The sequence below is a fragment of the Prunus persica genome, chromosome G1, assembly GCF_000346465.2.
Source record: "Prunus persica cultivar Lovell chromosome G1, Prunus_persica_NCBIv2, whole genome shotgun sequence".
Taxonomy (NCBI): Eukaryota; Viridiplantae; Streptophyta; class Magnoliopsida; order Rosales; family Rosaceae; genus Prunus; species Prunus persica.
Genome location: NC_034009.1, coordinates 9432654 through 9663400, shown reverse-complemented (window position 1 = coordinate 9663400; position 230747 = coordinate 9432654). Strand labels below are relative to the sequence as shown.

General features: G+C 36.9%; 24 protein-coding genes and 3 long non-coding RNA genes across 33 annotated transcripts; 9 read left to right on the top strand and 18 right to left on the bottom strand.

Moving 5' to 3' along the window:
- On the bottom strand, window positions 1598-2650 carry LOC18792406. Its single transcript, XM_007224736.2, has 4 exons — window positions 2489-2650; window positions 2253-2368; window positions 1923-2148; window positions 1598-1826 (listed from the first exon to the last, which is right to left on the bottom strand). The coding sequence occupies exons 1-4, from the start codon at window positions 2562-2564 to the stop codon at window positions 1708-1710; spliced, it is 537 nt and encodes a 178-aa protein (XP_007224798.2). The 5' UTR covers window positions 2565-2650; the 3' UTR covers window positions 1598-1707.
- Window positions 3473-6444, bottom strand: LOC18792050. Of its 2 annotated transcripts, none has more exons than XM_007225991.2 (7): window positions 6319-6444; window positions 5955-6016; window positions 4326-4388; window positions 4189-4236; window positions 4028-4090; window positions 3831-3898; window positions 3473-3720 (listed from the first exon to the last, which is right to left on the bottom strand). In XM_007225991.2, the coding sequence occupies exons 2-6, from the start codon at window positions 6003-6005 to the stop codon at window positions 3836-3838; spliced, it is 288 nt and encodes a 95-aa protein (XP_007226053.1). In that variant the 5' UTR covers window positions 6006-6016; window positions 6319-6444; the 3' UTR covers window positions 3473-3720; window positions 3831-3835. The 2 variants fall into 2 exon arrangements, with proteins under 2 accessions (XP_007226053.1, XP_020415765.1); XM_020560176.1 differs by lacking the exon at window positions 6319-6444 and adding an exon at window positions 6166-6277.
- On the bottom strand, window positions 7609-12287 carry LOC18788559 (putative beta-D-xylosidase). The gene is made up of 6 exons (XM_007225606.2): window positions 11602-12287; window positions 9833-10114; window positions 9566-9735; window positions 9030-9478; window positions 8524-8937; window positions 7609-8422 (listed from the first exon to the last, which is right to left on the bottom strand). Exons 1-6 carry the CDS (start codon window positions 12010-12012, stop codon window positions 7821-7823), a joined length of 2328 nt encoding a protein of 775 aa, XP_007225668.1. The 5' UTR covers window positions 12013-12287; the 3' UTR covers window positions 7609-7820.
- Window positions 16777-20670, bottom strand: LOC18789170 (acetate/butyrate--CoA ligase AAE7, peroxisomal). The gene is made up of 3 exons (XM_020568141.1): window positions 20368-20670; window positions 18531-19121; window positions 16777-17994 (listed from the first exon to the last, which is right to left on the bottom strand). The coding sequence occupies exons 1-3, from the start codon at window positions 20581-20583 to the stop codon at window positions 17098-17100; spliced, it is 1704 nt and encodes a 567-aa protein (XP_020423730.1). The 5' UTR covers window positions 20584-20670; the 3' UTR covers window positions 16777-17097.
- Window positions 23704-25791, bottom strand: LOC18792045 (chitinase-like protein 2). The gene is made up of 3 exons (XM_007222624.2): window positions 25317-25791; window positions 24708-24867; window positions 23704-24480 (listed from the first exon to the last, which is right to left on the bottom strand). The coding sequence occupies exons 1-3, from the start codon at window positions 25702-25704 to the stop codon at window positions 24054-24056; spliced, it is 975 nt and encodes a 324-aa protein (XP_007222686.1). The 5' UTR covers window positions 25705-25791; the 3' UTR covers window positions 23704-24053.
- On the top strand, window positions 31216-40040 carry LOC18792253 (calmodulin-binding transcription activator 5). Of its 2 annotated transcripts, none has more exons than XM_020554290.1 (14): window positions 31216-31500; window positions 31586-31710; window positions 32454-32579; window positions 33062-33177; window positions 34044-34132; window positions 34270-34315; window positions 34728-34866; window positions 35544-35645; window positions 35742-35800; window positions 35984-36400; window positions 37203-37897; window positions 38289-38835; window positions 39265-39573; window positions 39660-40040. In XM_020554290.1, the coding sequence occupies exons 2-14, from the start codon at window positions 31659-31661 to the stop codon at window positions 39705-39707; spliced, it is 2745 nt and encodes a 914-aa protein (XP_020409879.1). In that variant the 5' UTR covers window positions 31216-31500; window positions 31586-31658; the 3' UTR covers window positions 39708-40040. The 2 variants fall into 2 exon arrangements, with proteins under 2 accessions (XP_020409879.1, XP_020409880.1); XM_020554291.1 differs by having other exon boundaries at window positions 31311-31500; window positions 34734-34866.
- LOC18792254 (GTP-binding protein SAR1A) lies at window positions 40188-42031 on the bottom strand. The gene is made up of 3 exons (XM_007225831.2): window positions 41585-42031; window positions 41352-41483; window positions 40188-40824 (listed from the first exon to the last, which is right to left on the bottom strand). The coding sequence occupies exons 1-3, from the start codon at window positions 41711-41713 to the stop codon at window positions 40504-40506; spliced, it is 582 nt and encodes a 193-aa protein (XP_007225893.1). The 5' UTR covers window positions 41714-42031; the 3' UTR covers window positions 40188-40503.
- Window positions 42869-45758, bottom strand: LOC18793867 (GTP-binding protein SAR1A). The gene is made up of 3 exons (XM_007225832.2): window positions 45367-45758; window positions 45137-45268; window positions 42869-43396 (listed from the first exon to the last, which is right to left on the bottom strand). Exons 1-3 carry the CDS (start codon window positions 45493-45495, stop codon window positions 43076-43078), a joined length of 582 nt encoding a protein of 193 aa, XP_007225894.1. The 5' UTR covers window positions 45496-45758; the 3' UTR covers window positions 42869-43075.
- On the top strand, window positions 46688-47475 carry LOC18793801 (60S ribosomal protein L29-1). Its single transcript, XM_007227468.2, has 3 exons — window positions 46688-46803; window positions 46924-47027; window positions 47137-47475. The coding sequence occupies exons 2-3, from the start codon at window positions 46926-46928 to the stop codon at window positions 47218-47220; spliced, it is 186 nt and encodes a 61-aa protein (XP_007227530.1). The 5' UTR covers window positions 46688-46803; window positions 46924-46925; the 3' UTR covers window positions 47221-47475.
- On the bottom strand, window positions 50679-55479 carry LOC18793393 (dihydrolipoyl dehydrogenase 1, chloroplastic). The gene is made up of 15 exons (XM_007227398.2): window positions 54946-55479; window positions 54179-54325; window positions 53919-54053; window positions 53615-53723; window positions 53375-53499; window positions 52949-53074; window positions 52784-52864; window positions 52365-52427; window positions 52193-52267; window positions 52034-52112; window positions 51821-51921; window positions 51567-51680; window positions 51349-51462; window positions 51176-51247; window positions 50679-51076 (listed from the first exon to the last, which is right to left on the bottom strand). The coding sequence occupies exons 1-15, from the start codon at window positions 55246-55248 to the stop codon at window positions 51029-51031; spliced, it is 1692 nt and encodes a 563-aa protein (XP_007227460.2). The 5' UTR covers window positions 55249-55479; the 3' UTR covers window positions 50679-51028.
- On the top strand, window positions 57102-68118 carry LOC18793866 (serine/threonine-protein phosphatase 4 regulatory subunit 3). Of its 2 annotated transcripts, XM_007226989.2 has the most exons (24): window positions 57102-57445; window positions 59383-59463; window positions 59606-59705; window positions 59818-59902; window positions 59991-60040; window positions 60873-60952; window positions 61123-61182; window positions 61377-61476; window positions 61574-61651; window positions 61797-61864; window positions 61997-62065; window positions 62145-62222; window positions 62302-62397; window positions 62816-62886; window positions 63050-63127; window positions 63238-63331; window positions 63882-63980; window positions 65190-65374; window positions 65465-65579; window positions 66070-66201; window positions 66285-66392; window positions 66463-66572; window positions 66669-66776; window positions 66867-68118. In XM_007226989.2, the coding sequence occupies exons 1-24, from the start codon at window positions 57401-57403 to the stop codon at window positions 67396-67398; spliced, it is 2622 nt and encodes an 873-aa protein (XP_007227051.1). In that variant the 5' UTR covers window positions 57102-57400; the 3' UTR covers window positions 67399-68118. The 2 variants fall into 2 exon arrangements, with proteins under 2 accessions (XP_007227051.1, XP_020422544.1); XM_020566955.1 differs by lacking the exons at window positions 57102-57445; window positions 59383-59463; window positions 59606-59705; ... (2 more) ...; window positions 60873-60952; window positions 61123-61182 and adding an exon at window positions 61203-61241.
- On the top strand, window positions 70418-72693 carry LOC18790194 (outer envelope pore protein 16-2, chloroplastic). Its single transcript, XM_007227466.2, has 7 exons — window positions 70418-70735; window positions 70901-70952; window positions 71231-71305; window positions 71478-71509; window positions 71839-71872; window positions 72067-72134; window positions 72243-72693. The coding sequence occupies exons 1-7, from the start codon at window positions 70595-70597 to the stop codon at window positions 72384-72386; spliced, it is 546 nt and encodes a 181-aa protein (XP_007227528.2). The 5' UTR covers window positions 70418-70594; the 3' UTR covers window positions 72387-72693.
- Window positions 74466-76707, top strand: LOC18789941 (zinc finger CCHC domain-containing protein 10). The gene is made up of 2 exons (XM_020555580.1): window positions 74466-74684; window positions 75500-76707. The coding sequence occupies exon 2, from the start codon at window positions 75614-75616 to the stop codon at window positions 76397-76399; it is 786 nt and encodes a 261-aa protein (XP_020411169.1). The 5' UTR covers window positions 74466-74684; window positions 75500-75613; the 3' UTR covers window positions 76400-76707.
- Window positions 77285-79649, top strand: LOC18788421 (DNA-directed RNA polymerases II, IV and V subunit 9A). 2 transcript variants are annotated; one of them, XM_020564478.1, is made up of 5 exons: window positions 77292-77454; window positions 77582-77657; window positions 78248-78406; window positions 79230-79258; window positions 79383-79649. In XM_020564478.1, exons 1-5 carry the CDS (start codon window positions 77426-77428, stop codon window positions 79432-79434), a joined length of 345 nt encoding a protein of 114 aa, XP_020420067.1. In that variant the 5' UTR covers window positions 77292-77425; the 3' UTR covers window positions 79435-79649. The 2 variants fall into 2 exon arrangements, with proteins under 2 accessions (XP_007223507.1, XP_020420067.1); XM_007223445.2 differs by having other exon boundaries at window positions 77285-77454; window positions 79230-79649.
- LOC18792908 (bromodomain and WD repeat-containing protein 1) lies at window positions 79878-93562 on the bottom strand. Of its 2 annotated transcripts, none has more exons than XM_007221833.2 (24): window positions 93210-93562; window positions 92118-92478; window positions 90713-90867; window positions 90143-90382; window positions 89150-89259; window positions 88999-89076; window positions 88770-88876; window positions 87754-87848; window positions 87548-87663; window positions 87227-87330; window positions 87065-87142; window positions 86828-86906; window positions 86505-86673; window positions 86280-86350; window positions 85621-85701; window positions 85463-85533; window positions 84938-85034; window positions 84716-84775; window positions 84109-84163; window positions 83622-84022; window positions 81648-83531; window positions 80762-81334; window positions 80577-80635; window positions 79878-80414 (listed from the first exon to the last, which is right to left on the bottom strand). In XM_007221833.2, the coding sequence occupies exons 2-24, from the start codon at window positions 92462-92464 to the stop codon at window positions 80198-80200; spliced, it is 5247 nt and encodes a 1748-aa protein (XP_007221895.1). In that variant the 5' UTR covers window positions 92465-92478; window positions 93210-93562; the 3' UTR covers window positions 79878-80197. The 2 variants fall into 2 exon arrangements, with proteins under 2 accessions (XP_007221895.1, XP_020420061.1); XM_020564472.1 differs by lacking the exon at window positions 93210-93562 and adding an exon at window positions 92891-93194.
- LOC18793860 (glucan endo-1,3-beta-glucosidase, basic vacuolar isoform) lies at window positions 99832-101302 on the top strand. The gene is made up of 2 exons (XM_007226499.2): window positions 99832-99995; window positions 100204-101302. Exons 1-2 carry the CDS (start codon window positions 99896-99898, stop codon window positions 101211-101213), a joined length of 1110 nt encoding a protein of 369 aa, XP_007226561.2. The 5' UTR covers window positions 99832-99895; the 3' UTR covers window positions 101214-101302.
- On the bottom strand, window positions 101347-102085 carry LOC109946888. Its single transcript, XM_020556053.1, has one exon. It carries the CDS (start codon window positions 102015-102017, stop codon window positions 101562-101564), a length of 456 nt encoding a protein of 151 aa, XP_020411642.1. The 5' UTR covers window positions 102018-102085; the 3' UTR covers window positions 101347-101561.
- LOC109946493 lies at window positions 109259-111225 on the bottom strand. The gene is made up of 2 exons (XR_002269634.1): window positions 110763-111225; window positions 109259-109991 (listed from the first exon to the last, which is right to left on the bottom strand). It is a non-coding gene; the product is annotated as an uncharacterized LOC109946493 (long non-coding RNA).
- On the bottom strand, window positions 121147-121725 carry LOC18793783 (heterogeneous nuclear ribonucleoprotein A2 homolog 1). Its single transcript, XM_007227460.2, has one exon. The coding sequence runs from the start codon at window positions 121723-121725 to the stop codon at window positions 121147-121149; it is 579 nt and encodes a 192-aa protein (XP_007227522.1).
- Window positions 161358-161942, bottom strand: LOC18790085 (putative mediator of RNA polymerase II transcription subunit 26). The gene has a single exon (XM_007223440.2). The coding sequence runs from the start codon at window positions 161940-161942 to the stop codon at window positions 161358-161360; it is 585 nt and encodes a 194-aa protein (XP_007223502.1).
- Window positions 166108-166572, bottom strand: LOC18789973 (heterogeneous nuclear ribonucleoprotein A2 homolog 1). The gene has a single exon (XM_007223598.2). It carries the CDS (start codon window positions 166570-166572, stop codon window positions 166108-166110), a length of 465 nt encoding a protein of 154 aa, XP_007223660.1.
- LOC18792455 lies at window positions 183970-184515 on the bottom strand. The gene has a single exon (XM_007223478.2). It carries the CDS (start codon window positions 184474-184476, stop codon window positions 184150-184152), a length of 327 nt encoding a protein of 108 aa, XP_007223540.1. The 5' UTR covers window positions 184477-184515; the 3' UTR covers window positions 183970-184149.
- On the top strand, window positions 185068-186369 carry LOC109947804. The gene is made up of 2 exons (XR_002270580.1): window positions 185068-185814; window positions 185934-186369. It is a non-coding gene; the product is annotated as an uncharacterized LOC109947804 (long non-coding RNA).
- LOC18792632 lies at window positions 186771-187855 on the bottom strand. The gene has a single exon (XM_007226044.2). The coding sequence runs from the start codon at window positions 187589-187591 to the stop codon at window positions 186902-186904; it is 690 nt and encodes a 229-aa protein (XP_007226106.1). The 5' UTR covers window positions 187592-187855; the 3' UTR covers window positions 186771-186901.
- LOC109947570 lies at window positions 200596-204672 on the bottom strand. The gene is made up of 2 exons (XM_020558039.1): window positions 204245-204672; window positions 200596-201523 (listed from the first exon to the last, which is right to left on the bottom strand). Exons 1-2 carry the CDS (start codon window positions 204495-204497, stop codon window positions 201267-201269), a joined length of 510 nt encoding a protein of 169 aa, XP_020413628.1. The 5' UTR covers window positions 204498-204672; the 3' UTR covers window positions 200596-201266.
- On the bottom strand, window positions 206373-208000 carry LOC18791392 (disease resistance protein RLM3). Of its 2 annotated transcripts, XR_002269638.1 has the most exons (3): window positions 207653-207998; window positions 207044-207564; window positions 206373-206946 (listed from the first exon to the last, which is right to left on the bottom strand). XR_002269638.1 is itself a non-coding variant. In XM_007225814.2 (2 exons), exons 1-2 carry the CDS (start codon window positions 207648-207650, stop codon window positions 206900-206902), a joined length of 654 nt encoding a protein of 217 aa, XP_007225876.2. In that variant the 5' UTR covers window positions 207651-208000; the 3' UTR covers window positions 206373-206899. The 2 variants fall into 2 exon arrangements, 1 of the variants encoding a protein (XP_007225876.2); XM_007225814.2 differs by having other exon boundaries at window positions 207044-208000.
- On the top strand, window positions 208885-210407 carry LOC109946598. The gene is made up of 2 exons (XR_002269724.1): window positions 208885-209223; window positions 210212-210407. It is a non-coding gene; the product is annotated as an uncharacterized LOC109946598 (long non-coding RNA).

Here is a 230747-nt window from a genome sequence, read left to right as displayed (position 1 = left end):
CGATGTTTACCTAGAGCAGCAAGTTACTGAAAAGCAAAAATAGAGCAGTTCGTTAAGTACATAACTTTAATTTTCTAAATTCTTTAATCAACTGCACAATAATCTACCAAATTCTCATTTACAGCCAAATTGTAAATCACATATTAAATTTTAAAAGGAACAAATAAATGGCAAAACCCAAAATTTCATTTACAGCCACACCGGTCAAAATTCACACAAAAGAAGAATAAATTAAATAGAACCATCAATTACACATAACGAAAATCAACACACGAACTTACCGAGATGGAGGAAGCAGCTGGAGAAGACGAAGTGGGTTTCTGGGTTTTGGCTGAAATCTGCTCCTCAGATGGAGAAGACGAAGTGGGGGGAGCTTCTTCAGGCTGTAGGAAGCTGTGCAGCTATGAATTCACCGAAATAGAGCTGTGGCTGTGCAAAGCTATGGAGGAGGAGATAGACGAAATCGATCTGTGTGCAGCCTAGGTTTTGAACGAGCGGGAGTTTTTATTCTCCTTAGTTTAACTGGTTAACCAAAAGAACCAGTTTTCATTGTTTTTAAAAAAAGGCCACGTGATGGGCTGTACAGGTACACCCGGCGCACCACAGACAAACTCTACTTACTGAGGTACATAAAGGTTTCGGTCAAGTGCACCGCTCTGACTAAGGAATTTTTGCGACCAACCAGTCTTAATATATTTTCGTTTTCTTTTTTAAATCAATGTTTGTGTACAGGTAATTTGTACTTTTCTTTTTTTGTTGGAATTTGAAAGAAAAATATCATTTAATTGGAGCTTAATCAAGAACGATAAACACGAAATTTGGAAGAAAATAGCCAAATATCAAATTTGGTAACTACGTTTGATTCTATAGAATAACTTGTTCGAACTATAAATTTAAGGATAATTTATCACAAGGGTAGTGATTGAGGTGTCTATAGGATAACTTGTTTCAAAAACCGTCTCAAATAAGCTCTTAGAGCATTCACAATGGGCTTCTTAAACCACCTCCTTAAACAAATTTTAGGAAGGAATCATAAAAATACAACTCCAACCATACTCCCTATCCACTTCCTAAAATAGGGAGTCCTTTAGGAGTTCATAAATCTGAGGAGAGAGAGAGGACTCCTAGTGGCTCCCTATAATTTAATGTTGCTTTATTTAATGAGTATTTCAAACCTTTATTTAATGCTAACTATTTTGTATTTTATTTTTTAATAGAGATGGACCAATCAAAAAAAAGTTATAGCATTTATGACTCTTCAAATTAGAGAGTATGGTTGGAGTTGAAATTTTTTAGAGAGCTCCTAAAATAGCTTTCTTGTATTTTTAGCTAAATTTTAAGAGCTAAGAAATAGAGAGCATCATTGTGGATGCTCTTAAACAGCTTTTACGAACGCTATAAATCTAGTACATTGGACTATACAACTCTGCTATTAACACAATGTTTAGCGGAATCTTTTTTTTTTCATTCTCTTTTTTTTATACATTAACAAATCAAAGTGTAATCGTCTATTCATTTTGAGAACACTTTACGCCTGCATCTATATAGTATATGTAAATGTTGTTTAGTCTCAACAAATGGGAGAAAAAGGCAAAAGTGCGCACATTAATTAGTATATACCTTTTATTATAATGCATATGGTATTAGGGTAACATTGACAACACTATTATGTTATGGTGTTAGGGGGAAATTATAGCATTATACATCCTAGAACAGCAATCCATTCCCCATGATCATCACCACAAGCCCAATTAGAATCTGGTAATTTGCAGCCTTGTATGCCTTGCTTCCCTCAGCTTTGATGTGCTCAGGCACATCGAATTTTCCTGCACCATGCAAATCAATGGCAGATTATAAATATGTAACATATCTGACAATAAACCAGAACAAAAAAGTATAATCTCTTGCTGCAAGAAGGCTACCTCTTTCTTCCCCGTAGCCACATCCGGCCTGAATCGTATCTCTAACATCTTGCACCGTGGCCTTGTTGTAGAACAGGAAGTTGCTCAAAATGTTATCAACACAGTCGAGCACAAGGTGTGTTTCTTGCAGACATGGACCGTTGCAGTACTCGTCAGTTTTTGCTGCTGGCACTTTGAGATCTCCACTCTCATTCAATCTGTAAGACTCTTCACAGCTGCTGTAGACCTGAAACAATTTTCCCAAATATGGAGATAACCGAAAACAAATGACGAATTTTCTAGCATTTTTAATGACCAATTTAGTATTATAAATATGTTCTTCTGACTTACATATTTATCATTGAAACACAGCAAGGCTTTGGCAACAATTTGAGCTGGATCCTGCTCTGCAGAGCCTATTTGATCTGGCACATCACCTCTTTCAGGTGTAAAATCATCTGCCATCCCTGTCAGATTTTATGCCAAAAAATAATTTAAGTTATATTTTTCATTTTTGTAGGAAAAGAAAAGAGGCAGGAAATTAATATATGTTTCTCTGTTACATTAACATATATATATATATATACCTATTTTGCAGCAGAAAGCAGAGAGATAGATGAAAGCTGCAGCTAAAACTAAGAGTTGGCTTATTGTTAATGCCATGACAGAAGCTTGCAAACTCCAGCAAACTCTCTTGGATGAGAATTTCGCCACCGTTGGAGCAAAATCGAAATGTCCAGAGCAATATAATGGCAGCTGCTAAACGCCCATTTTAATATATGACCAACCTGGTGCCTACCACGGTACTTTTTCTTGACTAAATTTAAAAAAATATATATATATATACCATCTTTCATTCTCATTTACAGTTTTGACTGATTGAGCATGGCATAAATGTGTGGAAAATGTGATGAAAAAAGTTGGTGAGTTTAAATGGAAAAGGAAAACTGATTGATGAGTTTGGTGTCGATAATGGGAAAAATATTTGGAGGAATGCAGAGGACTGGAAGGGAGAGAGCGGTTGGCGTACAAGTCACCAACTTTCGCTAGCTGAGGACTTTCTCCTGGAGTGTTAGAAATCAAACCTAAAAATGTTCCTTGGCTCTGTACCTTGCCCTACAAGTAAAGATTGCGTTCCATGAGAGATTAATTAGTTTGATGTTTAATTCACGGCCTAAGCAATTCCATAAACAAAGGCATTATATTGGTATTGAGACATATGGCAAATTGGCAATGAGTTACTGCTAGTGTAATGGTATTAGTGGTTAAGCACATAAGGATTAACCAAACCTCAAGGCAAAATGTGGAAAATTGATCTACATTCTACCACTTTCTTTTCTCTTTTCTTTTAGCATGAAGATATAAATTTCTCGTAACTGTGGAATATTGGTCTGGTAGTATTTCTCATCTCAATGTTGTATGATGTTCTAAACTCAAAACCCTATTTCCGATTGATAAAACAAAAACAAAAATTGATTAAACCAGGTTTCATTGTATTTTAGAGACACATCTGCATCTTTTGCACATTGATTAAACTAGTTATGGGGGCAAATATTGTCGTAAACAAAAAGTTTGTAGAAAATGCCCTTGAAGCATTCATGGTTTCCCACCAACATCTGCATAAGTTCATATTTACTTTTGGTTATGGATGTTTGAGAGGAACACTATTCTTATTAAAAGCTAATTGAAAATTATTACACTGATCAGCCAATTCTAATGCTTATATTATAACTTTGCCATGAACATGAATCCTCTGAACACAACAAACTACTTTGAGCCCTCAATGCCTCTGAACACAACAAATGAATCTGTATGCTCCCTGCAACATCATAAACCAAAAGAAAAAAAGAATTAATAACCATTAAAAGGAGATTAATTAATACTATAACCAGTATAACATACTAATGAAGACTGCATTTCGGAACTTACTGGGGCTATATATCATGATCAGATGTACAGGCAGGTCTCCTTGGAGGGAGCTGCTGGTGTGGCGTTCTCTGCAAATCAAAATTACTTTCTTTATTGTTCAATTTTTTTGATAAAAACTAAAAATGTATCGATCTATTGATCCAACGCGCAGTTATAAACCAACTAGCTCATAGTCTAGTAGTTAAAATTTTTTGTACCTGCAGTTTTGGCCGTAAGGTCTCCACGGCTGCTGTTGATTTTGGATTCACCCCTGCACCTTGCTGTTCCACATCCGTGAATTTTTTTTTAAAAAAATTACAAAAGAAGAAAAAAAAAAGGATAAAAGAAGAGTTATTTTCATTTTTGTGGGGATTAATACCTTGCATAGTGCCCAATCTGCTGAATCAAAGAAGGCACGTTCATGATCCTACACACAAGAAATTGAGAGTTTTGTTCTTTACATTTTAATGCAATAACACAGGAAGTGCCTGAACTTTGAAATGTTAATTAATTTACCTTCGAAATTAAAGGCTTCTTCTTTGGCGCAAGTCCTCCATATTTCTGGACAACTGTTGACGCCTGCAATTAAAACGAAAAAGAAAACTGCTATAGTCAATAGAGATTAGCGAGCTTTTATCCAGACACACTTGGTAAATTACAAAAGAACAGTTTAGAGGTTAAATGATCAATCATCCGAATAAAATATTTGAGTGTTATTATTATGGGTCATCGGACTTTTTTTTCTCGGGTGTGTAGATAAATACTCTTAATTATAAATTTTTTTCTTTTTTTTGTTCACCTGAAAAGCCTTTTAGAATATATGTTTAACAGAAAACCCTATGGATCAAGATTCATGGCCTTTGAACAAACAAAAAAGATTCATGGCCCATAAATTATAAATATGGTTTGATGGGCCATATTCTGCGGTTAGCAAATCAACGGGCCTTAGAGGCAGGCCTGAATCAATCAACAATCGAAACGGCCCAACTCTTTGGCTGTGGCTGGTCAACACAAAAAGTCAGCAGGAGCGGCAGCTAGAGCTGTGGTAGTCTACGGTCATGTTCATACTTGTAACTACCGTTGCTGCTGCCGACATTTCGGAAAAAAGTAAGACGTACGTTGGCGGATAGACATATTCTCCTGTCGTGTCACAACACTAGCCGTTACTTGTCAAAACAATCCTTTACTAATATCCTAAATGTGGGTCCCTTTTTATTTTTTCTATCCTATGCATCCACATACACCCAAATCTAAATTGCATCTTCGGTCCCAAAACGGTCTAATTAGAAATTACAGATATTTTGGGATCACAATTGCAACCCTCGTATTTGCTTTTGGCACAACACAAGAGCATCCAATTTTATGCTTAATGGGATTAACCAAAAAATAAAATGGTAAGTGAATTTCTAATAGCCTCGACAATATTCATGCATGGCCCATTAATATTTCTGTTTGTACCGTGCTGTGTTCCATTTAAACAAGTTGAGCTTGCGTTGTGATGTGCCGGCCTATTCCGTTTCACATCTTTACTCAACATCAATGTTTTTCTTTTTCAAATACTATGACTAATAATCTCTATATTCTGTCTAATGATTTATCTTCTCAATAGTAAAAGGGATTTCAAATTCAAATTTGCCATAAAAAGTAAAAAGCAGACACTTAACGTGAGTTTCAACCTTACTCATTCTCCTGTTTTATAACGAGAAAATAGAGGAAGCTGAACTAATTATTTTTTCCTTGACTAAGAAAGATAATTTTTTGGGGGGGTATTAAAGAAAAGAAAAGGAAATGTAGTAAAAACATAATTAATAAAATATCTGCCACCAACTGAATTTAATTAAAAATAAAGTTTGCAACTGCCTGCCAAGTGTATGTATGGCCATTGATTCATGCAGCAAGGACAGCCGGATATGGCCATCGAAGCTCTTCTTAATTATACATTTGAAGTTTGAACCGACACCATGGAAATTGGAAGTAGTCTATGGTTGTTAACAACATGTGTGTGTATATATATATATATATATATATATATATACTCTCTGAATTTATTTGTTTTATTTTATGAGCTTAATTTGTCAAAACTCAATATTTTAACAAAACAATAAATTAAAAAGAATAATTAAGGGAGTGTTAAGAACAGAGCACCTCATGGTCTTGGGCAGAGAAATAGTCTTCTCCTCTGTTGCAATCCGCCATCTTTGGCTCTCCTGCAAGATCATCAATCACACAAGTCAAAATCATGGGACCAAAATTAAGAACTAGCAAAACAAAACAAAAGGGTAAACAAAATTTGACATCATAATGACAATTAAGACATGAAAATTAGAAACAGAAACAGAGGAGCGGGGGGGCTAACAAGAACAATGCAGAAAGATTGCAGAAACCAAAAATGGGGCAGGAGGAGTTTAGAGTGGGTTAATAATGTATATGGTTTGTGAATGGCTTTATATAAAGCCCAAAAAGAGAAAAGAGACTATTGGAGAAGGATAGAAAGGGATCTTGACATTACCTTGTGGAAGAGCAAAGTGAGAGATGCAACAGAAATAAGGACAAGTTGCGATGCGAAAAGGAACCCAATGAGAGAGAGAGAGAGAGAGAGAGAGAGAGAGAATGGGGGTTGAGTGAGCAGGTAAGATAAGAATGTATTTGTATTTATCCCTGTAAGTTGTGTCCTAGTATTTAATTTTGATTTAGAGACGAATTTTTCAAACCAATAAAGTTTATCGAGGAGGGAGATACGAACTGGAGACATTGTTAAACGCTAATGAAAACTTAAAATATATGGTAAGTAGATAAAAATTAGAAACTATATCTCTCCAATAAGGTCATACAAGATAGCGTGGTCGGGGTTGAAGTTCATGGAAGGTGGACAAATTCAAATGGGGTAGGAGAGATTAGGAGACTGGAAATTTTGCATACTAAAAAATCATCATAAAATTTAGAAAATAACCAAAATGAAAAATATAGATATGGATAACTATTGGGCTTGTTGGGATATCACCATCGGTTGGTCCTTTCTAAATTTCTAACACACACACAAACTTTACTTACCGACAACCACTCTTATATTTTATGAGTTTTTGTGCATTTTTTGTTTTAATGCAAATTATTATTCATTATCATAAGTCCATAGCCCCAAAAAATAAGCACCAGTTTCTTCAAGAAATTTCAATATTTTAGATATCGCAAATTGTATTTTAAATTTAATTAATACTGCGGTAGTTCCATCAGATCTTTATTGAATTTGCGTTTATGTCTAAAACTACGTTATTTGGGCATATGTAAATGGTAAATAATTAAACTCTAAGCTCAAATTGCTTTAATCCTTACGCTTGAAGAAATAAGTACAATGTTCACACACAAGAAAGAAAGAATGAGTATAAATCTTTATTTCCAGAATAAAAAAATAAAATAAAATAAAATATCTGAACTTGATAAAACTTGTGGAAGTTATGAACTCATGGGAAAGTCAAAACCCTCATAAGTTTACAGTTTATTTATTTATTGCAATTCATTAGAATTACGGTTTGAAATTGAAGCTAAACCAGTCAACCCAATGCCTTAATTTCTTAAGAAGGAAAAAAAATCATGTTTACCTAATTTTGATTGTAACCGCAACTACCCTGCATTGTTGTTGGTATATATTAAGCAATTGTTTGTATTAAAAACAAAACACTTTGCTTTTTAATTTTAAATGATGTTGAGGGACGGGAATTCGAACTCATGACTTCATATGCAAAAATAACTATAGTCATGTGTAAATTTATAATTAAACTTGCATTTGGCAACAATTAACATATGATTCAAAATGACTACTTTTATTAAACCTTACGGCTCATTAATAAATATTTCTTTCTTGGACCGTCTTTCCTTTATTTGTACAGTGGAAATTTTCTTTTCTATTTCCTATTCTGTAATTTTGAAAAAAGAAAGACTAGGGACTACAATGCTAGCCATATAATATTGGGTGTCACTATCAATTTTCTTTTCTTTTCTTTTTTTTGATTGCCCCTAAACCTTAATTTCTCCCAAATTGGTTTGAAGGGAGACGTGATGGCTGAGGTCACCGATTTGAAGCTTGTGTTCACCCAATGGAATTCTTCGGATCCCAAACCGGTCCACAACGCTGAGGTGCTTGCACACATGAACAGCAATCCTGACCCGTTTCTCCGACCCGGCTGCTATATGGATCTTGTGAAAGCCCATCAGCTGCTTGCTGGAGGCCCATTTTCCATCTGGTGGGCTTGTGAACACCAGAAGAGTGTGGGTCCCATCCATGGACCCAGTGTTTTTAACATCCACGTGTACGTCCAGGGGGGAGAGTGCATTACAGTCCGCGTGGCTCACTCTCACAGCTTTGCTCAGCATGGTTGAGTTTGCGGTGGCTTTTAGGCTGGTGAGAGGCACGGAGACCAATGTGGGCCCATGTGCCAGATTGTGGGCAAAAGTTGTGTAGCTTAGGCCCAGACCAAATGGGAAGACAACTGGGCCTCTGTAGAACCTGTAGGTCCTGCCAGGGTAGCCTCTTGCTGGGTCTGCCCTCATGGCCATATCTGTCATTGGCAAATGGGTTACATAGTTTTGGGGGTACCATGTCATGGGAAGCTTTCCTCCTGTACAAAACATATAATAATTAGTCCGACGACATTAGTTTTCACTTTGTTGAAAAAGATAAAAATATGTGAACAAGAGTTTGTTGTACTGTCGTTCTTACCTGGGTTTGTGGTCCCAAATAGAACATCGGCTATGGCAGTTCCTCCGGCTTGGCCAGGGTACCCAACCCAAATAATAGCGCTAATGCGTGGATCGTTCTTTGCGAACGTGACATCAATTGGGCCACCAGACATCAAGACCAAGATGGTTGGGCCTCTAGAGGCCCTGGCCACTCTGGACACTAGCTCTTGTTGGTGTCCTGGCAAAAGGAGACCGGCTCGGTCTACGAATTCGGCTTCAATGGATTGGTCAAGGCCCATTACCAAGACAGTTGCATCAGCCTGTCTTGCTGCGGCCTCAGCAGCACCAAATAGTTGGTTTCCGTTGCAATGAACATCTGTGCACCCCGCTTGGTGTATGGTCCTTGTGTACCTCCCAATTCCTTGTAGGGGTGTAGTGTAACCACATGCAACACCTGCATACAATTACAAAAATATCCAAATGGTTTAAAATTTAGATCAATGTTAAAGAAAATTAAGCTAGAAAAAAACAAATTACTAGACTTACCAGCGTAATTTCCAATCATGGTGACAGTAACATCAGAATTGGGCCCAATTACTGCTACTGTCCTATGGCGTCTGGTTGAGAGAGGAAGTGAACGCCCACGGTTCTCCAATAGAACAATGCCTTGCCTAGCAGCTTCAAGGGCTAGCTGTTGGTGGGCCGGGGTGCACACGTCTCTTGGGCCTAGGTTTCCGTATTGGTGGGCCGATGGTTCGCCGTCGAACATACCCAACCTCATCTGGACCGTCATCGTGTTTGCTAAGGCCCAGTTAATTTCAAGCTGGCTAACGAGTCCCCTTCTTACGGCGGCCTCAGTATGGATTGCGAGGAACGGCCCACAGTCCAAGTCCAAACCTGCTTTAATTGCGTCAGCGGCTGCTTCTTCTGGTGTCCTGGTGTAATGTTGCTCGTCATATAGAACACCAACTGAATCACAGTCCGAGACAATATACCTATTGGACCCAAAAAGTTAATTAGAAAGAAGCTAAAAAAAAACAAAGAGAAAAGTGTTCCTAGCTGTATGAATCAAAAAGACTCACCCATTAAGTCTCCATTGGCCACGGATTGTGCCCTTGAGGAGATCAGGGTCAGCACAAGTAGGCTTCCCATTCACCTGGTTGTAGGAGCACATAACACTAGCAACATTCCCTTCCACCACACAGGCTTTGAAAGGCACATCATATGTGTCCACCAAGTCCTGCTTGCTAACCTGCACATGTCACACGCAAAATTATCACTCTAAAATATTGACAGTCTGATAACATAATATATGACAAGACGGATTAGAGAGCTAAAGATTATGTTACCCTGGCATTGAAATGGAAGCGATTGACACCGTTCCAGTTGTCGAGATCATAGGCAGTGTAATGTTTGCAGCATGCAGCAACCTTAAGCCTATTGCCAGCTCCATCACCTTGGAGCCCCTTGACGTACCTAGCAGCATACTTAGCAGCCAAGACAGGGTCTTCACCAGGAGTCTCTTGGCCTCTGCCCCATCTTGGGTCACGAAATATGTTCACATTTGGGCTCCAATATGTCAAGCCAGCCATCCCTCCATTGTACATTGCCCTTGCCTCATCAGACACCACCTGCCCAGAAACCAAATATTTTAAAATAAAAAATATTATTCCAATTATCATAAATTAATTTCCCTTCTTTCTTTTTCTTTTTCCCAGTGATCGAGACTGGGACATTATTTTCCTGTAGTTGCCATAAATCGAAAATGGTCCAGTTTTAGTACATGTAATTGTATATAAATCCAAGATAAAGATTCGGCAGGGTCACATGGGACCCAAAGAACCGAAAGTAAATTTTTGCACCAAATTAGGGATTGCAACTTGCCAAGTTGGGCTCATGAGGATGTCAAGATCGTTTTGGGTCGCTTGGCTCATGATCATGATTTTTCTTTACAAGCAATATGATATTTTATAAAATAAAATAAAAACTGTTATAACGGATCAACGTACTCTTAATCACGATACCTATAAGAGATATTTAGTTATATACCTATTTTAAGCACTAAAACTATAAATAAACCATACACCATTTAATTTCTATAAACAAACTAAAAAAAATTCAAAAAATAAAAGCTGACCTTATTGAATTTAATTTTGATTATTAAATAACTTTGATGCCCTATTGAGTGTTTTGGGCTTTTTTATGAGGTTTTGGGGTTGAGTTTGTTTTAAGAAATCAATGGTAGTTTTGTAAATTAAAAGAAGTTAAAAGCCTTTTTGTTATGTTGTAAATAAGCTTTGAGTGTGTTTATAAAGTCCATTTCATATAGTGTTTTTTTCTTCTTCAGAATTTGGGCTCCTATATTGAATATAATAGTGAACCTCCCTATTTATAATTAAAGATTAACTTCGAGATGATCGTCTTATCATTATTTAATCCGAAGCATCTATATACGTCTAATTTTAATAGGTACCCTTTCTATATGTATAGACCAAGAAGGTGGGTGGACCATTTTCAATAATATATTGAAAAGAACTAAATAAACAAGAGCAACAACCACAATAATTAACCTACTGAAAATGTCGTTTATTTTGTTTGTTCATGGCATCATGGGTTTTAAGGACTAAAATCTAGCTTTGCTATTGCTAGCTAGTCAAAGGTCATTATCATTGCGGCCGCTATCCAAATCATGAAGAGATGTTGAATTTAGGTAGCTCACGGAACTTCCAATGCAACCACTATCACCCAAGTATCCATGCAAATTGTACTTCTATCTTTAGTATGACTAATCCAAATTAAGCGATGAAGTTGTTTTCACCAACAGTGTGACATATCATATTATGACACAGTTAATTAAAACTATGAATTAGTAAGTCATGTCAAATTATATATAACATATCAAATCTAATATGTATAATATACCAATACTCGTTTACACCCCATTAATTTAATATTATATATGGATCACGTGGTTGAGATAAAAGAGTTATGGGCTACGGAACCCAAAAATGATGGAAAATATATATTTTTATTTAAAGACTTTATTACCTCCTCTTCTTTTTGTAATTCTAAATTTTATACTAATCAGAAAAGATAAAGGAGCAAGAATAATCCTCACCCGTCCGATTTCCTGCCAGAGAGATTCGTTGAAGGAAGCAGCGGTGGTGATGACTTGAGGGAAGCTGGTGGCCCCAGGGAAAGCCCCACCAAACTTGGTTCCAGGGCCCACATTGGATACACCATGAAGTGCTTCAGACCACCACTCGTAGCCCTGAATGCCAAGCCTGGGCACAGCAATAGCATTGTTCACCAGCAGCCTGATCTTCTCCTGCAATGTCAACCGTCCGATCAAGTCCTGAACCCTAACATGGATTGGCACCGTCACCCTGCAGAACTTCAGGCCTCTGGTTATTGGGTTGTGAGGGTCACAAGCAAAGGGTGGACGAGCATGGACAACTCCAATGGTGCAAAAAGAAAGACACAGAAGAAGAGAAACAAGTGAGAGAAGCTTAGTAATATTGTATGCCATATTAAAATGGAATAATGTGGGGAGTTTTTTTGTTCTTTTTCTTTTGTTTTGCTCTATTGGGTTTTGTGTGTTTAGGCGAAAGCTTGGCGTAGGTATTTATACAGAGAGAATTTAGAAGGTTGCGTTAGAAGGATGGCTATGATGTGGGAAAAATGAGCGGAGAGGTTTTTCATGATTGAGTTATTTCCACGTAGATGATGCGATTATAACTTTGAAGCTAACCAAAACAGAAAAAAGAAAGAAAAAGAGTGTGTGTGTGAGAGAGAGAGAGGTGAGAGAGTGTGTCAGTGCAACACGCAGTTGGCAATGGATGGTCACTTAGGCTAAGGGGCTATAGCTATAGTTAAAAAAGTATATGAGCCATGACCAACCATATAGCAAAATGGGCAATAAAGGACATACATCAGATTAGGTCATAAAAATTAAGAAATATTGGGATCACGGACTGGAGAATCTAATTTCTCTTTTGGTACATTCTCTGTCACATTGGTCTTTAAAATGTTTAAATAAAATCGAAGCATAGTTTGATAAAAAGAAAACAAAAATTTACAGGGATTGTGGAGAGAGAGGGAGAGAGAATGGTTATGCAATTTTTTCAACAGAATATCAGATAACTCTCCCAGAAATTATTGCCAAATGAAAGGACACATGGTGACTAAAATCTTGGGTCAGTTACTTGACTCAGTATATGTATAATTTTTGCAGAAACAAACATGGAATAATTTCAAATATATTTGGGGATAAAATGATCAAAAAGGACATATATTTTGTTTGCGTGGAAACTTTTCTGTGTTAATAATGCAGTGTTTAGTCTGCGTCGTCCTCTCCCACCATTGGAAACTGACTTTGGTTTATAATTATTTCACAAAAAGGGAGGAGGATGCAGAAGTTTTTCATGCTCGTGACTTTTTTACCTGTACGCAGACTACACGAGAGACAATAGAAAGTCAATCTCGTGACTGTGGCTTCAAATTTCTACCAGCGATGAAACAAAAACATTTGTCCTCTTGTATCTTTATTTTGATCATGTGAAGTACATAGTTACTTACTCCACCAAGAGCAAAATTTTACAATGTATATGCGTTTTATAAAAAAGCTCGTAAACATCTCTTCGATATCATTAGGTATTTCGACTAGAAATATCGACAATGTATCAAATACTTGCAATTTTTTTCCGGATAGGTTTTCCAAAACGTATCTGATATATATACATATATATGTTCATGTATATAATATGATGTAATATTAGGATGTGAAAGCTGACAGATAAGCTGAAGATTATTCTGTGGCGTGCTGTGTAGAATGAGAATTATTTATTTATGAGGACCCAAGTATGAGATGAAGGAGAAGGAAATGGAACTAGCTAGCTTCCAGATAGGCCCATATACATAAGAGAGTGAGCTTCATACGCTATTGCCAATCTTTGTGTTACAACCTTATCCTTCAGTTTAGTCAATTGCTTTATTTTCTTAATTAATTTCTTCTTTTTGATCTTTCATTTTCCAAAATTAAAATCCTCCCAATATTGTCAGAGACTTTGTTCAAAATTTTGTTTGATATACTAAATTCACGCTTATATATCCTTCAAGTAGTCCTGGATTCAAATCCTCATAATACCCGAGTGCGTGAGTTTCTCCCTCCTCTTTCTACTGATACGTCCCCCAAGATATGTGAATATTATAAATACATTAATTCATACAATAATCCATCGAATATAACCAGCTAATTCCACATATATTTTTTGCTTCGGGATATTAAATTAGTTGCACATATGCATCATGCATGCGTAAAAGCAATTAATAAAGCCAATGATTTAGTTAAAAAAGAAGAAAAAAATCGTTGTGCATCAGACCCTACCCCACCAAGGGGAAAAAAGAATGTCCAAATAACGAAGGAACAAAACAAGCTTTCAATGCAGGCAGTAGAGAATATGTAACGAAAACGAACATTACAATGTTTTTCAGAGATAAAACTCGATCGATGCATGTATATTCTGTGGGACCTCAACATTTCAACAGAAACATTATGGTGGTGGATTTGATTTGATGTCACACCATGCTTTAATTTGGTTAGAGCTTTTACATATGGTTTTACATTTCATCTTTGTATGTATTTCTTTTAGGGCTTGAAAGCCTCTTAGGCCACGTGAAATGACGCAGTTTAGAGCCAATTGGCTAGTTGGCTTGCTATATATGCAAATGCCTTTGAATTCATCAAAAACCCTTTTTACACTAACCTCTTCTTTTTTGAAGTAGACGTAATAATCTCAACTATAAAGGAGGGGAGATTTTTCATACACATACGCACACAACTAAAATGTCACCGGAATTTGAACATGAGACCTATGAAATGCAAGTCAATGTATTTTTTCTTCTTCATTTGTTTGATGAATTTGGATATTTCTAACAGCTTTGTTCTCAACCAACCAACTGGGGCCTGAGGCTTTTTCCTCATCTTTAATTGTTGCTAGCTTAATTAACACTCTTTGTTTTCCTTATCTAATCGCTGGCTTTGAATGTGGCTTGCATTGCATGCATGATTGGTTGGTTGGCTAAGGATTGGCCATTGGAGGAGACAAAGAATATGACCATAAATGAGAAGTTGAGAAAGAAAATATCATCGGTTAGAGATGTGGCCAAGAAAATTAAAGGGCCTAAGAAAACCTAACTTGATCATGAATCTAAACACATGGACCCACCCAACCCGACTTCTCCTCCCTGTCTATCTCTGGATTTTTGACTACTTCTAGTTTCTAGATGAGAAAGAAAATAGACCCTTCGATGAATAAAAAATAAATAAATAAGTTGAAAGAAATAGTTCATGTTCATGCATGGATGAGACCATCCTTCGTGGATGGATCATGGATGACAAAGCCGAGCTTTATGCTAAAACAGTAGCATGGGTGTGGATAGTGATTACCCATTACATTCTTATCCTTAAAAATTCCCATCAATCAGTGCAAACGCAAAGAGATAGCTCTGCCAACTAGCTCTCCATATGAAGCTCAGAATGAGATGCTTTCTTCTTCCTTCTCCTCCTCCTGCTTATCCTCTTAGTTTTAGTTCCCTACTGGTTTAGAGAATCTCTGTTGTCTTTGTCAAATATTTTTATTTATTTATAATCTTCATAAATGTGTGTTAACTGTAAACTGTTGTGCGCCGCAAGATCCAAGCCTTAGTGGCTCAAAGTTGGTTGGTTTGCTCTTGTTTCTCTGGTAAGTTGTAATGAAAGCGTCTGGCTCTTGCCCACATTATTTCAGGGGAAATCTTGGACTTCACTCCAAGCATTTGATCGATAATTTTAGAAAATGCTAATGGTATAAGCAAGAGCGGAACTAGGAATTTTTCAATGAATGGGCTAGCTAAATTTTTTAGCTTAAACTCTAATGATCTTTTTTTTTTTTTTAATTGACTAATTTTCAATAAATTTTATAAGACAAATACTTATTAAATGTAACTAAAAATAACACATTATCAAAATTAATGTGTTCTGAAAGTGTACCTATTTAAGTTTCTTGTTTCTTGGCATCAACTAAATAAGACAAATACAATATAAATAATTAAGTTTCACATATATATTAGTTGTGAACACAAGAAGAATATAATTAGGTTAATGTTCCATTTTTGAAAGTTTCTTCCCACCTGTGAGTTTTAATTACCTCCTGCCATCTGTAATTATGGGTTGAAGGACTTGTGAGGGTTTTTATTGAGTACAATATTAAGAAGCTTTCCCTTTTTATTTTGGGGGAAAAACGATTATTGACATTGCCAACAAAAGAAAAGAAAAAAAAGAAAAGCAAAAGGCCGCATGCTTCGGGTGGAAAAAAAAAAAAAAAACAAAGCCAAGGCTGCTAAGTAATTGCACGGTTCGGTCAATTTGATTAGAGGGTTGGATCAAAGCAAAAGGCAACAAACTTGGTGGGCCATATAGATATAGGTTTTTTTTTTTTTTTTTTCCTTTAAAGCTTTCCTTCCACTCTTGGTATAAGACCGAACCTTAAAAACAGAACATTTGAATTTGAGACATCTCTTAATAATATATGGAATTTGAATTCTGTTAAAATCAATGACCAAATCAAGAGATGGAACATTTGAACTTGAGACATCTCCTAATAATGCATGAAATTTGAATTCTGTTAAAATAATGACGGTTAACTGTTATACCCCATGATGTGTTTCTTGAAGATGGTTTTCTATCTATTTTTAATTGAGATATTTAGTGATATACCCATTTCTAGCACTAATATTATAAATAAACCCTACACAATTGAATTTCTATAAACAAACCCAAAAAAAACCCAAAAGATGATAGCTGGCCTTATTGAATTTAATATTGATTATTAAATTACTTTGATGCCCTATTGAGTGTTTTGGGTATTTTTATGAGATTTTGGGGTTGGGCTTGTTTTAAGAAATTGATGGTAGTTTTGTAATTTATAAGAAGTTAAAAGCTTTTTTGTTATGTTGTAAATGGGCTTTGGGTGTGTTTCTAAAGTCTATTTCATATAGGGTATTTTTATAATTTGGGCCCCCATATTGGGTATAATAGTGAATTCCCCTTTTTAATTTGGAGTGTCTTTTTAACAGCGACTCAGCAGTTATCTTAATATGCTCAAGATGAAACCTAATCATGGCCCTTAAAAAGGAATTGACCTGCCAAACTTCACATCATATCATTTAGTAATTAAGTTCCACTGTCCACACGTCTGAAAAATGCTTTGTGGTAATGCTTTTGTTTAACAATGTCCTTATCCAACAACGGAAATAGTGGCCCAATTAACAAATAATAAAGTTGCATGATTTATACAATCACAAACGTTTATTTTCTATGAATAAGACATTTGAAAAAAGGGGATTAACCTGGGAGTTTGTCAATATAGACGACTAATAACTGGATAAGCCAGCCACAAATCAAACTTGGAGAGAAATCTCAATCTAATTTCCTAGTTCATAGTCTGTATAAGACAAGTTTCAGTCACATCATTAATGCCAATAAGGACAGAAGAGTCTAACAATCCTAGCTCGGCACTAATTACAGTGCAATCCTTTATTAGCGCTTTTGTACAATGACCAACATCATACAGTTTTATAACTTACTCATCTTGAGAGGTCCCAGCTCTTTGGCCTTGGCCCTCAGCAAGTGCTTCTGTATCTTTCCGGTAGCTGTCTTTGGCAATGGTCCAAATACCACTGATCTGGGAACCCAATAAGCAGGTAGCTTGGACCGGCAGAAGTTAATTATATCTTCTGCCAGACGCTTTTCGTCAGACTTATCGACACCCGGCTTCAATGTCACAAAAGCACAAGGAGTTTCTCCCCACTTCTCATGTGGCCTTGCAACCACTGATACCTCAAATATGGCCGGGTGTTGATATAGAGTATTCTCTACCTCAACACTACTGATGTTCTCACCTCCAGAGATGATAATGTCCTTTGATCTGTCTTTAATTTCTATGTACCCATCTGGATGCTTCACAGCAAGATCCCCAGTATGATACCATCCATTCGCAAAAACTTCCTCATTCACCTTTGGGTTCTTTAAATACCCCTTCATTACAAGGTTTCCCCGCATCATTATCTCTCCCATGGTAGCTCCATCTGCGGGAACAGGTTGCATAGTCTGAGGGTTGAAAACATCCAAGCCCTCCAAACCAATGTACCGAACACCTTGACGTGCATTAAGTCGTGCTTGGGTTACAGGGGAAAGTAAGTCCCACTCAGGCTTCCAAGCACATACTGTGGAGGGGCCATAAGTTTCAGACAGACCATAAGTATGAGTGACTCGGAAGCCCTTTTGGGACATTGCAAGGAGAACAGAGGGTGGAGGGGCAGCACCAGCTGTCATTACGTGTACAACATGAGGGAGCGGCAGGATAGTCTCATCTGGTGGAGCATTGACTATGGTGTTGAGTACCACAGGTGCAGCACAAAAGTGAGTCACACCATACTCGGCTATAGCTGAATAAACTGCCTTTGCTGTAACCTATGAAAATACCAAAAGGAGAGTGTGGACATGAACATCTAAAGCAAGCTACCATAGAAAACTAAATGGAAAAAATGGCAAACATCTGCCCTGTATACTAAAATGATTAACATCCAAATGTGCCCAGCATCCACGTAAACAGAGAAACAGAAGAACTTGAAAAATAAAATTTGAAGCTCAGTCCCAAAGCTTAAAAGGTTTACAACCAAACATGAAACGCTGCCTGAACATTATAGATCGATGGCACATGTAAAAATTTGGCACTAATGTAAGTGCAGCATGTTGCCACAGCGCAGAAAGTCCACTACAAGCTCCAAGGAGCATTTTTATATTGGTTTCTGAACATTCAATCAGGGAATCAGGGTTTACTATCACACTTGGGATAATAGGTTGACTAGACAGACTGATCAAATTGCACCATTCTATCTACATCAAATATAAGCTACAACACTATGACAAAATCACACAAGATCAGAAAGATGAATTCATATGCTGAATTAAACATCAATCATTGAAAATTACAAAATATTATTTACCTGTCGAAGGCATATGTTTGTCCCGCAAAGAGCTGCAACTGACCAAGGGAAACACCAACCATTGCAATGGAACATGGGTAGAGTCCACAGATATACAGCTCCTTCAGTCATCCCCCATACAAGAGGACCACTCAAAGCCATCAGATAAGCCCCACGGTGATGCAAAACCACCCCCTTAGGACTGGCTGTTGTGCCAGAAGTATAACCCAGAGAAATGCTCTGCCACTCATCCTCTGGTGGTTTCCAAGCATACTCAGGGTCACCACTTTCCAAGAATTTCTCATATTCAACGGCGCCTCTTCCCAAAGCACTTTTTAGTGCCCCAGGATCACAATTTTCGTCACCTATAACAATTAAGAGTGGAGGCTTGTAATGGCCTTTGCTTTGCTCTTCCCAAATTTTCAAAGCTTCCTCTGCCAAGGGAAAATATTCTTGATCCACCATGACAACTACAGACGATGAATGACCAAGAAGGAAAGCAATTGTTGGTGCATTTAGACGGACATTGACAGTATTTAACACAGCTCCTGCCATCGGAACTCCAAAATGAGCTTCATAGATGGCTGGGATATTTGGTGCAATTATTGACACCTGTTGTCAATATCAGAGAAGTAATATGTCAGTCAACAAGCTCCAACACAACAAAAGAAGCATATACAAAAGGTGATTATGAGACCCCACACTGGTATCTTAAAATTGATCCGAGATTTTAAAGAGGTGCGCATTATGGGTTCAGAGATTATTATGAATTCTTAAGAACAAGGATCCAGGTATTGCAGTACAATGAATACAAACAACCAGTAGCCAAAACAAAAACAAAAAAACATTTTCCCATGCCAGTAGAAAGGAAATATGGCCATTAAAAGAATGACATTATGAATACTCAAGCATAAACTATCTGTTGATAGCATATAGACAACTAGAAAAGAACTTCAAAAATCCCCCAAAACATGCATGGTGCAGAGACAATAGTTATCAGCAAAGGAAGTGAAAAGAAAAACGGAAGCAAGACAATAAATAAAAAAGGCCATTATCTCAACAAAATTGAGCGTAAAACAGGAATGACCAAATTAAAAAGAACTTTTTTTGGTGAAAATAATACCCATCTGCATTTTGGAGGAAAAAGGAGATGTCACTGAAGCAATTCACCAGTGTCATGCTGCAATTGTTTCATAGCATGGTTCTTTGCATGCATATAGAGTAGAAATAGGTGTTTTTCTACAGGAACACTGGTGAGTTATTGCATCTTCAAAGTGTCTAATTGAAGTTGAAGACAGACAATATTAGCCGAATTCGGGACCTAGATCGAGGTGACATAATTGTAACTAGTTTTTATTTCTTTCCCAACTGTATGTATCTATGTGGAGCGTTTTTTTTTCCCCTTACTTTCTAAGGAAAGCCAATTGCATTTGGAAGGCTCGTTTTTGTTTCAATTAAATTACTTGAAATCCAAAATGCAAAATATTTTCCAAAGTCTGTACAAGTTTCTTCTCTTTAACATTGGGTATTGAATGAGAAGAAGCATAAACCAGTAGAAAACTAAACTAAAAGCAAAGTCCTTTACAAACACGAAGCAGAAAGGGATAAAATCCAAAGCAACCTACAAAGAAATCTAGCATTTAAATGTAATTTCATTTCCATAAATTTCAATTAAACATGCAAAAGAGCTTGCCTTTATTTTCCCTTTTTTTTCCTTCTCTGGTGATACATACATATCCATCTTCACCATTAACAAAACTAAAATAAACATTTGATGACATAAAAATTAATTAAAATAATAAAACAAATTCAGCTAACGTCGTCCATGACAGAAAATTAAGGTAAGCTAATAAAGTACCGTGGTGCCAAGGCCGATGGAGCGCTTGGAAAGAGCGGAGGCCAAACGGCGGCAACGCTGGTAAGTCTGCTGCCACGTGTAGTGAAGAGATCCGTGGACCACCGATTTTCTGGTGGGATGCACCACAGCTGCTCTCTCCAAAAACCACAGCGGCGTTAATGCCGTGTAGTTCGCGTTGTTCTTCGGCAGATCGTCTATGTCTCGCTCCACCACCATCTCTCCTGCACCTCCTCTAATCTCTCTCTCTCTCTCTCTCAGAAATTCAGAGTTATGAGAAAGAAGCTGACAAGAGGTTGAGAGTGAAACTGGGGAGCTATATATATATAGATATACATATTTTACACGACTTTCGTCATTGCTCATCTAATTCCAAGCCTTTCTAAATACACGACACGTGTCAGTTGCTTTCGTTTCCTTTTGGGCAGGCTTAGCTTGGGCCTAGTTGATCCTTTTATCATTTCTTCAAGGACGTATTGAATTTCGTATTTATTTACCAAAAGATAAAATATTAAAGTTTTGTGCTATGCACAAACATTACAGCCACAGATTTTGGGATAAAGTGGTATCTGTAGCATCACCCTTTATTTCTTATTGCAACACTCTTATAACCACGTGTTCAAGGTTTAGACTGCTTTTATTTTTCTTGCTTGTTGCTACTACGAGCATCGTTTTTGCTTTCTTTTTTATTGTTTCGGTTTATTAAGTTCGAAAATATTAATTTGTATGAAAATTTTAACATCTTTATTTATTTTCAATTCCCCAAAGCATTTTATGACTTCCTGCAACCCTTGTTCTACTAATAAGATGTTTAGGATGCTTTGTTTGAACCATGCCATCAAATATATTTAAGGCAATGATATTCCATAAAGGAACTATTAGGGAAGGATCGCCATCCAAGTCCATGAATACTTCAATAGAGATTCTCCACACGTGCTATATAAGATAAAGAAATTGAAAGACAACTCCAAAGAAGCGTGTCTTTATGAAAAAAAAAAAATTGTATTGCAAAATATTAACATATTCATGTAATTGCTTTTTGAAAATATTCAATAAATTAAGCGATGCTCAATGGTTCGGGCTTTAAAGAATCTTTTGGACTCTCAAGGCATCTCGCCCACAATTTGAGATCCTATTTATATTTTTTTAATCTGTAATTTAATTTATGTATTTTTTTAATTAACTTATTTTATTTTAATGTATGGCCCACTCAAGTGGTTTGGCAGCTGTGCGTCCTTGGGGATTGGAGGAGCGAAATGTGGGACCCACTCAAGTTCAAAGGGCTGCATCCGACTCCACACATTTGTGAACAGCTCCGGCAAGTCTCTAGCATTTAGAGTTCAAAATCTTTCCAATTAGAATGCCTTTTGGACTGTATTATATATATGATTGCACTATGGTGATTGACATTGAGGCTATATTTAGTAGTACCCTAAACTTTTACAAACCAAAATACAATGTATCAAATCATCTTATATGGCAATCAAAATATAATCTTAAAGGTGCTGTAAAAATATATATATATATATATATATTTTAAAGATTTATAATTTCAAGGGGATGGCGTGCTGTCTCATTGACTGCGTTGTTTTGTTTCTTCTGTTTGGTTGCTAATGTGGCCCAAGTCTAGTTCTTGGGCTACACGAAGAATTGGACGCAGAAGATTTCACATTGGACATGGCTTTCGAGAAAGCTCTGGTGCCTTGACTAATTTTCAGTGTTATATGCACATCCACCAACAGGGACGGACTAAGGGATCTTATCTCATAGGATCATAGTGTAAAAGTTCAATTTTTTTTTTAAAAGGCTTGGTGGGGGAGAGGGTTAAAGATTTGTGCGGGGTGGAGATTGGGGATTTAGATTTGAGGGTTAGGAAATGGGAGTTTTGGAGTTCTCAACTCGGGAGGGAGGGTCTGTTTCAATTATACAATCTGTTTTTTTTTTTTTAAAAGACCTGGACCAAAACAACGTCGTTTTAGCCAAGTCTTTTATAAAAAAAAATTCACTGGGCTAGTCCAAAACGACGTCGTTTTGGCCAGCCTGTTTTTTTTAAAAAAAATTAAAAGTTGGGCCAAAACGACGGCGTTTTGGCTAGCGCGTTTTAAAAACAAAATCGCTGGGCGTGTCCAAAACGAGGCCGTTTTGGCCAGCATGTTAAAAAATAATAATAATAAATAGAAGCTGGGCCAACACGACGCCGTTTTGGCCAGCTTGTTTAAAAAAAACAAAAAAAGAATCGCTGTTCAGCTTCTTCTTCCTCAAATATGCAACCTCCTCATTCAGCCATTCATGAGGTCACACAGCCATTTAAGGGGAACTTCTACCTTGCTTTTGTAAGATCCCACATCAACCAACGGAGAGGGGGTGATGTGCCTTATATGTATACGCCCGCATCCATCTAGCACGAGGCCTTTTGGGAGCTCACTGGCTTCGGAGTCGTAGGAATTCCGAAGTTAAGCGAGTTGGAGGCCAGAGCAATCCCAGGATGGGTGACCCACTGGGAAGTTGCTCGTGAGCTCCCAGAAACAAAACCGTGCCGGCAGAGAGGGGGCCCAAAGCGGACAATATCGTGCTACGGCGGAGTTGATCCCGGGATGTGACAATTTGGTATCAGAGCCATTCTACCGTGTGGTGCGAGTGTGCCGACGAGGACGTCGGGCCCTTAAGGGGGTTGGATTGTAAGATCCCACATCAACCAACGGAGAGGGGGTGATGTGCCTTATATGTACACGCCCGCATCCATCTAGCACGAGGCCTTTTGGGAGCTCACTGGCTTCGGAGTCGTAGGAATTCCGAAGTTAAGCGAGTTGGAGGCCAGAGCAATCCCAGGATGGGTGACCCACTGGGAAGTTGCTCGTGAGCTCCCAGAAACAAAACCGTGCCGGCAGAGAGGGGGGCCCAAAGTGGACAATATCGTGCTACGGCGGAGTTGATCCCGGGATGTGACAGCTTTCATGGAGTCCATAGGGTCATTTGACCTCATTGACCCCACTGTGGGTCCGTCCCTGTCCACCAAATTGATATAAAAAACATGAAGTTAAAGAATAAAAAAATACTAACTGGTTTAGTCAAGTGAAATATGACATTGATTTGCAAATTAGTTGTTTCAGGTTTGAACTTTATGGGCGCATAACTTTGACCACAAAAAAAAAATGTAGAACAATCTTATTCAATAATTGCAAAAACCCAAGCATGCGTGATGAGAAATATGGAGCGGTAAGAAGAGGCTTTTGTGGCTAATGACCTTTGTGCTTGAATTATAAATACAATATATCGTTTTTATTTATATAAAAAAAAAAATAATAATAAATAAAAAGAAAGAAAAAGAAAAAAGAGGCTGTGACAAAAATGGGATTGACGTGTTTGATATATATACATTACACAACAGTAACATGGTTCATACAAATCAAATTGCATAATTGCGTACAATATTTAGAACTTGTAAACCCATAAATCACAAAATTTACACACAATATGCAGGCTTTTGCTGCAACTTCACACAAAAGATAAAAGAAGTTGAATATAATCTGTCTTCATTTTGCTTCCCCTTCCTTCCTTCCTCTTCAATGCATATATTCTCAAAACAAATTACGTTTCTTCCTTATTAATACATACATATTTTTTTAAGGGTAGACTAATTAGCTCAACAAATTGACAATTTGACAGGCTCTATCGCCACCAAACAAAGTTCAAGAAGATGAAGATGAAGAGGAAGAAGAAGAAGATGAAGGATCAAAAGCTTTCTGCTCAGCACAGCTAAGCACTTCATGAGGGCCTGCCTCTTCTCTGCCAACTCCAATAAGATCAAGATAATACAAGTAATGGGAGACAATGTTGTCCATGGAGTCAACGTCACCTTGACCACAAACTTGGTCCCCATAAAGCAGATTGATGGTGGTGCCAAACCCAGGAGTTCGCTTGGCCAAAGTGTCGTTCTTAGATGGCTTCCATTTCCCAACAAAGACATCATGGGCTGAAGGAAGGTGCTTCTTCACTGGGTTCATCCATCTCCAGATTGCAGCCTGGAAGGCTAGGGTTGCATTTTGTTCTATGTACTCTGGATGGTTCAACAAGTCCACTTTCAGGGCATCCCCTGTTTCTCCATAGTTATAGTTCCTGCAAATCAAAGACACCCAAAATAAGCAGACGTGGGGTTAGGTCAGTTGGGAGGGCATTGAGTCCATCCCTCTGCGCACTCAAATTCAAGTCCCCCTCACTGTAGATTAGATTAATTTAGGCTATCGCTTGTTTAAAAAAAGGAAAAAAAAGAAACCCAAATGAAATTTTGCATAAGAAAAAGAAAAATAGAATTGGAAATGGATTTAAAATGTGTTGTTTTGTACCAGTACAGTGGCAAGGCACCACGGCCATGGTATGAAGCTCCAGGAGCGCAGGGATAAGTGTATTTGTAATAGTCATCACAGTAGAACTGGCTAGGGCTCTCTTCCTTGTTGTAGCATAGACCCCAAGCCAATGGTCCTCCTGTGGCTACCCCATACCCACCTGAAAATTCAAACAAAAACCATCATCCATTGTTTCTTCATGTACAAGACTGCAAACAATCATTTTGAAAACCTAGCTTGAAAAGCAATTTTACTCAAAACCCTTCAAGGAAAAGCATTGTGGATGAAATCATGGAATCCATAAGATCAAACAGAAACAATAAAATGCACAACATTCCTAGATTTGTACGTTCTTTTTCTTTGGAGTCCTGAGGAGCTAATCAAAATCCATTTAAAAACAAGTACTAATTCAGAGCTGGAAAAGATTGTTTGGTACCGAATACCAAATGTTGTTGATATTTTTAGTTCAATATTTGACAATATCAATCAAATATCGACAACATATCTATGAATTGGTACTCGCAACCAGCCAATCACTGTCGTATATCCTAAAAGAAGTCCAACCAAATCAACCCACAAAACGCAAGATAGAAAAAACTTTAGACTTACATGAAGTTTTGCTGCCAACATGGCCAAGAAAAGCAGCAACTTCCTTCATTCCTTGGAGCTTGCCTCCTGTAGTACCAAAGCCATGAGGCTGGTGCTCAGCGGCTGCAGTAATGAAAGAATGGTAGTCCCAGAAGCCCACTGCATGCGCCACGGGCGCGTTACGCTTAGAGAAGAGGGTCTCAAATTGGTAAGATTGAAAATAATCAGAAATGGTCTGGTTACAACAATATACAGACCAGCCCTTACACTCCCACCCCTTGTCACACAGCTTCTTGCCCTTCACTATCTTCACCAATGGCTTCACAGACGACTCTTCTTGACCATCCACAACATGAAGGGCCAGCATTGTAGCTGCCATTGAGAAAAACACCAACCATTTTGCCTCCATTTTTGCTTTGATTTACAGAACAATGGGGAATGCTTTGTGTTTGTGTTGGAATGAATTTTTATATGGATGGTTTAGAAAATTAGAGATCAAAGCTTTGAGGGAGTGAAAGGGAAAGAAAATGAAGGTGCAACAAATGAGGTTAGGAGGGAACTGTCAGAGAAATTGAAGGTGCAACTTATTTAAAACTCAATGTGTAAACCACCCACCACCTTCTTTGCTTCTATTTTATTCCTTCTTTGAGTGCAAGGGAAGCAAAAACTTGACCACAGTTTCAGCTTCATATTCACATACTGGTTTGAGATCATACGGGCTTTGGGTATGAATTTCAAAACTTCGTTGGGTGTCATCAAACTTGGACATTATTTTGGGCCTGGTTTAGCCTGGACCTGAGGAATGGAATTCAGTGTTTGAAAGGGGTCCGCGTTGTTTATTTGTGGCCTAAAAGGATCCAAATAAGGTCAATTGTTTTTCTGTCGAAGGATCCAAATAAGGTCTAGATTCTTTGAAGTTCAAATCAATCTAACTATTATGGTTTTCAGGTTTAATGTTCCATGAATTTTGACCCAATTTGTATTTTTATCTCTCAATTTTTAAAATCATTCATGTGATCTTTCAATTTTGGTTTTGTTATGACAAATGTTCCTATCATTAGTTTTGTTAACTTTTTATATTAAATGTAGAGGCAAAATGGTATTATTATATTATTTTTAATTTCCAACATATATATATTCCAACAAAGCCAACAAAGCTATGGACAACCTCCACCCTACACCGAGCCAACCATCCAAATCATGCCCACCCTCTCTGTGATGGCGAGAATAGGAAGAAGGTTTTTTAGTTTTATTTTAAAGGGTTATCTACTGCAGATGTCCTTGAACTTGGTTCTTAGTTGCAATTGGGTCTGTGAATTTTTTTTGAGGCAATTACATCTATTAACTCGATAAATAGTTCTAATTGGGTCCTACCATCCAACTCTGTCAATTTATCTGTCAAAGTGAGAGGGTAAACATGTCCTTTCGCATTCTTCATACATCATTAACCCCAACTCCACCTTCTTCATCAATCATCAACCCTAACAATCCCACCTCCATCTTCACAAGTTTACAATACAAATCTATATCAAACAGTTTGTGATTGGTAGAAACCACATAAAAGAATTTAACCCCAAAAAGATTTTTAAAAAAATCATGCTATAAATTCAAAGGTATGTGAGATATGTAGAACCCATTTGTGCACTGAAAATTCCTACAAGCCTCACTGTTCTGAAACCCAACCTGACAACACAAACACACCGCCTGAGCTACCACCGCCATGTATATGGAGTAAGGGGATTTGCTAGGAGGCTAGCATTTCTTAAAGCATATTATATAATGCTAGTGGTTAGCATATTGCTTAAAGAATGATATCTAAAGGTTTGCTTAAAGAATGATATTTAAAGGTATCGGTTAGAAATGTCTATGTAAAATAAAATAATTCCATGATTGTGTTGGGTGTAATGAAAATGCATAATAATTGAGAGCCATCAGTCCATCTTGCTACTTGATTTTGATTAATCTTCATGAGATTTTCTTTAGTAATCGGACAAATGAAAACAACCTAATTTTTGGACCTAACCAATGCTATAAGCATTGTCCTATTTTTCAAATAGTTGGTTCATGAATCGTGATGACATGATACATCAACATCTTCTACACAAAATTACACAACAACTGCTGAGCAACTGGTAACAAGGATGATGAGGAAGATGAATAAACTCATGACTAGTAAATTCAGATTCAGCACGCGTGTTGACAAAAGAATGAATCCACGTTTATACGTGTTTTATTTGGATACTTTTTTTTCATTTATTATTATCGAAGGGGCGCAAATTCGAATTTAATATATCTTCTATAATTCTTTACAAAAGCTAAACATCAGGTTAATTCATACAGTTGATTTTTGCGGAATTTCCCCTTTTTCATGTCAAAATGTTGCATCAATTGTGAGGCTTTTTCATTAAATATACATGTACCTGCAGCCATTGCCTCGTGACACATATTTGTGAATGAGGGCTATCTATCTAAACCTATTACGAAGCTTGTCTAATATGCAACACCGGTGGGACAAGCGTGGGAGCTATGAAGGAGACATCAATAAGTTGGGCCCACTGTTCTAACTCTTCTTATGATTATGTGGCGATCGTGAGCTTTGGTTTCAAAGGACAACGAGAAGACTAAGCTATAAAGTGGTCAAAAAAATACACAAGGTATGGCGTCACCGACAATTTAGCACCACACCTCGGTATGTTGAATTAAGATGTCTTGATCAGTTTTTAACGATTGATAAGATGTCATGCTCCATATACATCAACAATAAAAAATTACTTACGTACCCATGAACAAGTCATTGTAGCACATTTCAAAGACAATATATGCATAACAATTAGCAAATATGCCAAAAACAAAGTGAATTTTAAAAAAATACACATTAAACTTCAATGAGAATCTATAACAATAGGAATCGAACTTGAGGACAATGCACATAATGCTCTAGCCAACTAGGCGTAACACATTTTGTCACAACCGGCGGAACCACACTAAAGGGCTAGTGTGGTTTTTGAGGGGGAAAAAAAATCAAACCTATATATTTAACTTGTTTTGAATATTAGCCTAATATATGTTAACTTATTAAAGCCTTAAAAGTTCAATTCTTTATTAATTTAGTTGCAGACAAGCAATGAAAATACACTTTTAATTCTGTTGAACATATTTTCATTTTGATTATATGTGTTTTTTAGTTACATTTAATATGTATTTGATTTATGATAATGCTTTTTGAAAATTAGTCAATGGAGGTATAAACTAACGTGGTTTATATGATTTAATGTTTACTTTTATTTATAGAAAGACTATAGAAATTGTAAGTACCAAAAAAATTGATCATTAGATTTTAGGGATTTTTTAAGAAATGTCACATGACAAGTTTCAATTTGTTACCTTAAAGAAAAATTTAAGAGAAATGTCACCTTAATTTTTCAAAATCCATGATTTGTCATCTAACTTTAACGCCATTCAATTTTCCATTCAATATATATAAATATATAAGCTATGTAAACCCTCTTTTAAGCTCTTTTTGGTGAAGAAAAAGGAGTTAAAACCCCATGAAGCAAGACTTTTACTCCTGAACAACACTCAAACTTTATGGTCTCAATTTTTTTTAAAGGGAAATAATCAAAGGCACTAATTCAAATTTGAGAAGGAAATTGACAACAGGCATCATATCGAAAATGATATACAAAACAAAAATAGGCAAAATGAGTTCACAAAATAGGTTCAAAGCGTGACCAAGTCTACAACTTGTACCAAGGCCACAAAGCTACAGCACTGGACCTCGCAACGTTGCACACGAACCGTTAACACGACACGAATTCGTACGAAATTATCAGTATTTGGGTTGAGCTTAATGGGTTGGGTTGAAAACGAGTGAACCTATTAACCGTCAATTCACGAATATTCACTATCCACCAGTTAAGAAGGGTAATTTTGTATTACAATTCTTTTTTTTTTTAAAACACCCACCTAACTTCACTTTGTTTTTTTTTATTATTCTTCTTCTCTCTCACCGAATCTCTCTGTCTTCACTTTGTTTTTTGTTTTTGTTTATTTATTTATTTTTTTTATCCTCTCTCTATCTTTCCTCTTCTTGTTTTCTTCTTCTTTTCCTGGCACAGTTTTCTTCTTCTTTCCGTGGCACAGTTTCTTCTTCCTCTCTATTTTTTTTCTTCTTCTTCTTACTATTTCCCAAGTTTTCGTCTTCTTTATTTATATTTATTTCCTTCTCTCTTCTCTCCATGTTTCCTCTCACGAGTACATTTCCTTCTCTCTCTTTTTAGAATCCAAATTTCTTTTCTTTGGATGTAAAAGTTGAGAGAACCAGTGAAGAAGTCTTCACTGTCCGTCCATGTGTGTTGGGGTTTTGAGTGGTGGTTGTGGTGTTTATGAGATGGATATTTTGGGGAGAGGACAGAGATAAGGGGTTGATGGCTAAGCTCGGTGTGTTTTTTTTTTCCTGCTTTATTCTTAACAAGTCGTGTCAGATATTCGCGAATTGTAATAGGTTGTGTTTGGGTCTAGTATTTGTCACCCGTTAACTTAATGAGTTGAATTAACAAGTTGACACGAACACGACCCAAAACCCGTTAGCACGACCCGTTTAACAGCACTTCAAAACATAATCCTAATTTGGAGGGTCCCAAGTAGAAAGCAAAGTTGTACCGTAGTTTGGAGGGTCCTTGTGACTCTAGCGTAGAGTCGCCATCAATGCCAAAGTCACTAGAACTGGACAATTCACAAAGATTCCTCAACCAACACAAATTCGAAACCCTAAACTCTAAGTGTTGTTCAGGCGTAAAAGTATTGCTCGTCTTCTCTGAATTTTTTTGTTTGAAAAAGCAGTTTCACAAAGGGTTTACATATTGGAAGACTAAAATACTCTTAAAAATGGATGGAAAATTGAATGGCGTTAAAGTCATATGACAAATCATGGATTTTGAAAAATTAAAGTGACATTTCTATTAAATTTTGCTTTAAGATGATAAATTGAAACTGATGTATAAGTTCAAATGACATTTTTACAAAAATCCCTATATAAAGTTATTAACTTTTGCTAGCTTACCCGTTGAAAAATTCCTTATTCCGTACTTATTTGTCATATTCCGAATTCAGCCAAACCCAACCTTGTGAACTCTAAATCAAATTCACTTAAATAAACTAATAGTTCTTTGTCATCTATTTCTTATGCAAGACTACAATGTGATCTTAGGTTTGGGTTTGGCTGAATCCAGACTTTGACACATTTGCTCAACGCATTGGAGTTATAGAGGTTCGAACCCACCTCTACTCGGAAAACCATGCATGGAATGGAACAATCGCCTAAATCAATATCTATCCAGCCATTGCCTTGTGAGTGTGACACGTATTTGACCTAAACCTAGTACGTGCCCGTCAAATGAGATGAGATGCACCGTCGGTGGGACGAGTGTGGGGACTAATATGATGAAGGAGATAATTCAGTAGTAGTTTTACATAGTTCTAACAATTATTATGATTACAGTGTGATCGTGTGCTTTGGTTTGAAAAGGGTACGGCGCCACCAGCAATTTGGCACCAAAGCTTGGTACGTTGTGTTAAGACATATAACATGGTAGTGTTCCGACACGCATCAGATCATAAAAACAAAAACAAAAAAACAAAAAAGGAGGACTAACTTTAGCAGCACCCACCCCTACGTTAAAAATCAGGAATTTAGCATGTTGAATTTCATATGAATTAACGGTTAGAAATCAGTTGCGTATTTGGGGGACTGTCATAGCACAATTCAAATACCTCGGTGACTTTTTTCTTTCGGATGTCACATTCTAAACTACTTTAATCAACGAAAAATAAACCTAGTTCAGGGAAAAAAAAACCATGCATGGAACAATTGTCTAAATCAGAGGTAAAGATCTGACGCATGTGAATAAATGGACGGCCAATATCCACCTTGGCAGAATTGTTATCCTGCGACGCCCAGCAGAAGAAACCCACCCGCATTGATGAGCAGCTGACCTGTCCTGTACATTTCTCTTTTATTTACCAGTTTCATTTTCTAAATCCGCAAAAGCCGAAAAGACCTGCCTTTTAGAATTGTTTATTAGTCAGCTGCTTTCGTCTGGTGCCTTTAATGTTATTAAAAAACTGGCAATCATAGCAGGCTTCTGGGCTAGAAGAAGACTGTTTAGAGCTCCCGACGTTTCTCCTTCACTTGGATTTTGTTGAGGTAATTTCAGTTTGTTATTGTTTTGATTTTGATCATTTTTGTTTTGATTTTGAGAAATTATTGCTTAATTTTCTGTTGGGTTTAGGTTTTCATGGGTTTAAGCTTTTGAGTGAGAGAGAATTCTTCATTCTGGGGGTTTCTTGGTGGTTTTATTGACCATGGAAAAGCAGCTTGGGGGTTCAGAGATTCATGGATTCCATACAATGCAAGGTACGGACGAAGTCCCTTTTTTTTTTATGTTAAAAGATAAATTGTTATTGGTTTTGTGTATGTATAATTTGGCCTGTAATGGAAAGTTTTTTGGTTTGCTTGTTGAAGAAAGTGAATTTTGGCTTTGGATGATCGTTTTTTTTCAAAACTAATTTACGCGTTCAATGGAAGCAAACAAGAACATCGAGCTTGGATTTTCATTTAGGAAGTGCTTTTATTGAATCCAGAAGCGAATTTGGCATGAGTAAGAGGTATCAAAAGTAGTTTTATGTGCTAATTTTAAGCGAGCAGGAAACGACGCATGTAAAATGCCAAGAAGGACAGAACCTCCTTTCTTGTCTTTATTGATAAGTAGTAGTAACAATTGCAAAGTTGCTGGTTGAGCTTGTAGAATGAAAGCTCAGGATGATTTGTTCCCAAGTCGCCAGCCTTGTGATGCCAAATAATAATGTGAAACTAGATTTTACTATTGCAAAGTTGTGATAGTTTAAAGGCTTAAGAGTGACGTTGCCCTGGGAACAAAGGATAAGACGAGGACAGATAAAATGACATAGATAAGGTATCATGTCGGTACAGTTCAGATGGTTGGATCGGACTTTGTTTTCCTGTGTTAAATTTTGTCTAGTCACTACGTGCCTGTATTGGTTCTTATTGCTATTCTAATTATGACTGTGGATTGTTGATCAGATTGTAAAATTTCACATGGTTATTTTTCTTATTGGGGGTTGTTGTTTCATGCACAGATTTGGATGTTGGGACTATTATGGAGGAAGCCAAATCAAGATGGCTCCGCCCAAATGAAATTCATGCAATACTCTACAATTACAAGTATTTCACCATTTATGTCAAGCCAGTGAACTTGCCCAAAAGTAAATATCTGTTACAGTTAGTTGTAAGAAAATTATATCATGTGGTTGAATTATTTTTCCCCCACCACAACTTCATCCCCATCTGATTTCACCAACTATTCCTATTGTTAACTCATGATGAAACTTACAACTTTATTTGCAGTAGCTTTCTTGTATTTACTTGAAAATGTTTCTACAGATAACTTATGGTATAAGTTTTCTTATAAGTGTGAGTATTAAATGCTGTCCTCGTGAAGCTTGATGAATTGAGAATTCACCATTTATGTGTGTATGATGAGATGAAAACAATTTGCATATGAGGTCAGACATATATTAAACTGTTATTTAGTCAAGACACAATCATTATCATGAAATATACTTCCACTGCCTAAGGCAGTTTTGCACACAGTATACAGCTTCTGCCAGTGTTAACTTTGACAGGAGATATGTAAATACTGAAACTGTTGTGTTGTACATTTTGGTAATTTTTCTAAATGTCACAGGTGGCACTATTGTATTGTTCGACCGTAAGATGCTTAGAAACTTCAGGAAAGATGGTCATAACTGGAAGAAGAAAAAGGATGGGAAGACAGTTAAAGAAGCCCATGAACACTTGAAAGTGAGTGTTCCCTGTTCATTTTTTTTTCCCTTCTCTAAGGTGTTATTTGTGGCATCAACTATATTTCCGTGACTAATTTTTTCTCAGTGAATTTATGGTGTTTTCCCAACACTTCCAGCCTTATCTTCTAAGTTTTGTAATTGTCATGATAACATCAAATGTTTTCTGTGACTATACTAGACTGGAACTTATAATTCTTGGAGAAATAATATGCCCTAACTAAATAAAAGAGATGGCCCCGCATAATGTTTGGGATTCCCCAAGTTATTAATAGAAGACAGGACTCGAAGAATTGAAGAATTTGAATATCAGTATTGTTTTAACTAGCCCACAAAGTTGGGATTGGGATTGATTATTGAAAAGGTTACATTGAAACTTGTCTGATGGAAATCTTCCTTTTCCATGGACATGCAGAAGAGAAATGCTATCCCCACTCGGACCATGAGGTGCTTGATGGTTTAAAAATTGCAAGTAGTTTTATCAACTGCAAAATCTCATTAATCAAAACTTGGTTGAAAGTTCTCCTTTTTTTGGCACCATACTCCAACCTCCTACAAATGGCCTCATGTCTATGGATTTTTTTTCCTTTATTGTAAGTACTGTTTTGTTTTTTTTTTTGTTTTTTGTTTTTTGGGGGGGTTAATTTGCTGCTAAAATGGTCACTGTTTTGATTGAGAGACAAAAGTAACAAAGTGGCAGGGTGTAAGGAAAAGGTGTCTTTGTCCTATATGTACCAAATGATGCTGTCTGTTTCAACATATTCTTTGTACACCTTTCACCATGATTGTTATAGCTTATTTTGTTATGGAATTATTATTTTCAGTTGACTCAGTTCATCAAATTTTGTCATTTTTTTTATGGTGCAGGTTGGTAATGAAGAAAGGATTCATGTATACTATGCACATGGCGAAGATAGCCCAACCTTTGTCCGGAGGTGTTATTGGCTGCTTGATAAGTATGTAATAATTACAGTTTATCTGGATCCATTGATGACCCTATTGTTTTATACCTGTATCTCCTAAAATACAACTCCTGAAAGTGTTGTTGCATAAGAGTAGTCTTACTGAAAGTTTTGTTGTATTCGTGTTGCAGGAGTCTAGAACATATAGTCCTTGTTCATTACCGTGAAACACAAGAGGTGGTTTTTCTATAACTCTTTTAATTAAATGTGCTTCGAGATTAAGCACAATCAGAATGTTGATGCTCCTTTTCATCGCATGAATTATTGAGTTTGCAGTCGTAGAATATTGAAATGCATATTATTTTCTTAATTTTCAGCAATTTTCATTTTAAACTTGTTCAAAAAGCAATTAGGTGTGATGCAAACATTTAATCCTAATTTTATACACTGTACACTCTGTGGCTTCTGTCAAATTGCATGAGGCACTCTTCGATTTCTTATTTTTATGATAAAACAAAGAGCTTGGTAATACCTTCACGCATAAGTGGTAGAACTTGGCAATATCTGGAACCAATTCTTTGTGCCATTTTTTCAATAACCAACTAGATCTTCTAACCTAGTATTGTGCTGTTGTTTGCTTACCATGCAGTTGCAGGGTTCTCCAGTCACACCTGTGAATTCAAATAATTCTAGTTCTGTCTCTGACCCATCTGCTCCTTGGCTTTTATCAGAAGAACTTGATTCAGGGGCTAACACGACATTTTGTGCTGGTGAAAATGAACTTTCAGGTGACTGCATATGAACTTTCTGCAAGATGACTTATATAAATTATATTATATATAGAAACACCCTTGTAGGCCCTACCAAATAAGCGTGTTTGAGGGACACCCTTGTAGGCTCCACCATGCATTGTATTTCAATAATCTGAACCGTCTAGTTTTTAGATATTCCATCAAAGATCATCTTTGCAAAAAATCATTTCAATCCGAAACCATTTGACCACCCAATTAGATGGTTGTTATTATAGTCTTTTCTTGAAGCATCGTGTTCATCTATTTTGGTCCCAATTAGATGCCTTAATGATTTTCAATTTGCAAGATTTTTTTTGCAAGGAAGGTCTATGAATGAAGATTTGAAAAATAGACGGTTTGGATCGTTGAAAAAACAATTGTAGGGGACCCTAAAGGGTGTCCCTCAAATAACATTATTTGAGGGATACCCCAATTATCATGATATATATTTGTTTTGGGAATAGTCTCTGTCATTTCAGCAAACCACAACAGAATTTGGAGCTTAGTTATGTTAGAAGATAAATTACTTATCATGATAAGAATTGTTTTTTCATTCTTCTTGATGTTTTAGTAATTTTTTTTTCCTTGTTTAGTTAAGTTGCTACTTCCTTTTGCTATTTTTAGTGAAAACGGATATACAAGGTTCTTACCCTTGGTTCTTTTATGATCAACAGAGCCTGGTGATGGTTTGACTGTTAAGAATCATGAAAAGAGGCTCCATGATATCAATACACTTGAATGGGAGGAACTTCTGATTACAAATGATTCTAAAGGAGGTAAGTGACCAGATAACAGTTATTGCTAGAGCAGAACCCAAAATGATGAAGTATTAACCATTATTCTCTCTCTGTGGTGGGCTTTTGGGGTGCCAGACATAGTCTCATGCTATGACCAGCAGAATCAAGTCGTAGGAAATGGCTTCATAAGTGGTGTAAGTAGAATCATTCATAATTCTAAATCTATGCTCTCTATCTATTTTAGTCCTTCCACATTGGCAATTTATTCTTTCTTATACTCATTTGGCATTTTATTAGTTCTTATATTTTTCATGTGTTGTATGTCATTGCATATTGTTCTGCTGCAACTCATTTGCATAAATGGTTTGTCTTTGCAGGGAGCCAGCGTTATATCAGCTGAAATGTCTGCTTTTGGTAATTTAACCAATCCAACTTTGAGAAGTGATGACGTTCAATTCAATCTTCCAGACAGTCCGTATGTTCCGACAGTGGAGTATGATGTGAATTCAAATGTCCAGATAAGGGATTCTATTGCCAAGACCACCTGTGATTCCTTGGACGTTTTGGTTAATGATGGATTACATAGTCAGGACAGTTTTGGAAGGTGGATAAACCAGGTCATGGCAGACCCTCCAGGCTCAGTGGAAGACCCAGCACTTGAATCCTCATCTATAGCTGCTCAAAATTCATTTGCTTCTCCTTCAGCTGATCATCTTCAATCTTCTATTCCTCACCAAATATTTAATATAACTGATCTGTCACCTGCATGGGCCTTTTCAAACGAAAAAACAAAGGTTTTCCTCTTTGCTTTACACCCCTTATTATTGTTTACGTTATTCGTTGACTGTTGATGGCTACCTTTTGTTCTTCATGAATAAAGTTGAAATCTTGTTCTTCAAATTCCAATAGGAAATCTTTAACAACTCATATTTAAGTATTTAAGAAGAGATATTCATCCTTTGATTGTGCTGACAATGATAAGTTATTTCATATTAGTTGAAAAAAAAAATATTCAAGCATATCAAATCATGTGATATACCTAACATCACGGTGACATATTGAAATATTAAAATATCAAAGCAAATTTTAACAAAATAAATGATTCTTATGTGGCAGGTAAATTGAATTATTTGGAATCTGATCAATGTACATGTTCATTAGTACAGGAATATTCAGAAGTATGGTGCTTTTAGAACTAAATCCAAATGGGCTACATATTTTATTTAGTGCATCAATAAGAACAAATAAATCCCTTGGGCCTTGGCTCGGGTGACATTGGGATTGGGTGAGCAGGGTAAGGATTATACCGTAGGTTCTAGTCCTTCTGTAAAGAAAAAAAAAGGAAATATTTTAAAGTCAATAGGCAAATACATGAAACTGGATCTTGACTTTTGGTGGAAGATGAACTTCTGTTTCTCATTTTTCGAAGCTGAAAAAAGTGGCCCTCATAACTGTTTCTCAGGCCTCTAGCTTGGCATGACAAATGTTGATCTGTCCTGATTTTGAATGACCCTTCTTTTATATGTTTTAATTAACCTGAATATTCTGGTTGTACTGCTCAACATAAATTTCATCATCTAGCTAATCCTTTTGCAGATTCTAATCACTGGCTTCTTTCACCAAGAGTATTTACATCTTGCAAAGTCCGATCTACTCTGTATTTGTGGCGACGTATGTCTTCGTGCAGAAATTGTTCAGGCTGGGGTGTATCGCTGTTTTGTACCACCACATTTACCCAGAGTAGTAAACCTTTTTATGAGTATTGATGGCCATAAACCCATCAGCCTAGTACTAAACTTCGAATATCGTGCTCCTGTTTTGAGTGATCCAATTATTTCTTCGGAAGAGAACAACTGGGAAGAGTTCCAAGCCCAGATGCGGCTTGCTTATTTGCTTTTCTCTTCATCTAAGAGCCTTAACATTGTATCTAATAAAGTATCACTGAATGCCCTGAAAGAAGCCAAGAAGTTTTCCCACAGAACCTCGCACATATCTAATAGCTGGGCATGTTTGATGAAGGCAGTCGAAGACAAAAAAAGTCCGTTACCACTGGCAAAGGATGGTCTGTTCGAACTCATTTTGAAGAACAGATTAAAGGATTGGCTGTTGGAGAAAGTTGTTGACAGCTCTACAACCAAAGAATATGATGCTTATGGCCAAGGAGTAATCCATTTATGTGCTATTCTAGAATACACATGGGCTGTTCGCTTGTTTTCGTGGTCAGGCTTGTCATTAGACTTTCGTGATAGACGTGGATGGACAGCCCTTCATTGGGCAGCATATTGTGGAAGGTATGACATTATATTCTTTTTAATATTTTTTATGTATAACCTTTCATTCTAATTATTGTGGAAGGTATGGTTTTATCGCTCGCTTATTATTTTAAATTGTATTTTTCTCAAAAATATCTTCTACATCACTACTTAGGTTTGCTGTGTTCTGTTTAACTTTTAATACTTGTATGGTAGAACTTTTCCAACTCTATATCCTCTGCTCATGCAGGATAGCTTGAGCTTTATGTCAACAATTTTTATCTTCTTGCTCGTATTGATTTTGTGAATGTTTGTTTTACATGCATCTGAAATTGATTTACGTGGAGTAAAATTGTTTAAATGCATTCTGTGACGAGATTGGAATTATATCTTCTGAGATTTTCTTAATGCTAAAAGTCTCCATGTGTAGGGAGAAAATGGTTGCAGTTCTTTTATCTGCGGGGGCAAAGCCAAACTTGGTCACTGACCCCAGTTCAGAAAACCCTGGTGGATACACTGCTGCTGATCTTGCAGCCATGAAGGGGTATGATGGCTTAGCAGCTTATCTGTCAGAGAAGGCTTTGGTAGAACAATTCAAGGATATGAGCATAGCTGGAAATGCTAGTGGTTCCCTTCAAACTAGCTCAAACTATGGAGGGAACTCTGAGAACCTCAGTGAGGACGAGATACATCTGAAGGATACTTTGGCAGCTTATCGGACAGCTGCTGATGCTGCGGCACGAATACAGGCTGCCTTCAGGGAGAACTCACTAAAATTAAAGGCAAAAGCAGTTCAGTATTCCACTCCAGAGGCTGAAGCACGTGGTATAATTGCAGCATTGAAAATTCAACATGCCTTTCGCAACTATGATACACGAAAAAAGATCAAAGCTGCTGCCCGCATTCAATATAGGTTTCGTACCTGGAAGATGCGCCAAGAATTCCTTAGTTTGCGCCGTCAAGCTATCAAAATTCAAGTAAAGCCTCTTCCCTTCTTTCTGGCATAGTTGACAAGTGAATACGGCTAGTATGAACCACAGAGTGACATAAACAAATCCTTTTGGAAAATCAAATTTAAATAGGACATTTTTGAGTCAATTCACATAGGGTCAATCAGTTTTACATTTGATTGGTCAAATAGCAACCTTCATTTGTATTAGGTAACTTGGTTTATTAGCCATGACTAGAACGTACTACTGGATTCCCACCCACCCCAAAGGCGCTCCATTCTAATTCTTGGTGTATGATTTTTGTTTGGTCGTGAATTCTTGGTGCATGATATCATTGTGATTGTTAATGAATTATATGTATTTTAAAATTTGGTGATTAATACATGCAGTAACAGTGGTGGATTAACTCTTGAGTGTCCAGGAAAAATTGGTTGATTGCATTTTCATTTTATGCAGGCTGCTTTTCGGGGATTCCAAGTGCGGAGGCAGTACCGTAAAGTTCTTTGGTCAGTTGGAGTGCTTGAGAAAGCTGTTTTGCGGTGGCGTTTGAAAAGAAGAGGGCTTCGTGGGCTTAATGTGGCCCCAGTTGAAGTTGATGTAGATCAGAAGCAGGAAAGTGATACAGAAGAAGACTTCTACCGGGCCAGCCGGAAACAAGCTGAAGAGCGCATTGAGAGATCTGTTGTACGGGTTCAGGCCATGTTCCGCTCAAAGAAAGCACAAGAAGAATATAGTCGGATGAAGTTGACCCACATTGAAGCAAAGGTGAGTGATCTGGTTAGAATTCTTCCATCAATGTTACAGTACAATTCTGCCGATACATTAACCAATCAAATCTTTATCTTCTGCAGCTGGAATTCGAAGAGCTTCTGGATCCTGACTCTAACATGGATAGTTGAAGAAATTCCTGAGGTCTAGACAGGCAAATGAAAAACTCGGGGTGGAGCTCTCTGTAGTTGTGTAGCCTGTATAACTTGTAAATGCCTAGAACAAATAGTTTTGCGATTTTGACCTTTTCAGACCGTTTTAGGATTGTTGGGAGGAGGGTTCTAGTTTCAGTGACCGTATCATAATGGGTCAGTCGTAATGTGCTTATTGGTTTTTAGTGTTCTTGTGGAAGTACCACATCTTGTTCATATCTGTGTGTGTAATCTGTTTCCCCACCATACTATTTGGTCAATGTTCTAATCAATGAAGAACCTTAGCACTACCTTTTGGTAGTTGAAGTTGTAGCCTTGGTGGTTAGGTCCACATTTGATCACTTGCAGGTCATAGATAAACACTGAACGGTGGAAAGTGGGAGACCCTACTTATTGAATGGTAGCTTGTCACTTGTGAGAGTGGTCACCAGTGCTACTTGGCAAGGTAGAAAAACAGGAAGCATGAAGGCAGAGTAGGCATTCTGTAAATATTCATTGGTTCTGCAATCTAATTACCAATACATGGTAAGAAAACTAACACAACTAACCTATCCTGAACATAAAAAAACATTATAGAAGAAATAGTAAGAAAATGCACACTGGGTTTCGAAGCTAAAATTGAAGAGCAAAAACCTGCTATGCATCTAAAGATAACACATCCACTTTACATAAGCATCTATGCTTTGAAATAGACAACATCAAATCTAATGGAGAGTCCAAAAGCGGCAGCAAAACTACCATCTCCTGTGGCACAGCTGCTTCTCCATTGTTCCGCCTAATTGATGTATTGAGAGAGCCACTTGAAGCCTTCGCCGTATCCCATCTTACGGACAATGCTGCACATGAACACCTCAAGGGGGCGAACATTGGAATCGGCCAGATTCACCTTCCCTTTACCTGTGGTGAAGTTTGTCAGGCCCATATGGTGACGCAGCTCGTCCTCTGAGGCAGCATAAGGTATGTCAATCTTGTTTCCCAATATGAGAAATGGGACATTTGCAAGTGACTCGTCGGAGAGAAGAGCATCGAGCTCCTTCTTTGACTCTGCAAATCTCTCCTTGTCATAAGCATCAACCAGGTAGACTACAGCATCCACCTAAACAATCAAATAGGTAGCACATCATGTATGAATATATGCTCATCACATAAAGACAAATCATGGGCTAAGCCCCATTCTGAGAAAATCACCCATTAGAACCCAAAATTAATTTGACAAAAACCATCAATTGGCTTATAGTAATCACAACCAACCAAACTCTTGACTGCAACCCTGCACCTATAACTTCAAGTTCAAGGACTAGGAATAGGAATAAAATAACATGAAATCCACTGCATGTGACTTACCCATGGATGTGAGTGACTACAAAAACAAGGGATGGCTTAAAAATTCATTTAGTCACTACCAAGGGTTCCATTATTTCTTTATTCCAACAGGGTTCTATTCCATTGCATATATACATACACAAACATACCATACACACGCATGTATATGCTAAACTTTTCATTTTTTATCCAACATCTATAACATGCAACCACAATTTCTAAGAACGAATCAAATCAAACCCTAAATTACCATATCAAAAATCAAAGAACTTGAATTGGTATTTTGGGTAAAATCTAAACCTTGGCGTAATAGTCCTTCCAGACTCTGCGAGCGATCTGATGGCCACCCAAATCAAAGGCCTTGAACTTAATCTGCCCTATACTCAGTTCCTCCGAGGTCGGATACTGGGTCGGTTGGTGTTGAACTAATCTCTGCAACCAAAAAAACCCTAACTTGTTCAACCCAAAACGAAACAGCAATCGTCCCAAATAAGAAATTCAAATAAAGACAGAGAACGAGAGAGACCCGGCACCTCATCTTTGAGCATGTGAAGCAAGGTGGTCTTTCCGGCATTATCAAGCCCTAAGAACAAGATCTTCGCCTCTTTCTGCCATAGCCCTAGCGACGCCAGAACCCCATAGAACCAATCCACCAGAAACATATCCGAAGAGAAATTCAAAGCACAGAGATTTTCAAATTCCACTGAAAACAAAATTTAACTCAGATTCTGAAAGAAGAAGGTGAGGGAAAAGTGACGGAATATCCTAATTTTCTGTTTTGGTTGGTATTTTGAAAGATTTTCCGGGAAATTATATATTTTTATGGACGGTCAAAGAGTGCGTAAGCTGGACAGTGTTGACTGCTTTGGTGGGTAAGCGGAGAGGTTTGGTGAGAGAAGGGTGATGACGTGGAGCCGGTGGATACGTATGGTGACCGTAAAATGCCGGTTTGGGGAGTGCGGACCCTACGTGGAGCGATGTGATTGGGTGGTACGCGTCATTGCGTTGTGTTTTGTGTCAAAGCCATCGAGTTGGAAACTGGTAGAGTCAGTGGAGGGAAGGAGCCTCGACAAAAATGCATGCGTGGAGTCATCTCAGGGCATGCTGAGCTGAGGGTGATTATCTAGTACAACGCCAGTGCCAGATCATCACTTTTTTATTTCCCTAAAATTTTAAAGTTGTGTTTGTCAGTCACTTTTTTATAATGACAAAATTTTTGTGTTTAGGATTTACACAAAATATTCATTGGATATTCGAACCTCTTCTTCCATTACAGAGATGAATGTGAAAGTGTGAAAGGGCTCAACCAACAAAGTTATATCCTACTGGCTTAAGAGTTTCTTTTTAATTACCTTTGCTTCTACGAGATTTGAGAGAACCCATACAACACACAACCTCGCGTTCCCCCAACTCAACAGCTCTTCGTGTTAAATCTTACAGATTTGTTAGGAAATAAAAGTTTCAGGGTATTCTTTTCAGAGTCAGTTCCAGAGAGACATACACAAAGAGACATCGATGGTGTTGTGTGTGCTGGAGAAGTGGGTGGTTGACTCCTGCGGGTGTGTTGGGAGGGGTTTGGTGTCGAGGCTGCTAGGAAGAGGGTGGGGGGGTTGCTGGTGTTTTGCTCATTAGAAAGAACATGCCAAAACCAGCACAACCAGAGAAATTATCAGTGCTGCAAAAGTGTAGAGTACAACACATCACTAGAAGGGAAACATAGTTCAAACAATTAAGAAATTCAAAAGAAAAAAGGAATAGGAAACTACTCAACCAAAAACAATGCTTAAAAATAGTAAATAGTTTATCAGAAAAGAATCACACTGAATCTGGTTCAAGAAGCACATATTTAAAATCGAACATTGCAACAAATTGATATATTATGATGATAGTGTTTAATCCTTCAATCTGATAAAAATCAAATAAGAAAATCCTCTTCCATTATAATTGTGGTCAGATACTACAAATTCGCAGGAAAAAAGTACCACACAAATACTACGCCAAAAAGGATCCCCCTACTCTACTCTCTATTTGATATATTGGGAGACCCACTTGAAGCCATCCCCGTACCCCATCTTGCGGACGATACTGCACATGAAAACCTCTAGGGGGCGGACAGTGGTGTCCGTAAGATTCACTTTTCCCTTCCCAGTAGTGAAGTTAGTCAGTCCTAGATGATATCGCAGCTCCTCTTCTGAAGCAGCATAGGGTATGTCAATCTTGTTGCCCAGCACAAGAAATGGAACAGTTGCCAGGCTCTCATCTGAAAGGAGTGCATCCAGCTCCTTCTTTGATTCTGCAAAACGATCCTTGTCGTATGCATCAACCAGGTAAACCACTGCATCCACCTGTTCACAACAGAGAAGAAAAAAAGTTGAATTAAAAACTTGCAGCATTTATTTACTTTGGCACAATCCTAGATAACTCAAATTCACTAACAGGAATGAAGGAATCACAAACTCGAGCAGTAAAGGAATTATAGCACTTTATATATTTGATAAAGTAGAGCTTGGTGCAGGAAAAAAAAAAGAATTTCATATGCAATCATGAAAACCGTGAGAGGGCAGAGATGATATAAAGACTGTACTTGTCATGTGTAAGGGAAACCAAACTGAATGCATGAAGGTAAATACTAAGCATTTACTTTGGGAGGTCCTCAAGTCTAATTCAAACTATAATCACCACACAAATTGGCACCCCTGTGAAGAGAAGCAACCTCAACTAAATCTTCAAATGTCTGGAATAGCTCATAAGTCATAAACCCACTTTCCACTTTTCATAAGTCTCTTACGGTTGTCTTCTCTTTTTCACTCTTCTGACTTCTCCACTAGGAAATATGGAGTAGGTCTACAAAGTTATTTATTAGAAAGGGAAAAAGAACTAGGAAGCATGTGCGTGAATACATGTAAGTTGATGCTGTGATTTTTGAAAAGCTAGGACAGAATGGCAAGAATAAGTTACACTTTTTGCGAATTAAAGGTCTCAAACATATAAAATTGACTTAAAACATTTTCCCATACGTCAGCAATAAACAGGAAAAGAAAAACAGAAAAGCATGGTTTAGGGTGTTGAACCATACTCTATGTTGTTTTCTAAAACTACGAAATAATTAGTGTCAAGTTAATCCACAGAATAAAACGTTGAGACCCAGGTTTTCTTAATGGAAGAATAGGTCATCAACTCTAGCCCAAACCACAGTCATGAATCATGATAGCTTTCATAGGACACCATGTATGGAAAGACACAAGTAAAACACCTCCAGAAAGACTGGAAAAAAAAAAAAAAGGTGCTCTCAGCAAAATCTCCATTGTAAATGTTTGCCTCCCATGAATCGGATAACCAAAAGGGAATTTTAGCTGGGATTATGAAGGCAAAACATGCGAACCAGCAATAGCAAACAAATCAGCCTACTTTCAGCTTTCCCATCTACTGAGATAAACCCAATAGTTGCATTAAAACATGATGTAGACAAGCAACAAAAGCTACAATCATCCAAAAAAATTTGAAAACAAAGAAAGACATCGAAATATATAAATAAATGAAAGTTAGAAACAATCTGTACTGCGTAGGAATCCTTCCCAAATCTGATAAACTGTACCATTGTATGAGATTTTTAACCCAGAAACATAATTTACCACTCAAGTAAAACAAGAGATTATGATTCACGTATTGGTAGCAGCCATCCTACTTTCAGCTTTCCCATCTACTGAGATAAACCCAATAGTTGCATTAAAACATGATGTAGACAAGCAACAAAAGCTACAATCATCCAAAAAAATTTGAAAACAAAGAAAGACATCGAAATATATAAATAAATGAAAGTTAGAAACAATCTGTACTGCGTAGGAATCCTTCCCAAATCTGATAAACTGTACCATTGTATGAGATTTTTAACCCAGAAACATAATTTACCACTCAAGTAAAACAAGAGATTATGATTCACGTATTGGTAGCAGCCATCCTTATAGTGCAAGCACGAAATTCATAGCAAGCAATGTGCAGATCATGTTTCAGCTGAAAACTATAATCAATCAAATCTTAGAACAACTTAGTATTACAAATCTAATACTGGGTGTGAGTCTAAACACCTTAGCATAGTAATCCTTCCAGACTCTGCGAGCGATCTGGTGGCCACCCAAATCAAAAGCCTTGAATTTAATCTTCCCAATGCTCAATTCCTCCGAAGTTGGGTGCTGGGTCGGCTGATGCTGCACTAGTCTCTGCAACAACCCATCACCACATACATACATATTTATCAAAATCAAGAAAAACCCAACAAAAATAAGCCATGATAATGCAAAAAGAGAAAGAGAGAAACCTCATCCTTCAACATGTGGAGGAGCGTGGTCTTGCCGGCGTTGTCGAGGCCCAAAAACAGAATCTTGGCCTCCTTCTGCCACAGGCCCAGAGAGGCAAGGACGCCATAGAACCAGTCGACCAGGAACATGGCTTCTTCTCAAGGACCAGATCGGTGGGTTGGCGAGAGAAATACTAAATACCCACAACAAATCAAGCGCAGAGATCGAAACAGACTAATGAAATAATGACGAAATAAAGAAATTTTATTTAAATGGCTGTAAAGTGTTGTCGTTTGTGTGCCAGTTCAGCGTTACAACTGGAGCCGGTGGATTTCTGGGCTCTGCAAGCAAGTGATGGTGGTGATTTTGATGAATTATGTGAGATTAATTTTCACCATATTGAGGTTGATATAAATACTCACCTAACTCTGATTAAATATGTATGGGAAATATTATGTAATTTGGAAAATAAATTTTATGTGCTTACCTAAATCTGATTGGCTTGCCTTGTTGTTTTGTAATTGCATTTGCCTCTCTGTCGTTTTGACTTTGGACCATTAATTTACTTTTCCTCTTTACAAAATAAGATGAAATACATCCCTTTTTAGCAATATAGAAAGGAAATGATGATACTTTGATAGCGTTTGTGAGAAATATCTCTTATTTATAATTTTTTTATAAAATTTTTTTACTTTAATCTAATCTAAATTACGGGGATGAGATTCAAACTTGAGTGCATAGTGGAGAGCACATCCACTACTTTAATCTAATCTAAACGTATGTCTACCTTTTTCTGTAGTTTATATTATCGTTTTGTTTTTTTTTGTTTTTTAAAATGCATCTACCTTTCATTAGTCGACTGAAATACCAACCCAAAACCACCCCCAAAAAAAATAAATAAATAAATAAATAAATAAAACCCTATGTAGATTACATGTGGTTTCTGGGCTTGAGTGAATAGACGCCATAACTTTATATATTATATAATCCTTTAATCAAACAAAACACTACACAACTTGATTTGATTAATAATTGTTAACAATCCTTTTTTTTTTTTCTCAATTTGATTTTATTCATAATTCTTTAATTTCTCTCCACAACTTCTCCAATTTTTTTTTAGATTTTAGCAAGACCTTGTGTAAAATCTGCAAGTCACAAGGGAAAGAAAAATAGTACCTCAAAAAAAAGAAGGTAAGAGGAATTGGGTTTTCGATGATACCAACAAAGCCCAATCTTATCACGATTGGGCTCTTAAGCGAGCAGCCCAACCAATCACAAGCCGAACTTTTTTTCCAATCGGCAATGGAAGGGTACTTTCGTCATTATAAAAATACAAGAGCCAGAAGCTAGGGTTTTTCCAGTAGCTCACATATAAAGCCCAACTTCTCATTTTGCTGCTTCAAAGAGAACCCTAACACCCAATCGACGTCTCTGATAGATCCCTCGTTCTCTTTCTGGTTCGTGCCGTCTCTCCTTCTCTGAACTAGAAAAGCTCTTACTTCAATCTCTCTATCCTGATTCTCAGCTCCATTTCTGCTACTAATTACTTGTGTTTGTATTTGGGTTTGTGATTGCAGAGATGGCCAAGTCGAAGAACCACACCGCTCACAACCAGTCCCGCAAGGCTCACAGGAACGGCATCAAGAAGCCTCAGAGGCACCGCCACACTTCAACCAAAGGGGTACTGATTTCAACTTCCATCCCTTAATTAATTTTGATTTTGATTTTGATTTTGATTTTGCTTTGTATTTGGGGTTTTTATTTCCCTAACAATTGGATTTTGGGTTTAGATGGACCCCAAGTTCCTGCGGAACCAAAGGTACGCCAGGAAGCACAACAACACCAAGAACGAATCAGCCACCGAGGAAGAATAGAGTGGGAGTGGACCTCAAATCATGGCTCTTTTTGGGGTTTTCCCTGATTAGGGTTATTTTGGTTTTGATGTCATTTTATGCTTAATTTGTCATTAGTAACATAGTAGTTTGATGTTACTTTAGTGGATTTCATTTCAATTTACATGTACGAGCAGCAGTCCTGAAATGCTACTTTTGTTATGGATATAAGTTTTTGACTTAATTCTATTGCTCTTTATGGTTTCTTTCTTTCATTGGAATGGAAGAGTTTTCCTATATTTCTTTCTTTCAATTTCCTGCTGTTGCTTATATAGTTATGTGGTTGATATATGTTTTAGGTTGTCTATGCTCATCCTACTAGCATATTAGGTAAGCCGAAATGTTTATGAATGATGTTAGGATCACTTATCTGGGTTTTTGTGAAGATTGTTGTTCATCCGGGGTTTCGTTGAGTTTAATTTTTGGGATATTGTCTAGTATGCATTGATTTGTTTTCCAGATTAAAATTTGGGTTCACAACTTTAATTTGTAGCCTTGCTAGTTTCCTTAGTCCAATTGGATTCTTTGGACTGTTGTAGATACGTTTTTCTGCAGACTTACTAAGATATAAACTGAGATTGTAGTTGCGGTTAAGATATGATGAATTGTTTTTTGTTTGTTTTTGTTTATGGGGTTGATTTTCGGGTTAGAATAATCATCATGGATGCTTATGGTAGTTTTGGTTGTTAGACTTGAATGGATTGAAATGAATGCAACCAAAGAGTTTGATCAAATATCTGAGGAATGTAGTTTGTATCACCCCCATTCATAATGTTCTTGATTTCATGCCACTCTCATTGCAACGAGGCAGCAGGAGCTTAGATTGCACGCCTATCTCATTTCAATTGGGCAGCAGGAGCTCAGACTGCATGCCAATCTCATTCTAGTGAGTCATCATGCTCCTGAGATGATTTTTTTTTTAAACCGTATTTTTTGTGTCTATATCTCTTTTGTGATGAACGGCTATTCCTTTCATCATGGTGTTATACATAGCTTTTCATGCCGAGTTCAAAATTCTGAACATGGTGTTATACATAGCTTTTCATGCCGAGTTCAAAATTCTGAAGGACGACCCTCCATATTAAAATCTGTTGTTTAACAGCAGAACAACAGAGCTTTTCCCTTTGTTCTAGTTTCAAATGTCCCTCGAGTGGATGCCACTAGTCTCTCTCTCTCAAGAGTGATCCCACTAGTGTCTCCAGTTGGGCCTGTTTCATCTTGAGATGTTGGAGGTAACTAAAATGGTAATTCTCTATGACGAGGAAGGCAGCGCACCGAAAGAATTAAAATTAGGTATTCTCCAAAAATCTTTTCCTTTCAATTGTAGAATAATTTGTAATATGTAATTATATTTTAGGGAGTTTATATTTTTGTAACTTACCAAAGTTTAAATGTTCTCATTACACCATCCATCCTTACAAAAGAAAGAGGAGAAAAGACCTATTACCAGATGCACCATCGACCTTAGACAACAAAACAAAATTTTACCCCGCACTGTCCACTTTGCTCTTTCCTACCACAAATTACTAATTTTCAACTCAAACATTTACATGCAAAGTAACTAACGTCAGCTAAAGCATAGCATTAACACGAAATCTTACCCAACTAGAACAATGCTACTAGTTTGTGTTAACATACCGTTAGTTGAGTCTTGACCTTATACAAATGCATCACTCAATTCTTGATAACATAATAATTAATCATAAGTCAGTATCCTTATTTGTAGACCGTTACTGATATGATAGATGCGCGAAAAAGGATGTCATATATGCCACAGAACAACCTTCAGCTTATGTTAAAATGTTGGAATTTTTAGACCCTTGTTGATGACCTTATACATACGCCAAAAATTGGAAAAATTTAAATACCTTCTCCGAGATATTGTCGAAATTTTTATAATCTTAACAAGAAGTTGACCAAATTCAACATTTGAGTGATTATAAATATCATCTCAATAAATTTGCCAAAAAAATATATATGAAAAAATCGATGTAACTACGATAAAATACCTAACATAGTATTATCTAGTTGATCAAAATCGGATGTTGTGTCTGTGACAATGATGTGAGCATGTGTTAAAAAAGGAGAATGTAAAGACTTTTAGTGGTTTTTTATATATTTTATACAAGCGATCTTGGAGGATGAAGAACTTGAACGCAGTACCTCGGGTGAGGGGTAACTACAATAAATATTTGACTTAATCTATTGCTCTTTATGGTTTCTTAATATTTTTATTTGATTGCAATAGATGAGTTTTCCTATATTATCAGCACAAAGTTAGTTTGCTTGTATAGTTATGTGGTTGATGATATTGTTTAGGCTGTCCGTGCTCATGCTAGCTTCTCTGATATTTCACGAGCATTTTAGGTAAGCATAAATTTTTGTTAAGGTTGCTAGGATCATACATATGGGTTTTTGTGAAGATTGTTGTTCATGGGGTTTCGTTGAGTTCAATTTTTGCAATACTCTCTAGTATTGCTAGCATTGATGGATTTACTGGATTAAATTTTGTATCAAATAATGTCTTTTATCCTGTTGATATTTTTTGTCAATCAAACCATAGAATGATTTCATGGTAATCTCATTTCAATGAGGCAGCAGGTGCTCAGATTGTATGTCAATCTCATTCTAATGAGTCATCATGCTCATAATATGATTTTCACAAAACCGACGGTGCTATTAGTATTATATATAGCCATGTTTCATGCTTGGAGTTTAAAATTCAGACGAGATCTTTTCCCAACCGGAGAAGGGAGGGAGGGAGAGAGTACAATTCTGTGGGTTCTGTTTCATCTTGAGATGTTCGAGGTAACCAAAATGCGCTAGTGGAGGACACGTCACAGACCCAGCCCTATTTAAGTAAAACAATAGTTCAACCAATCCAGCCCCATCTCGGTACGGTTAGCAAAATTTTAGAAGAAAAAAATTAAAATTAGGTACTAGTCTAGACCAAGATTGTTGGGTGCAATACCATCATGGGCTCTTTAGCTGGGTTATGACCCAATCCACCTGTCTCTTAGTCAATAAGGTCTTTTCTCTTTTTGTCAATAACCTAATATTCGGATGATCAGGAAGTAAGGTGTGTTGTGAGAGAACAGGTGTAGGAATCATACCTTGTATTTAACTTTGCGCTGAGCCTGTACCCCAAAGATTCACTCAGCCTATACCCCAATACAAATTTTTTTTTTTCCGGTTCATCTTCTCTTTTTCCTTCTATTTTTGTTGTAATTAGGGATGTTTGAATTTTGGGAGTTCAGAAGAATTTAGTAAGTAGTATCTTTCAATTTAAATCAGATTCACTTATAATGTCACATTTCTTCCCCAAATTAGAAAACGATTGTTAATTTTAATTTTAAATAATTGACAAAATAAATAAAAATAAAATTTTAATTTTAATTTTAAATATATTAAATTTGAATATTAAAAAGGAAATGGTACTATTGAGAATTACAATAGGGTTTCGTATTAAAAGCAAACTTTCTATTATTTATAAAAGCTGCTGTCTAAAACTAAACTTTCTATTATTTATAAAAGCACTGTCTAAAACTACAAAAACAATGCTTCCATGTGAAAACAATTACGAATGCAAGTATTTCTTGAAGCCATTAAAAAAACTTAAAAGCCAAGATACAAAGGCGAAAAATATTTTGGGCCAAGTCGTCCTTAATTCCCTTAAGTTGCTTCTTTTCTCCTGGTGTTGATGATCTCTTTTGTCTTGTGATACAAAACTTCCTTGAACTCCCTATTACAAGCAAATATCTTCAAAATTTATACTCGAGTATTGAGAAGCTTAGACTGCAACTGGTTCACTTACTGGGCTAGAAACATGCTCTTTAACCTGCCCCAACAATTAAAAAAGATATGTGGGTAAACACATATCAGGAAGAAGAAGTGCAGCCACACAGCATGTCGTAAGAAGTTAAAGTCAGCAGCTCACCTTTGCTGACTTGAAAAGTTCATCTAGCACTTCAGACAAAGTTGGATGTGCATGGACTGCGAATTTGATATCCTGCAAGGTTGAATAGACAGTAGAATATAAGTAAACTGAAAGTTGGGAGTGGTAGATTACAAGGGGCGCATCATAATTTGCAGTGTACGGGCTTTATTTACTTGAATACGTGTCCCCAGTGCTATTGCATTTGATGCTTCATGTATGAGGTCTGCAGCATGTAACCCAAATATATGGACTCCAAGTATCTCTCCGTTATCTGGTCTGTATATCAACTGCATTAAAACATAGCAGAAACAGGATCGTCAATATCCACAGTACATGGCAACCATAAAGGAGAATTCATTGACGACACAAGTACTCAGTACATATTTTTCACCTTAGCAAGTCCCTCTCCTTCATTTTCTGCTAGGGCCTTTGTGTTGGCCTTGAAACTTGTCTTGGCAATACTTACTTCGAATCCCTCCTTTTCAGCTTTCTCCCTTGCTTGAGGCTGAAAATTGTAATTGATTAGTTAAACTGCCAATATGATGACACCTAGAAGATCTCTAATTCAAGGTCGAATATGTTAAACACTGATAAATAAAAGCATAGATGATGAATAATGAATATGTCAATTAGCAAATTACTCACCTCTGTCAATCCGACCATACTGATTTCGGGATGAGTGAAACATGCTGCGGGGATGCTTAAATGATTGAGTACATGGTCTCTTCCCGTGACTTGTTCAACCACTGAACAAGGTTTTGAAGATAATCACTTATTTGTGCATGTGAGAGAGAGAGAGAGAGAGAGAGAGAGAGAGAGAGAGAGAGGTTCAAATAAAAACAGGTTGGTTACACTAACCTGAAATTCCTTGGGCACTGGCTGCATGAGCAAGCATCATCTTGCCATTAGCATCACCAATGCAAAATAGGTGAGGAACCTGATGTTCAAAATTCACATCAGAAACAATTTATAATGTTAATGCTAGGGTTCATGCTCGTAAGGAAATTTGCAACGTACCAAGTTGCCATTTGCATCTATTACTCGCATGCGCTCATCAACAGGAATAAAACCACGTTGTGTTACTACATCAATCTGTAGAAAAGCAATGTCAGAAACTATTGCTGTTCGTTTGCTGAATAATTATATATAACATTCTAAAATTAGATGGATATAAAGTGTGAGGTCATACATTCTCCAATCCAAGACCTTGTGTGAATGGGGCCCTTCCAGTTGCAATTAATGCTGCATCTACCTGTTAGAAGAGGATGTACAAAGGTCCAGATAAATGCCTCTGAATAACCTATATGCATATGAACTGGAATAACAATGCCTACAGTAATTATAAGGCAACCAGTCAAGCTACTCAGGAATCAATTGGGAAGTCTAAAACACGCATATGCCTGAGTTCAGAAACAAAATTACAGCAGGTTAATTTATAAATAGCTAATTAAAGCTCCACAGATGAGAACATGTTCCTTGACAAAGGTATTATTCAACTAGCGAAGTATGTGGCTGTTGCTATCAAATTCATATGACAAAATCCATTAATGGCAGGAAAATATATCCTCTGGATACGTTACATAAGTTTAAACAGATCCAATTAATTACCTCAAGAGTATCTTTTGGTTCCTTGGTCTTGGCATCAATTAGTTCAATGGTGACTGGTTTCCCATCCTTTGCTGGTGTGATCTATTAAAAACCAAAGAATGAAAAACGGAAACAGAAACCCTGAAAACACTTGGTATAAAATTCAGAGAATAAACATCAGCTGACCTTCGATGCAAACACTCCAGTTTGATAATCAATCTTTCGTGGATTTATTAGAACCCTCTGAGCTAACTTCCCAATCTCTGGATCAAAACCAGGCATAAGCTGATCTAAAGCTTCAATAAAAGTAACCTGCAAAAGACTTAAGATTAATCTAGACTGCCTCATGAGATAAGAACTCCTAGATCATCCAAAAATAAATAAAAAGGTGTCTTATTGCATTGGTAGACACAAGGAGAAGTTACTGATTGATCCATACAAGGTCTCCATAGTTTAATGCTATAAGGCCTTAAAACTACAATTAATAGAAACTCGTTTTCCTCAAATGGAAGACTAGGCTCATTAGTTTAACATAAAATAATTGTAAAAATTCACCAGATGAAAGGTAATTTATAAAAACAAAAATAAAATAAATAAAAAGAAAGGAACTACCTCACTCCCAAGTGCAGTATACACATCACTGAACTCGAGACCAATGTAACCACTTCCAACAATAGCAATCCACTCTGGAACAAACTCCAATTTGAGGGCATGGTCGCTTGTAATTACAGTCTTCCCTGCAGATCCATCATATTGTCAGTCACCACTAGGTATCCCTTAAGCATGGTACTAAGACCAAAATGCTTTCATCAACTATTCAATAACAACAAGGAGGAAACATATAAATTTTACCATCGACTTCAACACCCTTAGGAACAAAAGGAACAGAACCAGTGGCGATGATTATATTTTTTGCAGTTACTACTTTGTCAGAAGATCCAATTTGCACCTTTTGCGGGCCCTGAATAGTTTCGTATTAAGAGTACCAAAGTTAGGAAAACTTGCCAGCACTTGCGCTGTATGAGATCTCAAACTTAATCATAGCCATGCCCTAACAAGCTCAGCATTGTAACAAAGCAAACTTTATTTCTTAACTGGGCAAGCGAACATTTGATTGTGTTGATACCAAATCAATTTGAAAGAATGCATGACTTACCAGAATTGTACCAACACCTGTCAGTATATCCACTCCAAGAGAATTCATTGAATTGGTCAAACTATTACGAATTTTTGTTGCAAGATTATTCGCATGATCAGCTACTCCCTGTCTGTCATACCCAGCTGCTGAAACCTATCATAAGTCACAATAAAGCAGTACTGTAAGATACATAAGTTTTCACAACTAACCAATAAAATCTTGTCTCTGCACATACATATAAATGTACATACAATTGATATCACTGAATCATGTTTTACCTGCAAACCTAAAGCCTTAAGGTGATGTTCATTCTGAAGCTCACGCATCCGACCACTCACTGCCAAAAGAGCTTTAGACGGAACGCATCCTCTGTTAACACATGTTCCACCCACCACATCTCCTTCTACGATGGCAGTTTTCAGACCCTGCAATTGTTGTGTTAAGAAAAGAAAAATCAATAAATACCAACTCAAGAGCCTTTCTTTTCCAAAAACCCCACACAGGAGAATATGTACTATATATATATATATATACATATATTTTAACAAAAACAACTCACCACGTCTTATGTTGGTAGTTATTTTTCAATTTATATTCTAACTCCAGTATTGTCTGTTACTGTGTGAGGGCAACCATGATAGTTGCTAGGTTTGTTATATAAATTCAGTATTTACTTACATACCAACACACATGCACATAGATATCTAAGTCTTATGTATTAATTTTGAAGTATCAAACTAAAATGGATTGTAAGCTTGTAGCTAATGCATTTCTTGCCATGATATCAGATATGCACAGATACACTTACGCCATGCACATTTTCAGTACCTTTGATCGAGTGAACAACTTACCGCAGCAGAAGACAGAAAGAAATCAGCCATTTCTAGCTAGCTAGTACAGTCTATTTAAGCAAAAAGCAAAGACGATCGAAGCTACTAGAACAGAAGTTAAGCTAGATGAGCAACCAATAAAGTGACAATTGAGCTAAATCCAAAGCTCAGAGCCGCAATTTCTCAGTAAATTATAAAGAAGGGTGTTTCCGTACCTTCTCGACGGCGTGGAGAGCAGCACCATGGCCACCGACGCCGGCGCCAATGATAAGCAAGTCGTAGTCGAACGACTTGGGAGGGCTTCCATTAGCGGATGACGAGGCCGAGACCGAGACGGTTGCAGAGCGCAAAGGAGCAGAGACTCGTACTCGGTGCGAATCGGAGTGGCTGAGAGACGAGAAGCCGAAGGCCTCCCTTCTGAGGCCGCAGAAGCGGAGATTGATAGGCTTTGATTGAACGACGTAGTTTGATCTGGGAATGGTGGGAGAGAGGGTAGGGAGAGAGAGCGAGGCCTGCATTTTGGGAATGTGAGAAAGAGGAGACAGAGATCTGAAGAGAGAGAAATCAAATGAAAGGAAATGAGAGAGAGAGAGAGAGGGAAGTTTGTTGTTATAATTATGGGGGGATGAAGAAAGAGAGACGAGGAGGCAGCCTCGAATTGTCCGTTGAGGAATTAAGAGGTAGTAGGAGCAGGCGGATATATCAAAGTGCGGCTGATGAACAACTCACTGTCTTTCTGGGCTCTACTATCTTTTGTTAATTGTCCTCTCCTCTGCTTGCTAAAATGCGCATTGGGCCTGCATTTCGCAGTCAAAATTAATTAGCAACATAACGGTAACTGGTGTGACGACTACGGGTAAAAATGTGAAAAAATATAAATTCCTTATCAAAATTACTCCTTTTGAGCTAATGTGCCAATGAATTTTATTTCTCAAAAGAACAAAATGATGCAACTTCTCATAATTTATATTGTATGACTTGATTTAAGGAATACTTTCAATTGTAGTCATTTGGTCTGTTTAGATTAGTTATGGGGGAACTGTTTTTACTAAAAGCACATAAAAAGTTTTATTAAACCAAACTAATTGCAATTTACTTCATATTAGTCCAAGTTTACACTATATTAGCATAAAATTAATCAACCCGCTCGAATTGATTTGATTTAACCAGTTTGAACGGGTTGAGCTCTAATGTCTGCAAAATAAATCATGATAATAATTTTTTTAAAATTTAAAAAATAGTAGTATACTTTATCTTCATTTTAATTGGACCATCGATACTTTATCTTCATCGAATTTTCTTATATGTAAAGCATATAATTTGATTGATTCTAAGAATAAGTTACAATAAAGTCACAAAAATTCATTGTTAATTGCCAATTAGCACCTTCCTCTAACACAAGCTGGAGTCTAGAGAGAGCAGCTTCTTCACCTCAACCACAATCACCAACCAACACCATTAAAACCATATTTCATACTCAAACCTGCAATTGACTTATGTTGAATGCAATTCAACCATCAAAATTCAACATAGCAAATTATTCATTGGATGTAATTGAAAATCAGATTCTTTTTTTAATTTACCAAACATGCAGGCGGAAGAAATGTTTTCAAAAAAGTACTTTTTGCTCCAAATAAGTAATGCCAAATATACATTGCAACTCACTAAAATTTAATGCATGTTGTCCCATAGATTTGGTAGCATATAAGAACAAAAATGTTATTTGGATCCTTATTCCTTTGATGAAAATACCAGAAAATACTTGAGAAACAATTTTATTTTTATTATAAAATAATATTATGTGTTTTTTTTTTCGTGGAGTGCATGATTATAAAGAACATTTTATGAGAAAGGCAAACTCTAGGTTCACTCATTTTCCCATCCTAACCGTATAATCTCATCCATCCACTCACCATAAGCCACGTCACATCTCAACCAGATTTTAGTTTTCCAAGTCCTCACAAACACAAATGAACTAGCAAAAGGTGCCAGACTAATCATACATCTGGGTTGCACAAAATTTGGTGCAACCTGCGCGGTTGTTCTTTGGCGACCGGAAGGAGTTGCGAAGTTCCGTTCCGTCACAGCTAGTTACTAGAAGCTACACGTGATATACTCTTGAGCAGCCAATCAGAAGCGAACGTGTGCGTCTTTCAGCTACAGGCAGGTAAGGGACCCGCTTTTCAGGGCAGAGCAACGCATATGATATACCAACTCTCTCGTGATTTGATCGCGAAAAGAAAGCGCGTGGATAGTGCGTGGACTCTATGGTCATTGGCTTCACCGTAATTTCACATGAAAACAAGGGGTATAACGGGCATATGACAATTTCTAACATGCGTAATAGTTTTCCACTTTTCTTCTAATTATCGAAGGTGAAGGTCGGGGCTCAGACACTTGCACAGAAAAGAATAAAAAGCGGAGAGAGAGTGTGAGAGAGAGAGAAAGCGCGAGAAAATTCGTAGGTTCACACTGCTACGTTAATGGCGGTTAGGGTTTTCTACTGATCTCCGGGAACCCTAATCACCTGCCTCTGCCCTCGTCTTCTCTCTTTTGCCCCGCCCTCAAAACCCTAATTGAAATTTTGTCAAATTCCCCTGTTCGATTCAGACTCTTACCCAATTACCCAATTTTAGCTACGAAACTTGAATCGCAGAGTAGGGAGCTCCGATGGGTGCGCCGGAGAAATCACAGGCCAATACCAATTCGATGCAGGTGTGTGTGCTTTTCTACAAAATTAGGAAGCTCAAAACTTTGACCTAGAATCGCAGTGTATACAGTCTTTTTTGTTATTTTCGAATTTTGAAGCTCGGGGTTGATTTTGTTCACTCTCAATTGGATATTTGGTTTTGCTTTCTGTTTAATTTTGTTAGCTAATTTAATTCCATTTGGGCGGAGCTGGCTATATGTGTTTGGGGAATGATAACATTTCAAATTCTATTCCGTTAGGATTTCGATGCAAAACTAAATCTTGCTTGTGTTCTCCGAGGCGTCTTTAAGTTTTAAAAGTAGTGTTCATATCATATCAGCTGGTTGAGCTCTAAGAGGTGTTGCAGTGAAGTGTGTGGCACCGTTTAACAAGAGAGTCAATAGGTACACAGTGTTACTTGTCTTCTGTTCTATTAATAGAAAGGATACTGTTCTTCACTGGAAAGGTGACTATAATTGCCGTTTCCATGTGCTGTTAAGGAACTTTCTAAAAGTATCTTTTCATCTGTTGAGGGAAGTTGTAGTATTGAAGTATTGACAAAGGCACTGCTTTAGGTTGAAGGATGATAGAGTTTATTTTTGTAATTGGGAATTGTTAAAGCTCTTGGTCTCTGTGGTTGATACTACTTCCGTGTAAGTTGAAGGAGGAGGATTATAGTTGATTTGTCATGGGAAAGAGTTCATTGGTAGTTTTTTGTTGGGTAGGCTGAGCGGTATATTTGAATTCTTTCGTTATGCACAGCTTGTTTGAGCTCCATGCAAATATTTATACCTTTTCTCATGCCTAATTTAGTTAGGTTCTGGACCTTGAAATGTGGGCCCCAGCTTAATTTGGTTGTGGTTTTTTGGATATTTCTGTTTTCTCTAACATGGAAACCGAAGAATTTGGAGGATAGCTGTCGTCGTTGTCGTTTTGTTTGTGCTGCAGTATTGGTCTTCCTTAGAAAATTTCCTCATCAGATGACATGTTGATGACGTAGATTGACTTTACAACCTTTCGATGGCATCTATTATTTTCTTTTAAGTTGGTGATCTCTACAATACCAATTTCATTGTACTAGATTACTAGCTTTTGGACCGTTATATTGTCCCATAATAACAAATAGATTTCTGAGCTGAATGATGTTAAATTTAATAATCTTAAGGAACTGCGTTGAACAAGTGACACATTTTGTGACATTACTGAAATTTATTGCCTTAACACTATTTATCATGTTAAGAAAATGGAAAGCAATGCCATTAATTTAAATTTTTCTTAAGGAAACTTTTCCATTACATATTTTAAAGATATTTATTTCTATTTTATCCTCATTTTTTATATTTTGTATGTATTTGTGAGTTCTTAGAATTTTTCATATTCATATAAAACTGTTGTCTTTGGTAATTATCTCTTTATGGTATTATAGTGACTCAATTGATTGTGAATTTACACTTTTACTTGTTTATGTGCTTCGAAGAACCAACACAATATGAACACGGTTGGTTGTAGAATCTCAAAAAGATTATGACGTTACATGGCTAGATGCAACTAATTTATCTAAACTTATATGGTAAATGATTTCATTCAAGTATGCAAAGCAGCAGTTATAACTTAATCAAACCATTACATCTAGTTAAATCAAAATACAAGAAAAGACCCTCCCAGAACAATAAAGAACTTCACTGGGCTAACAATCCTCATTATCCTCATTATCGTTGCTGTCCTTTTTGAAAAACATCACAACCTCCAAGTCAGGTTCAGCCTTTTTGGAGAAGTGTTGGGTGGAGAAAAGATGTTGACATGTCACATGATATATAAATTATCTATGGAGTGCTAGTGCCATGTTGATGTCCGACTTGTATCTGCTCCGGGTAGCATCTAATAGTTTAAATTTGCAGTTGTAATATTGGTATATAGAATGTGGTAGAAGTTTTTGGTCTAATTTTTCTTTTATGTATCTCAGCGTGTTAAGGTCTACCGTCTGAATGAAGATGGAAAATGGGATGATCAGGGAACAGGCCATGTTACGGTTGACTATATGGAGGTTTGTTAATCTCATTGGTTTAACGCTATGCTAATCTGATAGGGACAGAGTAAATTTGTGAGAAATGAGTTGTTTGAGTCAAGTTTCCTTAGAAATGATTTCTTGATATGCATTATGATTGAATGCAACTGTTGTGACACAGAGATCAGAAGAGCTGGGTTTATTTGTTATTGATGAAGAAGATAATGAGACATTACTTCTGCATCGTATCAGTTCGGATGATATCTACAGAAAGCAAGAAGGTATTTTATTTTTTAATGGATAGATAATATAATGTTAATTTGCTATTATATGGTGTCCTCAAGTGGCTAGAATTGATACTGAATTGTGGAGTTTGGAATATTTCTTGTTAAGATACAATTATCTCATGGAGGGATCCAGAATATTCTACGGAATTAGCTCTCAGCTTTCAGGAGTCTACTGGCTGCTCTTACATATGGTAACTACCAAATTTTTTCCCTTGTTCTTCCTTTTAACATGGTCCTTGATCTTCTGATTCTACTAATTATTTTCCGTGCTCTATTCAGGGACCACATATGCAGTGTCCAAAGGAATTTACATTTTAATTCTCTTAACAGTAAGTGTTTGCAAAATGATTCAAAATGTATTCCCTTTTCTTTTTCTGCTTTTGAAATAACTGACCTCTGTAGATATTGAAGCTTGTCAGAGAGAAGTGATCAATATCTACAGAGGTCGGATATTTGTATTTTTAATCTTATTTTTATTGAATACTATTACTACATACTGTGTTTTTCATTTATTTTTTTAACTAAAGTGCATGAGGATATTTTTTCTTGATGAAAGAATTCTCTGTCACGAGTAATTGATTAAAGAATTCTTTTTCCTTGTTTGTGGAAGTGGAACCCTACAGAGTTTTCTGTAATCTCTATATTATAAGACTAACAAGTTGCTCCAGAAAACAAGATATTTAACACAAGAATGCATGATGAAACTGTTAAGGTACCATTCAGCAGGCTTATCCCTGTAAAATGCCCGAATAATGAATTTGGGCATCGCCTTAAGCAATTGAAGTTAGGCAAGTTCTAGCCATTCTGGGTTAAGGCAACACACATTGGTTGATTAATATTTCAACTTTTATGTGCTGAGAATGAATAGTGTTCTAACAATCATAGATTTTGCTGTTGTGCAAAGGAGTGGAATTGTTTCAAGTAATATGAATAGCAATAAAGTTCTGTTAAAATTCAAATGATGACCATGTGTAGCATAGAAAGGTAGAAATATCTTGAAGAAATGGGGAACAAATGTGGAGGAACATTACACTCATTCTTTTCTAAATTCCTTCAGATTTCTTTGTCGTTGATTTTTGGTCACATTGTGTGCGCGCACTCTTTAAATTTATTTGTTTCAAATTCGGAGCATGAATTGTTCATCTTCTGTGATATCTGTAGATGAGACATTTCACAGTGCAAACAGTGAGTTAAGGGAGCTACCTGTGGTTGAGCTATCGACACTTCCTTTAATCCTGAAGGTGGGACAGTTCTTTTGCATCTCATATTATTGGTTTTATCTTTCTTGCTTTCCACATTTTTCACTTTATGTTCAAGCTTTTCTTATCTTTCGTTTTTCCCTTGTGGAATGTCTTATATTTATGCAAGTTACATGCGAAGTGATGACAATGCATGTGCATATGTGATGCAGACTGTAGCTGAGAGTGGCATTGCTGATCAGATGCGATTGACAGAACTGATATTGACTGATGTAAGCTTTGTATAACTTTGTGGATCTCCGAAGAAATGGATAGTGGATTAGTTAGCAAGGTTATTTCATTTCAGTAAACAACCAATTGTTGTAGTAGGTCGAATTTAGTTATTTTAATCATAAAATTTGTCGTATTGTAACCTTCATTTACAGCTTGTTGGTTTTTTCTAATGAGTCTTTTAATCTCAACGCAGCAAGAGTTTTTCCGAAAGCTCATGGGCCTATTTAGAATCTGTGAAGACTTGGAAAATGTTGATGGTCTTCACATGATATACAAAATAGTAAGGGGGATCAGTAAGTATTCCTTTATGGTATTTTACCCTCAAAATATGCCACATAAATGTATGTATTTCCTTTTATTACTGACTGATATGTGTTTTCCTACCTGCAGTTCTGCTGAATAGTCCTCAGATCTTTGAGAAAATATTTGGTGACGATTTAATCATGGATGTCATTGGTTCCCTTGAGTGTGAGTTCTGTTATTGGTTTGTGTTCTTTCATGATAACCTTCTGTATTGGAATTCAATTTAGTTGTCGCCTAGTACTTCGGTTCTCAGTTCATTATGATTCAGTATTATTTTGATATGTTGAAATACTTGAATTTTGGATTGCAGATGACCCTGAAGTACCTCATGTCCAACACCATCGTAACTTTCTAAAAGAGCATGTTGTTTTTAAGGAGGTAATAATTTTCTTTAGGTTGTGTGGTTGGGATTTGGGGGTAAGGACTAGAAATGTTGGAGAGCATCTTAATGCATATGGGAGTTGTTTCTTTTATCTCATGTATCCGTATTTATAAATTTACTTTGCACAGGCCATACCGATTAAAGATCATATGGTTCTGTCAAAGATACACCAGACGTATAAAGTTGGATATTTAAAGGTTCGTCTTTTGTTCCGTTTAACTTTTTCATTTTACCTACTTCTTTGGTAGTAAATCTTACTTTCGACTACTTCTTTAGGATGTTGTTTTGGCTAGAGTACTGGATGAGGCCACGGTTGGAAATCTCAATTCCATAATTCATGCAAACAATGCTATTGTAAGATTTTACTACTCATTCGTTAAACATGTGGAGGGCTGTGTGTTACAATAATCCTAATGTTCCTAATCTGTTGTAGGTTGTTTCTTTGCTAAAGGACGACAGTACCTTTATTCAGGAATTGTTTGCTAGGTTAAGGTCACCATCCACCTCTGCAGAATCTAAAAGGAACTTGGTAATTTTGATTTCCATAAGCGCTCTTCCATTGTTTATCTGAGGCATGATGCAGTGCACTTCCCGAAGGGATAGTTCATGAATATGTAATTGATCATTTAGATTGTGTAATTTATCTTTCTGTTTCATTTGATTTTCTTCTCCCTCCGAGAATTTAATTAGAAATGAAAATAAAGGTTTAGTATATATTAATGTCGCAAATTTAAACACTATCTTGCTAGTAACATGGTTACTTTTTTAATATCATTACCATAAACTTTACTGAATTTTGATATAATCATTAGGATTTTGATGTCGTGAAAGAGACTCTAGCCATAGCAATGATAGTGACCTTAGAATTTGTTAGTGCAGTGTGGATAATTTTCTTGATGTACCTCAATGTTGATCATGGTTATCATTTTTTCCCCTTCATATTGTAGGTATATTTCTTGCATGAGTTTTGTAGTTTAAGCAAAAGCCTGCCAATGGTCCAGCAGCTCCGCCTGTTTAGGTAAACAATTCCTGAAGTTATATTTCTTGAACCTCCATTATGTTTTGCATCTCTCTGTTGCCTTTTTCATATTTTGGCTGCTTATCTTTACGGGGGTCGGCTAATATTCTTTTATCTTATATAATGCCTGTGTTTCTAAGAGTGAAAACCTAAATTCCTGTAGGGATCTCATGAATGAAGGAATCTTTGACATTGTAACCGATGCTTTGCAGAGTCAAGATAAAAAGCTTGTACTAACTGGGTAATCATGAACTTAAAGTATCTGTTCTCTGTAGTCTGGTGCTTGTCATTCTGTTATCTGTTTCTTTCGTTGTGTCATAGTCCTGACAATTGGTGATTAAATGGATGCAGGACAGATATCCTCAATCTTTTCATGAATCAGGATCCAAACCTTCTTCGTTCATATGTTGTTCGTCAGGAAGGAATACCACTTCTAGGACTCTTGGTATGCACTTTTTTAATTTAGTGTTTGTGTATGAAATGACACGTGCACCAGACAATAACCTGTGTTAGTTGAGCTCGAAAGAAATCTTATAGTTGAACTGTGTTAAACCTAGTGAATTATTCAAATTTCAATGGGCCTAAACCCTGTTTTATGGACCTAATTAAGCAAGAACACAGGTTATATTTGTGAAGCGTTGTTTTGAGGATTGTATGCACTGCAAATTTAAAACTGGGATTAGGTTAAGGATTAGGTTTTTTGTTTTTGTTTTTTGGAAATGAAAAGATGAAAAGTAATGGTTTAGCTTTGATACTTAGCTTCTGATGGAATGTTTCCATACGCGTATTCAATGATCATAGCAAGCATATCTAAAAGGATTCTATTTCCCCCCCCTTAATTTGTATAATTTGAGATGTGCTTGCATCTGAGTTTGATAAACTGCATGGGAGCAGGCATAGAATCTTTTTTGAGATCCATATTTGAAATTTATAAATGCCAATGCAAGCGTTTGTGTTACCTCTATGAATATTGATATTTAATGGTCTACTTACAGGTTAAAGGAATGATTACAGATTTTGGGGAAGACATGCACTGTCAGTTTCTTGAAATTCTTCGTAGTCTACTAGATTCATACACATTGTCAGGAGCTCAGGTATTTGCACTAGTAAATTTTTGTTCAATAAATATATTTTTGAATGATTAAGTTTATACATGAGTATGTCAAGAAATTTGTAGTTTTGGCTATTCTTCTATCTTTTGTGTACTACTTGTTCTTAGCCATGAGTTGTGCCCGGAAAATCATCAAGATGCCACTATATTACTGTCACTCTCTAGGAGAACTCACCTGTTGTCTCCCTATGTATTAATAGCTTACAGTGGATTTCATCTTTTGTCTCCTCTCATGTCCTTTCTTATACACTCTTTTTCATTCTTAAATTCCAACTTCTCCATCACAATCAACTAATGCCGTACCAGTAACTTTATCGGCAGGTCCACCTAGGTTAGAGGGGCAGTGTATTTGTATATATGCATGTAAGTGTTCATATATCTTTGTGCGTGTGGTCATATGTGTGCATGTAACATTTGCAGCATAATTTTTTAGTGAACATGTTAGCACTATTTGGAGGATATGAATAATTACCTTTTTTGTTTTAGGAGCTTCTATTTCCTGAATAACATAACTTTCTTGTTGCTATATTCACTAGAACTTGTATAGTCATCTTTACTTACATATTAAATGTATAATATTAGAAACATAATGAGAGGCTTTATGAATTTGGTTATTGAACCATCGAATAGGAGATTACCTTTACTACTATCTAATTCATTCACTATACCTTCAGGTGTCTGGTTAATTGTAGATTTCGTTGATATGATCTACTTTTTATTGTTGTGTTTTCAGCTCACTCGGGTGAGGTCATTGTTTTGTTTTATATACAATGATTTTGCGTCCATTTTCATTTTGGGGAAGTTCTAGTTGTGCATTTTTCATTTTCACTGTATTCAAATCTCTGTTGGCTGTTACTTTTCATGACCAATTTTGCTCTGTTGCATCTCGTAAATCGTTGGATTGCTCTTTTATTTAGAGTTGTTAATTTTTTATTAGCACAAATTCACAATTGTAGAAGCTTCATACATAGAGAAGCTGCATTTGGAGTCTGCAATACGTATGAATTTATTTATGCAGGTGTAACATTTTGAATGTTGAATTGTAGTTTATTATATTTCTGCTGAATTGTTGGAAAGTCATGTCAGTAAAACTTGCATGTAAGGAATAATTTCTTTTTCAAGCCTTGTTTTTATGCTTGTATCTGGATGAGTTGGTTATTGAGTATTTTTAACTCGTTTGCTTTTCCTACAGAGAGATGCAATTATCGAGATTTTCTATGAGAAGCATCTGGGTCAGTTAATTGATGTTATAACAGCGTCATGTCCTTTGGAAGGCAATGCTCAATCAATTGATCAAAATGTCGCGAAGCCTGAAATACTGTCAAACATATGTGAATTGCTCTGCTTTTGTGTTCTTCACCATCCATACAGAATAAAGTAACATCTTGGATTCTTCTTCAATTTTCATAAATGGATTTCTGCTGCTGACCTGTGACATTTTAATGTTTGGGTTTTTGTCATTTGCAGGTGTAACTTTCTTCTTAATAACGTCATAGATAAAGTTTTGTTGGTAACACAAAGAAGGGAAAAGTATCTAGTTGTTGCTGCAGTTCGATTTGTTCGCACTATTCTATCCCGTCATGTGAGTTTGTGTTGATTGTAAAAAAAGTTTCATTCGTCCTTTAGTTCAGTTAGGATTTGAAATAGACCCAAATGGTCTTCAAGGGAAGTTAAGATGAGTGAATTTCCATACAAGACTAAAGGTGAATGCATGGTATGGATTGTTTTGATTTGAGCATAGCAGTTGCATTGAATTTATTTATTTTCCATATGATAGTAGTTGTAATACAAAATGGTTCTTGTTTCTGCGTCATGTTGGCTACAAAGGGCAGTTTAGCTGTTTGAGAGGATCTTATGCAATTGACAATGCTGTGGACAAGTTTATAGACCCAAAAAAAAAAAAAAATGCCGTGTAACAAGTTGTCAACTAATTGTACCGTATAAGAATATTAAGGATTATCTATGTTCCTGTTATACATCTCTCTCTCTCTCTCTCTCCCCCCCTCCCCCATGATACATTATTTTTTGGTGGGCTAGGTTATTCATGTAACTATTGGAATATAAATCTGCAGGATGAGCATCTGATAAATCATATTGTTAAGAACAACCTTCTCAAGCCGATTGTAGGTGCATTTGTTGGTAATGGAAATCGATATAACCTGCTCAACTCTGCTGTTTTAGAACTTTTTGAGTTCATTCGGAAGGTTCCACTCTCTTTTAGACCTTATTATTTGGAGATAAAGCATGTCTTGAAGTTATCGTCTAATCCATGCTTTTGTTTTTGCAGGAAAATCTGAAAGCATTGGTCAAATACTTGGTTGATTCATTCTGGGATCAGTTGGTCAAATTTGAGTTTTTCGCATCCGTTCAAGCACTAAAAGTAAAATATGAGCAGGTACTATGCTCCTCCTAGAGTTCTTCCACTCCTAGATTTAGAGCTTTTTTATTGACAAGTGCTTTTGCAGTGCCTAGAAAGTTTTGGACCAAAAGGAAGCACCAATGTGTCAGACCCTAGAAAACGAACTGATGAGCGTGCTTTGGAGAAAGAAGAAGAAGATTATTTTAATGAAGACAGGTATGTTTTTGTGCTGAACGTCTATTGAGATTGACAGCGCTCTTTGCTGCTAAGTTTTGCTACCAATAGCCACTGAATATGGAACTTGGTAATCAGTGATGAAGAAGATACAGCATCTGCATCCATGCCAAACACCCAAAAAGTACAGGCACAACCTCAGCCTGTATTATCCAATGGTGTTGCTGCAAACCATCCACCATCCAGGTATTGTACTGTTCGTATTTAGTTTATCACAGAGTGCATTTTCAGAATATTTTTGCTATATAACCCATACTTTCATCTTGAATTTTGTAGTCCAAGGTCTGTCGGGCTGGTAGATTATGATGATGATGAGGATGACGAAGACTACAAGCCACCGCCCAGGAAACATCCTGAAACCTCCGATGAAGATGAAGGAACAATGGAGTCCCTTAGGTTGAAGCGGAAATTGGCTTCTAAGGATAGGGAGCCCGAGCTTGCAAAGAGGCAACGGTTAGGTAAAAACTCCAAGCCAAAAGAAAGTGTGTTTGCTGCTTTGTGTACAACTCTAAGCCAGGCAGTGCTACCGAATAAGAAAACTGCAAGCAACATGCATACAACTCACACAGCTGATGGGGTCAGCAACTCAGGTGAAGGGAAAAATCAAGAAAATGAGCATGCTGTTTCTAGGAGCTGTGCTGATAGCAACAATTCAGAGGATGAGGATAATAGAGAGAAGGAGCCTGCCACTTCTAGAGGCTGCTGCGATCGCTTGCATGGCACTTCGGAGAATAGACAGTTGGGTGGAGAGGACTGCCCATTGATACCACCGAAATCCTCACCAGAAATGGCTGTAAATGGATCCTGAGTTGTATTTTAGAACCATAGCCAGTGCAGTTACTACTTTGTGTTCTTGATGCAACTTGTGAATGTGTGCTTGGTGCCAGAAAGAGGTCCTAGGCAACAGATGAACAACATACTTTGAAAGAGAGGAAGTGAACCTGCAGAAGAGGATGAATTTTGGTCTATGGCTGGCTTCCATCGATGGTAGGAGCGAATACTGTATAGTGTGCCATTGCGACGCGGAAAAAAGAAAGTCATACTCTCACAATGTGGGGCCTGTCTTCTCTTCTTCACTTGGCCTTTTTGGGGCTTTGAAGTATTTGCTTTTGTAAAACATTCAATCAGCATTTGATTTTCTATATCCAATTTTATCTTTTTTGCTTTTGGTTTTTGAGGTTCCCCCTTTTGTTCACAAGTTTGTGTTTCTTCATGTTGGCTCTTTTTTGGCTTGTGATAGGTAGGGCACCAATACGTGCCCTGTATGGTGGTGGGTATACCTCTGATGTTAAAAAAGTTTTAGTGGTGGGTGAGTGGTTGTAATAGAGAGAGAGAGAGAGAGAGAGAGAGAGAGAGAGAGAGAGAGAGAGAGAGAGAGAGTGTGTGTGTGTGTGTGTGTGTGTGTAGGGAGTGGGTTTAGAGGCCAATTTTCGTCAAATGTAGTAGTATGAGTGGAAATTTTCAATTTGTAGCTCACTGTAAATTAGTTATTGACTTTATAATTATTCCAGAAAGCTTTTGAAGGTTTTCAGTCTGCCTTATTAGCCTGCAACCCCAAAAACCACAAGTGCACAGTAATTGTAATTTGTAGGCAGCTCCATTCCGCAAGGAAATGTTTAGAAACAATTGAGGCATAGAATGAAAGAAGCTACGAGTAGAGGAAGTTAGGTAAGGGAATTAAGGAATTGGAATTGGAATTAGATTAACTACTCTACTTGGTTCCATTTTTTAATTTTAAAAGTATTTAATTATGAATTTTAACGTAGAATTTAAATACTTTTTGGGTGCTTATGGTAAAATGTTTTAGTAAGTATTTAGACCATCTTTAATTAATATGTCAAATTGTCACAAGGACATGAAATGACAAAAGTTGAAGGTTAAAGTTGCTCTAACCGAGTAGTTAAATCCTACATAGATTTGAAGGTCGGAAGAGATATGTCAAAAATAACATATCAAAAAGCTTGATGTCAAATGTTATTTTAATATTTTTTTAGTCATGGACTCCACTATCATTTACTCTTTTCTAAAACTTGATGCATCATATGGACTTCATTTGCTTTTAAAAATATAATAAAATAATATTATATTTAGCATTTCAGGTGGAGTTAAATTTGTTCCAATGTGTCAAATTGCTACATAAGCCATCAAATTCAACATTTTGCATTTGACATCTCCCTTGGAGATGCTCTAAGGCACCTTTTGGTTCATGGGAAATGAGACTTGAGCATGAGAAATCAATTACTTTCCCATGTTTGGTAAGTCCAGGCATGAGAAATCGTTGCCTGACCCATGAGAAAATAAGAAGGAAAGTGAAGTTATCCTCCCAACTTGGGTTTTGTTTTCCCTCCTCATGGGAAAGTTTGGAGGAAATGAACCAACATTAAATACACATTTTTCATGACCATTTTGTCCCTCATTAACAATTTAGAATTACAATATATCATTAAATGCATTCTTTTTTTATTTAATATGGGTATAATAGAAAATGGGTAATGCCAGAGAGACCATCTTTTTGTACCACAATTGTATACCATCTGATGTAGAAGATGATGTGGCATGCCAAATCATTTAATACAATTACATATATTTTAAATTTTTATTCTCCCCTAATTAATGCACTGATCCCATCAGATTTATTTATTTATTCATTTATAGCCTTTCCTCTTCCTCCTTCTCCGTCTCCCATTTCATACAACAAGGAAAGGTAGTTGGGTTTTGATTCTAAATATTATATTATTTCAGATCTACAAGAACAGTATAGTTAGATTTCTGAGGGAGTCCATGAAGATATAAAGTTTTTATCAGATCAGTTGCTTTTTCCACCACATTATAGCAACTAGGTTTTTTTTTTTTTTGGCTGCGAAATTGACCACTAGTTGCAAGCCGTAAGAGACAAAAGAACAAAAAATGGTAGCCAACATGAGGAAAGGGGTTGATTCTGTGTTCAACACCCATGAAAAATCCGGCAATCATAAAATTGTTTAGGAGAAGACAGTGTAGGGAGAAGGAAGAAGAGAGAGTGAAGATTGAAAGACTCCTATCGGTAATTGTGCTGTAATTAGGGGATAATAAAATATATTTAGCTATATTTAATAACTTTTGTGCTTTAATTAGGGGAGAATAAAAATTTAAAATATATGTAATTATATTAAATGATTTGGCATGCCACATCAGATGATATACAATTGTGGTACAAAAAAGATGGTCTCTCTAGCATTACCCATAGAAAATTTATACAAACTTTATTTTCCATTCATACTCAAAACAAACATGGAAAGGAAATAAAGTGTTATTTCCCGATTACTTTCTTAGCATTACCAAACGTGGGGAAAGAATCTTCAATTTCTCATCCTTTAGGAAATGATATGAGAAATGATTTTCCATCAAATTCATTCCGTGAATCAAACGGGGCCTAAGAAAGTATATTTTCCCACTCATATTTTGTCCACTTGCACTCACTATATTGAAAATTATAAAAGAGTATAAGTGGACAAAATGATGGTGGAAAAATCAGCGCCCATCCCAAAATTAACGAACGAGTCTCAGTTAGAACCTAGATGTGCGTCTTAATCTAATGCAGCTGTTTAATTAACTCAGTTTTTCAACAAACTAATCATGTATTTTCTCCATTGGGGGAGGGTTAAGCGAAGTGAGAAACTGGTTGCAGGGGAAGGGGGACATGTGGCGAAGCAGTTGCAAAGAAGACGCCTCCAAGTTCGCAGAAGAAAGACACGTAGGTGGGTACGTGGCAGGTAGACGTGTCCACTCTAACTTGCTTTGTTCTGTTCTCTTGTTCACAAGTACCATGTACTATCTATCTTCACTCTTGGACCAAAAATCTACCTTCACTGCATCATCAGTTCCATCGTACAGAGATAACCTCATATCCTTAATTCTTTCTTTTGATACATACCTATATATATATATTATATATATTATCTGGGAGGAAGGAGTGTAGAGAGAAAAAAACAAATCATCAAAGAAATAAACAAGTATTGAAGTGAATGATGAACACGAGCAGCAGTAATTTGGAAACAAGGCCTTCCTTGCTTCAGGAGCTGCGTAGCTTCGAGAAAGGTGGCTTCTTCGACTTCGGCCACCCTCTCCTCAACCGCATCGCTGAGAGCTTTCTCAAAGCTGCTGGGGTCCTCTTCTCTCTCTCTCTCTCTCTCTCTCTCTCTCTCTCTCTCCTTGTTGTATGTACATGTGTGTGTATATATATATATCTTCATGTGTATGTACGTACGTAGAATATGTGAGATGAGCATTATGTTAATAAGGCTGGTTCTGTTGGTTGCTGCAATCGACAGATAGGAGCTATTCAGGCTGTGTCACGTGAGGCTTATTTCACAGCCACTGAAGGTGCCTTAATTTGTCCTCTTCCAACTTTTTATATATATATATATATATATGTTGCTTCTTCATTTCCCTATATATTCTCATATATTTCCTTCTACTTTGAGTTTCTTTTCTTGGTATTATTTCTGTTCTCTCTTTTGAATGAGTTGAAGCCTCTGTCTCGAGGGAGGGACAAAACAATTGTTTAAGATTTGATAATCCTCGTGCGCGCGTGTAATTGATGTATATTGTCTCTTTTGGTTTTGGCTTGGGATGTTCACCATTATTCTTATAAGGTGCAGGGCTTGATTCAAGCGGTGGCGGTATCCCGCCGGAAATCTCAGGCAACAAAAAGCATCGCTTCCCTGACCTCAGAGGTATATGTTATGTTAATTTCTTCGTTGTTTTATTGAATCTGGTCATCTCCTCTCACCTTTTCTTATCAAACCATTCATTCTAATTTGTCCTTCCAAATTAGTTGGTGGGGGCTCAGTTATTGCTATGCATTGCACGATCGTCTCAAGTGATTGTTTTATGTGCCCTTTGCAGGTGAAAACAATACAAAATCTCTCGAGGCTATGGTGAGTTTAAAGTTAACATTCAATTCAACCATGTATTTTCACTGTAATTAGGACTTTTGCCCTCTGCAACAGGACAACCATTGATTCAGCTAAGCCGTGGCTCGTATATGCCCACCTAAATTTCGCCTTATGTTCTCTACTTGATCATTTGGAACTCAAATTTATTCTCCTGCATCCAACACCAATCAGTTTAATAAACGATAAGGAGCTCCGGTGTCGATCCTTTTATTAACAAATCACCATGCTCTGCAAAATTCACTTCTCTGGCCTCTGGTCATGACTGATGATGTAGTTAGTAGTTGCTGATTAGTTGTCATACTGTTTTTCAGGTGAAGCATACTGGAAAGGAATCTTTGCAATGGGGTTAGTAGATTTTATATTTGAATTACAAGCATGAAATTGCATCAGATTTACACAGTAGCCAATGCTAATGACTTGAGTGTAATTCGTTTCCCCCGTTGAAATAAAGCTCTAGGTTTCAGTTCCTCCTGCTTATAATCGCGTGTAGCACAGTAGCAACTCGAAAGAAGGGAGCTAACAATTTGTTTTCATATCAGGGCTGGCTGCAGGGGTGTATTCAGGTCTCACATATGGACTGACAGAGGCTCGTGGGGCGCATGATTGGGTAATGGTTATATAATTTTTTTTGGTCTCTAATTCTATGATGAACGCTTCAGCATTAGGCATGCTAAGAATCGCTACTTTTATGGTGCGTGCTTAAAATTTGATGCAGAAAAACAGTGCAGTTGCCGGAGCGATTACGGGGGTGGCTCTGGCACTCACATCGGAGGGGTCGTCCCACGAGCAGATTGTGCAAGGTGCTATAACTGGAGCTGCCATATCCACTGCTGCAAATCTTCTCTCTGGAATATTTTAGGCTGCTGACTGGGGCCTAGTCCCGCAGAGAGCTTTTCTTTGATAATGTGGAGATGTGATTTGCTCCGTCTCTTGTTTAAGAAAACTTCTGGTTAGGATTTTTGCTTTTGGATCGGTTAATCATCACCATCAAGAATTTTCAGGGTCTACTAGACCTTTTTTCCTCGTATGGTTTTTGGTTAAACTTCACTGGTTTAATATCCAGATGGTTTAAATGTTGGGTTATTGAAGTTCTGTTTTTTAGGTTAATCCTACAAGATTTTTAAGTCTTAATTCTAATACAACCTTGAGATGTTAAGATCATTTCACAATATGATAGAATCACTTGGATCACAGAAAATTACATAGATGAGAACTTTCTTACAGGTTCATTTTACAAGGTAAACCCAGAGAACAATGATTTTGGTCTTTCCAAGCAGAACAAATACCTTCGACAGTTTTTAAGGACTTTTAGGAACATAACCAAATTTAAGGACTTCTATAAATAAAAAAAACCAGCTGCGTGCATTCTATGATCTGAAAATATCCCACTTCCCACATTCAAAAACTTAGAACATTTTAGACTAGTATTGGCATTCTTACAATTTGGGTGTGAGCCTTGAAATCCTGGCTTTTGATTGGGGATTGACATTTTGGAGTATTGGGTGTGGATTTGACATTTTGGGGGTCTTGGGGAAATCCTAAAATCCATACTTCAAAATGTTGAATCTACACTTGAAATCTCAAAGATAGTCTCTATTAGAATTCTACCTTTTTATAAGTTAATTTCACTTTTTCATGAATATTATACTTTCAATTTGGGTTTTAGTAAAGGTAGTTTTGGATTGGAATGTAGTTATGTAATTAGATTCTCTTTTAAACTCAATACAAAAAATCAAATCTTGAACTCCAAAACATCAAAATCCACATCTCAAACCTAAACTCTGAAATGTGAATGGTGCTAAAGACCTATAACCTCCGCACATTAAAATATAGTCTTTATACAAATTCATTACTATCAAGTATGACCCAATCTAGCTACCATATTGAAAATTTTCAAAGTGAACATAAGGTTGTGTAAACAATTGACTCATATCATAGCACATGCATATTTATTAGTATATGTACTTTTTTTTTTTGGGGGTATGAAATTTTGGAATTGCAATCATAATTTAGCCAAAAAAACCATTAGCTACAAAGAGCCATAGAAATTAGCCACAAAAAGCCATTACAATAAAGGAATGATCTAATATCAAAATTAAGACAATATGGGGCTCCTCCACTAACGATCACGCATGATCGAAGAAATTCTGGCATATGCATTCCAACTAAGAGTGTAACCTCCGAACAATCAAAAAGAGATAAAGTGTTACCCATCTCTTGTTTTTGTTATTACAATGGTGTTACAGTCAAAACAAAATGTCACTATTGAATAAACCCTTTTATGTTATAACTAGCCACTTCATTGTGCTAAAGCTTGTGCCAATATCTTTATATATCACAGAAAACCTTGGAGGTGAAACATTCAAAATCTCACAAATTGTCTTTAGTTAATGACCATGTTCAAAGCAAATGCTCTTAATTAAATAAAGATAAATTAGTACATTCTATTTAAACTAATTTTAAAAAAAAAACATGTTCTGCAGTTGCTATAAAATTAGGAGGCAACTGCCTCTAAAACTTTAACCTTCTGTTTGGATGAGGAAAAATAATTCAAATTTAGCTAAAAGTCGGGAATTTAAGACGACAAATTGAAATTCCCTTGTTTGGCAACTTAAGCGTGGAATTTATTAAATGACGCGTGGAAAAAATCGTAAAAATTAGATTATCAAATTTCCGAGTTTAATTTCCACCAAAATAGGCGTCATTTTACAATTTCTATAGGTGTGGGAAATTGAGGCATTTCGAATTTTTTTAAATAAAAAAAAAGGTTATAAAACTCAGATTTTGAAGATTAAAAAGAACAAAAAAAAAATCCAATTGACAAACGTTCTAGTTTATCTTGAATATAAACTATTAATTTATGTATTTGTTCTTGTGTTTGAAATTTTTATTTAAATGAGTGCTTGAGTTATTTGAAAGTTTATAGATACCGTTCATATTCTTTTTTTTCGAAGATGAACGAAACCAATCAAATATTGATTCATGCCGTGCCAAATTTTTGCGTGTCAATATAAATTCAAAAAACGACTGCTTTTCTCTGTTGAGTCGCCTAAATCCTTATACTAAAAGAAAGGCAACCAAACCCGTTTTCCCTAAACCGAAATCAACAGCGTTGTTCCTTATTCAAGCTCCCGCAGCGAAATCCAACCGCAAGAAGGTAACCTTTTTTAAAAAAACTTTTGGGTTTTTTTTTCCTTTATATAATTGTTATATGTTGGTTAGGGTTTTTGTACGAAATTTATTGTTGTAAAGGTGCTTCCTTGAATTGCCCTAATCTCTCTCTCTCTGCAACAGTTTCTGCTAGATCGGTAGGGAAGAAGCCTTTATCTTTTCCTTTTACTAGTTTGGGTTCGATTGTGTGTGAATGTAAATCTTGGGTCTTTTTTTATTTTCTGAAAAAATTAGTGTAATGTTGATGTTGCTTGAACGTGTCGGCCTTAGCAGTTTGAGGGGCAAATCATTTAGGTTGCAGTTTCCCTGACTTAAAAAAAGCTGAGGTTGATATTATTGTTCAAGAAATGCGTAATGCATTGGAATGATTAAGTTGAAAAGATGAAACGAAGAAAAGTTTTGATGCTCCTATACTTTTTTTTTCTTCTTTCCAAGATAATGTATAGTATAATGATTCTTATAGAAATTGCCTAACTTTTTAGAGGGAGATCTTGTATAACATTTGTTTATCACAGATAAATTATCGTCTATTAAGTTTTAGTTCTATATTATATTAGATTTTAGTCAATGTTTGTCATTGTTGATCGATTTGGCAGTTTGAAACTTCTTTCTGCTATGCAATGTTGGTCATTGTTGTCGGTTTTAATAGTTTATTTAAATGTTTATCTTTTGGCCCTTCTCCGTTTTCGTTCTTGATATTCACTTAAAAACTACTTGTTTAATTCTGAGATTTTTTGACATGGTTGACCCGCACACTGATATTCGATGAATGTGAATAACCTAATTGATGTTTACATGCAGGGTGTTAGAGCATCTGGGAATTGTGGTATTGATATTTTCTTGGAACTTCAGGCAGTTGGCCTTTGCGGAGTAGGCAATTGTCCATATTCATATTTGAACATTGTGATTTTGAACATGTCGGGTAAAAAAGAAGAGAAAGCTCAGGCTGCTGCTGAAAGGATCAAGGCTGCAGCCTTGAGTGCTGCAAAAGGTCTTAGTCGAGCTCAGGCTGAAAGGGCAGCTGCTTCTGCTGCACGCAACGTTAATGCTTATGGGCAGAAGGAAGAAGGACCCAGCAGATGGCAGGAGAAAAGGGAAGCGAAGAGACAGATGTATTTGATGAGTACTGAAAAGGCAGTAAGATTGGGTGAACGAAAAGACCTTAAGTCGAATGTAATTACCATTAGTGGTGCAGCTTCACAATGCCAGAAGTGTTTCCAGCCCGGGCATTGGACATACGAATGCAAGAATGAACGTGTTTACATCTCGCGACCGTCTAGGACCCAACAACTCAAGAATCCTAAACTGAAGATGAAGGTCTCAGTATCTTACGATTTGGATATTCCAGATATTAAGGAAGAGAAGGGTGAACAGCAGTCAAAGAAAAGCAAGAGGAAGCATCGAGCGGCTTCTGATTCTGGCAGTGATAGTGAGGCTTCAGTTTTTGACACTGATAGTGGGGCATCATCAATTACAGGATCTGATTATTCTTCAGAGGAGAGTAGTTCAGATTACAGTTCATCTTCTGATTCAGAGGAGGAAAGGAGGCACAGAAGGAAGAAAAAGAAGCAAAAGATGGGAAGGCGGCAGAGAAGGAACAGTTCATCATCTGAATCTTCTGAGACAGAGTCAGTTTCCGAATCTGATTCTGATGATAGGAGGAGCCGGAGGAAGAGCAGGACACACAGCAGAAAGTGTTAATTGAGGTGATGGAGCCTAAAGGAGAGCGCTTGTGTATGGTTCAAGATATGTTGCGTTTCAAATTAGTTCAGTTGTGATTTTGGGGCTTCCTAGATGAAGGATTATCCATGTTGCCAATCTGAAGCAAAATAATCTTTGTAGGTGTTTCTTGTGATGTCTTACTTTGTGACCTTTGCTTTATTTGAACTTGCACTGTACTTGGGGTACTGTTTTTATAGATCGTTTTTATTTGGTAAATTTCCATTGTTTTTTTTTTTAAATTTAAAACTTTTAAGTTGGTTATATACAAATGAAGCTGCGATTTTGCATTGATCCGAGGATAGGCCCTCTGCCTTAATTGTTGCAACTCCTTCAGGTATTTGCCGGGCTTAAAACGGGAAGAGATTACAGTTTATTGAACTCCATTGATTTTGTGTTATCAATCATCATGCTTGGGGGCTAAAGCTCTGAAGGGCTTACAGTTCATGAAGACATCAAAGCCAAATTTGATATTTTGTTATAATAGAAAAAAGAAATTAGCTTATTAAGAGATTAATTTATGCAACCAAAGTAATAAAGAATGTAGCAGATATGAGTTTAGTCAAGTTGGCTAGAGCAGATGCGCTCACCACTCTACACCTGAGTTCGAATACCTCTCTCCATAATTTAGATTATATTAAATAAAATACCGTTTATATAAATAAATAAAGTAATACAGAATGTAACCCCACTGAAAATAGAAAAAAGACTATTAAATTGGAGCAAAGTTATCAGAGGAAGAAAACTGGAAAACATAGCTGCTAAAGCTTTGGGCCTCCAACATAACTCCTACAAATACTTTGGGCCTTTAGGCCTCAAAGTTTCCAGTTTACCGAAAATACCCTTAAAATTTCTTTAGAAGAACTCAGTGAATCAGTGTGGTGCCGCCAGAAGAAACATCTGGGAGGAGCTACAAAGAGGGAGAGCTGAGAACCCGCCCTTCGCCAAAAGCAAAGAACCCAAAACACAGAGACCTCTCCAAACCCCAAAACCTCGTGCTTTTTCAAAATGAGTACCATGAAATTTTGCCGCGAATGGTCAGTAAACTCAGCATTTATCGTCTTCCTCATTCACATACACATGCACAACAAACCCTGATTTTTAAAACTTGTTTGAGAATTTTATTTTTGGTCTCTGATTGGGTTTCGATTTCTGTTTTTGTAGCAACAATATCCTGTACCCAAAAGAGGACAAGGACCAGAAGATCCTCCTCTACGCGTGCCGCAACTGCGATCACCAGGTAGCTCATTCTTTCTATGTCTCCTTGGATTTTAATTTTAAATTTTTTTAAACTATGTTTTCAAAGGTCTGCAATTTCAATGCGAAACCCACATGCCTCCATGTAATGTGGGCTCTCAGTAAACTTTGTTCTTCTGCTCAGTACTTACTACTACACTTGCCCAAATGCATCATAATCTCATTTATGTAATTAGGATTAACATCTGAAGATTTTCTCAATGAGGGGATTTAATTTAATTTAATTTTTTGGGGTGTAGTGCATTAAAAATTATATATCTTTTTAGAACTGTCTTATTCTGATAACCACCTTTTTATTGGAGAGTTCCCGTTAGCTCGTACTTCTTTCTTTATGGGTCACGCTAAAAATTTGTACCCGGCAGAAGTATCTGATTATTCAGGCCTTCTCTGTGTGGTCTTTTATGAAGTTACTTTCTAGAGTCTAGCTTGAGTCTTCGGGTTGCTCTGTGCTCTAATCACTTTGCTGTACTGTAGGGTTTTATCACTTCTGGTTAAAGGTCTCTTCGTGGTTCCTCCTTCATTTTATATAATTGTTTACTTATTAGATGTTTTGTTTTTTGGTTTTGTTTGCAGGAGGTTGCTGACAACAACTGTGTCTACAGAAATGAGATACACCATGCTGTTGGGGAACGCACTCAAATATTGCAAGATGTAGCTGCAGATCCAACTCTCCCTCGAACCAAAGCAGTGCGCTGTTCAGAGTGCAAGCATGGAGAAGCTGTCTTCTTTCAGGTTAATAACCAATCCTCTATATGTTGCATTGAATTTTATTGCTAGTTTTGCCTTTTCATTTAACTTTTTCGATTACATAGGTGCACACATATATAGAGAGAGAGTAAGCGAGAGAGAGGTGTCTAACAAAGTGACTTTAAAATTTTAACGTCACATAACATATTTTTACCCTTTGCTAGTTTGATGAAATGCCAACTGTTAATAATTAAGTCTCTATCATTTAACGGTTGGATTTTCATGACAACTTGGAATCTAGTATCTATCTCATTGAATACTTACCATCAGGGAACCAAAAAAAGAGAAAAAAAAAAACGTCGGGATACTATCATAGCTTCGCTACTTTACTAATGCATCAGCGAAAAGATTTTCATGTATTCATTGCTTTCTACTTTAGTAATTAAAAGTTATTATGACCTTTTAGACTTCAATCATTGCTTGCCTTTCGTCTCAGCTATCGATTTTCATGTATTCATTGCTTTTCACTAGTATTGATCTCTAGTTTTGTGTTATCCTAGAGATTGGTGGGCCACGTGTATTGCAACATCTGTGTTCGTCTTTCAGTCAAAAATCCACCACCATGGCATAGGGCAGCTTTTCTTTTGTCTTCTTTATTTTATTTGGGGCATATGGAGTCTATACATCTGTATTATACAGAGATACCATTTTGAAAAATCAGATTGAAGTCACTGCACTCCGTAGTTGTTTGTTTACTCTATTTAATTGCACTCCTTGAACGGCCGAACCAAAAACTCCTAGTAATCTCTGAACAACTTTGTCTGGTTTACAGTGCTTCTAATGCTATAAGTTTATTATGCATGTGCAGGCAACTGCTAGAGGAGAGGAAGGTATGACATTGTTCTTTGTTTGCTGCAACCCCAGCTGTGGCCATAGGTGGAGAGACTAATATTTACGCCCTCTCTTTGTGTGTTCGGATTTCATCCTATCAAAAAGATGTATTGTTCCCCCAAAATATGACATTGTTCTTTGTTTGCTGCAACCCCAGCTGTGGCCATAGGTGGAGAGACTAATATTTACGCGTTCCTTTTGTGTGCTCGGATTTCATCCTATCAAAAAGATGTATTGTTCCCAAAAAATGTAACTTTAGGAAGGAGACACTGACATGGAGGTTCTAAAGACTTGTTAATTGTAAAATGTTTAGTATTAAAAAAACACAGGCAGTCCAGCATGCACTTGCATTTGCTTGGACTATCGCTCAATATATCAGTTGCCCTTTTTTTCTTTTTGATTGGGAGTGGATTAAACAATTACTTTCTTCATAATTGGACATTTAGTCCGTGAAAATAGTCTCTAGAGTGGTTTTCTTTGAAGCACCGCCTGCCCCATTGCTCAATTCTAATCTCTATTTGTATTGTGGGCGAGGGGTTAGGTAGGAAGCTATAAGGCAACCAAGAATAAGGAAGATACAAGTTATGCATTGAAATGAAAAATAACACCGATGCATTCGAGACTATTGACTGAAATCTCTCCTTTTTTTCCTTTGTTATAATTAATGATAAAAACCGAGTATGTACAAGAATGAATTCTCTGGTGGAAAATTTACAAGACCACCAGGTAATTGCCTCTGCGATCTTTTTTGCCTTCTAAAAAGAATATCCAAAAGGTTAACGCATTTCCAAAATTGAACCTATGGTACAATGGAAAAGCCTCTTTTAAGGTAAGTAAAATATCTACAAAAAGTAAAAAAAGAAGAAAAAGAACATCAAGGGGCAAAAACCCAGATGGTCTGCTTCAACTCATTAATGAATCAATTTCTTTACGTAACTATAGGTGCTACAAGGATGATATTGTCTGTGTGAACCAGTCTGATATGCATTTCAATTTAGCTAAAAGCTCTTTATCTGATGTGCGCTTGACCGCATTGCTTTCAAGATAGGTTTCAGCATTTAACAACATGACTTTAAAGTCATGCTTTAGTGCTTCCAAATTTCGATAGTAGTTGTTCTCTAACCTAGACTGGATCACTTCAAGAGATATTGGAACCGCACACCTGAGAAAGTTCCAAAACACAAAACCACATTTCAAAATCTCAGATAGCACTTGAGAGAGAAATTCCATCACGGCCGGTACAACAGACACGCAAGTGTTAGCATGCATGACATTGAAATCGAACGCAACATAACGGGAATGCTATAATATAACGAAGATATACCAGTTTGTAAACTTTGGCTTCAGTTGAAGTTGCTTCAGTTTATCAACCCCAAAAGAATCCTGAATTGTACACAACGAAATTGAGAAAAATCCTAGTAAGTCTTCAAAAAGTTAGCCAAATGCAGCATTTAACAAAATTAATTTTCTAACTATAAAAAGTAAAGGGTGTTTTTTTCTCCTTAATACCTGGCGACTATCAGCAGATCGCTCTAGTTTGGCAAAGGCAGAAAGCAGCTTCATTTTGCTCTTATCATCAATGCGAGGCTCCTCCCATTGAGTATTGGAGTCAAAAAGCTCCCAAGGACTATGTAGCTGTGCATCACTAGGGTCACACTTGTACTGAACAGTATACATCTCCCATGGACTGTCGGGGAAGTTGGTAGATTTAGACTGTTTCAGCTTAATCCTCCCCTCCCACCACTTACCATCATCCTCACCCTCATTTTTCCACCAGACTTTGCAATGATCCCTACATGCCCAATTTCTCTCTATAGAAGAGACATAGCGAGTTCTTTCGACAATGAAGTCTGGGAAACCAGTAACTTCAGGCAGAGTCATTTTGAAATATTTACCATACACATCAGAAGTAGGATCTACAAATTGAAGTGTCAATTTGCAGCAGCTATCCCCAGACCCTGCAAGTGAAGAATACTCCAGGTCTTCAACTTTGCAAAATTCTACAGCTCTTATTCTCCCCTTTATAAATGTCCACGGTGGGTTTTCTCTCAATCCACCAAGTTCGAAATACTCCTGATGCCCCTGGTAAGAAAGGAAAAAGAAAAAAAGGAGTTTACCAAGCTATGCGATATAATCAACATTCACATGACAACCAAAACCAAAACAAAAAAGGGCACTCCAGTACAAGCTCTGGCTAATGTAGGGCCCTGGGACGGTAAAGCATACACAGCTATATCCCTGTTTCCAGAGATGCTGTTTATGCGACTTGTGTAGGTCGATTAGTGTAAGCCATAGGTTTGCACCGAGGCACAATCTCATGTCAAAACCAACCTACCCACCCCCTGAAAAGGAAAAATAAAATGGGAAAAAGACCAGCAGCAATTTATAAAGAAACCTGTCTCAAATAAACAACTTCATCCCCTAACTGGGGAATATATCGTGAGCTTTCCTCATGTGTTGACAACATTAACCATGATACTTTCCTTGCTGACTGATGCGACTTCCTTCTATCCATTGGATTCATGTCACGGTAACTGCTTCTTCTGTTTCTAGTAGACCTCAATCCGACTGTTGTCCTTGAACTTGATCCTTGTTCTTCATTCCGAAGTTGAAACTTGTCCATGGAACTTTTCTGGTTACTTCTAAATGTATAACCTGGCTCATGTCCTTGGCCCATCTTATCATCATGATCTACACTACTTGGATCATGTGCAGATGCCTTCAACCCCATGGACCGTGTCCTGCGACCTCCATCAACTGAGTCATCATTAAAGTCCACTCCAGCAATGAGATTGTGGTTGCTTGTATTTGAAGTATATAAACAGCCTTCTTCCTTGATGCCACTATCACCTTCTAAATTAATTCTACCCCTATGTGGTTTCACCCTTCTATAAACAGCACTGAACATTTTGTTTTTATTTAAATGGGACTCGACTGATTCATGTATACCAGAAATGACATTCTTATCAGATTGATTGTCTGATTCTCGCGAGCCATTGTATCTATCATCTGGAATAAATTTAGGGGTTCCATCATCCTCCGGCACAACTGGATCCTGTTCCATGCTTGAAAGGCTTTCATGTAATGTGTTACATCTACCATTTTCCAAGTTCTCTACCACAGAGAACATTTCCTGTTTGCAAGGACTAGGATCCCTTGAAATCCTCCTCAACCTCAATTTTGTTGAGACAGTTGTGAGCTTCTCATTTTGTTCAGGAGAGAAAATAGTCCTGTCCTTATCAAGGCATGAGGAAGTGCTTGCATCCCAAGGAGCCATGTGAACAGATTTAGGCGATTGATCATGATCCTTGCATTCACTAAAACCTGATTGCTCTTTGGCATTGGTTTCACCATTAAGGCCCTCAGAGGTACTAGCTCCAATGGTTTCCTCATTCCCTACAGCCATTGTATCTCCATACATTTGGCTTTCTGATTGAGGTGACATGGTTCCAAAATCATTTTCAGGTTTTGAGTACTCTTTTTCGTTACCAACGACGGTTGCACTGGCTCTGGCAAGTGCATCCAATGACATGGATTCTCCTGACCTCAGACGCTTAGATGTTCGCACTCTGGAGCCTCCCCAACTAATTCTCCCATTTTTGTAATTCTCAGTCAAATCTACATGATTTTCTACTTTGTATAATTGCCCACCCACTGCTGTTCCAAATATGCTGCATTTTTCATCACCAGGTGAGGACCCTGGATCCTGAGAGCTTATATTGTTGTTTGCTTCAGTTGCTTCTTGAGGTACTCTACATGATTGGTGAACCAAATCATCCTGATTACCACAATTATGTACTGTGCTTTCTCTAGACACAAGCTTATTTGAGTCCCGTCTTGGCAATTTAAGCACCAATCTCCTCCTGTTCCCAGCATTTATTGGAAATTCAGGACGTTCATTAGGTTTAACCATGTCCTCAGACTCATCCAGTGAAAACTCTTTTCCTTTTGAATGTTTGGTTGGCTGATTTTGTTTATCAGATCCATCACTCTCAATGTTTGAATCTTGCAGGGTGGATTCACTTCCTGACATATCATCTTCTGATCCATCTTCATCTTCTCCATCTGCAGATCTTCCAGTAATCTTAGAAAATAGAGTAAGAGCGTTGAGTGCAGCAGCTCTTTGAGGTCTCAATGACTTTGATGTGGAAGATTTCTTTCTTGAAGCTTTTCGGCCATGTCTAGATTTCCTCATTCTATTATTTCTGAATGGATTGCCAGCACACTCATCCAAATTCTTTCTTTTGACACACCTTCCAGAAGAACTCATGACTTCAACCTGAGGAAACAGAAAGGGAGAACATTAAAGCAGATTCAAGCAGGTCCTAACCAAAACTAAACTATAATTTGTTATTGACAGAGAACTCACATCAGCCTTTTGTTTTTTCCTTTTAGACCTACGAAGTCCATCCATTTGAGCATCCTCAGCCTCGCTGTCTTCTTCACTGCACTCTGGATCAATAGAGGGATTTGAACTTAAACTTCCTTGCTCCCCTCCAGTAGAATAATCTTCAGTAATATTGTACTCTGAATCAGTATCATCACTTTGCATTTCATTTTGTGGTTCCCAATCCATGGCATCTACAAACTCTGGCATAGGCTCAGCCAACATATCCAAGTCTGCAATAGGCAGCATTTGGAAATCCGGATCTACACTGAAGTCAGGCCCAACAGCAAGTCTTAGAGAGGAAGGACGCCACTCGGAACCCAAAGCTCCTAATCGCCTTTTCTGGTATGCACTCTGGTAGGGTTCTTCATATGGTATCATGCCTAGGTTTTCACCATAAACCAGTGCTTGAGAAAATAAACTTTCCAGAAGAGATAAATTTCATACAGGAAAAGGAGTAGAGAGAAACCTGAATCGCAAAGTAGATCCTGCATATTCCGCCGGTATGCTGAAAGCTGAGTTTCCTGAATCAAATGTTGCAGATAATTTCAAACTAACAAGCATTGCAAATATATATTTGGAATGAAGTTATGGTAGGTCAATCATGCATATACATCTATACTATTATAGAACGACAGGCACTGGGTTTTGGCACACTTAAACTATCAAGTCTCTAAGAAGAAATTTGAAAGTTGGTCCTACTATCCCGAACAGTTAAACTAATTTCTCTCAGCCAGTCCTCTGCATGCAGTTACCAATCCATCAAAACCACCACTGAGACCACACACAGAGTGAATGCATAACTAAGAGAGAAAAATAAAGAATCCAAAGAGCCTTTGTCATGCATGGAACTGTGCGGCTAAATGAGGGTCTTTATCTATGGATCAATAAGACATGAAAAGGAACAGACACGACAGGTTCACCTGAGTTTATTATGGTACTAGTGAGGTAAAGTGCAGCACAATTCATTTAACACTCCCTACCATTGAATTATTGCTTATGTAGTTTATTCATCTCCTTGAACTAACCAGAAACGGAAAACTAATTAAGAACAACAGTGAAAATGGCCAACTAACCTGGTCAAGAACATTTCCAAAGCTATCATGAATGATTGGGCGATAATCACCAAGAAAAAACTGCCAAAGAAGCGCACCAGCAATAAGTACCACTTGGGAAAAAATTGTAAAAGAAATCCCCCAACTCATTGAGTAAAATTATAACCAAATATTCAGTATTAAGTTATTATTATTATTATTATTATTATTTTAAAATTTAAAAAAAGGAGGGGACAACCATACCTGGTCATATTTTGCATCATTGTGCGACTCCCCCTGGCCACTGTCCAATATGTATAGTTGGCCAACATCATCAGAGAGGATAATTGATGTCCCATCCCTATATTACAGAGAAAGAACCCTTTGTAACTACAGGAAAATAGTTAGGAAGGCAAAAGCATATAGCAAGAAATACAAGCTCGAAAGAAAAGAGAGAGATTGTTTTTGGGGGGGGGGGGGGGGGGGGGGGGAGGAATGATAGGGAAGCAAAAACGACTAATCAGCATGGCAGTGAGGATTCAACGCATCACAAGGTTGAAAGCTACATAGGACTATGGAAAGCTAAGGCAGAAAATACTACAGAAAACTGGAAGCAGTTTCAATAATATTCTGATGAGCAAGAGCAAGATATCATATAGCCAATTTGAGTACCAATGAAACAGGATTCCATTCAATTATAATTAGATAGAAAATAGAAAACATTTTAATGTCAATACAATAAGTTGGGTATAAAATTTCCAAAATCAAGATTTCTTATTCTTCACTTACGGTGAAAACTTTCCGTCTACCAATCTGAACTGTGATGTTTCAAATATCCGGATAGGCATGCCTTCCCATATCTGTAATTGAAAGTCAACAAAGCATTCAAAACCATAGAACATAAATAAATAAAAATTGCAAGTATGATAAGGAAACTGGAAACTCACATCCCAGACAATTGTTTTTCCGTCATAGCCAGCACTCATTGCTATCCTGGGGTTGAAAGGATGAACATCCAGAACATATGTCTATCAAGAACACAAGTTAATAATATCAGATATTTAAGTTTTACTTGTTCGATAGGTAAAGTACCCAAACAACAAACCAGCTAAAAATATCTTCAAAAGAGGAGTGGCAGAAGTAACCAATTGATGAACATGTGTGTAATGGAGGTAGAGGTAGGCAATATTAGCATAAGTAACCAATTCATGAACACCAGCTAGAAGACTAGAATACTAAAGCAGGATATTGGGCAAACAATAAACAGCAAAACCAGTCCCCTATGTAAAAAGGCCACAGTTGTTCGGCAGCACTAAGACATTGTAGGTAACGCAATAATAAATAAACAGGTTTAATTACTACAGTGTGCACTAGGATCAAAGACTAACCAACACCAAAGACAGTATCCACAACAATTCTGTGTCATGTTAAAAAAAAAGAAAAAAACTAATATGGTACCAGATATATATTTGTTCCACTTGTGGAAACACACACTACTGAACTCAGTCTATTCACCATGCTTCTCTTTGCAAGGTCAAATAACAAAATACTGGAAAAGAGAGGAAAAAAAAAGGGCAATCAAGAACAAAGAGAATGAGCCACATACAGATTCACTGTGACCTGTCAGTGAATGCACCAAGCTACCATCAGATGCATTCCATACACATATTCTGCAATCTGCACCACAAGAAGAATATGTATTTCTTAAACTAAAGAATTTAAGGCCTTCAACTTAATCCTAGTTTGTATAGGCATTAGAAAAATACTACCTAATGCATATCAGTAATATACTAATAAATAGACAATAAGTAAGAAACAACAAAGTAATTACCCATAATAGCAGCAAGGACAAAGCGATTGTCAAGACTCCAGGTAATCATATTAACACCGCGAGGAGTTGGAAGAATTCTCTGGCGAGGGCCTCCTCGTGGAGGCTGAGGAGGCATTGGTGGAGGGGGAACTTTCAGATGATATGCCCGCGTCCAACGACCAGCTTTTCCCTGGAATATAAAATTAGCTATATGATTTTTCTATTTAAAGCAGAAAAATTCAAGAGAAAGAAGGTGGCTACAATTGTTTCATTTGAAAAACTTTCTGAGAAAAAGGGCAGGCTAGAAGAACAGGAAGTTACAAGTTATCTTTCCAAAAACTTACATGTGATCTTCGTGATCTAGGAATCCAGATAATTGCACTGCCATCGCGAGAACAAGTAACTATATTGTCATGATTGAACCTGGAAAATTAAATTTATTGTGCATATTACTGGTAGTGATATTATTTCCCCAAGGCAAATTATAGAACAGATAGCTAAAAGGGCACCAGGATAGGGGAAAACATTCGAACTCATCAAGACATATTTAACATCACAATCAAAAAGAAGAGAAAACAAACCACGAATTTTTAAACTTCGGAATGTTCTCTTCCTTTGAGGTGTCAGCTGCCATGAATCTAGATACTACAGCACAACCACTGCAATGTATGAAGCAACATAAATCAGCATGCAAAGATTGATATATGCATATATATCATTGGCAAACTACCGTACAATCTAACCTAAATTGTACATAATTGACATCATTCTCGTGGCCAGATAACACATCAATCTCATGATTTGGTTGGTCTGATTCATCTGAGCCTGGCTTAGAAGCAGTCCACACCTACAACCAGCTAGCTATTATTAGTAGAAATATATAGATGATAGCTTTATTTCTGATTCATATCTGAACCACACTGAAAATTTTCAGATACAATTCATGAGTTTATTCATTACTCCTAGAGGCGCAATATTTGCATTTTACTGAATGCAAAAGTGAGGATAGCGACTAAACAGAAGGTTGCAGAAATAATAACAAGGAGCATAGAGGTTTAGTATACCCTTGCAAGAGTGTCTGAGCTACCGGTGACAAAGAATGTTCCATTAGCATTAAATGCACAACAAAAGATTTGATGGCTCTGTGAGACAGTGCTGGAGAATGGACCACTGTTTCTCCCTGCAGCCAAGCAATTACACAACCACACTAAGTACTCTTTCACCAGTAAATAAGTTAGTTGATTTTAGCTGCACTAGAGAAACAACTGACCAACTATAGCATCTGAAGGTCTTGGAATGTATATCCTTGGACTCACTTGAGAATTCCTGGCATCCCATATCCTACAGGTTCCATCATCAGATGAACTGCAAAAGACAAGGGAACAGCACAAGGTTATTACATGGAAAAAGACTTAACAATTTATAAGATAATAGTTGTCCACAAAAAACACATCACAAGCATAATAAAATATTCACATTCATTAACAAAAAACTACGATGATATTGAATAAGCAGTCCAGCTAAAATGCATGCATAAATTTAACAACTATCATCGCTGCACAGCTAATGGAAAAGAACCTTTTAGTACAGAAGCCAGCCAACCTACATGGAGCACAAAAAAAAAAAAAGGTATTTCCTAATATACAGTAGAAACTGATGTCACAAAGAAACCTTCTTGTGATATTACCCCTCAACATATCCACCTCCACCCTGCATTTATTCTAAGAATTTCTCCAATTCCTCGTCAGTCAAAACAAAAACAAAAATTGCCCGTTAAAAAGCAATGTTTCAAAACTGTCGCCTTTTTCCCTCAACCAAAAGCATAGTAATCCTCAAAGAACAATGAAATCCACGATCCCTATCTCAATAACCCAGCAATGTTACATTCTCTGATGTCCAATTTACTAACATTCCACTTTTGCTGACACTTCGCACCCTATGAACCAGACAATACATTGAAAGGCCTAAATAAATAATAAATGAAAGAGAACAAAAATTGATCATAAGAGACTTCGAAATTCTACACTCCCAAAAACATTTCCAGACAGAACAACACAAACATATAGGTAAGGTGATAAACTGAGAAAAGGGAAGAAAGGGAGACATACAAAAAAAAAAAATTATGAAAATGAATTCCCCATGCATTCACTAGTTTAGATAGACTCCCAAAGAAAAACCAGTATCAACATAAGGATCAGCAAGGTCAGACAGAAGCGTAAATTACTTACAGCTAATTAGAAACTCCACATGAAAATTTATTTAAATTGATAGAGGAATTGGCCTTACGATAGAAGCTGGTACATGGAGCCTGGCCTGGGATTAAATGTAATGGCAGTAACAGCTCCAGTATGTCCTCGCAACACTGATATTGGCAGCCCATCTGGCAAGCGCCACTAGTAAACATGAAAATTTATAGTAAGTTAACACTGAGTGTCCAGCAAAGGTTTAAAAAAAAGAACGTAAAATGCAAAATAGACGAACAAAACTTATATATTTAGACGCAGATGAACCTTACCACTCGAATTATAGTGTCATTTGAGGAGGATGCCACTAAAACATTGTTGGAACTCACAGCCAGATCCGTGATGTCTCCCTTAAAGCATAAAACGAGTAAAATTAAAGGGGAAAACGGATAAGTAATCTTTGAGGGGCCAATAACAACTTACTTCATGTCCACGGCAGCTGGCCAAGCAAAATGCAGTTTCCATTAACCAGATCTTCACTAGGCGATCATCTGAACCAGTAATAACATATCTCCCTGAGCGATCAAATGTTGCTGCATCATTCATGTCCAAATAAACCACCATGAGAACTATACCACATTTTAAAGGTGTGCACTACAAATTTGATAGAGAGAAACAGCAGACAAAAGATCTCAATATTAGTTAAACCGAACAAGGAGAAAGAAGAAACTATACGAAGATAGAACTGAAGTTCAACGTCATACAAGAATGGGATTCACACCATTTAAAGATGTGTACTTAGATTGAAAATCCATAATCAAGACTATAACCTTCTATTCTAAAAACACTGAGAATGAATTATCCCATCCTATGCTGGTAATTAACTATCAAATCATATAGAGCTGAATAATGTAGCAAGCCAAAATCTATGTACATAAGAACAGAGGTTACTGATGTCAGCCAAAACTTTGACATGAATATTGCCAGTATCTTAGTATCTTTAAGCATTCCCAAAATATTACAGTACCAGATGAATAGAGCCACAGTTTCTCAAATAAGCTAAATAGCACACTCCCAAAATGAAATGAATCACCAAGAGAACATGACCAGCAAAGAGAAGGGATATGAGGAGGAGAATAGATTATAGAAGTGTTTTTTTTTATCTTTCTCATTTTTTATTGGCTGTCTGGACAGAAATTAAGCAACAATCATTAGTTGAAGATATTTTTGGAATATTAAAAAGTAAACAAAGCACAAATCTCATTTTCTCTCCAAATGAGTGGACAGAAATTGACAGAAACATTAATAGTTCAAGATCGGAATATTAAGAATTTAAACAAGACAGAAATCTCTCCAATGTTGGAGGTACAAAAAAAATTGTGCCCTTAAGAAAGAAACTCCAAAAAAAACATGTAAACTAAACTTCCAAATGTACCTAGATAATAGTTCTGAACTCCGATTTATGAGAACACATACCACAATAAACAGCGTTTCGATGTCCCCTTAGCCTTGTAGTATTTTTCATCTTCTGAAACATGGTCAACGGCTTTGCAATGGCATAAGATGCAGCACGGATAGATGGTGCACGGTGATGTCTGGTGAATCCTCCTCCAATTTCTCTCAAGCTTAGCCCATGAACCTGATGAGCTTTCGCGTGAGGCCAACGCATGTGAGCAGGAGGGCGTTTCATTTCTTTGTTTACTTGATCCCTTTCATCTGAAAGGGAGAAGGTGTTCCTTTTTAAATACAATGGGAAAATGTACCTTTTGCAGGAGTTCAAATGAAAAATGATGATAATAACAGTAAAACACATGCAAATGTTGCAGATGGAACTTCCAAAAGGAGAGGGAAAACACATTCAAACCCCCAATGCATGGATGATTGAACATGATAACAGTATTGAAACTTGAAATAAATTATAAGAAACATATTGCAAACAAAAAAGAAAAAAGAAAAACATTGGTCACTTACTAGACAATTCATCCAACAAAAGGTACCACAAAGAATATGAATTAAAAGCTCAAAGCTTAAATAAATGTCACCTACAGGTAAGAAGTGAAAATGAACGCTGCCCCAAGAGAGTAGGTACATCAGCTGCATTTGGAGCATTTCCTCCAGACATACCCCTTGATGGTGGGGCTGTACTTGAAATCAATTGCTTCAAAAGCTTTACCAAGTGATCATTTTCAATGTGAGGATACCTAAACGACAGTGAAAGGGAATCAATAAAATGATATAGAAAAACAAAAATATAATACAATCATGCTTATTTTCTTCACAGACTATGATGACTGGCATGATGAATGCTGGAATAGAATTATGTAACAGAACAAGAAGGCACAATTAGGTTTTATAAGGGGAAAGAAAAAGGGTGCCTATACATTGAGGTTATAGAAAGAGGACCGCCAAAAGAAACTAACTTCTAGAATCTATAGAAACCAACACATCCTCGGTAGAAGACCAAGATGCCAAACTTGCATCCATTTGAATAGAGATGAAGTGAAAAGAGGACCTTATTTTCTGGATAGTTTCACATGATCCCCAAAAGTCATGAACAGCGCTAAAAAAACTCATGTTGTTTGCGTTGTTGGTGAATTGTTTCTCCGGGGAAAACAAAATTGTAACATGACTTATAATGTGCCTATTTTCTCATTGTTTTTGTTAAAACAACATGATTAAAAAAAAAAGAAGATAAATAGTGAATAATAATATGAAATGAAAGGAGTATTTCAAAATGTTTATTTACTATATCCACTAAGCGGATGCTAGAAGTAGGTCTCTATTTAGGATAGTCAGATGTGTACTTTAAACTAGTTATCTCCTTTAAATTTTAAATACAAGAATAATAAATAAACACGTCAGATGTATAGTTTACTTAATAAATGAAACAATGCTTTCATCAGTAGATGGAAGACAAGAGTTTTAGTTATGACTCAATAATAGATTAGTTTATATCAAAGGATCATTGAGTACTACTTTGATATTTAACAAATATATGATGAAGAAACTTGATTGATCTTATATTTGCGGGAAAAAAAAAAGTACTACTGTATATACAAATATATATACATATATGTTATATATCACTATACTTAATTTTATCAAATTTTAAACATTGTGGCAAAGTCAAAGGTCCAAGTATTCCTCTGACTTCGTAAACACCATATACTACAATGAGGAATAACCTTCCAGACTGTGCTACTACAAGGCGTACTAAAAACAAACACCATGCAGATCCCCTGCTCCAGACAACTGAAAAGCAAAACACCAGAACTCCCTAGCAAGTTAGCAACAGAGCAACAATAATAGATTATTACTTATTACCAGAAGTAATCAATTAATGCCACCTAATATTTAGCATCACAAGTTGCAGGGAAACATAAAGAAGATTGCCTAAAAACTGCCTATATATATTGTAAAGAGAGATTTATAAAAAAAGCATACTACATACCTGTGGACCAACATGTTGTAATTTAATGGAAATGATTTTCCATCATCATTTTCATCCCCACTGTGTAGGCCGTTTCTTGAATACCAAGCATGATATCTTCTAGGTAAAAGTTGATGTTCAAGAAGTTCGTTCCAAAATTGTACACAAGTTCTATGACATGGTCCAGCTGACAGAAAATGCATAATTAGAAAATACACTTCTCTGAGGTCAATATCCACATCAGGTTCCTTAGCAGGACTTGTCTCTAGATCCTCTGATCGATTGTTGTCATGCACCTTACTGAGAAAGCTCAAAGGTTTCATAGTAACAGAAGGTGCATCACGAGAAGGAAATTTTTGAAGAGCCATAGCTCCTGTAAAACCTACAAGTAAAGGATCAGCCATTTACTATGCAATCATCACTGTCAAACACAATGTATTTAACAAGAAGCAGCAATTTTCCTTTTTTATTTTTTTATTTTTAAACCAAGGTAAGTGAAGATGGCTAAGGTACAAAGTGGTACACATGGATTCTGCATTCGTCTTACTAAGATTTAGCGCATCAACGAACAACATCTAGCTAAGCAAAACTTCTTAAGTCTCAAACTCCAAAACCCTAAACTAAACCAGAAGGTAAAATGCAAAACAAGTCCCACTGCATTTTACCATTCACACGAAACCATATATGCAATACCTAAATTAGATAGCATTGAAGTTATTGGAATACCTATTCAATACTCCAAAATTAAATCTCATCGAAATAACCAATTCAAATTACCCTGGGGGGGAACTGACCTGCTGAATGAGTCATGTAATTCATTTAACCAGATAGGCAATCCCAGAAAACACAAAACTCCATACTACACTCATGAAACCCTTACATTCCAGAATCCATAATGCATTCCTCTGTGGCAACCAATAAAAACCCTAAAAGTTCAATTCTTTTGCACTGCACTACAATTCAATACACACACATACACAAAGAAAGCAAAAAAAAAGCACAAAATCCAAAACATACCCAATAACAGAACCCCTTATCTAAATTCTGAGAGCAACAAAAATACCAAATTACACCAAATAAATTCAAAAAAAGAAACTATCTTTCTCTGAGTACCTTCAAGATGACATGTTTCAGGAGAGTAGTGTGGCGCCGCCCGGAGGATTTGATGAAAAGCAGTGGGGATCCAAAGGTGAGAGAGTTTACAAATATCAGAAATTTGGAACCAAGAACAAATATCAATTCAATTTTTTTCTATTAAAAAGAAAAGATGGGAATTTGAGAGTGTGTGTGCAGCACGTGCGAGAGGAGGGGATTTTTTTAGATTCTTGGAGGGAGCTCTTAGCTCTGTGGGTTTTTGGTTGGGCTTTTTCCTCAGTCTCTCTTTCTTTCTCAGAGCGAAGGGAAGCCGAGAGAAGATACAAGGGGTTCAACGAGGCGTTTTTAACCTTTATGCCCCACTCTACTTCCGTAGATGCTTTGGTCAAATAAAAAATTATAAAATATTTCGCATGCGTGATACGGTGCAACGTGTGACGACGTCGTATTGTCGCCCTAGGTTTCCATTGGCCCTGCCATATGTACTTTTTTTTCACTTTTTCTCGTTACGAAAACTTACTCACGTACGGTTTTTTAAAATTTATCGTACTTTGTTACTGCATGACACAGAAATATTCATAATTCAAAAGTTTATAATGCAAGTCATGCACGTAGGATTATCTGTGTGCCCTATTGCCTTCTCTATTACAACGTCTAGTTTTCTGGGTTGTCCTTTGGGTGCTTCTTTTTCTTTATTTTTAGGGAATATTTTTTCTTTTCTTTTTGGCCAGGATTGATGATTTTTGTTGAACATTTGAAATATATAATTTAAATAAATTATATATATATATATATATGTTTGTTGGTTTTGGGTAGCTTTGTATTAACAATATTTACTGAAGGATGAAGGCAAATTCACAAATATTAGATTTTTTGTGTGGGAATTCACAAATATTTATGAAATAAAATGCACTTCATGATATGATATTTTCATTAAGTATTATTCCATAATTCCCGAAGGATTTAATGCATAACAAATTTGGGAGAAAATTATTCCCGAATTATTCAAGAAATCCTCCATGAAGTTCCCATAAATTATTTAAGTTGGCTAAATGTTAGGGTGAGACCTTTGCCCAACGTGAGTGAAATGGGTTATAAAGGAGGAATCATATTCTTTGGGCTCAAAATGGTAATGAATAAAAACTAAGCCCACTTTTCAAAGACAAAGCCTGGCTTACGTAGGTTTTAGCTGGTGGCGCCTCCTTCTGTTTGTGATAGCCTTCTTGTTGATGTTTGCAGCCTGGCCAGGCCTAGAGTAGCGGTTGTTTGGTTCTTTTCGTTCTGGCCTTTTTGGGCCCCATCTCACCTGAAAAAAAATAAAAAATAAAAGAAGACAAAGCCTAGTTGACAGTCGACTACAATATACAAGTTAGTGCGAAATTTTATAGTGATGGTGTTATATATGGACCTATTATGTGAACTTCTATATTAGTCACATGATCATTTTATTAAATTTAAATGAAATTACTATTTAGATGAATTATGTTGCTAATATGAAGGTCTACATCTATGGTTCATATATGACACCCTCACCATACAATCTTTTAGCAAATGGCATAAATTAGAAGTTTGAGTTTACGTGTATGTAAAATCACTCTTATTAAACTTAATTTAAGCCCATAAAAACCCTTAATTTATGCCTCATCAAAGATGAAAATTTGTGTTATATCATAAAAAAAACCAAGCCCAAGTTCATAATCTACACTAAACCACTCTTAGGGCTAGTTTGGCATTGCTGTGCTGTGAAAATAATCACTGTCAGATTTGTTGTGAGATAAATAAGCTGTGAAAGAAAGTAGTTTGGTGTTTGGTAAACTTTTTGTAAAAAGTGATATCGGTACAATAATCAGTTTCTGAGTGTTTGGTAATTTTGTGTGTGAAAGTGATGTGAGCTTTGTATAATGACTAAAAATGATACGAAGAAATTATTTTTGTTATTTAAGTGTTTGGTGATATTGAAAAAAAAAAAAACCAAACTCACTTTTATTTTTGCCAAAACATTCTCACTTTCAATTATACAAATCTTTTATTAAATAATTTTGTTGAGAGATACCTTAAAACAATAAAACAGAACCCTCTATGCACCCCTCTCCCTCCTAGCCTCACCTGACCCACCCTCCCACAGACAGATCCACCTTGATCTTAAGAATTAATACCCTAAAAAGCTCCCACACTGTCTACATTGTCAAAGCCAAGATCCAATACAAGGAGAGTATTCTGCCAGACTAGCAGAGGTTGATCTTTGCTCTCCAAAAGCTCCAGGATGGCCGCACCCTAGCTGACTATAGCATCCAGACTTCGTGGTAGATAGAGAGAGTTATGCCTCTCTTTGGCTGATTGAAGTTTAGGGATGAAAAACCCTCTATTGCTCTATCAAATTATTCAAAGATTTAAATTTGTTGTGTGCAATAATGCTTTGTCAATGAAAATGGGAGGAGTTGGAATGGGTTGCTTTATCAAAATGTTTATTGGAAGATTTAAGGAAGTTAAGAAAGTAAGGTCTGAGAGGTTTTCACTTTTGAAACGTTGTGAGATGGTCTATGTGGGAAGAAGATGAAGAATATTGGAACGTGCTGGTTTGGAAGAAGATGAGGGATATATCATGTAAATTATGAAAGTTAACAAGGATATTATAGGCACTTCATTAGAATTCATTAAACACCACCAGTTCCGTGTTTTGCTTTGTGTGAAAGCTGAAATAAAATTAGCCCTTGAGATGCTTTCCAAAATCACGGTTATCGACATCTATTTTCTCTCAAAAGTGATTATCTCATCTTTTACCAAACGAGGTAAACTTCAAAAACTTTATCATAAATCACTTTTTAGCCCAAATAATCAATCCAAACAGGCACTTAATCATAGTTTCATCAGGGCCGGCCTTGAGTTTTTGAGAGCCCAGGGCGAAAGTAAAGAACTAGGCCCTTCTTACTGTGTCACAATTTTTTAAAATTTTTTTTTTTTTATACTTATGTGTTAGAATCACATACTTTTCAACATTTAAATAAAACCCAATTTTGAATTGAATGCCACCTACTTTTCAACATTTAAGTAAAATTAAGTCTGCAACTTTATTAAATTATTTAAGAATGGTTTAAGTCTAATTTTTTTTATAAATGGACAACTTTTCTTCATTTAATCTTTTTAAATAACTTCATAATTTAATTTTTTGAACAATTTGACATAAAAAACATAGTTTACAGTATAATTAGCTGGTCCTTTTTAATCATTTCTCAACAACAACAAAAAGCATAGTTTAATAATAAATGGTGATTAATAAATATGAAAATTAACAATTAATAATTAATATCAAAAGACATTGATATTTAACACTCAAAAATATATATTTTTAAGCTAACAAAGTCTAACCCAATGAAAAAGTGGTTTGACTTGTAGACAATAGGTCTCAAGTTTAAACTCCTATGACATCTTAGTTTTGTGTGTGTGTGAGAACACCCTCCCCTTTAGTTTAGACTATCTCGCTTGTACTAAAAAAAAATTACTTTTTCAACATAGCTTCAAACATAACACAAGCATGATATTGTAAGAACAGAACAAATATCCTAAACCAACAGAATGCTTTGAGTTTTTGTTTTTGGACATAAATGCTTTCAGACTATTATTCAGTAGGTGTTAAAATTTTTGTTAAATCCGTCAGTCTTGCCCCTGTTCCCGTTCATTTGATTGCCCTGAATGATGACCTTTTGCCATCTCCAGTTGTTGAAAAAATTGCTCATGCCGCCTTCGCAGTGCATGTTTCCCTTAATTAGCTTTGATTTTATCAAGGCGCGCGTCGTCCACATGAAAGCTGTTGTTGAAGTTGGTAATACCTTTGAATTCATAGAGGCCCTCGTCGCCCTAGCATAGCTGCATTTGAAACAGGAAAATCCAGTGCGTTGTCACTCCTATCAATTTCCTCTTTAATCATAATAGCTTCGCGGTTGGAATTGCCAGTGTCAGGAAAGCGGTACTCACATACTTGACCTTTTTCGTCCGTCAAGAACAAATTTTCCCTGGCAGATAAAGCTGTCACGATATTGCAAACACCGATGGTCATCTTTGACGCTTTTTAACTGTCAACTTACCTATTTCTTGACATTGGTAAGCTCTTTGTTGACTTATTTTAACCGTCAAAAAATAATGAAAATGCAGTTCCTTGACAACGAAAGCTGTAAAGAATGACTTTAACATTAAAAGAAATACATATAAAACCAATAAGAAATTATACATCCACTAGAATAACACAATTATATACTTAAATAGTATTGAAATTACAATATGACTACATTAAAATAAACGTATTAAAATGAACTAAGCTCTCTAGTACCATGTAAGAAGTTCTCAATTTAGAAATAACTTGTCACTTAGAAGCTTCACTTTTCCCATAACATCTCTAAGCGAAGCCCATTAAAAGTCCAAGTCTTGCTTTGGTTGGGGCCTCCCTAGTCATACCAATTTTTCAAAACATTAATATATATGGATCAATGAGTTATCAAAACCTACAACAATTAATAGCTAGCAAGTAATCAGATCATCTCCTACAATGAAATTGGTTTGATGAGAATTGCATATATGCTTCTTCTTGTATCTTTCAGAAGTGTCTAAAGGTACATGCTTGTGCTATCTACAAACTTTTATAAATTTGATGAACAATTCTTGCAAAATGAAATTATTTTCTAAGTTGTTATAACTTGTATAACATATAAGGGAGAAATTTGGTCATGCCTGGTTCGAATAGCTGTCAGTCCCTTTATCTTTAAGGTTGGTGTATTGGTTTGTCCTCGTTGCTTGATTTAGTATTGCAAAACTTTGTTTCAAAAGTCATGAATGCATTGGTGTATGTGGTGGAAAAAGAAGTCTTAAAAAGGATACGTGGTGTTGTACTACTCTTACTATATTCATATACCAGCTTATGTGACAAATGAAGTGTACAATCACATCAATTAAAATTAATTGAATATTTTCTTTTCTTTTATGATTTATTGGCACTTTTTAATTGATGTGGTTGTATACATCATCTGCCACATAAAGTGGTATGATAATGCAAAGAACCCACTAGTGTAGTGGTTTGAAGTATTTATTCCCTCAAGCAAGGTCCAGGGTTCGAATCCTAGCATCCGTGTTGTGTGTGTGAGTTTAATATGTTATCGCCCCTTTCAATAGGAAAGGTCTTCAAAAAAAAAAAAAGGATATGAGAATGTGATATACAAATATAGTAAGAGTAGTATTATTTGTGTTTTATTGTGTTTTCATAGTATTCTTCTTTAATGCCGGAAGGATTTAATGCAATACAAATTTGGGAGCAATTTATTTCCGACTTATTTAAGTTGGGCTACATGCTGTGGCGAGACCTTTTGAAATCATGTTCTTTGGGCCAAAATTGGAAATGGATCAAGCCCATCTGAGCCTAAAGGATCAAACTTTGCCTTCAAGTCAAGAGAATATAAATAACTAAGCCCACTACTAAGAGACCAAGCCCTGCTTTTTATCCCTTTTTATTTATTTATTACTTTTTATTTTTATAAAAACGATATTCAGAGAATGAGGAATCAAAACCTCGAGTGTATGAGTAAATGCTTTCAATCACTTGAGCTATAAGCCTTTTGTAAATTTTAACAAATGACATAAATTAAAAGTTTGAGTTGTCTGGGTAAAATCACTCTTTATTAATCTTTATTTGAGCCCAAAAAAACCTTAACTCAAGCACATGATATATGGAAATTTGAGTTATATCCTGAAAAAACCAAGCCCAAGTTCATAATCTACTCTAAACAACCCTTAATCATAGTGACATTCTTTGTCATTTGTCGTGTTATCTACTTATCCTATAGAATTTCTATCAATTTGATCACTAATTACTGTAAGAGATAAAGACGAGTCAATTAGGTCAAGGAACCTCTCTGTGACTTAATTAACTTTGTTAGGTATTTTAGGCCATCTTCCACTTATACGTCTTTCAATAGTACTAAGAAAGAGGTTCAGTGGCCTTTTCTTGAAGGCTTGAAGTTTAGCCGCCTCATGGTGGCGCGCGCTAACTAAAGTGATAAAGTCAATGGCATTGATTAATATAGGCACAAAGCTATTAACTAAAAAGATAGTTAGATGTTTTGTCACGTAATGTTTTCTGTATTATAGGTGCATGCGCACATGTTGCCAATCACCAACATTCAACACTAAACAAACGACGACTCGTTTGGGAGTGATTTTAAATATGCCAATTATCACTTTCACAGAGAATCACTTTAATTTTAACTAACATTGAATATTTTAAAATAATTTTGCCTACGTAGCCAACATATCTCATGTCAATAAGGTATGTCATGTGGTTAATCTAAAAAACCTTAGAAAAACCTTAGAAAAACCTTCTACCTTCCAAGACTTAGGAGACAATGTCAATAAATATGTCATGTGGTTAACCTAAAAAAACCTTAGAAAAACCTTGTACTTTCCAAGACTTATCAGCAGACAATGTCAATGTGTACCACAAACTAATAAAAGGAAACGACGCCATGGGCCATTTTGAAAAGTAAATTCAGAGGAGGATAAGTGTGCAGATGGATTTTATATTCAGGCTAGCTAGCTAGCTACAGAGAGCTAGCTTCATCATGATATCTATAAATAAAACCCAAATGGAGATAACATAACACAAATTAGCCAGCTGAAACTCGAAATCTGAATATTATTGCCTTGCTGCTGTTCGTTTCTCAATGGCCATGGCCACATCTAAAACAAGCAATACGTCCATTCCCTTCACCACTACTATAATGCTTCTTTTGGGGCTCCTGGTGGCGAACCTTGGTATAACAGGTCTGAGCGTATACCTCATTCAATTTGCCATATATTTCCTTTGGCATATTAGAGAAAAATACTAGTCAATGTTGATTAATAGATGCATATATATCCTATAATTAAAATTTTTCTTGATGTATAATATGTGTAAATAAGTAATGTATTGATGTACGTATACGTATACGCACATAACAAATTTTCCGGACGTATATTTATATATATGCAGGTGTACAATCCGTAGGTGTATGTTATGGAATGCTGGGCAACAATCTACCATCCCACGCAGAAGTTATATCTCTTTACAAATCAAACAACATCAAACAAATGAGAATTTACGATCCAAACCAATCCGCTCTACAAGCTCTTCAAGGCTCCAACATCGAGCTCATGCTTGGTGTCCCAAACCAAGACCTTGAACGCCTCGCAACCAACCCTTCCGAAGCGCAAACATGGGTACAAACAAATGTCTTGAACTTCCGGCAAAGCGTGAGATTCAAATACATTGCGGTTGGAAACGAAGTGAGCCCGGTTTATGGAGACACTACTAGGCTGGCTCAATTTGTCCTCCCCGCAATGAAGAACATATACAACGCAATCAGATCAGCTGGCCTTCAAGACCAAATCAAGGTCTCAACTGCCATAGAGACTGGATTGATAGGCAACTCCTACCCTCCGTCACAAGGCGCTTTTCGCGGCGATGTGAGAGCTTATTTGGACCCAATTATAGGGTTCTTGGTTTATGCCAAATCACCACTACTTGCTAACATCTATACATATTTTAGTTATATTGGAAATCCTAGAGATATTTCTCTTCCTTATGCTTTGTTCACTTCACCGTCAGTTATGGCATGGGATGGTGATAAAGGGTACCAAAACCTGTTTGATGCAATGCTGGACGCTTTGTACTCTGCTGTTGAGAGAGCTGGAGGAGGATCTTTGGAGGTTGTTGTGTCGGAAAGTGGGTGGCCTTCGGCAGGTGCGTTTGGGGCATCAACGGATAATGCGAGGACTTATTACTCGAATTTGATTCGGCATGTGAAAGAGGGTACCCCAAAGAGACCTAAAAGATCCATAGAGACTTACTTGTTTGCCATGTTTGATGAGAATAACAAACTAGGTGAAGAAACAGAGAGACACTTTGGGGTGTTCTTCCCAACTAAAGAGCCAAAGTATAACCTCAATTTCGATACTTCCGCTGGGTATAATACTACAAATACCCTTAACACTGACATGTAATTACCGTTGGTTTCTTTCGATCCCCAAGTGCTGTTCTTAAAAATTAAAATAAGAGAAGTGAGCAGCAAACTCTTTATTTTATTTTATTTTATCGCATGTGTAAGTGCTATTTCTTCTATCTATGTAAAACATGTGATCAGCAATACCGAAAGCAAAATTCATATCAATACTAGCAGCCCCTACAAGATCATCAATATCCACAAACACCCAACCCAACTTACAAGATTATCAAAATTACAGAGAGGACCCAAATCCAAATTAACTAATTAATCTCTCATGATTAATTCTACAAATAAATTAATCTTCGTCTTCATATAATCAACAGCTTTTCTTTCAGCCTTGATTGATTCATGTATAGGTGTTGCCAAAGTCGAAAATTCCGATCTTACCGCCTTTGCATCCGGTAATGGTATTCCCACGAACGTCGAAAGTATCACAGTCTGATCTCCCAGCAGTCCCCTTTTTTTTCCCTTTCTTTTTTCTGTCACCCTTGGGCTCCGAGGGGCTTGTAGCTGGTTGATCTTCAACCCCAGCACCTGAGGAGGAACTATCATGTGGTGGCTTTAAGCCCTCATCACTCTCATCTGGTTGATCATGATCATGTGCTGCAGGATTGGTACATGGGGCTGCTTTTGTAGGAGCAGCAGGAGCTGGAGGGTTGGGATTGTATTTGGAAGATGGCTCTGGAGTGTCGTTGTTGTTGTTGCGCCAGCACAACGCCTTCCACATATGGCTAAATGTCATTGTGTTTGTTGGAAGCCGAAGAGCGCATGCCTGGTCCACTTTAAACACATCATCATGCATAGAGATGGTTACAGTGGAGGAATCCGAATATAAGTGTCAGCTTCATTGCCAAGCTATATATTATGATATTCCCAATTGAAATGTATGTGAGTTATATTTCTAAGAGCATCCATAATGGTAAGTTATATTTTAAACACATATATGCAAATTACAATCTCCTCCCTCCTCGTTATTCAAAAGATTTATTTTATTTTTATTTTTAGGTGGAACTAAAGATAAGTTTCTCATTTTTCAAAGAACACAATTTTGATTTATATATAGCAACACTCAAAAGCTTGATAATAATTAGACTTAATTACACCAATGTTTCTAGAAATTTCGGTCAAATTTCAACCCCTAAAAGTTGTGTGTTAGGAATGATAGATCTTTTTAACACAATTACAAGAGTAAAACATTTATTTAAAATAATATTAAAAAATAGTAATAATCAAGTTGACGAGTTGGAACAATCCGGGTCTGATGACTCAGCAACGATCAAGTGATCTAGGCAATTGGCTGGTCAATTACAAAAGTAACTTCAATTCAAATTACTTCTTTGAACTTATTCTGTGGATTTGCTAGACCTCCTCTTTTAACTTAATTGTTAGGGTTTTTTTTTTTTTTTTTTTTTTTTTTTTTTTTTTTGGGAAAAAATGCTTTTTTAAAAAATAATAATCCCTATAAGAATGTACACAGATAATATGGGAAGAATTATGTACCACTTAATTGAAAATTATATAACACGGTAAGAGTTGAATTTTCAAAGATATATAGTGAATGAATTAGTTATTCGAAAATTTAATTAAATTAAATCCCTCACCATCCATCCATGGAGGACCAAAATCCCTCATTGTCCATCCCTATGACTTCATGTGACCACTTAAGCTATAAGCCCCTTACCATAACAATAATAATTTTGGCTATCGACTTTCATCATGGAGTTTGGCGGACCCATGAATTTTTGAGCGGATGTGCAATTCTGAAAAGACTAAAAGCTTTATATAAAAAAAATTTGAATCAATTAAAAAAATTATATTGATTATACCTTGAGTTATGTGTCGCGTGGCCTCTTCCTCCTTGACTTTGCTATTGAATATTGATCAAAAGAGCCAAATCAGAAAAAAAATAAAATAAGAAGCAGATTACAAAAAGCGGGGGGGGGGGGGGGGGGGGGGGGGGGGGGGTGTTTTGGTGTTTTTGGGGTGGGGTGATGGGGAAGAAAGAAGAAACGAAAAAAAGAAGAAATGAAGGAAGGAAAAAAAAGGGCAGCACAGCAAGCTTACTTTTGGTGAAGAAGTAAAAAAAACGCAGCAATAACAAACGAATTGATTTCCTTCTTTTTAAAATCCTGCAATTCTTGTTTAAATAAGAAAGAAAAACATGTTTAAAGTCTTTTTAAAGCCCACGAAATGCAGGCCTAAGCATGTTGTTGAAAGCCCATGAATTGCAGTCCAGTTTCCTTCTCTTTTTTTCCTTTTTGGCCTAGTTCAAAGGCTAAGTCATTTTGTCGAACACCTAGAGTGCATCACCACCAGCTGAGCAGATGGACAATTTGAAGCACCTACAATGGTTTTTCCGATAAGAGCTTGCGCCTTAATAGGTCCGCCACTTCTCTGCAGTTGTTAATTGGTTCAGTGACTTTAGATTTTGATTATACATCAAGATTCTTGGGTACGTATAGTTGTTAAATAGATTGTTTAGAGTAAGTCAGTTTCAAGACTCTGCCACATCCACCCGTTCAAATTTCTGATCTTATATATTCAAATTCATTGAAATTAATTTTCGTTCTAGCAATCTATAAATTAACTAAGTGAGGGAGATGATTAATTTTTCGGTGTGACGGTACCCGTAATTCAGGTGGAGTAAGTGAAGCTGCTCAGCCAAGTTAAAGAATTTGTCGTTAAAAGTACAGTAGATAAGTAGTCTTATTTTAAGTTTGAGGAGGTCTATCAACCTCGGACAACGTAGTATATCATCTCTTAATTATTATTTAACGCATATATATTTTGGCAAGGAAGAGATAGAAGAAGTTACATATATAAATATATATATTTCCTAAACTCGTGCATTCAATTTTCTTCCTGTTCTTCTTCTTCTTCATCAATGTCACGACGACCATGCTTGTTGCCAACATTGAAAATTCCATGATGGTCCCCTTTGTTTCCACTGATTCGATTCCTAGAGATGGTGTAAACTTCACTGCTGCTTGGTTTGCCGCCAGTTCTTCCATTCTTGGCCTTGGGACGTCGAGCAACAGGGGATGGAGGCTGAGGTGCTGGATGGTATCCATAAGATGGAGGCTGAGGCTGAGGCTGCGGTGCTGAATAGTATCCATAATTAGATGGAGGCTGAGGCTGAGGCTGAGGCTGAGGAGCATAATAGTTATTATTAGGGTATCCATGCAGTTGATATGGAGCATGAGCAGGTGGAGCAGACTGTACTAATAATGGATAGCTATTATTATAGTATCCAGGATTATAATTAGGGACTGGAGGAGGACCATAATTATAACCTGAATAACCATTAACAGCAGCAAAGTCCGACATTTTGTCAGTTGCAGGCTCAAAACTTGGTTTGCTCTAGTGAAATTAGCATTCTTATAAGTCTTTTATATACACATGCATGGGTTGATGAGAAAGTAGGAATATAGAGGGCTCGCTTAATTCCCAAGCTATACACTCAGAATTTGAATATTCCTAACATTTATTTCTATCATGCATGTGTACAGAATCATGTGCTAGCTACTAGCTAGTGGGTTCATCGTCATTATCCAGCCGGCCAGTGCAAGTGCATAGACATGGTAGATCAGAATTTGGGCATGTAAAAATGCATTTTACACTAATTAATGCTAAAGTTACAATTGTAGCCCTTTCGCCACAACGCAAAACTATGTTTTCTTTTCATGGTCATGACCCATAAATATTTAGTAAATGACACACTAATATAGTAGTTTCGAGTAATTACTTCCTCATGTAAGATCTTGAGTTTGAGTCCTAACATCCGTATAGTGTGTGTGAGTTTAGTATATTATTGTATCAATTTTTTTATGGGGATTGATTTTCCATCAATTCTTTTCCTAGAACCAAACAGAGCCGATCTGGGCCTCGTAAGCATCTTGGAGTTCATCCGCTAATTATTTGAGTTTATTGCATGGGCAATGTAATGTCGGATCCTTAACGCAAAAGGGGCATTGTTTAACCCACTTGTTTTGGTCCAATTCATATATGTATAACCGTTTTTGTTCTCTTCTATGTACTTATCCCTAAGGCTTCTGGATATTTGTCAAATTTTAGATATCAACCTTCAGTGCTAGCTCAACTCATGCATAGGTATAATCAAGAAACAATAATTTCTAAATTTTTTAATTGTCAGATGACATAATTAATCTACTTATATATACAAGTTCACATAAACGTTTATCTAGCATATGAAAAACACATTTTGAACACACCCCACACCCCCCCAAAAAAAAAAACAGATACTTTTAAGGTGTACTTGAAGTGCTGAAATTAACATATAGAACGCATTGCCTTAATTCATCCATTGATTCATCATTCTTCTTCTTCTTCATCTTTCATGTCACGACAACAATACTCGAATTCAACTTCCTCTTCTTTTTCTTCTTCATCCTCTTCATTACTTAAATCCCGACGACCGCACCTAATGCGAATGTTGAAAATTCTGCGGTTATCCCCTTTGTTTTGCGTAACTGGATTTCCGCAAACTTTATAGGTTGTTTGTTTGACAGCTTTTCTTTTGTTGGGCTTGGCTTTAGGAGGAGGATCATATGCAGCTGGAGCAAGCTGGGCTGGATAGTGATAGCCATGTCCAGGAACTGGAACAGTAAAATATTGACCGTGATATGGATATGGAGGGGCAGGAGGAACTGGAGAATAAACCACATGTTGATGTGGAGCAGGTGCAGGGGGATAACCTGGATAAGGATAAGGTAGTCCAGGATTAGTTCTACTAACACAGTTGGTATTGTACAACATTGACTCTGGACTACAGTGCTCGTACATAGTGGGATGGGCAAGTTTGATAATAGTGTTTGTTTGGTTGTGGCAGATTGGAGGCGTGAAACTAGATTGGTTTGCCTACAGTCCGAATTTAGGCATGCTATTCTAGTCAGATTGTAGTTCATATATATGGAAAGTGGAAGGAATAAATATGAAGTCTTAGCTTAACTCCCAAGCTAATAATGAATATCGTGTAGTGTCATCTTGTCAGTACATATATATCTTCTCTTTTGATGATGATTTTATTTTATTTAATTTTTTTTGGGTAAAATGAGGTCTTAAGCCCAAAACAAAAAAGCTCAAATTGATTGTAACTATATGATTTTTACAAGGGAAATACAAAGGGTAAAGAGAACAATAGCGGGGAATACAAAGGGTAAAGAGAACAATAGTGGGGAATGTCGATAAATGTATGAAGTTATGTAAAGACTCGAAATCTGGAAGAGGTGGTGGGAAGGATGTAGGAAAAATATACATATATTGTACAATTTTTCTTTTTCTACTTTTGTTTCATACATTTTCCTTCATTTCTCCTCCTCCTCACCACTTCTCCTCCTCCTCACCACTTCTCCTCAACCATTATTGATTCTCTTTTCCTCCATATTATCTCTAACAAGAAAAGATACAAAAGTGAAATATTTAAGGGCCCCAAAAGGAGGAGCCCAAATGGTACCTAACAGACGTTATCCTCTTAGCAAACAAAATTCTCAAAATACTTTAAAGCACATACATGTGAATAGAATAATAGACTTGGTTAATGCTCTACCGAAAGATTCTTGGTGTCTCTATAAGCATGATCGTCCAATTTTTAGTTGCAATAAATTAAGGAATAAAAGAAATATGTGGAGTTCATATAGGCATCACATAAAATATGTGGAACGAATGAATTGAGGACTTTTGTCTTATTTGAAACGCTGGTGTAAATTCAAAGACCATTTAAGTCAAAAATCTATATTTATTAATATTGTTGGATATTATAAGGACTAAAATAGCACGATACATTATTAAAAAAAGAAAAAGAAAAAGAGGTCTACGAGAGCCAGATATTGAATGATCAATACTCGTTGCCGAAGTCACAAAATCCGACAATTTTCTTGGCTTGGTTCCTCTGAATTTTGTTATCCTCAAAGTTGAAAGTAGAATTAATATTGGAGCCGCCATCCTGTTTGTCAGTACCGCTGCAGCCCTGGGTCTTCTTGTTGCCAAAGTTGAATACTCCGACGGTGTCGCCTTTGTTGTCGCATAGATCATTTCCGCGAAAGTTGAAAGCTTTGGGTCCCTTTCCTTTGGGACTATTAGAATTAATGTTAGGATCAGGCTCCCGATAATTTCTTTTGGTTACGGAAGTCTCGTCTGGATTAGGTTTGGGAAAGCAGAAACAAGTTGTCATTATGTCTCAATCGTTTGGAGGTTAATCGGAGGCTCAAAATGAAGTACAGAGGTTGATAATTTGCCTTGTCCGCTAGCTTTATCTTAAAACGTGATGAGAATAATATATAAGCATGCATGTCACATCCCTTTTATATTGACGATGAAAGAGGAGGAATCTCTTGAAGTAACCCTTAGCTTGCTTGCCAAGCTACTATCTATGCTGCCTTCACAAGAACCCGAATACGGGCGATGCAAGTTTTCTCTAGAGGATGCTATATTGGTTGAAAATGAAAGCCACACCTCAACTTTTATCAACTATTATTTTTTAACCAACCAACATTGCATTATTACATTGGATTCCACAACATACATGATTGTATCTTGCGCGTTATACATGGTTGTATCTTCCACTTGCATGATGATCCACACCTTTTATTTTTCAAGTCTTTATTTTATAAATTATTTTTATAAAAAAAAATTAGGCAAATTAAAAATTACGAAGGCATCTAATTGGGACCAATAAAATCAACAAACACAGTACGCTTCCAAAATTAAAATAACAACCATCCATTTGAGTGGTCAAATAATTTTGAATTCAAGTGATTGGGGTAATATCTAAAAACTAGACTATTCGGATCATTGAAATACAATACATGATGAACCTACAAGCAGGGGCGAAGACAGCATAGGACCAGGGTGGTCCCCTGCCCCTCCTCAATTTTATTTTATTTAAAAAAATAGTACCATGCTGCTATGGATATTATCATGTTTTGTGATGTTTAAATTATATTATAGGCCCAAACCAAGTTCCTGGTATTTGCCTACCAAGTCGAAACCTCACATTTTCATTCTCAGCTCCCCTCACTGTTGTAAAACAATTCCCAAAACACAAGACGACTTGTTTCGATGATTAACTCCCCTTATGATTTTATTTTATTTTTGTTAAATTAAATTTTTTTCTTCTTCGTCTTTTCTATTGAGTTTAATGAGTCTTTCAATTTATGTGCAAATTACGAAAGGAAAAAAGCTTTAAAGATATTTCTAAATCGCTATTCAACTCCAAGTATGCATTTTGTAATCCTTGACAATTTTTCTTGCTTATAATGATTTCTTTGTGACAAGGCTATTATGCGACAATTTCAAAATATGACGAGGTTATTATGTAATGATTTCAAAATATGAAAACTCGTCGAATACAACTACGATTGTAATGAATAGGAAAATGATTTTTGATATATGTGATATACATGATGTTTTGGTCCCTTTTGTTAGTTTGGTATGTGTATTATGAGATCAATTTTATTATTATTTATATTTTGAGAGACGCCTCCCAATACATGAAATTCTGACTCCATCAAAAGTATCTCCCAAATATATTTAACTGAAATCCCTCAATTGAAACTCTCTTTTATGTATATGCAAAGAATTCATGCGGAGTATCATATGGTAAATCAAGCTTGACTTTATTTAATATATTTATCGAGCTAAGCTTGTTTTGTTTGTTTCTTTTACGAGTGGAGCTCAAACGAGCTACAAATCAGTCGAGCTCGAGCTGTGTCGGATGAATATACAGTCATAAGCTGGTCCCTTTTTATAACCAATCTTCGAGCTAAGCATAGTTTAATGATAAATAGTGATTAGAAATTATAAACTCATATATAGTCCTATCATATGTTGGCTTGCATTCTGTTATCATATGTATGTAGTCTTCAAAAAATGGTAATTATACTACTTTGAGAATGTGTTTGGTTAAAAGCTGTTGAAGTGAATGAGCTTTCTTCTTTTCTTTTCGTCTTTAAATTCATTGCATAAAAGAATAATGGCCCACCTATTAGAGCACTTCCACCTATTTATCATAGCAAAAGACAAAGGGAGGTAAATGCTGTTACTATTCACGCCCCACATAAAATTAAGATTTTTAATTTTTAATTTTTTCATTTACTCATGACAAGAACAATTTATGTTAAACTACCACGCACATAAGAAATAAAATAGTACTATAATCAAAAAAAGAAAAAAAGAAAAAAGAAAAAGAGGCCTGCAAGCGAGGGATATTGAAGATCAATACTCGTTGCCGAAGTCACAAAATCCGACAGTATTCTTGGCCTGGTTCCTCTGAATTTTAATATCTTCAAAGGTGAAAACAAGATTGGAGCCGCCATCCTGCTTGTCAGTGGAGCCCGCGGTCTTCTTGTTGCCGAAGTTAAATACTCCGACGGTTTCGCCTTTGTTGTCGCAGATTTCGTTCCCCCGAAAGTTGAAAGCTTTGGATCCTTTTCCTTTGGGATTATTAGAATTAGTGTTAGAAGCAGGCTCTCGATCATTTCTTTTGGTTACGGAAGTCTCTTCTGGATTAGTTTTGGGAAGGCAGAAACAAGTTGTCATTATGTGCTCTCAGTTTGGAGGTTAATCGGAGGCTCAAAATGAAGTACAGAGGTTGATAGTTTGCCTTGTCCTCTAGCTTTATCTTAAAACATGATGAGAATATATAAAGCAAGCATGTCACGTCACATCCCTTTTATATTGATGATGAAAGAGGAGGAATCTCTTGAGGTAACCCTTAGCTTGCTTGCCAAGCTACTATCTTTGCTGCCTTTAGAAGAATCTGAAAATTGGCGATGCACGTTTTCTCTCAAAAAAGCTATATTGATTGAAAATGAATGTCTATACTATAGAATAAAATTCCACTAACTTTATCAAAGTATAAAGTATTCGCCCTTTTCTTTCGAACAACGTCACACCTCAACTTTTCTCAACTATTTTTTTTAACCAACAAACATTGCATTATTACATTGGATTCTACAACATGCATGATTGCATCATCATGATGAATGCCTTGAATCATGCATATATATATATATATATATATAAATTCTCCTTCTATTGAAGGATCTTTCTAATAATTTTATTTGAGGGGCACCTGAAATTGGTATTTAGGTGAAGAAAGTAAATTAAAATACCCATGAATAGATCTAAGACAACAATAATTAAATATTCATAGTAACAATATGACTAGTCAACTACTAGTCATAGACCTATGAACAAAGCTATCTAGAACCTAAATTCACAACATATCAATTATTAACATTTGCAATCCTAGAAGAAAGCTAAGTGACACCCTAGGCATTGAAAAGGATCCGTTAATCTAGAGTGGAGAGTGTGTGAACATTCATCATAATCATACACATATATTGAACAAGTATGACTAGGCATATTATCCGGAATCAACACCAGAAATGTTCACCTAGAAACCCAGCATTGGAAAAAACTGGGGGTCATCATCCGACCAAACAATCCACTAAGCCAAGAAGATTTTTACAGAAAAAATAATCACAAGCCCAAGCAGTCCTAAGTCTATTTAGGAAATGAGCACTACCTCCATGTGCAAATTTCATCTCCAACTTAGTTGAGCTAGAAGCTAGTCCTTTATATTAATGGCAGCTAGTCCATCAGCTCATTCACTCTAGGGCACCAACGATAAGCTCCAGATCGAACATACATAATGAAATATATATTTTGAGATGAAAGGGTCAGTCCCTTCAAGAAACCATACTCTTGACAAAATCAACCAAGAATCTGATCTAGACTTAAGAAAATGAATAGTACCCAGATGTAGATTTTAAAAGAACATCATATTTTAAAAATCAATTTTAAAATTTCAGAATGAAAGAGATTGCATAGTAAAAATTTTACTCTAAAAAATTCTCAATTTGTGAAGAAATTTTTTAAAATAAAAGCATATTTCAAAAGCTATTTGAAACTCATTTAAAAACTGAAACGACACCCAACTGCAAATGCATAGAAGAAAAGAAGAATACCTCTCTCTCTCTCTCTCTCTCTCTCTCTCTCTCTCAAAATGCAGACCTCACTAAAAGAGAGAAAGATGCAGAGCCAAAAAAATCAACCTCTAAAAAAAAACCTCTCTCTCTTGCTAAGGAAAGCGACGGCTACAAAGTCGTAGCCTCCTTTTCTACCAACAAGAAGTCTACCCTAAATTCCCCAAGTTGGCAGCCAAACATTGGCTTCACAATAAGACAAAAAAAAAAAAAAACCATTAGGACTGATGAGCTACAGTTGGCAGTAAAAACAAATTCGCATCAAAATAGATGATTAGTCATACGTTGTTGTAAATAATATTGGTGAAGCCCACATAAAGAGAAATGATGGAAGAAAAATGATGGTGTTGAGTATGGTAGTCAAAAGAAGAAATGATGGTGTTAGAAGTGGGATGATTAGTCAAAAGATGAAATTATAATATTGGGGAGAAATCATTATGTCTCCATTAGAAGCCTTTTACTTTGCCTATAAATAGGCTTGCTTATTCACTTGTAAGACACACCAAAATGAAGAGAAGAATGAGTGAGGAAAGAAAGAAAGGAAGAGAAGGAAGAAAGAGGGTGAGTGAGTTGAGAGGAAAGAGAGCAAGAGAGAAATTCTCCAAGAGAGAAAATTGAGTGAGCCATACTTATTGTAAACACTAAAGTTGTAGCCCTATTATTTTACATAGTGGAAAAGTTATTACTGCTGCTCTCCGGGAACGTAGGCATAGCCGAACCTCGTTAAATACTGTGTCTCATCTACTTTACGTGCAGCTCAATATTCGCACATATCCCAGTTATTTTACAACACGTTATCAGCACGAGAAGCTCTCAGGTATAATTTTTGTGCTGCACTATTATTTATACTACTAACCATTGTATATATATATATATATGAAAAGTTGATGGTAATATAATATGCTATATCTATTCACTTTTCTATTACTAACCACTAACAAAAATAGACCATTGGTAATACTAAACATATTATCAGTGGGAGACCGTTACTAATACTAATATTTTTCTTATTTTATTCGGTGGTGGTTTTAACCCCACATTTATTTTATTTACTGTATGGTGTAGGTTTATTACCCATACAACAGTATTTATTTAAAAGGGTGGTGCGGGTTTATCGTCCACGCCTTTACTTTTATTTAAATGTATGGAGCATAATTAGTGCCCATACAAGCACGTTTACTTTATCGCAAATTTTCTTTTACTTAAAGTATGATGAGGAATTAACCCTCATACTTTATGAATTTACTTTACCGCACATTTAATTTTATTTAAGATATGGTGCGGAATTAACGTCCATATAGCAAGTAATTTATTTTATCGCACATTTACTTTTACTTAAAGTATGATGAGGAATTAACCCTCATACTTTATGAATTTACTTTACCGCACATTTACTTTTACTTAAAGTATGATGAGGAATTAACCCTCATACTTTATGAATTTACTTTACCGCACATTTACTTTTATTTAACGTATGGTGCGGGTTTATCATCCATACAAGCAATTCATTTACCAATAATTTAATTTACAAGCAATTTATTTTATGGATTAATTGTGTGGTATGATGAGTTTTTTTTACAAGGATACAGATCAGAACCAGAAGTTTCTTGATCCTCATCATACAACTACATCAGGACTTGAAGATCCTTGATGATGATATTGATATGAGAGCTGGCAGTCTCTCCAGTACTATATTTGTAAACATGTGATCGGACTTGAGGGTCCTTGATTCTTGATATGTAAATAAGGACCTGGGGTTCCTTAAATGATGTAACAGTATTATATTGGTTAATAGTGCCGTACACATGAAAATAACTGTATTGGCAAATGTACTGTACACATGAATAGTGCCGTATACATGAATAGTGATGTATGCATAAATATTTACCATTTTGGGTAAACTGTCACTATTCAAAAAGGGAACTTGCAGTTCCTTAAACTCATGGATGAGCAATTAAATGAGATGCCAAAAGTTTCTCAAGATATGGACAATTATGTAAGGGCTTGAAGTCTAGAAATATGTGCAGAAAATTGTAAAAATGTCCATACCATGAGAATATGTGATTTTGGCTTGAGGTTCAAAATCTAACAGTGTTGAGAACCTGAAGTTCCAACAATTAAATGGACAACCCTTGAGGTATTATTGCAAATTGTGGTACGCCACATATTTCTTTGGCATAAGAGAATGATGAATTTAATAAAGTTCGATTCTGTTATAATCGACACCTCAAGGAAGAAATATATTTTGTGAATTCCAGTTGTTAAGAATACACCGTGAAATGGATAATATCAGTATAAACCTCAAATGATGAATTGAGGCTTCCCATATATTTTGTTATATCTGGGCCGGAAGCACATGGATTCAAATATATGAGAAATCCCGAACTTGAGGTTGTGGGTATATAGTAGTTAATGCTCTTCACTACTATATTGTGATATTATCATGGCTTTTACTCAATTCATATTTCATGTCCATTTGAAAAGGGCAAATAAATTCTGAGTTTGTGTTTAGCCCAGGCCAAAAGTTCCATACGTTGAAATATGAAATTTAGGAGAGTCGATGTGGTTATTTGAACCTATAAGGCACAAGGTTCCAAACCGTCATTTTGAAAAGACGTAAAAACCACAGGTGCAAGTTTAAGAATGTGCGCAATTATTATAACAGGAACATACAACAGATAGATTTTTTCCACCTGCAATGAAGGTGCAGGCCCTGTAAAATCTATAAAAATACATCATGTTTTGGAAGCCTCTGAAGGAAGAGGACGACGCCTCTTAAGCTTAGCCATGAGCCTCTCGTGGTCTCCCAAAATTCTTTCATTGGAGACCTGCAGCATGTCTAGCCTTCTCAGTGTATCAACGGAGTACGAACTCACCAGTTTCAACAAGGAATTATTCTCTCCTTTAAGTTTCTCAACCTCCTGTTGAGACTCATGAAGCATTCTTTGAAGAGACGAATTTTCAGTTGTTAGCCTCTCAACCTCGTTTGCTCTGGCACGCAAACGATCAGCCATGTTAGAAACAGAAGCAGCACTCTGAATGCTAAAAGCCATTGAGTCATCAATAGCCTCTTCCTCTGATCTCCCTGTCAACAACATTTCATCCATTGGAGTAATGAAATTCCTAGCTACTATGACAGCAGTAGCATCATTCATCATCACAGAATCATTAACTGTGAGATGACGATTTTGGGATACAAAGGATGGACGCCAAACTTTGGCGTCACTGGTTGTTGTGGAAGTATCATTTAAATTGAAATAATTTGGGCAGGAAGAAGAGGAAGCCATTTTTAAGAAGGTTTCGAAGAAAGTCTTAAGAAAACTAAAGTTTCAGAAAATGAAGGAAGTTAAGTTGAAACGCAGTTGCTCCAATCAAGTTTTGCAAAGGCAATATCTATAGGAGGAAATATGGCAACAGTTTTTCAGGATCCCAATATCTTTTCGGATCCCTATATTCTCTTTTTCTTTCCCATATTCCAAAACTTCACGTGGCCTCCATTAATGTTTGTCCGCACTTTCGGCGTTTTCAAAGTATTATTTTCGTCAAAAGCCGATCTTGCTTTGCGGATTTCACGGAGCCATTTTTTTCAAAAGCACCCCGAGAATCTCGCAATTTTCTTATGGTTAATTTGAAATTCACCGGTTCTACCTATTCCTCTTATTTGTGTATAAATGTGTTACTAACGAAATTTTCTTTGCAGAAGACATCCAGTTTTCTCCATACCTAGTGATGCGATATCTACTTGTTTTTCTTATCAGTGAGCACTTAATATGCTCGAGAAGCAAGACTATCTCTGATCATCCATTCAGGAGGCGAGACTATCCCTGATCACGTTTCCGCCACATCAGGGAACTGTGAAGGCAACCTTATGCTCTAATCTCCGGAAGTTCTTCTAGACTAGAAGAAATGAGAGCTTGTTGTTTGCTCCCACCAGCTTCCTTCCTTGATTGCTGAGCTTGTTGTCTGCTCTCACCAGCTTCCTTCCCTGATTGCTTACCTTCTCTTGCAATCAATATCACAATTTTTTTTTTTGCATTTTTTCTCTTTTTGTAACTCTCTTTAGAATGAACATCTGAAGAAAGAATCCACGGAGTGATCCTAACTCTGAGAGTTATTTGTTTTTGACAGAGAAAAGAGTTGTGATTTTGCTCTTGCAGGATATAACTAAATCATCAAGCGCTACATTATATTTACTGGGCCGATACGAGCTTGAATGATACTTGAGAAAAGTTTCTCCCACCTAAGAATGTAAGCAATATTTGTGTTATTATATGCTTATATACTTATTTGATATTTTATCTTGAAAGGTAACCAAATGGGGAGATAAGTCTGTTCCAAAAGAATGGCTTGTATGTATCCATGAATTATTAATGCAAATTTTACAGATTGCAAGTTGGATACATTGATAATACACTGCACAGATTAAAGTCCCATAAGAACAGAATATGGGTATAGCAGTGATCAATATGATGCACGCCTGTTGCGTAGCAAATGATGTAGATTGAAGTCCCGAAAGGACAATCCTTTGACATGTCAATATTGATATTGTGCACGCCTAATGCGTAGCAAATTGTATGGGTTAAAGTCCCAGAAATTAATTGACATGTATGTATTAATCTGTGGCATGCATGCAACATGACAGATATATGGGTTCTAAATGTTCCAACTCCCTAAAATAGAGATTATCCACGTCCTACTGTAAAATAACGCTCCATTGGAGGTTATAATCCACATTCTCACATAATAAAAGCCCCATGAAGTGGCTTGGGTACTCAAAAGCAAAGAAATGCTTATAATTGATGCATGCACGTGCAAATGAGAATGATGGGATCATAAATTGATGAATGACAATTTTTGGTTTTAGAGTAGCTACTCAAATCATCAATGGGCTGTGTTAATTGGAACCACGTTCAATTATTAAATGTCGACAATATCATTGGCCAAAATAGAATGAGGTAATTCCATTATAGATGAGAATGAACGTGAAAGAACAAACCCACAGTACGAACCCCAAAAGATGTTAATATTGAAAGTTATACTTGGGTGTTCGGAATAGAAGGGAATATACCTACTTTGTATGACACAATATTTTTGGCATAAATAAGGAACGTTGGATTTTCTCCATATTTATAGATTCAATTGTGCCCCTTTATTGCACATTTACGGAGACCAACATATTATCTTTAAGGGGTATTAAATGCACAGAGCATATTGCCAGAAGCGATTCCCTAAAGATGTATAAATAGCTGGATTAAAGCTATATAATGTGTCATAAAGTTTAATCCCTTTAAACAAAATCCTTGAAAGGATTGAAATTGCATGAAGCAAGTCCCTGAAGGACATGTGCCTGAAGCACAAAATCTGTACTCAATACTAATGTGCCTAAATTGTCTCAGTGAGTACATGGATTATAATGTGTTTGCAACACATTAAAGCCTCTGAAGAGTTCAAGAAATATTTGTCTCAACTTAAGGATCGAGCATTATGCCAACGAGATTCTTGCTTATACTAAGAAAGTATTGAAGCATTTTTATGAGGATTATCCGTTGGACACTTTAATGATTTTCCGGAAGTATATTGGACCGGACATCATATTTTCCAGATAGGGCTCAACTCCATCACCATCATTTTGGGATGATGTGAGGTATATTTGATGCTATCTCCGCATAACACCATGTACGGGCATATTCTTTCAAGTGAACTTACAAATAGCCCAAGTTTTGTTAGAAACGCGGACTCTGAAAATTTCTATGATTTACATAGAGATAGCTCACTGGAAATATATTTACTTACTCAACTACGAGAATTATTAATGGCTATATCCTCCACTCACTCCAAAAGATTTTCGCTCCAAAAGATAATCATGAAGATATCAGGGGGAGATATTCATCAGGGGGAGCATCCAGAACTATGCTGCATTGATTACTGTAATCTTCTTCATTCCATCAGTTTTCTACCTCATTGAGTTTTCTCCAAGCAAATCTTTAATGATGCGACCGACATGTCATTTGTGGTCTCCAAGGGGGAGTGTTGTAAATAATATTGGTGAAGCCCACATAAAGAGAAATGATGGAAGAAAAATGATGGTGTTGAGTATGGTAGTCAAAAGAAGAAATGATGGTGTTAGAAGTGGGATGATTAGTCAAAAGATGAAATTATAATGTTGGGGAGAAATCATTATGTCTCCATTAGAAGCCTTTTACTTTGCCTATAAATAGGCTTGCTTATTCACTTGTAAGACACACCAAAATGAAGAGAAGAATGAGTGAGGAAAGAAAGAAAGGAAGAGAAGGAAGAAAGAGGGTGAGTGAGTTGAGAGGAAAGAGAGCAAGAGAGAAATTCTCCAAGAGAGAAAATTGAGTGAGCCATACTTATTGTAAACACTAAAGTTGTAGCCCTATTATTTTACATAGTGGAAAAGTTACTACTGCTGCTCTCCGGGGACGTAGGCATAGCCGAACCTCGTTAAATACTGTGTCTCATCTACTTTATGTGCAGCTCAATATTCGCACATATCTCAGTTATTTTATAACATACGTCCTAATATTTAAATGAATGTAATGTATAATTTTTTTACCTTCAAAGATCTTGATTTCATTTGACCCATGGCAAGGTTGATTTTAATTTCTGTAATCATTTTGAGTGTTGACTTAACCTAGCCTAAATTGAAAACTTGATTCATTATATAAGAGATTATAAGTTTATCAAGGAAAGCTAAGAGTGACAAGACCTTACCCAAATTCCACTTTGGAATCCATGTCGAACCCCGTGTGTGTCCAACATGTGGTAGGTGTCGGGCACGAATAACCAAAATACCTTTTTTGTCCTAATCCAAAAACTGCTTTAGGGTTTGACTTTTACTGGAAAACCGACAGAGTCTCCTATGAAAAAGGCTCAAAACCTAGAAATCTACATGCACAACAAACTCAATTATTCCTAAGCGTTCAACAAATTCAACTTTACAAAACTGAACATACCAAACAAATCATAAACTTGTGGCTACACTTAGGTTAGCCTAGGTTGCCTACGTATCCTTACTGAAGGATCAAGCCACACGTAATTCTTTCTACCAAAAATCACAATTCATATAAGTTAAAATTGTTCAAGGTAAAACCAACAATTAAATTCTAGAATCATTTTTTACTTTATTTTCAAGCAGATATATAATTGAATGTCATTCCATGTAATTATGTACTTAATTGTTCAATTAGTTTATCATTGTACATCCAACCACTTACATAACCCAATTTTTTACAAGAAAGGCGTACCTGCAATCATCCGCATAGTGCATATATCCTGTAATCACCCATCAAGGGGTTTATAGAAATACCATCAAATCCAAAGGCAACAAGGGAATGGAAAACGAGCTAACCACATGTATAGACAAGTCGGGCAAGTGGCTAGGGATCCTGGCCAACCTTGTGCAGATAATGTGAGCAGGGTGGAGAAGAATATCCTGTTCACTGTACCACATGGTGGTACTGTACTATTTTCCACATAGATGTGCCTAAAATATAATCTATCAATTCCAATAATATATTGTCAAATCCCCTCGCATCACACATGTGGCCACATGTGTGACACATCTTCGCAGAACTCAAGGGACACGAGGTCAACCCGAGACGCATTCCTCGCAGAACTCAAGGAGATATACTCCACCTAAGAATGTAAATAATCCGTTAATTCTCCTTGCATAACTCAGGGAGATATACTCCGCCTGAGAATGCAAATCTCCTCGCATAACTCAAGGAGATATACTCTACCTGAGAATGCAAATCCTAGCACTACACGGTTTGGGCATCCTCGAAACTTGTGGGCGCATTGTCATAGGTGCGTAGACAAATCCGAAGGCAACCATATGTTCGAAGACATTCCGAAGGCAACTGTATGTTCGAAGAAATCAATATTCCCGAGGGCATCCAGGATGTCTAAAGGCATCAGTATTTCCGAAGGCAACCAAGATGTCCGAAGACATCAATATTTTCAAAGGCAACCGGGATATCCGAAGACATCAATATTTCCAAAGGCAACAGTATTTCCAATTTCAAACGATTTAACATATATATTAAAAATAAACATCAACATATCACCAAACATTTAAAATCAACTCAACCCAAATCTGCACAATAAAATATAAATATATCATACTGGGAAAGTAAAAGTGATAGAGCAATAATTCACAAATATTTAATAAAACTCTCAAAGCAAAAAATACCATTTTGAAATCAAACAACCAAACGACAAACACCTCCCAACCAAATTGTCCTGATTTGGCCAACAAGGCCCCCCATCTAGGTCAATTAGGCCTGCCAAGCCACGACCTTTGATTTCTGATCCAAAAGTTCCTATAAGTCCAACAAAGTCTACTAAAGAAGTCTCGAAAGTTTGATCTCGATCGAGTGGTTGGATCTAAGCCAATTGCACGATCAGATGGCTATCGTTTCGCCTATAGAATCATTGATTCAAAGTATCCGATACTTCGATTCTCGATCAACAAGTTCCTATACTATCCTAGAGGTATAGAGAACAATATATTTGAAATTGGAACTAATCAAACGGTCTGAACCTATCGAATTTGGATATCGCATAATAGGTACAATACCCTACAATACCTATACCAATTCATTCAAACTAATAAGGGGATCAACTTTTGTTCTTGGACTACGGTCAAAAACTAACCAGAAATAGGCAAAAACAAGATCAAATCATTGACTTAATTGGGGGTGAAAAATCAATCTCTCAAACCTCAAAATTTATCCAAACCAAGTACATAAACAGGTAGAGTATGATGAGAGGATGAAGTTTCATACTTGGTTCGACAATTTTTGCCCCCGGAATCATCGGAAAATGCTAGAACACCGCCGAAAAACATAACCCTTTTCTCAGCTTTGATTCGAGCTCACCGTCAACGAATCAGATCGGGTTTTTGGTGGGTTTTGTAGAGGAGGATGAGAGGAATATTTTTCGTCTCTTTTTCAAGTCTTCATTCATAAATCATCCTTGCAAAAATCAAACAAATTGAAAATCATTAAAGCATCTAGTTGGGACCAATAAAATCGATGAACACGACTCTTGAAAAAAAAAAAGTACTAAAATAACAACCATCTAATTGAGTGGTCCAATGGTTTTGGATTCAAGTATTTTTTGTAGAGATGATATTTTTAGAAATATCTAAAAACTAGACGGTTTAGATAATTGAAATACAATACGTGAGTGAGCCCTACAAGAGCGTTCCTCAAATAAGCTTATTTGAGATCCCTCAACTGAAGCTCTCTTTTGTATATATATGCAAAGGAACTGAGCGGAGTATCATATGGTAATCAAGCTTGACTTTGTTCAATATTTATCGAGTTAAGCTCTTGGTTTTGTTTGTTTCTTTTACGAGTCAAACTCAAACAACCTAAAAGGAATTCGAGCTCGAGCTGTGTTAAGTCAATTTACAGTCATAAGCTGGTCCATTTTTATAACCAATCTTCCAGCTAAGCATGGTTTAATTATAAATAGTGATTAGAAATTATGAATATGAAAAACAATAATAATTAAGAATTATTAACAACAAAAGACAATGATATTTAACATTTAAACATATAGCTTCAAACATATATGAATAGTACAGAGCCGATTTAAACTTCAATGGGCAATGGGCAAGGATGTCCTATCATACGTTGGCTTCCATTTTGTTATATCATATGTAATCCTCAAATGATGCACTAACATACTACTCATATATAACAAAATACCAAAGGAAACTATTAATTTAACCTTTCAGAACTTTTGTCTAATTTATATTTTATATTAGCATTACACATAAAAAACAGAGGCCTAGCCACAAGCCTCAGATATTGGATCAGGTCTTATTTTAGATAATTATCTGGTTTCTTGTTCCATTACATGCATGCATGCATGCTTAGAGCTTGTTCCTATTCAGTACTCGTTGCCAAAGCCGTTAAATCCCTCAGCGCGGTTCTTGTTCCCGTTCAGTTTATTGTTCTCAAAGCCGAATTCAGAATCGCCACTGTAGGGGCCGCCGCCACGCCTGTTGCCAAAGTTGTTAAATCCAAAAGCTGGGCCCTCGTTGTTGCTAACCTCATTCCCTTTAAAATTGAAATTTCTGCGGTTGGGATTTCCAGAAGCAGGATTTCCACCATATCCACCACCCCCATAGCCATCGTTTCCTCCGCCATAGCCGCCCCCGTTTCCATAGCCGCCACCGTTTCCGTAGCCACCCCCATTTCCGTAGCCGCCCCCGTTTCCGTAGCCGCCTCCGTAGCCACCGCCGTTGTTGCAGTGTTGTTGTGGTTTGGGAAGACATTTTTGCTTGGATTTGGATCTATCTTCAGGATGGTTATCTGTGAGCCAGTTGAGGACCCCTCGGGCCGTGCCATGGACGGCACCGTCCAGAGGGGCCAAAGGAAAAGTCACTACATCGGCAACCCTGTGGAGGGTGTCGAAGCCTCCCTCAACAGTGTCTCTCACCTGATTTTTCACTTGTTTACTCGTCATTGTCTTGCTGATTAGTTTTAAGTTGGAATTTGTGTGTTTGCTTGGATGATCGACTTAATGCCTCATGGTCTCCGTTTATAGATTTCGGCATGCGCATATCATATGCAATTTGCAAACGATAATAATACAGATTCTATGTTGATAATAATATTCTTCATAAATAGCTACGGGCGTAGAGGTCTTTCTTATTAGAGGATCTTTTTAACTTTTTTTTTTTCCTTTCCTTTTTGGTAAATATCTTTTTACCTTCTTTGACTTGGCTATATAGGGTTATTTACTTAAATGGTCCTCAAACTTATACTCGATTTACATTTTGGTTCCTCAATTAAATTATTCGTTTCAATGGTCCATCAACTCTATATTATTCAGTCCATTGGTCCTACCGTTATATTCTGTCAATATTTTCGTTAAATATGAGGACAAATTGATCATTTCGTATGTTAAAAATAAATAAATACTAAAAAAAGAAATAAAAAGCTCACTCTATCATCCATACATACAGGGAAAAGTCTAGCTGACTGGAGGTATTTGCATCCTTGAATCTGCTCCTCCTTGGATTAGTTCAAAGCTTGTTGATGATTTGCTAGGAATTGCTCACAATCGGTTGGTTTCTTTGAACCTTCCTGAGTAGTTGATTTCTGGGGCTTGGCCCCCCCACCTCACCAACAAAAAAAGCTCTCTCTCTCTCTCTCTCTCTCTCTCTCTCTCTCTCTAAACAAATACAAACCCAATTGAATTATACATATTAAAATAACAAACCAAAATACCAATTTTGTGGCTAACCCTTTTTTCCTACTTCTTTTTGGTCAACATTTGACCTGGTGGAGCTTTAGCTTTTCCCATCAGCCCTCTAGTGTTGTAGTAGAATACTGGGTGGAGCATACACAATTCTAAATCCCATTTATTTAATGATAACTATTTATTATTATTATTTTATATGAAGAGGGAGTATTTATGGTAAGCTAAAAAAAAAGAGAAATAAATCATTTATGACTCCTTAAATTAAAGAGTATGGTTGGAGTCGAAATTTTATTAAGAGCTCCTAAAATAACTTTTTAGTGTTTTTAGCTAAATTTTAATTAAAAAATAAGAAGCATGATTGTGGATGTTCTGCTTGTAAGTCTTAAGTTCAATTAATTCTTCTTGATATTGCCAGTCAATATAATGCTAATGTGATTTAATGAGAGCTGAGGTGACAAGTTTAATTAGTAAGTTGGGTCCTTCAAAGATACTGAGGTCAGGTGATAAGTTTAATTAGTATGTCTCGAGTTTACCTTTGAGGAATTCCATTGTCATGATACTTAGGTTAATTTGCCTTGTCCGCTAGCTAGCATTATATTTATATTATGAGAATAAGCATATATGCATATGTCACGTCGCTTATATAATGATGAGGAGGAATTTTTTGAACTACCCTTAGCTTGCTTGCCAAGCTACTCTCTGTGCCTGAAACTGGCGATAGGATTGGAGGATGTTATATTGATTGAAAACGAATGCCTATATAAGAGAGAATAATATTCCACTAACTTTATTCAAAGCATAAAATATTCGCTCTATTAATCCAGACAAACGACTGTCTTAAATTTTCTCAACGTCTTGAACCAAATAACAATGCATTATCACATTGAATTTTACAACATATATACATGATTACATTATCACAAGCAATGCCTTGCATCATGCATGCATATATATACACACACACATATAGACCTTGAGTTTAGTTCTGTTTTTGTTTCTTTTACAAGCCAAGCTCAAACGAGCTAAAACTGGTCGAGCGTGAGTTGTATCAAGTCAATTTAGAATAATTTAATCATAAATAATAGTCGAGCTTGGTTTTGTTTGAGTTAATCATAAATAGTGACTAGAAATTGAAACATAATAAATTAACAGCAAACGACATTAATATTTAGCATTTAAAAAATAATTTTTCAACATATAGCTTCAAACAGAAAGACACAAGCATGATACTTTAAGAAGAATACAGAGCGGAAATCAACATAATGCTTTGAGTTTTTACTTTTGGACATAATGCTTTGATACTATTATTTAAAAGATCTTTCATGCCAAGCAAATCTCTTCTAAACAAGCTATTGCAGACCCTTAAAGTGGAAGAAGGTGCAGCTACCTTTCCTCGCCGAAAAAGGCCTTGGAGGCGCTGGATTTGCCCCTCTACTCTGCTGCTCACCAACTATATGAGTAAATGGCACAACCATATTCTTCTTTGTTTGTAGCCCTGTAAGCAACATGAAGCCATCGATGAAACAGATTTCCAAGTTGCCATCCCTCACAGTTTGAAGAATCCTTGCACGTATCACGATGCTCCCAAATTGAATTTTAGCGACTTGGTTTGGATTGATACTTGAAGAAGCCTTGAGTTGAGTCAAGCTACGGTACCAATTTGGTTTTGAAATTGAAATTTAGGTGAATGGGGTAAATTAAAATCCTAATGAAGCAGATCTATAACAACAATGATCAAATAATTCTGGAGAAAATATGACTAGTCAACAACTAGTCATAGATCTATGAATATGTAAACAATTCACAGACATGCGCATATGGGAGTAGAGGATATTAATACAGATTTTAATAATGAGGAATTGTAGCAATATTTTCTATACCCTTCTCTCTTCTACTCATGACATTTGTCATTTTTTCACACTTGAAATCATATCATTAATACATCATGCAAGTTGTCTTTTACTTTCCAAATTTACCCTTTTATAAAAAAATTTAAAAATTAAAAATTTGCACATCCTCCCTCTCTCTCGTTTCACGATCACACTCTCTCTCTCTCCTCTCCTCTCCTCTCTCTTTTCAAGATAAAACTCCCATGTTTGCTAGAATATGAAACAAAAATCTAGTTAAATGAAAATTGTGAGAAAATCAGAAAGAATACAAACTATTCCAAAGAAACAGATCTGATATTATATCAGCAATTCGTTCCTCTTTGGCTCACCACTTCCCCAATTTTATTTCCCCCAAATAGTCCAATTTCATACATTTTAAAACCCTAGATTGAGGTTCCAGCCACACCCAATCACAAATTACAAACAACCACCGACGCACTGTCACTGGGCAAATCCTTAGCGACAAAATCCGACCAGTTCACTAGTCGCCGAGAACATGGTGGTGAGAGCAGCGAGCACATATAGAGGTGAAGATAGATGTGTAGATGAGGAGAATAAGCATCTAAGAGGATGAGATAGATATGAGGGAGAGGGAGCATATATCATATCTAGAAGAGAGAGAGGAGAGAGTCTGATCGTGAAAGGAGATAGGGGGATGAGAGTTTGATCGTGAAAAGAGACTTGGGGAGGGGAGAGAGAGAGTCTGTGTAATTTTTTTTATTTATAAATATTTTATAATAAGGGTAAACTTAAAAAGTAAAAGATAACTTGTATGATATATTAATGACATTATTTTAAGTGTAAAAAAAAAAAGACACATATCATCAGAAAAAAAAGAGAACGTCCGAAGAAACAAGTTAGAGAGAAGATTGCTAGTATTCTCCTTTAATAATTATAATTAACATAATGAATTTGACAAAGCTAATCCAGAATAATTCACTAAGGATAATGGGGTTGCTTTTAGATTTTTCAAAAGAGAGATACTCTCAATGCCTGCGTTCACAACAACCTGAAATTGACAAGGCAAGTGTTCTCTTAAGGATGCTAGAGTGATAGAAAATGAGTGCCTATTCCACTAAATTTATTCAAAGTATTCGCTCTATTAATTCAGGTAACATCACACTCCCAACTTTTTTTAAATGATTCCATTTTCAACATACATGATTGCATTATCACAATGAATGCCTTGCATCATGCATATATATACATGGTGTATAGGATTCGAAATTTATCAAGTTCAAGCTTGGTTTTGTTTGTTTCTTTTACAAACCAATCCCAAACGACCTAAAAATAGTCGAGCTTTGTATCAATGGTCAATTTACAGTATAAGATCGTCCATTTTTACAACCAATCTTTGAGGTAATCATAAATAGAGATTACAAATTATAAGTATGAAAAATAATAATTAAGAATTAAAAAGATAGATCTTTAACATTTAAAAAGTACTTCAATATATAACTTCAAACATAAAGACAAGCATGACACTTAAGAACAGTACATAGCCAAAACCAACAAAGTGCTTCGAGTTTTTGTTTTTGGACATAATTACTTTGAAACTATTATTTTAAAGACCTTTCATTAACTTGTTTTAAGAACTTTTGACTTAATTATCTTTCTTGGTGCACAATTAATATGTTCATGGTTAGCCCCAATGGGAGAAGATTTCCAACTCCATCATCAGTATATGGGCATATGTTATGTGCTACCCATTAATTGGTCCATGATATATTAATGGGAGAGATGATGTGGTGGGTTCTTATTATTGGGCTTGGATTACTATTCCTACTTGTGTCGGAATTAGGTCTTTCCTTGACGGTTGAAAGACCTAACTGACACAATATATATAAAGTTCCATCAGTAGCAGCTGCTTCAATTGCATACGTAAGGGGACCAAACCCAAATTTTGGAATATTTGGGCCTAAAAACTTCTCCAACCATGCATAGGAATGGGTAATTTGGCACTGCTTTTCTGGGCGGAATGTAGTATTGGGGGAGCTTCTATAAGAGCCACTCCAGCGCAAGATCCAACTCGGGGGAAAGGCCCCCTAGGCGAGCCCAAGCCCGCTCCAGCGCGAGACAATCAGCCCGGGCAGCTGCTGGGTCCCACGAGCTCGGGCAGGCCCAAGGGCAAGTTCGGCCTGGGCTTCAGCCCGAGTTTCGTGACGTCAGCCCTGACAACATCCAATGGGCAAGTGGCGACATGGACGCTCCGATGTTTTTTTCCAGAAATCCGACGGTCCTCGTATTTTTGGCTTAAAAAATTACAAAAAAATTCGAAAAAATTCTGTATTTTTTCCCTATAAATACCTAACCATTTTATTTACTTTCCACACAAAATCTTCATACAATTCTTCTCCATCCCCAATATTTTTTACTCTCCATTCACATTATTCACTTTCCTCACCAATTCTCCATACAAACTCTTCTCATTCCAATATTTTTTACTCTCCACTCCCATTTTTCACTTCCCACACCAATTCTCCGTACAAACTCTTCTCCTTCCAATATCTTTTACTCTCAACTCACATTTTTCTACTACTTTCCATTTGTATAAAAAAATAAAATAAATAAATGGCATCTTCTGTCGAAACCGGAGGCTCGTGGTCAACTCAGGAAGATATTGCGTTGTGTCAGTCTTGGGTGAATGTTAGTCATGACCCTATCACGGGCAATCAGATGAAGTTCTATCATATGTGGAGCAAAATTCATGGAGAATTTTGTCAAAGATCGGGTTCCATTCGGACCGAAATGGCGTTGTCTAGTAGATGGAAACTTCTGAATAAAGAGTTAGGAAAATGGAGAAATGCCTTGACAAAAGCAAGGGAGAACATTCGAAGCGGTCAAAATATATCCGATGAGGTAAAATATTTATAATTGCCATTTTCATCAATTTAATGTAACTTTTTTTTTGTGTGCATATTATATTTCTTTTTCTTGCATAATCTTTTTTTTTCTTTTTGCATTTCCAATTTGTCTATATTTTCTTGCATAATCAATTTTATTTTTGCATTTCAAAATAGTTTATATTTTCTTGCATAATAATTTTTTTTTTCTTGCACTTCCAATTATTTATTTTTAATAGATCATACAAGCACAAATGTGGTTCGGTGCCATGGGGCAAGGCAAAAAAAGTTTCGTGCATTTCCAATGTTGGGAAGTTGTGAAGGATTGTTCGAGATTCAAAATTATTCCCACCGGTCCGCCGGTTGTGTTGAATGAGACGCCGCTCCATGATTCACCATCAACCGATTCTCCATTGGACTCCCCAATGGAAACGGAGTCACCACTCCCACGTCCGCCGAGACCTATTAGGAGAAAGGTGGCAAAGGCCAAGAGAGGGGGCACTTCGAGCAATGAATGTGTACAATTATTAGAGCAAATAGCTAAGAACACCTCACTAAGAATTGAGAGAGACTTGAAAAGAGATGAAGTAGAAAAGGCACGAGAGGAAACATTTGCAATTCAACAGCATCATGCACAAGAAAAAGACATGGATGATAGAGAGATGAAAATTATGGCCATAGATATGAGCCACATGTCTCTTGAAACAAAGGCCTATTGGAAGCATAGACGAAGGGATGTGATGAGAAGAAAACTTTTCCATGACGACGGACCTAGCAATACGGATTGGTTAAATGATGAAAACCATTAGGTTGTATTGAAACACCTTTGCCATATGTTGTATTGTTGTATTGTTGTATTATCCTTTAATTTGTTGTATTGTTTCCTTTTCATTAAATAAAAAAAGCATTAAATAATATGACTATTTATTAAAAATATTTGAGCATCAAAACAAAGATTAATTAAAACTAAACCATAATTTATTGCAAACAACACACAAAACAACCCATACGTAAAAGCATAATAATAATAAATAAAAGCATAATTCCAAAAAACACCACACACAAAATAAAGCATATAATTCCAAAAAACACCACACACAAAATAAAGCATAATTAAAAACAAAGCATAATTCCAAACAAAGCACTAATCTTGACTTCATCCATTGTGATTGCCTTTCATCTCCCACAAGTCCTCGATCAAGTCAACTTGACGTCTCTCGTCATGGGGTTGTTGAATCGACCATCCCGAACTAACGGTTCGGGCTCCATTGGTAGTCCATTTGGTCCCATCGGCCTTTCATATATTCTTGTCAACGCCGTGTTCATGGGATCGGGTTCAAACACCTCTGGAGCATCGTAGTCATACTCATCCTCCACAATCATGTTGTGGAGGATGATGCAAGTCATCATAATACTCCGCAGCACCTCCTCGTCTAACATCCGAGCAGCACCCCTGATAATTGCCCAACGAGCTTGCAAGATATCGAAACACCTTTCCACGTCTTTCCTGTAACCTTCTTGAAAGGAAGCAAAGCTTCTTTCCTTCTCGGATTGGGGATTCGGAATTGTTTTCACGAATGTCGTCCACCTAGGATAAATTCCGTCGGCAAGGTAGTACGCACCAGAGTATACGGTATTGTTGATTTGGTACGTGACCTGGGGGGAATGACCTCGCAATACCTCGTCGAACACCGGGGATTGACCAAGGACATTGAGGTCATTCTGAGATCCGGCAACCCCGAAGAAGGCATGCCAAACCCAACAGTCGAATGAAGCTACGGCCTCCAAAATTATACTTTTTTGGCCCTTTCGATTCCCGTACTCTCCTTGCCAAGCAGTAGGACAATTCTTCCACTGCTAGTGCATGCAATCAATGCTTCCAATCATGCCTGGGAAACCTCGAGCCTCTGCTTTTTGTAGCAGCCTTTACAGGTCCCTCGGCGTGGGTTTGCGAAGGTACTCCCTCGTGTACAAATTTTTCACTGCATCACAGAATCTCACCAAGCACTCTAGGATAGTTGATTTTTCCATCCTTGCAATCTCATCCACCTACTCTGCAGATGCCCCATAAGCAAGCATCCGCAAAGCAGCTGTAAGTTTTTACTCCGGGATAAGACCCAAAACTCCAACAGCATCATGCTTTTGAATGAAGTATGTGTCGTAATTACAAATATCATGCATGATTTTTTGAAACAAATGTGGCTGCATTCTATATCTCTTTCGAAACTTATGAGCAGGATATAACAAATTTGGGATAAAGTAATCCTCCAAGAGATTCTTACCCAGAGACTCTCTATGTCTGTCCACATTTGGGGCACGAGGACGACGGTGTTGCCTTGATTGATTAAGCATACACACCGCTGCTGTAAGCATTTGTTCCTCTTCTTCATCGGCGTCCCGATCTTCTTCAGCACGTCTACGCCGGATTTCTTCCCTTTCTTTCTGTTGCCTCCCTAACACCCTCCTCAAATTTGACATTGAGAGTAGAATATGTTTTGTAAAATTTGAGAAATGAAGGAATAGATAAGAGATGGTGTGAGAGGTATGAGTTGATGATGTAGTTTTATAGAGGGATTCAGAAGATAAATATGACACGTGGCACAATTTTAGAGGATGAAAATCTTATCTGAAATCTGAGATTATAATTTTAAAAAAATATCTGAAAATCTTATCTGACAGAGATGACACGTGGCATAATTTTAGAGGGTGAAAATCTTATCTGAAATATGAGGGCATAATTTTTTTTAAATATATGAAAATCTTATCTGACATGGGACACGTGGCACAATTTTAGAGGGTGAAAATGTTATCTGAAATATGAGATTATAATTTTTTTTAATGAATATCCAAAAAATTTATCTGGAATAAGACACGTGGCAATCGAGATTCTCATCTGAAAATCTTTTCTGAAAAATAATGGACACGTGACAACCAAAAATATTATCCAAAAATTTAATTACAAAAGATTATCAAAATTAATGGTTTAAAGTATAAAAAAATAGGAAATAAAGTACAATGAATAGTATTTGCATTAGACTTGCCCTAGACTTAGCCTTCATGGGTGGAACCACAAATGGCAAGAGCCCTTGCCTTAGACTTAGGCCTTATGGGTGGAGTTGCTCTAATGAGGGGGATTTTGGTGAGGGAGTTGAATGAGAGGTTCAATCCCACCATTCATTCGTTTAAAAAGTTACTCTAATATTTTCTCACTCTTGTTGGATAGTGGGATTGACCCCCTTACCTCACAACCCCCTCGTTATAGCCTTTCTGTAGGAGAAGAGACTATGCCGGATTCAGAATTGTTACATCATGGGATCATAGTGTAAAAGTTCTTTAGAATGAAAAAAGTAGAAATGATATTGATGTAAATTGGTTGGACTAACATGAGTAAGAGTCTAACATTCGTATTGATTCGCGAAGTCGTTTTGGCCATGTGCTTAAAAAACAAAAAAAGGAAACCCTTGTAGCTAGCAGTGCAAGGTCCTTCACATAGTTACCTGATATTTGGAACCGGAATGAGATCGAGGTATGCTAGCTTCTATAGTACGAAATTAAAAAGGTAGGCATAGTCAGTACGATATTTGGGATCATAATTCTTGTATTATTTTAATGGCTTAAATGTCAAAATGGTCCCTGTGTTTTATCCATTCGGCCAATTTAGTCCCTGTATTTTTAATTTGGCTAATTTAGTCAATGTGTTTACATCTGTTAGCCAATGTAGGACAAGATGTCAAATAGATGTTAAAATAGACATGTGCATAGCACGTGAGTGGGCATAAAGGTATTTTAACACAAACTTAATTGCTGAAACGCTCGTGACTCTTTTCCTTGGAGTTTATGAGAATTGGGGTTTTCAAATTCAGTTAGTTCCCTTAAATATCAACCAGTTCACGTGAGTCCACATAAAGAGAGCAAGGAGACAAATTGAATCTAGAGATCTCTCTCTCATGGTGATTGCTGTAAATTGCATTTCCATGGTATTTGGGTTTGCTCCCTTTCTCATGTTTACCGTCTATGAACAAAATAAGGCTGCTGATGCCTTAGTTGCCAAGAGCTATGATTTCCTTTTGGGCCTTCATTTTTTGGATATGAAACCTGTCTTCCTTAATGATGTTCTTGCTGCTGATGCTAGCAGTACCACTAATTCAAGGTTGATTCCTATGTAGTTCGTTTGGTTTTGGGTGTTTGGCCCTGTATTGCATGTGAAATGGGAGAGTGTTCATTATTTTATCACTAGAAGGTACATGCCTTGTCCTTTTTTCTTTGGTTGAAGAGATTTCCATTAAAGCAAAGCAGCAAAACAAATAAGCATCAAAACAAGAAACCAAGAAAGCGAAAAAGCAAGACCTGTGTACCAATAACAAGTCACTGAAACGAACTTTACATTGAAGGAAATCAAGCATAGGGTCCAAACTCGAGAATACTCACGTAGGTTGATTGAGTCTTTAACATATTCGATTTGTCCCCTTGCCATCTTTATTCGGACTCAAGTGAAGTGATTGATATTCAAGAGAACTGATTGAATTTAAAACCCCAATTCTCATGAATGCAGACTATGGCAGTTGTCATTGGCGCCAAGGAATAGAGTCACAAGGGTTTTGGTTTGTGTTAAAATACCTTTATGCCCACAGCACATGTCTATTTTAACGTCTATGTGACAGATTGTCTTACATTGGGTGACAGATTGTCTTACATTGGCTAACAGATGTAAACACAGGGACTAAATTAGCCAAATTAAAAATACAAGGACTAAATTGACCGAATGAGTAAAACATAGGGACCATTTTGGCATTTAAGTCTATTTTAATCCAATACTATATTTAGTTTATGTATGCTTATATTTGTATAGTATATATAGTATAGAAAAGAGAAAATGTATAAATATATAAACGTAGACTGAAAAGGCATATGAGGTTTTAAAAACACACAACATTTGTACTAAAAAAAAAAATACACGACATTAAGTGCTCGTTTGACATTGCTTATTTGGGGGTGATAAGTGATTTTTAAAAAATTTTGAGAAGCCCAACCGTTTGGTAAACTGTGAGAAAATCACTTATTGTTAAAAATTGCTGTGAGAGAAGGCTATAAGGGAAAACAGCTAATGAGGTGCTTTCATTTTCTGATTATGCATGAATCAGTTTTGAAGAGGTGCTGAGTTTAATGATTATGCGGCAATCATTTTCTGATAATGTGTAAAATCAATACAACAACATTTTTAACAAAAATTTTACCAAACGCCAAACTGCTTTCTCTCACAGCAAATCTAACAGTGATTATTTTTACAGCACAGCAATGCCAAACTGGATTCAACTTGAAACCAGTTATTTTTTTAAAAAGTTAATGTAATTTAATTTTTTTATATTAGTTTAAGATTATAATTACTTTCAAATGCCTGTTCCTTATTTGAAAGACCGAATGTATTTCCAACCGCTACTTCGAACCCCAATATCTCCCCAACTACTCTCCCTCTATCACTCCAAAGTTCATGGCTCTCTCTCTAGTGCTATTCTTTTTCACAGCTCTCTCTATCACTCTCATAACTTCATTAGTGCTGTAGGAGGTGTGGCTCTGATTAATCTTCAAACGACCAATTGACTTCTTCAAGCTTTTTGTCTAACAAAGGGTGGTGTGCGCCTTGGGGTCACTTGAGCACCTCTACAGCCAACCTAACGGCCATCATGGAGCCATCCGACCCTTTTGGTCCCTCTGTGCATCTGCCCTTGAGCAGAGAGCAGTCCACGCAGAAATGTAGTGAAGCTCAAACCCACACATGATGCACCACCTAACTTGGACAACCAACCTACCCATCCAACCTAGTTAGCCATCTCACCTCGCGAGCAGCAACCCCTCTCTCTTAGCCGTCGCCGACCCTCCTCTTCTCTGTCCTCCCTCTTTATCAAGCAACACCAAACTCATAAATTTTATATCTTTTTCTCTGTCCTTAACCTAACAACATTAGAAAAAAAGGGAGGGATGGGCGGGGAGAGAAACAACATGGCAGCACCAAATGTGAGATCTAGTAGATCCAAATATTGTGGGGACCAAATCTCACGTATCATGGCTTAACCCATATGCCACAACTAGAAGACATGGGATGATCGAACTTCCCTCCCACTAGAAAAGTGCGGAGTGAGGGAGACACGCTCATCTGATCCCATTACCATGAAGTGGAGGACGAAATGCGCAAAGCTAGGGAAGTGGGGCTAAACCCAAGAACTCAAAGCGCTATAAAAACCCAGCTAGACCTCCAGCAAAGGGACAAGAAATTCAATTGAACACTAAGAGTACGCTGCATAAACACTGACTTGAGCGTCAGAGTGACTTTTGCAGGTACTCACCCCATTTCCACCGTTCGACCTTGGGAACGTAATCCGGAGTTCTCTTTCAACCAAGGAAGCGTGCGGACATCAGTCAAGAACATGTGGAGGTATTTCTTCTTAAAAGAAATCCTGCTCCAACAGTTGGCGCCGTCTCTGGGAATCTCGCAAAATTAATCATAAATATGACTGAACCTGCACAGGGAACTCCAAACACCTCCATCCCAGGGAATGGTATGTCCACTCCTCGACCTGGAAGCACAAGGTCTAACACCCAAGATGGGGAACCAAGCCTTGCTGTTATCCAGTTGAGGGAAATCATGAAAGAATTGCGTAAAACAAGAAAGGTAGCAGAGAAAGCTCTGGAGAAGGCGCAGAACACTGCTTGCTATGAGGGTTCGAAAGAGAGCAAGAGGAAGCAGAGACATGAGGTCTTTGAGAGAGACTCCTCTAGCAGCACGCACTCGAGAGTCTGTGACAAGGCCACTACAGGAGATCAAGACAAAGATCTCGGCCTACAGAAAATGGCGAAAAAGGAGAAGGACACTGATTTGCGCAATCAGATCTAGAAGATTGTCAGAGGGCACAAGCCACAAACGTCCGCGAAATTAGCTTTGGAGGTGGCGAAAGGAATTTGCAAGTTGCCATTCACAGATGACATCGTGAAAGCCAAAAAGCCAGTTAAGTTCACCCAACCTAAATTTAAGCTGTTCGAGGGCACGACTGATCCCATTGAACATATCTATCACTCCCAACAACAAATGGTGCTCGAAGGAGATGACGAGGCCCTGCTGTGTAAGTTGTTCCCCTCAAGTTTGTCAGGATTGGCCCTGATTTGGTTCAGACAGCTGAAACCGAGGTCTATTGGCGGTTTCACCCAACTCTGTGAAATGTTCATATCTTAATACATTTGCAATCAAAAGAGGAGAAAGGACGTCATGATCCTATTCAGCATGAAGCAAAGTGTCGGAGAAAGCCTTAAAAACTATTTGAGGCGTTTTACGGAGGAAATGTCTACTCTTGAGGAATGTGATTCTTATACTACTTCATTGGCGTTTCATAAGGGGGTCATACCCGAGACAAAAACTCACATATCTTTAGTGAAGACTTCACTAGTGGATATGAGGGAAGTGATGGCCCGGGCGGATGGAATCATCAGACTGGAAGAAGAGGAACTCACCCAGTCAAAACGCGCCACTTCCGCCATTGCAATCCCAAAGCCTCCACCAGAGCAAAAGGTGGAGACGAAGCGATACTCCTCAAGACAAGACTTTAGCAATTGATCTAAGCAAAGTCGACCTTTCACTAGACTCGTGGTGAGTTTGGCTAAACTTTTTCACTAGAATAAGGGCAAAGGTATATTTCGAACACCACCTACGATCCTTGAATCCCTAGAGAAGCGAGACAAAAACAAGATGTGAGCCCATCATAACGACTTTAGGCACACTACCGATGAGTGCCGAAGTCTTAGGTATCAGGTGGAGGCAATGCTGAGAAAGGGAATGTTATCCCAATACCGCGATGAACCTGAGAACAGGACAAGTGAAGAAGGTGGGTTGAAAATAATGACCGGAAATATCGCAAATGAAGAATTGCTGGAGATCAACACCATCCATGGTCGACCGAATCCCGTGGAAGGAAAAATAGGCCCGATCCTGTTTCGAAAAAAGATGAGCTGAAAAGGTGAGACGCATAAACGGGATCGCATTTGCTTCTGAGTCTGCCAAAGCCCTAAAAATGGTTAGAGTCATCTCGTTCACGCAGAAAGACATGGAAGGAATTGAGTTCCCTCACAACGACGCATTAGTGGTGACCCTCCGCATTGCCAATTCGATAGTGAAAAAAGTAATGATTGACAGGGGAATTAGTGCAGATGTGTTATTCTGGAGCACCTTCAAAAGAATGAAGTTGGATGACAAGGAGACTCAACCAAACCCAACATTGATCTACGCTTTCGAAGGGATAAAATCACAACCAATCGGAGACGTGACTCTGCCAGTTATTGCCGCATGTAAGACCCTATTCGTTACTTTAGTAATTGTGGATGCGCCGAGCTCGTATAATGCTATAATGGGAAGGAATTGGATTCATCGAATGGATGGTGAAGCATCGACACGTTTCCAAGTGATGAGGTGCCTATTCAAAGATGGGAGAACCACAGTGGATATCAAAGGGGATAAGGTGGAGGCCAGAAGATGCTACAGCGCAGCAACTAGCCTTAAGGCTGCGACTTCACAGCATGGCGAGGATTTATAGCAATTAACGGAGGACCCACCAGAGCAAGAGGAGGAGGATAACTCACAGCTTCCAACGATTGAGCCACTCAATGAGGAAGTTCTAGATCCTTCTTATCCTGATAGAAAAGTGTTGGTGGGCTCCTTCCTGCTTGAAGAGAAGGTAGAACAACTAATGAAGTTATTATGAGAGAATAAGGACGTGTTCGCGTGTTCATATACAAACATGCCGGTGATTGACCCAGAGATTGCGTGTCATTGGCTGAACGTTGACCCAAACCATCCCCCGTACCAGCAGAAGCAGAGGAGGTTCGCACCTCAGTGGAACCAAATTATTAGTAATGAAGTGAATCAATTGCTCGAGGCAGGATTTATTCGAGAAGTATGGTGTCTAACCTGGGTCTTGAATGTGGTGGTAGTAAGTAAAAGGGATAGGAGATGGCGTGTGTGTGTAGACTACATTAACCTGAATAAGGCGTGTCCAAAAGATTGTTATCCGATACCAAAGATCGATCAAATGGCAGATGATACCGCCGGGTATAAACTTCTCTCATTCTTAGACCCATTGAAGACCAGGAAAAGACGACCTTCATCACCCAGCGAGGCTTGTATTGTTACACAGTGATGCTATTCAGGCTGAAGAATGCAGGGTCGATATATCAAAGATTAGTGAACAAGATGTTCAAAAGCCAGATCGGGAAAATGATGGAGGTTTACATCGACGACATGGTCATCAAGAGCTAGGAAAAATCCCAACATGTCAGGCACATGGAAGAAGTCTTCAACATACTGAGAAGATACCGCATGCGGCTTAACCCAAAGAAGTGCACATTCGGTGTTTCGTCAGGGCAGTTCTTGGGATAAATAGTGAACAAGCGAGGCATTGAGCCCAACCCATTGAAGGTGGAGGTGCTGCAGAATATGCATGATCCAAGAACGCCTAGAGATGTGCAAGTTCTGACTGGGCGAATAGTGGCTCTTTGCCGATTCATTTCAAGATCGTCAAATCGTTGTAAGCCATTCTTCCAGGCAATTCGAAACAAGGACAGAAACATATGGGGGCCAGAACAATGAGAAGCCCTTGAACAGCTAAAGAAGTATCTCGCCAGTCCTTTGGCCTTGACCATTCCAAAGCAGGGTGAACCCTTATGCCTATACATAGCTGTCACTGACATTGCTGTCAGTGCTGTACTACTAAAGGAGGAAAATTCAATCCAGCAGCTCATATATTATGTGAACAATAGCTTAATTGAGGCTGAGAAAAGATATCCACTAGTTGAGAAACTCGTGTTAGCTTTAGTGACGGCCAAACGGAAACTTCGACAATACTTCGAGGCACACACGATTATCGTATTGACAACCCAACAAATCAGAGAGGTCATGTTCAAGCCAAACCTTTCAGGAAGAGTTACAAAGTGGGCCATCGAGCTCGGAGTATTAGACATTAGATATCAACCTCGGACAGCCCATAAGGACCAGGTAATTGCCGATTTCTTGGTAGAATGCTATCCACCTGACAAACAACAGGAAAACCATGACGAAATCGAGGAGACACCAGATCTGGACAAGGCCCAATGGGAACTGTATGTGGATGGATCATCCAATCAGGAGGGAGCCGAAGTCGGAATCGTCATATCGTCGCCCGAAAGAGTGGACATGGAGTATTCAGTCCGATTAGACTTCCCTGCCTCAAATATCGTGGCGGATACGAAGCCCTAGTATTAGGATTCTAATTAGTCAAGACGTTGAAGGTAGGACACTTAGTTGTCCACAACGACTCTCGCCTCATAGTCGGCCAGACAACTAAGGAATAAGCAACTAAGGATGAACGAATGGGGGCATATCAAAGGCTGGTAAAAGATTTAGCCAGCAAAAAAATAAAGTTTAAGCGGATACCGAGAGAAATGAAGGGTCAGGCAGATCGCTTGGCCCACGCAGCATCAATGTCAGTCGAAGACATGAGGGTCACCAGTGAAACTCTTATCAAATCACAGTATACCAATCGACCCTAGAGTTATGCAGATTGATTCTAAAGAAGAAACATGGATGACTCCAATCATGAACTATCTCATGAAGGGAATCCAACCCGATGACCCGATTAAGGCAAGAAAATTACGAATAAAGGCCGCCAAGTATGCAATTATAGATGATACGCTTTTTTGTAAGTCTTTTCAGGGCCATATGTCAGATGCCTCGATCCATGTGAAGCCAAATGGGTGCTAAAAGAAATACACCAAGGGACATGTGGGAACCACACGGGTGGGAGAAGCTTAGCCCATAAAGCGCTGACCCAAGGATATTTTTGGCCTTACATGGCCCGCGATATAGAACAATTTTCACGAAAATGTGATAAATGTCAGAGGCATGCACCTTTTATCAGACAAACAGCCAAGGAATTTAACCCTGTTGTAGAACCCTGGTCATTCGCCCGCTGGGGGATAGATACTGTAGGACCATTATCCACTTCTGTGGGGGCAAAAAGTTCGTCCTTTTGGCCACTAACTACTTTACCAAGTGGGTGGAATCCGAGGCTTACAAGACGGTGACCCAAACAGATGTGGTGAGATTCATATGGTGCAATATAGTAAGTCGCTTTGGGATACCGAGGGCCATCGTGACCGACAATGGAACCCAGTTTAATAACCTTAAATTCAGAAGTTACTATGAGGAAAAAGGGATCATTCAGCAGTTCTCGTCTCGAAGTTACCTTCAAGGAAACGAGCAAGTCGAGAAAACTAATCGTACCATCTTTGATTGCTTGAAGTGAAAGCTGGAACAACGCAATGGCAAATGGTCAAAAGAACTACCAAACGTGTTATGGGCATACCGTACTACCAAACGAAAACCAACCGGTGAAAGCCCTTTTTCCTTAGCTTATGGAACTGAAGCCGTCATCCCCACAGAAATGGGACTACCCACAGTCAGGACATTGGTGGTAGAGAGCAATAATAATGAGCAGCAACTAGCTCATAGCCTTGACCTGCTTGAAGAACATCGAGAAGCTGCAGCATTACAACTTGCAAACTACCAGAACCAAGCAGCCAATTACTTCAATAAACGAGTACGATTGAGAAAATTCAAAGTAGGCGAGTGGGTACTCAGGAAGGTCATGGAGAATACCAGGGACCTAAATACAGGAAAATTGGGACGAACATGGGAAGGACCGTACGAGGTATCAGAAACTTATGGAAAATGGGCCTATATGCTGAGGAAGTATTTCATTCAATGAACGCTTAATGGAACACATGTTTTCTTCATATTCGAAATGTTTGGTTCAAGGCCATGATTGTTTAAATTAGCATCGCCTGAATCCATGTGGTCGAAGACCTTGTAAATAAGGAAATGCAGATACTAATCCATGGGCACAGAATGTGCTTGATCAAATGGCAAAAAGTACGATTGAAGATCGCAATAAAGACATGGTCGGATCGCGCATAAAGATGTGATCGAAGATTACAACCTGATCGGAGACCATGACATGGTTAGAGATCAAGCAACATGATATGCATGTGACAAGGTCAAAGACCGCATGATCAAACATAATAATAACATTAGGCTCTTATAGCCATAAAAGGAAAAAACATGAAATGTTCACAGGAGGAAGGCCTTCGAATTATTCAAAGTTGGAAAGTACATAAAAACTACTGACTCAACAGGTGTAAACCTATAAGTAAAATATGCTAGTCTGATGGTAATGGGAGAAGGTCCCAATCCACGTAAGGGTAAACCATTTTGGCATTGACACGGAAGTGGTGGATACCCTGTTTAAATCCGTCACGTATGCCATCAGAATGAGCGACTGACACGGTGCGATCCACATCAGCAAGATCATTCCGGAGGCGAGTCACTTGGGCACTGACACATGCCAGATCCTCCTTGAGTAAGTCGGGTTCCGCCAACAGCATGCTGTGATCGAAGTGACAAGAGCAGCGAGGAACGTGAGACGAACCAGATTCATCTCGCGCCCTTCTAACAAATCAAGGATGACGTGCGCTCAGGGTGTGCCTTCTCATAGTAGGTTTTCCTCCACCTCTGGCAACACCAGACTAGGACCTGGACCCACAGAGCGAGTCGGGGACCGCCGAGTAATCTGAAGCATTCGCCGGAGAGTCGGCAGAAGAATCCTGTGAGCATATCTCAATGATTCCGTTAGGGCTCTTGGAATCTCGCTGCGGGGACTCCCTCCTTGACAGAGATGAAGTCCTCATTCTCGGAGAATCTCCTTTCTTTGGAACATCTGCGCCATGAGTGGAATAGGTATGTTTATCTAAAAACCAATTACCCATTACATAGAGGCTTACCCAGAGATGTAGCCAGGTTTGAAAAATCATTACGTTAAGCCTCAGGTACTTACGTTAGGGTTAAAATTCAAATCAAGTGGATAACTCATAAAGTCTGATAATGTGAGTTAAGAATTCTGGGAACGGGCCCAAGATAGTTGAGGACATCAAAACCAAAACAAAGCCAAAAAGAAAATACAACAAGCAGTGAACGAAAGAAAGCAACCTAGGGCGCGTCATCAAGTGGGTCAGGAATGGTCTTCGAGGTAGGCCCAGCACAAGTGGAGAATCCAGCAGGTGAGTTGAAGCCCGTAAATACAAGGACGGGCGAAGTACTGGCAATAGACGATGTAACATTAGCGCTAGGGACAACGGTCCCAACCGACCCAGAAGGGGCTGGCCTATGGAAGGCTGCTGGTGAGGTCCTGTGATGGGGGATGTAGCCCGTCGGAAGACTATCATCAGGGTGTATACCCTGAAAAAGTTCGTAGCCGACGGGGTCAAATTCTAACTCATTGTCATAGTCATCTGGGCCCGCCACAAATCGGTGCTCAGGGAGCTGTTGACCTTGAACCCAATCGTATCTGAATTGCCTGGCCACCTCGACCCTGATCTACTTGGTGTTGGCTTGATACTCCTCATCCTTATTGCATGCGGCATCCACCAGCTCCTGCTTGTGGCGGTTAACCTCCATCAGTACAGTGCTTTGGTTGCTTCTTAGGTTTCGCAGTTCGCCTCGCTGCTGTTCGAGCTCAGTCTCAAATTCCTTAATGTGCTTCTCACTAAGTTCGAGGGTCGCCATCTTTTCACATATCTCTAGACTCATAGCCTGAAACCTCGCCATCTGCAAGAAATAAAAAGTGGGCTTTACACATGCAACTATGATAGGACATGGCAATTGGATGACACCAGCACAAATCCTAAACGTACAGAATTCAAGCACTGTGATTGGTAGCCTCACATTTTTTCGTCAGTCATGGTCGTGAAGTCATTCTCACCCAGTGAGCTAGCAGGAGTGGGGGCACAAGAAACTTGTTGAGGTCGAGACGGAGTACTCAAACCAGATACATTGGGTGAACCCAAACCCAAAACGACCTATGAAACATGACAGGACTTCTTCGCAGACCCGGAGATCTCGGGCTCTTTTCCCGGTCTCCTTTCATTGCGGCCTGGGACCGACAATGAGCGTGGCGCTGACATATATGACTGATCAGACTCAGATCCGGATGCGCAGTCCTCTAAGCTGCTGTTTTGAGCTAACTCAACCTTCCTTTCTTGAAAGCTGGCTTGGATAAGAGACGTTGAATCCTAGGTACAACAAAGCTCAACGTCGACGAAACAAATGTCCTTGAACAAGTCTATCTCGCTCAGGTTTGAATCGGCCAAAGTGAACGGGAGGTAAGTCACAGTACGACGAGCAGAGGAGAGACAAATGAGAGTCGTGGGGTCAAGGAAGCATGTGATATCCTACGCCTGACCAGTCAAGTTCTCCTCCAACCAAGCGATTCGGTCCTTAAGGATAAGATACCTTTTGTCCGAAGGAAGTACTGCCAAAAGAAGAGGTTAGTTAGACCCCAAAAAAATACAATAAGCTATATTTCAAATACATAAATATGTATACAAGGTTTTGGGCCAAATGCCGACTGGATGGCCATGTTAGACATCTCAGACGCCGCCCACTCCCCAGTGATTAAGAGAGGTTGGTTTTTTCAGTACTTGGTGGAAGTGGGCTTACAAGTAAATACCTTCTTACCAGGCCCAGACGTAAAAAAGAAATAGTGACTTTCCCCCTAACACAAGCCAAGTCGTAGAGGTACATGAAATCCTTAAAACTAAGAGACACACCCCATTAGAAACCCAGATATGAGAAGTTAAGAAGTCGAGTGAAGTTGCATGGGGTGAAGACCCAAGAAGAACAAGAGCATATGAAAGAGGGGATGGAGTGGAAACCTAACATGCTCTAAGTGGGCCGGCGAGAGAATTAAAGAACCTCGAGGGATACCGGTACCAGTGTACATATTCGACCCTAAAAGAAGAGGATCGATCCTCACGTTGTCGGGAACGCATCCTCTAGTGCGAGCCTTAAGTATCTCGTTGCTCGGTGGGACATCACCGGACTTAGGCCAAATCTCGTGGCTCAACATGAAAATAGTAAAGATGAAACTAGTACTTACTAGGTGGTGGCAAGAACAAAAGCCCTTCGGCGGAGTTCTCAAACGCATAGGACACTTTCCTCTCCCTTCAGGTTATATATGAAGAACAAAAGCAAAGTATAAACGGTTTTATGAATGGATGTATCCTTATCGACCAACCTTTTATAGCAGGGGTAAGGATTGGGAAAATAATTCACAGAAGTCATGGGAAGAAGTTTTTCAAAAGCAAAGATAAGGTTCGATGTGGACGGCTCATATATTTGCCTTAGGCTCTGGCAACAAAGCTTGGTCTGATATGACTAGTCGAAATTATTTCTACCCAACACATACGCTTTTCTGACAAAAAGCTGCACGCACCTCGACAAAAGACAAAGAAGAGCAATGGATGTAAGTAATAAGTGGTGCAAGGTAGTAAGTACACCTACGGAGCTAGGCTTGTTCACCTCATCACGCAAAGACTAGATCCTGGATTGGTTGGGAGTCGGTGAAAACGAAAAGGAGAAACTGAAGGCATATGAAGTCCAAAAGGTCAAAACAAAAAAAAAAGAAAAAAAGAAAAAAAAAGGTCATAACACCTTGGATCGGTTAAGAGACCAAAGGGGTATGGCTCCGGGTGGACAACTAAGAGGTATTGAGGCCCACATGGACACCTCAAGCGAAAAAAAAAAAAAAAAAGGCCGTGAACACCTTGGATCGGTTGAGAGAATAAAGGCGCACGGCTCCGGATGCACAACTAAGTGGTATTAGGGCTCACATGAACAGCTCAAGCGCAAAAAGAAAAAAAGAAAAGAAAAAGAAAAGGTCGTGAACACCTTGGATCGGTTGAGAGACCAAAGGCGCACGGCTCCGGATGGACAACTAAGGGGTATTGGGGCCCATATGGACAGCTCAAGTACAAAAAAAAAAAAAAGAAGGTCGTGAACACCTTTGATCGGTTGAGAGACTAAAGGCGCACGGCTTCGGATGCACAGCTAAGTGGTATTAGGGCTCACATGGACAGCTCAAGCGCAAAAAGAAAAAAAGAAAAAAAAGAAGAAAAGGTCGTGAACACCTTGGATCGGTTGAGAGACCAAAAGCGCACGGCTCTGGATGGACAACTAAAGGGTACTGGGGCCAGCATGGATAGCTCAAGCGCAAAGGAAAAAAAAAAGAAAAAAAAAAAGGTCTTGAACACCTTGGAGCAAAAAGAATCCAAGAGGCATGGGACCCATCGGTTTGGCAAAAGCTCAAACCCAAGCGCACCCCAACTGGGGTTGGGATCAACTATCAAAGACAAGCCAAAAGGCATGGGACCCATCGGATTGGTAAAATCTCAACGCTTGAGATCGGCTAGCAAAGAGAAACCAAGAGGCATAGGACTCATTGGATTGGCAAAAGCTCAAACCCAAGCGCACCCCAACTAGGGTTGGGATCGGCTAGGAAAGAGAAAGCAAGGATCATGGAGCCCACTGGATCGGCAAAAGCTTAAAGCCAAGCGCACCCCAACTGGGGTCGATTAGCAAAGAGGAAAATGCGCATGGGCCCATCGGATTGGCGGATGTGCAGAAATCCAAAATAAAGAAAAAGGTCCACTTGCACACGGGATTGGTTGTCCGCACTTGGAACTTCACATGGGGATAACAGTCCACAGTTGGAATTTGAAAAGTTAGCAATGTGCAGGAAAATTCATGTTTAGATATTTCACATGCAAGGTGTGAAAGCAATGTTCAAGGGTTGGTCATAGGCCAATAGGAATCATATTTCTGGGTTTGACCAGCAAGCCCAAGAAGGAAAACGTATGGTTTGTTTGGGCTCAGCCATGAGCCTACCATGATGACATAGGCTCAATTCGAAGAAATCCTGTTCCAAAGTCCCACTTAGATCATTTTTTCCTCTCCACCCGCGAAGTATGTAGAGAGAAAAAAAGTGGGGCACGGTGGGGACCAAATCTCACGTATTATGGCTTAACCCATATGCCACAACTAGAAGACGTGGGATGATCGAACTTCCCTCCCACTAGAAAAGTGCGGAGCGAGGGAGACACGCTCATCTGATCCTATTACCATGAAGTGGAGGACGGGATGCGCAAAGCTAGGGAAGTGGGGCTAAACCTAAGAACTCGAAGCCCTATAAAAACCTGGCTAGACCTCTAGCAAAGGGACAAGAAATTCAATTGAACATTTAGAGTACACTGCACAAACACTGACTTGAGCGTCAGAGTGACTTTTGCAGGAACTCACCCCATTTCCACCGTTCGACCTCGGGAACGTAATCCGAAGTTCTTTTTCAACCATGGAAGCATGCGGACTTCAGTCAAGAGCCTGTGGAGGTATTTCTTCTTGAAAGAAATACTGCTCCAACAAATATGGATCCCAAGATCTCTCTCATAATTACATAGGCTTGATTGCATCAAAGGTTTGAAGGTGAAGAATACTGAGAATATGTGTGTTCCTTGTTTTCTTGACTTGAGATGCAGTGAAGATGAAGGGGTTGTTGAGGCCACAACACAATATGGTTCATTGCACAAAACATCCTACAATTTTGAAGCCCTTTAATGTCATTCTTGTTTGAGGCTTTAAGATATGAGATTGACGATGTTGTTAGGGTTCTGAATTTGGGGAAGAAAATGGTAAAGTTGGAAAAAAGAGAGAGAGGGATATTGAGATAATGAGGTGTTTCTGACAGCTAGGAGGAAAGAGGTTGTTGCTGGCGGGATGGGGTGGCTGACCAGGATGGGTGGGGGAGTTGGCTGAGGTTGTGTGGGTGGATGGGGCTGTAGGCTGTTGGTTTTTGTTTTTAATTTAATAATTAGCTTTGTTTTTTGTTTTTTTAATTAAAAAATTTAACAATGTTAGAAATTAAGTGTAGGGACATGTGTCAATAAATTAGAAGGGTAACAGGAAGGCACATGGAAAAGGGTAACATGAAAATTGGACTCAAAGAAAGGACCTGTTTTGCGTCTTGGGAAATGACCATTGCAATACTGGTACAGATTCTAGTTGCCTTTGTTTTGGATTTTTTTTAGCATGCCTTGGCTCATTAAAATTGAGGAGCTGCTCCTTAAAATCAATAGGGTTTTGATACTTGTAAAATTCCATAACTATTGACAAAGTTTCAACAAAAAAAATAAAAAAGAAGATTAAAATAATTTGACATGTGTCAAAATCACATTAGTTATAAGGAGGAGCTCCTCCTCAATCTTAAGGAGCCAAGTTTTTTCATTAAAACCCAACAACTAATAGATCAACGGTTGATATTAGAAATAGGCAATTTCAACGGGAAATTTGTTTATCCAACCGCTAAAACAAATATTTTTCATTTCTCACTGTGTTAATTGCTTTTCGTTTTAAGTGAAATTATATTATGCTTTACATTTTGAATTTTTTAGGTTAAAATATTTAGAAATCAAATCATGAAAACAAAAATCATTGTGAAGAAAAATTAACAACAAAAAGAAAAAAAGAGGTTAACCATTATTAAACAATTTCATAAAACGCTAGATTCTTTGAGTCCGTAAAGTTGGAGGAAAAAGTGTTCAAATTTAGATAATACATGAATAGTTGTATTTTAAAGAGTTAAAATTTAAGTTTAACCCTAACATTATTGGAGATAGTCTAAGCTGTGTTACGTAAGTTGGAATCATTCTAATTTAGATGATGTATTGAACAAAACTAATCGAGAATAAATTCACTTAAGGATAATGGGGTTGCTTTTAGCTTTTTCAAAAAAGAGATATTTCCAGAATAAATTACGTAAGTCTGTTGCTGTTGTAGAGCCATAGACTCTTCATTCATAGCCATAGACTCTTCATTAATGTCAAGCTCCCATTAATTTATTAGAATAATATTAATAACACATAAAAAGAAGGCCAGGCCAAAGGAGGAGCCTGCATCAGTTCTTATTTTAGTGTAGATATTTTACACACATATGATTATGGCCTTCTTCAATTGCACGCATGCATGCGAGACGAGAGATTGCCATTACTTCCCTGGCGTACATTCTCTAATTTAGCAGCCTTCTTCTTCTTCTCCCGGATGTCGTGAGTACTTGCCTACCCGTTTTGCCCACATCACCGGTGTTGGCGAAGTCGGTAAATCCTTTGAGGTTGCCTTTGTTTCCCTTCATGTTAATATTCTCAGCTTCAATTTCACAGCTGCCCGAGTCGGCCCCATTACGAGTGTTGGCGAAGTTGCTAAATCCCATCGTGTCGCCGCTGTTGTCGCTGATATCAACCCCTTTAATTTTAATAACTTTGCGGTTGGGGGCATTTCCAGCATACCCTTGCCTTGAGTTGGTTTCATCGTGACTCGTCATTGTCTCACTGACTAGTTTTTAGGTTTGATCTGCGTTTGCTTTGATGATCAACTAATTGTATCATGCTCTCCTTTAATAGTTGTTGGCACGCGCAAATGCAGAGGATATTTTATGAAGGCCAGGCCACCCTGATCATAATACAGAATATTCTATATTATTGATCATAAGATTCTTCACATATATCTTCTTGGAATATTATACTACACTATTCTCGTAGTGGCCTTTCTTTTATCTTTTTAGCTAGCGAGGTTTGATGCTCAGTTGCATACTTTAGCTGGAATAATTCAACTAAGGATAATGAAGCATATTTTTGCTTGTTTCAAAAGAAGAGAGAGACATCCATCATCCATGTGCAATATTCCTCACTCAACTTATTAGTGCGCATAGATTCTCAATCCTAATCAATAATGGGTCGGGTCATGTTTAACAAAGAAATCAGGGGCTTGTTTCGTAAGTTGTTTTTGTTTTATTTCTTTCCATCAATGGAGGAAGATGTTAAAGTATCAACACCAACCCAATAATTGAACAGCCCAAGGAAGATAAACACCCCATGCCCGGCCCAATGTTAAAGAGAAAATATCTACACAATTCTAAAGTTGCGTGTTGGTTAGTATAGTCTAGCAAAGTTAGATATCCTACGTTATTGTAGTAAAAATAAGAAAGAAGAGAAGTAGAAGTGAGAAGTCAAGAAGAAGAGTGACCAATAAGCTATAGATCTAAGTAGTTCTTGTGACGAGTGTGAGTGTTCTAGAGTTTGTCTCTAGAAAGTTAGAAAGAGTGCTTGTAAGAGTTGGTCTCTCTTTTGAGAGTTGTCTTGTTGTAATATTTTGTGAGTCTAATACAAGTAATTTGTTTACTTGTTTTGTCTCCAACCATTCTATATTAGAGTTATATACTTTAATTTTCTCAACAATAGGTATCAGAGCGTGACGGCTAGGGACTGATTCTGCTAGAGCTTCCTTGAGTCGTGAGGAGTTTATCTCTACAAGTTTGCATCTTTAGATCAAACTTGTTCGTTGCCTAAATTCTACTGACACGATGGGTGATCTTCACGTCGTTGGAGGAATCAAGAAGCTCAGCAACAAAAATTACAACACGTGGGTGACATGTATGAAGTCTTATCTACAAGGTCAAGATCTTTGGGATGTCGTTGGGGGTAACAAAGCTACACAGCCACGAGAAGACAACAGTGAAACTTTTCATAAGTGGAAGATCAATGCAGGTAAAGCCATGTTTGCCGTAAAAAAAACAATTGTAGAAGAAATGTTGAAGCACATAAGAAAAGCCAAAACACCAAAAGAAGCATAAGACACCTTTACAACACTCTTTTCAAGGAAGAATAATACAAAATTGAAGCTTCTTGAGAACAAGTTGTTATCAATTGCACAATGTGACATGACAATTGCTCAGTACTTCCACAAGGTAAAGTCCATATGCCGTCCAATTTCTGAATTAGATCTTTCTGCTGTTATTGTGGAATCTAGGATAAAAAGAATAATTATCCATGGTCTGAGACCCGAATACCGAGGCTTTGTTGCTGCTATACAAGGATGGCCGACTCAACCATCACTTGTTGAGTTTGAAAATTTTCTTGCCAATCAAGAATCTATGGCTAAGCAAATGGGAGGGGTCTCGTCAAAAGGTGAGGAGGAAGTGCTCTACTCCAACAGAAGTAAAGGAAACTTTAAGCAGCTCATCAGTGGTGAATTTTGGAGCTCTTCTTCTAGTCTTGCCTCTTACTTCAATAACTTCAACACAGTCTTCTTCATGTACACTTCTAAGGTCATCTGTATCATACTCATCAGTTAGCTCTTCCCCTAGTTCTTTATGCTGATCTTCATCAAGATCTTCAGTTACAACAAATCTATGAAACTAGTTGTCATCTTCTTCACTTTGCTTAAAGTCAGTTTCTATGGACTCTTCATGTTCCATATCATCACCATTAACTTCCTCAACCACATCTTCATCATCCTCTAATTCATCTTCAGATTCATTGTTGAAATATAAGTGGTGAGTTGATGAGAGTGTGATTAAAGTCCCTAAGCTGAAATGGTGTATTCACTTAGTCTCTAAAATAGGCAAGTGTGAGGCGTCAGTTAGTGTTAAGTGGCTATAGCCACGTGTAAAGATCTTAGAAGGCAGTTTTGGATGTAAGGCTGTGATTCTCAAGTGATGTAAGAGAATCCAGCTATTTCTCTAACGGTTATATAGCACGCACTGTGCTTGCCCAAAAGTTTCAGAGCATACAATACAAAAAATACAGAAGTTTTGTTTTAAGCTAAGCTCTCGGTTTTCTCTTGCATATTGTTTTCTCTTCTTCTCCAAAACCTATACAAAACTCTAACATGGTTTCAGAGCCAGGTTCGGTGTCTTGATCTGGGCGTAAAACTGTGAAGGTCACTGAGCTAAAATCGAAGCTCAGCTGAGCATCGGAGAAGAGAAGCAAGCTGCTGAGATTCAGACCAAACGATGGCTGGATCTGGAAGTTCAGAGGTACGAACTCCGATCTTTTCCGGTGAGAACTACGAGTTCTGGAGGATCAAGATGGTGACAATCTTCAAATCTCTTGGGCTGTGGGGTCTGGTAGAAAAGGGGATTCCAGTCTCTGATTCGAAGATGAAGACCAAGAAAGTTGAAGAATCATCGGAGGAAGAAGCTGAAGCAGAGATGTGTGCTGTGCTCATGAAGGATGCAAAGGCACTGGGCATCATACAAAATGCTGTCTCTGACCAGATCTTCCCTCGGATTGCAAATGCCGATTCAGCAAAAATGGCTTGGACTCTGCTCTACAGTGAATATCATGGAGGTGATCAGGTTAGATCTGTAAAGCTTCAGAATCTTAGACGAGAATTTGAGTATTTGAGGATGCGTGAAGGTGAACAACTTACTGCATATCTTACTCGATTAAATGAATTGATAAATCAAATGAAAACATTTGGAGAGGTGTTATCAAACGAGAGGCTGGTTCAAAAGGTGTTAATCAGTCTTAGTAGAGTTTATGATCCCATCTGTTTGGTGATTGAAAATACAAAGAGTTTGGAGACCATTGAATTGCAGGAGGTTATTGCAATATTGAAGAGTCAAGAGCAACGTTTTGACATGCATAATGTGGACATAGCTGAGAAAGCATTTGGTTCTTTCTCAATCGATCAAAAGGGGCAGAACAAGAATAATGCTCAGTTTGGTTCTGCCAAGTCTTAGAAGAGTTGGAAGCCTAACAACAAACCATGGGAGTCTAGACAGAAGCCACAGCAAGCTGGCGCTGGACAGACTTCAAATGGATCACATCTTGTGCAGCAAGATGGGGTGAAGCCACAATGTAAGGTCTGCTCTAAATTTCACTATGGAGAATGCAGATATAAGGGTCAATCCAAGTGCTATAAGTGTGATAGATTTGGACATTGGGCCAGAGACTGCACTGCAAACAAAGGAGGACAGAAAGCAAATAATGCAAGCCAAGTAGAAGTAAGAGGGAATCTGTTTTTTGCAAACTGTGCAATTTCAGAAAAGGGTGAAAATGGAGAATGGTATGTAGACAGTGGCTGCAGTAACCACATGACTGGGAAGAAGGAGCTGTTAATTGACATAAACTCAAAAGTCATAGGCAAGGTGCAAATGCCAACAGGGGAGCTTGTAAGTATAGCCGGCATGGGCACTTTGGTGCTTGACACAAACTCTGGTGCAAAGTATATCAGAGAGGTCATGTATCTGCCTGGTTTGAGAGAAAATCTTTTGAGTATGGGCCAAATTGATGAACATGGTTATCATTTGGTATTTGGGAGCAGCATGTGCAGCATCTATGATAGTTCTTCTCTTGAGAACCTTGTTATGAAGGTGGAAATGAGAAAGAATAGATGTTATCCACTATCATTACCCTCAAATGATTTTGTTGCACTAAGAGCTGGTGTAGTCAACTCTACTTGGGTTTGGCATAAAAGAATGGGGCATTTACACTTGAAAGGCCTAAACCAACTCAAGGAAAAAGAGATGGTACATGGGCTGCCACATTTGGAAACTGTAATTGGAGTGTGTGAAGGCTGCCAATTAGGAAAACAACACAGAGAGTGGTTTCCTAAAGATCAAGCATGGAGAGCTAGTATACCTCTTGAACTTATACACATGGACTTGTGTGGACCAATGCAAAATGAATCTCTAGGAGGTAACAAATATTTCATGTTACTCATAGATGATTTTACAAGGATGATTTGGGTCTACTTCTTGAGATACAAGTCGGATGCACTAAATTGTTTTCGAAAATTCAAGTCTATGGTGGAGTTGCAAAGTGGTTACAAAGTGAAATGTGTTCGAAGTGATAGAGGGGGTGAGTTCACTTCTAGTGAATTCAATAAACTATGTGAAGATGCAGGGATTCAAAGACAATTCTCCATGGCTTACACACCCCAGCAAAATGGAGTGGTAGAGAGGAAAAATAGGACTGTGGTAGAGATGGCTAAGGCTATGTTGCATGAGAAGGAGCTGCCCTATTATCTATGGGCAGAAGCTGTCCACACAACAGTGTACATCTTGAATAGATGTCCTACTAAGGCTCTTAGGGACAAGACTCCTTTTGAGGCCTATAGCACCAGAAACCCAGGTGTTGCTCATTTAAAAGTGTTTGGCAGTGTGTGTTTTGTGCATAAACCAGAGGAGAATAGACATAAATTGGATGCCAAAATTACAAGGGGAGTTTTTGTTGGATATGCAACATGTGAGAAGGGCTATAGAGTGTTTGATCCTATCACTAGAAAACTACTCTTATCAAGGGATGTTGTATTTGATGAAGGAACAAGCTGGAATTGGAAAGAAGTGTCTGACAATTCTGTGGTTATGATGAACTTTGAGGAGCAGCCTAGAAATTCTCAAGTGGATTCGTTTGAGACACCTATAGGGCCTCAAAATTCTGGTTTCACTGCTGGAGCAGCTTCCTATGGAGAATCAAGCAAGGAAAGCAGTAGGTTGGAAGATACTCAGACCTTCGATCATACACCATTGAAATGGAGGAAGTTGGATGACATTTTGGCACAATGCAACCTGTGCACAATGGAGCCTGAGAAGTTTGAAGAAGCTGTGAAGGAGGAATCATGGTTGAAGGCAATGAAAGATGAGTTGAATATGATAGAAAAGAATAAGACATGGGAACTTGTTGACAGACCTATGGAAAAACCAGTTATTGGAGTTAAATGGGTGTTTAAAACTAAGCTAAATTTGGATGGCTCAGTGCAGAAGAATAAAGCAAGACTGGTGGCCAAGGGATACTCACAAAAACCAGGGGTGGACTACAATGAAACGTTTGCACCAGTGGCTAGATTAGACACTATTTGAACCTTGATTGCCCTTGCAGCTGAGAAGGGTTGGCAGCTGTACCAATTGGATGTCAAGTCAGCTTTTCTAAATGGTATTTTAGAGGAAGAAGTGTATGTAGACCAGCCGGAAGGATTTGTGGTAAAAGGAAGTGAAAGCAAGGTTTACAAACTACACAAAGCTCTATATGGCTTGAAACAGGCGCCAAGAGCTTGGTATAGTGAAATTGATGGTTATTTTGCTGAGTGTGGATTTACAAAGAGTCAAAGTGAAGCTACACTTTATGTCAAAGCAAGAGGTGCAGAAAATATCTTGATAGTTTCCATTTATGTAGATGATATAGTCTACACTGGAAATGATCATGAAATGCTAGAAGATTTCAAGAAGGACATGAAGGAGAAGTATGAAATGAATGATCTGGGACTCTTGCATCACTTCTTGGGAATGGGAGTGATTCAAACACCAACAACCATATTCATTCATCAGAAGAAGTATGCAACAACTCTGTTGAGCAGATTTGGCTTGAATGAGTGTAAGCCGGTTTCTATTCCTCTAGTCACCTCAGAGAAGCTAAGTAAAGATGATGGGAGTGGCTTGGCAAGTGAAGAACACTACAGAAGGATTGTTGGAAGTCTGCTGTACCTCACAGCTACCAGACCCGACATTATGTTTGCAGCTAGTTTGCTAGCAAGGTTCATGCATTGTTCCACTAGCAAACATTTTGGAACAGCAAAACGTGTTCTTAGATATGTGAAAGGGACTCTAGATTATGGTCTGGAGTATGTGAAAGGAAAAGGGGCAGTTCTAATTGGCTATTGTGACAGTGATTGGAGTGGTTCAGTGGATGATAGCAAGAGCACTTCTGGATATGCTTTTTCTTTTGGTAGTGGAGTGTTTGCTTGGGCCTCAGTCAAGCAAAATTGTGTTGCACTCTCCACTGCAGAAGCGGAGTACATCAGTGCATCTGAAGCAACAACACAAGCTATTTGGTTGAGGTTTGTCCTAGAAGATTTTGGAGAGCTTCAAGCAGAAGCAACACCTCTACACTGTGACAACATTTCAGCCATTGCCATTACAAGGAATCCTGTGTTTCATCAGAAAACAAAACATATCGATCGGAGGTATCATTTTATTAAAGATGCTTTGCAAGAAGGAACTGTGGATCTGATTTATTGTCCCACAAATGAGCAACTAGCAGACATTTTTACTAAGGCATTGGCTAAGGATCGTTTCTGCTATCTCAGAGAGAAACTTGGTGTGAAATCAGCTCACAACTTAAAGGGGAGTGTTGAAATATAAGTGGTGAGCTGATGAGAGTGTGATTAAAGTCCCTAAGCTGAAATGGTGTATTCACTTAGTCTCTAAAATAGGCAAGTGTGAGGCGTCAGTTAGTGTTAAGTGGCTATAGCCACGTGTAAAGATCTTAGAAGACAGTTTTGGATGTAAGGCTGTATTTCTCAAGTGATGTAAGAGAATCCAGCTATTTCTCTAACGGTCATATAGCACGCACTGTCCTTGCCCAAAAGTTTCAGAGCATACAATACAAAAAATACAGAAGTTTTGTTTTAAGCTAAGCTCTCGGTTTTCTCTTGCATATTGTTTTCTCTTCTTCTCCAAAACCTATACAAAACTCTAACATTCATCACCACTAGAAACATATGTAGTGTTTTGCACTTCAACGTCAAAGTCCTCACCATTATCGCCTCGTAACCCTCATCAACTACATCAACAAAATATGTCAAAATTACTAGCACCAGTCAAATCTATATGTACTTCTCCAAAATCCCCAAACAAATCAGCATCTATATGCCCAAAATCGATAAAAATATTAGCTTTTCTCTCATCTTCTTGTTCCTCAGTAGTCTCAGCCTGCAAATGCTCATTTACAGATGTTTTACTGCCTAAACCCTTTGGTTGTTGTGCTGTATCAGTTATCAACTACACTTGGAACCCAACCTTTCTTTTCCTCTTATAAAAAAGAACTTAGTGGTCTCTTTTTGGTAGCCAAGTTCCACTGCCAAGTCATAAATGGCCAACATTGACACATAATCCCTGACAAAGTTGTCAATCCACTGCACAATACCCCCATGTATAACACATCCGTAAAATAACATCCATGTTGAATTTTCGGTGTAAATAGGTCAGGATCTGCTGCATATCATTAAATAATGAGAGTTACTTCCTATCTACCGCATTTATAACATATATTAGTTAACTAAAGTACAAACACAACCAATCTCTATCAATACAATATAAAACATAACTAAACACTAGCCACTTGACACATGCTCACGCATGTGCCAATTGGTTTTCTTTTTCTTTTTTATTTTATTTTTAGAATTAATAAAAGATAACAGGGTAGTTATGTTCCATAAAAGTAGGACCTATTATCTTATTTTGTTTTTAATTTTAATTTTTTTAATATTAAAAAATATGAATTTACCATATTATCCTCATTTAATTAATAATTTCAATTCTTAATGTTTGAATTAACAAAGGGCATTTTCTGGTATTTTGAATGTTTCACCATTCTCTGCCTTTTGCTTTATATATATAGATAAACAATTGCACTAAAAAATTGCATAGGAGACCACATAAGACAAGTGTAGTGAAGGAATCTAAGTTAGACCAAAATCAACAGTTTAGGGACCACTGAAGATATATTTTTCATGGATTAATAGTACAATATTCGTCAAAACCAGATTCATTGAGAGAAAGTGAAACAAAGTCAGAGAAAGTGAGGGAACAAGTGAGAGAAAGTTAGAGAAAGTGGACACTTACAATAGATGGGATGCTCTCCACTATCTCTTAGCACAAAACCCACTTCGTCGATCAGTCACACCTCAATCTCGAAAAGATTCGTTCTCGATGCCCCTAAATTTGCTAGCACCCTTTACTCTGTCCAACCCAGTTTGAATCACAGATAACTTCCCAATTTGAAATGTAAAACACGATCTCTCCTAACCCAATGTAAGGAAAGTAAGAGTTGGGTCATGAAATGACGAATTTATATCCTTCAAACTGGGTCACGTGCAAAAATTGATGGCAAAGTGGATGGGAGTCTTAAGAATATGACGGCAAAGTGGTAGGTCTTCAATTGGGGTTTTAAAAAAAAAAATTCGAGTCCTTAATTTACCGAAAAAATTATTAAGGGCTAAATTGACAATATGCGAATAGTTCCGGGGGCAAACTCGCAGAAAACCCTAAATTTAATATGGAAATGAAGTTGATTTTAGTTATTTTGGAATGAAGAAATCCAAAATTATTGGAATATTTGATATATAATGATGACTAAATGATCTTCAATCTTTACTTTTTTTTTTTTTTTTTTTCATTTTGATTGAATAATGCTACACTTACCACATTTTTATCCCACATTTCTATACCACATGATGTGGCATGTCCATATTATATGCCACATCAATGAAATCAATGAAATGTATTTTAATTAAGACAATTAGAAAAACAAATATTGAAATAAATCATAAAAGAAAATAAAATATTAAATAATTTAAATTGATGTGGCTGTTCACCTCAGCTGCCACATAAGATGGTATAAAGATGTGGTATACAAATGTGGTAAGAGTAGCATTATTCTTTTTTTTTTTTTCCGCATAGATATCTTTAGATGGTCATTATTTGGCCCTAAACTTAAAGCCTTTGAATAAATGACTAAATTTGGGCTGACACGAGTATTTGAACGCATTTTTTTTTTTGGGTCAAATTTGGACACGTAAACGTGCAAGTCAAGTTCAATTTTTTTATTATTATTATTATTCTTTTTCTGGTAATTCGTTAGGGAGGGGGATTATTATATAATATATTGGGTTGCATTAAGATTGTCGCATACGTGAATCAAACCCCGGTGCAGTTGAATGGGACACCCCGTGCGGAGACCCGAGTGGGAGGGGGGAGACGTGGGGGGTGTGGGGTGGTGGTTTTGAGGGGAGAAAGGGGAGGGAAGAGGTTGACCCACTTTTCCATTATAGTGGCACCCCATGTGCCAAGTGCAAATTCGTTAAGAAGGACCTTTAATCTTTTCACTATGGAAGGGCCGGCCTTGGGGGTGAGCTGGAAGGGCGATGGCCATGGGACTCCAATTAATGGGCCCCAATTTTTATTTATTTATATTATATATATATCAAGCGTCTAATCTATAAAATAAAATAAAAACAGAAAAATACACTGAAACTAAATGAGAAAAACATGATTCCTTTTCCCCGAAGAAACATGCTTCCTCTTTCAAGAAGACTTTGGTTCTCGTACTCCTAGTTTCTCTATGGAACATGCTCTCAATTTAATCCACCATATTATTATATGTTATCTTAATCTCTCTTCAATCTATTATTTTAAGTTTCTCTCATCCCTCTTTTTTCATATTGAAACCCTAAAAGAATCGATCTCTCACTAAAAAGTTCACAATTTTTCTTTCTTGATCTTTGTCTTTAAGATTGATGGTAGTGACCAAGAGGAGATGAGCATGAAAATTTGAAAAGGTAATAAGATTTATGAACTTTTCTTTATATTTTTTCCTATCTAACCAACTATTTTTTCTCACCCTATACCCGATATGTTGGTCTTTGTTGAGTTTTATTCTTGCTTTTCCTTCCACAAATTGTTGTTGGGGCTTGGCCTCTATCTTTTATTAGGTGGTTTGTTGATTCTCTTTATTGGTTTAATGAACACCTTTTGGCCGAAAAAAAAGTTACTTGAGAACTTATTTGTAAAACTCCATATTTTTAAATATGTATATTAATATTTCATAAAATTAATTATTTATAATTATTAGTTTTCAAAATTATATGTATATTAGTTAGTTATATGGTAAGCTACGTGAATCTAGCTATAGCCTATCAAACCTCATTGTAAGACTTTAACAATAGCAATTCATTTAATATTTATTCTATACACACAAAAGCTTTTAGAAAGGTATTGATGCTTACTAAGCTTTCTCTTAAGTGACGTGTTGCATTAGGGAGTCTTCAAAAACCAATTGAAGCATGAGGTGGTATGTTTTGGTATGATGTGTAAGAACAATAGATATTCATATATATATATATATATATATAAATGTAATTGGCAAGTGCTCACTAAGCACTCTCCGGAAGCCAACACCCATATAGTCTATAAATCCTAGGATGTAGTCTAGAGATCCCTAGGTTAGTTAGGTGGCATAATGTTAAGCTTCATCCATATTTCCTTAACCGACTCTAACCTACTATATATAGTTCTAACTAATAGTTCTTCAAGTATAGTAGTTTCCTAAAAAAAATCGTAGACAAAAGAAAATAAGAGAACTAAGTGTGGTGAGGTTTTGAAGAAGTTTAAAGTATTTGAACTTATAAGTGGGAGTTATACAATAGCTTTGAATTTGAGGTAGGGGTTTTTTTTTGGGGAAGTTTTGCATATATTGATTTAATTAAATATTGTAAATACTATATTATGTTTGGTAATATTATTTTGATAATTATTGTAAATCTTATATTATGCTTGGCTATATTGTTTGATTGTTGTCCTTGATATTGGATATATATGTGTTGTCAATTATCATTATAATTTGATTAATTTTATATATTCATATGTTGTCGGTGGTGGTTGGAATTTTTGGGTTGATAATGAAATTATGGAAAAGAGGATAATGGGAATAATCTTTTGTGTAATTGAGTCTAACCATTGTAGGGACCAAGTTCAGGCGAGCCCGTGTTAGATTAGGAATTCGGCGGTATAATTGTCGATTGGGTGATTTGGGCTTGGAGATCAATGGTGTAGACAAGATGACTAGCAAAAGGGGAATTATGGGATGATTGAAATGGGTGTTAGTTTATATAATGGGGCATTCGAAATCACAGTGGTAAAATGCATGGTATGGGACATGCAGATTTGCTTGTTCTATTATATAGATTAACAGGTTGGGTAGAAATGAAGTTCATTCATACATTGCATAAATTGTACATTATAAATCTCATTAATCACATAAGACATAGGACTCCTACTGAGCATGTAATGCTCACCCCTTATTGAATCTATTGCAGGCTTTGAATATGAAGTTTAGTTTTTACCGAGGAAACAAGAAGAACGGGTTGTAGATAGTTTTGAATGTTTTGTTGAAAGTTTGTTACTTTCTTGTTATTTTGCTTGTAAAATTACAATGTAAATTACTTTGACTTAAATAAAAAGTTATGTTCAATCTTCATGTTTCTTGATATTTACATTTTTAGTTTTAGTTTTTTGTTCTTTTACCTCACACTTCCAAAAAAAAAAAAATTTGAGGTGTGACATTATTGTGAAAGAATAGGTTGTTTTGTTGAATGTTAGAAGTTATTTTACTATTTATGGACCTAAATATATTTTTTATTTTTTATGATTCATGTACTTTTGCTTTGTTAAAATTAAATTATTATATTTAAACCAAAAAGAATGAATGAGCAATTTTTTTAATTTCCTTTTGTATAAGCTTTATTGTATACTAAGAAAGGGGCCTCATTTAATTTATTGCCTAGGGCCATCAAAAAGTCAAGACCGACACTTACATTAGATTCATATGCCTTGCATCATGCTTATTTCAATGGTATCCCTATAAGGCCCATTCACATTGTATTTCAATAAACCAAACCGTCTATATTTTAGGTATTCATTCAAATATATCATGATTATCTATGCAAAAAATTACTTGAATTTGAAACTTTTTGACCACCCAATTAATGATTGTCATTTTAGTGCTTTCTTGAAATATCGTGTTCGTTTATTTTGTTGGTTACAATTAAGTACCTTAATGATGTTCAATTTGTCTAATTTTCTATAAGGTGGATCTATGAATGGAGATGAGAAAAATATATGGTTTGGATCGTTTAAAATAATAATACTTCATAGTAGAGCCTAGAAGGTGTCCTTCAAATAAAATTATTTGAGAGATCAGTCAATATATTGGAGGGGATATAGATATATATATTATTTGAGAGATCAGTCAATATATTGGAGGGGATATATATATATATATATATATCTATAGAGAGAGAGAGAGAGAGAGAGAGAGAGAGAGAGAGAGAGAGAGAGAGAGAGAGAGAGAGAGAGAGAGAGAGAGAGAGAGAGAGAGAGAGAGAGAGAGAGAGAGTGTTGAGGGATCCCTCAAATAAGTTATTTTAGGGACACCCTTGTAGACCTACTCTGCATTGTATATCACTAATCTACACAGTCTATTTTATAGAAATTCATTCAAAGATCATCTCTGTAAAAAATTATTTGAATCTGATATCATTTGACCACTCAATTAAATTATTGAAATTTTAGTGCTTTTATTGTTGATTTTGTTGGGCACAACTAGATGTCAAAACGTGTTCTGATTAGACTATTTTTTTCAAAGAATGGTCTATAAATATAGACTTGAATAATAAACAGTTTAGATCATTAAAAAGAAATTTGTAATGGGTCCCAAACGGTATCCCTCCATATAGAAGAGGACTATATAACTTTCTGCAAACGAGAAACACAGAACCTGTAAATCCTTTTAAGCAATTTGTGATACAGTTGGCATGCAATCAATGAACAAACAACCACACAAAATCACATTCCTAATAAACATCAGATTTTCGTGACTCGGAAACCACCACTTAGAAAATCGGGGGACCGTCTAGGCAAGAACTTCATTAATCAAAAGGAAATCTCAATACAAAAGTATCTTCTTAGCACGAATCACTTAATCCTAACTAAGTGGCAGCTATACCACTTGTGCAACTTTCCAAACCATTGATTACTTCATGTTCTTCGGACTTCTTGTGGCAGCTTGCTCTTGAAGCTCTTCATCTTCAACCACGAAATCCATAGGAATGCAGATTTTTCAGTTGGATGCTAAGCTCACATCTCATCAAGCTATATACTTGAGCTTGATGAAATCAATGGAGATAAAATGTATAACTAAGCGTAAGATGGTCAAGGATAGATGAGAGATTTGATTTAGATCATCATGCAAGAATTTTCGAAAATAAAACAATTTTTCTAATGTAAAAATCAGTTTTCCATTGAAAATATGAACTTTTCCCAAAATGAGCCACAACACCAGAATGAAAAGTTACCCTAAAATATTGGTGTCCAAATGGTTTTAAGAGGAATTACATGAAAGTATACATTTAGCAAAGAAAGCCAATTCAAGCACAGTTTTTTTTTCTTTCTTTTACGAGACAAGCTCAAACGAACTAAAAAATATTGATTAGAAATTGCACTTATGAAAAATAATAATTAAGAATTAACAGCAAAAGACATTGGCTATGATTGCTTACTAAGTCTCACTACTATGTTTTAATTAGGGGTTCTTAGATATAGGTCCAAAATGATTAGCTGTTATTGGACTTAGTCCACGCATTTTTGGTTTTAGATGTAGGTCCTTTGACTTTTATTACTCTTTTTATTATATATGTCGATTTTACCCTTTGAGGTACATAAGGAAAACATTGAAAAACTAAATTTACTGAATTATTTACTTGTAATTAAATTTCAAAATTTAAATTTGGAATCCTTTCATTGATAATACTTACCTAATATATGGGTAAAATACAAATTAATCAATTGAAGTAAAGGCCCACATATTATACTAATCAATCAGGCAAGCACCCACATTAAATTATGTACCTAACATAGGTAAATAGTGTTCTTATTAGCAATGAAAAAAACTTAGTGATAAATCGTGTTACCTATAAGTCATGAACATAAATTAGAATACTACCTATAAGTTAGGAACATAAATTAGAAGACTACCTATAAGTCAGATATAAAAATAGACAAATAAAATTGTATGTTATCTATAAAAAAATGTACATAAAATACTATTATTCATTGTCTAAAATATGAAAAAACAAATATATACGTATGCAATAGGCAATATGACAATATACCTATACCATAGGATAATTTATCTATAAGAGTCTATACTATACCTCTACCATAGGGTGAACAAAAATAAAAATAATGGCATATAAATTCTCATCTTATCATTTTAGACAATAGGGATATAATAGGAACAAAAAATTTTAAATACAAATCAGTTAAATACAAAAGTTTGAATCAACATGTCAAAGATGAAATGTAATCTACGTAGCAAATTAGTCAAAGGACTTGTATCAATAAACAATAATTCGAGGACTAGACACAATTATTGGTTGGATTTTTGGACCTCTATCAACTTTTCTATTTTAATTACTGTTTAACATCTTCTGATTGAGGGTTAGGGTGATCATCCATTGGAATAACAAAAACAAGAGCAAGCCGATGTTGATCATCTTCCTACTTACTTTGCAATCATTCGAATTCTCTTTTTTCAATACCGCTTATATAAATAAATAAAGAAGCCATATATAATTAGAGAACATCACCCAAACGGAATTATAGTTTAACGTTGATAATCTAAAAGTTAAACGCAAAGAATTTAGATATTTAATATTATATTAGGTTCCCATTAATATATTTGAATAATATTAAGGACACACGGTGAAGAGGCCAAGGAGCCTCAGATATTGCATCAGCTCTTATTTTAGTGTACATATTCAACTGCATGTGGAAGGTGAGATTGACATTGGTCGACTTCCTGCTCAGAAGTACTGGTTACCAAAGTCGTTAAAGCCTTTCACCTTACCCTTGTTCCCACTGATTTTATTATCCTCAAATCCGAAAATAGCGTCGTCTTCATCGTCATCATCGTCGTGGTTCTGACCATTGTAGCCCCCGTTATTCCGGTTGCCGGAGTTGTTAAATCCCTGCCCGTTGTCGTGGTAGTTATGACCGTTGTAGCCCCCGTTATACTTGTTGGCGAAGTTGTTAAATGCCTGAGCGTCGGCGTTGTTGTCACTAATTTGATTCCCTTTGACAGTGACAAGTTTGCGGTTGGGATTAATACCCAGAGGATATCCTCCCCCATTTCTGCCGTTTCCGCCGCCGTAACCGCTGCCCTGTCCACCGCCGTAGCCGCCACCGTTGGGAAGACCCTTTTGCTTGGAGTTGGATCTATCTTCAGGATGGGTATCTGTGAGCCAGTTGAGGACCCCTCGGGAAGTGCCATGGATGGCACCGTCCAGAGGGGCCAGAGGGAAAGTCACGACATCAGCAACACTGTGCAGGCTGTCGAAGCCTTGCTCAAAACTGTCTCTGACCTGATTTTTCACTTGATGACTCGTCATTGTCTGGCTGATTAGTATTTAGTTGGGATCCCTGTCTTGTTTGCTTTGATGATCAACTTATTGCCTCACGGTCTCCTTTTATAGTAGTTGGCATGCGCATGCGGAGAATATTTTATGAAGGCCGATACCCTTATCATATTACCATATTGATCATAAGATTCCTCACACATAAATAATTTACCTTATCTTCTTGCTACTACATGCTAAAATATGAAAACTATAAGAGAATATTTGTTTGTGGGAATTTTCTGTGTATTCTTCTCCTTGTAGGAGGTCATATTTATAATACAACGAAACCTGAATGGGCAAGTAAATAATAAATTCCTAAATCTATTTGCAGTAGGAAATCAGGAATTAAAGTAAATCAATTACAATTATAATAGGAATTCTTAGTGTGTAAGGAAAGTAAGTCAATATCCACAAGTCACGCCAACACTCCCCCTCACGTTGGTGCATAGATGTCGCCAATGCCCAACTGATCCAGTGAATTGTGGAATGCTTTACTGGAAATCGCCTTTGTCAAAATATCCGCCAATTGATCCTCGGATTTCAAAAAATGCGCAATCTGGTCCATGCGTCGGGGTCGTTAGTCGAGAAGTCATAATCTGTGCAGCGGAAGATGCATAGGATACAGTTGAGTAGGAATTGGGATCGGAATATGAGCCTGAGTCGAGGCCGGAGTCAGAGTTGAAATCGGGATCAGGGTCTGAATCAGAGACAAATTCGGGGTTGGGGTCATCATCGGAGTGGGGGTCGGGGTCGTCTTCGGAGTCGGGGTCGGGGTCGGGGTCGGGGTCGTCGTCGTCATAGTCGGGGTCGGGGTCTGGGTGGTCGTCATCATAGTCGGGGTCGGGGTCGGGGTCGTCAAAAGAGGATCCTGATTTTGGATCGGGTTCGGGGTCAAAGTCTGCATCTATAGGAGCGGAGCCATCTGGGCACTCAACTCAACGATGGTTGGTGGAGAATGAGAGAATGAGTCGGTGGTGCTACCTCCATGAGGGTTGAAAAAATCATCAACCCCCATAACACTAAATAAAATAATCTCTATTACAATAGGACAAAATATAATTGGTAAGTAACCAAAATTCTAATGAAATAAGGAACCAAAATTCTAACTAAATAAGGACTCGCCAACACTTCCCCTCAAGTTGGGCAAAGATATTTCGCAGGCCCAACTTGACAAGCGAGTCACAGGACACCATACTTGAGAAACACCAATTGTAGAGAAGATCTTTTAGTCAACCACGAGTGAAACAAGTGACAAACTAAAACAAAGTTCACAGCGGAAACACAAGAGCAAACCCTAAAAAATAGGGCACATAGCAAAACACAGAAATCCTGTGAGCACGGCTGTAGATAAGGCAGAACACAGAAACCCTGTGAGCACGACAGTAGGTAAGGCAGAACACAGAAACTGTGTGAGCACAGCAATTGGTAAGGCAGAACACAGAAACCCTGTGAGCACGGCAATAGGTAAGGCAGAACACCGAAACCCCATGAGCACGGCAGTAGAGACAATGGCAACAATAAATTCTTCCATATAAACTTTAGCTAATTCACTCATACACAACTTCTCTTCAATCCTCCTCTCCCCTTGAAGAGAAGGGGTCGTCGGAGTCAAGAAATAAGCAACATCTTCATGGAAATATGTCAAGGTAATTGGGATAGGTCAATAAACATATCCCTTTCACTCCCCCACCCCCCCCCTCAAGGGGGGAGAAGAGCACTTAAATTTCAAGAAGAACACAAGAACAGGTCCCTAGATCGAACCAGGCTCTGATACCATGCTAAAATATGAAAACTATAAGAGAATATTTGTTTGTGGGAATTTTCTGTGTATTCTTCTCCTTGTAGGAGGTCATATTTATAATACAACGAAACCTGAATGGGCAAGTAAATAATAAATTCCTAAATCTATTTGCAGTAGGAAATCAGGAATTAAAGTAAATCAATTACAATTATAATAGGAATTCTTAGTGTGTAAGGAAAGTAAGTCAATATCCACAAGTCACGCCAACACTACAGGGCATGCCCTTTCTTGTCGCGGGAAATTTTGAATATTTCACATTTACAATTGCATGCATACGTAAGCTGTGATACGTAAGTTGGAATAATTCTAAGATGATGAATTCAACAAAACTAATCCAGAAAAAAAATCAGTAAGGATAATCAAGTTGATTTGTTGATTTTTGCTTTTTCAAAAGAGAGAGATCCCTCATCCATAAACAACTTGATTGAATTTTTTTTTGGTAGAGATGAGTTTTTTTTTTTTTTTTTTTTAGTACAAGCAATTATAGGGGAGGGGCTTTACACAAATATTTATTCGGTGCTTGGGGTTTCGAACCTCTGCTCACATGAGTGGAGGTGGAAGAGCTCAACTAACTGAACTATACCCCAATGGCTACGGAGATATTTTTTAAATGGTGATATAAAGATGAATGGTTCGTGAATCACATAGAGGGTTAACAAGGAAGTACACCCAAGTGTTGTCCATATAGTTTTCCTCATTAAAAATAGTACATATAATTGTAACCGAATAAAGAAAAAGTTGCTATATATAGGTCCTCATCATGAAATAAGATGATGACCAGTTAATGTTTCACTACCAATAATATTTAGTGCTGTAAGGAATTTTCCTAAAGATAAGAACCTTGTTCTTTCCAAATGCTGACAAATTCACATATTGTTGCATTGATTCTTATTTGCGAGGAGGATAGAGCATTTCAGCTTTTGGGTGTGTTTGACCGGATTCCTAATTATCCTTTTTAAATGTTGCTTAGAAATGGATTTGGATCATTTGTTTGGTTTTTCTCTGCTATTATCTGCTTGTCTTATCTTCTCCACATGCCATCTCATTTAAATTTGATCTAAAAACTAAAAATTAAACACTCTGAAAAATAATTAACCTAACTTGTATTGTGGCAGCCTTTCAGTCTCTTCCCAATCAACAATCTCTCTTCTCCTTTGAAAATTAGTTCTTTCCGATCTCCCGTACGTGCAATCTTGCAACTATAGTATCAATTGCAAAGCCCAAAACCTAAAATCAATGCAAAGAATACTGTAGCTATGTTTTTTCTTCTGGAAATGACAGATTGTTTTGCGCTCTATCTAAACCTATTATGATATTCCTTTTTTTATTTTTTTGTTATCTGAAAATTTCTTGAATTCAGTGTAAAGCCATAAATACACAGATTATTATTATTATTATTATTATTATTATTATTATTATTATTATTATTATTATTTTCAAGTTACACTAGATCAAAAGAATAAAAGATAAAGGAAGTACTACTCATAAATATTACTCAAAACAACATTATAGTCACCAACTAATTAGTTTTCGACAAGAAAGATTGAATTTTGGATTGAGGGGGCAAGGGTGAGAATTTTGGGGCAGACGTTGCATAGAACGGAAAAAGAAAAAAAAACAAGCAGTTGCAGAAGGTTAATTTCCCGTTAGGTCAATTATGGTTTTGTTTTTTCTTTTTTAATTATGAAGAAATTAAGTTTTTGTTTTAAGAATTTTGTGTCTGTTGACGTGATCAACTTTAAATTCTTTGGATTAAATTTTAATAAGGTGGTGTGTGGAGGAAAGAAGTTAAGCAGTTCATGGTAAAGAAAATCCAAGTAGAGGATCCGGATCCCTTAGGAATACCACATTTTGTACCATACCTATATGATGTAACCATCTCGGGGCAATTTTAGTTTAGGAATGATTTGGTGGGTTAGAAAGTTCTTCTCTTTCGACTTTTGAGTTAGAGGAGATGACGAGAGAGTGGAGAGAGAAAGTACGATTTTGGGGGAGAGCAATTTATCTTCCAAGAAAAAGTCGAATAATTTTGAGACAAAAAAAAAAGAGATAAAAATAACATTAATTATTATTTTGAAGTCGAACAGTTGATAGTAAATGATTTTAGGGGTGTTAAAAGTGTGTTTTATTGTGCTTGAAAATGTGTGTCCTACTAAGTTCTTAGAGGTAATTTTATAAAGGGATAAATTTGTCTTTAAAATTTTAAAGATAAAGTTGATAAGAAAATAAGACAAGAAGGTAAAAATAACAGCTTCCTTTATTTATTTATTATATAACTAAAGAGGCATAGTTACAAGCCTCAGATATTTGATCAGCTCTTATTCCATTACATGCATGCTTAGAGCTTGTTCCTATTCAGTATTCGTTGGCAAAGTCGTTAAATCCCTCAGTGTGGCCCTTGTTCCCGTTCAGTTTATTGTTCTCAAAGCCGAATTCAGAACCGCCACTGTAGGGGCCGCCACCACGCCTGTTGCCAAAGTTGTTAAATCCATAAGTTGGGCCCTCGTTGTTGCTAACCTCATTCCCTTTAAAGTTGAAAGTTCTGCGGTTGGGATTTCCACCATATCCACTGCCGTTTCCGCCATCGCCATAGCCGCCCCCATGTCCGCCACCGTAGCCAGCGCCATTAGGAATTTGCTTGGACTTGGATCTATCAGGATGGGTATCTGTGAGCCAGTTGACGACCCCTCGGGCCGTGCCGTGAATGGCACCGTCCAGAGGGGCCAAAGGAAAAGTCACGACGTCGGCAACCCTGTGGAGGTTGTCGAAGCCTTCCTCAACTGTGTCTCTCACCTGATTTTTCACTTGGTGACTCGTCATTGTCTTGCTGATTAGTTTTTAGTTGGAATCTGTGAGTTTGCTTGGATGATCGACTTATTGCCTCACAGTCTCCTTTTATAGATGTTGGCATGCGCACAGAGGATAATACAAATTCTATATTATTGATCATAAGATTCTTCACATTTATCTTCTTGGAATAATATACTACAGTACGGGCCTAATGTCTTATCTTAACTTTTTTTTTTTTGGGGTAAATATCTTTTTAATTTCTCTGCTACATACGAGTACGACCCATTAATTGCTCAGCTATGTGCGATGCTCAGTTGCATCCGTAAGCTGTGCTACGTAATTAAGTTGGAATAATTCGAAGATGATGAATTCAACAAAACTAATCAAGAATAAATTCACTAAGGACAATGGAGTTGCTTTTAGCTGTTTTCAAAAGAGAGAGATCCATTATCCATGTGCGTTAGTTGATTTTTTGTTGTTGATAAATTATAGAATTGCATTCATAATTTAATCAAAAAAGTCACTAGTCATAAAAGACCCATACAAACTAGCCATAAAAGACCATTACAATAACGGAGCAACCAACAAATATAAATAAGACATTACCATAAGAATATTGTTCTTATAAGTATTCATGGCTTGTTTCGTAAGTGTTTTTTTTTTCTTTTTTCTTTTTTCAATCAATGGAGGAGGGAAGGGAACGCTTAATTCTAACAGGCTTGGTTGAGAGCTAGTTTGTGACTACTTGTGTAAGTTGGGTCCTTGAAAGATGGATGGTGGGAAGTTCAATTAGTAATTTCGAGAAATTCCTATAGTTTTGAGGAGTTAGTTGAGTTCAAGCAAATTCATGCATGGCAAGTTCGAATTTGATAAGGATAATGAAGGTGACATATATAGCTTTCAGAAAAGAAAGATCCATATCTAATATATTTTTCATTGATTTTTTTGCAGTGATGATTTTTAAATTGCGAAAATTTATTAATAACGAGTGAACAAGCATATTTTCTATATAGCATCTCTCATCATTAAACTTACCATAAAATATTGTAAACGGAAAAAAAAAGTCTCTATATCACAGTTCAAATAGGATAAGAACCTTATTTCACTACCAACAAATACGTAGTGCTTTACGGAATTTTCCTTGAGATAAGAACCTTTCTTTCCAAAGCCTTTGGACCAAAGGTTGATAATTTCACAGCCAATGGAATTCACAGGTTCCCATTTGAGAGGATAGAGCATTTTTTTGCATGTGTTTGACCAGATTCCAATTAATCTTATTGGATGTTGATTTTATACAACTCTTATCATATCATGTATGGTAAATAAAATGCAAATGGGACCTAACAACCACTTCATCCGTTTACTGTACATCATGAAGCTTTGCTCCATCTGTGTTAACAACTCATAAGTTTAATAAACTAGTTCTGATTGTCCATGAAAAGGAAAATGCTAAGGAGACTATCTTTATTAGCGACCAATTTATATACTTATACTAACGATGTCTTTGACAATTTAATTGTGTGTGTTTTTGGTTGCCAAACTAGTAACAAATTTTTAGTGCGTCAAAAAGCCAAACTTATGAATATTATGACTTGAATTTTGTTTATTTATGATGGCAGCACGATACAGGAGAGAGGCAAATTATTTGCGGACATTTTTCATTGATAATCTAAAAGAAGTTGATATTAATGTCAAGCACCCATTAATTTATTAGAATAATATTAATAACACATAAAAACGAAGCCTACCCGAAGAATGAGCCTCAGATAGTATACATATATTGCATCAGCTCTTATTTTAGTGTAGATATTTTAGTACGTACATATTCAATTGCATGCATGCATGCAACGAGAGATTGCCATTGGTTTGGTTCACAGGCAGGCGCACTTTCTTCCTTCTCAGTAGCACTGGTTGCCAAAGTCATTATATCCTTTCACCTTGCCCTGGTTCCCTTTGACTTTATTATCCTCAAACCCGAAAACGGCGAACTCTCGGATAGATGTCTCGATTGCTGAGTTGATTGTTCCTTTTTATATCAAGGGATGACTCATAGTTAACCATGCATGTCGATGTGGGATTAAATACACTATTCTAACATATATAGCCATGATTCATATCCAACAACTAGAACCTCATGTATGTTGTTGAGGTTCGATCCCAAGGAATAATATTCATATATGTATGTATATATATAGTCCCTTTCTTTTGAGGGACACCCTTTAGGATACTATACGAGTTTTTTTTTTTCTACAATCCAAACTGTCTAATTTTAAAGTCTTCATTCATAGATGTTCCTTGCAAAAAATCAGACAAATTGAAAATCATTAAGGCATCTAATTGAGACCAACAAAATCAATGAACACGGTACTTCAAGAAAGTACACAAATTTCAATAATTTAATTGAATGGTCAAATGATATCAGATTCAAGTTTTTTTTTTTTTGGTAGAGATAATATTAGAATGAATATCCACACAATAAACGATTTGAGTTAGTGAAATATAATGTAGAGTGGGCTTTACAAGGGTATCCCTCATCACTTTATGAACCTGTGCAAGGATGTGAGAGAAAAATATATATATGTTGACAGAAGTGTGAGAATATAGCTTGGAAAGCAAGCTAATGCCCACTTGACAATATTCCTCCGCTTTTATATATATATAAAGGGGAGAAATATACCATGTTTTGAAAGTGAAAAGGCAAAGCAATCTTATCCCACACAACCAGCCCCAACTAATCCTTCAGAAATAAGCCATGATAATGTGACGGCGTTTGTTCCTCATGGACATGACATTAGTGAGGTCTTAAAGCCACCCAATGCATATGGCAATAGTTCCTCAATTGCTGGACCTGACCAACCGGCAAATTCGAAAAGTAGAATTAGTACTTGTGCTAATCCCCAGCTGCCCAAGAATAATGGAAAAGTTGACAAGCACTAGAATATTGGAGAAAAGAAAGGCAAGAAAAAGAATGGGAAAAAAAAGAGTTCCAGATCAAGCGGCGATTCATTCAAGGTTCATGGGAATACTATTAATGAAAGCAAAGGCGACAAGGTTGGAGTTTTCGACTTTGGTAACAAGTATAGTAGAGGCGGCAAGAAGAGAGACGAAGAAGAAGAAGACTCGACTGAAGAAGAAACTGACTTTCGTACTGAAGACGAAAGAAATTTTATTGTGTGGTCATAATTACTACATATATGATGGCAACAGTAAATAATGCAGTAGTCAAAATATATAGGCAACTTACATGGTACTTAAAGATCAAATTCAACAATATTCTGTAAATTTTATCTAGTCATTCTTGCTTTGAAAGAAGAAAAAAATTGTGTAACGATTATATCTAGCTATTCAATCGCAGTTATGGTGGATGTATTCAATCTTATGAAATTATATTTCATTTGAGAACAGTTATTTTCAAATAGCAAATACTCGAAAAATATGTTGGGATTAAGCAATCTTTTATTTATTTCTTTATTAAAGGCCAAAGACTAAAGACTTTATTCATCAATAGAATGCAGAGAACACAAATCATCTGAAGGTAAGAGTGAAGCCAGCTAGGCCCCCTTCAATCCAGTAACATGCCTCATTACAAGATAAAGCAAATTTGGCTCATTGGTGAGCCACAAAATTACATGAACGAGTGCTCATTTCAAATTCAGTTCGGTTCACGGCCTTAATCATGTCACGCCACGGATTTGGGAGTCGGTGGAAACTCCACGCCCGGTACTTGAGAAAATAGAAATTAAAATAAAATAAAAAGAAACCGAAATATGGTTTAAAATAAACTTCTCTTATAAAAGTAGATCCGAAATCTTATAACTTTATAATTAATAAATAAAGCTATATCACTCTCATCTAATTCAGCCTCAACTGGTTTAGTCCTTGTCTAGCCCACTAATTCATCTGAAAAAGATTAAATAGAGTGAGGAGTGAGCAACCACCGCTCAGTAGGTTACCACAGTAGATTGATATAACTAAATTAAGCGATATGCAATCACACAGCCAAATATCACATTAATAATAATAATGCATGAATGCTCTTCATCTACTCCCGTTAATTCATATAACTGGACGAGCAGACCTGCACGTCCCATACCATGCTTATATCACTTGGTCCCGAATGTCCATTTATATGAACTAACACCCATCTCAATCATCCGGTAATTCCCCGTTTGTTAGTCATCTTGTCTAACTCCCTTTCGCCAGTCCCGAATCACCCAATAAAAATCATGTGCACTGTGGGATCCCTGAGATCTGGTACCTGCCAAGAGTTAGACTCAACTATACAAAAGACTATTTCCATTACCCTCTTTTCCATACTTTCTTTATCAACCCAAGAATTCCAGTCATCACTGATAACATATGATCATGTCAATATTAATAAAATGATATAATAATAATTAACAACACTTAAACACTCAATATTAATAATAATCAAATAATAATATCATGCATATTATATTGCTCACGACATTTAATTAGATCAATCTTTGTAAATGGTCACCAAAAAACCCTTATCTCATTTCCAAAGCATCGCTATAATTGTATGACGACTCCCTAATTTCCACCGCATCCACACCCAAATTCTCTCTCTCTCTAGTATTTCCCTTTCTTAACTCTTATGGTTTTTCCATGCAAACCATGCATGCCGTGCGTTTCAAAATGAAAGAATTGCATTCCTATTTATACTAGAGGAATGTCGGCTACACCTTTACTTCTATTGGATGAAGAAATTGGCGGTTTACTAAAGGGATAACAATATAACAACCTTTTTGTTCAAGCCAAAGCTGAAATATCTTTCAAAAACTTTATTAAACAATTACATATCAAATGAATAATAATAAAACACTTAGTTATTACTAATATCATAGATTCCAAAATAAAACATATATATAATAAATAAAAAATACAGAGTTTCACAAATCACCTCCAAACAATCACTTTTAATAATGAACCTTATGAATCCTACATCTAATGCCATATGACAACCTAGGCTTCAAAAGCTTTAGGGGAAAGACAACCAATTACAAATTTAGCCATCGCATTCATTAATTCTTCATTGACATTTCGGACTACTGCTACTATCCCCATCTTATCAGCCACACAACATGCCCCGTCAACAATTAATTTTAGCAAATCCCCTCATGAGGTTTCCAATGGCAAGTAACTAATTGGGACTAAGTAATCTGCAAAGTTACTGGAAGATTATTTTTTCTAGCCACTTGAAAAATGTTACTCTATTTAGCTATGAGAATCACAACATTTCTAATAATAAAATAATATCTCTTATTGTAAACATTTTCTAATATTAAAATAAAGCCTCTTCGTTTACATAATAGTCTTGATAGATATGTTTCCTAAAAACGTCCTCAAAATGCTTTTACGGGTTGGAGCCTAACACCAACAAATGCAGTGCAGTACTAGTGGGTCTTGGAAAAGGTTTAAAGTTAGAATCCTCCTCCTTCATTGTCTTCATCATCTCGATATTATTGATATTATAGCGATATTTTTGCCAAATATTGCTGAAGTGTGAGAGAAATTATTGACGTCGATATTTTCCGATATTATCGATATTTATACGATATGTGTATGAATACATTCCAAAATATCATTGACCCGAAAAAATAATAATATCCTTGATTCGTGAATATTATCGATATTTTAGACTATGGTCCTAAGTGAATTAAAATCATAAGTAAAATCCGGTTATTACAATCTATTAAAATCATAAGTAAAATTTTATAATTACAAATCCGGCTGAAATCCATTATATTAAAATCTTGTGATTACAATCTATTAAAATCTCAATTAAATACCACCCCCTACAAAACAGGTAAGATCTTTTTTCGCCAAAATTCACCATCAAAACGGTAAGTTGAAGGAGTGCGTGATTTGGTAATATTTAAAAACGTTGGTGTAACACCCCGACTCCAAATTAGACCCCTTATTTAAATAATTTAAATTATTTAAGGGAAATTACAAATTTACCCTTGAGATAGGGGTAATTTGGTCATTTTCTTATCCGAAAGGAGTTTGGGACAGTGACTAGTATTTTTGGGAAGGTCGTACTGAGATGAGTCCGTAGACACGTAGTGGGCTCAATTCGGAGTTGAAACAAAGAAGTTACGAACAAAACAAGTTCAGTGACAAAATCGTAAATATTTCAAAATGGGATTTTTTTTATTTATAAAAATCAGATTCTCTCTCTCTCTCTCTGTCTCCCTCCTCCCCGCGCAGAAACAGTCCCCTTGTTACTGTTCACCGCGGTGGTTTTTGGGCCACCACCGTCGCATCCGGCCACCGGTCCCAAAAGAACCGTGCTATCTTCCTCTTCCCATCTCGACCAATCTCAGCCACTGGAACCACCTGTGCTCGCTGAAAAATGCAAAAATCCGACCGATTTTAACTCAAAGTTCAAGGAGCCCGATCTCTCTCCTCCGGCCATCGATTCAGACGAGTAAGGTATGTATTTCTACCTATTTTCCATGCTCTAGCTGATAGTAGGGTATGATTGCATCGATTTTGAGCGTAGGTAATTCGATTTACGAATTGAAATTCGGTAGATTTTGGGATCTCGATTCCGGCCACTTCCGGTCAGTTTTTGGGCGTAGGTCCAAGAACAAAAGTGGCTCCAAATAGGGTGTTTTACCTAGAATAGGAGTTTGGAGCCATGATTTTGAGATTTTTCGGCGAAGCTGTGTCGCTTTGGACACCCACGCGCTGCCGGCGCGTGGGCACTGTAGCAGAGGGGCATTATTGTCCCAATGTGATCTTCTGGTTGTCACGAGTGCGTAGGATTTCGCGGATCTCAATTCGGACGTCGTTTGACTATCGAACGGATTTTCGCATATTGCGCGTTATCCGGGTTCGATAGGTTGGGACCGTTGGATGGTCTCGAATATAATATATGTTAATCTAGGTATTTCTAAGATCGTGTAGGAATTCACGGATCGTAAATCAGAGCCCCGAATGTTCCGATTAAATAATTTAAAGTTTATGTTTTATATTAACCGTCAGATCGTGCGATCGTGAGCGATCTGCCTGTCCGATCTGAACCAAACTTGCAGGACGACTGTCTTGTACCTTGTAGAACCCATAGAAACTTTCGGATCGGAATTTGGAGGTCGTGGGCCCCGTGGGCCCGTTTGACCAAGGTTAGGGTAGTTTGACCCTTGGTTGACCGTGAGTCTTTCGTAGTAGTCTCACCTTTCCAGGGGATTATCGGGTGCTAGACTATTGTTGAGGTTTACACAATATTAGAATTAAATTATATATTTATATATGTTTGTAAAGGTACAAAAAGAGTTTAGAATGTCAGTTTGAAGTGCTATACGCACTACCTTAGGCACATCCCCGGATTTTAGTTACACTACACGTACCACCCTATGAAAGTTAGGTCCCACGTGGGGTAGGTTATCCGGCGTGCAGACAGACCCCATACGTGGCATTGGTTGTACCGGCGTATGGGGAGATATTGTATTATGATGTTGAGGTCTCGCGTGGCGTAGGTTATTCGGCGTTGAGATAGACCCCATACGTGGCATTGGTTGTACCGGCATACGGGGAGATTATGTGATATTATGTTGAGGTCGCGCGTGGCGTAGGTTATCTGGCGTGTCGACAGACCCCATACGTGACGTTGGTTGTACCGGCGTATGGAGAGATATTGTGATATGATGTTCAGGTCTCGCGTGGCGTAGGTTATCCGGCGTTGAGACAGGCCCCATACATGGCGTTGGTTGTACCGGCGTATGGGGAGATATGTGATAATATGTTGAGGTCGCACGTGGCGTAGGTTATCCAGCGTGTCGACAGACCCCATAAGTGGCGTTGGTTGTACCGGCGTATGAGGAGATATTGTGAATGATGTTTAGGTCTCATGTGGCGTAGGTTATCCGGCGTGCGGACAGGCCCCATACGTGGCGTTGGTTGTACCGGCGTATGGGGAGATATTGTGATAGTATGGTATGGTCGCACGTGGTGTAGGTTATCCGGCGTGCAGACAAGCCCCATACGTGGAGTTGGTTGTACCGGCTTATGGGGAGATACTGTGATAGTATGGTATGGTCGCACGTGGCGTAGGTTATCCGGCGTATTAACAGGCCCCATACGTGGCGTTGGTTGTATCGGCGTATGAGGAGATATTGTGATAGTATGGTATGGTCGCACGTGGCGTAGGTTATCTGACGTGTTGACAGGCCCCATACGTAGCGTTGGTAGTACCGGCATATGGGGAGATTATGTGAAATACAAAGAAATGAAATAAGGTATTGCCTATGTGTGGGATTAGGTTTTATGGTAGAACTACGTGTGGCTTGATCCCTCAGGGAGGGTACGTAAGCAGCCTAAGGTTGCTAGGTGCAGCCGCATGCTAAATGTTAGTCATGTTGTTTTATGGAGATTGGTTCGACCATGTTGTTGGTCCTGAAATTTGAGGCGAAAACATGATTGTGTTACGAGGTTAAAACCTCGTATGTTGGCTGTTGAGAAAATTAAATGTAATGGATTGCTTTGATATTCTTAAGTGTGATTAAATTTATTGTTTGCCTTGTTTAAGATAGGAATTGATTTGATATCGTACTTGGTGGTTTCGTTTCGAATTATTTGAAGGTTGAATGCCGATTATGTGATTTGTATGAAATTATTTTGTGCATGCTGCCAGTTGGGGATATAAATTGTGTTTTATGCAGGTGGTAATTTTGAGAAATGTCCAATTTACAGGGGAGACTCTGCCAAAATTTCGGCAGAAAGTCTCGGTCTTTAGTAGGTGGGCCCGGTATCGGGATGATGTCGGGAATTCCACAGGATTTGTCTCGAGTTTCAGGAAAATTCGAAGCGGGTCCTTTCAGTTGGGTTTCATATTGATGAAATTAAAACATTGAGGCCTATTTTGATAATGACCCTAATATGCATGGAGTAAAATGTAGTTAACTTCAATAAAAATTTCTTCAATATATATGATGCACAACAATTTTATTTTATTTGAATGCATGGGATAGTCTTACATAGAGGGGGATGGGGGTTTCTCACACACACACTGCCAAGGTGCCATGAGATTCGAACATGAGACCACTGATTTGCAGATCAAGACTCTTTTTCACTGGGCTAGACCCCATTAACATCCTCAAGAAAAGTTTAGTTATCAAATTTTTACAGCAAATAATTGATATTATATAGAATAAAATCTTTCGCTTGAACCCATATCATCCCATACACTTATACCAACGACTAACTTAATTATTTTTATGTTTGTGGTTGCCCAAACTACATTCGCCACCCACCACCACCTCCACCACCACCGCCACCACCATTATTGTCATTACTACCATCACATGGTTAGCACATAAGTCTTTCAACATCATGTCTAATTTAGTCATTATCCATAATCACTTTAAAAATATTATTTACCAAACATGAAACTACTGTATTTTATAATTAATTATTTTCAAAACATACTATAAGTTTAATTTATTTATTTATAAAGCAACAACAATTCCAAACTGACTCGTAATGTAGCTCCCATTAATTTATCAGCATAATATTAGTAACACATACATGATAAGGAGGCCTAGCCAAGGTAGAAGCCTCAGATGATGCATCAGCTCTTATTTTAATGTAGATATTTTAGCACAATACATATTATTATGGCCTTCTTCAATTGTATGCATGCAGCGAGAGGTTGCCATTGGTTTGGTTCACCGGTACTCCTCTTCCTGCTCAATAGTACTGGTTGCCAAAGTCGTTAAATCCTTTCACTTTGCCCTGGTTTCCCTTGACTTTATTATCCTCAAACCCGAAAATAGCGTTGTCTTCGTCGTCGTGCTGCCTATTAACCCCGTTATGCACGTTGCCGAAGTTGTTAAACGCCTGCGCGTCGGCGTGGTTGTCGCTAATTTCGTTCCCTTTGAAAGTGAACAGTTTGCTTTGCGGTTTGGATCAAGACCAGCAGGATATCTGCCTCCGTTGTTGCTTGGTGGTCTGGGTCTATTGGGATTATAATCATAATTGGGATTGGGATTACAATTATAGTTGGGATTGGGATTGGGATTACAATTGTAGTTAGGATTGTGATTACAATTGTAGTTGGGATTGGGATTACAATTATACTTGGGATTGGGATTACAGTAATTATAAATTTATAATTAGGAGGAGGCCGCTGTGGGCGATTACGCTTAGGCTCTTCAGGGTCCCGGCCCAACGCATCCAAGAAACCGAGAATTAAGGAGCAAATGATCATTGTGGGATATCAGTTGGAGAGGGATAGGCTCAAGAGGTAAGAGCTAGCTTACGAGTTAATTTGCCTTCATTTGTCCACTCCACTTATATATTTATCAGTCCCCTTCTATTGAGGGATCCCTCAAATAAGTTTATTTGAGGGACGCCCTTTAGGGTATCCTACAATTTTTTTCCCAATGATCCAAACCATCTATTTTTTAAGTCTTCATACATAGATCATCCTTACAAAAAATTAGACAAATCGGCTTCCATTTCGACATTCAATTGTGTCTTACAAAATCAATGAACACGGTGCTTTAAGAAAGTACTAAAATTTCAATAACTTAATTGAGTGGTCAAATGATATCGGATTCAAGTGATTTTTTGTAGAGATGATCTTTGAATGAGTATCTACAAAATAGACGGTTTAGATTAGTGAAATACAATCCGGAGTGGGGCCTACAAGAGGTGTCCCTCAAATAAGTTTATTTGAGGGATCCCTCAATGGAAGCTCTCTGTATATATATATATATATATATATATATAGATGATCATAGTGAAGGTAAGAATATCATTAGCTTGTTTGCCAAGCTACTTATGCCCTCCGAATGTGAATTGTTTTCCTTTGTGCTACAGTTTGATTCTGTCACCAAATAATAATGACTGTTACCATTTTTTGTTGTTGTGGTAGTTGAAGTGTTAAAACCTATGCTCCATATCGCCATACTTTATTCTTCTTCTTGTAAATCTTCCAATCCAAGTCACGACTATCCTTTATGCCAATTTTTTCTTCATTGTCTTCCTCCATACTCTGCATTGCTAATGTTATACTAGTCAATTTATATATAGATTATATCAAGATCAGGAGGAATGTCATATGAGTCCTTTCTTTTTTTCTTTTGGAACCTTGATCGTACGAGGAGAAATTTATTAAAAAGAAGAATTCAACAACGGGGGATAACTAACCAAACCCCACAACAAAACCAACCCCAAAGATGGGATCAAACTAAATATACAAAATCAACGAAAGCAAAACATGAAAAAACACACTAATAAATATGCTGTGGTCATTGACATTCCTAATTAAGACAACTGGGTCAACACTCCAATCATCATCGACCAATTTGGGTCAGTGATTTGGCAAAGCATAGAATAATTTTGTGAACATGGTTGATGGAGAGACCAATCCACTATAGCTAATAACTAGCATAGAATAATAACCTTTTTTTCATTTCAGTGTAAAGCATGATGATAGGTAATTATACGAAATGACTTTTAATCATACTTAAAACTAAGAGATATTTAGTTATATACTCATTCTTAGCATTAATGATATAGATAAATCTTAAACCATTTAATTTCTATAGACAAATAAAAAAAAACAACCCAAAAAATGACAGCTGGCCCTATTGAATTTAATTTTGATTATTAAATTACTGTGATGCCCTATTGAGTATTTTAGATTTTTTTAATGTGGTTTTGGGGTTGCGTTTGTTTTAAAAAATAAATGGCAGTTTTGTAATTTATAAGAAGTTAGAAAATCATCTTTGTTATGTTCTAGAAGGACTAAAGTCCATTTCATGTTGGGTGTTTTTATAATTTATGCTCCTATATAGGGTATAATAATGAATCTCCCACCCCTACTTAACTTGACCATGTCTGTTGCGGCGGGGAGTAAGAAACCTGAGAGAGGATCTATATACATTGCGATCCAGAAATTGCAACCAAAAGAAAAAAAAAACTTGTACAAATCCTCAACACTAGCAAGGTTGATGAAAAGGGATTATTAAGCAAAAGAATAGTTCTTAAGCAGGAATTATTTATGGCCTTCAATTGCATGCCAATACAAAATCATGCAACCAGAATTTTGCCATATCCGTTCACTCTTCTTCCTATTCACTCGTTGCCAAAGTTGGAGAATCCGACATTTTTTTCCTTTGTTTCCCCTTATCTTAACACCATCAAAGTGTAATTAGAGTACCCTCTACGCGGAGCACAATGAAGAAAGATCAATTGTTCAATTGAAACTCTAGAATCCAAAATTTTAACAGGTTCTACTAAAAGGAACTGGAGCGGAACTACTAATAAGGTGTTGGTTGGATTGATTCAGGTCTTTGGTGTGCTCCCAAGTGAACTTCAGTTCAAATCCCTGCGGTACCCGTGTGTGTGAGCTTTCCCTTTCCCAGTTTTTAACAGGTTCTACTAAAAGGAACTGGAGTGGAACTACTAATAGGGTGTTGGTTGGATTGATTCAGGTCTTTGGTGTGCTCCCAAGTGAACTTTGGTTCAAATCCCTGCGGTACCCGTGTGTGTGAGATTTCCCCTTCCCAGTTTTTACTTAATTAGAAAAAAAAAATAGAGAGAATAATCCACAAAATTATAAAACCCTTTATGACTTCCCATATATATATATATATATATATATCTATATCTACACGAATAAATGTTTGCTTTACTAGTTTCCACAGAATTTTCTTATCCTTGGAACAACCAAACCAACTGAATAGTCTGGCACTTGGAACCTTACCGGCCAAACACATTCACTCGATAAAATTTCTTCTTTCTTCTTGTTTATTTCTATCCATATTGTGCACCTTTACCAAACCCAAAGAGTGACTCCTTGGGATTTGTGGATTGTGATCAGTGTGACTCATTTTCACGAAGTTTAGAACTACTTTGATTTGACTCATGATTGGAAATTGGTTTGACCTTTTTAGTTATTAAGAGTATCTATAATCATGGTTCTTATTTTTTAGTTAAAATTTAGCTAATAATATATAAAAGTTATTTTAAGAGAGTTCTCTACAAAATTTGAATTTCAATCATACTTCCTAGTTTAGAGAGTCATAAATACTATAGTTAGTTTTTAATTCAATATGATTGGTCCATCTCTAAAAATAATAATAATAATAATAATAACAGCATTAAATTATAGGGAGCCACTATGAGTCATTTCTCTCTTATCTGATTTAAGAGCTCCTAGAGGTCTCCTATTTTAGGAGGTGAATAGGGAGCATGGTTGGAGTTGTATTTTTTCAATTCCTCCCTAAAATTTGTCTAATGAGATGATTTAGAGAGCTCATTGTAGATGCTCTAAGAGATATTTTCGAAAAAAAAAATAAAATTTGAATTTGACAACAAGTTTAAATTTGCTAAAAAATAAAATTGATAGCATTTGATTGAATGTATTTAATGTAATTAATACATTTGCAATGAATTTAAAATGACTATATGTAAGGAGTCATTTGAAATTCATTTGTTTTTTTCAATTCCTTTTTCTTCAAATCTTGACATACATATTTTGGTGATTTGACATCTAAATCTATCATTCATGGAAAAGAGACGCAAGCGAAGACAAACTTGAGTTAGGATACTTTTTATCAGCTCTTATTTTAGTAGATAGACTTAGTACATATATAATAAGCAAAAGTGATCCTATTGGCCTTCCTCAATTGCATGCAACGAGATCTTGCCATTTCTTCCAATTCAGGCGTTGCCAAATTCAGAAAATCCGACATTCTTGGCCTGGTTCCCGTGAATTTTATTACCCTCTAAGTTGAAACAAACTTTGTCGCTTTCACCCTGTAAGTTGAGATGAAGTTTGTCACCGCCACCCTGCTTGGCACCATGGGAGCCGCCATCCTGGTTGTTAGCAATGGGGCCGCCATTCTTCTTGTTGCCAAATTGGGATAATCCGACGTCATCGGCTTTGTTGTTGCTAATCTCATTCCCATGAATGTTGAAAGTCATGCCGGCCCTGGGATCCACAACAGTAGGTTTGGGGCTATCAGAATTTTTAGGAGGAGGCTGTGGATCCACAACAGTAGGTTTGGGACTATCATAATTTTTAGGAGGAGGCTGTGGATCTTTCACAGGCTGGTGAGTTTCCTCACACTTGAAACAACAGCAACAACATGAAATTACCGCCCTAAAAGAAGAACATGCCATTAGCTAGGAAAAAGTTTGGACGCTCAAAACTACTTACTTAGCTAACTAGCTAGGTTGCTAATTTTTGCCTTGGCCGCTTTAAATCAAACATCATCAACATGCTACCCTTTTATAGATCATGATCTACTCGTAGTCTTAGCTTGCTTGCCAAGTTACGTACTGTATGCCCTCGGAATGTGAATTGTGTCCATTTCGTCAACATATAATGCTAATGAGGAACAACCAACCTGGAAAGGTCGTACCCCTCGGCCCACCCAAACTCCAGAAACGTGATTTGGGAGGGAGAGAGAGAACCCAATTGCTAGCAAATAAAAATGATTTCTTAATAAGTTAGTGATAATAGGAATAAATGTAGTGCACCTCTAACTAGAGTCTTTATATATGTGTAGCACAAATTAAGAAGAAGGAGTTGTTTGAATCGAAACTAGTGTAGAATCCAAAGTGTGAAGGCAAGTTTTAATATAGGAATTGGGGCTGAAATTAACTTTTTTCATATGATTGAAAAGGGGAATATACCTAATATCTATAATCAAATGTCCCATTCATATATCTTTGATCTATAAAAAAACAAGGTCTCAATATTCGTGGTACACCCTTTCACTAGCTAGCTAGTTTGAACACAATCTTTTTCTTTTTACTTTAATTAGTTTTTTCGAATAATTTCACTACCTTTGAAGTATTCGATTCTTCTTATATGTTCCGTGACTTCCAAACAATTGGAGCTCGAGCAAATCCAGAATAAATTCAAAAACAAGAAAATTGAAGGTCCTTAATAATGGGCCCAGTTATAATGGTGGTTCACGACCAGCAAACAATTAAGACATTACGAAGCTTCCTTAAGATAAGAATCTTGTCCTTTTCAAATTAAGCTGCTATGTTAATATAATAAGGGCATGTTTGTTACACCGTGCAAGCTTGGACTGGTTTGGCTAAAGTTTTATCCCATGTTTGTTTCACCCACAATCAACGACCCACCAAGCGGCAGCCACAAGCACCATCCCCAACCACCAGATACGACCACCCACCACGACCACCAACCACAGCCACCAGCCACCAACCACAGCCACCCAAGAAGGAGAAGACATAATAGAAGAGGAAGAGGAGAGAACAAAAAATTTTCGAAAAACAAAACAAAGAAGAGGAGAGAAAATGGAGAAGAAGAGATGAGAGAAATTTTTCGAAAAAAATAGAGAAGGAGAAAGAAAATGGAGACGAAGAGGAAAGAAAATGTAGAAGAAGAGGAGAGAAAATTTTAGAAAAAAAAAAACAAAGAAGATGGGAGAAAATTTTTGAAAAAAAGAAAAGAAAAGAAAAGTAGACAGAAGAAGAGGAGAGAATGGAGAAGAAGAAGATGGAAGATATGTATAGGGGAAGAAGAAGAAAGAGATGTAGAGAGGTTCGTCCAAAAAAGAAAAAAACGAGATGCAAAGAGGAAGAAAAAGATGGAGAGAGAAGAAAAGTCAAAAAAATATTAAAAAATCTTACTTCAAAAAAAAAATATATATATATATATATATATATATATAGTCCTAGTCCAATCAAACATACACCAAACGCTGTACAAGTGTTATCCAGCTTATGCCAGGCCAAGCCAATCTAAGACAGTACCAATATTTAATCCAGTACATGACAGTCCCCCGTACGAAACAACCCCTAATATGTTATGAATGAACAGCCTATGGAGGAACAACATACTAAAGATGGGGTAGTGTGGGATACGGCTCTTATCTTAATTACCCATAAGGTAAAAATGATCAATTCTCTTTCTGATTTGTTTGGTTTCTATAAATAAAGGGCGTTGTTAAACGAACCCTAAAATTTACTGAGTGCACCCTATAATCGTACACCCTAATATTTAAAGTAAAATATAAAATTAACTAACTACGTCCTATTTAACTATCAAAAATACTCACTTCTTCTTTTTCTTTCTATTTTCAATTGATTGCAATCACATCCATTTTCTGATTAATTGATGATTAGTGAGCCCCTTGTGTTTCTAGGAAGCTTATGGCAATTTATTTCGACAAATTGACAAATTTTACTTATTAAGATCTAGTTTATGGATTATAGAATTTGAGGCGACCAAAAAGGATTACTCTGGAATCACCTCAAATTCTCAATATTTAAGCTCCTGTTTGATAACCAAAAAAATATATAGTGGAAGGCCTCCCTTCCTATCAAGTATAAAAATCCTATTAGAGATGGGCCCTGGCGCCTTTTTTTGGATGCACTCCATGTTACTTAACAAGGGTTGGTTTTCAGGTCTAAATCTCTCCGTCCCATAATTCTTCAACGGATTTGTATCGTGATAATAATCCATCTGCCGAATCCAGTTCTTCTCTCTCCTCATCATTTTGTGCTGTGGGATTTGATTGATCTTGTCAAGGTCATCTTCTGATAACTCCCAGTCAAACACCTGCAAATTTTATCTTCAACCTCTCCTTGTTGTAGCTCTAACAGCAAGAGTTGTCCCTGCTACACCCATATAATTCAAACCTGCCAAAGTTTAAGCACCAAAGACAGAGTCACAGATTGTTTCTTTGTGTCCATTGCACAAAATGTATATACTTGCAAATCATTAATCTACTCCGAATTTGACTGAAAAATAATTAGTGCTGCTATTTCCACCCCCTGTCCTATTTCCCCATCTACCTTATCTTCTCACCCACCATGAAAATTTGAAAAACCACAATCCTATCTTTGCACCCAACTGTCCTATTTTCCAACCTACCTTATCCTCTCTGGGCCTTACCTTGTTTGAAGGCCCGTAGCAGTCCCTATTTAGTTTTTCTTGTTATTTTTGGGTTTAGGGATCCACAAAATTAGTTATTGTTGTCAAGGCCCAAAGGATTTAGAAGGATGGGGCACTGAGAAAGGTGAGGAGTAACTCATATCATATCAGACCCTACAACATGAAAGGGATCCCAAAACTGTTGGACATAGATGAAAAAGAGAGGGTTTGCATTGCAAATGCTTTGAACCTGGGAATGGAATCATGTTAAGATTGTTTATCTAGTATATAGGAACAAGCTAGCTGAAAATTGGTAATTTTGTATTGAGAAATAAATATAAAAAATATGATATAGATCCAAATTTTCATTGAGGAGTTGGGTTTAATCCTCAAATTTAGTGACTTTGATCCAACATGGTTAGACTAGTACTAATCTAGGTTGAAAATTGCTTCAGCATCAATTATATCATTGAATTGGAAGTCCTGTCTTGCATTTGGGGTCGCTTTAATTAATGTGGAATTGCATGTGGATCATATATATAGCAAGGTTTGCCTATATATTATTTCTCTTTAAATTACACACATATATGTATAACAAGAGAAAGAGGCCTACAAAACCTCTGTTATTCTAGCTATTTTTAGTAATTCAGTGCATATTAAGAGGCAGTGGAAAAGTCATTATTTAATTATGGTCCACAAACCTTCTATTATACACTTCACTCTCTGTCTTCACTGGAGTCATCGCTTTCGCTTCCAGAACTGGACTCCTCTTCTATCTGTTTCTTGCGGCCAATGTACTTGTTGCCAAACCCGAAAACTCCGGCCTTGTCGGCTTTGCCTCCGTTAATAGTATTCCCACTAATTCTGAAATTATCGCCTGATGGCTTGCCTTTCTTTTTCTTAGAGCCACTCTTTGCTTTGCTGCCACTTTTTCCATTGCTGTTGGAAGCAGCTGCTGGCTGGGGGGCATAACCTGGTGGCCTCGAGAACCTGCTGTTTTGGTTCTCCAAGTCAGGCTTTAGAAATAGGTTGCCAGTCGACATTTTTTATCTTAAGTTTGCATACACGTCTTGGTAATTAACTTGGGTTCTTATATAAGTGTTAGCTTTGTCGAGAAGAGAATGTGATTGATGATGATATTTCTTCCTGGTATGGGCGGAATATGATTCTTTCTTAGCACGTAATAAAGAATTGGCTTCCAATTCCTGAAAGCTTTTCAAACGCTCTTTGAATATTCCAATGAAGTCGTATGCGTGAGGGTTTAGAGTACTGGGTTTTTTTATTAAGGACTTAGCCATACTCGATCGATAATACAATGAATGAACTTTATTCTTAGCATCAAACAAAAAGAAGATGGTGGGTGCTAGATAATTTATATGTAAGGAATTTTATCAAACAGTTTGTCCCCATAGCACTTTGCTCAAAAAGAGTATCAATTGAATTTCACGGGCAACAAAAAGGACCTAATAAGGGTAATAGTCTTCACTCACCCTTAAATAAATCTGTCACTGCTTACTCATTCTCACCATCAAATAAAAAGAAAATTTTATTCTGACTATACCTTTTCTTTTTACGAAAAGTAAAGTATATATACCCTTTCTCTTTTGCTACGAAGACGTCAAGCTTTATGGCTTCCAGTTTTTCTTGGTTGAAGGATGTTTCACACCTCAAATGTTATGTATGAGTCATGACACGGAGGAAGATTCTAACTTTAAACCTTTTCCAAGACCCACTACTGCACTGCATTTGTTGGTGTTAGGCTCCAACCTGTAAAAGTATTTTGAGGACATTTTTAGGAAACATATCTATCAAGACTATTATGTAAAAGAAGAGGCTTTGCTAATCCTCATCGTTTTCTCTCCTTATCTTTTGCATTCTGTCATTGTCACACGCATTGATGCTCTTTTTGGGAGGTGAACTTAGAGAGAAGTAGATTGCCTTAAGCAGGGGAGAAGGTGCGGACCTTTGGTAAGAGAAGAGTCTGGAGAAGATAAAATAGAAGAAGCAGTCGTTAAGCTTCAAATACCGGTGTGGTGCTGGCCGAAGGCTCTCCGATGCTTAAGTCAGCTAGGAGTAGTAAAATTGGTAGGGTAACAGTAAAAGTGAGAGAGAAGTTACCCTTTTTACTTGGGTATTGTTCCCTATTTATAGAGAGGTGAAAGTGGGAGGTTTGCACAAAGTTTCGATGTGGGACTTTGTGCAAGTCACTGTGGTGGTGACACGTGTGCTGGAGATTAGGTTCGGCAGTCGGGAGCTTCAGCAGGTGCTTGGTACCTCAGAAAAATGTCTTCCTTCGGCAGGGAAGAAGGCGTGTCTGCCTTTGGTGCTAGTCGCTTTGAGGCTGGATATGCTCGGTTGATTATTGTGTAAACAACATATATGTAAGTGTTTCTAATAAGAGTTATTATTTTAATATTAGAAAATGTTTACAATAAGAGATATTATTTTATTATTAGAAATGTCGTGATTCTCATAGCTAAATAGAGTAACATTTTTCAAGTGGCTAGAAAAAATAATCTTCCAGTCACTTTGCAGATTACTTAGTCCCAATTAGTTACTTGACGTTGGAAACCTCCTGAGGGGGATTTGCTAAAATTAATTGTTGATGGCATGTTGTGTGGCTGATAGAAAGATGGGGTAGTAGTCCGAAATGCCAATGAAGAATTAATGGATGCCATGGCTAAACTTGTAATTGGCTGTCTTTACCTAAGGCTTTTGAAGCCTAGGTTGTCATATGACATTAGATGCAGGGTTCACAAGGTTGATTATTGAAAGTGATTGTTTGGAGGTGATTAAGGCCATGAACCGAACTGAATTTGACATGAGCACTCGTTCATGTAATTTTGTGGCTCCCCAATTAGCCAAATTTGCTTAATCTTGTAATGAGACATGTTATTGGATTGAAGGGGGCCTAGTTGGCTTCACTCTTACCTTCAGATGATTTGTGTTCTCTGCATTTTATTGATGAATAAAGTCTTTTGGTCTTTGGCCTTTAATAAATAAATAAATAAAGATTGCTTAATCCCAACGTATATTTCGAGTACTTGCTATTTGAAAATAACTGCTCTCAAATGAAATATTATTTCATAAGATTGAATACATATCCACCATAACTGCGATTGAATAGCTAGATATAATCGTTACACAATTTTTTTTTTCTTTGAAATCAAGAGTGACTAGATAACATTTACAGAATATTGTTGAATTTGATCTTTTTTTTTTTTTTTTTTTTTTTTTTGAGGTCCTTTTCTATTGAAAGGGGCGATAGTATATTAAACTCACACACACAACACGGATGCTAGGACTCGAACCCAGGACCTTGCCTGAGGGAGTAAATACTCCAAAAACCACTACACTAGTGGGTCCTTTGCTTTGAATTTGATCTTTAAGTACCATGTAAGTTGCCTATATATTTTGACAACTCCATTATTTACTGTTGCCATCATATATGTAGTAATTACTTCAGAACTAATCTCTTTCGTCTTCAGTACCGGAGTCAGTTTCTTCTTCAGTCGAGTCTTCTTCTTCTTCATCTCTCTTCTTGCCGCCTCTACTATACTTGTTACCAAAGTCGAAAACTCCAACCTTGTCGCCTTTGCCTCCATTAATAGTATTCCCATGAACCTTGAATGAATCGCCGCTTGATCTGGAACTCTTTTTTTTCCCGTTCTTTTTCTTGCCATTCTTTTCTCCAATATTCTTGTGCTTGTCAACTTTTCCATTACTCTTGGGCAGCTGGGGATTAGCACAAGTACTAATTCTACTTTTCGAATTTGCCGGTTGGTCAGGTCCAGCAATTGAGGAACTATTGTCATATGCATTGGGTGGCTTTAAGCCCTCACTAATGTCATGTCCATGAGGAACAAACGTCGTCACATTATCATGGCTTATTTCTGAAGGATTAGTTGGGGCTGGTTGTGTGGGATAATAGTAGTAGTACGCATTAGGAGCAGGATTAGGAGTGTAATTATTATTGACTGGATAGCCATTAACCACATTAGGAAGAGGAGGAGGAGGAGGAGAATAACCTGGATGATTATATCCTTTGGAAGTAGCAGGTGCAGGAGTGCCTCTGGTACTATTTGGATTGTAGCATTGCTCTGGAGCTGGACCATTGTTGAGCAAACCCAACGCCTTCAGCATATTGGTAAATGTCATTGTACGTATCAGTTGGAAGCTGGTCAAAGTTGAAGATTGCTTTGCCTTGTCCACTTTCAAAACATGGTATATTTCTCCCCACTATATATAGATAAAAGTGGAGGAATATTGTCAAGTGGGCATTAGCTTGCTTTCTAAGCTATATTCTCACACTTCTGTCAACACAGGTTCATAAAGTGAAGAGTGACACCTTTGTAAGGCCCACTCCATATTATATTTCACTAATCTAAATCGTCTATTGTGTGAATATTCATTATAAGATCATCTCTACAAAAAAAAAATACTTGAATCCGATATCATTTGACCATTCAATTAAATTATTGAAATTTGTGTACTTTCTTGAAGCACCGTGTTCATTAATTTTGTTGGTCTTAATTAGATGCTTTAATGATTTTCAATTTGTCTTTTTTGTTGTTGTTGTTGTTGTTGTAAGGAAGATCTATGAATGAAGACTTCAAAATTAGATAGTTTGGATCGTTGGAAAAAAAAAAAATCGTATGGTACCCTAAAGGGTATCCCTCAAATAAAATTATTTAAAGAATCCCTAACAGAAAGGGACTATATATATATATATATATCTACTTTATGACCCTGTGTAAGGATGTGAGAGGAAAAAATATTATTCCTTGGGATCGAACCTCAACATACATGAGGTTCTAATTGTTGGATATGAATCATGGCTATATATGTTAGAATCATGTATTTAATCCCACATCGACATGTATGGTTAACTATGAGTCATCCCTCGATATAAAAAGGAGCAACCAACTCAGCAATCGAGACATCCATCCGAGAGTTCACACTACCAAAAAAAGGCTAACAGGCATCAGAGAAAATTGATGCGTTTTACTATCACATACGGCTGCCTCGTAATGTGATGTTAAAGGAGGGGTGTAAAAGTCATCAGGGAAAATCAATGCCTTTTACATAAACATCGGTTTCTTCAACAAAATGATGCCTTAATGAGCTTCAATTATTGACTTTCGTCCAAATTTTGTTGACTTCTGATGTCTTTGACTACAACAACAACAGTCCTTTATATAGCACTGATGCCTTTTCATAAGAATCACATCACTTAAGGTTTTAGCATCGGTTATTTTCACACATTGTAGTGTCTGGCTGTTATGAGCATCGTTTTCTTCATATTTGCGATTCTTTTTAACAAGAACCACTATAATGATATATTTCCCGATGTCTTAAGAGGTAAAAACAACACTTCATGTTATAATATGATGTTTATTATAATTATGACATCGATTGAATCTAGGTTTATCAAGTGGTGTAACAATGAATTTTTTTGTTCTCCCGCACGTCATTCAACTCTTGTACTGCCAAACTAAAATAAATAGAAGTCATATCTTCATTCAACAATTATCATGAAATATTGCACAGTACTTGATAGTTTCCAACTCTCAAATTGTTAATAACTAAATGATATAAATATTTCAATCCAACATTAAAAGCTTGAAAAGAAAGAGAATACAGTATTATGCATCTACACCAACATTGAAGAGCTAGAATTGCAGTACATTACAAGCTCGACTTGCTTTGGCTGGAGCCTCCCTAACCATACCAGACTGCCAAAACATTAACATATGGATCAAAGTTCTAAAAAATTCTAAAGTCCTAAGCACTGTCCGACTAATAAGAAATACATGAAACAGGGAAAAGCATTCTCAAGAGGATTAAAAGCGGAGAAATAAGGAAACAACAAGAGCTAGTAAAAAAAGAAAGTTTGTGATCAGCCAAGTATAACCATATTGCATATAACAAGAAATAAAAATACTACTTGAGTATTGACCAAAGAACAAAGTAAGGGAGACATACAACATGCATCAACACAAACAAAAATTAAAAGCATAACAATTACTTAGAGCATGGAAGAAAGCTGGAGTTTGCAGCATTATGTAATTAAAATAAATAACTTTTGACAGTTTTCAAAAATTCCAAATAGTCTATCCTGCAACACTATTAGAATCAAACATAAGTATCAGAGAAATGGTTATAAAACATACGCAAGACCCCCAAAAAGTTGAATAAAAGAGCGCAAACCACGAGGGGAAGCTCCACGACCACAATGATCAGTTCCCAACTGAAATGAAAAGGAAAAAGCATTAAATGTAAACATATTAGCATACATACAATCACAGACAGTTCCCAATTTGAACAAAACCACCCAACATGACAGTCCTGATTTTCAATTTTAGCAAAATGCAATCATCATAGTCAACCCCAAACATGACAGCCTAATAAGGAGAGAAATTTATTTCTTTTTGGTCAATAATAAGGAGTGAATTTAGGAGTCAGATTTGGTATTTCACTTGGAATTCGTCCATCAATAAGATCCAGTAGTCCAATTCAGTCTTGTACCAACAGTGCACCAGTCTATGCCAAAGTTAAGTATAGCACCAAACAATAGACTAGTACACACATTTAGCATTAGCTCTCCGGCACATTTTTGGATATAGGGCCCGAAAACTCTTCCATTGAGGATTGCCTAGGCAACGAAAAACAAGAATATTATTACATATACATAAAAGGAGGCCTGCAAGCCTCAGAGATAGCTGTATGAGCTCTTATTTTTCGTACATCGAAATATACACATACCAAAGACTATTGTTTTATTTCAATTATTTATGTGCTTCAGTTGTTTTATGCGAACTTTTGAAAATATTTTCCCCAAAACGATGATGATCTTTAGTACTAGTAGTCTTGCAGTTCTATTTGATGTTGCCAAAGTCGTGCAATCCCACGTTCGTGGAAGTATCTGCACTAATTTTGTTGTCACAAATGTTGTGACCCACGACGCTTTTGGGTTTCTTTCCTTCACCGCCGCCTTCACCATCCTGGTTGTGAAAGTTGGACATCCCAACTTTTGAGGCTCCATTGCGTGCCCTAATTTCATTTTCACTAATATAGTTGCTGCTGCCGCCGTCATCTTCAGTGCAATTTCTAAAGTTGTGAAACCCTTTCTCGCCTCCATCTCCTATAATGGTATTGCTCCTAATGTTGTGACCGCCACCTTTGGGCACCTTTCCTTGACCGCCACCGCCGGCGTCGCTCCAGTCGACATCATCTGAGCTGCGAGAGCTGGAAATACCAACATCTGTGGCGTCATTTTTCTTGTTGATATCATTATTTAGAGGATCATATCTGCTGGTGCTGCCGTACGTACGCTTCCATTATTATGAATTCCTTCAAGTTCACTACTACAATTCTAGTTGGAGAACATGATCATGACCAACAATATTTTACCAAGCCATATATGCCTCTCGTTTTGATATATTGAGAAATTCTTCGGTGTAATCCTCTCACGGCCACTTGGTCTTTCAGTTCACACACATTATAATAATATTACGTACGTAAAACGCGTTACTACATCAAAATTATTAGTCAAATACAAATTCTATACTCAATGATATTATCATTAGTAGTAAATTACATTATCATGATACAGTTTAAAATGCTTTGAGTTTGTGTCTTGCTTTTAAAAAAGTTATTAAGTCACGTCGGAATTCTATAGTGCAGGTACAAAGAGTTGGTAAGCAACGATGTTATTAGATTCATCATACAATTGAGAGGCTTGAGTCTGTGTCTTGCCCTCTCTTAGTTTGTACTTTTGTAAGATAAAAGATTGGTCGCGCTTTTAGATTAAACAAAAGCCTTCGAGATAATCACTCAAAACAAATGTTTAGTTTTCTAGTAAATATTCAAAGAAAGTAAATAGGCCCACAAGCCTCAGTCACTGTATTATATCGCGTACCTAATACATTATTAAATTAAAGCATATGACGAACAGACTATTATTAAATTAAATCGTGTCGTTGGCTTGAATGCTAACCTTCACTCAACCCGCTAGCTGCTTCGTCTGTAGTCTTGCAGCGTAGTTTGCCAAACAAAATGACAACGACTTTGTATGCGTTTACTCTATCAAAAGAGAGTCTAACAGCTGACGGGGTTTAGCCAGTTAAAAAGGGTATTGACTTGAAGACTACTCTCAGGTTTGAATTTCATAATACTTTGATAGTATATGTAAAAAAACTCCCCTCCCTTTGTAATTCAGAAATGGTTTAAAAAGAGAGTTAAAAAGGGTATCTCTTGTATTATAATAATAATTTTAAAAAGAGAGTTAACTTCGCATAATGAATGTCCCCATATTGTTTACCCTGAAAATGTCAAGGCTCAAACACACATACATATATGCAAAATTAAAAATAGAAATTAAAAAAAATCCCCATATACAACATGTAAACATAAAAATAGAAGAAAAAAAGTCCTCAATTTTGAAATTGACGCAGCCACAGAAATAACTAAGAACTGTAGATTTTATAAATTTAAATATAAAATTTTAAAAATAAAATAAAAAAGGAGCGGTCAATAACCAAAAGGTATTGGAGGAAGGGAATGATTTCCATTCCTGACTTCCCCTGCATTTACTTGCAATCAGGAATGAAAAAATAAGTGGACCCCATCTCAAAATTCGTAATCACATCCCCTCAAAACTAGGTATTAGATCAACTAGGGAGAGTAGTCGATACGATTCTCATTCCTGTTTTCTCTTAGTAACTTCCGAAAATACCCTTACCACTTTACCATAATTCCAAAACACCCCAAACCCTAAAAAAAATAAAAACTCAAGTCAAGAAGTTCCAAGACGCTCCGACCCTAAAAAAAATAAAAACTTATTTCCAAGAAGTTCCATGTATTTAATCGTATGAAGATTATGCAGGTTATTATTATTTGATTGTGTACTAGTTACGTAGGTGAAAGATATATATTTATTGGAATTTATTTTTTCGTTTGAAATTGGCTCTGGACAAAAGTGTTATTAATATTATCATTGAACTGGGCTCCTGTTGCTCATCTTGTTCAACATATTGATTCCTCATGTTTACACCGCCTTACTGGTTTGTTGCAGGATTAGTTTGGTCTTCTTAGTCAATTTGAGAATTATATATGTATTGTGGTGAAAATGTGCAGGGCATTTTAGTAATCAAATTAATTTGGATTCTGATTCATGAAAGTTAGTAAACAATAACAACGGCGATCAACCTCATTTCTCTGCTAATTCCATATATTTAGTAAACAGCTTAATGGGAATGATTCTTCCCATACCGATTCAGTAGTTCCCTGATTCTTAAATTCTCTGATTCCTTACTTTCTCCATTACTGATATGTAAACATGCCCTAAGTGATGAAGAAATCACATTGCTGATTGTTGTTATGGGAATGCAGAACACACGGAAAAGGAAAGGGGTAAGGTAAGGATATTGTCCCAATCAAGATAACAACCTTTGAATGGATTCATTTTCATTGTTAGCATTCTATTTCCATTTTTTGTTGTTAAGATTTGCTTAAAAGGGTTATCATATAGGGAGTAGCTCAACTTCTTAATTATAATGAAGTTGATGTTCCACTTCAAAACCAATTGACAATAGTGAAAATAGTCCAATCGATTATAAGCTCATGCCAATTTCTTAATGTGAGACAAATACTCGCAACAAATAAACTTCCATAATACCATATGATATTATCATACATGAAAAAGAGAGGCCTATAAGCCTCGACCATTGTATTGTATCAGCTCTTAGTTTCTCTTACCTAATATAATATTAAGACTAAAGCATGGAAGAACATACTATTATTTCATATTATTCATGTCCTTCAATTGCTTTAATGCTAACTTTTATTTTTATTCATTATTTCCCGACGGATAACTTCTTGTCGGATGCAGACTTCTGCATGTGGACTTGAATTAAATCATGCCGATTGGCTACCCACTTATTAGCTGCATAAAAGTATAGAATATAATTGTTAGGTTGATTTACCCTCGTACGCGCTCCTTAATCCAATCATTAATTAGAAATATTTTAACCTATATCGAATAGTTCCTACAAATAATTTATGCAATTATTTGAATACATTTTATTAGCCTGGCCTTAAAATCCGTTATTTCAGAACAAGAATAACAACTACCTACGGATGTATATCTTTCGTATCCTTTTAGTTGCTTGGTGATATTGTAAACTGTATGTCCCTTGTGTTCCTAGTGACGCTAAAGCGAGGTTTAGGGTATGGGCGTGTTAGAATGGTGTCTCAGTCGGTCTTATGGTATGGGTAAACAAATCAGTGACTTTAACCATAGTACCCTCCCTTTTCTCTCTACTGCTCCTCTGCCCCTGCATTGGTATTCTCTAAATTCCAGAGTCCTGTAAATGCAAGTTTTTATGAGCTTCAATACTGTTCAGTTTCATTTGTACTTAATTTATGTGTGACGTTGTTGAAATGGGTTTATCCACCATTGTCTTTACATAAAGTTTTTAAGTTTGTTTAGATTATTAAGAATTCAAATTTTTTTTGTTATATTTCTTTAGCTTGCTGGATTGACATCTGTCATATTGATAGTTTGCATTGATATGGTTCATGGTGCAAAAGACAAGAGGCTCCGGGTTAAGGGACCCGTGAGAATGCTAACCAAGATTCTGCACATTACCACCAAGAAGTCCACTTGTGGTGAAGGTATGTTTCAATGTGAAATGTCCTTACTGTTAACTTATGGCTTGATGCTTTATGGGCAAGGCAAGGCTTATGTCTATGGCCATTTACTCAGAGTTGGGAGTTCTCTTGTTTGTGCCAAGTTACATAAGTAAAATTTGTTGCTTACTGTGGCCTATTCATGACTGACCAGTTATTGAAGTACAGTTTCTTTGTTTTTGCATTTTAAAGGGTTATGTATCTTTAAAATTTTGTTTGTGATTTACAGGTACCAACACATAGGACAGATTTGAGTTGCGTGTCCACAAGAGGGTGATTGACCTCTTCAGCTCTCCTGATGTCATCAAGCAAATTACTTCCGTTACAATTGAGCCTAGTGTGGAAGTGGAGGTTACAATCGCAGACTCTTAAGCTGGACATGTTTTTAGTGTAGTCGTCCTACTTAAATATGTGCTTGTTTGTTGCGTTCTAATCTTTTGTTTTGTGCTGTCATGAGAAATAGGCCATGTGTGTTTACTTGATTAGTGGCTTACTTCTATAATTATCTTGATTATATATCTCACCATTACATTATTTTGGCTTGTTAAGCAGTTTCCTACGCCATGGAAGTGGTTCTAACGAAGCTACTGCTAGCGTGGGGAAAGTAGTGTCGGTTCAACCTGCTGTTAAATGCAGAGGAAAAGTGGTGATGATGAAGGTATAGCTCTATATACATATGGAGAACTTGACTTGAAGGATAATTAGGTATAGGAATTTTGATGTATTATTGTAATTAGGCTTGCAGCTAGCGGCCCTAGAGTACTTTCATTTTTTAGATTTTAATTTGTTCTATTGTACTCTTGATATTCTATTTATGAAAGAAACAATTTTTGAGTATATATGTGTGGCGTGAGTAATAGCATATTTGAGTATATATTTGTGATACCATTGGAAACAAGAAAAAAGAAGAAGCTAAAATGTAAAATTACTACATCAATTTTAAAGTTAATAGACGATGATTTTGTTGAAAAAACCATCGTCTTAGAGTTAATAGACGACAATATTTCAAGAAACCGTAGTCTTCACAATTAATAGACGACGGCTTTTTAACAAACCCAACGTCTTTGGATATAATAAACGACAGTTCTTTCGAAAAAAAACCCTCATCTTTAAATTTAATAGACGACAGTTCTTTCAAAAAAATGGTCGTCTTTACATCTAATAGACGACGGTTTTGAGTAAAAGTGTCATCTTTACAAATAATAGACAACGGGGATTTACCGTCGTGGTTTTATGCATCAAAAGATGTCGGTCGATTTCACGACGGTTGAAAAACCTGATACACGACTGTAGATTACCGTCATCTATTGCGATTTTTGTAATAGTGTGTATTCATATCTATTTTTTGTATGATGAAAGCGTAAGATTTAATTACATTAATCTAATCTTAATACTTATCCTACCCACCGAATGAGGTCGTATTTGGCTTTCTTGACGCCCAAGATTTGATAATAATAAAAAAAATGTTAAGATGGTGAGTAAGCTAATCCAGTTATGCATGTATGTGTTTACTTGGTTTTTAGAAAATTGTATATCAAGCTATGCTAGCTAACACTCTCCCTTACGCGTGTAGCCTCATTCTAGAACCAGAGGCATGATATTATGCTAGATGATAGGATTTTTAGTACTTGTGCAAACAGTGTTAAAATCACATAAAATACTTGCAAGAATACAAGGCTATTGTAGTATAGATGCTCATGCAAGGTCGTTTTCCTCAAGGACTAATTAGCAATTTATGTAAAAACAAATTCCAAATACTACTTAAAATAAAAAGTCAAGAAAGATGATTATGAATTTGGTTGATTCTAAAAATAAATATTAAACAAAAACAAATACGATTGAAAGAAAGAGTTTTGAATATCAATTTATAAAAACACTAGGGTTTCACCATCACCTAGCAATCCTATGAACTTTTACCAATTACTTATGATTTGCAAACATGCCACTTTGAAGGTTAGGTTTTCCTAATGTATATTATACTTGGAACCTCCAACACAGAACGTATATCTAACATGCAACCCGTCCGGACGTTCGGATCAAATCTGAACATGAAAGATTCATTAAGTTTTGTGAAAACCCTTTGAAAAAACCATGCAACCCTTAAGACGTGGTATTCATCTGAAGTGAAATTACAATTATTAATCACAAGAAGCTAGCATCAATTTCAGGGAACCTTCCGACCAAAATTGCATCCAATTACTTTTCTAAAGATCCTAATGGTGATCAGGCATTAAGACAATTAGATAGTTTAAAACAGTGATTAACAATTCAAGTAGGCATGCACTCATCATAAGCAATTAAATAAAAATCACATATTCCTGCTAAGGTTCAAGGCTTCACCCTAGCAAAAGAAATTTAGTTACGCATACTCATAATTGAAATCCAAGAAAATATCATTAAGAAGAAAAGAACGAAAACACCTGAAAGTTGTGAAAACCCAAAACCCTAGCAATTGCTCTCCACAATACAAAGTTCAAAAGTGAAAAAAGGAGTCCTCAATTCCTTGTGAGAAAGAGCTTAAATACCCCTTAAAACCTAGCTGCCAATGTACAGCTTTTCTATCCCCACAAGGAAACTAATTAAATAAAATAATACTAGGAAATAAAGTCCAAATTGGAATAGGAGAATCTGCCTAAAATCTGCCCAGCCACGTTTTGGCCCCAAATCTCCTCCAAATCTGGCCCAAGATAGCTTGTTTTAAAGATAAAAATGTTCTGAACACTTCTCTAGAAGGCCACGAACCCATCCGAGGTCATCTTGGGCTCCAAAAACGCAATAGAAGCCCAACACGTCACTATTCCAGCACCGCGCACTGCTCCTTTATTTTGTTGCCAGAAAATAACCGCTTGGAAGAAAAATCTGAAATTTTGGTACGATCAAGCTAAGCGACTCAAGAACGTCCTCCAACTGGAATTACTCCAAAATTCCTCAATTTGATTATGTTTTGCTCTAGAGAAAGTCGAAAGTCCTATATTGGAAATATAATTCAAAGTATCAAAATTCTTCCAAAATATTAACCAAAATATACTAAGAATGAGGTTAAATATATAATATAAAATATGTCCATCACTAGACAACCACTAAGCCTCAAAAAGTTGAGTTGTCAAGAAATGAGCCAACAATGTATATCAAGCTAAGCTAATAAATTTATCATTCAGGATACTCTTATGAAAAATGTTGTGTAATTCTTATCATCATCCAAAAAATTTGGAGGCCTTCTACTATGCCTCATGAGCTTGACAAAACTCACATAACTCCTCGCAATTGCCATGTTATTCCTCTATCTCCTCTCTCATTCATTCTTTTTTGTTTCAGAAACCACATCACAAATTGTCTCATATAATTGAAGCTAAGCTATTGGAATATTTGTTAGCCATCATGGTGCCAAATATCCTCCGATGCTTGTAAACTATTAAAATCATTCATCCTTCTTTCTTCCATAAACAACATCATATATCTATCATCTTCCAAAATCATATATTGAATCTTGTCAGACATGGGATCATCCTAATATACATGTAATCTGACAAATTCAAAGTAACGAATTATATATATAAACGCCACCCTATATGATCACAAATTGTTATTATTTAAAAGAATTTTAAATTTTAAAACTTTTTATTTTCTGTTTTAATTTTGGCTGGTTTCTTTTATTTATTATAGGATTTACAAATTGTTTAATTTTCAGTTTTTATTTTCTATTCATTGCCACCAATTTTTATGGTTAAATGTGTTTGGAGGTTACGAGTTTTGGATGCCTATAAAAGGTCACTCCTCCTTCATATTTCAATACACTACAATCAGATTTCTCTATTCTCATACTTTCACATATTCCATACTTTCTATATTATTTTTGGGCAACCGCTCTGTGGCTTGGAGTTTTCTATCCGACTGTGAACGTACTTATAGCGGATCTTAAGCCTACGTATTGGGGTCGTATCTTGGAGTCTTGTAGACCGTCATTACCTGCACGTAAGGAGGCTACAAAGGCTTTAGGACACCCTCTTTGACGTGCTTTCACTATACCAGGCTTGCTTTCTTAATCTTAACTTGTTTTATTTATTTGTTTACTTGTCTCTTTATTTTACTTTACTGTTTAATATTTATTTTATATATTCTTTATATCTAAAAGTTTTGAATAAAAATTTTATAAAAAGGGAAAAATCACAATTTTAATAACACATAACATATACATAAAAACAGGCTTACAAGCCTGGGTGATTACCGTAAGAGTTCTTATTTTCGCATACTGTATACTGTATACATAATAAAATTAGAGAGCTTATTTTCTCACTTCCATTTTCTCCACTTACACTTCCTTTTGTTTTTTAATACTTTTTAATTAATCTTGTTTTGTTTTTATTCTTCTCCTTCCTACTCTACCTTTATCATACATTAGGAAAGTTAAATAATAAATCAAAAAATCAAAAATGAAAAGAAAAAAATATATATCTCTCCCTCTAGCCCGACTGCTTCCTTCAAGGCACCACCAACTCAGCCATCCTAACCATCAACCAAAAAGCCACCCAAACTCGACATCACTTCACCCCAACCCACACCCACCTTCCCAGACCCCCAATCTTGCAACCAAACTAGTGCGATCCCAGCCCCACACCCCAATCTTGCTCACATCACTCAAACTCAAAATAAATAATCAAACCTACAACTAGAAAAATTCATATCAATTCCAAGAAACAAATTATTTGAATGACTTCTAAAAGTGAGAGAGCGACATAGACGGAGAGAGAGAGAGTCTCCAATAGCTCGTCGGTGTTGAAGGCCAGATCTGATGAGGTCGGGTTTTAGAGTGACATGCTGGGTTTTGGGTTGGATATGGTATTGCGGTGTTGTATTAGGTGATGTGAAAGTGACGGTGGTGTTGCTGCTGGGTTTGTTGAAGGAAGAGGGGGTAGGTGTCTTGATAAGTTTTGGAAGGAGAGAGAGAGAGAGAGAGAGAGAGAGAGAGAGAGAGAGAGAGAGAGAGAGGGGGGGTAGGTGTATTTCACGTTACCACCTTAGCTGTAGCCGCACCTTTATTTTACCACTACAACCCTTACTTATGTTAGCTCGTTATTTTTGTGTCTCCGCCGCACTGTCTTCATTGTGGACCGTCTCCTCCATCGAGCTCTCTTGTGGTAACCCATGGCAGCTCCATTTATCTCCCTTGGCCATGATGGCGAGATTTCTGTTTCCTCTGCTAGCCTTATCACCACTCACCGAGTCTTCTCCTCGCCGGCTTTTATCTCTCTCATGTCATGCTATCCTGCCGTTGTTGTTCTCTTACACAGCCACTACCTGTCCCTCTTTTGGCTCGCTAGCCCCTTGTTATCCATCAATGTTGGGCCACTGCTCTCTGTTGAAACCGAGCAAAAAAAAAAAAAACTTTTCCTTTCCCTCAAAGATCACACCTCTTTATCGTTGGTTTCTCCACTTGAAATCTCTCTCCACTTCTTCGTCTCTCTCACCGAGCTGTCTCTCTTCCCTCCACGAGCCTTATCCTAGTCTGCAATCATGGGTTCTCTCTCTCATGTATTTCTGATGGTTTCTCTATCATGGTTTCCATACTTTCCCTTTGTTTGTTGATGCTGCCTGTCATCGCTCATCGAGCCGTCTCTCTTTCCTCCGTGAGCCTCGTCAATACTTGCCGAGCCTTCTCTGCCGTGCTACACAGCCGATGTTCCCTTTGTACAACCCCTGTTTCTTCCTCTGTGTTGCCAACTTGGTATCGGCCACTCAAGCCTTATCATTGTGTTGCTGCCTTAGTATTGGCCTCTCACGCTCTATCTATGCTCAACCTGTGTTCTCCTCCCCTCTTAAGCCCAATCTCTTTCTTTGATTTTACTATTAGTCTCTGTCTTCTTCAATGTTCTCTTGCGCTGCCTTTCTTCTTCTCTATTACTCGGGTATTGTCTTCTTTTCTTTATAATTCTTTTATGTTACTAGGGTATTCTCTTCTCTTCTTTTCAATTGTGTTTTCTCTCTCCCTATCATGGGTTGTCTCTGGAATCTTGAGTTTCCTTTCCTTTTCATGGATTCTCTCTTACATCTTGTTCTCTCTCCCTCTCTTGACTACTTTCTCTGTCTCACTTGGTTTCCTCCTTTATTTCTTATTATTATTTTTTGGGTCAATCATCCTTCTATATTTTAATCTATATGGGCCTCTATCCTCTTGTGATAATATTTTCTTTATTACTTCTTTGTTCCCCCGTAGTTTTCTTCCTCATACCTTATTGTTTCTATGGTGCCTTGAAATTCAAACTTACTCATGCTCTCGTTTTCTTTTCTCTATGTCCCAGGTTGGTTTCACCTCCAATCCTCTACTATTGTGTTGCATCCTATCTTAACCCCTTTATTCCCTTCAAATATTCCTTCTTTTCTCTCTGCAAGCATCCCTTTCTGCTTTCCATGTGATGAATTTTCTTTTGTTTCCATTCCTCATCTTTATTATTTTTATAAATAAAAAAATGCACTTGTCTGAATTATTTTTCTTTCTCATTCCTCTTTACAACATTGTCTATTTCTCTTTATCCTACATAGAGGATGATTCCTAGGTAGCATTATGTTTCTCAGGTGCCTAGAGTTGTTTCCTAGGTACATTTGATTTGTATGTCAGCCCGTCATTTTATTCCTTCCTTCCATGAGCCCATGCTCTCCTTCACTTACTGCCTTTCAATGGGCGTTATGTTTACTTGCCGCTGTTGCAACTCTGGAAATTGGAGTTCTTCTTTTTGTTTCCCTTACTAGACTACTACAGACGACTGCTACTGCCATCTCCATCACCATACAGTTTCTTCATTCAAAATCTTGCTATGCTGTGCGCGCTCGATTTGCTGGGGAGTGTTATGGAGTTACAATAGTATTTCAGTTACAATAGTTAATCCTACTAATGATAGGAAATGGTCAGTTGTCAGTTACATTGTTACTAGGCCATTACTTCATATTTATGTTTGTGATAATGACTTATTATAACTATAGATTATTCTTTACAGACTTTATATATATTGTGTAATGATCATATGAATAATATAAGGGAAAATCAGTTTCTACACCTATAATTAACCATGGTAAAAGAGATTATGTATTCTTTTATTCATATATTTATTCATATTTAATTTTACCAAACCATGTGATCGATGATGAGTTAGCTGGTGGGCCCCTCTTGTGGCTTTGGTGAACTGGAGCGGCCTTCTGCTTCTTCTCCATGATCCTCCTCAGTAGTAAAAGGCATGCCGTGTGTGGTGTTGCCGAAGTTGCGAATCCCAACATCCCTGGCTCCATCTGCACTAATTTTATTACAAAAAATGTTGTAACCACCGCCGCGTTCAGGGAAGCCCTTCGTTCCTTCGCTGCCCCCTTGACCTTCGACGGCGTAGTTGTCAAAGTTGGAGACCCCAACATCTGTGGCGCCATTGGTTGCCGTAATTTCATTCTGACAAATATTGTTCCTAGAAGTAGCACAGCTTTTGGAACCCGTTGCTGGGTTCGAGCTGCTGTTGTTTTCCTGCTCGATGTTCACTTTAGCATCCTCAGATGCTTTCTTGTTATCACCAATTTTAGGCTTTAGGATTAGGAAGCCTGTAGACATATCTTCACCTTGGTTACAACGGCAGACCCACGATTTTTTTACAGGGTGGGCTAAATTTTTTTTTTGGACACCTATGTGATTCAGACTACCGTCGGGTCCTCCACCAAAACATCCACAAGCTCAAGATGATCAAACCGCCTATTCAACATCAGCTCATAACATCTTCACCACATAAAACCATATGTGTAGACAGAGAAACACATGAAAAAAGAAGAAGAGAGAAATAGAGATTTAATAAAACAAAAGAGAAACGAATAGAGAAAGACAAAAAATGGTGGAGAGAAAGAAGAACAAGAAAAGAGAGAGAAGAAAGAAAAGGAAAGGAGAGAGAAGAAAGAAGAAAACGCGTGAAGGGAGTAAAGAGTAATGTTATTTGGACACATAATATTGACCACTTTAACTGACCATCTTATGTGGCAACTGATGTCTCATGTCATGTCAATTAATGAATGCTGCCATGAGGCCACTCACTAGGAATGCTAGGGTTTTTTAATTTGTTTTTTAATTGACATGGCATAACACATCAGTTGCCACATAAAGTGGTCAATTAAGGTGGTCAATGTTGTGTGTCTAAATAGCATTACTCTTATCTAAATTTGGCTTACAAATTAAGCCTACTCTCAAAGCCACTGAATGAATTGCCGAGCTGGGGCAGAAATAAAAAATAAAAAAAGGATTAGGCCGTTTGTATATTTTATTAATTTTTTCTATACATAAAAAATAAGCTTAAATGTGAAAATGATCTCTGTGTTTTATTGTGTTGGCGAAATTTGGGAGTCAATGTAATTTTGGTCATGGTCTAAAATATCGATGATATCGGAAATATCAGTAGTCCAAAAATATGGAAATTTCGATGGGAATACCGAGATATTATTTATATCGATAAAAATTGAATAAAAACAACAAAAATTGTAAGAAAAACATGGAAATTTTTATTGAAACTGTAAAATGTTTATTTAGTTAATTATCTATTAGTTTATAAAAAAAAATAGAAGGTAATGCATTACATAATGGATTTAACTGATTTAAGTTGATCATACAGCGAGCTGGCAAACATAGTGAGTGTAGAAAATGGAGGTGTATGCACCCTATTGAGTAAGAGCCAATTAAATTTTGCTACATGCGTATATGTATATGAGGAAACCACTCACCACCCACCATACATCAATCCTTACCCCACACCCCACCTCAACGGTTGTCTCTTTCGCTTTCTTTTATGTTGAATGACCTTGCGGGGGTCGGCATCTGTATTGTCTTATCTTGTATCGTATTCTTATTTATTTTTTAGTATGATGAAAACGTAGGATTTAATTACATTAATCTAATCCTAATACTTATCCTACCCACCGAATAAGGTCATATATGGCTTTCTTGACGCCCAAGATTTGTTAATAATAATAAAAAAATGTTTAGATGGTGATGTGTTTACTTGGTTTTTAGAAAATTGTATATCAAGCTATGCTAGCTAACACTCTCCCTTACGCGTGTAGCCTCATTCTAGAACCAGAGGTATGATATTATGCTAGACAACCACTAAGTCTCAAAAAGTTGAGCTGTCAAAAAATGAGCCAACAATGTATATCAAGTTAAGCTAATAAATTTGTCATTCAAGATACTCGTATGAAAAATGTTGTGTAATTCTTATCATCATCCAAAAAATTTGGAGGCCTTCTACTATGCCTCATGAGCTTAACAAAACTCACGTAACTCCTCGCAATTGCCATGTTATTCCTCTATCTCCTCTCTCATTCATTCTTCTTTGTTTCAGAAACCACATCACAAATTGTCTCATATAATTGAAGCTAAGCTATTGGAATATTTGTTAGCTATCATGATGCCAAATATCCTCCGATGCTTGTAAACTATTAAAATCATTCATCCTTCTTTCTTCCATAAACTACATCATATATCTATCATCTTCCAAAATCATATATTGAATCTTGTCAGACATGGGATCATCCTAATATACATCGTTCTCTGACAAATTCTAAGTAACGAATTATATATATAAACCTAGTTTAAAAGAACAAACATAATGAACCTAATTAATTCTTTTGGGTACGAGGTAATTAATAAACTTTAAGCCATGATTACAAATAACATATTCATAAGAACAGGCTTACAAGCCTGGGTAATTATTTACCGTATGAGTTCTTAGTTTCGCACACCCTATACTGTATACATAATAAAATTAAACACGGAAGAAGAGATTACTCTTTTATTTATATTTTTTTTTTCATATATTTAATTTTCCCAAACCATGTGATCGATGATGAGTTAGCTGGTGGGCCCCCCTTGTGGCTTTGGTGGACTGGAGCCGCCTTCTGCTTCTTCTCCATGATTCTCCTCAGTAGTAAAAGGCATGCCGTATGTGGTGTTGCCGAAGTTGTGAATCCCAACTTTCCTGGCTCCATTTGCACTAATTTTATTGCCAGAAATGTTGTAACCACCGCCACGTTCAGGGAAGCCCTTCGTTCCTTCGCTGCCCCCTTTACCTTGGACGGCGTAGTTGTCAAAGTTGGAGACCCCAACATCTGTGGCGCCATTGGTTGCCGTAATTTCATTCTGACAAATATTGTTCCTACTGCTGCTGCTGCCGTCGCTATCTCTTTCTTTATTCCTTTTCATCTCTTCTTCCTCAGTTATCTTTCGCTGTAGCTTTGGAATATCATTTTCTTTTGGGCGCAACATCATTGTTACTGTTCGAGCTGGAGGTTGATCCTGACTAAACCCTTTTCCCCTATCCATTTGCACTTGAATTAACTCATATGTTGACCTCCTCCTCATATAGTAGATTGTCGATATATAGCTGGCTTGATTGCCAAGTAAATGGGTTTGGGGACAGCAACAAAAAATGGAAAGGAGGAAAGTTAGATTATCATCTCAAGATGTATTTTTTTAAATTAAAATTTTGGTTGTTTGATTGAATTTTGATATATTTATACTTAGGTTTGACGATGAAATAATTGTAGCCAAAGAGGAAATTCTAAATAACCCAAAAAATAAAAATTGTACAAGTGGGCTTGGAGCTGATGACCTAACATATTGGATGTATGTTAATATTATGGCTAAAATGTGGTTTTGCCTTGAATTATACCATAATTGTCGATTTGTTTCTCTAACTTTTTGTTTTGATAAATTAAGGACTTAAACTATATACAAATAGTTGATTGGGAATTCGCCGTCACTTTTTTAGATGTCCATTCACATTTCTGTCACGTGAGGTGCACATGATCAATTTTTATTATTCTAAAAAGGTTACAAAATGATAAAAGCATACAAAACTTTAAAAAAAATCAATTTTTTTTTTCTCTCTCTCTCTCTCTCTATATATAGAGGATACGATTCCCACCAACAAAAATTCAATTACTTAAAACCCCTCGAATTGTAAGGTTGATTTCAAATAAAACCTATATATTGACTCCTTCTATCAATCAATCGGTTAAATGCTTAAGCGATGAATGCGGCTTTCATTTTCAAATTAATGTTAACTAGTTAGTAAGTTAATATGTTGTTAATCATTTATTTTGGCATACTTTACAATTAATGACAAATTGGCACATGAGCACTACTACTAAGATAATACTAAACTTACCATATTTTTTTTACCGTATTTATACATGAAAAAAATTTGGTAATTATATTATATTATCATGATACAATTGAAAGGGATGTGAGAAACGTATCCAAATTCTTATTGGGTTCTCCGTTGTCAACTTTGTTGTCTGGATGCCAAACTATGGGCCCATGGATATTGACCCACGCTTTTTGTGGTCCCTCCCGTTTATACTGAATTGGTGTATGCTTTTCAGATTTCTTCCTATCCATTAAAGAAATCTGTAAAAGCTTTCTAGAGCACCATCCTTTGTTTCCCATGTTCTTTATCCATCATGTATTTGACAAAGACATCCCAATAATCATTACATAAGTGAATGGTTGCACATGGACTGGTTTTGTTATTTTGACAGCTTTACAGCTCACCGCGAAGTTCATTGGGCATCAGAACTGAAAAATCAGAACACTGAATCGGACCAAATGACAAAAATTAGTTAATTAAAAAAGTCAATAAATTGGCATCAAATAGGACCGAATCAGTTCCAGTCGATTTTGATTTTGATTTTGATTTCACACTGCACCAAACTGGATCAGATCAAACCGGATCAGTTGTGTATAATTTTTTATTTTTTTATACAGAATTATTTAAATTCAATGCTACGTTTTTAATCTTATAACTAATATTTTTCCAAGTTCAACTTCAAAACATCTCTTTTTGTTAGGCTCAATATCTCTCTTAGTATGAAATCAGATTATTTGTTAATTTTCAAGTCCAAAAATTAGTAGGAATTTTTATTTTAAAAAAAATAAAATAAAAAATAAAAAATCTAATTCAAAACTGGAAAAAACTAAAAATAGGACCAAAACTAGTGAGAATCGAACTGGCCGATTTCAAAAAAAATACTAAAATCAGACCGATTAAATAGCACCAATTTCGATTCTAATTTGAGATGAGAATCGGATCGAACCAGACCATGCCCACCCCTAGTTCATATCTTGTAGGATGGCTACAACTCTTGTTTAATTTGTTTTACACCTGTATGAATTTACTAGCAGAATTTTGTTTATGATTTTTATTTTTGCACATGAGTTTGTATTCCCCTAGAATTGAGTGTGAAGCCCTTAATTAAGCTTACATTCATTTCATCCACAAGAAGGAAATACACCTTTGGTGAAGAAACAATTTCATCAATCATGGGGACCTTATTGCCTGTCTATGATAGTCATCAATCATCATGGATCACTGATCGCTGCACATAATCGATAGATAGTAGAACTACACGAAGGAATCTGACAAAGGAAACCAACTCAAAACTAAAGGATAACATTCAATCTTGATAATCAAATTACGTAAGAAATGGTGCATATACATAAAGAGGCCTACAGACTACAGATCACCTGAGTTCACTTTTCGTTTTCACCGCCGGAGGCCGTGTCGGTTTCTCCACTACATGAGTCGACTTGTTTTTCTTTCTTGTGGCCTTTATAGACGTTTTTGTTGCCAAACTCGAAAACTCCTACCCTACCTGAATTGCTCCCCTCAATTGTATTCCCAGAAATGTTGAAGGCATCGCCTCTTTGGGCCTCACCTCTCTCAGTATTATTCTTGGGTTCGGTAGACATATTCAATTTTGTCAAAACATCTTGAACAACTTCCTCAATAAAATCGGCCTCTGTCCTCCTGGCAAATATCGTTATGAAAGACAAACAATAGTATGAGTAAGTATGAATCAAATGATAACAAGTAGAAATTGATACAAGCTAGAGATTTAGTATACCCTGTTTTTCTTGAATCATAAAACCCAGAATATTGGCTGCTTCCTTCAAAGCAGCCCTCCAGTTGGCCACCACATGCCTACTGCCCTTCAATCGTTTCTTAAGTTCACGACCTTCAAGTGCATAAGTTCCCTTTTGTTTTCGTACATGTGACGGATCTATGCGATAAAAAATGGGTATAACAATCTGTCCATGGTTTTTCTTGCATCCAAGTATATGCACAAGTTCTTTCAAACACCAAGTGGAAGAAGCATAGTCTTTTGAGAAAATGACTAGTGCAATTTTCGATCTCTCGATTGCTTCTAGAAGGGCAGGTTCAATGTCGTCTCCTTTCTCAAGTCTGTCATCCATGTAGGTATCAATGTTCTTCCGAAGTAAAGCCTTGTGAAGATGGCTGGTAAAAGAATCGCGTGTTTCATCACCTCTGAAGCTGATAAACACATCATACTTTTCTTGAAGAGGGGGGATATCAGTATCAACAGCAGCAACAGAAGAAGTGGAAGAAGAAGAAGATGTTAATGATCTGAAGTACATGCAGAACAGAGTCATGATGAGTATGATGATTATGATAATTATGATGAAAACTTGAAAGAACTCAATGGAGTCCATACCTCTGAATGCACCAGAGCTATAATTAAAGCAAATCTGATATTTGAGATGAAAACTTGGAGAAGAAAGATAATCTGATATTGTAGATGATGGATGTGTTTAATTAAGTTGCACCAGAGGGTCCAATTAAGCAGTTTAGAAAGAAAGAGAATAGAAAGCAGTAAACAAGGTTTAAAGCCTTTCCAGAAGGAATAACGCGGAAGGCGTTGGTAATGAAACCAAAGAAAATAATAATTAGCCAAAGCACTTTCTGCGGACAAAAATTCAAGCATTCATACACTGAAGAAAGGAGAAAAATGGGAGTGGCAGCGCAATGGATCCCCCTTATACACGCTTTCCGTGCAAACTTCTGCTTTTGAAAATAAAAAACCACAAACGAAAGGGCCCTATGGGACCTGCCCCATAGAAGAACTTCTCTCTCTCTCTCAACCAAGGTCGAGTCCACCAAAAATTGTGACACATTGACGTGACTTGACCATGTGCGCAAAGCTACAAAACCATCCAGGAAAAAGACAAGTGAAATAACTAGCCAAGCATTATCCGGGGACAAAAATTCAAGCATTCATACACTGAATAAAGGGCAGGTGGGAATGGCAGCATTAGGGGTGGGCATCTATTTAGGCTATCTCTAATTCAAATAGGGCTAAATTTAAATTTCTCTTTTTAAAAACACAACTATTAATGTATTGTTCGGACTCAAATTGTTTTTTCCTCTAACCATGCATACTCATAATTTGAGTCCATAATTTTATTAAATTGTTTAAAAATGATTAACCTCTATTTTTTTTTGGTTCATTTTTCTTCACATTATTTTTATTTAAATATTCATGATTTAATTTTTTGAACATTTTAACCTAAAAAAATCCAAAATCCAAAATCCAAAACATAATATAATTTCACTTAAAAATCAAAACATATTAAGATAAACCATAATTACAATTAAGATAAATGATAATCACAAAATTATTTTGGGTTGAATTTGATTTAGAGTAATTATAAAAATTAATTTTGCCGTTGGATTTAAATTTCAGCCATTGGATGTGAATTTTTCCCATTGAGATTGCTTAAAAATATGCTGGCCATTGATTATATGTAGAATGAAAAAAAAACAACCAAAAAAAAAATCAAAAAATTGACACAGCAACTTAATGCAGCCATTGGATTGAAACAAATAATTGTTCTGGGCTTGACAAGTGGCGCAAACAGCATGGGTAAGTTGGCAACAGGTGGTCTATGTAGCGAGTTTGTCTGTGGTGCGCCGGGTGTACCTGTACAGCCCATCACGTGGCCTTTTTTTAAAAACAATGAAAACTGGTTCTTTTGGTTAACCAGTTAAACTAAGGAAAATAAAAACTCCCGCTCGTTCAAAACCTAGGCTGCACACAGATCGATTTCGTCTATCTCCTCCTCCATAGCTTTGCACAGCCACAGCTCTATTTCGGTGAATTCATAGCTGCACAGCTTCCTACAGCCTGAAGAAGCTCCCCCCACTTCGTCTTCTCCATCTGAGGAGCAGATTTCAGCCAAAACCCAGAAACCCACTTCGTCTTCTCCAGCTGCTTCCTCCATCTCGGTAAGTTCGTGTGTTGATTTTCGTTATGTGTAATTGATGGTTCTATTTAATTTATTCTTCTAGTGATTTTGAATTGTTGTTTCAGTTTTTTCATTGAACAATTCCAGAAATTAATGATTCAAATTTTGTATTTCTTTTCCCACTCTGCATTTCTGCTGGGTTGTTATAGTGCCTCTTGATCTGATTGTATATATAAATACCCATGAGGCCTCTGATTGTGTATGATTTAATTGTGGTGGGTTTGTGATTCTGAAAGTGGCGTGAGGTGAAGTGGGTATCTGACATTGATGGCTGTAATGTTCATGCAATTGCATATCTCTGTATGCAATTACTAATAGCGTGTATGCAAATCCAATTCATTGAATGCAATTAGAGTATATAGTTTTTTTTTTCCAAAGTATGCACGTATCTCACATTCATAGTTGTAATGTTCGTGGAATTGCATAGCTCAATATGCAATTGCATAGCTCAATATGCAATTGCATATCTCTATATGCAATTACTAATAGCCTGTATGCAAATCCAAGTCATTGAATGCAATGACAGTATATAGTTTTTGTTTCAAATTATGCAACTCAGGTGATTTCGTGGTAGGTAGGTAGGTTTGACTGTGCTTTAGAATAATTTGTTATGGGGATTAAAGTGTTCCGAAAGTGTAATGTGAGGATTGGTTAAGATTTGTATTGGGATTTGAAATGAGTAAGAATCCCGACCCAATAGAGAAATGCATGGGTGGGTTGTGTGCATTATCTGTGCAATGTAATAATCGAGGGCTGATGCACTTGCAAGTAGTATCGAGCAATTGCATATCAGTATATGCAATTACTAAGCTACTGTATGCAAATCCAGGTCCCCGTATGTTTTTAATTAAGCAATGTGATGTTGTGGTGTTTACGGGGTTTAGGGGGTATTAGGCTTTGGATTAGTATTCAAATTCTCGGCGCTAGAGACAATTGCATGATAGTGTTTTGTACTTGATTTGTGCAAGTTATGGAAGCTCAAAAAAGGGGATCAACAAAAGGAAAGCGCAAAGTCGACAGTAATGTGCAACAATCAAGAGTTGGCCAGGATGCATTTTTTAATTTCATGTAAGTTACACGTACATCTAAAAATCGAAAATGTAGTTGCTTAATATTATGATGGTTTTTTGATTAAAAATAAATGATTTACAAAAAAAAAAAAAAGACATAAAATGGGGAAAGTGGCAAATGCAAAGTTGGACAATAAGGTGAGAGATGGCAATGGATTGGGTTAGTTTATTAATTATTTTATTAAAAAGGCTCTTTTAATGAGATTTTTTTTTCCAAGTACAAGAAGAGATTGCTAATAAATGGAGGAAATTAAACCTTAAAGAGAAGGCTACATATGGTTCAGCCTTGGAAGGTTCGAGTGGGCCAAGGATTAAAATATCAACCATGTAAATAATATAGGGCCTCCAATTTACGGATATTTCGGGGGATATATTATTATCGTCTTAGGTATCGGAAAAAAGAAGAAGACAGATATAGGTATTGAAACACATAATTTTGGTATAAAACTTTCATAAATGTTATGTACATTATCAATGAATGTATTGAACAAATAAAACTCAAAATTTACTAATAATAAGATATACATATGATGAAATATAAGTGGTATGTAATGTGTGTTAATGAAAAGTTTGAAAATAAAATGTTGATTAGAATGAATAAACCATGCATAAATCCATAGTTTGTTTTAACATTGAATTACAATTTAGATAAGTGTCCATCTACATAAATGAAGAGCTCCAATGAGGTTCAAACAATGAGGAACAACCATCTAGATTCATACAATAGTCATACCAAGTTACGTAACCCGAGCAGTTTGTAAGCCATGTTTGAACATGGTGCACATAGGTCTCTCTTGAGCTCTCTACTGTCTTCCCATATATGAGATAGTTAAGATTAACCCAACTAGTAGAAAAGGGCGGCCCTGAAATAGTGCAAGTGGCGCCAATGCACAGGGCCCCTGATTTTTGAGGACCCCCTAAAATTATTTATTTTACATAATTTATATTATTATTATAACAACTGTATATATACTCCAACGTGCAACAAATTGACACAAAAATTTATTTAGTGGAGTTGGTTTCTAGTGCATATCCCTTGGTACAAGGCTTACATGAAAAATTTTAAGAACCACATTTTAAATAGTTTTAAAAAAGAAGCACCTGAAAAATATCAGGGGAAAGATCCAATTAAATTAACAATACTATATATCACACCCATACGCTTTTTCTTTAAAATAATAATAATAATTTCTTCAACTCAAAACAAAACAAAACAACATAAAAAATAAAAAAATCATGTCTTCTTCTTTCTCATGAACTCTTATTTTTTTTCTTACCGAACACACCAACATTTAACTTTATCAAATGAACACAACGTACTCAACAAACGCAATCTTTGCGTTCGCGTGAAAAAATAGTGTGTTTGTTTAAAAAAGAAATTTAGTAGGGTCCATTTTTCCGGGGAACGGGCAACTTTACCCAACGAACGCACTCCTTGCGTTTGCATGAATAAATATCCCGTTTGTTTGAAAAAGTAAGTTCATTTGGCCCATTTTTCCGAGGAACGGGCAACTTTACTCAATGAATGCAACCCCAACGTTCGCGTGAACAAATCGCCCGTTTGTTTGAAAAAGTAAGTTAGTTGGGCCCATTTTTTCAAGAAACGGGCAACTTTACTCCACGAACGCAACCCATCGCGTTCACGTGAACAAAAAGCCTGTTTGTTTGAAAAAGTAAGTTAGTTGGGCCAATTTTTCCGAAGAACGAGCAACTTTACTCAACGAACGCAATCCCTGCGTTTACATGAACAAATAGCCCGTTTGTTTGAAAAAGTAAGTTAGTTTGGCCATTTTTTCAGGGAACGGGGAACTTTACTCAACGAACACAACCCCTGCATTCGTGTGAACAAATAGCCTGTTTTCTTGAAAAAGTAAGTTAGTTGGGCCCATTTTTCGGAAGAACGGACAGCTTTACTCAACGAACGCAACTCATTGCGTTCGCGTGAACAAATAGCCCGTTTGTTTTAAAAAGTAAGTTATTTGGGCCCATTTTTTCGGGGAACGAGAAACTTTACTTAACGAACGCAAGCCTTGCGTTTATGTGAACAAATAGCCCGTTTGTTTGAAAAAGTAAGTTAGTTTGGCCCATTTTTCTGGGGAACGGGTAACTTTACTCAATGAACGCAACCCCTGCATTCGTATGAACAAATAGCCTGTTTGTTTGAAAAAGTAAGTTAGTTGGGCCCATTTTTCAAGGGAACAGACAACTTTACTCAACGAACACAACCGCTGCGTTCGCATGAACAAATAGCCCGTTTGTTTAAAAAAGTAAGTTAGTTTGGCCTATTTTTTCGGGGAACGGGTAACTTTACTCAACGAACGCAACCGATGCGTTTACGTGAACAAATAGCCCGTTTGTTTGAAAAAGTAAGTTAGTTTGGCCCATTTTTTAGAAGAACGAGCAACTTTACTCAAAGAACGCAACTCATGCGTTTACGTGAACAAATAGCCCGTTTGTTTGAAAAAGTAAGTTGGTTGGATATATTTTTTCGGCGAACAGAAAACTTTCCTCAACGAACGCACCTGTTGCGTTGGTGTGAAAAAATACCCCGTTTGTTTGAAAACGTAAGGTGGTTGGGGCATGTTTTCGGCGAACGGGTAACTTTTTTTAAGGAACGCACGTATTGCGTTCGTTTGAACAAATACCCTGTTGGTTTAAAAAATTAGCTATGTTGGCCTTCTTTTTCGGCAGAACGTCGAGTATTTTTGAACGAAAGCAAATCCTTACGTTCGTTTGAACAAACTCCCCATTTGTTTGAAAAAGTAAGTTGGTTTGGCCAATTTTACGGGGAACAGATAACTTTACTAAACGAACGCAACCCTTGCGTTCACTAGAACAAACACCCCGTTTGTTTGATAAAATATTTTAGTTAGTCCAATTTCTCGGGGAACGACTAGCTTTACTCACCGAGCGCTCCCCTTGCGTCTTCGAAGTAAAATACCTTTTTTGTTGAGTAAATCAAGGAGTTCGTTGGGTAATTTGGTCAACGAACAACATTATTTACCCGACGAACGAGTCGCTTAGCGTTCTTTAGGTAGGTTTGTTGGGCATAAATTACTGAATATAACTTTCATGATTTACTACTAATTTAACCCAATGAAGTATTGAGAATAAAATTGAACTTTGTTGATTATCTCCAATTATTCCTATATTGTTAATTAAAAAAAAATTCAATAAAATCAAACATATGATTGTTGGTACAAATATAAATTTAAAAGCTTTCAACAAAAATTATTACTTAATGGTCGATTGATTGAGTCACATTGAATTGACGAAAAAGAAAATTGGACCTTTTCGATTATGATCAATGCCCAATTGATAATATATGACCACGAAGTGAAGTGGAAATATGAGAAGTCTTCTTATATCCAATCTCATTGCTTAGCCCACATACGAATCATATTCCAAGGATTGTTGTGCTATTATGATTGTAGACTAAATAACATAGATGCAAACAATGATTTTGCCCATAAATGATGGTGAAATATCCAAAAAAGAACGCAATATCACATGTTTGGCTTTAAGGCATATATTTAATATCCTTTCATATTATTTAATGTTACATAATTCAATTATGTTTAACGTATGAAATGATCAATGTGCCCTCATATTTAATGACAGATTGGACGAAATGTTAGGGAATTAAACGGCAGGGGAGACATTGGTGATAAAGAAAATTCATATCCGTAATATTATGAAAAAAAAGGTCATGCGATAAATTGAAAATTGGATACAAGTTCAAGGACTAAATCAACAATTTAACCATGTTAATGGTTTTTGTGGGCATATATCGCATATTTGATAGCACGTGTGCAATTCTCAATTTATAGTATCCATATGCATATGCCTGTATGCAATCTCGTAGCATCTATGTGCAATCTCATTTTACAATATGCAATTGCATATATATATACGCAATTTCGTAACGTCTATTTGCAATTATTAGTTTACAATATGCAATTGCCTTCCGCCCTTTTTTTGGTTTTTAACTTCTTTCGTTTTTACTAGAAGGCTCATTGGCTCACACTCTTATAACGTATGCAAAGATCACCAAATTTCCTCTTTTTGGCTAGAGGGCCTCTTTTGTGTGTGTGTTCATTTGCATGACAATACGGATAATCTACTACTACCTAAAAGCTATAGAAAATTATATGTGATATCATCTATTTTCTCTAACCAAGACTACATGTCACATAAATAAGAAATAAGATCTCAAAAAAGAAACATAAACAAAGAAAACACTTCACCTAAAATATTTTGTAATACGTTTAGCTCAATTTATAACTTGTAGAGTACACAAATGTTAGCCCCTAAATATTAGGCTCTCAGAAGAAGGTGAGAATCTCACCAAGTATGCATGAAAAGTCCAAGTGAGCATACCCCTTTCTGCAAATGAGAGGGAGGTAGAGAGAGATTATTCAAACACTGTGATGGTATCTCAAAACACATATTTCAGTGTAACAAAAATGCACTTGTCTTAACTGCTCTTTTCCTGACTCCTTAGCCAGAGCAACCAATATATAGCAATTACGGCAATCACAACAACCAATATCAATCATGAACATCACATTTAAACCATACACTTACAGATTTAGCAATACAATCTTTGAAATGGTAATGGCAACCCAAGACACTTCACCTAAAAAAAAATTATATATATATATATCATGTCTTCTTCTTTCTCGTGAACTCTTATTTTTTCTTACCGAACATACCAACATTTAAATTTATCAAATGAACGCAACATACTCAACGAACGAAACCTCAATTGTTACTAGATTGTTAATGGGTAAATAACTCAATGACATAGCATTCAAGTCAAACGTTTCTTTAAACATCACACTGTCGCTAATTGCATACAGGGGGTCAAAAATTGCATAAACTGTATGCAATTGCACAAAAACTATATGCAATTGCACATAAGAAATAATATATCCAAAACCAAAACCAGTTATGAGGTTTCTTAGTTAAAGAACTCATCTTTCTCTTTTGATGCCAACCTCAGTTCTCCACTAACAAGCCCGAAAACTCCAATTGGATTCATCATGACCAGAGTTCTTGAGTAATAAAACAAATCTCAAATTGAAAAAAAAAAAAAAAGAGTAGGAATTCAAGAATCCAAGACTTTAAAGAAAATCAACAACCTGATTGTTCAAAATTTCATACCTTATTTTGAAGCACAAATCCATAACCTCATACATGGAAGAAAACAAATCCTCCATCAAACGAAAATTACATGGGTTTGATGGAGAAAGGATCACAGTGGGTCTGATGCTGTGATGAAATTAAGAGAAAATATTAAAATATTAAAATATTAAAAATTATTAAAAGAGGGAAAAAAAAATCACCAAGATTCAGTCCAAGGCGTTGAATTTTTTCTCCCATCAAAGGCTCTGCAACACAGACATCCTCACTCCAGATTCAATACTAAGTCGTTGAATTTCTACCCAAAAAAAGGCCTTTCACACCACCCCCGTCGAACTCGACTGAATCACCCCACTCTGTCTCCTCTCCGATGGTTCTTGCATCGCAGTGTCGGCAGAGAGGAGATGCATCAGATTCCAACTTGGGGACAAAGATGAGGATTGGATTTGAGAGAGAGAGAAAGAGAGATATATTGCAAAGATGAAGAAGCTCCCAGTGCACGCGATGTCCGATGACTGTTGCATCTCAGCGTCGGCAGAAGTGAGACGCCCAGATTCTGATTTGGGGACATAGATGAGGATTGGATTTCCAAGAGAGAGAGATCGATCGCAGAGATAAGCAGGTCCAATGCACGCCAGGGCTTCCGCACGTTGAAGCTTTTCACTTGTTTTCTCAGTCACGTGTATGTCACGTGATATTTAATAACAAAGGGCTCAACAAGTCTTCAGGTCATTCAATCTCAGCCCTTTATTTTTAAGATGCAATACTGACCCTTGGATAACTGGCTGTACCGATACAGCTGAGGCACCACAGAATTTTCCCTATGTAGCTGGGGTCTTCACGTGGCTCCTTGGTTTCATGTGAGTTGGGCCCTACAGCAATTCCGCTTGGACTGGAAAGCTGGGCCAAATACCGCCCAAGATTTCAGTTTACCTAAAATTCTCCTCCTCCCTATACATGCGTTGGAGATGAAATGGGGCCAAATTTTGAGATTTTTTTGGGTTTAGCCCCAGAGTTGGAGAAGGCCTTAGGGGTGGTGAAAATTCACCCAATATGGGCACCTTTTGAAACACAAACAACCGGGTTGGAGAAGTTTGGCAGCTGGGCTCTAGGAGTTACGGCCGGGTTCAAGAAGAACAGCCGGGTTAGAGAAGTTTGGTGGTCAGGCGTGAAGAATAATGACCAGGTTCGAGAAGAGTTGCCGGGCTGGAGAAGTTTGTTGGTTGGGCATGAAGAATAGTGGCCGGGTTTGAGAAGTTGCGCTCGAAATTGAGATGGCGACCCGAGGTTGCTAGAGCTGGAATGGCCATAACCCAAGACTGGAGCAGCCTTGGATGTTAAAACTGAGCGGGCCAGGACATTGGAGTTTGGCCGCAGGGACGTTAGAGCTTGGTGGCCGAGATGTTGGAGCTTCAGGGCCGAGTTGTTGGAGCTCTGAGGGATTGTAACAATACGGCCGGATTGGGGGGTTATTAGTTGAGTCCTTATTATTTATATATATATAAGTGCAGTCCTGATCTCTTGGACCACAGGAGTCCAAGAGATTGTGGTCACTCACCGTTGGATATTAATCTAATGGTTCAAAAAAGTTTCTTAAAAGGAGTTCAAGATTGAGTGAACCGTTGAATTTACATCCAACGGTGAGTGACCACAAATCTCTTGGACTCATGTGGTCCAAGAGATCGGGACTGTATATAAGTGAATGTATTTGAAGATGCCGCTGAGTTTGATGGGGCCAAATTGAAGGTTTTTTAGGCAATTGGAACTCAAGAACTCAAAGGTCACAAGGATCAGCCCCATGTTATTCCAAGAAGCTTGGAGGCCCAAGCCTAAGCTACGGATTCGAGCCCAAGATTTCCGAAAGAATATATGCATGCAAAATAGGCCTCACAAGGAAAGCAATCAAGGAGATTTATGATAGTTCAGAATATTCCAAAACAAGAGAGCATCAAGCAATCATAATATCTCCACCAATGAAGTCCCACGGATTTAGAGGGCCTCGAAAGGAAATTTTTTTTAAAAGAATTGACATTTGACCATTCAATGGCCAACCATGGGCCAACGGGCGCCCTATATAAACATCACCAAACGAAGATAGAAGAACATATCATCAGACACACAAACCTATTCTTCGCCTTGCACTTTTCTTTCCCCAGGCTTAGGATTTTAGTACCTATTGTAGCAAGTTCTTCATTTTCCTAATGTAAGTTTAAATTATTGTTCAATTTAAATTATCTTGTCTTTTAAATTCAAGTCTATTTTCATTGCTTTACTTTTCATTGTTATCGCATTTTCAACAAGTTTAATTTAGTTTATCATTCTTATTGCTTTTATTTCGTTCTTGCTTTATTTTATGTTTATTTATCGCTTTGATCTATCTTTTCGCACTTTAATTTTTGTCTTTACGTTTAAACGCACATTTAATTTAATTACACTATTTTCACTTAGAAACATAAAAATTACAAAAAAAATTCATACGAAGCCTAACCATCCTCAAGCACGAGGAAGTGAAAGAACCTTGGCCAAGAGGAGGTTCCTTGCTTGGCCGACCAATCACTTGATCAGAAGTCAGAAGCGCAACATATCCAACCTTTTCCATTCAAGTAATTCGATGGCTTGGTGGTGGCACTCCTACGCAACTCAAAGAATAAAGACCAAAAGTTCCATCGGCAGCCTTGGCCAACAAAACAGAAATAACATGTCATCTAAATTATCCGCGGACTGACAGTTTGGTTTGGTTTGGTTAAATAATTTTTTTTAAATTGTAATTATTCCGATCCGATTCATATTGAAATGTTTGTTTCGGTTAACGGGTAACAATATCCCTAACCCGACGGAAACCAGTATCGATCCGATATTTATACTTATTTTATTATTTAAATACAAAAAAGAAACCAAAGGTAAACACAATCAGCATTTTGTATCATTAATGTATCAATATTGTATCACTGCTTTATCATCATTGTATCGCTTCTTTATCATTGGGTACTGTAGCACTTTTAGGTTAGAGAGGAATTTATGAACTTCCTATGTTTTTCAAATCCGACCTTTTTCTCGTTGTTGATCTGTAATTTCCAACCGTTAATCTAAATTTTATGTTCTTTATAAGGTTGGATTTAGCATGAAAAAGCTAAAGAACCAAAGCGGACCAAATGTCAAAATCAGTTACATAAATGTACATAATTCAGTAAGATAAATACTCAAAGGTTTAAACAACAAACACAAGTGGCTCCCAATACATCTTGAGTACATATTGAATGGTATAGTGACTAAGTTATTTGATTTCGTACTCGGATGAATTAGAGTATTGAATTTTTATATTTTACAAGTATAATTTGGCATATTTGTTCAAGAACTTATGTTATGTGAAAGTATTATAAATTGTATTTTTATTAGTATGTTTTTATTACAGTACTACCAGCGTACTATTGTTTTTATTACAGTATTACCAGCGTACTGAATCAATCTAAACCAAATGTTAAGTTAACCGATTCGAAGTCTTTGGTTTGGTTAAAGGAAGAGTCCTTTACCATAGGAAAAGCATAACTGAACCTATGAATATGATTATCGAGCACCCATCAATCAACCAAAGAGAAAAACTAAAATTAAATTGAACAAATCCATAAATAAGAATTTAACATTAAAGCTCCATTAAAATCAAAACCACAATCCCTGCACTTTTCAGCTATTATCAATTACATTTAAAGATAACCCAGAAATTCCATGATACACTACGAATTTCCTCTTTCTCAGCCATCACCACTCACCCAAACTCATCCCACATTACCTCCTTAACCTTCATACATCCTTCTAGACATTGGGAAGGTATTGGAGAAGTATTAGACGTGGAGAAGCTCTTGGAGATGTATTGGACACCACAAGAACTTCTGAAAAAGATTTTTCTACTTTTATTGCATACATAATGTTTTCTCATTTCTGTTTAAGTTTCTTTCCCATTATGAGTAGCTAAATCCATAACTAGGGCTTTGATGTAACCTAACATGAATATTCTGGGTTTATAAATTTCATGTTTCAAGTTTGATTCATGATTCATGTTCTTATTCATTATGTCTACCTACCTGTATGCTAATTGGAATACCTAGCTACCATTCAGATATGTGTATTTTGGTTAAAACTAAAGTAGACACCATATATGCTTTTGTTTCAATGGAACTATGAATAGGAGGAGTATGTATGGACATTCAACAACATGGATTAAATACATACTTGGTTGTTTAAAACATTCTTCTATGCTTAATGAATTTCTAATGCTTGATTTAGGTTCGACAACAAGGACTAAATTAGGGAGTTATAAATACAAGGTTAAGACCAGACACCATGGCTTAATCATACTTTAGCTAGAATCAATATTTGAATTTGAATTAGACTTGTCACTTGAATATCCTTATAACCTAGAATTAGATTGTTATGATGAATCGAATACCCTAGTCTCCAAATCTGTTTTCCAACCTTCAAAAACCACCCTTTGGTTACAATGGCGGACCCAGGATTTTTTACAGGGGTTGGCTAATTTTGTTTTTTTTTTGGGACACCTATATGATTCGGACTACAGTCGGGTCCTCCACCAAAACACCCACAAGCTCAAGATGATCAAACCACCTATTCAACATAAGCTCATAACATCTTCACAACATAAAACCACCATCAATGTGTAAACAGAGAAACGCATGAAAAAAGAAGAAGAAAGAAATAGAGACTTAATAAAACAAAAGAGAAAGCCAAAAGGAAAAAAAGAGAAAGAAAAAAAAAAGGAGAGAAAGGAGAAGAACAAGAAAAGAGAGAGAAGAAAGAAAAAGAAAAGAGAAAAGTAAGAAGAAAACGGGTGAAAGGAAGTTTTGTATGCATGTGTATCAATCGTATGTATGAAGGAAGTTGAGGTTCTATCCCAAAATTAATTAGCAATTAAAGGAGTAGTCCAATACCTTATAAGTCATTGTTATGTTTCTCAACTTTCCAATGCTGGACATCTTTCACTTTCACATTCTCACCCTTACACGTGTAGTGAATTTTTAAACCTAACATATGAACGCAAACAAAAAAAAATTATCAATCACATCAGAGTCAAGGACACCTTTTTCTTTTTGGATAACTAGCTGACATTGGTTGTACCACTGAATTCGCCTAATCAATAGGCAAGATTCCACCCACCAGTGTCTTTTTCTGTGTGTATACAGTATATGTATCCTGCGGGAATAACTTAGCTGCTCTTTTCGACCTAATTTTTCTTCTGATATGATGCATCACATGATGACTGAATAAGAACTAAACCTAATTTCTCCTTCTGTCTTTGGGAAGAATTACATGTTCATATTCTTTTTATATGGAGGCAATTTCCTTCATTGCCCTTTAACTATAGTAACCAGGTACATCACATACTAACACTGTTACAATTATACATAAGCAAAAAGAGGTCTGCAAGCCCGAGTTCATTACTGTATGAGCTACAATTACAGTTTCAGTAGAATCTAGTGTTCAATTGGCTACATACCTTCACTACTACAAAAAACACTTTACGCGACGAAATAAGTTTGTTGCGCAAAGCACAATTTCGTTGCGCAAAACTTGCGTGACGAAAATTTCGTTGCGCAAAACTTGTGAAGAAAGAGTTTGCGCGACAAACCTTAACGTCGTGCAAGTCTACCTTAAGCGACGAAAAATATTGGTCGCACAAAGGCTATAAAAAAAAAAAAAAAAAATTAATTTCTCGCATCCCATTTTTGGTACCCGTCCAAATTTTTAAAGTTTTGCGCAATGAAATATTTTGTCGCACAAGGTTTTCGACTTTTTGTTTTAGTATTTCTTTAATATTAATTTAATTATATTAATTTTTTCAAATTTTGACTTTTAAAATTTAATTTAATTGTATGATATGATTTTTTTAAATTACTTTAATTTAAATTGACATATTCAAAATAAAATTATATATGAAAAATAGTGATCAAATTATCCAATAAATAAATATATATATATATAATATTCAAAATTTACACATAAATTAACAAAGTACAATAATAAAATCCTAATACAAGCCTATTGTGGGGGGTAGTGGCAGATGATATGTTTCGATAATGTCCTAATCCTCAACTTTAGCCGTCAAAGTCTCGACGATTCCCTACAAAAAAAAAATATGGTCAAATAACAAAAAAGAAAAAAAAATTTGGCATAATCTCCCATAAAATTGTTATACCACAAATCCAACCCAAACTTCAATCCTCACCCTATACTCAACCCAAACCCCTCACAAACTCAAAACTAACTCCAAAAACACATATTCATGAAAAAAAATTTAAAATTTGGAGAGAATATACCTTTTGGCAAGATTGAGAGTGAGTGAGAATGATAGGGAGAAGTGAGTGAGAATGATAGGGAGAAGTGAATGTGAGATAATTAGAGAAGATAGTGAGAGAGAGATGAGAGAGTGAGTGAGAGTGAGGGATAGTGAAAAGAGAGATGAGAGAGTGAATGAGAGTGAGAGGTCGTGAAGAGAGAGATGAGAGATTAAGTGAGAGGAGTGAGTGTGAGAGAAAGGGTGGGATTTGGGGAGAGGGAAAGAGAGAGGAGAGGTAAGAGTAGAGAAAGACATTAAGAAAATGGTGGAGGAGTTATTTTGGTTTTAAAAACCGTATCACTTTTGCGCGATGAAAAATATATATTGGTCGCGCAAAGTCTAAGAAAATTTTTAAAAAAAATTTCCCCCGTCCCATTTTTGGTACCCACCCAAATTTTTAAAGTTTTGCGCGATGAAAAATATTCGAGTATTGGTCGCGTTCCTGAGTCCCATTTTTGGTACCCACCCAAATTTTTAAAGTTTTGCGTGACGAAAAATCTTCGAATATTGGTCACGCTAAGTTTTGCATGACAAAAAATTGGTCGCACAAAGTGTAAAAAAAAAATTTAGCAAAAATTCCCCGTCCCATTTTTGGTACCCGCCCAAATTTTTTGAGTTTTGCGCGACGAACTGTTGTTGCGCAAACTTTTGAGAGACGAAAAATTGGTTCGTAGCGCAATATTTATAAAAATAATTGTTATGAATAATAAATAATAAATAATATTTTATTTTACGACTTAAAATATAAATAAGGTTAAAGCTACTTAATAAATATGTATACTATTCAATTTCTTAAGTGTTATATGTGCAAAATAAATAAATTTAAAGTTACTTAATATATATATACACACACACACCATTCAACGATCCAACCATCAAACTTGTTTGTATATGCTTCAAGATTGTATACCCCAAAAATCGCAAAAAACAAACATTCAGATATCTAGTAACGGAACAAAACTTGTCAATGGTTATAAATGAAAAATCACGATTTAACGGTTATTTTAATTCCGATTTTGATGATTTTTTACAGCCACACTCCTTGACCCTATATGAACACAATGACTAAATTCGTTCTTCAATTTAAAATATTTACACTAGTAGATACCACCAAATCTTATGTCAACGAAAGTACAAATAAACTCTTAATTGTTAGTGAATATATTATTTTGATGGCATATGCATTCTACGAAACTAGTTTCAACGATCCAACCGTCAAACTTGTTTTTTTATACTTCGAGATCGTACACCCCAAAAATCGCAAAAAACAAACATTCAGAGATCTAGTAACGGGACAAAACTTTTCGATGGTTATAAATGAAAAATCACAATTTAAAGGTTATTTTAACTCCGATTTTGATAATTTTTTATAACTATACTCCTTGACCGTATATGAATACAATGACTAAATTTGATCTTCAATTTAAAATATTTACGCTAGTGGATACCACAAAATCTTATGTTATATTTAATGAAAGTATAAATAAACTCTTAATTATTAGTGAATATATTATTAGATACCACCAAATCTTATGTCAACGAAAGTACAAATAAACTCTTAATTGTTAGTGAATATATTATTTTGATGGCATATGCATTCTACAAAACTAGTTTCAACAATCCAACCGTCAAACTTGTTTGTTTATACTTCAAGATCATATACGCCAAAAATCGAAAAAAATAAACATTTGGAGATCAAGTAACGGGACAAAACTTTTAGACGGTTATAAATGAAAAATCACGATTTAACGGTTACTTTATGTAATAACCCGGTCCTTAAATGATATTTAATTATTAATTTATTAGAGGGAAAAACAATTTTGCCCCTAGAATAGTTTATTAGAGAAAAGTTGACTTTTTGACGGGGAAAGAAATTGGGAATTTCGCTTACATCGTTGCATAGAGCGCGACGAAACGAGTTCGTGGACACGTAGTAGACTCAAATCGGAGTTGTAACAAAGAAATGACGATCAAAAGAAGTTCAGTGACATAATCATAATTTTTGCGAAGTCAGATGTTTTTTAAATCCTGAAACCTCTCTCTCTCCTCTCACTCTCTCTCTCTCTCTCCCCTCTATTCAGGCCAGCCACGACCTCCGTGGCTTCGGACAAAGATTCCGGCCATATCCGGCTGCCTACGGCCACGATTTTGGACCCATTCTTTTCGTCTCTGTCTCTCCTCTACAGATCTATACCAATTTTCAGCCTCAAGTCTAAGGAAATTCAAGCCAAAATTCAGGCCAAAGTGAGCCCAAAAACGGGCTATTTCGAAACAGTAAAGTTCGGGGAATTTTTCGGCGAATTCCAGCCTCCACAGCTCAGGTAATTACACCCAAAATACTCTCACATCTTCCCTTGGTGTTATCCCTTGAAAACTCAACGTGAATCCATTCCAATTTCTTTGATTTTGAAACTAAAATTTTCTAGGTTTTTAAGAGACAAAAAGCTTCATTCGAGGGCTTTAACAGTAGAATTGATCGTCGAGCTAAGGTATAAAGTTACTTCTCTTGATGTGCTTAATCCGTAGGTATGATTATGGGCCCACGGTTTGGAGTTTTCCGATTGCCGAAAAATTACTCAATGCACCCGCCGGCGGTCGTGGCACGTGACGGCGCGTCGCTGGGCTGTCAATATTGGGTTTTTGTCCTAAAATGTTCCCCACGTTGTCCCGAGAATGACGGTAAGCTCGGATTCCAATTTGGATACTGTTTGAGCCTCGACCGGATTTTGCATATTGTGCAATATCCAGGTTCAATAGGTTCGGACTGTTCGATTGAACCCAAATTCACATATGTTGTACCTCGCATTTCTAGGATCGTGTATGATTCGACGGATCATGAATCGGAGTCCTGGATACTCCGAAATCGTGAACCCTATGGTTAGGTTTATAGGAACCGTCCGATTGTGAGCAATCCGACCGTCAGATCGAGACTATACTTTCGGGACATGTGTCCTAGGCTTGTTGGAACCTCTAGGAACTTCCATATCATAATTATAAGGTCGTGGGCCCACGGGGTCCCAGGTTGACGTTTTGGGACTTTAGTGCTTCTTGAGTCCCTAAGCACTTCTCAACTATCTCAAATGTAAGGAAAGCTTTTGTGGGCTTAGGAAATGTTTCTAAAGTTAGTGCATGCACTTCTAGGAGCCGGGGGTCAGGGTATACTTATACCAAGCAATTTTGTTAATTAAATATTCTTGACGTTTTAATCAGGCACATAGGCACGGACCGACCCGCAGGAGGGACCTTCAAAAGGTCCAGCTAGCTCGGACCAGGAGTGAGTGGACCTTTGCTTTTTACATGATTTTATATAATTTATATTCATAATTTGATCTGTAGAAGTATACAATAGATCGAGGGCTTTCTAGCATGTATTGCTAAGGTTAAGTATTTTATTTATTTGCTGCCAAGATGAGAGTACCTAAGTTTAGTAAAGGTAAGAACTTTAGAAATCGGTTAGGATGGCGGCAGAGTTTTAAGATGAGAGGAGATAATGTTATTTATTTGTAAGTGCAGTGTTTTAGTTAAGTCAGCATGCTTGACTTTTGCCCCACGAGACTTAGGATATTCGAACTGTAAGAGCGAGAGATGCAGCTCAGGTGGGCTTAGTGCCCCTTGAGTCTTGCGAGAAGGGTGGATCAGGCTAACTTGATTCTTGCGAGGGTGTGCCACCATAGTGACACAAGGAATAGATAGTAATTAAGGGTTTTGGCGAGAATAAATAAGTATACCTATGTGGTAGGTTGAGCTTGTTGAGCTTCACTTCAATATCTTTCAGCAGGAATATTGTTTGGTTGCATGAGTTCAATATGAGTATATATGAGGATATTGATTCAGTTTTTATAACTGTTTTTACATTAGGGTTAGTATGTTCTTATACTATTTTCTAAAACTTTATTTTTGGTCCACTCACATTTTCAATGTTTTGTGCCCCTAGGCAGTAGGCGTGCATAGTGATCCACCACAGGGCCGTTTTCCATTTTCCGTGCTTCCCCCTTCCTGATGTAGGACTCTTCTGAATTGAGTTGACTCTTTTTGTAAATTCCTAGTGGTTGCTTTGATAACTTGCCCTAAAACTTAGATTTAACTGTTGGAATGTAAATATATACGCATGCTGGAAGTTGGATTGTATATATATGTTTGTTTGACAGGTATAAATTTTGAGAATTGATCAAATTACAGGGGATATTCTACCGAATTTTCGATGGGAGTCAAGCATAGTATTTTACCAAACCTTGAAGGGAAGGGCAATTAGGTCATTTTACGCACAAGGTTCGCCCCGGATTCCAAAGCAGAATTTGGGTCGGGTCCTCACTTTAACTCCGATTTTGATGATTTTTTACAGCTACACTCCTTGACCCTAGATGAATACAATGACTGAATTTGATCTTTAATTTAAAATATTTACACTAGTGGATATCACAAAATCTTATATTTTATTTAACGAAAATAAAAATAAACTCTTAATTGTTAGTGAATATATTGTTTTGATGGCATACGCATTCTACGAAACTAGTTTCAACGATTCAACCGTCAAACTTGTTTGTTTATACTTTGAGATCATATACGCCAAAAATTGGAAGAAATAAATATTCATAAATCAAGTAATAGGAAAAAAAATTTCGACGGTTATAAATGAAAAATCACGATTTAACGGTTATTTTAACTCTGATTTTGATGATTCTTTTACAGCTACACTCCTTGACCCTATATGAATACAATGACTGAATTTGATCTTCAATTTAAAATATTTACACTAGTGGATACCACAAAATCTTATGTTATATTTAACGAAAGCATAAATAAACTCTTAATTGTTAGTGAATATATTGTTTTGATGGCATATGCATTCAACAAAACTAGTTTCAACGATCCAACCGTCAAACTTGTTTGTTCATACTTTGAGATCATATACGCTAAAAATTGAAAAAAATAAACATTCAGAGATTTAGTAATAGAACAAAACTTTTGACGGTTATAAATGAAAAATCACGATTTAACGGTTATTTTAACTCCAATTTTGATGATTTTTTTTACAGCTACACTCCCTGACCCTATATGAATACAATAAACTAATTCGATCATCAATTTAAAATATATATTTTGTAACAAAAACCCAATCCGAACTACAATAATATATTTTTCTAACAAAAATCCGATCCGAACTAAAATAATAAATTTAAAGCTACTTAATAAATATATATTCCATTTAATTTCTTTAAGTGTTATGCATACAAAATAAAAAATAAAAAATAAATGGTTTTTGCGACGAAATGTTTGGATTACGTCGTGCAAAGATTGTAAATAATAATTTTTTTAATTTTATTTATTTTTGTAAAGACTTTGCGCGACGAAACACACTTCGTCGCTAAAGACTTTGTGCAACGAAGTTTATTGTTTCGTCGCGCATAGTCACTTTGAGTGACGATGTATTGTCGTCGTGCAAAAATTTATCGCTCAAAATTTGGTCGCGCAAGACTTTGAGTGACGAAATATTGTCGTCGCGCAAAGTTTGGTTGCTCAAGACTTTGAGTGACGAAGTATTGTTGTCGCACATTAGTATGTTCAGTGTCATGATATCATTGGATATCATTGGATAACATTAGTTGGGAATTTCCAAATGCCTTTGGCTTTTGATTATCCAGTGTCATGATATCATTGGATATTTACTGTTATGTCTAGAGTGCATTAGTAGTAGCAGTAGATGTTACATTAGTATGTTCAAATCTCTTGGGCTGGGGAGCAGCATGATTTTTGGAACTCGTTATTTCTGGGGACTTGGGGCTGCTGCTGCTGTTTTGATGGTCGATGGTTACTTTAGAATTAGACGTATAGAAAAGTTGATATAGATTCAAATTTTCATTGAGGAGTTGGGTTTAATTTTTGGATTTGATGACTTTGATTTAAGTCCTTTGACTTTTGTGCCACATAGGATTACATTTTTTAAAAATTATTTTCTGACATTTTTTAAAAATTATTTTCTGATGTAATATTTTTATTTATTTATTTTTAAAATTATTTTTGTTCCAATATTGCCCCTTATAACTTGAATCGGGTAATAGTCATTTATGTCATAATAATTAGCTATTTACAACATTTGGCATTGAATAGAAAAGGAAAATACAGCAAATATATACCAAAAGTCACGTTTTTACCTGCAATCATGCTTCTTCGAACTCTAAATATTTTGACAAAGGAAAAAATGCATTTGTTTACGGTGTCCTATTGCATAAGTATATATGTTTTTTTTTTCCTTCATACTTTTGACATCGTGCAATTTATGTTCTAATTTTTATAGGTAACATAAAATTTTATTTGTCTATTTTTATATCTGACTTATAGGTAGTCTTCTAATTTATGTTCCTAATTTATAGGTAGTCTTGTAATTTATGTTCCTAGCTTATAAGTAACACGATTTATCAAGGATATAATTAAAAATTAAAATTCTGAAATGCAATTACAAGGAAATAATGCATTAAATTTATATTTTCAATGTGTTTTTTCACATCAAAGGTTAAAATCAACACACCAAAAAAAAAAGGTAATAAATGTCAAAGGATCTACATCTAAAATCAAAAACACGTTAACAAAACCCAATAACAACCAATCGTTTTGGATCTAAATCTCAAAAACTAGTTACTTGGGATGACTAGTTGTACCTCCCTTCAGGACAAGGTGGCCTGTAGACATTTTTTTCCACCTTACTTGGGGGTCAATGTAGTCTTCGCAACTCAACACTACTACAAAAAAGCAAAAAGACGACGATAAATCACCGTCGTGTATTCGGTTTTTCAATGGTCGTGTAATCCACCGTCATCTTTTCCCTCATAAACCACGACGCTAAATCACCGTCGTTGTTACAATATACAACGTCATCAACAAATAAAAAACGACGTCTTTGTACTGCAAAAAGATCTAAAAAAGCAGTCGAGGATGAGAATAGACGACCAACTCTCTAAAAAAATCGTCGTTAAAAAGGAAAAATATGACACATATTAACAGAACAAGGCCGCAATATAGACATACAACGACGAAAATTAAAATAAGACGCCGTTAAATATCATTTTCACGACAATAAACAATATGACGTCTTTAAATACATTAGAAGACGACGTTATTGATACCTACTACGTCGCCTATATAAAAAGAGCCGTCGTAAAATAAATTTTCCACTTCGATTTTTCTATAAAAGATGCCGTGGAAATAGTTGTCAGTGTCATTATTTACGACGTATGTATTTATAGAGTAGACGTTGAACAATGAAACAACGTTGGTTACAAATATATGAGAGTCGTATTACAAAATTTATACGTCCTATTTTCAGAAACAAACAACGACGATAAATATTAGACGTTGTTAAATAAAACAACATCGAAAACAAATAAGAACGGACGTGTTTAGTCTGCTAAAGTTCTAAAAAATAGTCGAGGATGAGAATAGACGACCAACTCAAACAAATCACCGTCGTTAAAAAGGAAAAATATGACACATATTAAAAGAACAAGGCCGCAAGATAGACATACAACGACGACAACTAAAACACTACACCGTTAAATATAATTTTCACGACAAGAAAAAATATGACGTCTTTAAATACATGAGAAAACGACGTTATTGAAATCTACTACGTCTCTTATTTACAAACAACCGTCGTGAAATAAATTTTCAACTTCGATTTTTCTAAAAAAGATGACGTGGAAATAGTTGTCAGTGTCATTATTTACGACGTATGTATTTATATAGTTGACGTTGAATGCGAAACAACGTCGGTGGCATTTATATTGTCGACGTTGTATTTATATGTATTCATTACTCACGACGCACTTATTAATATAGACGACGTTGAACTTCTAAACAACGTCGGTTCCAAATAAATGAGAGCCGTATTACTGAACATATAGACAGCGTTGATTATGATGAGAGCCGTATTACAAATAACGTCGTTTAATTGATATTAGACGGCGGTTATAATGAATTACCGTCGGAATTCATTTCGTTCCTCTTCGTTTATAAAAGAACTTGCGACGTGGAAAATGTATGATGACGTCGTATTTTTTAACGTTCAGATTATATATCTCGTTTTTTAGACGTCGGTATTATGGGATTGGAGTCGTGTTATTTTGAATTACATGGCAGTTCTTAATCCTTCCCCGACGTGATATCCTGAATAATTGCTTCACAATAGCTTCGTGGTTCTTCATTGTTGCGTTGCTTTAAGACGATAAATATTAGACGTTGTTAAATACAACAACGTCGAAAACAAATAAAAACAGACGTGTTTAGTCTGCTAAAGTTCTAAAAAATAGTCGAGGATGAGAATAGACGACCAACTCAAACAAATCACCGTCGTTAAAAAGGAAAAATATGACACATATTAAAAGAACAAGGCCGCAAGATAGACATACAACGACGAAAACTAAAACACTACGCCGTTAAATATAATTTTCACGACAAGAAAAAATATGACGTCTTTAAATACATGAGAAGACGACGTTATTGAAATCTACTACGTCTCTTATTTACAAACAACCGTCGTGAAATAAATTTGAATATTAAGTTTAGCCAGCAGATCAAGAAATTCATCTGCCTTGGGGACACAGAATCATCTATCATTAAATGAGGGCATGATACAAAGTGTGAATTGGCTTCAGAATACAAAGGGATCTTGTTGTCCATGATTTCAACAGAATCATCACTCGAATCGTTACTAGAATCATCACTCGAATCCCCATATTCATTATCAGTTTCTTCCTTCGTAGGTACTATTTGCTCCCCATCATTGGTGCACTTTGCACCTTCTCCAGAGCAGAAAATGACAAGATCAAATAAAGGTGTACTTTTGCTGGAAATCAACACAAAAAGACACAGATCACCAACTTCCAAATGATTGTCACGCAGAACGTCCATCCAACTAGGGCTGGATTTAGGCCTTCCTTTGCTCAA

Excerpts from the sequence above, each read along its gene's own strand:
- LOC18792406 (XM_007224736.2), bottom strand. The coding sequence starts at position 2,564 with ATGGCATTAACAATAAGCCAACTCTTAGTTTTAGCTGCAGCTTTCATC. Across the intron at positions 2,149-2,252 it reads TGTGTTTCAATGATAAATAT|GTCTACAGCAGCTGTGAAGA; the intron begins GTAAGTCAGAAG and ends AAATTGTTTCAG. Across the intron at positions 1,827-1,922 it reads TGGCTACGGGGAAGAAAGAG|GAAAATTCGATGTGCCTGAG; the intron begins GTAGCCTTCTTG and ends TGCATGGTGCAG.
- LOC18792050 (XM_007225991.2), bottom strand. The coding sequence starts at position 6,005 with ATGGCGGATTGCAACAGAGGAGAAGACTATTTCTCTGCCCAAGACCAT. Across the intron at positions 4,091-4,188 it reads CAGATTGGGCACTATGCAAG|CAAGGTGCAGGGGTGAATCC; the intron begins GTATTAATCCCC and ends GATGTGGAACAG. Across the intron at positions 3,899-4,027 it reads CCTTACGGCCAAAACTGCAG|AGAACGCCACACCAGCAGCT; the intron begins GTACAAAAAATT and ends TTTGATTTGCAG.
- LOC18788559 (XM_007225606.2), bottom strand. The coding sequence starts at position 12,012 with ATGGCATACAATATTACTAAGCTTCTCTCACTTGTTTCTCTTCTTCTG. Across the intron at positions 9,479-9,565 it reads GGCCAATGGAGACTTAATGG|GTATATTGTCTCGGACTGTG; the intron begins GTGAGTCTTTTT and ends TGGGTCCAATAG. Across the intron at positions 8,938-9,029 it reads CATGATTGGAAATTACGCTG|GTGTTGCATGTGGTTACACT; the intron begins GTAAGTCTAGTA and ends AATTGTATGCAG.
- LOC18789170 (XM_020568141.1), bottom strand. The coding sequence starts at position 20,583 with ATGGTGGTGGAGCGAGACATAGACGATCTGCCGAAGAACAACGCGAAC. Across the intron at positions 19,122-20,367 it reads CCATCGGCCTTGGCACCACG|GTGTCAATAATTGCACCAAA; the intron begins GTACTTTATTAG and ends TATTGACAACAG. Across the intron at positions 17,995-18,530 it reads CAAACATATGCCTTCGACAG|GTTACAGCAAAGGCAGTTTA; the intron begins GTAAATAATATT and ends GTATTTTCATAG.
- LOC18792045 (XM_007222624.2), bottom strand. The coding sequence starts at position 25,704 with ATGGAGGCAAAATGGTTGGTGTTTTTCTCAATGGCAGCTACAATGCTG. Across the intron at positions 24,868-25,316 it reads TGTTGGCAGCAAAACTTCAT|GTGGGTATGGGGTAGCCACA; the intron begins GTAAGTCTAAAG and ends TTGAATTTTCAG. Across the intron at positions 24,481-24,707 it reads GGTGCCTTGCCACTGTACTG|GAACTATAACTATGGAGAAA; the intron begins GTACAAAACAAC and ends TTTGATTTGCAG.
- LOC18792253 (XM_020554290.1), top strand. The coding sequence starts at position 31,659 with ATGGAAAAGCAGCTTGGGGGTTCAGAGATTCATGGATTCCATACAATG. Across the intron at positions 35,801-35,983 it reads GAAATGGCTTCATAAGTGGT|GGAGCCAGCGTTATATCAGC; the intron begins GTAAGTAGAATC and ends TTGTCTTTGCAG. Across the intron at positions 39,574-39,659 it reads TGACCCACATTGAAGCAAAG|CTGGAATTCGAAGAGCTTCT; the intron begins GTGAGTGATCTG and ends TATCTTCTGCAG.
- LOC18792254 (XM_007225831.2), bottom strand. The coding sequence starts at position 41,713 with ATGTTTCTGGTGGATTGGTTCTATGGGGTTCTGGCGTCGCTAGGGCTA. Across the intron at positions 41,484-41,584 it reads TTCACATGCTCAAAGATGAG|AGATTAGTTCAACACCAACC; the intron begins GTGCCGGGTCTC and ends TTTTGGTTGCAG. Across the intron at positions 40,825-41,351 it reads GGAAGGACTATTACGCCAAG|GTGGATGCTGTAGTCTACCT; the intron begins GTTTAGATTTTA and ends TTGATTGTTTAG.
- LOC18793867 (XM_007225832.2), bottom strand. The coding sequence starts at position 45,495 with ATGTTCCTGGTCGACTGGTTCTATGGCGTCCTTGCCTCTCTGGGCCTG. Across the intron at positions 45,269-45,366 it reads TCCACATGTTGAAGGATGAG|AGACTAGTGCAGCATCAGCC; the intron begins GTTTCTCTCTTT and ends GGGTTGTTGCAG. Across the intron at positions 43,397-45,136 it reads GGAAGGATTACTATGCTAAG|GTGGATGCAGTGGTTTACCT; the intron begins GTGTTTAGACTC and ends TGTTGTGAACAG.
- LOC18793801 (XM_007227468.2), top strand. The coding sequence starts at position 46,926 with ATGGCCAAGTCGAAGAACCACACCGCTCACAACCAGTCCCGCAAGGCT. Across the intron at positions 47,028-47,136 it reads GCCACACTTCAACCAAAGGG|ATGGACCCCAAGTTCCTGCG; the intron begins GTACTGATTTCA and ends TTTTGGGTTTAG.
- LOC18793393 (XM_007227398.2), bottom strand. The coding sequence starts at position 55,248 with ATGCAGGCCTCGCTCTCTCTCCCTACCCTCTCTCCCACCATTCCCAGA. Across the intron at positions 52,268-52,364 it reads AAGGTCTTGGATTGGAGAAT|ATTGATGTAGTAACACAACG; the intron begins GTATGACCTCAC and ends GCTTTTCTACAG. Across the intron at positions 51,077-51,175 it reads AACTTTTCAAGTCAGCAAAG|GTTAAAGAGCATGTTTCTAG; the intron begins GTGAGCTGCTGA and ends TTGTTGGGGCAG.
- LOC18793866 (XM_007226989.2), top strand. The coding sequence starts at position 57,401 with ATGGGTGCGCCGGAGAAATCACAGGCCAATACCAATTCGATGCAG. Across the intron at positions 61,652-61,796 it reads TGTCATTGGTTCCCTTGAGT|ATGACCCTGAAGTACCTCAT; the intron begins GTGAGTTCTGTT and ends TTTGGATTGCAG. Across the intron at positions 62,887-63,049 it reads CAGCAGCTCCGCCTGTTTAG|GGATCTCATGAATGAAGGAA; the intron begins GTAAACAATTCC and ends AAATTCCTGTAG.
- LOC18790194 (XM_007227466.2), top strand. The coding sequence starts at position 70,595 with ATGATGAACACGAGCAGCAGTAATTTGGAAACAAGGCCTTCCTTGCTT. Across the intron at positions 70,953-71,230 it reads TTATTTCACAGCCACTGAAG|GGCTTGATTCAAGCGGTGGC; the intron begins GTGCCTTAATTT and ends TATAAGGTGCAG. Across the intron at positions 71,510-71,838 it reads CAAAATCTCTCGAGGCTATG|GTGAAGCATACTGGAAAGGA; the intron begins GTGAGTTTAAAG and ends ACTGTTTTTCAG.
- LOC18789941 (XM_020555580.1), top strand. The coding sequence starts at position 75,614 with ATGTCGGGTAAAAAAGAAGAGAAAGCTCAGGCTGCTGCTGAAAGGATC.
- LOC18788421 (XM_007223445.2), top strand. The coding sequence starts at position 77,426 with ATGAGTACCATGAAATTTTGCCGCGAATG. Across the intron at positions 77,658-78,247 it reads GCCGCAACTGCGATCACCAG|GAGGTTGCTGACAACAACTG; the intron begins GTAGCTCATTCT and ends TTTTGTTTGCAG. Across the intron at positions 78,407-79,229 it reads GAGAAGCTGTCTTCTTTCAG|GCAACTGCTAGAGGAGAGGA; the intron begins GTTAATAACCAA and ends ATGCATGTGCAG.
- LOC18792908 (XM_020564472.1), bottom strand. The coding sequence starts at position 92,915 with ATGAATTACATGACTCATTCAGCAG. Across the intron at positions 87,143-87,226 it reads GTCAATTATGTACAATTTAG|TGGTTGTGCTGTAGTATCTA; the intron begins GTTAGATTGTAC and ends CATACATTGCAG. Across the intron at positions 84,023-84,108 it reads GGATCTACTTTGCGATTCAG|GCATGATACCATATGAAGAA; the intron begins GTTTCTCTCTAC and ends GTGAAAACCTAG.
- LOC18793860 (XM_007226499.2), top strand. The coding sequence starts at position 99,896 with ATGGCCATGGCCACATCTAAAACAAGCAATACGTCCATTCCCTTCACC. Across the intron at positions 99,996-100,203 it reads GGCGAACCTTGGTATAACAG|GTGTACAATCCGTAGGTGTA; the intron begins GTCTGAGCGTAT and ends ATATATATGCAG.
- LOC109946888 (XM_020556053.1), bottom strand. The coding sequence starts at position 102,017 with ATGCATGATGATGTGTTTAAAGTGGACCAGGCATGCGCTCTTCGGCTT.
- LOC18793783 (XM_007227460.2), bottom strand. The coding sequence starts at position 121,725 with ATGACGAGTAAACAAGTGAAAAATCAGGTGAGAGACACTGTTGAGGGA.
- LOC18790085 (XM_007223440.2), bottom strand. The coding sequence starts at position 161,942 with ATGACGAGTCATCAAGTGAAAAATCAGGTCAGAGACAGTTTTGAGCAA.
- LOC18789973 (XM_007223598.2), bottom strand. The coding sequence starts at position 166,572 with ATGACGAGTCACCAAGTGAAAAATCAGGTGAGAGACACAGTTGAGGAA.
- LOC18792455 (XM_007223478.2), bottom strand. The coding sequence starts at position 184,476 with ATGTCGACTGGCAACCTATTTCTAAAGCCTGACTTGGAGAACCAAAAC.
- LOC18792632 (XM_007226044.2), bottom strand. The coding sequence starts at position 187,591 with ATGACATTTACCAATATGCTGAAGGCGTTGGGTTTGCTCAACAATGGT.
- LOC109947570 (XM_020558039.1), bottom strand. The coding sequence starts at position 204,497 with ATGAGGAGGAGGTCAACATATGAGTTAATTCAAGTGCAAATGGATAGG. Across the intron at positions 201,524-204,244 it reads GGCAACCAATGGCGCCACAG|ATGTTGGGGTCTCCAACTTT; the intron begins ATGTTGGGGTCT and ends ATGGCGCCACAG.
- LOC18791392 (XM_007225814.2), bottom strand. The coding sequence starts at position 207,650 with ATGGACTCCATTGAGTTCTTTCAAGTTTTCATCATAATTATCATAATC. Across the intron at positions 206,947-207,043 it reads TATGATTCAAGAAAAACAGG|GAGGACAGAGGCCGATTTTA; the intron begins GTATACTAAATC and ends GATATTTGCCAG.